The sequence below is a fragment of the Molothrus ater genome, chromosome 2, assembly GCF_012460135.2.
Source record: "Molothrus ater isolate BHLD 08-10-18 breed brown headed cowbird chromosome 2, BPBGC_Mater_1.1, whole genome shotgun sequence".
In the NCBI taxonomy this organism is placed as follows: Eukaryota; Metazoa; Chordata; class Aves; order Passeriformes; family Icteridae; genus Molothrus; species Molothrus ater.
The window spans coordinates 113618337-113906694 of record NC_050479.2 but is presented as its reverse complement, the minus strand read 5'-3'; the positions used below and the strand labels follow the sequence as shown (position 1 = coordinate 113906694).

Below are 288358 nucleotides of genomic sequence, written 5' to 3'. Positions count from 1 at the left end.
ACAAATAACACAGTTGGGACTACAGACAGTGTCCTGAGACTGCTCAGGCAAATCTGGGTGGTCTGGAGATAGACTGAAGACTTTCTGCATTATTTCAAATATGCAAGAAGGAGAATTCACTATCAGAAAGGCTCTGCTTCCATTTTTGCCCTTTGGAAAAGGTCATCAATCTCAGGATGGCCTAAAAGGCACTAAAATTCATCTATTGAGTAAAAATCCTCTTAAAATGCACCCTAACTCACATTTTCTCTAGTGTATGGAATAGGGAATAGCATAGACAAAGCATGGCTAACCTTTCCCACATTTGGGCAAAGTGAATTTTTACTCTCACTTTTAGTTTATCCACCTTCAACATCACAATGTGTGTAGAGATTATTCATTTACTTTTTAAAAATGCTTTGGGTTTCTAAAAATTTTAAACGTCTCCTTTATCCACTGTATTATACCACCACCATCCCCACCTTATTGGTTTTTCCCCAACTAAATTTCTGCATGTCCTCTAAGGAAGAGTGCTTATTTAAATTCCCAGGGAAAATCTGCAATCTTGTGCTCATGGATGTGTGGAAAGCATACATTTATCACAATCAAAGGAGAGAAGGGAGGAAGGGAGGATATTGTCACTTTATTTTTTCTTCACCATTAACCTCTTAAGTCTTTAGTAAATTGGCTGTCCTTTAATCATTTCCTTAACAACCCCTGATGAGCTACTAATTGTATGTGCACTTGATCACTTGCAAAATCCCCCTGTACTCTTTTTACCTTCCTTTTTCTCAGATTATAGCAGCAAGAATTTATCTGGAAATACTTCATTATTTCACTAGTTCTCATTAGGAGTCCAAAGGTCATATCCCTAGACCAATATGAAGTTGATTTTTCCATTTAGTCAAGGTAACTTCACTTAATCTAGCACATGAGCTCCCAAAGATGACATTTTGTTCCATTTCCTATTTATTCCTTTTGTTCCCCAGAAGTTTTTTTTTTCTTCTGAAAACAGAAATAAGATAATAGCTGGCAAAGATTCATGTTTTTTGTTCTTCTTCTTTGGATCTTCATATTCAAGTTATGAAAATTTTATTTTATATCTTTTTTTACTAAGAAAGAATAACACCTTATTACTTGTATCTGGTTTATCTGCCTATGGAGATGATGGTAGTTCCTCAAAGTTCATGTCAATAGAAACCACTGCTTAAAACAGCAGCTTTCTGCCTGCTCAGCTTTGTTCCAAAGGCTCCATTTTTTAAAAATGGCAATTTAATAATACCCAGAGAAAAATTTCTATCAATTTGCATGGCCAACTGTTACCTCCATATTTAATTGCTATCTAATATTTAATAAATTTCTGTTTTTCCCCTTTTACTTCCTCAGGACTACAGTGGAACAAATCCAGTTTATTCCCTCTTGGAGCATCTCCTGTACTGCATTTTCAGTGCTGTAGAAAACAATGCTTTTTTAGTATATTTTTTTAATCTTCTGCTTTGCTAATATATTATTTGACTTTTATCTACAATGAATTTATCCAGAGCTTTTTCAGTACAGAAATTTGTAGTGTGTGTAAAAAGAGGCCTGCCTGTGGTGCTGGTAGTTTGTGTTGTTCTATTTTCTAGATTCTCCTGAAAAAAACTACAAAAAAAAGCAAAAGGAAAACCATGCTGATTTAGTGAGAGACAGCCAGAAATAGTTTGATGTAAAAATTCTTTTGATCTGCATCAAAACCCTGTCTGGATGAAAATGATGTACTTTGTACACCACTGAAAGTATGTTCCTTAAAGGATGTATTATTGCCTGCTGTGCCCATCAAATTGAATTAACACTCAGTGATCTGGTGAAAAATGGAGCCTGGATCAATTGTTTTGGGGATGGCTGAAGGAAATGTGATGTGCATTCCACCCACTTCCCCAAAAATCAATGAGACGTAGCTGACTGTGCATTTGCATTGTCATCAAAGCAGCTCCAATTCAGATTTGTGTTTAGTGTGCACGGAGGAGTCAGCACCTAGAGGACAATAACAGCTATTTTTAGCCAAGATTAGCTGCTTCCATACCTGCTTCAGCCATGCAAACAGATCACCTGCTGCACAGTGTCCTCCCAAAAATAAATTGATAAATAATTTTTAAAGTTTTAGTAATTAGGAGTTTGTGTGAGTGATGTTCCATGAGTTTGGGCAGGAAGCTCATTCTCACCAGTACCATTTGTCATACCCCAAGCTCTAAAACAATCTTGAAACCTCTCAAGAAATGAGAAAGGGGGAAATGAAGCAGCAACACGAGACACAATTTGCAAAGAAATAGCAAATGCTTAAAAATTGCAAGTTAGATCTATCCATAACCTCAATGAAATTCTCTATGACAACATTGTTGAACATTTCAGCCTCAAATAATAAATAATTGTTTACAAAACCTATAGTAGAGGATATGTATTGTATTTAAATAACTGTATAGAGGCTTTGCCCCAGAGGTCCTGGTTGCCCTCGATGGGCTGCAGCTGCGATGTCCTTAATTGGGCTGCAGCTGTAACCGATGAAGATGACCAGGATAAAAGGGGGTGGGATAGCCAGTCAGGGAGAGCCTTGGAGGAGCCCTGACCAGAGAGAGAACAGCGTGCAGAAGAAGGAGTCCATGCTGTGAAGATCTGCAGCCATGAGAATACACCCAAGAGGTATGGACTTTGGAAATCTAATAATAACAATATGGGACTCTAGAAATAATAGAAGAACAACGAGTGGTGACCCCGACGTGATAGTTAACCGAGCATAAGACAGCCGAGAGCTGTGGTGGCCAAGAGCTGCGACGATATAAGACAGCCGAGAGCTGTGGCGGCCAAGAGCTGCGACGGAACAGCCAAGAGCTACGGTGGTTGCTAGCAGAAGATAAGACAGCCATGAGAATACACCAGAGAGGTATGGACTTTAGAAATCTAATAACAATATGGGACTCTAGAAATAATAGAAGAACAACGAGTGGTGACCCCGACGTGATAGTTAACCGAGCATAAGACAGCCGAGAGCTGTGGCGGCCAAGAGCTGCGACGATATAAGACAGCCGAGAGCTGTGGCGGCCAAGAGCTGCGACGGAACAGCCAAGAGCTACGGTGGTTGCTAGCAGAAGATAAGACAGCCGAGAGCTGTGGCGGCCAAGAGCTGCGACGGAACATAGCCTTTGGGTCAGGGAGCTGTGAAAGAGTATGGCCTTTGAGCAAGGAGCTATGTGGGTTATACATGGCCTGTGAGTCATGGGAGAATGTGGGTGTTGTGCATGACCTGTGAGTCATGAGAAAATGTATTGTATTTAAACATCTGTATAACTGTTAACTTAAGTAAAAACAAAGGGGGAAATATAGTAGAGGATATGTATTGTATTTAAATAACTGTATAGAGGCTTTGCCCCAGAGGTCCTGGTTGCCCTCGATGGGCTGCAGCTGCGATGTCCTTAATTGGGCTGCAGCTGTAACCGATGAAGATGACCAGGATAAAAGGGGGTGGGATAGCCAGTCAGGGAGAGCCTTGGAGGAGCCCTGACCAGAGAGAGAACAGCGTGCAGAAGAAGGAGTCCATGCTGTGAAGATCTGCAGCCATGAGAATACACCCAAGAGGTATGGACTTTGGAAATCTAATAATAACAATATGGGACTCTAGAAATAATAGAAGAACAACGAGTGGTGACCCCGACGTGATAGTTAACCGAGCATAAGACAGCCGAGAGCTGTGGCGGCCAAGAGCTGCGACGATATAAGACAGCCGAGAGCTGTGGCGGCCAAGAGCTGCGACGGAACAGCCAAGAGCTACGGTGGTTGCTAGCAGAAGATAAGACAGCCGAGAGCTGTGGCGGCCATGAGCTGCGATGGAACATAGCCTTTGGGTCAGGGAGCTGTGAAAGAGTATGGCCTTTGAGCAAGGAGCTATGTGGGTTATACATGGCCTGTGAGTCATGGGAGAATGTGGGTGTTGTGCATGACCTGTGAGTCATGAGAAAATGTATTGTATTTAAACATCTGTACAACTGTTAACTTAAGTAAAAACAAAGGGGGAAATATAGTAGAGGATATGTATTGTATTTAAATAACTGTATAGAGGCTTTGCCCCAGAGGTCCTGGTTGCCCTCGATGGGCTGCAGCTGCGATGTCCTTAATTGGGCTGCAGCTGTAACCGATGAAGATGACCAGGATAAAAGGGGGTGGGATAGCCAGTCAGGGAGAGCCTTGGAGGAGCCCTGACCAGAGAGAGAACAGCGTGCAGAAGAAGGAGTCCATGCTGTGAAGATCTGCAGCCATGAGAATACACCCAAGAGGTATGGACTTTGGAAATCTAATAATAACAATATGGGACTCTAGAAATAATAGAAGAACAACGAGTGGTGACCCCGACGTGATAGTTAACCGAGCATAAGACAGCCGAGAGCTGTGGCGGCCAAGAGCTGCGACGATATAAGACAGCCGAGAGCTGTGGCGGCCAAGAGCTGCGACGGAACAGCCAAGAGCTACGGTGGTTGCTAGCAGAAGATAAGACAGCCGAGAGCTGTGGCGGCCATGAGCTGCGATGGAACATAGCCTTTGGGTCAGGGAGCTGTGAAAGAGTATGGCCTTTGAGCAAGGAGCTATGTGGGTTATACATGGCCTGTGAGTCATGGGAGAATGTGGGTGTTGTGCATGACCTGTGAGTCATGAGAAAATGTATTGTATTTAAACATCTGTACAACTGTTAACTTAAGTAAAAACAAAGGGGGAAATATAGTAGAGGATATGTATTGTATTTGAATATCTGTATAGAGGCTTTGCCCCAGAGGTCCTGGTTGCCCTCGATGGGCTGCAGCTGCGATGTCCTTAATTGGGCTGCAGCTGTAACCGATGAAGATGACCAGGATAAAAGGGGGCGGGATAGCCAGTCAGGGAGAGCCTTGGAGGATCCCTGACCTGAGAGAGAACAGTGTGCAGAAGAAAGAGTCCATGCAGTGAAGATCTGCGGCTGTGAGAATACACCAGAGAGGTATGGACTTTAGAAATCTAATAACAATATGGGACTCTAGAGAAATAACAGAAGAACAACAAAAACCTGCTGAAAAAACTCCAAAACAAACCATCCCATCATCCTATGGATGAGAAATGCTTTCTTCAAAATCTCTGCATACACAAGATATTTGCCATAATTTAGAGAGACAGAAAAAAATTATTCCAGAAAAATGGATTCTTCTTAAATTAGGCTGGGGACTTCCTAATTTTTTAGTCTTCCTTTTAGCTACAGAAATGAATATTTTCTACCTGCGTTATCAAAGTTTTTCTTGTGCGCTCTTTCTTCAATTTTCTCAGCAAGGTCCTGTACAAAGACATCATTTTGATATAGAGTTGTACAATTAAATTTAAGGGCTAAGCATTCAGAAATTTTATACTATAGAAATAGTGTAAATATATAAGAATATAATATATAATAATATACAATATATAATGGCCTGGAGCAGACATGCCATACTTTTTAAAGATGAAGGAGTTACTGCAGATTGGTTTTGTAGGAGGAATAATCTCTTATTAGCCAATTAAACAAATGACTGATATTGAGTACACAAGGTACAAGCTCTCCTTTTTCACTGATGAGGGAAATACTTTATCACCCAATTGATTGTGACTGAATGGATGAGGTTGTGCATTGAGCAACTGCAAAAAGGAGGAAAGATGATTACACCACTTGAACCAGGCTCCATTTGCAAAAATCAATTCTACCATGAGGAAAAAAAACATTTGTTGCTTTTTATCCTGGTGAAGGATTGATACTTAATATTGCAGAAAGCACCCAGCCCCTGGCTGGCACTCAGAAAATATGTTACATTTGCTTCAGCTGTTGTGCCATTCCAATATTGCATGTAAACAGAAAGAAATTATGCACATTAATTTCTTAGAGGTGAGAAATTATAACACAGGGCGATGATTACTCTGCTAATGTGTATTTATTTATTAGACATGTCAGAACGTGCTTATAAGTGATATCATCAGGTAAAAATATTTTGTGTACCTCAAATCCAAGGCTGCTAAACCAGGCAGTGCATCTCCCTGTTTAAGCTGATTTTGGAGTCTACTATAAGAAAAATTTCCTCATTTATACAACCTGTGGACATGAATTGTGGCCTTGGTAAGATTTCAGTGATTTCTCTACTCTAGTGTTACACTCAGTATTAAGTATTTTATCCTGTAGTAAACGCAAGGTAACTTAAAAATATTTAAATTATAGTTAAGGGGTAGGGTGTTAAAATATACTTCCAGCATGATGATTGAAAAATCAGTTAATTAGGGGAGTCTGAACTCCTGTGCTTTAAAACCACTTGTTATTGACTAAAGTGTAATCAAATCAAAAATTTCAAGCCCCTCCATGCTATTAAGTGACCAAACACTGCAGAGAATGCAGGACCCCTCCCTGGGCATTTGCTCATTCAGCACTCGGGTAACCAGTGTAGGGGAACAGAATATAAATAAATAGAGGTAGTATGGAAAGTAATCTTACCCCCTAAAGAGTTGCAGCTGAGAATTATTAGAGATTGGGAACAGGCCTGATGTCAGCAGGCCACACCTGTAGCCAATAAGAAGAGTGTTATAAAAGAGTGGATTGGTAGGAACTGGAGCTAGTTGGTTACTGTGAGGACAAGGAAGAGTCAGTGCCTGGAGGAGCTGCCTGCAAGAAACATCAATGAGGTATGAAGCTCTAGCAACATGGAACCCTTGCAATTTAAAGATAATAGAACTCTTGCACTATACATGACAACAAACCAGAACAGTCGTCACACCTTTCCAGTCTCTTCAAAACAGGCAAACAAAACTCTCTCAGGCAGCAAACAGCACAGAGCAGTTCCCATTTCTGGCTGAACACTCAGCAGCATCTTCTTCACAGACACCTTGAAACAGAAGGGGAGTTTCTGGTGTGTGAAAAGGCAGGAGAGGAGGCAGACGCACCTTAGGGCTGGTTCACCTTTTTGCCTTCCAAATAGTTTTGATGCACCTCTAACCTCACCCCTGCATACAGCAGTGTGGATATCTCTGAACTCTCCTCCTCCAGATTTAACAGCCAGCCTGGGTTTTCCTTCCCTGCTTCCCAAAAATATAATCCATCCTGGTTTCCTAAGTACCAGCAGGAATAACTCTCTCTTCTTCCACCTCTGGAGCTTAGGAGAACAAATAAAAGAGAGAGAAAACCAAGTGGGAGGAAAAGAAAGGCCAAGAATACCTGAGGTGAGAAGATTTTTTTTTTATTTCTTGTAGGGAAAAACAGTGGTTTTCTACTGTGGGCAAGTTAAATGTATTTAATTGTGAAGCACTTTAATACTTATGTGTGTTTAGTGTATTTGAACTCAAAAGGGCTATTATGCTTGGCCATAATGTAAAAGTAAATTCTAACTTTTTTTAATCGAGTAAAACAGCTTGAGCTATTAATATTGGTCTTTGTGGACCCCAGCAGTGGTGTGGAAATCTCATTAGGAATGTATATGTCAGGTAGGACACTTAAAAACCTCATTATGGAGAAGAACCCAAGTACCAAAAGTGACATAAATTACTGGCCAACCTGAATATTGCAGAAGAGCAATCCTGCAGAGCTCTGTTATGTGGTTTGATTGGAAGGACAATTACTACCAGCTTTATCTTGATATAATGAAGATGAAATGTGCATTTAACTAGATTTGTGCTTAAACTGACTGACTAAAAAGAAAGTAAAGCAGAGAAAGGTAATAAGTCTCTTTAAATATTGAATAAATCTCTTAGGGCAATAAAATAGTTTTGTAGGACTTTTGTGTCCTTTAATGGTTTATCTGTTCATAGCTTCAGATTGACATGTGGTAGAAAATGACATGGATATGTCTATTTCAAATCTGATATTTAGCACTACTCAGCAATAGTTCCTTTCCTAATATAAAGTTAGCTATTAATTCTGTTCCATATTTTTGGTTGTCCAACACTTCCCTTGACTTTGGGAAGGAGAAGGTGGGCTCTGCCTGGTGAGCATGAGCCAATACCAGGTGAGAATCACAATGTCTTGTGCCTGTGCAGAGAGTTGGGCTGGCACCATCACACATCTTTAAGTGATTTCAAAGCCAAATGGGAAGAAATTAAATGTTGGTGTTGGAAGATGAACACTCATGATCTGCTGCTATAGTGGTGGAGCTTGGATGGTTTGGCAGGAGGAAAAATGAGGAATTCACAGGGGGTGTGAGTTCAACAAAACTGCTTTTGGTTGCTCTGTACCTTTCAGCTGTGTCCTTGCTCTGTCTCTCTCTTCACACCTTTCCCTAGTCCCAAGGAATCTTTGGAGTACAGAAGGATTGGCTCTTTGCCTTGATCTAAACAAAATTAAACAGGACTTCTTGCAGATGATCAGTTTTGGTTATTTTGATTTCTCTTTATTTAAAACACCCCCAGGAGTCTGATCATGTCGGAGGCTCATCAGAACACAGAGATTTATTTTGTCCACCATATCAAACTAGCCACAACATGATAAGGAAGAACCTACCCAGATTCATTTTTATGCCTAACAGAGGCATAAATAACCAGGAAGCATCCCTGCACCTTCAGCAGCTGAGCTGTTCTAAACTATCAATGGCATGCATTTATTTTCTTTGTTTTTAACTCAGTGACAGAAAATCTGTCCAAACAAGGCATAATAAGTATGTTTGGTGGGAGAGTTTGTGGGGTTTTTTTGAGCTTGTTTCTTTTAGAGTGAAGGTGCTGTTGGTTTTGTAGGGTATTTTTAGGAAAGAAAGCACAACCAACAGGAGATATAAGTAATGAAGGTACTGGGCTGAGTTTGTTATACCCATAAAGCATAAATTACTCTGGATTTTGCTTTAAATATTCATTGGGTTTGCTCATTCACTGCTGTCCATAAAAACCCATCACATTGTTTAGCACAATTAGGCCTGATTGTTTAAAGAGTCTGGACTGAAATAGCATTAATTAGCTATGTCATGCTATTATTCACTGTCCATAAACTTGCTCTTACCATTCAGATCATGCTTCGATTTACTGGCAGGGCAGAACCTGGAAAAACATAGCAGACAGTAGACTTTATAAAGCTGTTTTATTTTTTGCTGATTCAGTTTTCTGAGGCAGGACATATTGCAATATTAAGAAAAGATCTTTAAAATTGAGAGAGAGATGGAGATGGGAGTTTTATTTTTTTTTTAACATGTAGCTTCATAATCAGGAAGCCTTTCTATTTTTCCTTTTTTAGAAGTCCATATTAAAATTTCAAGCTTGACTTTCTGGGTGCACAGAGTTCGTCCTTGCCTTTTCCAAAGATCCCATAGCAGCAATTTATGGGCACAAGATTTACCCTCCTTCTCACAGATGTTTTACTTTGCCTTGCTTTTACATTCACTTTTCCTTTTTAGCCCTTAAAATGAGCACAAAATATCTTAAATACCCAAAGATTTTAGCAGTTCGTTTAAAGCAACACGAAGTCAAATACAGAGGAACAAGTGTGCCATGCTGTGATTCAAGTCACTTCAGAAAAACCAAAGCTGAACAAAAATGCAAACATTTATGTTTATTTGCGTGAACAAGTGCCTGTTTGTGAACAGTATGCTGGCGATTTTTAAAAATTTAAATAAGAGGTAATTTTCTAGTTGTAAACCCCAGGCATTATCAGATCCCTACCCTCATCTAATGGCAATATCTCTTTGTGCTTGGATGGAGCACCAGCTCGCTCCTTTGGTGTGAGCAATTACTGTCATAAGCCATAAATCTGCCTCAAGAAGTGACAGTTTAAGCTCAGGATTCTTAATGCTAGCTCTCTTAGAATAATGGTTGCTTAACATAACACTTGGAGCATTACCCATGTGGATCAAAAAGATGGTTTTGAGTGAAAAAAATTGTTCTGTCTTCCAGATGAGCCTTTGGCATTATGATGCATATAAACTGCATTTATTTCACTCAATACTGAAACTTCTACTGAGCTCATGTTAGGACTTCATTTAAAGACACCAAGAAGACAAGAAAGAAGGTATGTTTGTAGTTTAAGGCAGTCTTCTCCTATCTCAAAATGTTTTTAATATATAAAAAAGCCAGGCAAAAATGGAGAGGCATAATGGTAACCAGTAAATTGCTCCTTTAAGAAATGAGCCTTCTGCATTTGCTGGGAAAGCTTTCCTGTGTTGATACATTAATTTCTGCTGGATTTCTCTAGTATTTCAATGTAGGGGAAAAAATTCAGAGAAGCCCAGTTAAAAAGCAGGCATCACTGAGAAACTTCATCAGTCCTTATGTAGATGATACAACAAGGGCAGATGGAGTGTTTACTGCTCTGGTTTTTTGTCAGGACTCTGGGATATGCAGATTTATATATAACTGTCATTATTGAATCCTGTGGAACTTTCCAACTGACATAGTCCTCAAATTCTAGCCCCAGTTTGTTTTTTGACTTTCTGATAAGCCTGGCAACCTTCACTGTCCTTCCCTAATCACAAAGGAGAAATATTGGCCTCTTGAGCAGCTGATGGAATTAATGCCTGATGATTTCACGATTAATGTAATCTTTATGCAACAATTTCCACTGTTGTCCAATATCCACGATGAATCTCTTCACAGCAGCCATGAAATGTGTTAGAGAAATTGTAACTTAGTGGAGAACACGAGATACACATCTAATCAGAACTTTCTGAATGTAAATCATATTCATGCAAGGCAGGCAGATTTTATTGGTAGGAGAAGTCAATAACACTAACGAGGAGAAATTCATTCTGTCAAACTTGTAGTACTTTTAATGTGCCCAATTTTTGCTGGGTGCTCTTAGGCTGCCTTTTTAATTTAGATTTCCAGACACTTCTAAACCACATCCTGGATGCAAACCCTACCACAGCCATATGTAATTTTAAATCAGAAAAATCCCTCACAGCCATGAAGGGCTACAAGAAGATCTTTCTTTCATTTCCTTTCAATACTATTGACATCCAAGTAAGTCTCAGCAAATGTGGTATAGTCAATAATTCCCACTGGCATTACTGGTATGATTTAGAAGGGAGAGTGAGTCACCTACCCAACATAACAACTGTGTTAGGAAGGATGCTATTTGTCACACTGGGCTTTGCCTGCCTGCACAGCAGGAGATGGGAAGGCAGCTTGCCTGATTTGGGGATTTTTTTTTCCCTTCCTTTCTCTGATTTCTCTAAATCTAGTTCTACTGAAGGCAGTGGAAACACTCTACTCTTCACACAGTCTTCACCTTTCACAATTTTCTATTTTATTTCTGTATCCAAGACTTCTCTTCATTCAGGACTCTCAGAAAATATTGTAAAATCCCTAGAATTTGAACTCATTTTTAAAGGAAACCCTCCAGCATCTCAAAAGCCTTCAAAGCCTGTAATTAGTATCTGAATAACATGAAGCAGACATCTCAGAAGGAGATTTTTGAGAACCTGGATCGGGTCAAGGCTCAAATATTGTAAGCTTTTGTTAAGGCTGATAGGAAGAATGTGTTATTTTCTCCTCTCCACAGTTGTCTCTCCTGGTTTGGTGTGGATTAGTTTCTGCAGGCTGCCATATAAACCCACAGCTTCACCTCATTGGGAGTTATTTTTTTTTAATATCTCTAGGATATTAATTTTAAATTAGTATTCTGATCTCTGTGATCAAAGTATTTTCCCCTATTTGTGCTTTAATATTCCAAATCAACCACAATATCTTGCTTTGGTGAATTATCCTTTATCACCTTGATGCTGGAATATAGGATGGGGTGAGATAAACAATGGATGAGCTGCCACATTTCCACAGCTGAACGTCAGTAAGATGGAGGATTTCCTGCCTCAAGGTCTCAGCATTAGCTAAAAAAGAAATTTCCTTTAAAGTCACAGAGGAGTTAGAGCAGTATAAACAGTGAGGCTGCCAATTCATTGCTCTAGACTTCTGTCAGGAATCTGAGTGAGCTTGGTACTTGATTTTGACATGCATGTTTATTTTACACCACAAGGTTTGCTTTTTCCAATCATACTTCTCCTCAGGGTTTATTTAGTTTTGCCAATACTAACAAAACTATTTGTGTGGTACCTGCTGAAATATTATTGAAGACATCTAGCAAGTCATTCTACACCCTCTTCTTAACATATTTTTAACTCTACTGCATAAACAGTTAACTTATTCCTGAAGGAACTGCCTTCCAAATCCCAAGCCGCTTAAGCATTCTCTGATTATGTATTTGCTGGATGTCACTTGCTAAATTCTGTTTTCTCAACATTATTTGAGCAAAATGCTCTGGCTATCAGAACATAATAGAGGTGTTTTGTGTACTGCAGTCATCCTACACTTGTCTGGGCCTTTTATCCTTCTGGCACTGCTTTTCCTTGTCAAAATGTTGGTTGAAGGCAGTCATTTGCTAAACTTTTCATTTGGTAATTGCTTTTTTGGGGTGGGTGTTTGGGCTTATTGGTAATTGCCCACTAACTTTAAAACTGAAGACTCCTGAGATGGACAAGCAGGATGTTTTTTCTGTTGGATAAAGCAGAAATACCGGTTCAGTGCAGAGTGTCTCTGCATGCTCTTTCTGCTTTAGGGTACTCTAAACTTACCAGGTCTACAAATTAATCTCATTTTGAGCTTAATATTCTTAACGGTTTGTACTCCCTCTGCTTTCTTTTCTTATGGCTATCTTTGATCAGTGCTGAAAATTCCTGTAGACCCATGTGTGCTTCAGCATTTTTTCTGCCACAACTGTTATTATGCATTGTGTTTTCCAGGGACAGATTTCACATGGGATTGGTGAATCAATGTTTTCTGCCAAATTTCATGAGTGTTTGGCAAAGTGACAGTATTAATTGAAAAAACCTGCTGGTAGTTCAAGTCTGTTTATGTAAACAGGGGCACTTATTCTTTCCAGCCATGTATCCCAGTCATTTTATGGTGGGATTTTAGTTCCTGGCCACTTGAAAGCTCTCATTCTGAATGTCAGGTAAGTCTTTCTTCAGGAAGAATATTACTTCCATTCCAGGCGGAAACATTAATCTGAAAGAGGCCAGGAGAGGTTATCACCCTTCTCAAAAAGACTCCTTTTGATTTTTTTTTTATTTGGGAGGAATTTTGGAGAAAGGAGAATAGCTAAGTTTTCCCTTGAGGTGAAGTATTCCCAGGAAAATCAAATAAGTGAGGAGATAGATCATTTTTCATCACCAGTCTTATACAGGGATTCCTAAATTGTTGTATTTGCATTCCAGGATCATCTGCTTAGAGGAGAAGTACAGGCCTATAAAACATTTCAGGCTTAAGTGATTTATATGTATGATAGAAAACTGTGGATGAAGTTCACTTGAGTGAGTGAAAATGGAGCCTGTCTATAAGCTGATAAACAGACTTCTGCTGTAAAGCTGTGCTGGTTTTTTTTTTTTCCCTATTGGGTAAAATATTTAAATTCAGGTTTGAAAACATCAGAAGACCATTTATTGTGAGGAGGCCTGACCTTCACACAAGAATATTTAATTGAGAGCTTGTGTAAGGACTCTTGTATCTCCTTCTCATCTCTTTGCTGGGACACATGTGCAGCTCCAGTGGGGTTTTTCTGTCCTCTGCAGTTCTAGGAAGAAGGAATTACATGTGGGATGAGCCCAGAATATCCTTTTTTACCTGCTTTGGTTCTGATAACCTAGGGCCCTGATGCTTGGACTCTGCCCTCCAGCTGAGTTGACTTTCTTGCAGTGAGCTGCAGCATTAAAATCCAAGCCACCTGGTCAGAATATTTTAATATTTAGCACTGAAAAGCTATTTCTAGTTCAGGCCAGGCTTCTAATTTAAAGTAGCCCTGCTGGTTTTGATGAGACATGGCAAACACTGAAGTCCTGCATCAATCCAATCAGTCCAGATATCAGCAAGGAGGTTCCAGCCAGAACTCAGGATAATTATCTGTGTATTTATGTGGTGGTGGTTTGTTTTATTTCCTTTTCTCTTGCCAATACCTGAGCTCAATATCTTCAATTTTTCCATGTAAGGGCACCTTTGCTGCAGTCATGCTGCTGACTCTGGTGTAGACATAGCCTGGGTCTCATTTTACATAGAAAAATGCAAGTTTTCCTGGCATAAATAGGATAAAAACTAATGGCTGCATCCATTTTTCTTCATTATCTTCATCATTTTGATGCTGCTCTTAGGCAACATGTCAGCATTTAGTCATAAACATCTCTGTAAAAAATGTGTGCTGACAAACATCACATTATACTACAAGTACACATCACATTTCTGAGCAGGTTTTTTTTTTCCACAACTGCAGGATTTTTTCTATGGATGACATTATTTGCTGTTCTCTATTTTTACTTTTTTCTAGTTTTATTAATTGGCCCTTGCTTTAGAAGCAAGTCAATCTGCACAGATTTTTTTTTTTTTTGGGTATAAATAGTGGGGGTGGCTGGTAAAGAAAACTTGTGTTTGTGAACTCACGTGCTCAAAAAGAAACACAGAGCTGGTGTTATGCAAATTTTATTTGATGGAAATAAATGTGAATATAAGTTTTACTAAGAAAAAAGGAGGATCCCAAGGCTTGTCTTGTTTGTGTGAAATCCCTATTTGTGGAAAAATTTTCAAAATTTGATCCTTTTTAATTAAGCTGCAACTTGGCAATTGAAGGGGGAAAAGAATGGTTTGGACTAAATTGATTAAAAACACAGAAAGGGCTCTTATGGAATTTTTCCCTGAATTTAAACCTCTTGATGTATTTGAGTCAAGTCATTATGTGCCACATTCACAATTTATACCAGCTGACTTTAAGGGTACTTCATTAGTGCAATGCCAGTGAGAATTTTCCACTTAGAGAAAACCTAATGAATGCAGAAGTGTTGAAGATTGCAATGCAAGTTGTTTTCCATTACCCATCTGTATGGCAGATTACCTTTGTCAAGAGGGCAGTTTGCTTTATCTCTCTGAGTGACCACGTTCACACCTCCTTGGGGAGGGGACATTGCTGATAACACACTATTGAATGTCACTGCATGGCTGATAAGAACTATAACATCCCATTGTGAGATAATCCATCCAGAGGGAGGAGCCAAGCTTTGCTACCCAGATATAATCCAGAAGATTTTGAGACACTGGCACAGTTTTCTCCACGGGGTTCCCCAGAGAAACAGCAGCTGTCTTCTTCTTCCATGGGATCTTCAGAGGAAGAAACATCCTTCTCTACAGATCCCTCTCTCTCGCTCCAACAGAACACACCTGATACTTCAGGAGGACTGCAGCCACATTTCCAATTGGGCTGCTACCAACACCCCACAGGGTGTCAGGTTGGGTTCTGACTCTGTCAGTCTTGTTCTAGTGTACTGCATTGTTTATTTTAATTTTTGTTTTTTTTTTTTCTTTTCTCTTTTAAAAAACTTATTTTCTGCTCCCATATTTTTGCCTGAGAGCTCCTTAATTTAAAGTTTACAGCAATTCAGAGGGGTGGGGAGGGTTTGCATTCTCAGTTTCAGGGGAGGCTCCTGCCTTCCTTAGCAGACTCCTGTCTTTCCAAACCAAGACAAGAAGGTTTAACAACCTTTGAATCCCCATTAATCTAAAACATGAAGAATCAAAAATAGCATTGAAATTTTTCACTTATAATACAATTTATCATGTTAGTAAGCACACAAACTAGAATCATCTTTTTTATATCTTGGAAAGAGTTAATGAAGAAAATTTATATGTAATATATTTCCTGCAGTAAGTAACTATTACTTATTGTACACCTACTGGAATTGATCCTAAAAACAACAGCAAATTTATCTAAAATAAAAACTAGTTCTTCAATACTTCTGTCCTTCATATGAGTTTTGCATGAGCTTGAATAAAATTTTGGTTTATAGAGGCAGGGTGTCATTTTTATGCAATGCTTGTAGTAAGTTGTTCCTCTGTAAAATGTGAATGGATTCAGAGCTTTTGCCCTATTGCTGGCTCTAGTAATGAATTGTTTGTTAATGGGAGCAGTTGGAAGACTTCTCAAACTGAAATTCTTGCGCTGGAAATTTCTTTCTAACATTCCTAGATAAATGATCTGATTCTGGTCTCCTACTTTTTTATCCTTAAGTGACTCCAGTGCTCCCGCTTTGGTTTTTATGCCATCCAAAGTCATGACTTGGCTCAATGGGAAACCAAAGACCTAAAGTTTAAATAATTAGCACTAGTTGGGCACTCTTTGGGGATCTGTAATGTTTCAATATTTTTAATCTTTATATCCAATTAATTAAATTCCATTAGGAGCCACCATGACTGCAGGAGTTGTACTAATGCTGTTATGTTATGGGTCTGCATCCAGCTTTAAAGCCAAGTTTAAAATTAATTCCTGTCTGCAACTTTTTTAGCAGTCAGACTGCGTTAAGATGGTTGAATAAACCCACAAATGTCAGTAAGTAATGACAGCTTACCATAGTTTCTTAAAAAAATCCTAATGTTGCCAGTAAGGGAAGTCACATGCTGTGGACACAGAAATCATAGAAATTTGTGTACTCTTCTAAAAGCCTCTAAAGTTTCTGTGCAGCTCTCACACTACAGCTCCATGAATATGTAATGGAGTTTTTCATTAACATAAATCTTTATGTATTATGATGTCAAATGAGTGAAGGTTCCAGCACAAAAATTTTAAGCATTTTGGAAGGAGAGTGATTTAAAAAGAGTTGACAGAGATGGGAATCTCAGCCTCCAGTCTATGCCCCATTAATCTTAGGCAGTAAAATAATATAAATATAGTGACAGGGAGAGCCAAATTTGGATTTCAGTTCCATGAAGAAATATTGAGAATGCTTTCTGTTATAAGCTAGGCTAAAATGTAGAAATTTTTGAGTCTACTATGTTTGTAGAATATTGTATTGGTTTCCAATTTGTAGCATTATTGATTATATATATATATGCACACACTTCAAAAAACAAGTAGATTTTAGGGAGTGATTCAGCTGTCAAACCACACTGATCTGACATTTCTTTAGCAGCATTCAGGTGCTGCTCTGGAAGTGTGGAGCTCTGTTGAACACCTCGGGAGGATCTAAAACAGCATTAAATTCATATAATTAGGCAGCTGTGCACCATTGTGGTAATCCTATGCATAACATACTTATAATTTCTATTGCTTTCCATTTGTATCTCATGGAAAGAATAAATTTTCAAGTTGTAAAATTAATTCTATGAAGAACTTAATCAAGTAGAGCATTTAATTATTTAACTCAGTTGCTTTCACTTTGTTTGCTATATAAAATTTCTTAATTTTTAGTAGCTCTTTGTAAGTCTTAGATATTTCCAATGGCAGAAAGGATACCAAGTTAGGTGGTTTAAATTGCTAGGAATGTTAATACAAGGAGTAGGTCAAGAAATTAAATTCAGACACATTGAGAAAAACTCATGCTTCACTGTTTTCAAATATAATTTTTAATGCTGTAAAAATGATACTCTGCACTGAGCAGGTAAGACACACAGACATTTAGTTTCAAATAGGCAGGAAAATGAGGATGCTGGTGAAGAAAACTAGCACTGAAAATTAGTAAAAGTTATTAAAATGCCATAAGTGAAAAAGATCTAGCAGAGCTGTGGTCTTTAAAGAAGGAAGTGCAGTTAATCACAAGGAAACCCAAAGAAGAAGATAATCAGAACTGGTTCTCCCCTGCAAGGAAGAGAAATACTGACAGAAGGAGGTGTAACAGCATGGCCAAGTCAGCAGTTATCAGCTATGAATCAAGATATTTTCCTTAATATTTTGGGCAGTGGTTTCCCCAGTTTCCATAGTTAAAGCATTAAAACTAGAATGGAGTAAATGCAGAGCAGGGAGTTGTTTAGGTTTGTATAATTGCTGTATTTTCTCTTTGACATGGAGAACACATTGTGGTAATATTCTAGTTGAGCATTACTGACAGAAGCTGAGGCAGAAAAAGCCAATAAATTTAACATGCAAATGGAGGCTCTCCCGAGTCAGCCCAGTGTCCTGTTTGCCAGTGGAGGGGAAATACAGTATAGGAAACACAGGAAATCAATGCAACTGCAACACCTTAACCACTCTGAGATTCTAAAGGTCGGATCACTCTGGGTTTTCTGCCTTCACTTCTGCTACAGTCCTCCCTGATGGGGTTGTCTTAAAAAAGGAGAAAATTCCTTAAATTTATATTATTTTCATTTTGTAATGCTGCCACTTATGGCAACTCAATAAGTAACTTTTCTTCAGAAATAAGTGATGTGATTGTTATCTTGGAGAAATTTTAGTATGGGCAAGGGTATTTAGAAAGGAAGGTCACGCTGTTCTAGAAAAGAGAGCAGGAGAGATGTGATGTTAGCTTCCAGTTCACATATGAGACTGGTTCCATAATGGAAAATCACAGAAACTTTGGCTAGAAGGGACCTGTGGAGGTCCAACCATATGCTCAGTGCAGGGTTGTCACCAATGGGCAGATTAGCTCAGCTGTGGCTTTGTCTAGCTGAGCCTCAAAAACATCTGAGGTGGTTCCAACATCTTTCTGGACAGAAAAATGAAGAAAAAAGTTTGCCCATAAATCAAGCTGAAGCCAGGTTATGAGCTGCTCCTCATCAGCCATTTCTTTGTGCAGAGCTGAGAGAACATGGACAGTTAGAACTGATAATTTTTTAATTCTGTTTAATTTTCACAGGTATGCAGATCCATATTATGTTGCTGAAGAGCTGCATTATTTCAGCACAACCCCACCTCTTCACTTGGTGATTTATCCACAGCAGGAAAAGGCACTGTCAATAAACCACAGGTACAATTTGGATGAGTAGGGGAAATTTTGGTAGAGAGTAATCCTTTATGCACTAAACTGCTATTTTTCAGGAAGGATTATTTTCATACACATCTGCACAGAGTAGATGTCAATATATAGAAGAGAAATATGCCCATTTCCTTAACAAATGAGATTTTTTCTTGTACTTTTCATCTGGACAGCAGACCTGAAGGAGCTGAGTACAGCAGGGTATGTTCCATATTGCAGCGCTGCTGGATCACTTCCCTCTTTCTCAGTTATCTGGGTGGGTGAACACATGCTGAGAGTGCAGCACTAAGGTTTTAGTGATTGATGCTGCTGGGAAAAAGCAAAATGTGTCAGTTTTCTCCACACCTGGTGCAAAATAGATGCAGCATGAATGCCTCCACAGAAATTTCTTGAGGGCTTCAAAAATTGAAGTGTGATTGATAGAATAGGAGTGTGGAAGCTATAATGTTATAAAGCAGATATTTTCCAATGATATGATTGCTTTTCTCTCTTGACTTGCACAAGTCAAGCACTTGCACAAGCAAGCACCTGCGTATTTCTATTTGCTGTTTCTGAATGTTGTGGAGTTTTGTTGCAGAACAAGAGAGTTCATTTAAATGGTGGTTTATATTTCTAAATAGTTGACTGCAGGTTTAAAGAGCTACATGGATGCTGATTTCACTTCATTCCTGTGAGATGTGTGCAGTAAAAAGGTGAAGCAAAGTGTTTTCATGAGAGTAAAGCAGAGTTGTTGAATCAAATTGATAAAGCTGAAGTTTCCTGTTGTGTGAACTTTGCTTTACTTTTCTTAACTTGGAAAAACTCTTATACAGGTGTGGATTCTAATGTTCACTAGAACAGAAACCACCTAATTTCCATAGGATTAGGATGGTACACAGAGCAGAAGGAGACCAAATTATCACTAAAAAATTCAAATTCCTTACTTGGGGCTTCTGTGCCACCATGTCTTGCAAACACTACTAAGTGAGCCACAGTATTATTTAGTACCAGTCTTGCTAAAATCTGGATAAAATATTCACCATAAAGCTATTTTTAAGTTTTCTCATATTTCTAAGTTTGTCAATACTCTCAAGACAATTGTAAGAGGCCAGGAGAATTACTGAGTTATTGCTGCTATGAACAGTTACAAACCCCAAAATAAACAACAATTTTAAAAAACCCCTCCATATCCATGGAGGATTAAAAAATATTAATTCTCCTTCTTTTAGCATTTCTGTAATGTTTGGGAGTATCACAGGACACATAAAAATGAGGCTCTACCTTGTGGTAGTCAAGGCATCCGCATCCCAGAGATGGAAAAAGTAGAGAAGCTGCAATTTTGAATGATATTTTGGATTTTTTTATAGCAAACATTCAAGTCATAAGTGTATTTTGGAATTCCATTTTTAGTATTTCTGGATTTGCCTGTTTACAGTCCAAGTTATCCCTTGGTGCTTGCAAAAAGAAGGGAAATTATGTAAATGCGAGGGAATACTCACATCCCCAACTGCTTACTGACTGAAGAATTTTTTAAAAATGTACTTTATGCAGTTAAAGCTGGTGTCATTTTTACAGAATTGCTACTCTAGACCAGTTTGATAGTGGTAATCTATCACTGGAGTGATATTCCCAAGTTGCTTCATATTTGTCTTTGTTAATAGGATTTTCTAGAAGTGAATACTTCGAGCCCAGCCCTGTGTTTGCTTCAGGTTGGACTGAAAGTTTCACATGAAAGGAACTGGATCTTCTCATGCTTTTTTGGGAAAAAAGAATGCATGTTTTTGCTTCATCTGGTTGCACTTAAGTTCATTAGGCTGAAAATGAAATCTGTCAAAGAGAGTCATGTGTAGCTTTGTTTGTTTATTTGTCTTTCCCAAAAATGCCTGTAGCAGGAGTTTTAATTTATCTGCAACCCTCTCCAAACTGGGATTTCTCTACAAAAGTGTGCAGAAGTTGTGGTTTTTTCTTTCTTAGTTTTAGTTCTTCAGATTTTGCAGCGTTCTCTCTGTTTGAATAGCTGAATAGCAAAGCAGAAATTCAGCCCTTTATAGCATGTAATCAAGCTTTTTATATGCTGAGTATTTTTCATTAGTATAGGGGAAAAATTTTTGCTCCTGTTGAGTGGTGTTTTGACAGTAAATACAGTGAATACATTTCTTTCATTACTCCAGGTAGACTTTTGTGAAACCAACACTTCAGAGATTTGCCTTTCTTTGCAAAGGATATGGATGAAGTATAACAGAAAATTAGAGGTGGTCTCTGATGCAAGGGACGTAACAAAGATGACATTTTCACTGCACACCCTTGCAGAAGTCTGTGTGTGACAATTTCTGACAATCAGTGCAAATCAAGCACCGTGCACCACGCTGAGCCTGGAATCAGCATTCACCACACGACCCTACGGAGAGAAAGAGGTGCTTCTGCTGGGAATGGAAACTGATGTGGATGCAAACTCTGAAAAGTAGAAAAATAGATCCCCTGATGACAAAATCACACCTGGTGTTAAAGCCTAGGCTCTCATTAAGTAATGATTATTGCCTGCTGTGTATAAAAATAGCCAACACAAATAGCAGAGCTTAGCAGTGCTAATTTAATAGCTGGCTGTGCTTACGGGTGTTCAGTGGAGCAGAGAGAATAATCTGCTGAGAGTTGTATATTGAGTGATTTCAGTCCCTCTTTTCTGCTTCTGGAATAACCACAAACAGATCACAATTTCCTGGAGTTCATCTCTTCAAATATCTTTTATTAACAACTTTTGCCAGATACAATTGACTGGGTTGATTGATCATGAATATTCTCAATTCAAACTGCTGTGTGTGCTTGTGGTTAATCAGATAAGTCACATTTTATCATTTTTGTTGACTGGCTGGGTAAATACACGACAGCTTTCAGGGAGCTGAACCCAGCCATGTGTTAAAGGAAGCAAAGGTACAAAAAACCCACATACATCTGAAGTATATTTATCAAAACACATTTTCATTAGCTATATTCAAATTTGATAGAAAAGGGTCATAACAGTGTGCATTAACTAAGAGGAGAATGGGACCTGCAAATTTGCACTTCATGGAAAGTTACATTTTGCTCTTGTAGATGTGTATTCCAGTGGGTAATGTGTATGCTACATTTCCTCCACAATTTAAGGTGAAATAAAACTCATCCACTGCCTTTTCAATGTTGGAAGGAAATGTCATGTTGGAAAGGTATAGAAGACTTAAATACTGTATCTTTAAAATGTAAAATGGTAACCAGCTGATGCCACCAAAATATAGCACAGTTTGGGATTTTACTGATCACTCTAATGGCCTCATGTGATTTATGTATGGTCTGTATCACAGAGGAGGAAGAATTTTTAATATTTATTTTTCAGTGCTTGGGCCAATGGGGAAGCCTGGGAGGTGTTATCTTGTTGCAGATCCAATGTACCTCAATTATATTTAACTTGCGTATAATCACTGCTGAATTTTATCTCTTGTAGCTGCCAAAACTAAACTAAACTTCAAAACTCATCAGATTCTATAATTCTATAGGTTATCCTGGGGTCATGCATTCGTTTGTGGCTGCTGGAAGAAACCAAAGATGAAATAATAAGTGAAAATAATATTGGAACATAGCTGGTGTTGAATGTCTCATTTAGTGTTTTTCCAAATCCTTCTATACCTAGAAGTTGCTGGTGATTTTTCCTTACAAAAAAAACTAGGAGTCAAATTAGCAATAGCTTGGAAACAGTAAATGAAAAGGATTCTTGAAAAAAGAAACTATCAGAATTAAATACTAATTTATAAAACTGGAAATTCCCACTCTGAAATGAAGATAAACACCTTTTTCTGGGAGCAATTTTTTATTGCTAGCATTTACTTTTGCTTTTCTCCATTTGCTTTCCCTTCCTCCTTTTAAAGAGAAAACAAAAATAGATAAAATATTGCAAAAGAGCAGATGCATTTGCTGATTCAGTTTGCTGAGGAGGTAACTGTGAGCCCAGCAGGAAAGAACAAGCAGGAGGGGATTCTTCTGCTGGCTTAAAGTTCATCAGTCTTTCTCCCAAATCCATGAAACCACAGCTCTACACCTCTGATGTGAGGTGGCATAAGAAAGAGCACCATCAAATGAGTAATTGGGACAAAAATTGAATTTTTATACCCAGAGGTGCTAAGCATTTTCATCACTTAGTGATTCACTGACAAGTGTCTGCATTCCATGCTGCCTAATCCCAGGCTGCTTTTATTTGCATGTTTAAATTTGAACATAACATTTATTTGGCTGCAGAACTAAAAATTTACGCCAAAATAGATCTTCAGTTCCAATTATGGCAAGTGTCTTTAAAACACATCTAATCAGGGCCTTCATTGCTTGGAGATTTAGTACATCAGCTTTATCTTGTTTATTTAGGGAACTGATATGGTTTTCAAAATATGGATAACAAGGCATGGAACAGCTGACTTTGCTGTTACAGAAATGAAAGTCTTCATATTTTTTCTCTGTGTCAAAGGTACTGCCTGATGTAAATAATAATATTGAGTTAAATAACAATCAGAATTACTGTATGGTCTAAAATATAACCGGGGTGCAGGAAAGCCTCTGTCTCAGTGAGCTCAGTTATATTCATGCATCATCTTTTTTTTTTTTCAGATGTCCTCCAGTAGTTCCCAGCTGGGTCTCCTTCAGCCAAAGCTGCTGGGAACTTGGAGAGTGAACTGAAAAATGCTCTCTTCTCTGCTATCCACCTTAACTGGAAATGATTCAAACCTGTTTTATTCAGCACAACGTGCTCTCTCCTTCACCCGTAGGAGGAGCATGTTTTCTAAGGATGGGTGTTGGATGACATCCCTTATTTCCTGGCTTTGGAGAGACTTTTACTTTGTTCACATAGCTTTCCTTTAAAGCAGAAACACATCTAGGGCTATGTGGGTGCCTTTCTAAGTGACTTCTGCAGAGGCAAGTATTTGATACAACTGGTCCTGACTGGGTTTTTTCCCTTTGCTCTTCTTTCCTTCTCCTTTGTACGCTCTTAAAATGTCCTCTACTTCACAGGTACTAAATGACTTTACTCAGTTAAGTCTCAGCTTGTGTCTGTCTCAGCTTTGTTTTGTCTCTTTGGACTCACATTTACCTCTTCTGTGTTTATTAAAGACTAGAACAAACCTGCCTGATTTTCTGAACTGCACCTGTTGCCTTTATACAGATTTGACTTCTATCTTCAAATCTGTTGAAGCAGTGGATTTATCCAGCAGAATTTGTGTCCTATTCATGTACTCCTCCTTCAGGAAGATAGCATCAAGGTTAAAGAGACATCATTAAGACTTAATTACAAGTATCAGGAGGAAGACAGAGTGATCCTGCCTTGCACCTTCCAAGCCATAGGTAAGCTGTGGTATATGAAAAATATTGAAGCCAGAGATGACACACAGTTCACTGAGGAAGATTGAAACACTGTAGGGTGATGTAAACACAAATGACTGTTTTCTTGAGCCACAGGGGTGATTTATGACGTCTATGATTTCTAAATAAAGAAATGATAATATTTCATGGAAAGCTGTCTTCCCTCCTCTAATTGAGTGACAAATGGAACAAACCAGAGAGGTTCCCTGTCACCACAATTGTGGGCTGGCCTGAACTTTTGCTCTGTGGACATTTAAAAAAACTCCCAAACCCCTTCAATAATATCTTAGAGTGCTTTATGTTACACAGGTTATATCACTACTATTTAATTTTCCTGAGCTGAGAGCTCATTGGTGATGTTCTAAACCAGTGCTTCATTGTATTTTCTAATTATCTATAATGACAGCTATCTAGTTGCTGTTATTTGGCTAAAAATGAAATTCAGTATATGTTGGGGAATAATATTTAAACAGTAAGAAAAATTTTGGTTTTTTTAAGTTATAAAATTTTTAGATTGACTCAAGTGAATTAAGAAAAAAAAACATCCGAAAATAGAGCTTTGACTCATTTCACTTGATCTGAAATGATCGGTTCATCCTGCTAGGTAGACCTTTTATAATTTGACCTTGAGTGAAAGAGCCTTCATTCCTGGTAGAACCTAATTGTATGTGTGGTGTTCAAACCATAGTGTTGAAATTAAATTAGTACTGCACAGGAGGGGATCATACAAGTAAAAACACACTGTCTTAATGGGCTATAAACCTGAGTGAAGCACTGTTTTCAAACCAATGAAATAGCTATAAAGTCATCTTTGCTCTTTATGATTCAAATATACCCCTGAAAGTTATAATTTATACCTTAAATACATAAACCATAGAGAGTGAAAAAGTGCATGTTTCAGAAACATGACAATAAGCCCTCAGTTGAGTTTTTTACCAAATATTTATTGAATATTATTGAATAATATTATATGAAAATGATATTGAATAATATTATATGAAATGAAAAGTTTTCTATATGTTCTTTGAAGGGAAGTCAGGTTTCATTATATTAGGACGAGCCTTTGAGTTGTGCTTCTCTTTTTTAGGAGCACGTGTTTTAAATTAATGCAGTTTCCATCTCCCTGTTTTTGCAGCACGCTTCACTTTCACAGTGCACACAGAGATCTGATCTCGGCTTGTTTGCTCTGAAGATAATGTAAGTTTTGCCAGTGACTTTGACAAAGAAAAGCACTTTGCCCAGTAATTGCTTGTAATATGCAGATATAACTAGCTATAATAACATGTGCTGTATTTCAAAAATGGAAGGAACAAGAAATTTAAAGCCATAATACTGAAGAATTCTGGGGCTTCACTACACCCCCCTTTTATACCGGTGAGCTCTGGCAATGTACAGCACTCTTGAAATGGTGTAACTATGAATTTGGGTCATTTCAAGGTTGCTTTACTCAGTGTAAAGAATCTTTTGAATACCAGGGGAGTGGTCTTTGGGTATTGTCTTCAAACTCTCTTCTTCTGTAAAGAGCAATATTATATTGGAGACTGCTCCAGGAGAAGAAACACAGCACAGAAGTGCTTGTGGCAGTGAATCTGTTCTTGCATCAGGGTGGGATGGTCTGTGGTGGTGAGCAGTGAGCGCCATCACCAACCACATCCCCCTGTGGTTGAGCTGGGTATCATCCTGGACAGCGCTCGAAGTCAACTGCTCATAAACATGTTCATGAACCACTGGAAGGAGTCTGTAAACTGAAATTATTCTTTGCTAAACCCCATCAATGAGTATGAAAGCCTTCCCTAGTCTAGATTTGGGATTAAGAACCTAAACTGATATGCTCTTTGCTTTCTCCTTCCTCTGTTTTGGAAGTATTCTGCAGCAGGAGGTGATGAAACTTCATCACTGAAAGGTGCTGAAGCTTGTGGTGCTTCTGGAAACAAATTTATCTGTGTAGGGTGAAGGCAGCTTTCTAGAAATGCTGAAATTCAGCCATTTCTGCTATCCTGACTTCAAAGACATTTAGAAAGACACAAGAATTACACCTGCTGCTGCTCCTGGGATACACATTTAGTGGGAATTCACACCCCACACACCCATTTAAAGCCACATTTCTGAGTCTACTTGTCAAGTGTAAAAGTCTCAGCTTTTATTTAACTAAACTTCTGTCTTCAGATATAGACTTGTAAGCATAAAATCAAACTGAAGGGAAGAAAAACAAACTTCCTGTCTTGGCCTTTTGTGTAGTTTAGTGAAGGAGGGAATCTGCTCACCACTGAATAGTTTGGATGTCCTTTTTTACTTTAATCAGGGAAAATGCATTTGTTTTCTGGGAGTAAAAAAGCACACAAAGTAAATGAAAGCACTTATGGCATGACTTAAGGATATCCACATTCACTTATAGCCACTTTTTAAAATCAATAAAGCAAATCAGGATCCTCTTTTACTCTTGTAGTGTAATTTTGACGTTGCAAATGTATCTAGGAAAGAGCTTTCCTTATCAAAAAAGTCCTGATCCTGCAAATTCATGTGAATGAACAATCACCTGATCCTTGGGTTGTTTATGGCTGAGTAAACTGAGTAAAAATGGCTGGACCCACCTTAAAAAACTTTGGTTTTTAACTGTATACATTCCCATTCCTCTGGTTTTTATAGCTGAGGGGATTTGTAGAGAGATTTTGATGAAAACTGTAAAATATTTACTATTAACATACAGCATCTAACAGAAAAAATGCTACTGAAGTACAAATTGTACCAGTTCACACCTCTGGACTCTCATTTCTAATTTATTCCTTGTCAACAGAACAAAATGGATTTGGCATCTTTGTTTCATGTTCACACCTCTTAAACTGCTGCTGTGGCTCTTTCCAGCAGGCACTGGAGTTATGCTCCAGTGAAATTAAAGGAATTTCATTTGCTTCTATCTTTGGCACCTGAACAAGGGAGTTGATAAGAGAAAGTTTTTGCCCATGGTCTCCCAGCTCAGCATTGACACAAGATAATGTCTGTGAGGTGCAACTGTGAATCAGGAAATGATGGAATAGATTCTATTTGTCTGCATTAGAGAAAAAACAAACAATTTTTCAAAAATTTCATAAAATTACACAGGACCCACTGGACAAAAACTCAATTCAGTTTCTGTGTTGTTACTGTCAGTTTACAGTGGAATGACTGCTTTTTAGCAGTGACTAATAACTACACAAGACAAATTCAGCAAACATAATGATATTGGTTTTCTCTGTTATTTCTCTAAAAGCAAGGCCTATTTCTTTAACTTACAGATGCAAAAGCATCACTGTCAGTAACCAAATCATTTACATCAAAAGCCACATTTTGAAATGTCAGAAAAATCAAGCATTCTTTGTTTCAGACTGAAGGTTTCCTTAACTTTCACAGTGCTGTTAATTGTTGTTAACTCCAGTGGGATCTGAAGGTATATTTTTGCTGTTGGTTCCTGTTTCAGAGTGTTTGAAGTGATCTGTGATCAGTGTTCATGTTGAGAGGAAAGTTGGCTGGAAGTAAGGATGTGACTGAACTGCTGTATTTTCAGAAAAAGTTGGGTTTTTTCCATGGAAAATCCTGGAAGTATATAATATTTAATTACATGTAAGAAATATTTTCACTTGTTCATCAGATAAGGACTACTGTGGAACCATTTAGGGGCTTGAAAGTAATATTGGCAATTTATAAAAATATCTTTCAAGAAGCATTTGGCAAAACCCCAATCCTATTCCTTAAAAAACAAATGAGCTACAAATATTGGGTTTGATGCAAATTGACAAATCACTCCAGCAGATCTGAGCATGAATATTGGTGTGGACAAACAGCTTGGCTGGATAAAAATGAAAATGTGCATATTTTCAATTTATAATGAGATCTAGAGAATACAGATACCCTCCAGACTGAAGTGCACGGGATGAAATTTGAAACACATTTATGGAAAAATGCAAATATTTTGCGCATGAATTATAATGTGGCTGCAACCTCGTTGTTTATAGCTGAGAAGGAAGATACACGATATACCCAAAGTGAAAACACTTGTGAGTTAATGGCAAGTTTTTCTTCATTCTCATTCTGCAAAAATTTAACATAAATCCTGACAGTCCTTGAATTTCCAATCCATGCCCAGAGCCATTGCTCCAATTCAGGTTTCACTGATCTGTTGTGCCCTGACCAAGGGCTGTGCAAAAAATCCTTTCCAACAAAGGTTTCAATTGTATGGCTTCAGCCCAAGGGTAATAAATTGTAGCATCAAAATTGGTGATGATTTTAGGAGGATCAAATCAATTGTACTTGAATTTAAAGGTGGGATTGAAGTAGCAGAGAATTCAAGCCCTGTTATTTTACACAGTTAATTTTGAATTAGTTGAAACCTAAGGGTGGTAGCACTTTTTTAGAGACTCACAAATAGCAATGCACAAAGAGAGGTTTTCTCCTTTTTGTTCAAACAGTGATCTTGGCTAGAAATCTTAAAAAGAGCAGCTCTACACTTTTAACACTGTATTTTGATTTTTGTTTCGTTTTTGTTATGATCTGAGGGTAATCTGACATCTAGATTGGCTTCACACTTTTCTACGGGCAATGTGTGACAAGAGAGGAAACTGAGGAGATGGGAACATTATCTAAATAATATGAGGAAAAGCAGCAAGACATCCCAATACATTTGTCCACATCAGAGCAGTAGCAATTATAATTGGCACAATGTTAACTCAGTTTAAGAGTGTAACTCAGCACATACTTTGTCTCTTTTCTTGAAGAAACAGAAAATCCTCACCAGTATTAATTTAGTTATAGCACATTATCAACTTTTAGGCAGGGAAACATGTCCAGAACTTGGTGAGAGTCCTTAAAATGGAAATATTCATGACAGTTCCAATTCTTTTTTTATATAATCCTATTATGTGAAAGTGAGAGATTGCTGGAAACATTTTCCCTCAAAGAGGAAAAAATTGTAGTCACTTTCCCTTGCAGATGGGAGGTATCAGGGAAGTGGCTTTAACCATGGAAAGGGAATAGTTTTGCTGCAAGGAGTAATATAAATCAGATGCATCTTCAAAATTAATTCCACTAAATTTTTTTTTTTTTTTTGCCACTAGTTTCAGAATCTAGGGAAAATAACTCATAAATAAATGAAAATGTGGCTGCTTTCTACCTTAATGATATAGAATGGATTAATTTAATTTAATTAGATGAGTGTGCTGCTTAAGTGGAAAACATTTCCTTGGTGGAGTAAACACACAAGAAGGCTGAACTTCTGAAACTCTGTTAAAGTTAAGCTCCCTAGAATAAGTTTTCCTTTGATTCCTTTAGAAAGAAGAAAAAAACCACAAACAACAAAATATATTATTCATTATCAGAAATGAAGGGATGTTTCCTAATTGTATAGAGCTGTTTCCCTGTCACATCTTTTTGTTTTCAAGTTCAGATTGTATCCAGTTTTCGAATTGATTTTTCCCCCCATCATAGTCACATCAAGTGTTTACTGTCCTTCTTTCCAGTAAAAACATGCAAGATGGTGATGAGTATCAATATTTGCCAAGACTTCAAGTTTTTCAGACAGGAAAAAATTCTATCACAATGTCTATCGTGCCTAGACCATAAAATTATTAGCTTTTCATAAAAGCAGATGGGGAGAAATGTGAATTTACCAACAAAGACGTTGCTTTCAGTATGTGTGGAGCCTTCCTCTTTGCAAAACCTAATTATTTCTTATTTCTGAAGTTAAGGCATTATGCAGATGAAAAGTCCCAGTTTGGCTGTGTGTAATTGTGATTTAAAATTTCATGTTCTTTTAGTACTAATGAAAAACAAATGGCAAAAAAAGTTTTGTTCTCTCACACACAAACAAAAAGATTTTATCTCTGCAATAAGAATTAGGATGATTTTCATTCTCTTACCTACTTTACATGTTTGGTTTGTTTATGTAGCTGATTTTTGGCTGCTCAAAACAGCTCTAAAACAAACTTACTGTGTTCTGCCTTCCCTGTTAAATCTGGCACAGGAGATGGAATCAGTGCTGGGAAAGATTATTTCTTGCAGGAATAATGAAGCAATAGGAACATTGCTGCTCTTTTTTTTCTTCCCCTCTTAGAGTGGATTTGGTTATACCCAGTGGTTTGAAAAAAATCATACTCTGTAATGTCCCATGAGGAATTACATGCCTGTTCTTGGATTTATTTGTAAATTCAAGCTCATGTTCTTAAATTCAGTCTGTGGATAAGAAATCTCATCAAGGAGTAATTCCACTAAGGGCAGCAGGAACTGTCCACACCTGACTCACTGCAGGCAACAGGAGTTACAAAAGAGAAAAGACAGGCAGAGATTCAAACTTATAATTTAGGGGTATTGATGGTACTGTCTGCTCAGGAAGAAGTTTTGAAATCTTTCTCTGAGAATCATTTTAGGTGTAGTATTCCTTGATAAATTATTCCCTGTATTAGTCACAGTATCACTCTTCTTCCTGTGCCCATTATTTAACTGCTCTTTCCCCATTTTTTCCTTCTCTGGTTCTCTGAGCAAGTGTCTCTTGGACTTCACTGTTCCAGTAAGAGTTCCTTTATGTTAACAATAATTATATTGTTATACAAGTTCATTTTAAATCACACCTGCCAAATCCCTACCACCTGTGGCAGGGCTTACAGTTACCTGGATCTGCCTGAGGCTTTGCAGACCTTCTCCCAAGACCTTATTGTGTAATTAAAAGTTACTTTTAAATTGATTATCGCAGAATAGAAAGCATTGTCACTGTGGGAATGTGCAGCTCATCTGTTCTTCTGACCAAAGTGTCACATGGGCACAAATTGTAAATCTGAAATCAGTTATTGACCAGCTCTGGGTGACTTAAACTTGCTGCCCTGTGAACCCTTCACCAGAGTTGTTAGATCATCATTATTCTAAGCTATATGACTTGTGTGTGATAGGGTTTCTGTGGTATCAGAAATAGTAATTAAATAACATTGCGATAACCTTTGCAAATGGGCTCATTTGGATTCACGGAGCAAATAGCACCACTGCAGACAGTGTTTGCACCTCACATGGCTGGTGCTTTTCTGACTGAATCACACAGATTATCAAAATTCACTGTTTATCATATTTTCCTCAAGAATTCCAAGGGGTTTTTTTTGTATTTTTTCAGGTTTAAATTCTTGAAGTACATTTATATTTAAAAAAATTACTGAGAAAAAGTCTGGAAACTCATGTTTGTATTTCCAGATGTGAAAAACCCCAGAGAGAGGTGTAGCAAGCTTCCACTTTTATTTATAAATTTTGAAAATTAGCTAAGGAAAACGTAGAACTTTTGGAAGGTGTCAGTGTGGTTCATTGAGGAACAAACCTTGCAGTTTGAAACCTTGCAGACAAGAAATTTTGCAGATTGGCTTAAAAAAAAAAAGTGGAGTTGTCCCACATAAAAAGTGTTTGATTTCTCTCTCAGAACAAAGTGACATTTTGATCCTTCACAGTGCTCCTTGTTGGTATTATTTCGGTTAAGAACGTTTTAGGACAAGAAAGTTCCTTGGCTACTCTCTTCCTGCTCTGCATAGTGTGAAGAAGTCAGAGCTAATAACAAATGTGGTGGCTCTCTGGCAGACTCTAGGTGTAACATGTAAAATGTGGGACATAATTATCTATGGATCTCCTAAGCATATGTGCTAATTTCTCTCTTGGCAGCTGCTAATGTAATTTTGAGCCATGGTGGAAGGAGTATAATCACCTTGGGGTCAGGGAAAATGTGCATTTGAGTGACTAAACGCCCCGGTTGGATCAGGACTTTATTTGGCTGCCCTGTCTGATCTATCCCGAGGTGCATAAGGGCAGCCCAGGGTCATTGTCACTCAGGGCTCTTCAGTCCTGCTGGCAGGTGCTTGGCAAGGGACAAGGCACAAGCCTTGGGGGCATTTTGGTCTTTTGCCTTCTGGGGGCTTTTGGTGCTTATGCTTTTTGTCTGGCTTAATTTCCTTCCCGACCCATCCATTTTTAAAAAGTCCTTACAGTTCCCCATGATGGAACGTGACATTCTGTCGTGTTCCTGATGAGCAGGGACAAAACAAACTTCAGCTCCCTCAGGGACTCTTGGTGCATCTGAGATTTCGCCTCCTTGAAAAGGCTTAGGAGGATAAGCCATATGGATCTTCTTGTACACCTGCCTGTTGTGTCTCACAGACAATGTCTGTATCCCAGTATAAAATTGTGATAACTTGAGCTGCAACTGGTGGTAATTGCCTCACATGCACTAAAGACACTTGTGGGTCCAAGGCTTCTATTGCAACAGCGAGTCCTGACTTCACTGAACACAAAGTAACATATCCCTGGTTATCATTGCATCCAGACAGAAGATGCCCAACTTTATGGCCACATTTCAGAACATGAGAATTCTTTTTTTCCCATGGGAGAGATGTAGAGAAAAGAGGAGACCCCAAATCAATGCTGCCTTGGAACAGGTCTGGCACAGCACCCCATATTTAAGAGTGTGAATTAGCCTCCATCACCTGGCTGCTCACTGTCACATCCTTTAAGGCTGTGGCAGCCTCTGTAAAGCTTGGCAAGCAGCTTCTGCTTTTTCTGGAGCTTGGGAGAAACTGGGAGTCCTGATGGCTTTGTGCAGCTGGGCTTCCTGAGAAAATGTGGCATCTGTGCAGCTTTGTCACCTCACTGTGCTGGTTCTTTCTCTGTGTATGCACATTTTCACCCCACACCCTGCTAAGGAGGTGGGCATTGCAGTAACAGTGAATTGGGATGGCAAGCTCTGTCATTGCTTAAGACAGGCAACTCCTTCACCTAACAAAGATTTTTTATTGCAATTAGATGGGACAGGGAATTAAATGGCCAACCAGTTTGTCAGCAAGTCAGGATAAATATGACAACTCTGCCTGATTGCATGGAGGTTTGAACTGCTCAGAATTGCTGTTGTACTGAGAAGCAGATCAGAAGAATAAGTGCAATTGGGGGTTTGATACCTGCCTGTGCTGTCTGGGAGATGTCACAGCTGCAAAGAAGCACGGGAGGGACACTGCAGGAGCATGAAGGGGAGGCAGAAGAAGCAGAGGACCTGATAACTGGAAACTAAAGAGCCTGGCAACTGCAGATAAGCTGATGCTTATTACTTAATCTGTGAAGAAGTATCATGAGACAGGTAGTGGGACTGACATGGTACAGAATTTATTTAATGTGTCCTTTTTTGTTTTGCTTCTCATTCCTCTTTGGAGCTTAGGGTTGTGCTTTTCCTGTTGGTACAGGAATGCACTGATTTAAGTGCACTGGTCCTACAAAGCTTCCAGACTTTGCAGTTAGTGGGCTCTGTAAGATCTGCAAATCAAAGTGCAGGCACAAATGTTGGTTTTTTGGATGCTGAACCACTACTCGTGGTCCTTGTTGAACAGATCTCAAGGATGAAATTCCACTCGTTTCTGCAAACCTGACTTTTTTCAAGACAGCTGCAATGTGAGCTGAAATAGAAATATTTGTGCCATAGAGCTGGAATATAATGTTTAAGAAAAAAGTCTCTTACAAAGTCAGCTGCTCTTTAATACATATAGTGATAACAATAAAAAAGCTTGATGTAATTATACTTGATTTAGTTCAAAGCTTCTTTCTGTTGACAGAAACATGAAGGACTTGGTAGCTGTAAGAATGCAGAGGTTTAGAGGAGATTCAAAGACTGCAAAGGGGGAGAAATAAGTGAATAGAAAGGAGGACACATTACAGATTTTAACCACAGAAGACACACTGGAGTATTCAGCCCTAGGAAATTCAAAGAAGGGGGTATTTACTGAAAATTTAAGAACAATGTGGTTACACTGTAGTTTATATCTTGTGGCATTCAAGAAAAGTGGTTAGAAATTGTGTATTCTGTGCTTAATGAGGAAAAAAAGGTTTTCCTTTGTGCTTTGTAATGTTGAAAGCATTAGGATCCATAAACAACAGCATAGTTTAATCAAGTTTTACCATTAACTCTTAGAATTATTCCAGAAGTTCCCAGCATTCTGGCAAAGTTTCCCCTCTGTCATCTGCACCCAGAATCTTCAATTCTCATCTGATGCTCACAAGGAATCACCACATAGGTTGTAATTTCCCTGATCATAGTTTCTGCACAGTGAAACTGCGTTTTAGTAGGAACAAGTCTCAACTACAGCCTTTTGATACCATTATCCTTGCCCTAAAGTAGATCTGGGATGGTGTCTTTTAAATTCTTGTAATCTTGAAATCATCCCTGTTTCTGCCTTTTATGTTTTAATTGTAAAGCAAATTTGTGTTTCATATAGAAACACGAAACATTTTATTCCAGTACAGCTGATTCTCGAAATATCCACATCCTGAGGTTTGTAGTTCAGTTTAGTCATGCTTTCATTTGTTCAGTTTTCTTTATCATGTAGCATCTCTAGGGAGTACCTCTTCTGGAACCTTCTCAGGTCATTTGGAAACTTTATCTGCATCATCATCATCAAAACTACTGATGCTAAAGAAATGCCATTTCACCAGTGAAGTGCTGACAACTGCTCAAGATGTTGATGATAGTCTGCATTTTACTGATTTTTTTTTTTGAGGGAGAGAAATTTCCATTTATAAGTAAGGAATAAGAATGCTGAGGAGCTCACTGTCAGACTTTGACTTGCAGTATTTCCTGGAACACCACATTGTCAAGGTTTAAAAAAAGTCAGTTCTGAATTCTTTATCAAAGTTCTGACAGTCCATGTAAAATTCTTTGTATCTCTTTCTTGGCTGCCTGATTTGGTGTTTTACATTTACACATAAAACACATTTTTCTAGTCTTAAACTTTCCTAAAGAATTTGTCTACCAAAACAAACGCTGTGGGGGAAAAAAAATTGTGTATTTCCAGTAGAAAAGTTTTTTTTTTTCCCCTCAGTGTTTGCTCTATATTATCTCTGGTCTAGAGCAGGTGTTGTGAGAGAGTTTAATTCTTTGCTGAATGAGGATAGCAGTTATTATCTGCTCAACCATACCTTTAATTTTGCTGTGAACACTGTAGTTAAATGCTTCTTAAATGTTTTCATTCAGAGAGCAATTTAAATATTATTGTTAAAAATTACTGATTGCTTTATGTTCTAAAAAGCATTATTCTTCGTATTCCTTTTTTGAAACAGTGAATATGAGAAGATGATTTTGGACCTGACCAAGAACTTGTATTTTATACACAGGGTCAGAATAAGTTTGCTTTTGTGTTAATTCTGGGATAGTTTCTTGGCTGGAGAGATGAAAACAAATATGATATTAAGATATACGAACAAAGGTTTCTAAATCAGATTACTTTAGCATATGTGTTCTTTTAATATAAAATGAAAATATCTGAAAATGTCATTATCCAAAATACACAGAGAAAGTTTGGATGCCTTCATTGCATCAAGTCCTTATATCTATGTCAGTGCATCCAGGAACTCCTTTCTTCCCAAATAAGCTTTCAGGCATCAGAACAAAGCATCAAAAGCCCTTCCCTCTCATCTTTCTTCTTGCCCCCACTGTTTTTAATAATGTCTGTCTGACATGCCAACAATCAGGCACATGCTCTGCTGCTGCTGTCTCCTCTCAGCTGCCTGAGAGGGTTGAGGAGTGGAATTGCACATCAAGGATCTCTTTTGTTGGTGGAGCAACCAGGAGAGCGTTTCCAATTTGCAGTTTGGCACTGGCGCTTCAGAAGCACCACGGATGTTTGATACCCTCTTGGTTGCCTGCCACCAAACTTGGGGATCAATCACTGTGTTGTGACAGGATGCAGAAGGGAAAAAAAATCCCCAAAGCACACATGCACATAAAACAAACAAAAAAAAAAAAAAAAAAGAAAAGGGAAAATAAAAAGCCAGAGAAATCTGATTTTTGTTTTGAAAATAGTAGGACATCTTACAGATTGAGAATTTTATTGCAAAATGTGAAGGAGGAGGAAGTGTATCTGTGAGTGTGAACACACACGTCTGTGTTGCTCTTTCTTAGCAGCTCAAAGACAAAATATTTCATAATTTGATTCCACTGACAGTTTTTGAGTTAAACCAGGGATTGCACCAAGCCATTCTTAGGCAACCACTTCCAAATTAGTCCAGGACTTCTTGTGGCAGATCTGCATTCTTCTTAATCACTTGCAGTCACTGAGATTTTAATTTGTCTTTGTCTTCAGCCCTGCAAAGTTTGGGCCTGAAATTTTTTCTGCTTCAAGGATCAAAGAGTGTTTTCCCTGTGTGTGTCAGGCACACTTATGGAATGCTCTCGTATGTTTATTTAGCTCCATAATTATTCCATATTAACAAAAGCAGATTGTTTCAGGAATGTTTTTCAGAAGAGCCTGTTTGAAATCAGGTTTTGTTGGAATTATGGCACCTCCAATTCGGCAATTTTCCTTTTGAAATACATTGTAGGAATTCACTAGAAAATCTATAACAACCCCATTCAGGGATGAATGGCTTTTTCTGCTTCTTATCTTGTTAATCAATATTGTTAACTAGCTGTGATGGACATAATTAATGGAATGACCCTAGCCCCTCCTAATTAGAGATAATTGCCTTGTTCAGTCACATTCACTCTCCAAAATATAAGTGTGTGAGCATAAATGTCATAATTTATTTTAGATTCTGCCATGATCCTTATGTATTCTGTTTTCTTGTTAACAACTCATTTTAATTCTTGCTCACCCAACAAAGTTGAAAGCCATGAAAGGGCCCTCTTACCTCTCTGAGCTGGGTGGCCAAATAGCACATTATTATATTGCACACTTACAGTCAGGAGGGTAAAATGAGGAGGGAAAAACCAGAATTCCACTGCTTGACTCTGGCTTCCATCCATTGCCCAACAGCTTCTCAAAGATGAGAGATGTCTTAGCTTGAAGTTAAATGGTGCTTGCATCAGAAAAAACCCTGGATTTTGGTATGCATTTCATGTATCCTTTTATCAGCTTTATTATTTGTTATGCTTTTGCTGAGCTTCCTTGAAGAAGAACAAAAGGGTACACTTATTATGCAGCTATTTCATGAGAGCTATTTAAAATAACATTTGAGGAGGAAAAAACAAATCAAAATGAATAAAAGCCTGGCAAACACATGATGAAACAGAATGAATATCAGAGCTATTAAATTAATAAGCTTGCAAAGCATTATTTATGGTATCTCAATGGAAGTTTAGAAATTGATAGTGACTCCTCCAAATTAATTGAGTACCTTTGTTGTATTTCAGGAATACAGATTCAAACTCACCGTGCCCATCTTGTGGGGAAGATTGTTCCACCTGCCAAAAAACCTCAGGAGTTTAATCTGATTTTCATCTTCTCAAGGTAAACAGTGGTGGTGTTGACTCAGGATGGCATTCATTCAGCAAAGCTGTGCAGTCTCAGATTGTCTGCACAGTTGTCATTGCTGTCACAAGCTGCCCATTAAAAGAGAGTTTGAAGCAGCAGCCTGAAGCAGATTTGACCCCTCCATGGCCAAATCTGCACAACTGCAGATGCAGGATTTGCTTTTAAGGATTGACACGCTCAGGATGGGCTCAAAGCTCCTGCCAGAGGAGTTGCTCCTGTCAGGACCATCTCTTGTGCTTGAGGTTATGGGACATCCCTCAGCTGTGTCCCCAGAGCCCTGCAGAGAAGCACAGGATCAGGCACATCTGCACACCAGTTGGTAGGACTGGAGGGGCAGGGGATGGAATGAAGTACAGATTTTTTGGCTATTACCTTTGCTGTGTTGATGAATATTCACTGGTGCAAGTTGATTAATATTCACTGGTGTAAATCAGATGGAGGTAAAGGTGTTCACTTCTCCAAAAAAAGGGTGTCAACAAACCAGAGCTGCCTGCTCAGAGTTAGCTGGCTGCTTCCTGATGGCTTTGAATTCTTGTGCGTGGCTGAAATTCCAGTCCTTTTGGCCGTGGCTGGGAAAATCTCCCTGAGTGCCCATGTTTCACCATTAAAAGTATATCTGCTAATTCTTCCAAGATTAACTATTTCTGTACAACACTAGTTTTCTCCAGGTTTAATAAATTTGGTTATTTCTGTTATAGCTTCTCATGAAGAAAGGACAGCTGGAGAGACCCACTGGGAAGTGAACAAGGAAGATGGAAGAGCACTGACAGAAACAATCCCATCCTTGACATTGTTTCACTTTGCTATTCCATTTCTCTTCTCTCATTTTTGCTTTCCCTTTTCTCTGATCAAGTTTTTCCTGGAGTTTAATTTTTTTCAATGACAGCTCTTTTATTTTTCTTTTTCAGAACAATTCTCCCGTGTTGAAAAATTTGTCTAAGCAGTGTTTTCTAAGTCCCTAAGCTCAAATTTTACAGTAAAATAAAAATCCCATGTATAATGTGGTGAAGGTTTTAACTTTGTATTGTTTGGCTTATTATAAGAGTCATTCTCTTGTAGTGTTCAGCTTGCAACTGGTGTGATTTTGCAGAGAACCAGGTCCCCACAATGTGAGCTTTAAACAAGATATTGGATGAGAGCTTATGATTTCCAGAAAACATTCAGTGATATGTAAAAGAAGAACTAGATTGGATTGAATAATAGCAGAGGAACAAGCAGTTCTGTATTAAGTCTTTCTTGCAAATCTACTTCTGCGGGTAGATTTTAAATTCTGCCAATTACTGCAAATGTTGTTTGCCAGTACCAAGCACCAGTTCATGGTAAGCAGTAAAATTTTATCAAGCTGGTTTTTTTTCCCTCATTGTCCCACTTAGAATACTGATATCTTACCAAGAAAAAGTAACATTTCCAACCAGAATTTCAAAGTTGTTCTTCTTTGGCTGGCAGTCATCATCTGGCAGGTGTTTCACACCACACAGTGAGCAAGGCCATCCCCCCATGTCCTCCCTGCTCAACTGCAGAACCTTGTGGGACCCTGCTATAGATAAATACCAAAGCTTTGGGCCTCATTCCTTTCTTCTGAGGTATTATCAAAGCACTATTTTCCCTTTTCATATTGCCTATGTTGGCATTTTTGTTTCCATTGAAATGTTCCTACCTTGAGCTTCTGAGATGAGCAAGTGTTTCATCTGCTTAAGGTTGTTCTCAGTAAGGGTGAAAGACCCAGTAATTTTTTGGGCTGAAAGAGGCAGAGAAGGGATTTTTCCTGATCCACTTTCTATCTGTACATTAGGTTTTGCTTCTCTTGAATTCCTTGCATGTCTTATTTGTTCAATACCAAGGACTTTATGGCTCAGGACTGTATTCTCATAGAGCTTTAAAGGACATTTTTCTTGGCTGGTATTTCCAGACACTGTTATAATGCAAAAATAAAAAACCAAAAAGAAAAGGAAAAAAGGATAAGATTATATATGCTGTTTATATTCATGTTTGTACCTGTAGGTATGTGTTGATGGGGAGGTGTGGTGAAATGATAAAAATGTTATGAAAGACAGTTATTCCTTCCTGTGAAACCAGGAACTCGTAAAGGCACCAATTTAATTCTGAGAGTGAAGTGAAAAGGACCAGGACGATGCAAAGGTAGCACAAAAAAAGGAATTGAAAAATTATAACGGAAAAATCTATATTTCAAGCACTGGCAGGAATATATTTATGCATGGAGAGTATTCTGTGATTGATCTGCAATAAAACTGAGTGAGACACAGAAACAACACAGAGATGTTTGTGTCGCTCTGCAACCTCCACTGGAGATAAATATGAAATACACTCATATTTCTTGGGAGATCTATTTTAAGCCTTCCTCCTTCCAATGTGCTCTTAACTTCAGTAGTGGATTTGTAACAAATTCCTTGCTTCTGATGGAGTCATGTTCATTTTTTTGACCCATGAAATGGCTTGAGAGTTCTGTCCTCAATATTTAAATTGTTGCCTAAAACCAAAAAGCCTACAGTTCCTAAAATACACGATGAGAGACAAGAGTCCTGATTGCTCTCAGTCAAATCTCTATATCCCCTATTTTCTGTTACACAAAGAAAACCATCTGTCATGTTGTCATTAAACTTATTTTTCTATTAACCACAAAGTAGGAAAATGCCTGGTAAATTGAAGTTGCCTCAGTCTTTCACTGGGTTTATTATTTTTTTAAATAATTGGACTTGGTGATGTTAAAGGTACTTTCCAACCTTAATGGTTCTGTGAGTGCTGGAGGAGAGGGGTGGAGAGGACTTATATTTTCTCATAATTAATGTACTTTGATTTGAATGCACAAAGAATTGACTGGAAAGAAGTACTGGAAAATATATTAAGCAAAACCACAAGGTTTCTGAAATGCAGAAACCAACAGCCAGAACTACCATTGTGCCCCCTGAGTCTGAAACACCAAAGTCATAATCCTGGCATTGAATTTTACATCACCTACCTTGAATTTGACATCCTATGTTACTTTAGGGAATTCTTCAAATATTATATTTCTTGATACAGAGTTGAACTCTATATTATTTAGTTACAGTTATTCTGATTTGCTATCAAAAATATTTAAAAAATAATTTGAAGATCTTCTTTTGCTAAATTGGATTGTCTGTTCAGGCTAAGGTGGATAAGGTCCAGAAATGAGACACAGGTCAAAGAGAAATTTGCATCTCCTATTTTCAGGGCCTTACAGTATTCTTTAGTGGGAAGAAATTAGGATAATTTTCAGCACCTGGAATGGAGAGATTAAAAACCAGGAAAGAAATCTTTCCCTCCCATCTTTTGTGGCTATCTGATATATCCATAGTCAGTAATACCAGTATTTTCTTTTTTATTTCAGACCCTATAAAAAATTAATTTAAAAAACCAAAACATAAGTGGCCAGGGGAGTTCAAGTGAGACTTGATATTTACATTCAAGATTGAAAGTCCAAAATGAAGAGCTGTGTAAAGTAGTAAATTGTATCCATGATTCATTGCCCAAAATAACACCTTGCAAAGGAGATGATGTCTGAGATCCCTCAGAGATAAAAGGAAAATCTTCAGTGATATGATTGGCCTCTGCCTCTAGAAAACAGCATGATTTATAAAGTATGTCTTGCATTAAGGCAAGTGATGGAGAAATCAGGTGAAACAGTGGCGACGCTTTATGATAGAAATCTTATTTTCCGTCCTGACTTTTAAGATTAAGGCTCAAATTTTGTAACACTTGTGTCACAGCACCCCATAAAAACTTTCAGAGGAAACTGAGTATTTGGCAATGCAGAAGGCAAACTGAATTCCCTTCTGAAAATATGCAGAATTCACTGGGGTGTCTGCAGGCTGATAGACACAGTGAGGAGAGTCACCAGAATGAAGAATTAGTTAAAACCCTTACATTTATTGCATCATATTCTCTAAGATTCACGGATTTGTTCAGCATTTGGAGGGAAAAAAATCACAAATGAGATAATTCTCCTGTGATTATTGACAGAATAGGATGCTCAGCAGTAGGAAAACTAATCTGGAATTCAAGTCAGGGTAAGGGAAAGTCATTAGCTATGCTGTGTAAAGCAGACATATACAATCAATGTGTGAATGTCACGTTTGTCAGGCCAAAGTGATGGGAAAAGACTTCTACTAAAAGAGAGAAAATTGAACACATCTATAACAGTGCAGGATAGTTCATATCCTGTTGTAATTGCAGTGCACTTTGAGCAGAATGAAACAGCAAGTGGGGAAAAAAAAAAACCTCTCCTGAGCTTTACAGCAGCACAGGAACGTGTGACAAACGTAAGGGCTTGGAAGGTGATGTTGTGAAGAAACCTGAGGCCAGCCAAAGAAGATCAGGAAGATGGTGTGGGGGAAAAAAAGCAAAGAAAAAAAGCAAAAAACCAAAGCTGAATTGAGATTTAGGCAGCCAGGGAGAAAGTATCTGTAAAAGAACCCCAGATGGTGCCAGAAAGAACTGATGGTTCTGTTCCTTCTGTCTGTTAAAATGTATCAAGTGTGCAAGATCAAAGTGCACATGGTGATTTGATGGCAAACAGAGACATGTTAAAAAATGAAACTACTGTGGGAGTTGGGATATGCATTATTGATAGGTGTTTATTGGGTAAGATATTTAAATATTGCATATTCAGTATTGCTGCTCGGTCTGGTGGTGTGAGGTGACTGATGTGTCACCAAGGGCAATCCTTCATGGAGGAAAAAGCTGAAAAAACCCAAAACTGAAAATGGAAATAATATTACCTCACCACCAGGATAATATTACCAGGAATCCCAGATTTATTTTAGGCTGTGTCAGGTAAAAAGTCTGAAAACTTCTGAGGGTGCACAGAAGAAGTAAAATTTGAAGGTGTGAAATAGTTTTTGCTTGAATTCCTGAGGTATTCCAGGCGCTGCAGCCATTGTCAAAGATCCTATTATACAGTAATAATAATGATGCTAAACAAAAATTGTGAAATAAAACTCTGAAGTACCAGATCACTGCATATGAAGCAAGGGGAACAACAGGTACAGGCTATCCAGCTCTGTGTAGGACTTTGTGAGGGGACAGAGGTGGGGACAGTTTGCTCCAGTGCCACATTTCAGGCTGCTGTCCCCTCCATCTCTGGTGCTGCTGTGGGTTAATCTAAGTGCTAAAGGAGCTGAGAAGTGGTGCCAGAGAGAAGAGAATTCTGTATTCCTGCAGTTTGGGAAAACCTCTCCCTTCCATCTCACAGGGTACTCCAGAAACACAAGCAGCAGCAGCTTCTGTGTGTTAAAGGGATTGAAACAGTAAATTTTACAGCACAATTCATCAGTGGCATCAGTCAGATTTAAGAGAGAGAGAGAGAGCAGGTTTTAGCAAAGCTGCACAGATTGTTGTAGCTGAGGTCAACAACAAGCTCCTGGTGCTTTTAAAAATTGATTTTACTGAAATCTTACTCAATTTTCTTAGTAATAAAGGCCTCCAAGGATTTAAACCGCTGTAAGCAAGAGCAATGTTTGGCCCTGTTCTCTAAGTAGGTGTGGCTTAGCTCCATTACAGTTCCAACTCAAATAATAACATCCTTTAAAAATGGAGTGCCCTTCCTAACGTTTTAGTGAGCAATTTTTTGTTTTCTCTTGTAAAAGCTGGGAGGTCATAAGCTTAAACTCCTAAAGTCTCCAAGAAACCTATTTACCTCCTTTGCAAAAAGGCTAACATGAAATCAGACAACATATGTGGAAGGAATATAAATATATTTGCTTATCTAACAAACCCAGTGCAGATTGCTTAATAAAAAAAAAGAAAAAAAAAACCCCAAAAAAATAAAAACTTGGCAAAATCAGCATGGCTTGGTTATTTAATCCTAGACAAAACATTTGAGACTGTATAAAATAATAGAAAATGCTGTCTGTTATTCTAGAGCTCACAAGAATCTTTTGCTGCCTTCTTAAGGAAAATGAAAGGGCAGGTGGCATGTATAGGTCTGAAATTTATATAAAACTTAATTATTTAAAAGTAGGTGATAACTTAGATTTTAATTTAAAAAACCCTAAAAAACAGAAACAAAAATTTAAAAAACCCATCCAAACAAGCAAACAAACAAACAAACAACACTCCCAACCAACTCAACAATCAGGACCCATACTATAAAAGATCTGACACTTTTTTCTGCCTTCTCTGGGTCACAGAGGTCAGGCTTTTGCGCTTAACTGGAGATGTTTGCAAGGTTCTCCATCCTTAAGCAGGGGTGGAGGTTCTGTTCTCCTTCCACTTCCTGTGATTTATCTCAGGGTTCTTGCTTCTGTAAACGCTGCAGTTTTTGTTCTCTCCTGGGCAATGGTAATAATTTGCTCAGCTGCCATCTTAAAGCAAAGTATTATTTAAAACAAAGTCCCATTAAAGGGAGCACATCCATAAACCCAGCAGAGTACACTGGGTTTGCAAATCTTAGGTTTCAGCAAAACCTTCCCCTCCACACATCTGACATGTTCCTGAGTTTCTTTCACAGATCCACGGCAAGGCATCTCCTTTTTTTCATTTTATGTAAAGGTCTAATTTTATGTCACTTCTGATGAGTGTCCTCTTTTCTCAAGAAATGCACTTTGATTCTAGTGGGTTTTGGATTTTTAGTTTTGCATCTTGGCCTTGCCAGTAGTGTAAGTTCATTTTAGGAACTGAATGGGGACTATTTTCTGCTAATTGTCTCCAGCTTTTTCAATAATTTGGGGGCTTTTTTGGTTTTATTTTATTATGGTTCTTTTTTTCTATGCATTTTCTACAGCTGCCTTTTGAGCTAGAACCTTGCATTCATTTAAGAAAATCCTGCAACTCTTTGTAATAAATTTCGCCCACCATACTGTACAAATTATTTGTTACTTCTTTACTTTAATCCTGCTGCTACTTCTCAATTCCTAAGCTGATGCGTCCAAAGGAAATGATTGAGTACTCACTGGCTAATTTCTCTCATTAAAATCTCTAGAGAGATGACTCATTTCAATGCTGGTAAACCTTTTCCAGAAACTTTAGTTTGGTAACACAAATTACAGAGACTTTGCTCATTTCTGGAATAAAAAAAGTAACACACACATTCTTCCAGGCTTTGGTGACAGCTCAAAGAAATGAGAGAATTTCTTTAAGCAAATGTTAAAGCCAACATTTAAGTCATGAACTGTCTGTCTCATGAAAAATAACCCTGATGAATAAAGGGGTTTTAAAGATTGAAAATTTAGTTCAGATAAACCAAATCTGATATTGCAGTGGGAAAAGATTTTTTTCATGTTCAGGAGGACAAGAAATCTTTGTAATACATTCTACTGACATATACAGCACATCTCCAGCTCAGAATAAGAAATGTTTGCATTTCCAACCCTCTTTGGTGGGTTAGAAAGGTTAAGGAGCTCCATCCTTTACTGCAGAGCTGCAGTTGGCTGCAGGACTGGGGAGAAAAACCTAAAACAGTCATAAAATATCCCATTTAATGGATAAGGGCTGCTTGACCCAAGGTTGACAGAATGTCCTGCTATGGGTCAGTTGGGCTAGGAGAATACTAATGAGCCATAATTATTTATTGCATGTGTTGTCTAATAATTATAAAGAATAATATTTAGATAATGTTAGCTTAGCCTTCTGCAGAAACTGCAATTCTTCATTGCCCAAGTGGCTGAGGAGATGAATAAAAAAGCCACCTCGTGCTTTCTGGCAAAGTAATTAACTCATTACAATCAAGAAGAAAACACTGGAAGACTTGAGAGCTTCTCAGCACGCACAGGGTGTGCCGGGGTGATGGGTCAGGAGGATGGGGACGTTTCACAGAAGCTGAGCTCATCCAGCAGCACAGGTGTGACTGCTGAGAACATTTTCTGCACCCAGCTGGCTGCAGCTGGGGGGAAGGATGCTTTGGGGGGCTCTACTTTGGCTTTTCTGGTGTATTTTTGCTGTATTGTGGTTGGATGCTGAGAAATGTTGGTACAAGCTGGGCACATGAGGAACTTGTCTGTGGAGGAAGTTCTGAAGCACCTGTGTACTCTGAAAAGTTCTAAGCCTATATAGCTGATAGCTAATTCTTATATAGCAAACAGCTAATTATATAGCTATTACATAGCTAATAGCTAATTATAGCTAATTATTACATATGGTGCTCTCCTCAGTTCCCAAGCTCTCCCCAAAGTCCTGAAGGAAGCAGTTTTGAAACAAACAGGAACTTTCTGTCTCCATGCAGGCAGCAGAATTGCGAAGAAGTCTTTGGAACATGGTTGTCCCCTTTTGAAATCTGATTTTCCTCTTCGCTGGAAGCATTTAGTTGGGAATTAGTAACCATATGTACCACATGCAATCAAATACCCACCTTGCTATTATGAGCAATAATTATGAATGAAATATGTACATTATTAGTATGAAATGATTCCATGCTTTGATGCTGGATGTGAAGCTGAGGGTTCTAAGATAATTCCACTTTATGGTCTTTTCCCCATCTTATTCTATCCCCTGATGGGGATAGACCCTGGATATGGACAGAAGTCATGGTGCCAGTTCCATGGGATAGAAGAGGAGAAAACTTTGACTACCAGGGAGGAGGTGAGGTGATTTGAGAAAAAAATAGCAAATAATCAGAAAATACAGAAGTAGCTCAATCATTTGCAGAATCTCAGGTATTCTTTACTGAGGCAAAAAAAAAAAGTTCCCTGTGGAAATGAAACTGTTAAGGAGTTCTCACATGTTGTGAACACAGACTCTTCAGAGTGTTTGCATTCTGCTGTTTAAAATTGCAGTTGGCCATGAGTATTTCTCTCTGTCTTTTAGCTGGCAAAAATAGACGACCTATTTTGCTGTCAGTGTGCAAGCCTGGCTCTGCAAAGACAGGGGAATTCTTCCAATCCAGCTCAGCCAGATTACAGAATTTTGCCCATGTGCTCTCCAAGTGCATTCCCTAGATTGGATGTTGATCCCTGGTATTACAAGTACTGTCATATTTATTTTAAAATGTGTCTGCCTATTTTTTGTCCAACCCTGCCTTGCACTTTCTTCTGGAAAAAAAAAAAAAGTCAGTGAGTTGAAATACATGAGAATAAATAATTTCATTTCTTGGTTGGGTTTTTTTTTTCCTCACAAAAGAAATTTCTGAACATTCTTTGTGACCTGCAAGAAGAAAAACAAACGGATCAAACTTATCATTAGGCACCTTATTGGAGGTCTGCCAGTGTCTCCATAATACAGTCTGGTTTTACAGGATTCATGTATTTCTACTGTAAGTGCTCCATCCTAGAGCTAAAATTTGGCAAGCTCTTTCATGGTAGCAATACTCTCTCCTGCACATAAATGTTGCTTTTCTCTGAAAACTGGCAGTAACGCTGGTGAAGCTTTTCTTTTATGGCTTCTATAGATTTTTGTTTACAGATAGGTAAATTCAGTCTAAGTGCTTGGACTGTCACCTTTTTATTGCATGTTTAACAGATGATTCAGACTTTATGGGGAAAACTTGCAGCTCAAATGCATTTGCATTTTGCTTTTCTACCCTTTTCCATCTCCACACTTTTTTTCATTATGGGATTGGTGTGCAGTTGTTTCATAATTACAAATTTAGCTTTGTTGCTGCTCAAAGCTGAGTTTTTTATGCTGCCTAGTTAATCAATTTGTCTGGATTTTCACATAATTATTATGTAAGTATTGATTGGAAAGGGCTATAGCTTAGCTTTACATGACTTATTTAAAGTAACTTTTCACACTTCGTTATCATTTGTTTTTATTGCATCCTGCCTTTTACTCTTCCACATCCTGCATTTCCTCATCTGCTTGCATTTTCAGGGCGACACCGTGCATTAGGAGACCTTTGAGTTATGCTGTAAAACCTCTCCCAAAGAATATTTAAACCAAGGAAATCTACTTGGTGGCTCATGGGAGAGTTTTTCTTCCTTGGTCACCATCTCCAAGAGTGGCTCATTGTCAGATTTAGGATGAACTCAAGCATTGCTTCCATCAAGCAGCAATGCTTCCATCTATAATATTTTTTACATGAACACTAAATAGTTAATACTAAAACAGATGCATATATATAATATATATATATATATATATACATACATATTTACATATACATATATATGTATGTATATATACTGTTATTTGGAAGCCTAACTGATTACTGGAAAAAGCTGTCCCTGTTATGATTTAAGTGGAAAAGTTCTGTCACTGCAGGTCTGTGTGAAGGGAGGTGCATCCACATCACAAAAAAGAACCTGCATAAATAAGTCCCAGAAATTGAGGGGGAAATGTTCTCATGCCTCCCAACAATTCCATGGAGGCACAGGCGAGGCATCACTTGGGGACCATTGTTCTGCCTCCTCCCTGAATAAATGGGGGATTGTCCAGCCACCTTTCTTTGTGAGTAGTGAACCTGTCATTAATTCTTTTTGTTTGTTTTTAAGCAAAATACTTTAAATCTCTAAGATTAGAAGTTCCATGTCATTCAATTAATTAAACGATGCCACTCAAGAGCCATAAACATTAAAAAGCTTCTTGGAAGCAGGCTGTGGCCCAGTCCATTGGATAAATTGATTGATCACTTCTGTGGCTATTCCTAATAATCTGTAGCATTTTTTCATTAGGCAGAAAGTTGTTTTCCTATTTAGTATGCAAACGTGGGATCCGGAGCATTCTGCCCATGTGTTATGATTTCTTTTTTCCATTATACAATCACAGAATGTGTCACCTCCCTGTTTACAAAAGAAAAATGTAAGAGATAAAATTTGTGTTTAGTAAGGATTTTGATCTCCAATATATTAAAGAAATTAAAGCCCAGGCTTGGCAGAAAATCATAAATCATAGTTATGTGTTTCTCCAGAAGGATTTTATGGATGCTAGGGCAAAGATATTACCATGTGCACTCTGGTTATGTAGAAATGCCACTAGAGGCTATTTTCTTTCTTCAAAGGTGCCCTTTAAGCTCACAGAAAATTACTCTTAATAGAGTAAACATGCAATTTGCACAAAACTAACACAACGTGCGTCACAGAGAAAAAAGCCTAGTGAGAAATTTGTAATGAATTTAATCTTTCTTTCCTGCTGAGAATTTTCCCAGGTTTGTGGGGGTTTTTTAGTGAGGTTTTTTAAAAATGTATTTTGTTTCAAATTTTTCCAAGTATTTCTGCTATTCATTTTTTCACTTGGGTTTTCTTTCTGGAAAGTTTGATACTAAAATTTGTATTATATGGATTGTGTTGATAATTATACTTTTCTTCCTATATGTGATGAGTTCACTGATGCTGAGATATTTACAAATTTGGAAAGTGATTGCTATGAGTCAAAAATTCCCTTCTTTGGAAATATTTTTTTTCCACTAACTGAAAACAGAGGTTTATTGGGTTTTGGGTTGATTGCCATTTTTGTTTTTCCCCACTCCCCACCCCCCATATTTGTTCCTTCTTTACCCTTTTTCTTTCACCTTTTTCTCATACCTTAAAAAAAAAAAAGATCTGAAATCATGAAAGAAAGATGCAGCTTCAGAACTAGTAGTCCTGAGAACTTAGTACGGTTTTAAGGATGTATCTCTGTTGTATGATAGAACTCAATGAAAAAACGTTGTGTGTTATAAAAAAGCTGTTAATTTTCAGTGCTCATGTCCTCCCCTGTGCTCTCCTGAATCAGGAACCTGTCTGAGATGACTTCTCACAGCTTTGTCTCTGCTCTGCTTTGGTTTCCACACATATCCAACCCCTTCAGTGCAGCACAGAGTTAAACCAGATGCTTGGGGGGTGCCAATACTGTGCAGGAGAGACCTTGGCACAGGTCCTGGCTTGCAACCAGTCCAGCACCTCCTCTTCTGTGCAGGTAAGCTGCATCACTGCTGAAGCAAGCTGGTGATTCTGTGTTGTTTGATGAGCCTGGAGCTCAGGTGCTGCAGGCAGCAGTTCCCAGCTGTCCTGCTGGCACTGGTGACCCTGAGGACACCAGGACAATGAAGAAGGAGGCTGTTCAGATGTTTGCCACACTGGTTTGAGAAACACTGGGGATCCGTTTCTCTGCTATCGGAGGTTTTTGATGTTGATTCTCAGACGTAGTTCCACATCTGTTGCCAGAGGCTCCTCTCCTCCCATCCTGTTGCTTGCTGCGTGTGCACACAGCACATGCATTCTGAGCTAGTCTCTGGACTATGAGGATGCATAGCTTTGGTTTGGAGTGAAATATTTATTTGACCTCAGTATTATTTCCCATTTTCCACAGAACCATGCTGGGTGGCTCTGGAGACCTAAGACGAGTCACTTGGGAAGGAAGTTGTCCATATTCTGAAAAAACGATCTGCTGAAGGGGAAGCTTGGGAACGGCTGCTCTGCAGCGATTCCCCCTGAGAGCAGCAGAATAGCAGCTCTGTTTCTCTGCTCTGTGCTCTGACAGGTACTCTGGGGCCCCTGACGGGCTGCAAGGGCTGAAGGAAAGGTGCAAGTATGAAGAAAAACCACTCATTTCACACGGCAACTTCTAGAGTAGAGCTACACACTCCTACAGAAAGCAGCTCTCGGGTGGAGCCCCCTGCTCCAGTTTGCTTTAGGGATGGCAGAGCCAGCCTGCTCTTGGGGCCCGACTTGTGGCCCCTCGTGGCGCGGGCCGTCACCGCGGGCAGCCAAGGGACGAACGATGGAATTGGCGTTTGCTCTGCACGGCTGTAGCTGAAACTCCCGAGCTCTTACCGCTGCTTTGCCGCTGCATTCCTCCCGGGAGAGCCCGGTAACTGGACACGACCGGCTCGTAGCTGCCTGCAACACCCACCCGAGGCTCCCGAGTTACGTGACTCGTGCCACCCAGCCCTACTGCCGATCCCTGCTCCGTGTGACGGGGCACCTCCCGGGGCTGGGCCGGGCTCGGGGGCACCTCCCGGGCGTGAGGGCAGGCTCGGGGTTATCTCCCGGGACTTGTGGCGGACTCCGGGGCATCTCCGCGGGCTTCGGGCGGGCTCGGGGTTATCTCCCGGGGCTGGGGGCAGGCTCGGGGTTATCTCCCGGGGCTAGCGGGGCATCTCCTCTGGCTGTGGGCAGGCTCCGCCGTGGGCAGGCGGGGCGGGGCGCTGGGCGGGGCGCGGAGCGGGGCGGGGGCTGCGCGGCGGCGGCGGCGGCGGCGGCGGCGGGGCCGGGCGGGGGCGGCCCCTCCCGGGCGCAGCGCGGAGGCGGGCGCGGGGCATGGTCCCGGCGCCGGGGCCGGTGGCGGCGGCGCGGAGCGGGCGCGGAGCGGTGGCATGCGGCGCGGAGACATGCGGCTGTGCCTGCGCTCTGCCCCGCCGACATGGACCGCCGCCGCCGCCTGCCGCCACCGCCGCCGCCGCTGCTGCTGCTCCTCCCGCTGCTGCTGCTGCTGCTGCTCCGCGCCGCGCTCGGCGCTGCCGGCCGTCTGAGCGCCCGCCCCGGCAACGAAGGTGAGCCGCGCCACGGCCGGGTGACACGTTTATTCCTCGTTCTTTTTTTTCCGCTATTCCCCCATTTCTCTATTTATTTTTCCTCATTTTTTTAATTTTGGGTTTTTTTTGTTGTTTTTTCCCCCCCCCCCCCGGTTATTCCTCCCCCGCCCCGCTGTTCCCCGTTAAGGTGATCCCGCGCGGCAGCGGCTTCTCGCCGTGGGAGCGCGGTGCTCGCCCTGGCACAGTGCGGCCGTGCGGGGGATGGATGGATGCATGGATGCATGGATGCATGGATGCATGCGCGGGCAGCCGCCCTACGCTCCCCCGAGCGAAGTTGGCGAGGGCAGCGCAGCCTGTGCCACCCCGGCCCTCCGGCAGCGATAGGCAACCGGAGCCGCAGCCCCGGGCGAGGCGGTACCGGCGGGCGGGGAAGGGGCAGCGGCCCGGGACCCGCAGCCCCGGCAGGTGCCCGGGGCGAGCCGCCTCTGCCCCAGCCCCCGATCGCTCTCAGCCCGGTGATAACTCCGAGCCCTTTCTCGTCTGCAGCGGTGGTGGTTGCGCTAGTGGTCCTGCCTTTCAAAACTTTTAATTAATCCGCAAAAGAAGCTTGTTGCCCTGTAAAACCTCCTCCTGGTTCCCTCGCGGGTTTGTGTCAGATCGCGTTGTTTGTATCGAGTGTGTATCAACGCGTTAAAGTTGTGTTTGTGTGTGTATGTGACTGTTTGTAATTTCCCGGAAAAAAAAAAAGAGTGAGTGGTTTATTTTCTTTTGGTGTGTTAATTCCTAAGATGACATTTGCTGAAAACCCATGCTAGGTTCAGGGAAAAAAATAAATAGTGACAACCAGACACTGTGAAGCTGATTGAAATACTTGAAAAAAAGCCCCTAAAAGACTCCTGTCCTTTCCCTATTAAGGAAAAAAAAAAAAAAAGAAATGGAGCTTTTGCTTGCTTGCAGTGAAGGCACTTGGCATGACCAGGTTGTCCAGTGCAATTATCTTTTGGGGTAAAATCTAGAGGGCAAAGGTTGTGAAGAACTTTTAGTACCTAACAACCATGTAAAACTCACACCTGCTTGAGTTGGATGTTGTGTAGAGAAGCTCTGAAACCTGTCAGAGCAATTATTTATTTCTCCCTTACAAATAATGCTGATGTACTTACTGATATTCTGGGTGCTTATGCGATAAGGCAGTGAGATAACAACTTTCCATGATTTCTGGAAGGAAAAAGAAGTATAGTAAAAAATAACTAAGGAAAGATGCAAACTTCACAAGTCCTTGGTAATCTTTAATCAGTTGGTTTCATTGCTAAGAGATTATTACAGTACCATTATACAAGAGGAGCAGTATGTCATCTGTTTGTATGTTTTATGCAAATTTGTTTTGTATGCAGTGCTTTATAGATTTTTTAAATTTTTTTTAATGAGTGTGCTTTCAACAGTCATTTTTAAACCTCCCAGATAGAAGCTATTTTGTAAATATTGTCATCTCTTAAAAATCATTTTCAGGAATGAAAGCAAGAGTGTGGGTAGGGTTTACTGTTGTCTTATAACCATTCCTCTTAGGGAAGGGTTGTGGTTCTGTCAGTCAGTGGAGCAGCTCTGCCTCCATGGCAGTGGAGACACATTCTGCAAACTGAGAGTGACTATGCCAGAAAGATATTGGAGCGTTCCAGTTTGCAAAAAACCCCCACTTTTTGTGTCTTTGTTTCGAGCCACTGGCGCTGAGAATTGAGAGAAGAGGGAAAATATGGGTATCATACGGAATGCATGTTAAGTACACTTGTCCAAGTCAGCTTTCAGCAAATGCTGCCTCCCTTCTCTCTTCTCAGCTTCAAGAGCTCATACAAGATGAGCAATATTTGCAAAATTGGTAGTGAAAACAACAGTAAAAATGCAGTTACAGGACAGTAACCTGCTTTTGAGTGGCTTTTTTTTTTTTAAGCATGTGTTTTGCTATGCTTTTAAAAAACAGGAATATTGTCAGTTTTCTTTTAAAAAAGAGATCAACTTTTAAGGGCTTTTTAGTTTTTTTTTAAACCCCCATTTAGGAAAGCTCGGTAATACTTTTATTTATTTACATTATATGGATTGATCGTATGAGTTTAGAAATCTTAATTCTTATAATTTGCTGACCCACTAATCTGACGAACAAGTGTTAGCGTGCAGCTTTAAATCATGTCAGAAGATGATGTTTTTCTCTATTAAATAATCTTTTTCTAACCACTTCATTTACATTTCTGGTGTTGTTCTCATAAATTTCCTCCCAAAACTAGAGATAGATGTTTCTAAATTTCTCTGGAGTATTTAGAAAAGTTTCCTTTTTCCACCACTGAGAATAAAAAAAGATATATTTTGGACAGCATTTGTTAATGTAGGCACGTAGATAAAAATATCTACCTTTTTCCTTACATTTTATATTAAAGCTACTGTTGAAATTCTCCCCATAAATTGTTTTAACAGTGGATGGAACTAATTTTTTGGTGTGTTTGTGTAGCTTAGTCTAACTTCTAGGGGATGTAAATGTTGCAGTGGGCACGTAACAAGAGTGTGGGCAGAGAAATAGCTCCTGAATTTATTTGACTTGAAATAATATATTTTTTTTTAAATCCAACTTCACTTAACATTTGTAATTAATATTAAAACTGGTGACTGTTGGTGGTAATACTCCAGTGGCAGTGGATGGGATGAAGGGAGAAAAGGATGAAAGTGGGGCTGAAGACAAACTGCTGTCTTACTGCACTTTGTGGTGCTCAATGCTTTCCTTTTTTGTCTTTTTCTTGGAGAGCTTGAGATTTTCTTAATTTGCTTCATCCCAGATAAATTTTATTTAGGATTTTTTCTGGATAAAAAGTAAAACTTTCCCCTGAGTTTGCTTTCAAACTCTGCCATGCTCGTGAGAAATTTTCCCTACACAAGGAGGTTCTCTGAAGCTCAGATTTATCTGTGTTTGCTGGTAAAAGGTGTGTGCTCTTTTCTGTGGGGCAGGACAATGTCAGGAAGATTTAACATCCAACTTTTCCAGTTTAGAGTTTGCAGACTTAGCCCTGTAGGTGCACAGAAACCACAGGTTCTCCTGTTCCACTCTGCTGGGTATTCTCTGCTTGCTGAGGATTGCGTTTCTTTTTTCTTAGAAGGATGCAATTCTCTTTCTGAATAATTCCTGTGGTATCAAGAAATCGAGTGAGTCCTGTCGTTCTTTAATTTAATAATTTCTCCTCGGTCTCTTCTGTAACTATATTGCCTGCCTGAGGGTACCAGCCACCTTAATTTCACTGTTTTATAACCCACAACAGTTAACACTTGACCTAGGTCATTAACAGGATTATCAGCAAATTTGTTTAAGCTTTTACTGACAACCTGAATTGCTTCAATAATATTTTGACTGTGCAGACAGGAAACTTCTTGTAACCTCTCAATCTAGCATAAAATTAATTTCTTGTGAGCACAGCTACCAAAAGATCAATATGGGAAATCTGCTTACAGTACTTGGCTTCAAACAGTGCCTGTTTTGGGTTTACAGTAAGAAGGTTCCAATCAGCCTCTCTTTTCAGTCTGGATTTGAAGCTGCAGTTTCATCTTTTGAGCATTGATTGCCATCTCAGAACTTTGCAGAACCACACAATTAAATGCGCCATCTTTATCTGAGCTGGTCTCTGTTAACACTTAAAATTGCTAAAGACAATTTACTGTGCCTTTGTAGTAGTGACAGCTCTTGGTGTGGTTTTGAAAAATGTGCTGCTTGCACATGGAACAAAATCTTTGCCCAAGTCTTGCATGTGATTTTGGGAAAGGCTGACAATACTGGGCACTTTTCAATAGAATCAGAAGGGGGAAATGCTTTTTCTAAATCTTACTTTGCTCTATGTCATGTATCATTAGGTCAGGGTAAGTCTTCATTTCTTGTGGCACTATTCCTGCTGCTGCCCCTGGCTTGCAATTGACTGTTTATCTGCAGAAGAAGTTAAAAGCTGGTTTAGAAGTCTGAATGTGGTGCCTTTTAAAATTTAGTTTCAACAAGCTCAGAGTCATGGGGGGCTAGAGGACTGTTTTTCATACAGCTGTGTTGTATTCAAGGCTTCTGTGCTTAATCCTAAACTGTATCATTAGACAAGTAATAAACATGTTTTAAAATTCACACCATGGTGTGATGGTTTTAAAGCTAGGAGAAGTTGGGTAAATGCATAATTTTCTGGCAACATTTTTGATAGTAGACTGTAACATGTGGAATAACTAATTTTCTTAATTGTTTGTCACTGGGCTTTTTTCTTGACTTACTGCTGTTTCAGCATAGTGTATTAAAATGAAAAAAAATCTCTCTATTGGCTATAGCAAACTTAAAGCAGGTGTTTGAAACACAGAGATGTGCAAATTAGACACAGCAATTAATTCTTATTGCAGTTAATTTGGACATACTTGCTGCCCAGCAAAGCACTCAGGGCAGAGAAATGGGTCAGAACTCTTCTGTACCCTCAGCTTCAGCAAAAAGGCACCACCAGATGGGCAGGCATGAAACAGATAATAGGCACACCAAGTTTAACAGTTGTTTACACAAAAGCTTTGCAAATCAAGAGTGTGTTCTAACTGAACTTAAATTTTTCATTCCCAGCTGGGAGGATGTACAAATTAGTTTTAATTTTTATTTTAAATTATTCTCTGCTGGAGTTAGGTAAATTGCTATTAGTATACTTACTTTTTGATTCTGTTGGAGAACTTAGGAGTTTTCCTCCAGGAAAATGTCTATAATTGCTCTTGTTCTTGTAATCCCCACTTGATGAAAGTTTAGAAATACAGATGCAGGTGTTCATTTTCTCATTTTCAGAGCTCTGGATTTTATCACCAGTGAGGGTCACTACAGAGCTGTTACCAAATACCACGGTCCTGTTTGTGGAGTTTTATACAGAGCCTGAGTTAGTGCCATAAGATACCTGTAACTCGTGTAGCTTTGTAGCTGCTCTTTGATTTTTCTGGGAAAGAAAATAAAAATAAATAAGTAACTGCTGCAATAATCATGCCTTTACTTATGGTGAAGTTCAAAGCTCTGTTCAGTGGAGCTGGTATTGAAATCCAGAAGGCAATTTTGATACCCTAAGGTGCTAAACTGGATGTTTCCAGAGTTGTTAGATAAATCTCCAGAGGTGGGGCAGAGGGTTTTCCCTAACCCCCTGCCTTTCCAGCATCCAAAGAGTGCTTTTTCTGGAATGGAACATTTCCTTTCTTTGGCATTGTTAGATTTGTTGAAGCATTGCTGAAAATATATTTTCAGCGAGGAGGAAAAGACTTGTCATAAGAAATGATAGAGTGAAATAGAAGACTTTTTAGTTTACAAAAGCATCTGACTACTGTAAAATGATTGTTTTTCCTAAAAATTCACCACAGTGGGGTAGCTCTTATTTCTGTAAACACTTTAGAGCAGTAGCTTTTTTTAAAAAAAAACCCCATATTTAAACTTGTTCTAAACAAGAACTAAAACTTTTAAACAAAAAATAGGTTAATTCAGAAGATTAGATATGAGCTCCCAGGAGTTTAATTTTGGAAACAGAGTATGGTAGCAATTTGTGGGCTCAGGATTGTATCCCCAGCAGAAATCTTGTGTCTTTTAGTTTCTTAGGCGCTTGCTAAATCCAAGTGCAAGTTCTCATTTTGCAGCGTGAAACAGATGCAAGATTAAAATTCAGTCCCTTAAACTGAAAGTTCCTTTCAAATTTCTGCAGTGAATGAATGAAAGAAATAAAGATGTACAAATAAAGATAATCCTGCCTGAAAGAAACCTTGGGATGGTGACAGAAAAGTTCCAGTCTGCGAGAGTGAGGGGGAACCAGCACGTAAAGCCTTAAATTTGTAGAGATGTTATTAAATCAGACACATTGTAAGCAGAAACGTTTGTACCACTCTCCTTTTTCTTTTTTTTTTTTTTTGTTCATTTAACTACCGTGTCCTGCTGTTTCAGGCAAAATATGGAGGAAAATCCCATTAATCTACTGGAAAAGTATTGATGAAAGAAGAATAGCAGAGCAAACGAACAGTGGTTGAAACTTGCTAGCAATTAAGAGAACAATAGGTTGAATGTTAAGGTTCAGTCAGAGCAGTTTAGTGTAATATGGTGGGGGAATGGGGCTTTTTTTTTATTTCCAGCTGGTTTCTCATAATGTTTTTATATCTATATTTGGATAGAAAGATTTGCATGGCATTTTTTTTAAACAATAATTAAACCTGCTAAAGTATAGCTGTCTCACATAAGAGGACAGCAATTAAAATCTGAAACTTTTAAATTGGTGCCTAGGAATGGAGGGGTTTGTAGAAAATCTAGAGTGACAAGTTACTCTTTAAATAAATTACAATTAAATCACGAAAATATATTTTGGTCCATGATGGGCTTCCCCACAAACTTTGTGCAGTAACAAATAATAAGAAGTGACATGGGATTGCTTAATTTAGTTGCTGAGAAGTTAGAAGGCAGCTAGAGGGGGTTTTTTCTTGATTTTTTTTTTTTAAGAGTCAAGGCTTTTTGAGAGATCCATTTTAGGAGGGGAGAAATCGATTAAAGGAAGAGAAAAAGTAGGCAGAGATGAAGAAAATCAGATCTGAATATTAAAAAAAATCCAAACTTTCCCTCATTACTGACTAAGTTAGGGACCCAGAATTCAGCCCTGAAAGGGATCCAAAGAGTGAGCAAAGCACAAATTAAGAAATTCCTTGCCTCCCTGAAAGTCTGAGCTTTGTTTACATTAGTAAGCTTCGTGACTCTGATTTACCAGTGGTGAATTTCAACAGAGGCTGCAGTTAAGGAAGGGTAGAGGCATTTTCACCATTCTATTTAATCTTGCTCTGACAGTGCTTTCTTTAAAAAAGAAAAAAAAAAAAAAAAGAAAAGCAAGGCAAGTTATGTCTGCCCAGCCTTAATGTTCATGGAGAAAACTGACTTTTGAGGTGTTTAGGTTTTAGGTTCTGAGATGGTGAGGGCCTTACCCTAAAAAAACTTTTCTCCCATGATTTACCCCAGAGAACAAATGTCCTGGCAATGCCTGAGTGCTCAGCGTTCCTGGAGTACGTGGCTCCAGCTGTGGAGAATGTTCTGTGCTCACCCAAACTCTCCAAAGAAAATCCAGCTGTAGGGAAAACTCATCAGGTTCTTTATTCTCAGCTCACTTGCCCACCCTTCCTCTCATGCCTGTGCCATTTTTTCTGTCCCTTCCCTTCCAGAAATCAACATTCAGCCAGAAAGAGTAGAAGGCAAAGATCTTTTTTTGTTTGTTTTTCTGATTTTGAGGGCTATGTGCCCAGTCCTCTTTTTACTAGAGGGGGGGATGCTTTGACCCTGTAGATGCCCAGAAGAAAAGACAAAAGAGAAGAATGAAATGTTTAATGACATTGTTTTTCCTGAAAGATGGACTAGAGCTAGATATAGGGTGTTCAAGGAATTAAAACAGAAGTTTTCCATGCAAACCAAGGACAGAAACACTGGAGAAGTAGTGTGAGGAACATGCTTAGTTTATGGAATAAAATGGAAACTTGATCCCTTTGTGGTAAGGTGGTAGAAGCAGAAGAATAAGCAGAAGACAGGGGTCTGAAAGTGTCTTGTGGGTAGATGGGAATAGAGCAGTCATTTACCTTTGTTATAAATATTTGTGTTTCTCACATATGGAAATAGTGAAAAAAGATGTTAGTGGGGTTTTGGTTGCAAAGGCAGCAAATGAAGTCGGGGCAATTCCATTTTTCATACGGATAGCTCAGTACACATGTTCTGCATTAATTACCTCCATAAATTCTGTTAACCTGGCAAACAATGAAAATATCATGTTGGTGACATCACTGTATTGGAAAATAAAAATGGGTTCAGCATCTTGATTTTCTCAGCATGACATTTGAGGAGATTTCTTATGCTATTGGCATTTTAATCCTGCAATTTGCACTGTGGTGCTAAGTCATTTGCTCTGTGGGTTTATTTTATCTGTGGGGCAACCATCTAAGGGCCCAAGCATTCCATGCAAGCTGGGGATCTTTATTCATGGAGGTAGAGAATAAAAGCTTGACAAAGTTATCAGGGCACACTTGAGTATGTGGCTTTCCAAATGTAGTGCTTCAGGATTCTCAGAATTGTTTTACAATTCTTGACTTCTGTGCTTTAAACTTAGAAAAACAAAACTCAAACCGAGCCCAACCCAACTCTATTTATTTTTGTTTTTCTGTGCCCCATGCGAGGAGTTCCTTTAAAGCCAAATTTTTTTCTGAGTTGTGGCATGCTGCCAGTTGATTCACCAGAGGGATATCACAGCCTTTTTAACAAATGAATACCCATTTCCTGGACTTATGCTCTGGTCCCTGTCTCAAAAATTTCTGTCCTCCAAAGGAGTATTGATCACTTGCTGGGGATTTTGTTGATTTCTGGGCTTTGAATATGTTTGAACTGCAGTAAAATTTGTGGGAACCTTGGAACTTTTAGTTGGGGGTGTTGTGTGTGTCCAAGAGTCTTTTCTGTGACAGTTTCTGGTGTCTAGAATTCTAGAAACTGAGCGTGTCATAGTAGGTTTGGACTTCTCAGCTTACCTTAAGTGAACTTGGACACTGACTCAACATTTATTTTCCCCTTTAAGCTGCTAAAAGTCTTCCCAAGGGGGATCTTTGTCATGCTCCAAATCTACCAGACCTTCGGAGAGCTCAATTCTCTAAAACCAGTGAATACTGGAAATTACTTTTTGTTTCCAAGGGAATGTAGAAGTAAAAAGAGTTAGATGTGCAGTGTGGTTAAACCTTTCTGAGAAGTGCTTTAGGACTTACTGAAATGATTTGAGTAATGTTTGCTCTTGAGTTTTGGCTAGACATAACATGTGGTGCCATTTTATGTGCCTCAGGGTTTGGGCATCCAGTGGGACTGACAAATATGACACATCCTACAAGAGACCCACTTCTATTCTGGGCTGATAAAAGGCAGGGATTGGCAGGGTTTAGGTAACTCAATCTCATCCGTAGTTTCTGGATTTTTTTTTTTCCTCTGAGAGGAGGAAAATAACTTGGGTTTTAAAGGGAATTTAAACTCCCTTTCAACACAGTAGCCCCCATTTTGCATTTGCATATTTAACATGGTGCCTCAGTGGTATCAGATTTAATGCCAGAGTGGTGGAATGGAATGAGATCTGTAGGATTTGTATCTGAATGTCAGTTCAGCTAAACTCTAATACAGGTATTCTGAAGCTTTCTGCCTCTTGCTTTTTGTAGGAGGCACTGGAACAGGACCAATTGGAACTGTTTAAAAAAAAATGCAAAGAAGCCAAGGCGACAGTAATTTGGAACCCATTAGGTTAATCCATTTTTAATTTTTATATCCTTGTCTTAAAGAAAAGAACTGGCACATATCAACTTACAGGAAATAGCCTAATAAAACTGAAACCTTATTAGGCCCCTTTGATAAACAGTGCATTCCAGCCCACCACCAGTCATATGTTTTTGCATACTTGGAAATTGAGCTTTTTGCCACTTTAACAATATCAAGAGAATGCTCATGTTTCAAAGTAATAAAAAAGAAATAAAAACCTGTTTTGCCTGTGTTCATCACTGAGAATGGGTGGATTATTGTCCCTTTTCCACAGGCAGGCTCCATACTTAGCAAAATGAGGAAGACCACTGGAGAGCTTCCACTTAGCATGGAGTGCAGGTGATGTTTTTTATTTATAGGCATTCTTGCATTGCTGATTGCTGCCCTGCATTCCCTCCTTCATGGCAGCCTTTTGAGAGAAACCTGCAGTGAGGGGTTGCTGCTTTGGCTGCTTCTTCTTCTTTTTCAGCTGTAGGAAAAGCTGAGGTATCTAAATCTGGCCGCAGATGCTCTTGGGGAGTGTGTTTGATAAGAAAAGTAAAATCTGGAAGGAGGAAAATTAAATTCTTCCTATTCAAAAACTGCGGGAAGCTGCCATGAAATTAGAATTTGCCAAATCATCTGAATTGATGATGGAAGCTTTTATGTTCTGCAGAAGCAATAATCTCTAGGGTAATTTGACGTAATTTGCTAGTTTTTTGTTTTTTCATCTGATATTTGTGACAAAATCTCTTAATTTTGGAAAGTTTTTACTGAACACTTATGTGAAAATAATCGATGCTTGGTCTTTCCAGTATTTTCTGAATATTCCTGTGTTCAGTATTGCAGCAGCTGTTTTTTAATTCATTTTGGTTTTTGTTTACTTGTTCATCCCTTGCCCTCACCCTGGTGGAGTCCTTCAGTCAGCAGTTTGACCACAGATTGAACATGACAGTTGCCAAATTTGGAATGTTCTGCACAAAATCACATTTGTGTTGTGCAGTGTCACAGCTCAGGCAAGGAGGGTTGGAAGTGCAGACCCCACAGGGCTGTGCCTCTCTCAGGACTGCAGCCTGGCTTTGGGCTCAGCAGAAATCTCAGCTTTAGGAAAGAGTTTTTCAGTAAATGGGCCAAACTGTTGGCATGTGGGTTGGGAAAGGGCTACAGAGTTCTACGGGTGTTTTTATTTTATTTTCTTCTGAGCAGTGCTAACATCTTCACTAAAATATTTGAGGGGAAATGCAGGACCATAAAATCACAGGAGGCTTGACTTTTATTATTAAGCAAGCAGCAAATCAGGCTACTTAAAACCAGGCTTCACTGCTGGACACCCTTTTTTATTTGTTGTCCCTTCCCAAAGGTTTCTTGGTCTGCCTTAGCTGTTTTCATGGCAACATTGGCATGATAGCTGATCCTAGCTGGAAATTAAAATTGCATCAAGGTGCAACTTTGCCCTGAGTTCTGCCTGCCTGTCTATAAGTGTTGGTTCTAGCCCCAGAATAATCACACAAGTGATCTGCTGCCACTGCTTGGGCAATGGAGAGTTGTGAAGGCTCAGATCTATGTTCATAGATGGATGAAAATACAGGTGCAAGCCCCCTTTGCTGGGAAGGGTTCACCATTCCAAATATGTTCATCAGGCTTTGGGCTGACTCCATTCTGTCCCACCCCAAAACCAAGTTCTGGCTGACTTTCTGCCGCAGAGTATTTTCTTTGCTGCTTGGGATTATATGGCACATTTCAATTAGACAGTCACCATTTTTTGGTTTTGGTTTTGTTTTTGTTGTTGCATAGCAAATTTAATTTTTCCCATTTGTTGGCTTTTTTTTAATAACCAGCCAGGGTAAAAACTCAAAGTTTGTTGCCAGACAAGAGAAGACAACATAGTGGTGTGAGGTTTTCTTATGCATTTTTTTAATATTAATGGAAAATGTTAATTAGCTGAAGAAAAAGTATTTAAATATCTCTTGACATTGGCTATTGCTCTGTATTTTCTATGCAAAGAAGAAAATTTGGGAATGCTTTCCACTGGTGAAGTTTGTAGGTGGTTCTCTAAATATTGCAAGTTGCAGGATAGTGTCCCCTAGCAGGCTTTCCTCATTTCTTCAGCAGTGAGGGGAATTTCCGAGTGATTCTACCTGGCATGAGATTTGTTTGTTTATTTTTATTCTTGTGGGAGGTATTTATACTGTATTCATCTCATTGTGGCAGTTATTACCCCATGTGTTTCTGGAAATGCTGCAGCTTTCAGACTGTGTTCAGGAATCAGTTTAGTTTTAGGGTTCTTTTCTTTCCCTGACATCCCTCCTGATGAAACATGCTGTTAGTGAGCCCTGGACCATCACTCCCAAATCTGGAAGCAGTTTCTGGTAGCACGAGTGTCATATTCCACCCAAGCCTCCATTCATCTTCTGCTAATGCTGTGAGAGGGAGAGTGAGGGAGCTTTGTGTTTCACATCCACATCCCTACTCCAGTTCTGGAGAGAGGTTGGATTTACCCCCTGGAAATCCACATGGAGGGAGCTGATAATGCTTTCTCCTGTGGCTGTGCATGGGGACGACCAAGAGAATCAGGCAGCAAAGAGTCTCTAGAAAGAGAAAATATTCTTAAGTGGCATTTTAGGGGTGTGCTGTATTGGCAGAAATACTGCATTGTAGTGTGGAGAGCAGGACTGTTGTACAGGAGGACCAAATCACTGATTTTCAGAGTCAGAAGTCATGGCTGCTCGTCTTAATGCCAGTAAATTCTCCCTTAGAATTACCACTAGCTTTAAATCAAGGTAATTATATGATGGGAACCAATGCAGGATACCGAGCTAGTTAGACAGCACTTTATTTATTTACTTAAAGTTGCTTTATTGCTCCTCTGTGTCTCCTCAGCACAACCAGGAATCTTTTCCAAGGCATTCTGTTGGAAAGAATTGTCACTAGCAAAGAAACTGTTCAGCTTTCTTTTAAGAGTTACCCCTCTAACTGGCTGGTCAACTTCAGGGATTTTTGTAGGAACCAGTGGAGTGATGGTAACATAGTTTTGCAGGAGGAGTTGGTACAAGGAGAGCAAATGAGTTGTGTGAGAAACTCATAAACTTCTTTCATCTAGTAAATATATGGCTGTAGGCATTCGTAGGCTATTTAAGTATTGGCTTTCATTTAACTTTAATAGTATATGGGAAGACAAATGAGGATCACACTGAAAAATGCCTGCCGGTGAGAATCTAGCTGAGTACATCTTCATGAAACACTTCATTAATTGGTTCACAAAATGGACCTGACCAAGTGTTGTTTGTTGTTACACTAAAGGATCTATCAGGATTAAAAGTTGTGATGAGTTAATGTAGGAATCAAGTGATTGCGTGAAGTTTTCCATTTTTACTCTTTACCTAACCATCCAAATCCATGAAGAAAAATAAATCAGATAATGAATTTCTAATCCATTCTTTATGTATTTCTTATGTCTTAGTGTAGGGAAATGCTATTTTCTCCTCCAGTTTCCAGATTAATATATGGTGTTAGGACATACAATGACAAAATGAACCATTGCTTCTCCCAGTCATTTTTGTCTAGAGACCAGGATTGCATCTTCTGAGTTCTGCATTATTGTTTCCTCACTATCAAGGTGTACAACTCTCTGGAAGTCACGGGGAAAATGAGTGTCCTAGAAGCTTTTATCAGGAAGAAGAAGGTGGTTTTTTTAAGTTACTACTTGAAAGGAAATTTTTTGCATTTTAGATACTATTAAAGAACAGCGCAACACCCATCTGAACCAGAAGCTTCCTGTAGCCAGAGTGAAAACCTCCCTTGCAAGGACTTCTAAAATGTAGTGAAACAGGTTTGAGCATGGAAAAGTAGTGGTTCCAGTCTGAAGGAGGTGAGGAAAGTGGAATGAAGGAGAGAACTGAAAAATTATTCTTAACTTCATAGATTTGATCCTGATGATATCAGGTTGCCCCATGGCTGAGGTACCCACCTGTTGTGGGGGACACTGAACATTTAATTACCACCCATGTCCTGTAGTGATGCCTCTGAGGGCAAGCTGGACCTGCAGGCAGATCTAGAGAGGGGGAACTTTCACCAAGCTGTGGGTCCATTGCCTGGATGTGTTTTACAGATGAAACTGAGTTTGGACTGAGTTAATCAATTTCAGAGTGGCCGCAATCATGTTTTCAAGGACCTTGTCCTGAAAGAATAAATAATGTATCATTAATATAATAATATAATAATATATATTATTTATTATATATAAAATATATCACTAAAGTTTGCCCCTGGGTGATTTGCCTCAGCCACTTCTTGCCAAGGGGTTTTCCTCAGGAGTCACTCTTCCTTCAGCACCGTGCGGTGCAGATGCATGGCAAACAGATCTGTCTCATCCCAGGAGATCCAGAATCTGTGGGAATTTCTGCTAACAAAAAATGAGAAGTGCACTTTTCCTTTTGAATTTTTATTGCTGTTTCCTTTTCATGGATGCAAACCTTGCTGCAGAGTTGCCTGCCTAGGGCCCTGTGCACTCAATAAAGGACTGACTGATTTTTCTTTGTCTATGTGATTGAGGACTTGATTCAGAGCTAAGAAATATGTAGCACTGGATTATGTTCTTTCTGTAAGATTAGTAAAGATATTGTGTTTATTGATGTAGATAAAACAGTGCTATTGTTTTCTTTTAAAGGGGAGTATAACTGCAGGGGGAAACATTTTTCTCACATAGATGGCAGAGCAGCTCAGTCCTGGCAGTAGAGCAGTGCACATATATCCATACAAAGCACAAATATGTGTGCACAAAAATGTAGAAAATATGTTTATTTATGGTTCTTTATAGCACAGCCTTATTTTTAATACTATACACCTGCGTCTCCTTCTGCACATTCTAATTAACAGTAAAAATAACGCCTTCAGAGCTCTTTTTTTTTAAAGTGGTGTCCAAAATTAAACAGCAGTTAAAAGGAGAATGATGAAATAATACAAATAGCTTAACTCAGCTGATTCATAGACATTGTTCTTCATTTTTTGTTTGCTGTTCTTCTGTTTACTTGGAACACCTATGCTCAGGCCATCTGGTTCTGGCAGCAGTGACAACCCTTCAGGTTAACAAATAGAAGAAGAAGCTGCTACAGTGGCTACCTCTAATAAATCTGTCATTGTCAGGTGTTAAAAAGCCCTAGCATATGCTGAGAATTATTTCATTTCTCATTATCATTATTTCTGTACTGAAGGGGAAAAAAATATAAAGGGGGTGTTGGGGGTGGTGAACACACCCAACAAAAGTAAGCTCAGATTGCAGATAATAAATATTACAGTGTTGCTATGAAGTATTAATACTTCATTAGTTGATATTTATATACAGGCTATTTTCTTTTATACAGTATTTTGTATAAATTCACCTGTTCTGCTTACTGTTGATAAAGAATTGGTTACTTAGGGAAGTGTATGATCAAGCATCTAGAGGCTGTATGGCCAAGATGAGGAAAAAGAATTTACTTTTGTGCTTGAAGGAAACAAATAAATGCTAAAAAAAGAATATCCTTCAATTTTGATGTACGTATTTTTTTAAATACCTTTTGTGTTTAAAATAAGGTGTAAATCCACTGAGATTTGATTGACTGGAAAATTCCTGTGAAACTGTTTACAAATAAAATCTTCCTTTTCACACTGAAAATTATTGCATGACTCAAAAAAAAAAAAAACCCCAAAAAAACCAAACCAGCAAGATTAGCAATCAATTGATGGCCCTCTTTAAAAGCAGGTTTGTCTGAACTTGTAACATTGCAAATAATTACTCTTGTATCTAATGTGTTACACATGACATTTAGAAAACACTACTGCAAGACAATTTGAGAACAAATTAGATCAGAAGCAAGAAAGAACTGCAGGAAGGACTTTAATCAGCTTTCATTATTTATTACTATATTCTGAGAAGATTATAGATGCCAAATGGATGCCTTTAATCAAATAATGATTTAAATATTCAGATCTCACCATTTCAGTTAGATGCAGTGACCCACATTTCAAGAATCCAAGGGGAAAACGCTGTGGTTTGTGCAGCTGATAGAAGAGTTCTGTTCTCACCCCCTGCTGCAATTAATTTAGCCATGATCCCTTGTTTGTTTTTTGTCACTTTTCTGGTTTTCAGAAGTTGCCCTGTCTGCTGTTCATAGTGTTTTAAGCTGAAGGAGATGATCCTTTTCATTTGTCTGTCTTTTTTCTTCTGTACAGCTTCACTGCCTGGCCACCTGAACAAATCATCTGCTCACAGGGTCCTCAAATAAACACAGCTCTGGGTGTGGGTAACTGAGGTTAACTGGGCAGAGGCAAAGGAAACTCACTCCTCTTCCTTGTGTCTTCTTTTGTAGTTAATCTGCTGGATTCAAAAACAATTCAAGGGGAGCTGGGCTGGATCTCCTACCCGTCGCATGGGGTGAGTTCACTGGAGTGTGAAATGGGAAAGTGCTGCTGCAGACCAATGTGCCATTTAACCATTGTTTCCTCTTCAGAGGACACTGTGCAATAAGGCTGGGGCTTTGGAGATGCAGAAATAATCTGCTCTAAGCTTGCAAAATAAGGTTTACACAGGTGTGGGGCCTTCTATTTAGAACACCCATCCCACTGCAGGTAAACCCCAGGAAGGGCCCATTCCTTGGGGAGAAACATGAAAGCAAGAGGTGCACTGAACAACAGCAGCAAAAAGTTCTCATTAGGTACTGCTCCTTCTCTGTCATAAAGTGATTTCTAAAAGAGATCATGGCTCTGCTTCATGGCGTTACTTGCTAATTTGCTCAGATGGAAGTGGTGGGAGGTGAAAGCTGTGTGGACATAAGTGGCTGATGTAAGTACTTATTTGTAACTTTTGTGCCGAATTGTTGCTAAACTGTTCAAGTCATGAGTTAAAGTATTACTACAGAAATGTCTACATAATGTTCTGGAGGTCGTTGTTGGTTTGTTTACCTTGTATCTACATCTAATGAAACTAGGTATTCTTTTGGAAGATTTAGAAGTGCAGTCTTAAAGCACCTGCGCTTTCCAATTTGCTAACTCCGTCATTTCTACATAGTTTTTCCCAGCAAGACTCTTTAAAAAAAATTCTTGAATAACATCATATTGATGACTAAATGGTGCATATCTGTCTAGTGATGCTGATATGTGTTCACTCCCCACCTCCATGTCTCTGTGAAATGTGTGTTTGTGTGTAGGAACATCCCACCTCTCTCTTTCTGCATTACATCATGCAGATATGTAGGATGACTCTTGCATTCCTGCATTCTGCTTCCCCCAAACACAAAAAACCAGTAGCAGTTGAACCCCAATGTCCAGAACCCCCATACCCTTGCTCTCAGAGAAGGAAGCTGAGCCATCAAGTTTTTGCTGAAAGAAAGCACCTGTGAGGCTTTCTTTCGCTGTTCTTTGTTCTTTCTTTCTTTTCTTCTTCTTTTTTTAATTTTTTTTAGCTTTGGGCAAGCTGTTGATTGGCCTTTATCACTTTTACAGAATCAGTGTTAACAGTGCCTTTGCATCTCTACCTCATGGGATTCCTTTGCTAATGTTTAAGTTGTGCCTTCTTGATATTAGGCATTAAGCAGGTGTTTAGCAGTATTTAAGGATGAAGGTTTGGTTCATTTTTCGAGTTCTCTCCATGTCTCTGGATAAAATTGCTGCATTCTCATGGGAAAGAAGTGGGAAGAGGGTTCAGGTTTCCTCCTAGTGGCTTTTTCTGCTGACTTTTCCCAACAAGAAACATCTCTAAACAGGATGTCCAAGAGGGAACTCTCCAGCAATTTCTAGTTCATCAGTGTGGTTTTCTTTTTTTCACTTGCATTTTTTTTTGAAGCCTTTCTCTCCCAGCTCCCACTGCTCCTCTGCTTTGCTCTCCTGCTCTGCTCAGCTTCTTGCAGCTGTGCAGATCTGCTGCTCTGCTCCCTGCAGCTGTGTCTCTCCTGCCTTGGATGCCTGAAACAGTTGGTAGGGAATGATGCAGGGTATCATGGGGGCTATAAGGAAAACAGATGTGCTACATTCTCCCACCAAAAAGGGCCCCTGGATCTGTCAAGGTCAATTTTATTGGCTTTTGCAAGTTTTTGTCAGGTAAATCCAGCCCAAGTTGTTGTTTGTGTGTGTTTGTACATGCTGTTCCTATTTACTGCCATATCCTCGGATATGGGAGCCAAAGTAAATCATAGAATTTCACTGATGTTCTTGCAAGTTAATGAAATTCCTCGTTAAAAATCGCGTGGCAGTAAATTAATGTAGATCATATGCTGTGACTGTTTTTGGAAGAGAACAGAACCTCTAGACTGTAGTCTTCAAAATACCTTGAAATTTTAAGATTACATATTGAATTATAAATGCAAAGTGTAGAAATAACAATGTTTATCCTATCCCAATTGGCATTTTGCTGTGACATGGTGACAACTTGAGCATCGTGTGAGAGAGGCGCCTTCTTCTTACAGCCCCTTATTTATAGTCAATTAATTAAACCTGGTAAATATGGCTGTGTCTGTCTCTTGAGCTAAAATATGAACTTAAGCTTCAGTGGAAAAACATTATAATAAAGATGTCACATCATATTGAAAGATTGCTAATAGCAGAGCAGTGATTTAGAAGGTAAAGCTGATAGAGCTGCACTGGAGGCTGTGACTCACAAATGAGAATATTGGTGTCGTGCCAGTTCCTCTCAAGCGTGCAGCAGTGTTCACATAAATGTCAGGACACCAAAGCTGGTGACTTACAGAGTTTTTAAAAATAATTTAACTGAAGTGTTTAACAAACCTCTTACTAGGTTAATAATTTTATCCTGTTGATACATGATATTGATTGATTTCTGGCAAAATGACCCGAATTGATTGGTTCTTCTGTCTTTCTATAAGTTCTCTTGACTTAGGCATATGTAATAATAGCTTTCCAGAAATTCCTGAATATTCATGTTAAGGTTTGTAGCTCATTGGTATTCAGGGGTTCGTGTGTCCCACATGAACATGCTGTGGTGGCAGTGGTTTAGACTCTGGTGAGTAATATCACCCTGGAAGAATGTGATCTCTCCTTGAACCATCCCACACAGCCACAGCCTTGGCTCCAGGAACACTGATCTGGTCAAGCTCATTAAAACCCTGTCGGCGCAAAGCATTGGCCCCTCCAGATAGCAAGGCACAAGAATTAAAAAATATAATAGCAGGTTTTGCTGATGCTTGAGCATGATTGGCAGCAGCCACAAGGCCCCTGTCCTGTGCCACCATCCCCAGCACCTGCCCAGGCAACCTTTTTGTGATGCCAATCAGTCAAACCCTAGCTCTATTTCTATAGGTTTCATTAAAAGGGAAAGAAAGAAGAGCTACTTACTCTGTGCAGAGTATATTATTGATATGCTGATTAAGCATAATGCAAATGATCATTAACCGTAATTCACATAAATTACAGCAGCACAGATGTGGGGGTTGGGAGGATAAAGCAAGTCACTTTAATAATATACAATAGAAATGTGATGGATAATTCATACAGAACAAAAGGAGTACAGTCTAAACCCTGCTCTGCATATTCATGGGAGGAATTTTATTGGTTTCAGCATCATTTTTTAGGGAGAAAGATGTATCTGACTCCTGCTCCATAGTTTGTTTTTTTTCCTAAACTTCACCAAAAAAATAATTCATGACATAATCTCAATCCATTGTTCTGCAGTCATGCAGCTTGTGACTCAATCTTTACGTGTTTATTAGTCAAATTTATGGAGCCTGAAATTTTTTGGTCATGTTTTTTTCATGTAGTCAGAGAAAAGTAACAGCAAAATCACTCTTATCCTGTTTGGTTTGTAGCTAGAGAAAGGAATGCTGTGGCATTTTTTTACTGTCGTGTAAAAGATAATTGTTCAAAAAAGAAACAAAACCACGTCAGGAAAAACAAACCATAACAGAAACAACTCTAACAACAACAACAAAAATATCCAACTTCAATGAGTTCTGTACATGGCTAAAGTTAGTAAAATTCAGACAAAATTTAAAAGGTTGATTGGAAAAATAATGATTCTGTTTCTGATCTTGACAGCTTTCTAAATCGCTGAGTTTCTTCAGAAACATTAGATTTCTTTGAGAGCTGGCCATACTCGGTACCTTAAACTTTTGGGCACCTAGTGTGAAATTGAGTGTTGACAACTTAGCTTTTTTTTAGTGGTCACTCTTATGGTCATTTGAACAAATCAAGCTGATCATGTCAGTAATGGAAACTGGTTCATCAGTATTTGAGGAGAGAAGGGTAACATTCCCTGCTTCCCTAATAGCTGGTGTTGTGCCAGGCAGGCTAGAGCTTGCGTGACTGAGATTAATGAGAGTTTTTCCATCAACCAAAAATTGGGTTAGAATCAAAATAATCCAAGCAAAAGTGAGGAAAATGCCTCCTTTCTTATATTTCAAAAGCCTGAAAGTAGTTTGTCGCGTTAGGCTGCATTGCTGCCTACCCAGGCTGCTGGCAGCTTCCTTGGTTTCATTTGTTCTGATTTCAATAGTTGGCTAATGTGTAGCACTATAAAAACTTTTGGGTCTTTTCTTTTTGGGGGATATCATGGACAGAGTGACCGCAGAAGAGCCTGGCATATAAGCATTTGGATGTCCCTTGTGACTAGGAGAAGGTAGAGGAGAATTTGTGCAGGGTACATCCTGGCTCTGATGAAGGTGCTCTCAAATAAATGTCATTCAAGAATCAGTTTCTCAGCTCACTGTGACTGGAAAGTTTCTCTGTTAATACAGAAGACATTTTGAAGATTAATAAGTATTTCCACGAGGTTTGCTTTCCTGCAGCTTTGTGTCTTGCTGTTAATTGCATCCTGTTCTGTGGAAGGTTTGGGTTTGGTTTTTATTTTCAGTAGGTCCTTAATGCCAGTGGGTTTCCTTGTGCCTTTCCTTCAGCCTTCCCCTCAGTTGGGCACAAAAAACACGCAAAGTTTTTCTTCCTTGCACAAGTCTCCCATTTTGACACCACTGCAGAATCTCAGGGCAGCTGAGCTGCCAAAAAGCCTCAAAACTGGCCAACAAAAATGCAAAAGATTATCAAATGCCTCATTTTAGTTTTTTTTTGATGCTGATTGACATCTTAGCCTGTGTTCATTTTTTTGTCTGACACAAAACTTGACAACTTCTAAGCAGTACTGTATATAAAGTAGGCAGTGTTGCTGAAATCACTAAGTGGTTGTGAAAATTAGTTTCAAAGTGAACCCAGTGATATCAAACAATTGGTATGAGACAAAAGACCAAAACTTAAAGATATCTTTATAAAGATACCTTGTTTTAAAAATGAAAACTATCATGTTATGCTGTATACTTTCTTTTTCCTATCCATTAGCAGTGGAATTTCCTTAGTACTTCTTAAAACAATGCGTTCTGTGAAATCAAGATTTATCTGTTTTGCCTGAGCTCTGGTCTCCTTACAACCCCATACTGTTACCCTGCCTTCCACAATTTGTGTATCATGTCTGAAATGTGGGCAGACTGTTCTGACGGTTGCAAGTCAAATGAACCACTTGGGATTTTGGTTTTGTGATTCATAGACTTTGTTTCTTCTTACAGTGAGTGGCTGATTGGAAATTTTTTTTTGTTAATATGCTCATTTTTTTCACTTATTATATGCTTTTGGGATGCACTGAAAGTGTATTTGTTTCACTCGAGTCTCCTTTTTTCAAAATAGTGAAAACTTTAAAAAGTAAGAGCGTTCATAAAAGTTTTTTTTTACCCTCAGTTTTCTGTAAGCAAGTCTGTGCTGTTTCTCAGTTTTAGACTTCTTGTTTTCTTCCTGCTGGAATAAAACTCTCTGAATGCTCTGCTGTAAAAGGAACGATTTTTCTTTGGAGAGGAACAATTAAAAGTCTGCTTGATTTCTGAATTTTTAAAGTATCTTCATTCACACTCAGCCTTGAATCAGAAGGCAATTGTGGTTTCTTCAGTTTGTGGATGCTGCTTTAACAAAAAATCTGAATTAGTAAAAGGAAAATTGTTTGTATTATACTTTTTTCCCCTTTCTGCTAGATCTTTCTTGTAGCAACAAAAAGCTGTGAGATAGGCCAGATAGATATGTTAATTCTGTGAATATTGTTATATTCTTGACTGATTTTGAATAAATGTGAGTTTTGTTGATAGTTTCAGAGGCAGTGTGTAAATAGTCAATGACAGTGTATTTTAACTGGTTTTGACTTGTGTTCCTTCTGTGCACTATCTTCTGCTGCTTGCACTAAGCATGCATTTAAAAGGGAAGTTTAAATCAAAAAACTTAACTGGAGTTGACTAACGAAATAAGATAAATGCTTTGGGGGAAAGGAAAGAGATTAAACATATTACTTCAGAATTTTATGCATCCCTGGTCTTGTTAGGAATTGTTACCAGAGACAAATGCCTTCCTTTTTAAAATGTGGAGCACTGGATTATTCTTATTTTTTTTTTTTAATAATTGTAGTCTGCATTGCATTCATTTGAAAAGTTCAGTGTGATCATAACGGTGCTGTGTTTTGGTACGTTTTTAAAACAGCTTTTAAATTGATCTAAAGTAGAAACTGTGCTTGTTTCAGTGATTATTATTAAGGGAGGGAGGCTTTTCTTTTTTTCTACTTTTTTACTATGTTACTTCAAATTATAAGATTTCTGTTAAACAGTAGTTATAACAACAAGAAGAAAAAGTACAATAAGGACAACGTCCTTATAACATATTTTATAATGAAAAATATGGACACCATCCCCATATTTCATTAGCCTCATCAGTCTTTTTATTTACTGGTAATAAGGTTGTTGAAGGTTGGAGATCACTTTTCTGTGGTTTCAAACAAAAAAGAAAAAAAAGAAAGAGCAAGCTTTGTCTTTTGCTCCAAGAGTTTTATAAAGATCTTATTTAAAATTGGAAATGGAGATGCTCCAGCTTACAATTTTTCCTTTTAACTTTCAAAGTTTAGAAGAACATCATTCTCCTCATGGGCAGAATTTTATTTCTGTCAGCATAAGTCCAGGCCAGTTGTGAAAACTTCTCTCAAACGGTCTCGTCACCATGAGATATTTTTCATTTTGTGAAGAAACGCTTACTTCATAATTTTATTATTTTGTGCTGAATTTATTTGCATAAACCAGAAAAGAACAAAGTAAATACAGGAACTGTCATGAAATGCAATATTATTTATCACAGGGGCACAGTGTAGTCGGTTTTAAGACTGTTTTTATAACATCAAGTCCACAAGACAAGCAACTCCTGTCTCCAGTTAAAAATGCCCATAAATGTTTTCTCCTGATAGCTTTGCTGTGGTTGTATTTATGGTGTCAATACTTTGGCTAGGTAGTTTATTCTGCATTTTTTTTCTTTTCCCCCAAATATCTGTAAGCATTCAGTGTGAGATGACTGTAGTTCTAGAAGTGCTTTTAGAAGGTATAAAGTGCTTTAAAAAGTTATTGGGGAGTGGGCACGAAGGGCACTGATGGCTGCAGGGTGAAGGAGCGAGACTCGCAGGATGTTTCAAGGCAGGAGACACGCGTTGCTTGATTTCCCTCTTCCCCCTTTCTTTTTATAGTTATTTGTGAAAATAGCCTGAGGGTTTTGGTAATTAATTTCCTAATTTCTCCGTTTTGCCTTGCCCGGAGCGGCTCGCATGCCTGGCTGCGGGCGGGGCAGGAGGAGCGGGGGGCAGCGCTCCCCGGCCCCAAAAACATCGCCTACCCTTCCCCTCCCTGCTCCGGCCCCAAAAACATCGCCTGCCCTTCCCCTCCCTGCTCCGGACACCCTCAGCCCGGCCTGGGCCATCGCCAGCCCTGGGGACCTGGCGGCACACACAGGGACGGGCTGCGGCTCGGGCAGAGCAGTGTGCGGTGATGATGATGATGGAGGAGGAGTAGTGTGGTGGGAGCATGCACCGCCTCGCTGTTCCCTTCCCGCTGTACGAGGGTGACGGGCTTGGTGGGGAGCTGGGACAGTGTCCCCATAACGCTGTGCCCAGCGGGGATGTTGGTGTTGGTGTCCCGCACCAGCGAGGAGCGGCGGGGGCTCAGTCCGTACAGCACAGCCCGGCTCGCTCCGAGCGCAGCATCTCCGCGTCCCGTCCCCGCTGCTATCTCCCAAGCCCCCGTCCCGGTCCCCAAACCCCCATTCCGCCTCCCGTCCCCACTGCAGCTTTCCAGCCCCCATCCCGCCTTTCCAAGCCACCTTGCCGGCTTCCCAAGCCCTTCTCGGCTTCCCAAGCCCCATCCCGCTCCCCAAGCCCCCATCCCGCTTCCCATTCCCCATCCCGGCTTTCCAAGCTCCATCCTGTTCCCCAAGCCCTATCCCACCTCCCTGCCTCGCTGCAGCTCCCCAAGCCCCCATCCCGCCTCCCGTCCCCGCTCTGTGTCCGGCAGGTGGCGATGGTCCCTCGGCGGGCACCGGGGATGCCGTCCCGCACCTCCCGCCCGGACAGGCTCGCCAGGATTTAGGGAGCTGCTCTGTGTCCCTTGGTAAAGCATCCAGCGGCAGACCTCAGCCAGCAGCCGCTGTTTTGGTTCTCGGTGCTCTTGTTTTGGTGTTTGGAGCAGAAGGTGTTACGGTGGAACTCATGTTTTGTGCCGATATTCTGCTTTTAATCAGCGGTGAAGGCTGTGTGCTGCTGGGGGCTCTGTGCACCGGGTGGAGATACCATCTTACACATAATAAGGTGATGAAATCTCAGAGTTTCACTCCGTGACATCTGGCCATTTCATCTGTGGCTTGGTTTCTCCTGCCTAACTGCGATTACTCAAACTTTATTTCCAGCTGTTGGGTTTCCAGAGGCCCCAAAGGGCAGCTGAGACACACGGGGTGATTTGATTGCTGGTTGTTAGCACGAGGACGGGGGGATGAGAGCTGTGTTGCGATGTGGTTTGTGTGCTCTTGCGGTAGGCAAGGAGGGGCAGTCAACACCATCCTTCCTCAAGAGCCTGACAATTGATTTTAGTTGGACTCTGGGGGGGAAAAAAAAATTGAATTGCTCTGTGTTCGTGTTTTTAAACAAAATAAAAGCCTAACCCCAAAGTGAATCTCTTAAATCTAGAGGAAAGTTTCTGTTTGCAGTAGCTGAAACTTGGTTTCTACATTGGATGTCTAGGTTTATATGCTGCACTTTCTGAGTAGAAAGGTAGGAATTAGTATCCTGTATCAATTGTTTATCTTGGAATGTTAAAGGTAGATTTTGACCACTAATCCTTTAATTAGTGCCTGTTCAGACTTCACTGATATCAACAAAAGCATTAAAGTCAATTAAGTTGGTTTAAGTTAATTCACCCAAAAGTTATGACTGATGGGAGAGGGTGATAGTGTTGGTTATGAGTCAGGCTGCAGAATGGCATAAATCAGAATCTACTTTTCACTTGGAATCTCCATTAAAATGTTGTACTGAAATGTGTCTAATTTTCAGAGATGTAGATTACCAGAGACAAATTAAAATGTTGTTTAGGAGAGTTGCCAGGAGGCCACCCAGTCTCCTGCTCGGTGCAGGATAATTGCTAAGGTTCTATCAGGTCAGCAGCTCTGGTTTTGGACAGTGGAGTCTGAGGTTGGAGATATACCAGCCCCTCCAGGCAGCCTGTTTCAGTGCTTCTAGTGGGTGGAATTCTGCCAGATACCTAACCTGAATTTCTCAAGACACATTTTGTGGCTGTTTTCTCTTCTTACACCATCTGCTGTTACTAAGGAGAGTTTGTGTTAACTCCCTTTCAAGTTGCAGTCTGTAATGAGATCATTCCTTAGCTTTTTTTTTCTTTTACAAGACTGAACAATCCCTGTGTCTTTGCAATGTATTTGTCCTCCAACTTGGTATTGAACAATCCTATTAGGTGTGATGCCATACTCACTGCTATCCTGGCTTCCTTAATGGGGAGGTTAATGTGGAACACCTCTAGGAGGATGGTGGAAAGATATCCAAGAATGGGATGAAGTAAGGATGTAGGTGCTTTATCTGTGTAACTGATGAGTGTTTCAGTCTAGAAACACCTCACAGTAATGCTGCAGTTCAGTTTACATTCCTTTTACAACCCAGGGATTTAACAAGTATAAGCTAAATGGGTTCTGGAGGAATTTCTTGAAAAGAAAGATAACAGCATAGTGTGGCTTATTTCTTCACAGCTCCTAAAAATAAGAAGTCTGGCCTTAAACTAACTTGTGATCAAAAAGCTCTTATAGGAGAGCCATGGAGCAATAGGAGCCATGTTTGTCCAAAATCTGAATGTTTTCAAGACCTTTTCCAATCCTAATAGCTCTTTCCATGATAGCAGAAAATCCTAAGGTTGTATTTTCTGCTCAGAGAGGAGATTTTGACTGTTTAAGATTCAGTAACAGAAGTGCTTTTTTGGAAATTGAGTGTTTTGGGGGTTTGTTTGTTTGTTTAGGTTGGGTTTGTTTGTTTGGATTTTTGTTTGTGGGGGTTTTGTTTGTTTAAAAAACCTAAACTTTTTCTGTGGGTAAACAGGATACAAAAAAAAAAAGAGCTGAGGAAATAATGGCAGCTGAACTGAAGGTGAGAGCTTTGGGAATAGTGACATTAAACATTCAGCTCTGTATGGAGAGATGTCAGGTGTGAGGGTGAGAGAAGAATCCAAGAGTGGAGTGAGATCTCCAGAAAGCAACCTGGATTTAAATTGCTTATGGAGCTGTTTCTGCTGCCTTCCATCTGCAAGGCTTGGAGCTTCTTTCCCATGTGACAGTAGGGAATAAAGATGCCACAACAACCTTCATGTTCCAGAGAAAAGACAGGACACTGTGGCTTCTTTGAGAGGGACAGAGCTTGGGTTAACTCTGGATTTCCCTGAGACTCTGACTTCATGTTTCAGAGATGGATTCAGTGACATTTGTGTCTGTCACCTGTTCAAAACTCTCCCTTTGTGCATCTCTGTAAAAACTCGGAGTCCAAACAAACAGGATTCTCACTTCTCCACTTTTCACAAGAATTAAAATCCCAACCAGAGCTTCAGAAGTTAATTTTCTTCCTGCCTGTGCAGTTTGATACATCATGTTGAGTGCATTCCATCAGATTATGGGATGTGTAACCTGGCAAAGCAAACACTGCTACTGGAACTTGAGCGTTTATGTTCCCTGATATCCTTGTGTTACCTGTTTAACTTTCGCTAATATTTCTGTGACACTTTATTAATAAACATAATGTATCTGTGATGGTAATTTAATTTTACTTTGAAACCTGGTAATAAATGTTTGAACTGCAGAGCATTTCTGTAGAAGTGTTTTAGCCTGAAGAAATGTTTAGAGGAGAGGCTGAGCCGCACTTCTGCTGATGGCACCGTAATTCAGCGCTGTGTATTCAGAAGTAAATGGTTTTCAGATTAGAACATCCTCTTACAATGAAAACATCCAGAGGGTGAATGTTAATCAGATCTTGTAGAAAAATGCTGTGTGGATGAAGGACAGGCAGAGGTGGTGAGGTAATGCACAAAATAAATGTGCAGCCCAGGTGGAAACTTTCCCTTTACCATGGGGTTGATTTGCCAGAACCACAGCAGTCCTGAACTGTTACTCCTGTAGTCTGGAACTAACTGGAGTATCTAAAAATACTAAAGGCAGGTGTTGGTTTTAAATCACAGAGGGTGTGGTGGGATAGGCAGATCTGGGAACAACCCCCTTACTGAACATCAGCAGTGTCACATTTTTAATTTAAGTAGTGTTTCAAGAGAAAGTTGTGGATTGTCTGTCTTGTGCTGCAGCAAGCAGAGGGTGCATTGTGGGCTGCCCCACCGACTTCCTGAAGAGTTTGGGATTTTTGTAACAAACTACTGATAGAGAAAATGGAAGCAAAAGCTGAGAGAATGGAAAATATTTTGAAAATAGTAAATGTTGAATGTGAATGTTGGTGTTAAGATTTTTAGGAAAACTGACATATACTGCATGCTACATTTTGAAAATTCAGTTGTTGCATGTGACTGCACTATTGCAATGTCTTGATTTAGAAGGTGGAGGGCAGCATTAAACCCATAGACCTAATTTACTGGGGTAAACCACTATTAACAGAGACACAAAGTGGAAGGTCTGTAATCTGTGTTATATAGGCTGAAATGTGGTGACTTTGAAGACAGACCAAAGAAAATACAAAAAGTTTTACTTAACTCAGTCATGTTTTAATCTGAAGAATGGCAGGTTCCTATATAGAAGGTGAAAAAGAGGAATATAATCTGTAATTAAGTATATCATTTGCATTTAGTGTGTAATTGTTTGTATTGTGTCCTTTGAAAAATAAAGAGGATTCAACAGTGGAGCAAAGAAGTGTCTGAACTGAAGATTCATGGGTTTGTGTAATGCTGATGTACAAAAATTTTGCAGGATTCTATCTGCCACCCTATTTTATATTTAACATAAAATGTGCATGTAATTGCCTCTGAAATGTTTGGAAGTGAACTTTTTAAAACCATATGCCTTTTAACTGGTGCATGGTAGAGGTGTTTACAAACACTGGCCAAATGTGGTGTAGGTTTGTTTAGCCTGCTTCCCTAGTTGAGTTCAAGGCAGTACTGTGACCAAAAGTAAACAGATTTTGTCATGGCCTCTTGCAATGTGTTGTATTTAGGAATCAAGTTCATTTAGTGACTTTTGGCAGGGTTTTATTTCTCTTTGTCTATGCCTTGTTCATATTCAAACTGGAATTGTGCTGAATTTCCATTGTAGCTAAGAGTAAAATATGACTTTGTGTAGGTAATGCTCCTGCACTGAACATAACAAAGAGATGAGTTAATGTAAAGGTTTTGTGGTTTGAGTGTTTTCAAAATGTGAGTAATGTTTTGTAAATGCATGAACCAAAATGAATATAAATTACATTTTGGCATCACGTTCATTGCTAGACTTTGTGGAACAAAGTCATGGCTGGAAAGGACAGAGGTGGAGTGAGTGTCTGAAGAGGAATCATTGGTTCAATGTGACTGTAAATGCCTTTGTTGTGAAGAGAGAATAAATGCAGAATTGTAATAAGTAACCACTGATGGCTGGTGTGAGCAATGGATATGGTATTCTGGGCAACTGGAAAGGTTATGGAATGGCTAATGGCATTATTAAAATGATAATAAAGTAAGAATGCCAAAAGGTCAAAATAAATACTAGAGATATATTGTATTATCTGAGAGCATGGGAAAATAAAAAGAAGAAAAAGTGAAGAATCTTAGAAGTAACCCAGAATAATTTGATGAATGTGGAGTTTGCATATAACCAAAATTAGGTTAAAAACATTGTTTCAGTGTCCACAAATCTCTAGAAATGTGTATACAAAGAATAAGGCAAGAAAGATGGTATTGGGATAACTGACAAAGAATAGTTTAGAATTAGGTTTTTTGGTTCCACTTGACATTTTGTGCACTGAAATGAACAGGGATATAGGGGAAGACCAGAGATCACAATATAACAGATTTTAAAAAGGAGCAAAGGAAGGTGAAACTGAGGGAGAGACCAAGAGGAAATTCAGGAAGAAGGAGAAAAAAAGAAAAATGAAGGGTGCAATCTTTAAAATACATAATAATGTGTGAACAAGCTGCAAACTGAGAAAGAGACATGCATGGATTACAGGTTATTTTTTTCCTCTTTTTTATGAAACTAGGAAGAGAATCCATGTTTGCTTCCTGCTCTGGGGTCTGTAGGGAAGCATGGTCCTTTCTCTCCAGAGGGCTGTGTGTTCCTGAAGCAGTGACTCCTTCCATAGCAGCATTTCTCCTTTTTTTCTTTTCTTTTTTTCTTTTTAAGTCTTTTTTTCCACAATTCAGCAGATACCTTAGTGGGTAAAATAAATACAGAGTCCTGGTCAAAGATATTACAGTATAAAGCAAAATTCTAATAGTTCTTTGCTTACAATTTTAGGGACAGAGAATACAAGTTCTCTGTGGTCTTTTTTCTCTATGAATGCAAATATCTTTATAGCCATGCACACAAGACTCACTCTTCCCTGATAAAGAAGTTGAAAATCAAAAAACTCTAGAAATTTATATACATTTAATACTGTATGCAGTGCAGTGCATATTTCATAGCATATCTGTGAGTTGCATTAGGTCCTGACTGTTCAAGGTTTTTTATCAATCCTGCTGTCCAAATCTTGTCTTTTCTCTATGCAAAGAAGTTGATATTTTTTAGTGTTTGAATGATAATTTTAAAAGACTCATCCAAAATAAACTTATATTTATTAAACTAGAACTTCTGCTGCTGGTGAATCAGAGAAGCCAAATGCAATACATGTAAACACTTCAGAAGTGGATTTTTATTTTACTGGAAGTTAAAGAAATCCCAACCCCTCACAAATCAAAGAAGCTTTGCTATTCCCAAAGAAAGCAGCCAGTATTAAAAGAACTCAGTTTAATTCAAATGAAGGCTATAGACTGGATCATTGTATTGATATCAAGTTCCTTGTGATTGATGGTACAAGAGTGAATAAGAAATTAATTTGATAGACATTGATTTTGTACTGCAGTGTATTGACAACGTGCAATGTGATATCTGCTTTACAGAACTTGACGACTTTCTTATTGCTCCTAAAGGTTATTCTTTATTTCTCTACTTCCTACCTTTTTATTGCTATGAAGGAATCAACATTCCAACTTTCTGTTTTGAGCAACTCATTTGGTTTCACTGGCACGGGATGATTTGGTCTGGACCAACTTCCTGCTTTTGAGAAATTAAGTCTTCATTAAATATCTTGCTTTCATAGTTTTCATAATAAAACAAGATTTAATGGATGGCTACTTGTACAAAAGGTTTTACTGGGTATGCAGAGTTAAAGTCTAGGTGATAATTTCCTATACCTTCTACCATTTATTTTTTTCCTATGTCTTCTTGAAACTCTGTTGCCTTAATGCCGCAACTATGAATAGTTTCAAACAGTTTCTTCGAAAAGTCATCAAACTACATAAATGCTGCTTATTGCACAAACTTTGGAACTTAGAAAACATTTGGACATTTATACTGAGGGCGCTCTCAGTTTTTGATATTACCTCTGGCTTTTTGTGCTTGTAGGCATAGGAAATTTAGGAGGGTGTTGGACCTACAGTTGCAGAAGAGTTTTGTGTAAGATATGTCATTAGACCTCTCCAAAGGTCTGTCAAAAGAGTAACTTGCAACAAAAAATTCCACATTTTTAAGTTTTTGTAACAAATTTTGATCATTAGCATGCTTTGCATAAGAGTGTGCCATAGAATTTTCACAGAGTGGAATACTGGGACAGGTGGAAGCTGGGGACATGAAAAATAAGTTGCAATTTTCAAAAGGCACCATGCTACTTTAGCAGCTGGAAGTGTAGCTGGAATTGACCCAAACCGGAGTTTCAGTTTAACAAATACAATTGTTTGAGTTTGGTGGAATTATCTGAGGAAAGAGCTGGAAAAAGTAGCAAAAATTAAACATTTCAGTCAATGAGCTGGATCATTTCAGAAAGAACTGCATTTTAACATGGAGGATTACTGTGCTTTTTAAAATGTTATTATGTCACATCTCAACAAAACCTAATTTAACTTTCATTCTTACTTGTGGCATAGGATCTATAGGCCATCCACATGATGTGTTTATGGCTGATATATTTTTCAGCAGTAACAATGTCACATCACATTTTTGAGTTTAAGCATTTTAATTACACATATTTGACTTGAATTGCTTATGCACCTCCTTTAATGATCAAGTCAATGTATATCATAAATCAGAAGAAATCAGATAAAGAATCATCTTTGGTGTTGTGTCTTTCTTTTATGACTTAGAGTTTGAGACTAAAGTAATTTTATTCTGTTTTTAAATTTGCATGACCCAGATGTTACTTCTTTGTCAAGAACAAGCATAAGCCTCCCTAGAATATTTCTGTCAGAACAAAATAGTTACTGTTGTATTTCAATCATTTCTATAGCTGGTGAAGTTCATATCATTTGAAAAATTTATAGACAATATATTACAGGGGAGGACTGCAGCATGATAAGAGAGCACAGGATATTAAAAGAGATTATGCATCCCAAAAAAGGAGAGATTTACTGTACTCAGGAACTGCCGTGTGGATGGGGAAAAATGAGAATGGAAAATTAGCTGGCAGATAAAAAACCCCAAACAGTTGAAGGTCAAACACTGACAAATTTTGCATTTGAGTGGGGCTTTGTCTGCCCACTGTTCTCCTGGCCTTGTGTTTCCTGCACAGGATAAACTCCCCCAGACCCTCCTGGGCACTCTGGAGCTACCTTGGGCCGTGGTTCATGGAGGCAGCAGAGCCCTGCAGAATGGGAATGCAGTCCTAGAAAATCCTAGAGAATCTCAGTCTGCTGTGTTGCTGTGAAATAAAACAGCCGGGTGGGGTGAGGGGATAGTCTGCTTATTTGTTTCTTTTCACCCTGAATTATGTGTGTTTCGCTGTGTGTAATTGACACCACAGCTCACAGCATCTCTGAATTTGTTCCACTTTCTCATAAATACCTGATACTTCATTGTCCTGTGGGTTTAAGCTTCCTTCCAGTGAATAGGATTTTTTTTTCTAGATGCTGTTTTGCTCAAAGCAGATGTTTTATGACAAGTAATTTGAGGGTGTAACATGGAAGAGATGTGAAATAAAGCTGCTTGAGTGCAGCATTGTCTGGAAAAAAAAGTAGAGGCATGTGGAAGAAAAATAATGCAACAGCATCACTGTGATTATAGTTGGAAAAATGAGTGTGTTTATTTTGATGAAACTTACTGAGAGATATTTATTTAAGATGCCTGTGATATTATAGTGCAGTTTGTAGTATAATCCATTATATTAATTTGTTTTGTGGTTGGATGTCATTAGTTTCTAAGCGATATCTGGATGTTGTTTACCTATTCATTTTAGTTGTTGTGAAAACTGCTCATAACAAAGCTTTTGAGTTGTTCATAATAAAAATACTTCTTTGAGGAGCATTTACCTCACATAGAAGGGGCGTGTGATGGACAGAAAAGAGCTGAAAGATGAGTTTATGCCTTTTTCTCCTTGTGGAAAATAGAAGTTGAAGAGGTCACTTGAATTCCAGAACATAGTCCTCCATGGTAGAATTAATTCAGTCTTGGAGGACCTGGAGATATCTATTCTCAAATAACTATTCTACAAATTGCAAAGCATCTCCTTACTTCTTAGAACAAACCCAAGCAGATTGGTAAATAACAAACTTCAGTGGTAGGAGGTCCATGAGAGTGAACTAACAACAAGGAAGTTGGACACAGAATTAAGACATTGCTGTTATTTTTTTCTTCTCCTGTTTAGGAAACTTAGTAAACAGCAATTTAGGATGTGTTGGCTTCCTTTGTCTTCTGCCAGAAGTCTGGTGCTGGTGCAGAATTGTGTGTGTCAGCTTCAGAGCTGATCACACTGTGTGTAATTCATTAATATTTTAAGAACATCTGATTTTAATAGCAGAGCTATTTTGAGACTAATGTTTTAAGAAGCTATCCAGAAGACAGCTTGACTTCTTCTTTTCCTCTGTGTGTTTTCTTTTTAATAATATCTTACATTTTAACTTTACTTTTTTCTTTTTTTTTAATGTCTGTTCTGATATTTTTTATTGTCTTGCTTAAGAAAAGTCACAAAAGATCACATAGACATATCCTTAGCTCCAAAGGGCTGGTCTGGTTTCTTCATGTCTTCCACTGTTTGCTAAACAGTGGAGTATTTTTGTCCCTGAGAGGTCTGATGATTGGATGCCTGAATGGAGGAATTTATAGATGGTTTTTCATGATTTTTCATTGTAAATAATGTAATTGTAAATAAAAAAAATTATATTTTTTTATTAATAACTCTGGCTACTGTTACACATTTTGTGTTGTCTCAAAATGCAACATGTGCTGTGTTCCCAAACTGGAGAGTGCTTAGGAATTATCAGTGGTACATACACTTTTTTTTTTTATGAGATACATGTTTCTTCCATTGGAAATCTTAGGGTGGGTTTCCCTTTTTTTTCAGCTGTTTTTATTTTAAACCTGCAATATGAATAGTTAAAGCAGCACGAGAGCATGGGAGGTACATTAATTACAATGAATGGAACAAGGCTCTGGTTCTGCAAAAGCATCTACATTTTGGATCCCATTGGAACTAATGAGTTTCCTATCTGTAAAATTAAACAGACACTTCTGAATTTGGGAGAGCAAGTGTTTTATCAATTTCTTCTGGTTGTTAGAAAAGTCAGTGTTGTCAAAGTTCTCTTCTTGCCTTAAGAAGGAGTCAGAACTGTAATAGGGAAAGTTTTAGGGACTGAAAAAGCTTTAGTTTTGGAGCATCAGGATTTACTTTGAGGTTGAGGAATAGTGCTTTTCTAAGAACCTTCTCTAGTAGTCTCTTAAAGTGAGGTTGCTGACCTTGTCTCTACAGTTTTTCCTGTTAGCAAACTTGTTGTCAGGCTGTGAAATACAAAGGCATTGTTAAAAAAGAAGGAACCTTGTTGACATTTTATTGGGAGTTTTTAAAGCATCAGAAAACTTTTAATAGGTAGGTTAACTGTGGGCATTGTATTAGGAAAAAAAAAAGTAATCTTGAACTAATTTAAAGTCCACAATTAGTCGGGATCACAGGTGGCAAGAAGAAGTTTTAATGATAGCCTGGCCCAGGCCTTGAGGTAAATGATGCATAATTATTCATAACTGCTATTTTTGGCTTGCTTGCATTTGTCCTAGACCTCTGCCTGAGGAAACAATTTGAAATAATTAGTGTGCTAGTGCAGTGACAATGATGAATGAATCAAATGCATCTGGTGCCAAACACGGATCTTGATAAGAAGCAGATATTTGTTCTTGTTGGTTTTGGTTTTTTGTTTTTTTTTTAGACTGACATGTTCAACATAGAAAATTACCACTCACTGGGCCATGATCAAAGTGCAGGAGGAATTCCAGTACTGTGAACATGAAACAGGTCTGCACGCTGTGTGTGCAGCTATTCAGGGCTGGGAAAATGAAGGGGGTATTAAGGTGGAGCATTTTGAAAACTCAGGTCAGCAGAGCCAAAAGTTAATGTTAAACCAGCAAGATGCATTGCTTATCTCACACAGGTTGCAGGCACATTTGATGTCAATATTCAGCAGCGTAAATACAGCTGTGCATCATTATCAGAGCAAAGCTAAAGCAGAAACAGAAAGATTGGGTTCAGATTCCTGCATTGTAGCTCAGTTAATGCTTCTGAGGTCCTCAGAGGTGTTTTCTTTCTCTGGCTTTCATGCTCATTTCTATCTATGTAATTCACCATATATGGCTTTAGGTGCAGGTGAATGTGAGGCTTTTTGAAATTAGATGTATTTAATGAAGAGGGAAAAAGTTAATTTTAATTAATATTCCCTTCTCTTCTGGACTTCCACACATTTTTATCTTGTTGGACTAGTGAACAAATGTTTAGTAGTTTTGAATTTGTTCCTAATGAATTGATTAAAACAGGTTGCAAGGTAGTGCTCATGTCAGTGACTCCATACCTGAGCTGTGAGCAGCAGTTTCTCCATCCAGAGATTATTTGGCATCTACTTACAACCTTGAAATTACAACACTGTGAGTAAAGTTCTCTGCGACAAATATGGCTCTAGAGAAAGATTTTTCAGACTGAAATGCAAGGTATAAATTAAGGGGAGAGCTGACAGCCTGAGAGCTGATCTGTTTATTCACTTCTGTGTGTGCTTCAAGTAAAATTGTTACAATGAAGATTTGAATTTTTGAGGTTGTCAACTGCTGCTGCACGTGTTGTGTTTTAAAGGGGTTTCTTGGTGACAAGCATTTTATGCATTTGATTGGACCTTAAACTCTGTGCAAACTTCAATAGAATGCATATAATAAGTTTTCCACCTTCTAGCTGGTCTTTAACCTTCTGCTTCTACATGTAATTAATGTTTTTCTAGTGATTTTTCCAATGCCAATCCTAATATTTCACCAGAAACTTACACTTCTTTGGGCAGTGAACTGTTATGTTGAGGATGCCTTGGCAGAATATGGGTCTAGAGGAGTTTTTAGCCTATCCAAGCAAAATCTCTGTTCCTAAGAGAAGCTCTGCTGTGATAACAAGTTTGCATGATCGGATACTTTTCTTACAAACCTCTCTGAGAGATGTGTCCAAATCACCTAAAATCACTGAAGAGTTTTGTTTGTTCTTTCATCTCAGTGGTCTCTGTATTTGCTGCTTGGTATTGATGTGGGATGAGGCTGGGGAAAGAGAACATGGGGAATCACTCTGTGTTCAGAGCCTTTAGTCCAGAAACTTAAATAAAAGTAAATTCAAGTATTAAATGCTGCCTCACTGCCTATGCACCTTGTTCACTCAGACAAAATATTTACCTAGCAGGGGTTATTTTTATCTTAGATGCCAAAGATGGTAGAAGTAAAAGGTGAAATGAATGAAAGCCTGAGCAATTCAGAGTCTCTTGAATTGCTGCTCAGATCCTCTCTTGTTGTCTTCTTCATTCTGGATTCTGCCTTTTCCCATGACTGCTGAGCTCCTGCAGCTGACCCAGGTGTTCTCTCTGCAGAACAGCTGTCCTAAGAGAGAGCTAAGAGGATGCTGCATTCCACTCTACCAAATCAAGGGGACCCTTGACCTGTGGCCAGAATCTGGATTACAATGTTCAAACTCTCTTTCTCCACAAGTATCAGAATCCAGAGCAGATCTTGCCATTCATCAGGATTTCCCATTTTTCTAGAACTTGAGTGTCCTGTGGGAAAGAAGATGTTCAATCGCTGAATTAGGTGGTATCACCATGTCTGTGCACCCTGGAGCACAGGTGGATTTCCACACCTCAATGTAATGAAATGGGAAGCTTACTAGATTTAATTAGGAAAATAATTCAGTCTGGAAAGACTCTTCAGTGGTCCTAAAACTAACTAGATTTTAGGTGGTCATAGGAACAAGAGTAATTTATTCTTTACCTATAAAATTACTCTTCACAAATCACTTCAATATATCTAATGTGGGGTTTTTTTTGTGATATAAACTAATGAAGGTGAATGATGTCTTCTGAGGGAAAAAAGTGCTCTTATGCCAAGTAAGAAGAGGAAGAATGTTTGTTTGGGGGTTTTTGTATGTTCTTTGAACAGTATTTCATGTGAATTTTTCTTTGTGATGAGAAAATCTTTGTGGTAGATTTTCATGTAATTTGGAGTTATTGGTTTTGTTATTATTATTTTTTTGCAGTGTACTCCTTTCTCATAAAAAACAAACTGAAAATAATAATTTCTCTGAGGCAATAGGATTGAACAATGTACTGGTTTTTCCCAGATGGAAGCAGAATGTAATAACCTTTTTGAGGAAAACAACACGTTCTTTGAAGTGAATAAACTTATTTATTGTTAGTATCTGAATCTGTCACAGTCAGTCTATGGACTGAGCATGAGAATAGCTGCCTCAAAGGTTATTTTCTTCTGCATTCCAACATTTGCACAGTGTGGGATGTGTGAACAGGGTTAGGTAATAGATTTTTGTTTGGTTTGGCTTTTTTGTTTTCTGGGTTGGGTTTCTTTTTTGGTTTGGTTTTAGTTTTGTGTTTGTTTGTTTTGGTTTGGGTTTTTTTTTTTTTTTTTGTTTGTTTTGGGGGGGGCTTTTGGGCTGAGCTTTTTGGTGGTTTTTAATGTTTTTTGTTATATGACCTTAAACTGAAAAACCAGGTTGTTCATCATGTCTCCCTCCTGTTCAGTGCTGTGCCACGAGCTCCTTCTGTTGTTACCCATCTTCAGATATTTTGAGTTTCCTACTGGGCAAGAGGGGACACTGGCAGAGGTATTCAGGTGCTGTTGACACCCAGGGAAATAAAATGGAATTATTTAATCTAACTCAGTGCTGATCCTCAAGCCTGGACAACAAAAATCACTTTTGTGTCCTTCCTAAAGTTTCATTAACAGAGCAGAGTGCTACTTTGACACATTAATTGGTTGCCATGCTTTCTTTTTCTCCAAGTCAACCTTTCCTTTGGTCACTTGATTGAAATTACTGATAATTGCAGGGCTGTTAGGGGTCTGTTTGTGCAGAATGGACTTAAAGGGGCTTGCTGTCCAAGGGAGCAGGCAAATGGTTCCTATCACCTGGGAGCTGCTGAGTTGTGCTTGTCCTACACTCCTCCCCTTAAAAAAAAGGGCAACCAAGCAGAAAAAATGCAAAGACAAACCCAACAGAATACTACAAAAAGTTACTTTTAAGGAAACCAGTTCTTCCTCATTGGAAAATAAATGGGAGGGTGTGAGTGGGCTGACACAAAATTAGCATAGGGAATATTTCTTTGCCTATTTCCTGCATTATGTAACAGTTGTGTTCAGCAGTTACCAACTTTCAGGAAGATAAATGCATTTTAATTTTTTTTTTTTAATGACTCCTGCAGGAAAAGAGTAAGATTTTGGATTGTTTGAAACTTTCTGGTTAAGTGAAACAAAAAAATTGCACAGGGTAATTTAAACTGGTATAGCTTCCTGGATCTCAGGGGTTTTTGTATAGATGTTTAACATTGTGCCATATTTAGTATTTTACTTTTTGGGTGTAAGACAAAGAATCAAGTTAATTTTTTTCCTAACAGACTTCTTTGGTTTTTTGTTTCTTAGCCAATGAAAGCCAACAATGCTTTCCACTAAATGTTCTTATGACACTTTGTTTCAACTTTTCTTCACTACTTCAGTCAAAGGCTGGAATTTCTGTATAGTTTTGATTGCCCTTTTCTTAGCTCAGACCACTATTTTCAGAAAATAATGTCATTAAAAGATGACTCACTCCATTTGTGTGCTCAGACATTTGTATTCGAGTGTTACAGAAAAGTTCACTTGAATTTTCTGGTTTGTAGTTATTTTAAACCAGGACATTACAGATACTGTTTAGTCTGATGAAACATGAACTTTTGTTTTGAGAAATGTTCTATTCTTTCTGCTGTGATAATTCACTGTGGAGAGGCATGGGGCCCACTCTCTCAAATCTGTGCTATAAAATAGCATCTACCATTCAAACAAAACTTCTTATGGGCAGAGATGAGTCATTCTTACATGTTCCTATTATGCCTTTCACAATGGAATTGGTCCTTCTCAGTACTACGACTTTTCAAGTAATAAAAGTAGCAGCAAAAATACTTTCCTGAACTTGTCTGCTACAAAAAAAGTGCCATTACGTCACTTTCAGGAACATTAAACTTTTTTTTTTTCTTCAGATGACCTACTTTTTAGGGTAGCTATTTCTGAGATCTCTTCCTTTTTTCACAGCTAATCTGCCTTTATTGTGCAAATCTCAGTTTATTTGTAATTAAGTGCATCCTAAATAATTTTAATTCTATCTAAATTTTCAATTTTAAGTCAGTGCTGCATTTTGTGATCATAAACCAGAAACACTTGCATGGGTTTTAGGTTGTCTATGTGACATAGGTTTGCTTGATTCCCTCCTCAGATCACATGTGCTGTCACCCCAGAACTGCTGTTCATGCCTCAGCTTTTAGCTTTTACATTTTTCAGATTCTGTGCTGCTTTACTGTGTACTTTTGAGCTTCATATTAGGAGATGGTGAGTTCTCTTCACAGAGGAGGGAGACAAAACAATTCCTTCTCTAGCTGGGCACCAAGGACAAATGATCCAAATCTCAGCCCAAGAGCACAAACCCCGTGGGCTGAAGAGAGAAAACAAGCAGGGTGGGACTGCAGGGGCTAAAGTTGGAATGGGACAATGAACTGCAAGATGCAAATGGAGCAGAACTGATCAAAGTGAGAGACCCCGTGAGTGCTCGTGCGTTTTGGGACCATTTTGGTTCATCCTGGGTGTAGCCCTGGCTGGGATCTTGTGCTGCCCAAGGTGGATCCATTGAGGCCTTTTAATAAATCCCTACTTTAACTCTGTCTAACCTGTGTTCTAGGGCAACCTTCACAAGGCATCACTGTCATGATTGAATTAACATTATTTAAATTAGTGGCTGTGTGGTATAGCCTGGAAATAGTTGACAGAGGTCAACTATTGACTATTGACAGAGGTGGTGTTCCTGCTGTGGAGTGAGGATACCTTCCCTGCTGATGGAGAGACAGGGCCTTAGAGTACAGGCTCCAGGAACAGAAAATTCTCATTGGGTCTGAGGAATCACAGAAGGTGTCTGGGAAAGTGCTTTTATGTAGGGACAAAAGGTCTTGCACAGGTATTCAGGGCACATTCTGTTTTCTCATGCTTGGCTGGAATGGGAGTCCTCTCATCATCATTTAAAGAAGCAACTCTGTGACCTGTGTGCATGCACAGCTGCTGAGTTACTGATTTAACCTTAAATCACCTGCAGGGCTGGACTTTCACTGCTGTTTGTGCTGTGCTTGCTGTGCTTTGCTGCTGCTGAGATGGACAATTTCACCTGCATGGTCAAATGCTTTGTGCCACACTCAGGGGGCTCTCCTGAGAATCACTGTGAGGTGGCTGTGAATTATGCAGGAAAGCAGCAGTGCTGGATCCTTGCTGCAGTGTATTGAGTGATACCATCCTGGGAGGGTGTCCTGGTTTAGGGCACATTTGGGAGAAAACCTCTAAAGGGGTTCCTCTAGAACACAAATTCAAGTGGCCTCTCCACCAGCTGGTACAGGAAAATATTTCCTTGGAGAAAAGTGGAAAAAGCTGTTTAACAAGCAAAGCATTCACAAGCATAAAAAATGAATAATATTAAACAGGAAAATCTCTCGCTGTTCTGAAGGGATGGCAAACTCAGCAAGTCCCCTTTGTGAGCTGTAGTTTGGCTCAGTTTGTTATCAGTCCCTCTGGTGCTGGAAATGCCATGGCCTGCTGGGCCACAGGGGTGAGCTCCCGATGTTTTCTGGGTTTTCAGTCCAGAGCAGCTCTGATCAGTTCCAAGAAAAAGAAAAACCACAGTCCAGTGAACTTCTCTGCCTCAGCTATCTAAAACTAACTAAAAGCAAAGGAGAGCTCTGTCCTGCTGTCTGTCCATGCTGCAGACAACACAGGAATGGGGAGGAACGAGTGCATTTCTGAAAACATACTCCGCGCTTCTTCTCGTTACCTTCACTCTCAGAACCAATCTTAAAGGTGCAGAACTTATTTCTGGGCTAAACAGATGAATGGAGCTACAGTTCAGCATCATAAAGTCACCCCAGGACAGAGGGCAAACAGTCTAGAAAGCAATTATGTGTTTCTAGATGTCTCTTTACTCTGTTTGGGTCATGGCGGGCTGATGATGTGGCACAGGAGTCCAGTTTTGCCGAGGAAAGGTTCTGGGTACGTTGTTCCCCCCATGCTTCAGGACTTGGCACTTCCCTTGCTGAATGTCTTGCAGCTCCTCTGAGCCCATCTCTCCAGCCTGTCAAGGTCCCCCTGAGTAGCAGCACGACCCTCTGGCATTTTGTCCACTCTTCTCAGTTTTGTGTCACCAGCAAACTGCTGAGGGTGCTCCCAGCCCCATCACCCAGACCATTGATGAGGATGTTGAACAGGATTGGACTCTTGGGGTGCCTCCAGCCAGACTTTCTGATCACAGCCTCCTGAACTTGGCTATTCAGTTTCCTCCCTGTCTGCTCAACTGTGTTTTCTCAGATTCTCTGTCAGCTTGTTATAGGAGAAAGTGGTGAAACTGTGCTGATTCCTCCTGATGGTTTCCTTGTCCTTTGTATGCTTAGAAGTGATTCCCAGGATTGCATTTTCAATTATCTTCATAGGGATGTAGGCTGATTCCTTGGATTTTTCTACTCTCCATCCCTCTCTTCCTGTCCCAGCCTAGGAACTGGCATTAACACTTCATGATTGTTGATCATAGCAGCCACTTCTGTGTCTTTATTTAAGTCTGTTTGTTTGGTTGGTTTTTTTACCTGTGCTCTGTTTTTGGTGTGTTTTTGCTAGGTTGACATGCAGACAGATTTTTCCTCCTACCAGCTCGCAGAATGGGCACTTTAGGAGCAGGATAGAGCAGAATCAGCAGTTAAGCTGTGTAGGGCCATGACTTCCCTTACTGTGCAAGTTCAGTTTTCCATGTGGTGCTTAGAGGTCAGATGCACTTTTCTGTACTCTTCACAAGAAAAAGACACAGATGGAGAGAGCATTTTAGCCAGGTATTTTGTTGTGTTGTTTTACTTTGCCTTACCCAGACAGTGGTTATTTCTTAAGGGCAGTGAATTTTAATTTATACTTTAGAACATTGTATTAGACCATCTTGAGAAATACAAGCTCGTATCCAAAATGTCCCAGACAGAGCAATACAAACAATTTATCATTTTTTATAGAGGTCAAAAATGCTTTAATTAAAGACAGAAATTACAATACAAAATAAGTATATGTGATATATAGAGTATGGCCTTTATAATAAAAAGTTATGCCTTACTATTTTTAAAAAAAAAGAGTTCTTATATTTTTAACTTCTTGGGCTCTCTGCCCACATAAATTATGTTTAGCAGAAGTTCTATGTCTAAGCAATTTCTTCTAAAACTGTGGTATCAGTAAGCATATAAATAGTATTTTATTATTTTCTTTCCAAAATCTCTGTATATAGTGAATGAAATGTTAAATGCATTTAAATTATATTTAGGCATGTGAAAAATGATTTTTCAGCTTTTTCACTGACTTTTTGTACTCAATTTAAGTAAATAATAGTCTTACCAATAATGGCAACAAAATGATTTTTCTATTGGAAGTGTTCTTATTTATAGAGTGAAATAAGTGCAGTGTAATTACAGTAAACACAATTTCTCATTTAGTAGAAAATAATATTGCATCTAAAATTAGCAGATTGGAATATTCCAGAATGTTTAATGCATAAATTATAAAACTCCTAGGTATAAAGTGTGTGTTTAACATCACCTGCATAAAATACTCCTATGAGTTCAAAGGCATGTTGTGGGTTTATAGTTTGGTTTTTCTTTTTTTTTCCTCACAATTGAAATGGATGAACAAATTGCTGTTTTTGATATCCTTGGGGCACAAATTGCTGTTTTCGTGACAAAAATTTTAGTCTTTACACTTGAAATTTTGGTATATGGAATATGAGGCTTGGTGTTGTCAAAAATAATGTTTATTTGATGGTTTATTTGTTTGCCTGACTCCTTTGCTTTTGGATGCAGCACCACTGAGGTTCATCAGCAATAATTTCATTCAGTATCACTTGAAAAATAGAACTTCTCTTGTTATGGTTATCAGCTTCCTATGTTCTCCATCTCTTTTTCTGCTGCTCTAAGTGGCATGTTGGTTCAGTTCAAGCTGGAGTTCTCCTTTTCCAAAACATTCCCAGTTGGAATGTTGGCTCTGGGACATGTGAATATGAAACAACTCTGAAATGCACTTCTGGACTTCATTGCCTATCAGTAAATCTGTGTTCCTGCCTGTATTTCATGGATTATAAATCAGCAGTGATACTTGATTTTCCCCGTTTCCTGTGGCTTGAAGCACATTCCAAGTGTTTTCATGTCCTGGGTTTCTCACTAGGTCCCATCCATCTTCTAGGGGAGAATTCTGATGCCAGCAATGGAAGGGACTCCTGACAGCTCAGGTTCTTTGTGGGCTTTGATTTTTCACTCACACAGCATGTTCAGTGGGACCCTGGGAAGCAAGGGACTGAAGCTGAAGATCTGAAAGAGTGTTGCATACACGTGGTAGCTTGTCTAACCAAATATATTAAAATGTAATTTTTATCTCTGGTTTATGGGACTTCAAAGACTTAACTCACCCAGAAAGACTGTGATGGCCTTATCTCAGAGCCTTGAAATTGAGTCTTTATCAGAAACATAAATCATTTGACACAGTCCCTAACCTTGGGGCAGGAAAAGACCAGAGATAGGGGGAAGTTGGTTTGTCTGTCCTCCTTTGGGTTGTGATTCACCCATTCCTCTGGAGGTCATTGTCAGGACATGTGGAAGGCCACGTAGTTACTTCTGCAAGGCTACCTGGATGACAAATACAGGGGCTCATTGTATTCTGGTTCTGAGTAAACTTCCACCTCTGGAGCACAATCCAGCAAAATAAATAAAACACTGAAATCTTTGTCTAATTTTTTTTTTTCTCTCTGCAGTCCCAAATGCAGAGAACCGAGTCAAACACACATTTATTGATGCACATTCCCAGCTGACTTCCATTTATATTTAGTGTGTTTTGTGTTAAAAAATAACAAACCTCTCTCCTGTGCAGTTGTTTTCATTTTGAGCTTTTCACGTGCATGTAATCAGTGTCTTACTGAGAGCAGTGAAAACTTAACTTTATTTTCTAACAGCATGATCTAGAAGTGAGGCAATTTTGAGTGTTTGAATACCAAACTTGCAGTGCAGTACTATTGAGTGTGTTCATATCCAACATTTAGGACAAGAAATGAAGCTTGAGGAAATAAAAGTAATATATGGAACTATTTTTGGCATTACAGCTAATGAACACTCTCATCTTTAGGGTAATTCTCTGAACCATGTTTAATCTCTGCAGTAAGGTATTGATGCCACTGATAATTACTGTAGTGCATTTCTGGAAGCATTTTATACTCCACTGTACCATAGTAAGCTAGAAAATAAAATTTAAGCCTCATATTTACATGCAAGGCCTAATGGAAGAATTTGGTGAGTAGGATTATAGCTCAGGAGTTTCTGTTCCTGTTGATGTCTCTCAACCTCCCACAGAGCAAGTACACACACAAATATACCTATTTAATGAGATTTGACTTTGAGGTTCTTTGTGAGCCTTCTCTAAAATATGACAATACCTTTTAGCATTGGATGTGTCCTATTCCAAGAGACATTTGGCTCTTCCTTGGGCTTTCAATGACCTGCAACCAGATTTTTTTTTCAAGTGTTTGTTTGTGTATTTGTCACCTGTTTTATCATCTAATGAGCTTCTTTCTGTTTACCCAAGATTGGAATTGAACACACCTGAAATCTGTAAAAGTGTGATTAACTTTTGGGGTTTTTTTTATGGTTGGTTGACTTTGGGGTTTTTTGTTTTGTTTTGTTTCTACAGGTAAAACTACATATTTTTGTGGCATGCTTTTTTGTAGTTCTCAGTGTGGACAATTTATCAAGTAACAAACAAAAATTTTAGAAAACTATATATCTCCAATTTACTGCTACACTATAGAACTGTGAACATCAGCTAATGCCATTGCTCCTCAAGAATCTTTGGTTAAAATCCTGCTTGAGTTACTTCTGTTTATTTATCTCATATTAAATTAGGCATGAGTTCTTCTCTCATCCCTAGCCTGACACAGGAAAAGTAATTGTTTAATAATGTTTTAGAGCCTTGAGAAATCAAGAGTGTCTCAGCCAGAGGTTGAGAAGATATCTGGACTATCTCCAGAATTCCCAGTCTAATTACTTTCTTCTTGTTCAACTGAAACAAATTTATCTTTAGAAAATATGAAATGCCAATGAAATATGAGTTCCTGTATTAAACATATTTTTCAATTAGAATAACTGGAAATATGTGCACAGAACTAACTTTTCCTAATTGTATGGTGAGGAAATTAATTTCCATAGAGTTACAGTAAAAATATAATAATTACCATCTCTCTTTTGACTCAGCAGTTGACAAAAGAATAATTACCTTTTTGGAGGTATTTTTAACTTAGCCGTTTAAGCATAATGACTCTTGTCTGATTTTAGCATGTGTTTAATTTTCAAGACCCTATATGATAGCTAAATTTAAAAAGTAGTACGTGTGCTATTTTTATTTATTGCCTTTTTTGGCAGTACTTCCCAAGCAAGGGATTGGAGGAAACAATATGAATATTATGCTTCTCAGTTATATTCATAACTATTTTTGGCTTGCTGTCATTAAAAGGGAGGTGTGATGGCTGAGACAGGATTTCAGATGCTATTTTCTTTTAGGTGTGTTGCCTTCTACAAGAATAAAGAGGCAACTTCAGAAGGAAAAATGTATTTTATTGACAACTCAGAAGACTATCATAGTATAGTTTAAATGCCTCTACTGCAGAATGCAATTTTCAATGAAAGGATAAACTCATGAATGAAAAGGAAGCCTCCTCAAGTAGTTATTAAGAAATTATTCTAAAGATGGAAACATGGAGATATGTAAATGTATAATTGCCCAGCTGAAAAGATACAAATGGAGATAAGGAGAACAAACATATATAAAGTCTAAGGATAATATATCCTTTATAAATGATATAGAAAGAACATTGCCATTTGAACAAAGTTAAAACCAAAATAACCCAAATACCTTTAAATTATGGTAATTACTCTGAGCAGCCTTTTATGGGATTGATTGTGGGCTCCAGCTGTCATGGAAGTTGTTTGAGTTTTCAGATTAAATTGTTGCCTCACATGAAGCTATGAAGCATTAGCTATCTGTCACTCACCCAAATTAAAGGTTTCCATTTCTAGATTAGCTCCCCATCTGGGTTGTGCCTGGGAGTTGAAGATTTCTGTGGAATCAAGATCTTTGAAAGGGGCAGAGTCACAGTTCTTGCCTTTATGTGCAGGATTACATCCAGTGTTGAGATCTTAAAGCTTTTATTGTGTTGGAGGCCAGAGATCCTGGAACTTCTCCTCAGTTTTTCCATTGAGATGGCTGTGCAAAATCCCAGCTCCTTGGAATTGAAGATCCTCTGGAGCTGGAGGGAGACTGCTCCACTCAGCAGGAACCTTTGCAGTGTCACTTTGGGGTGACACCATGCTGGGGTGGCTTTGCCATCATCAAATCTGCTGCAAAGCTGGAAATAGGGACACAGACTTTACAGCATACGACTTTACATTTCCAATCTCAGCTGTGTTGTGCTCACCTCCTGCTCAGTAAGGGGTTAATCTGCTCCTGCAAGAGGGGTAAAATTGTCCTGCACAAAATTGGGAATAAGTCTCACCTCTGGACTGGCTGGTGTGGTGTGACTGTGTTCTGGATCCAACATTGCTGTTTCATGTCTTTCTACATTGCCAATTTATCTTTATTCATGGCCTGTGCAAGGCACTGGTTGAAGGACATGTTGCTCCAGGAGCAGCTGGAGTAAGGATGCCTGGTTTGCCTTTTTTTTTTTTTTCTGTTCAGTTTTGCACTTAGAAAACAAGCAAATACTGTTTGGATTAAAGGGGAAAAAAAAGTATGCTATGTAAAATTTGCTCAGAACTCTGTATCCCTCTTTGGTTTAATCATCTAAGAACAAATGAGATTTTCTGTTGGGAAGTAGTTTTATATGGATTTGTGTTCCTTGCCCTTGTGCAGTAGTACTGCCAATTATATTTATTAGCCCTAAATATTAAACAGCTGGAAGGATTCCATTGTATATAAATAAGACATTTGAGACCTGGAAGGTTGCCATTTCTAATATAGCCAGCTGGTGCTTTTTACAGTTACATTCAGCACAACACTACTGAATTTCACTTCTATTGAGTGTTGTGTTAATGACAATAGGAGAACATGGGGGGGTTTGGGATTTCTCTAGGAAATGGCATTGTGTAAAAATACATTGTTCTGAAAGACTGGCTAGCAGGGAAATGCTATATTATGCACCTGTTTTGTGCATTTTGATGTAAATATTTTTTTTGTTTATGTGTTTTGCTGGCAAATCCAAAACAAGAAACTGCAGGGGCTTTTCAAATGTGAATTTTTAAGTGTTCTTGTGCCACAGGTGTTTTTCACTTTCTCTGTTGTGGTGTTGTTTTCCCATTTAAGTAATGGTTTCATTTTTAAAAAAATCCTGCTTGCTGATGCTTTTGAAAGCATTTGCTTATTATTTGATTTTTATTTTTTTTTAATACAGGCATCATTGTTATGGTTCTAGAAATAGCTAAAATAGTAACAAAAAATATCTCCCCACTATTAATTTGTTCCTAATCTATTTGTTAGAAAACTGAGGCATAAATGTGGGTGAGGGATATATTCCTGTTTAGGTACCCAGCAAACAGTTTGGAGAAGTGGATTCTTCCCACTTTTTATTGACTGTGTCCTGATTATTTCTTTGTAATCATTGCCTGTGTGGGTGGCTACATCCAGTTTTTGGTGCTGAGTAGTGCTTTAGGTGAAGCAGAGGATGGTGATGGACAGCCTGATACTTTTTATTCGTGTTAGTATTGAAAATTTACAGGAGCTGATTGTTATGAGCTAAATGTCATAACTAACATTGTGTGAAATAATTCCTTGAAGACACTTTTTTTCTTCAGACTGCCACATCCACAAATGTGTGAGATCTATCTTGGATACATTTCCATCTCTGAAACAGCCACACTTAGAGGCTGAATCTTACCTAGTTTATTCAGTGCCGAGAAAGGTTCTTTTATAAAAAATTATTGTTCACTACAGATTTGAGCCATAGGGACTGTTGTTCTGAGAACTTCGCAGAAAATCTGCTTAACCTGTGAGAGAAATAAGATTAAAACCTCCTTCTCCAGGAGATATTTAGCTTAGGGAAAAAAATAATGAAGCTGTAAATGCTTTTCTTGTCCAAGCTCTGAAGGGGTGTTTGAATGCTGGATTCAGATGTCTGTTAAGAAGTCAGATGTTTTCCTCCTTGTGGTGACCTTTTTACCTCACTGTGATTAAGAGGCTTTTGCTCGCTGATGGGTGAGAATCAGCTGTCCTTACAAATTTGATGATGAAGTACTCTTCTATCTGCCAAGTAGAGATGGGGGAGAAAAGATGGTTTTCCTCATCTTTCTGCAATTTGGTTTGATTATTAGTTGAGTATTCCCATGATAAGGTATGCACTCTTGCTTTCTCAATATTGTTTATGTGTGCTTAGCTTATGTAAGACAGTTATTTATTATAATATTTATTTTATTTTATTTCACAATTCTTTAAAAGCTCAGAAGCATAACTGCATGGAACACAGATCTGACTGGTTTGGATAATTTGGGATAAATTTGGGGCTAGGTGTATGGTAAAATGCTAGACCTCAGTTTTTCTTGGGCAAGTTTAGTATCTGGATACTCTAAATGAGTTTCTCATGTCACCTGAGCACTCAACAGACAAGATATTAATATTTTGTCTTGGTTGTAATTCTGAAACTCTTTTGCTTAGCTATGAAGAAACCCAAGTTTTAGGTTGAAGCTATGAGTGTACCACAGTCTGTGTCTTATGAAGGTTTATGTGATGGAAATGATAATTTCACTGTGTGTATAACTTAATCAGAAAACTCTTGCAATGCAATTTATTCTTCCATTTACAGCTTAGAAAAAACTGAAAACCTCTGGCTAGAGCCAGTGGCCTGAGGTAATTTCATTGATTTTTGAATGTCAAATGCAGAAAAAATATTTCCACGGTACTTTTAAGGTTTCTTAAAATCCCAAATCAGATCATTCTCTGTCCTCTGAACTCAGTTGATTGGTATTTGTGGGCCTTGAATCAGCATCTTTGGTGATGTTATGAGGAAAGTTTCCATACTGATGAGCTGCCCTGGAATGCATTCTCCTATAATATGGTCATCACAGGGTTTTTGTTAATAGCAACCTTTCAGAGCTCTTCCATCCTGCTACTATTTTGTTAAGCTTTTAAACAGCATGTGGGGAGGTTCTTTTTTTATTTAGACTTGAACTATTCTAATGCTCATCTCAATTTGGAGTTTTATACTTTGTAGTTAAAGAGTTTTATAGCAACATGATGCTGACTGAAAAATGGGGGTTGTTTTGCAATCACACAGTTGCATATATGTTGTATTGTAAATCACAAAATATCCCTCTGTTTCTTATTGTAATTCAGATTTTTTTTTTAAATTATGATGAATAAAAAGACACAAAAAATGATGTCACAGGCAGGATGAAAGAATTGAGATCACTCATGTCCTAGATTCCTATATTGAGAGGGAGCTTTTCATTGAGGCTTCTCATGATATCCTAGAAACGTCCTACATTCACTTCTGTACATTTCCTTTTGTAAAGAAATTGCAAGAAATAAACTAAAGCCTTAAGTCCAGCACAGTGCCAGATCTTGGAAAAGAAAATCCTTTTTGGCCCAACTTTGTCACTCAGAGACATGAGTTAGACCCTCTCACTGGGGATCTGGAGGTTTTTCTCCACCACTGAAAGCAATCTCTTGTTTCCTGTCATTAACAATATCCAAAGAAGATTTTAAAAAGTGAAAAGCCAACAAAAAGAACATTTTCCAAAAGCCAGATTACATGCTGGGAAGGGAGTGGTGCTATGGCACTTCTGGAAATGCTTCAAAAGTATTGAAAGTGCCTGAAGGCATCAGGGAAATATGACATAAATACTGTGTAATAATATGAATTCAGAAACTGTGGCCTACTTCATTCTGTCATGGAGTCCCTGACACTTTTTTATAAACATCTTCCTATAAAATTTTGAATTTATCATTCCTATTGGGCTTGGAGGAGGATAGTCCTGTCATTTCATCATTCTAGAATTTAGGACTTGCCTATTAATTTCCTCTCTAACAATAGCCAAGACTGATAAATATCCATTTGTTTTGTACAGTATTGAAAGAAAGAAATTCCAGCTGGGACACCTCTGAAGTGTAATGCTCCATGGATCAGAGCTGCTTAAGATTTAGTTTTTATTTGTCACTTTAGTGTCATTTGGTTGATAATAAATTAGGCAAATGTCCCTAGATTGGGTTTGTTTTGTCCATGGTAGTAACAGGTGAGTGATCTCTCCCTCTCCTTATCCTGACCCACAGGTCTTTTGTTGGATTTTCTCTCCCCTGTTCATTTGTTTTATTATATTCCCTGCTTAATTTCATCCCTGGAATAAGAATTTCTCTCTATTTGTTTTTTTAAAATTTTTTTAAAAGAAGTTTTGTAACTATTATTACTTTGCAGAGCAAGTTGAACATGTGAATTGCAAGTACCAAAATAAAATTAAAACAAATATGAATACAGGTGTTTGAGAAACCTTACTTAGTAAAAAACCCTCAATGTTCTTGATTATCTGTTTACCATTAAGATCCCTTTAAATGGCAATACAGAGGTTTACTGGGAAGAGTTGCAATGTATGAGTAATGCAAATGTACTGCTTGTTTTTTACTTTGATCATGATAATTATTGAATTCCCAAATGTACTCAAATGTTGTACATGTTGGGATTTGAATGCTCTTCCTGTAGTTTTGGTGAGTTATTTAATCTTTTTCAAATGAAATAGGTACAAACTAAACAGTTTTATAACTGTTAAAGTATTTTAATCAAATTAGCACCGAGAGAGTGGCATTTCCCTTCAGTAATGCTGTAGTATTAAACGATAGATCTAAAATTTTGTTGTTTATGTAAGTAGACTAACACAAACTTCCAGGCAATTTGATCTTCATTGAAAATTACTGAAATTATAATTGCATTAAATTATTAATTGAAACTTCTGGATGAAGAACATAGTAGTGATACTGCCTTTGTTATGCAAGTCCTATATCTACATTCAAAAGTCTGTTGGATAAGAAGCTTCTGGCAAAAACATTTATCATGAGACTTGTTCAGAAAACTAACATCTTGCTATGGAGATGTTTTAAACTGTGCCAGTTCCTGGTTTTGGCTCTATCTCCCTCTGGACATTTAAAATAGAACTGATTGGAAATTATATGGAAATGATAACCACTGAATGACTTCTGAATCAGTGCAAGCTGCTTTAATATCTGTGAAATTTGGTTTCATTATCTAATCCTATCTAGTTTCATCCAGGTGTTGTTACTCAGTATTTATTTGTCCAGGTAAGTGCTGCAGATAAATCAGTGCATCCAGCTTCACTGGAGGCAATTATGGCTCTTTGAGGCAGGGTTGGATCGTTGGCTCAGGGCCTGTGCTTGTGCAAGGACATCTGTCAGAGGAGGGTCCTTCACTCGGTTTTGGGAAGCTGGCAGAGGCTGGGAGCCAGGGTCCAGCTGCCTCTTCTGCAGGCAGCAGCTCATCCATGTGTGGCTGGTGCCAAGCTCTCAAGTGGCCATAGGCTCCCGTGTGGTAATTTTGATTTAAAAAGTCCCTGCACTGCTGGCTCTTTTTGGAAGTAGATTCTGTTATGACATGCTGCAGCATATCAGTTGCTGTAGACACATCCAAGATTGTGTTTTAAACTCTGTTGAACTAGTCAGGAAGAGATAAAACTTGTGTATAGTCAGGTCTGTAAAGTGAATTGCAGTAAACTCTGTTTCAATTAAAGGAAAGAGTATTTACACTGCTTTTATCTGCTGGTTTAATGACATGGCTTAAAATCACATCTTCATTACTGTGTGGACAATTTCATTGTGCAGACCAGCTCTTAGTCAGATCAAAACTTCCTTAAATTAGTGGGTTGAGACTGAGAACTCTCAGATGCTACTCTGATATGTCCATGTTTCTTTTTCCTTTCTTTGTATATGTGTGTGATATACACGCATTGTAAACCCAAGAAACTGTAAGCACTTCTGCACCATGGTTTTTGTCTTTATAGTGGGAATAGTTCTTTCCTCTCCTACTGTCTGCACTACACTAAAGTCCCGTAACAAAAGGTGCTTATGTAAAACAAGTAATTATTAGACTGAGATCTTAAATAGAAAATTGATATGACTTGAGTTTTGAGGGAAGATGCTTTTCTGGTAGAAATTCTTCTTTGTCTCCCTTCCTCGGGAGTGGCAGTGACTTCTGACATTGATTCTCCAGTTTTTGTTGGGTTTTTTTTGTTGTTTTTCTTTTTTTTTTTTTTTTGTTTGTTTGTTTGGTTTTTTTTGGGTTTTTTTTTTTTTTGTTTTTGTTTTTTTTTTTTTTTTTTGGTTTTTTTTTTTTTTTTTTTTTTTGGTTTTTTTTTTTTTTTTTTTCCCTCCTGTGACTGGTAAATATTCCTCTTTGGTAACTGTGACTTTGGACACCAGGTAGGACTGGTTTGTGACTAATTCACAAGTAGGAAGCCCCTTCCTTCATGTTTTGGGTCAAGAGAGTTTGTCAGCTGAGGACTGCTGTAAAAACAAATCACGACCCTGTGTTCTTCCAAAATCATTCCAGTGTCACAGCCTATGTAGTCCACTGAAGAACCAACTAATAAAGATATGGTAAATTGGTTGTATGTCTTAGTCCAGCTCAACCCAGTTTCCAGAGTTATTGCTTGTCCAGAGTACATTTATCCCAAGGAAAATCAATTGTCATGCTTTGAATGAATATAAAAATGTAACAGTTTATTGTGACTGTATGAAATATCAGTTGGAGCCATTGGCTTTTGTTTAATCTTAGAAATAAAGCTGGTTCTAACAGTGCAGATGTGTGTTGTCTTTGAGGATCTCCTCCATTTGAGGTGAGTGTAGCTGTTGTAAAGGCATGGAATTGTGGGTGAAAGGACAGCACTGCTTATTGTTTAGGAAATCACAGGTTTTTAGTAATGCAAAACAGCTGTAGCATCTCTTTCATCCACCTTGAAGTAACTTGGTAAAAACTGACTTATTAATGGGGAATTCTGTGATCATTTAAGATGTTTTTAGTTTTTATTTAGAAAAAAGTAAGAGGAGGTTCAACCAGACCTTGTTGTTTACTTTATAGTGATGCCCAAGCAAAGTTCTTTTTTGCTTTTTCACAGCTTTCGGTCTAAATATTATTTTTGTTGGTATAATAATTAATCTAAAAACATTTTCTTTTCTTCTTTTTTTTATTTTGTTTATCCAGTGGGAAGAGATCAGCGGTGTTGACGAGCATTACACTCCGATCAGAACTTACCAAGTGTGCAATGTCATGGATCACAGCCAGAACAATTGGCTGCGGACGAACTGGATCCCGCGCAACTCGGCTCAGAAGATCTACGTGGAGCTCAAGTTCACCCTAAGGGACTGCAACAGCATCCCCCTGGTGCTGGGCACCTGCAAAGAGACCTTCAACCTCTACTACATGGAGTCTGACGACGACCACTCGGTCAAGTTCAAGGAGCACCAGTTTACAAAGATCGACACCATCGCGGCCGACGAGAGCTTCACCCAGATGGACCTCGGCGACCGAATCCTCAAGCTGAACACGGAGATCCGTGAGGTGGGGCCCATCAGCAGGAAAGGCTTCTACCTGGCTTTCCAGGATGTGGGCGCCTGCGTTGCCTTAGTGTCGGTGCGGGTCTACTTCAAGAAGTGCCCTTTCACCGTCAAGAACCTGGCCATGTTCCCAGACACGGTGCCCATGGACTCCCAGTCACTGGTGGAGGTGAGGGGCTCCTGTGTCAACCACTCCAAGGAGGAGGAACCCCCCAAGATGTACTGCAGCACGGAGGGAGAGTGGCTGGTGCCCATCGGGAAGTGCTTGTGCAACGCTGGCTATGAGGAGAGAGGCTTTGCCTGCCAAGGTAACCATGCCCTGCGTGCCCATAGCTCTGCTCTGAGCTGGGGCTCCCCCTGCTCCCTGTGTTGGGTTGTGCTCCTTTTTTCCAGGTTCTGGATCCCTGCAGAAATATCAATCAGTTAGGTGGGAAAATTGCCGTGCAATTGGGGTTTGGTCAAGCTGTGTTAATAACATAATTTGCTAGAAGTATTTAAGTCAACGGCTGATTTTTAGTAACACATTGTGCAGCCTCTCTTACCACTCTTGGACCTTCTTCCAGTTTACAGTGGTTTTCTTAAATGTTTGTATGAAAAAAGTGATTTTTTACAGTGTCTTCTTGTCTTCTATACTTTGTGTCTCGATATATGACTTTTGCCAATGAGCTGCGTTGATTAATTGGAGTTGGTTGGTAAAAACCATGTGGTATCGCTCCTGTAGCATAATTACTAAATGCAGATACATTTGGAGTACTAATAGTTAAAGTTTATTCATAAATACTCATGTATTTTAACTCAATTTTCTCCAAACTTTTGATTTCTGCAAACTGTGGTTATGTGAATGCTCCCAAGAACAAGAGTACACTGGGGATTTGGATTTTTTACAGAAATGCTCTTTCAAATCTTAGAGATATGCATGTTGGATTTACTAATTTTAGTATTAAACAAGATGATAGCAACTAACATTTTTATGCTTTTTATAAAATTATATTTTGAAGCTTTGTGCTGATTCAGTCTTTTCACAGCATGCCTTGAAGGGTACTGGCTGTGGCAAAGGATCTTCAGTTAAATACATAAGTAAAACTTAAATAGTAAAGTCTGGAAATCCCATGGTTGGAAGCAGAATAGCTGAGATGTTTACTGTGCGGTGTGTGTATGTGTAGAACAGAAATTTAAAGTATTCTGAACCTGGTTGAGACAGTGCCTACTCCTTTTTAATCTGCAATGCTTATGTCAAACAATATATTCTCAGTAACTGGGGAGTTACTGAGAACCCAACAAACCATAGCCATGACTTTTTCTCAGAAAATGACAGGTTGACATCTGGCGAAGGGGTAAGAATGTTCTTCCTTTGATTTTTCTTTTAAGTAGATTTTAAATAATCTTTTGCCCTTGATTAAATTGAGTAGCCAGGTCTGAGGATGCTTTTCGGGGTTAGATACTGTTATTTATAAAAAACAAAGTAAGCTCTTCTGTTAAGAGCTGAATTCAGGGGAGGATATTTTATTGTTCAGAAATGCTTTATCAAGGGCCTCCTACAGCTGCACTTAGAAATGCTAAAACATGAGTGAATCTTTTATCCTCTGTGTATAGTCTTTCTTGCTACAGAGCCTGTGTTCCTGTGAATGGTTGGAAGCTGTTGGTTTAGAGTTTCAGTCACACGTGAGCACAGAGAGACTACAACTGAGCAAAAATAAAGCTAAATAAATTAAACTAAACTTTTATTAAAAACAAGTTCTCAAATGCTTGGGGCAGGCAAGGCAGCTCCTACTGAGTTTTGCAGAGAAAATCAGACCATAGAATGAATATATTTTTCTGGTTTGTTTTTTTTTCTTCATCACTCACTGTTGATCAAGGGGGTTTTATATGAGGAAGCCATTAACAATAGCAACAGGTCCTTGTGGTTTATTCTGTTTTGACATAGACTGTTCTGCTAACCTTTATTGGAAGTCATATTGATCAAATCCTTTCAGTGTGCTGTGATTGAAGTGGCTCTTTAAAACCAGGAACTCAAAACCTCACATTTGTTGGCATCGGTGGCGCAGCAAGAGTTGGAAAACTCAGAAAACCAGTTCAGCTTTGACCTCAGAATCAAGGCTGCTCCTGCATCCTTCCTTTTCTTTTTCTTCTCTCCTTCTCTTGCTCCATCTTTTAGGGTATTTAAGGATTTTTGTGTTTGTTTTGGATTTTTTTTCGGTTTTTTTTGTCATTGAAAGGGCAGTAGAATCAGGATTGTGGCAATGTAACCCCAGAATGGTGTTACAAGCATGGACTGGAATGAAGACATAACTTAGGAAAAATAAGTTTTAGTTGAAATCTAAAGGAATAATTAGTAGTTGAGGTTATTGTCTTCCCAGTGGCTGAAAACATTTAAGACCTTCTCAAGCTCAAGATCTTAAGAAATTACTACTTGATCCTGTGTTCAGACTGTTTCTGATTTTGTTTGTTTCCATAATGCTGGTTTCATAAACAATGTCATTTTGCATTAACAGGAGATTATCACTGAGAACTAAAATGAAGGACCTTAATGGTGTAAGATGAGCCTATTTCAATTACATTCAGAACAGCTTTTCTTTGTACTTGAAAAATTAGGAACAGTCATGGCCTGCCAAATAACACAAATATCAACAATTTCCTTAACTGCTTTATTTTCTCTGCATAACCAGGAAAAGTCAACATAAACTCAGACCATTTTTTGTTATTGGTGCATGTTTTTATAACACATTTATGTGTAAGCTATGAAAAGCCAGCTCAGCTGATGGGTTCTTTCCTGGGTGGAGTATTGTTCTGCTCTGGATCCTGTTGACTGATTTTTTCCTGTACAGCAGCAACATCCCTACCTGTCAGTCAGCTAAAGAATTTCACTGTGACCATCCTTGTCCTCCTTATTGTGTGTTTGTGGAGCAAAGATTTCCCAAAAATGATACACTTGAGGTTAACAGCTTAAGATTTAATTCCTCCTCTAGCAAAGGCTTGTGCACCTGCTCGGTGTTTTGGAGGGATTAGAGTTTGTCTGAAGTAAAATAAGATGTGTTGGAGAGCAAGTTGGAAAAACCACACTTTCATATCCATTTTTCACCTTAATTAATACATATATTAGTTAATTAAAGTGGTATATAGGCTGTAGGCTGTTTGATATTACAGCTTTTTTAGCACCACAGTGATCCTGTCTATTTAATCTTATTTTAATATTTCATGGTTGAATGGGCCTTCTTCCTCACAACGTCTTTTATAAATTATATTTTCCTGTCACTTTGACCAAACTACATTTTCTGGCATCTTCTCTTTTAGAATTAGTGTGCTTTAATTAGGGGGAAAACCCCCCAACTAGCTGGAACTGAACACTGAGTTTAATGCTTTCTAATAATCTCCATCCTGATCCTCAGTCAACACGGACAAAATCATCTTTTCAATTTGTTCCACATCAAACAGGAAGAATAGATCATGTTAGATCTGTCTTAATATTCTTTCTCTGACAGTGACTAATGGAAACCTTCTAAGGAAACTAAGGGAAGGTATAAGAAACTAAATAAAAAGGGTGCTTTCCTGGGTGAAGCTTCTTCCAATCTACTGCTGACTTTTTAAGATTTAAGACAAATTTTGCAAGAAAGACTATGTACAATAAGAGTCAGTGACCAGTGTCTTGGTAATTTGTCTATATTTTGACTCATCTATATTTTTAATCCTTAATTTTTGTGGCAATGAATGCCATATCTTGCCTTGTGTGGAAACCATAACTTCTTGCTGTGTTTAACCCTTCTCTTTTAGAGTCACTGGGACAGGGTTTCCCATATCCCTGTATAGTGAAGAAATAACTGGTCCCTTTTCATCTTCCATATGAACAAATTTCAAGACCTCTTTCATGTCTGATGTCTCCAATACCTCTTGTCTGAGCTTTTCCCCTCTACTGGTGCCTTCTTTTTTAAAGGACAGACTGGATGCTCTGTACCTCATCCTTTTTGATTGCCACTGTACATATTCAAAGTAAACAATGTGGTTTTTATGAAAAAGGCAATGAATCTTGTGTGCACTACTTAAATTTCAAGTGCAAGAGGAGATTAGACAGTGACTTAGAGTTTGGAACAGCCCAGAGATTGAGTTAAAAAAGGAGCATTCACATCACCTGCCCAGTGAGGGATCTGTACATGGAAAAGCTTGATTCAGTTTTATTTTGAACACTATAGAAATAGGTCTCACTCTCTGAAGGTTGGTTAGTTGGCATATTGATACCAAAATAAATGGGAAAATGTAAGATAAATGGCAGAAAAACTATCTGTGGTTCTGTAATGATCTGGAACGCTCCTCAGGGAAATAATGGAAGCTTCATTTCAGGAGTTGTTTTTTTAAAAAATTGCAGGAACCAGATGATAAAGGAAGTCCTGCACTGGCAGGTTTGGACTACTAAATCTTTTCCATCCTGAATGTCTATTCTGTTGGTTTCATGCACTTCAGGAAGACCAGTTGGACATGAAAAATGTTATTTTTCATTACAGTATATTTAATTAGCAAGCCTGCAGTGGGCAGTTGTTTATCCATGTGGGACCATGAGTGAGCTTGAATGCTCTTTTGAAGGCTTCCAACAGGTGACCCTCTAGACAAAAACCAAATTTTCTGGCTCTGGTTATCAAATGAAAACTTTAAATTGGCGGACCTGAACAGAATGACCCAAAAAAGCACAGAATAACATTTTCTGCATGGTGTTGTTTCAAGGTATAATTCTAAATTTTAGTTGCTGAAATTGAGTAAATGTGAACTGTAAATTTCCTATGTAATGCTATATAATAAAGTTGTAAGTTTTAATCATGAGTGAGTGATACATTTTCTATAACAAAGCCAGAAGGAAAAAGAATGTAACCCAACAGTTCTCCCTTATGTGTTTAACTTTTAGCTATTAATCAGGTGGACTAAATGGGAAAAAAGCAAGTGAGGGGTAAAGGAGGGAAAGGATAATTCACTCACTGTGCCTGGCTATTGCAAAAATGACTTCAGAAAATTTCCCCTAACACTAAATTTTTCAGTGTTTCAAGTTGTGCAATGAGCATCTCCTAAATCATGTTTCTCTCTCTGAGTTTCTGGAGATTTGAAAGGAATGCCATCTGTGGCTGCTAAATCTGAACCATCACATCCATTGCTTAATTCTTTGAGTGGAATGACTGCTACACTTGAGGTAAAAATATGTAAAACATCATTAATACCGAGGAAGCAAAGCATTTCTCTAGACTTTTTTCCCTCTATGCTTTAAATAACCATTTTGTCTCTGCATAAGTAAATCTAATTTTTACTTTTCTAGATCAGTAAGAAAAAAATTATGACTTTGCATGTAATGAGAAAAAGATACTGTGAGGAACTACTCAATTTTGTGCAAGTGAAAACAGAAAGAAGGTACAAATGTTTTTTGCAACTGCAAAGTTTCCCTTGGATTAATTGAGTGGCTTGGATGTGTTACACTGCAAAAATGTGTGGCCTTAACTCTTAGACTCTGCACAGGAGTAATTATATTTAATAAAATACAGGCACTGATCATATGGAGATCATAGAATATAATAATGGAGCTATCAAAAAGCTTCCTTTTACATGAAATCTGAAAAAGCTGGGGATTCAAATTTTTTAAGCAGAGGTCTGAAGTGTGTTTTTATTCCTTTGGTTTGTATTGTTTTGATTTTAAAAAGCAGGAGAGATGCTTTTTAAAAGGACTTTTAGTCTTTCAAGCTGGTAAACTAAAATGACAGCAGCTATAAATTATGAATCACTTTATTTGTAAAATATTCATTGTTTTGATCCACTTTATATTCTGTAAGTACATAAACAGAGCACAACAGTGAAGGATTTACCTTCCAGCTTAGAATTTATTTAACTCTTAAAAAAGTTATGTCGAAGATGTCCAGATGATTTTTATGGGGCGAAGAATTACGTTGTATTCAATACTTGCTGAAGATCCCAGCCAACTTTTTATGTAATATTTTCTGACTGTTACAAATTTGGAAAATATTCTCCAATTTTTTCCTAGATATAAAAATGCAAGTTTTTAAGGCAAAATTTATTGGGCACAATGTTGTGTTTTTTTCACATATCCTGAAGAAAAAATATTTCTGAAATTATTGGAAAAGAGGGGTTTTTTGATACAATACTATGCACATTCTTTCATACATGTAAGAAAAGTGTTCTTTCAGCCCTTTTTAGTTTCTTGAAAGAGCCTTTACTAAATTTCTTGGAGATTGTGTTAGAAGTATTTAAAAACATGATTATAAACATTACTATAAAGTTTTTAACATTCAGTGATTAGGAGCTTGAAGTAACATTACTGTTGAGTGTTTGTAGAAAACTTAGCAATACATCTCTGCAAGTTGTTCAGTACTACAGTGTCAATATATGGCAGGACTAGATAATTTAAAATTGAATTTTTGTATTTGAAACCCAGTGGGAAATCGAAAGGTTCATTTAGAAATAATGGAAATACTTGCAAAAGTGCTAATGACTCACAAAATGCAACTTAATACAGTTGTATGTTTGTTTAACCCAGATATGTTTCCACTTTATAAGTGTTTGTTCTGCCACTTTGTGGGTGTGTTGGCATTTTTTTCCTTGTCTCCCTTACCTGCTTTCAATGACCACCCCACTCCAAACTCTGATAAGGAAACTCCTCAAACATCCACTGGAACCCAGGGGCTATCTCCAATTTAAGTTTTTGAAACATTTACTTGCTCTTATCCACACAGAAATACTTGCCTTAATTCTCTGGCGCTCACCTGTTCAAGAGCACTACCACTGAATTTATGGGCAGGATTTTGCTGCAGAAATCTCCTGGATGTCTGTCACTGAGAATCCGAAGGGATCTTGCTGGTATTTCCTTAACCTTTTCACTGGAATGGGTTCACTGGAATGGAGGTTTTCAAAAGATTAAAGACTAAATAATGAGTATCATCCTCAGCACGTTTTGCTCACCATGCCTTGGGTGATTTTTTAGTTTTGGAGTTGCATGAAGGTTGCATTGTCAGTGGGAATTCAGGGAACTTTTTCTATTGAAAACTTCTTCCACTGGTTTCCCTGCCACTGGCAGAGTTTATAGAACCATTTGACAATCCCTTATTAGTTCCAGAGTGGGACTTACAAAGACTAAGAGGTGTTTGCATTACCCCTGGCAGCTGGCACTAGGCTTTAAATAGAGAGCAATTGCAGCAAGAGCTGAGTTTTGATAACACTCAGCTCTGAAAACGCTCTCAGAGTAAGGACCATCTTGAAAGATGAGTACAAGATGAGGAGAATCTTCTCTGAGTCTGCTGTTCCTCAGTGTGAAGCTCAAGATGTTGTCAAAACACGCTGTTGGCAGACATCTAAATAACCAGCAATTGATAGCAGACTTTATTGAAACACTCAGACTGTGGGAGAAGTAGCAACATTTGCTGTTTCTTGGATGACAAACTCAATAACATTCAGTTCATTTGTAGTGTCTCATCCTCCTGGCATTTGAAATTCTGTTATTCTGTCTGAAATTCAGTGTTATTCTTTACGGCATGACAGGAAAATAATAACTTGGACTTCACACAGCTTGTTTAGGGAGAGAAAGTTCACTGCCTAGAATTTGTTTGTGGCTTCAGCTTTAAGTATCAGATACCCTGGCAATTAGTGTAGGTGTTGTTCTGAGGCAGGGATAGCCCTGAAAGATGACAAATCCTTCCCAGGTCAAGGAGGTGAACTATTCCACCGTCATGGCTCTGTGGGTTCAGTGCCTGTCTACTGTAAGGTTAAAATTTGATGTGATAATTTAGAACAGCTGCTCTTTGACAGGAAGATTCACTTTCAGCAAGGGAAGGAAAAGCCATATGGTAAAAGCTGATGCTGTGCCAGGCCTGAATAGCTGCAGAAGTGATACAGGACAGTTCTCTTCAACAATATGCTTGAAATAAGGCATTTTACTTGCCATTGGTGTTTCCAATCCATGTGCTTTTTTGAATTGTAACTTAACTTTTTAGACTTTTTAGAAGTACTTTTTTCTAGCTATTTTTATATAATACTTTTTATTAACAATGATGGTTAATTGACAGAAAAGGGTGAGGGGCTTAAAAAATACACTCTTTATTCATAGCCATATGCAGACCACTCTTTGTACTCTAAAACATATCAAGTGTTATAGAATGATCGCTTCAAAATTTTCAAGTAAATTACTATATGTTTTTAGAGGCTGTGTCTGACACTTGACTAGAGATGCTTTTAGCAGAGTAATTCACTTAAGTGACACTGCTTTTGTTCACATACTTAAATTTCAGTAAATTGAGCCTGTGAAATAGCCTGAAACTTCATGAAATTAGTAATTCCCCGTGCTCATCCTAAACAGTAGTGGTCAGTAGGAATAGGGTGGGCATCAGGAGTTCAAAATCTTATGGAGAATTCATCTGTCCTCCAATTTGGAGGAGGGGAATAATTTGTCTCAATGATTAGTTCTCTGTAAAAAAACCAAAACACCGACTCTTTTTGATGTGGCAGAGATGTTTAAGGTAAGGAGAATAAAAGAATAAATTACTTAGAGCGCCCAGCTCTTACCTTGAAAAAATGTCACTAAACACGTGACCAAAAATCTTCCACCAGCAGTGCAGTCCCATCTAGAAATAAAACTTCTTTTGGTGTGTCCCATTCCCCTGTCTTCCCCCATAATGAGGATGGGACAAAAACCTGTTGTTTAAAGAAGAAAAAAATTGTCTTTCCTTCTCCTAGAAAAAAAAAAAGAAAAGATAAAATCTCTGAGGTGATTCTAGTAAAGCAGTAAAATATGTTGAAATGGTCATCTGTTACCCAGCTGAGCTAAGAAAAGAGCTAAAGTGTGGCAAACATATTAAAGTCAAATATTAAACATGTTCTTTGATGTTGTGCTACCCTATACAGAGGTCACTTAGGCAGAATTTCACCTAACCTGACCAGCCCCTTTATCTCTGTAAGAGGTAATTCTGAGATTTAGGTATGCACATATAGAATTGTTTATTTATAAAAAATGTTTTCATTGTTTATAAATAAACAATTATATAAATAGAATTGTTATAAATAAACAATTCTTCTGTAGCAATTTTAATGCCACATTAATATTAGGATGGTGTAGAATCCAGTAAGTAAAAATTCCTCCTTTGTTTTCCTAATGAAGGGCATAATGTAGTCCTTATTACTATTGTAAAAGGAAATACAAGCAAGTTATTCAATAATATATAATTCAGATTTAACAGGAGCATCTACAGCTGCTGTAATGTGCCTCTTTAGATGCCAGAACAACTTGAACTCTCTGAAGGTCTTACAGGATTTTTTTTTCCTGATTTTGGTAATGTGATCCTAATACTGAGATGACAGCTCTGGGCAGTTTATTTTAAGAAGCTACTCTTCAAATCTGTTCTAGGAATTTTCAGGTTTTGCTCCCAAAAGGATAAAATGGAAAACTGAAACAGGGCTGAGGGATTGAGACTTGAAGTGGAGTCAAGGTGTATTAACCACGAGCATGAGATCACTGCTGCAGCTGCAAAAGTAGAGTTATCCTGGGCTGGAGGGAGGAGGAGGCTGGGTGGGAAGCAGGACATTTTAGCTGAAGTAGCTGGTTAGAAACCTCAGGTAACCACAGCTAAAGAACCTTTATCTTCATTAATCAATCAACCATTCCTTCAGCTGCTACTTTTATGCAGTGTACAATATCTCTGGCTTTTTTTATTTTGAGTATCCAGAGCCTTCACCTCAAGCTCATAGGAATATTTGTAAATGCAGAGGATGAAATCAGGAAAACATGAAATTTTTATGTGTGTATGGCATTTAACAAGCAATGGCATTCTTGTTTCTCACCCTGTGTGAGGGGATGAACTGGCAGTGAATTAGCAGTAAAAGGGGAATCAGCTTCTTTGTCTTTTCTCTGCCCACACCAACCACAGCAGATGGTGGAAGAAAGCTAAAAGCATTTTTATAAGAGGGTCAGCTTAAAAAAGAGAATGAGAGGAAAGAGACCAGAGAGAAAAAAAAATCACCATAATAAATAAAATATACTTATTTCACTGAAACCTAAATGCTGAAATTAGTATTCTCAAAAAAGTTACTAAGTAAGAGGCTCTCCTGAGAAAAGAAGGAATACTGATTTTAATTCAGACAGGAGTGAGTCAATGGTGTCTTTAAAGGAGGATTTAAATCTGTATGAAAGTTTAGTCTGTGCCCAGTTACTAAAGAGATTCATGTTTCTGGGGAGAAAATGTGGTGACTGCTTCAAGTCCATGTTTGGGTAGGTCTCTGTCACAGTCTCACATGGAATTGGTCTGCAAATAAGAATATTAAATTGTCATAATGATAGTGTTACATTGAGAGATTTAAAGCTGATGTGAGGTGTATTAAGCAGTGACACATCACCTGTGTTTCAGGGAACCCTGTCTAAATGAAGCTGAACTAGAAAGGTTTGCTGTTTTCTCAAGAGCCTTCCTCTCAGAGGAAGGCATGAATTGTCTCTATGAATTTTATCTGGCCAGCATTTTAATAATGTTTCCCTGATTTTTCTTTGTGTCACTGAATTTCCAAGGGCTCTGGGCATGTATCTAGCAGTTTCTCAGAAACTATGGAAATTACTTGGGGGGTGGACTGGAAGATCTCCAGAAGTTCCTTCCAACCCTGACAATTCTGTGATTCTGTGAACTTGAAAGCCAAATGACTGTGCCTTGTTCTGAACTCAGTGGACTGGGGGCTTTTTTTTTGAGCTTGAAAAGCCTTTGTCATTTATCACTGCTCTTCAGCATCACAGCTCTGGGCATGTATCTAGCAGTTTCTCAGAAACTATGGAAATTACTTGGGGGGTGGACTGGAAGATCTCCAGAAGTTCCTTCCAACCCTGACAATTCTGTGATTCTGTGAACTTGAAAGCCAAATGACTGTGCCTTGTTCTGAACTCAGTGGACTGGGGGCTTTTTTTTTGAGCTTGAAAAGCCTTTGTCATTTATCACTGCTCTTCAGCATCCTTAGTAGAGGGACATGAAATAAAGCACTTGTCAGTGATGTGACATAGAAACCATGGTCACATCCATGGCTTCCCTTTGTAGGGATGACTCAGAGGTGCTGTTTATCATCCTCATCCTTTGGGAACTGCTGCTTCATGCCATATTCATGGGCAAGCAGCTGCTGTGGCCAGGGAAGGAGCTGCGTGTGTGCAGCAGAGCTCTGAGTCCTCCTCTCCTGCTTTCTTTGGCCACTTCTAGAAGGTGAGAGGAGGTATCAGGTGATGGATCTCTCAGAGGCTTGGAGGAAGAGGGTAGCAGAGCTTTTTGGGCTGGGTAAAAGTTAATCCTTGTTTGCCCTCACACTGCAGCCATGGTCCTGATCCATTCTAATCCACAGCAAATCTGAAATGTGATGGCAATAACACAGCTCACAGGAGTTCTCACTCAATTGGATTTTGAATTTTGCCTCAGATCCACAGCTGCAGTGTGATAACAACCTAACCTTTTAATTTTTAATCTCTTCCCTGAACAAGTAGGCCCTGCTTCCCCCCAAAAGTTAAATACTAGTCTTTAATTGAAAAATACACAAAGCACTGCCAAATCCTGTGGTAAAAGCAGGTGTTCAGGCACAAGCCTGTTTAGTAAAGAGCTTATTTAAACATGGATTAGAGGCTTCTTTGGAATTGAATGCGTTGGTTTTTTTCTGTGCAATAATTACTTTCCAGAGTCTGTGTGTTTAAATGACTGCCTTAAAACCTAGCATGCCCTCTATCCCAAATTCTCTCATAATTAGGGATTATTTTGTAGCTTGTCAGTTACCCATCTGCTGGGAACCTTCCTTGTCTGACTTCCACAGATTGCATTCATTCAACCTACAGGTGTTTTCTTGGTTGTGTATGGTCTGGAGGAAAGAGGGCTCAGGGGAGACCTTTACTCTGCCTGAAGGGAGGCTTTGGCAAGGTGTGGCCTCTTCTCCAGGGAACTGCAGGACAAGAGGGAACAGCTCCAGGAAGGTTCAGGAAGAGTTTTCCCTGAAAGGGTGAGCAGGCATTGGACTGGACTGCCCAGGAAGGTGGTGGAATCCCCATCCCTGGCAGTGTTCCAGAAACTCCTGGACATTTCAGTGCCATGGTTTGGTTGGGCTGGATGGTGTTTGCTCAAAAGTTGGACTGGATGATGCTGGAGGTCTTCTCAAACCTTAGTGATTCCATGAAGCTGTGGTCCCCTGAGTTATTTTTCTTAGGCACATTGGATTCTATGTTGTTCCCCTGCCTCCTGCTTTCATCTTTTTGCTAGATTGGAGGTTTGAAGGGGGCAGGAAGGGGATTTTATCCTGGGTCAGTTTGGTCAAGTCTATCAGATTCCCAGCCCCCCTGCCCAAACACATCTGAACACAAGGTTATGCATTCATAACCTTGCTGTGGGATTCAACTGATTTTGTGGGATCATGTGGGAGACTCTGAAAAAAGTTTCTGGAAGTTAGGACTTAAGAAATTCTCTTGACATCTTAGAGGTGATGTGTTTTGATACAGTTAGGACTTTTGGTCTTTCCTTGCAGATTGTAAATCTGCTTTGGGGCATTTCACTTTGTTTTGTCGTGTTTGATGATGTGTTTGTTGACTTTCTATAGACTGTTTTCATTACTTGAAAATCTGTCTGTGTCCAAAGGTTGACTTAAAAACAACTGGAGGAATAAACAGTGTTATATATTCTCTCTGCAAACAATTTAGAAACACTTACTGGTTTTGGATAACAGTCACGTCCTGCAGTAATTTGAGAAGGCTTCTAGTTGAGGGAAAAAAGAAAATGTATCATTTTTCCTTCCATCAGTAATTGTGAAGATTTTTGGAGTGAGATGTACTTGACTGGAGACTCTTGGATATGAGCAGAATCATTCACACCAGGTTCCATTAGGAATCCCCTTTATGTCAAGTTGAACACATGAAGAGATGTGACAACTGAGATTTTGTGTAAAGATTGAACAAAAAAAAGATATTTATGAAGAGAACTGTTGGTAGATGCATTAAGCATTCCCATTGGAGAGTCATCAAAAGCATGCCTGCGAGGCTTTCACTGTGAGGCAGGGAAATGTTTCCTAACAAAAATAGGCTTGTTCATTCTGGGGGAAATGAAATGAAGAGAAATGAGTAAAAATGACCAGTGGCACTGGGGGTGCTTTTCCCTGAGGAGCAGGAGCACCTCATTGGAAGAGAAATGAGTAAAAATGACCAGTGGCTCTGGGAGTCCCTTTCCCTGAGGAGCAGGAGCAGGTTCCCTGCATCAGAACCCATCCATAGGCTCAGAGCATTCATCCCTCCCTTCATGGCTGTTAACATAACTTTCCACCTCACCATCTCACGCTGTGACGGACCCAAAGAGCTCTGCCCAGGCTGCTTTCCCTGCCTGTGTGCTGAGTTCCTGTTTTGCTAAGAGGCAGTGGGTAGTGGGGAGGGCAGCTCTCCCACCTCAGAGCTGGCAAGCCCTCGGGCTCAGGATTGATGCTCGTGGCTGGCTCGCAGTGGGAGCCACTGGAAGCAGTGACAGAGACTGATGATGGCACACCAGAGCTGCCAGCTGAAAATGGCAGGGGCCCCAATGAGCAGGAATGCTTTCCTCATCAGCAGAACTTGATTTTTGCCTCCTGTGAAGGTGGGACATTGGGGAATGGCTGCCTGGTGGAGGATGTATTTTCTTTTGTCTTTACATTTTAGATGTGAAACCTCTAACCACACGTCAGGGTTGCTGCTTGTGCTGTCACTGAAATCAGTTGTGAAGTTCCCACTGGTTTAATGGGAAGAAGTAAAGAATTTCAGACAATTAGCTCTTGGATGGATGAGAATGTGTGGCTTTTTGATAAAATGCTGTTCCTCTTAAATAACATATCTCTCTACCGTCAGGAATGCAGTGCAATACATTAGTGAATACCTTTTTGTATGTGAAATACCAAATCAAATACAAATCAGATCATGGAATTTGCAAAATTATGAATAAATCATTCAGTTAATTTACCTTAGTATTTTTTAACTTATTATTTACCTTTAACTTATTTCAGTTAATAACTGAAGATTTTTAGCTTTGTCAGTGAGTCAAAATCACTTCTTTGTATTGTGATTTAAAGTACAAGACAGCTGGTGTGCTAATAATATTAATCAAATGGGATTCTTTTAGATTCCAGCCTCTATAACTAACATCAACATGAACTTTGAAATATTTCAATGAAATATATACCATTTGTTTGCTATTAATTCTGGTGAATGTTGTACAATTAGAAAACAAAAGCATTTGCTGTGTGACTTTACTAATAGCTAGAGTCCAACTTTCAAAAGATCAATTAAATAAACAAATATGTAATTAAAGAGATTCTTTAACACATATTTAATCTAAAAATAGTATCTCCCAAAACAATAAAAAGGCAGCAGCTGAGCTTCACCAGCAAGTATTTGCAATAACTTTCTGTGTTCAAATGTAATTTTGTCCAGCTCAAATTTAGGTTAGACTGTAGAAAGCTATGTACACCCTGGTGTTTTTACAGCTCTCATTATTCAGGCTACAGCCCTGCCATTGGGAAATTTAATGCAATGTTTGTACATCAAGGCTTTATAAAAAAAATAAATACTTTTTTTTATCAGTTACAAAAAATATTAACCACTGGCCCACACATGTTTTGTTACAGAAGAATTATGATAACCTGAAGGCTTTGTTTTTATTGCTTTTGGGTTTGTATTTTACAGAGTCTTCGTGGTCCCAGTTTCGTTACAGCTAAATGCATGAAAAATGCTCCAATTAGCAATATATGGAAATGGTTTGCAAATGGTTTGCTCATTCCCTGTAATTTAGGAGTTTGCATAAATTACTGCATTCACAGGACTGCACTTCCAGCACGCCTGAGGGCTTTGGGTCTGGGCTTCTGGTTCAAATCAGTCTGTGCAATACCTTAAGAGAAAACCTGTCTTTTTCTGCCTTGTTTTTTGATCTTGAAGTATATTTTCTTTCTGTCATACCTATATCTCTGTACAGATATAGATATAGATATATATATATATATATATAGATATATATATATATATAGAGAGAGAGAGAGAGAGAAGAACTGGAGGTCTGTTCTCTTTGCATGCCTTGAGAGAGCAATTTGCAAAACACAGAACAGGGAGATTTATTTGAAAACATATGGAAACCATGGGGGTGAAGCCTGAAGAGATCACTTGGCCCAGCATGGGATGCTCCACCTCAACCTGAACAGAAGCTGCTGCATCAGCCTGGGTGACCCCACGCCGGGGCTGGCAGCCTGCAGGAGCTCAGCTTAGTGACCAGGGAAATCTGGCTCTCAGTCCACTGTCCATAAAGCCAAAACTTGCCAAAACATAGAAGAATTTTGCCTAATGCAAGTTATGTAATCAATAAACAATGAAACGAAGAACAATGAATAACAGTTACACATTTAATCTAAAAAAAATAGTGTTAAAGAAAAAAAAGGCATGTAAGTGAATTTAATTGAATTGATGAATTGATTTGTTGGTGTAAATAATAATTGATTTTAAATGTAGGAGGTCTGTTTTAAAACTCTGTTTTAAAGAACAAGCTACCAAGGCATGTGCAGTGAAGAGAAAGCTTGGTGCATAAATAAAGTATTAGAATTACGTAAAACCCCTAGAAGCTCTTGTGTCTGTAGCCAAAAAAAAATGTTTGTTTGCTGGGCTCAAACTGAACTGTGATTAGAATCCTTAAATTTTAGCTTTTCTTAGGCTGGTTTTCCATTAATAAAGCTCAAAATTAATTTATAGCTTAAAAGTAATTATTCAAATAATGCAGTAAATTATTATGATCTGAATGGGTGAGTTTTTAAAAATACTTTATAGTTTGTGTCATCTCAGCTTAGTTCATAAGTGTTATGTATTTTTTATGAGAGCTGAAATGTTCTCTTTTTAAGTGGTAGCTTCTTGCTCACTCTCTTTAATTCTGAATTATGAGTTGTTTTAATCAGATGCCAGTTCCTGGCAAATTTGTTGAGCTGAGGTGCTCAGTGTTGTCCTCTGCAGTTAAGTTTGTAGCTGTCTCCCTCCCTCTTTATTCTTTTTTAGTGTCCAGTGGTTGCACAGCTTTAGTGTCCAGTGGTTGCACAGCTCACCCGTACTCCTATTTTTTCTTCCCCCTTGATACAGTATTTTCTTATCACCTGGATTCAGCTGAGCTCAGGACCTGTCTGGGTATAGCTCATGCTCCTCACTCAGGACAATCACCACTTCTAGAATTTCTGATAAATACCCCTCAAGGGCTTTTCTGTGGGAAGGTGACTCTCTAAGAATAGTATTGATTATTACTTCCTGACCTTCTTCAACCTATTCCTGATTTAAGTGAGTTGAAAGGATCACTGTTACAGAATCAGCCAGTCTGCCGAGTTTCAGACCTGATAGGTGCAGACTAGAGAAGCCATTTCCTAGTTTTGGGAGCTCTTTTTTGATGTGCTGCCCTCCTGCCCTGTCTGAGCTGAGCTTGCCTTAGTCCCAGGCATGCCAGGGACAGGACTAGGGACAGTGGTGACAGCAGTGTGACCACAGGACAGGGCAGGCAGCACTAGCACTGCACAGGTGCTGCTAAAGCAGAGCCATCTGTGAGCTCAAAGGATTTGGGGTACTTGGCACAGTGCACCCCAAAAGGGTTAAAGAGGTTAAACTCCTGTAAGGGCTCAATTTATTTCTATGTCTTCTCTTTTGTTTCTCTATTTTGTAAAATTTGCCTGCCATATAAGGTCCACAGAATCTGGTCCATCTTTTTAGTGATGATGGACCAAGCCACAGCTTTGTGTTATGGAAATACTTTAGCTTTGTTAAATGAGAGATTTCCTGCTCCCCCTGCATCTCAGTGGAGAGTGTCTCATTCATATTTCATCGTGCTGATGATTGTGTTTGCAAAGAAGTCTCTTTGTTTAATGATCAATCAGGGAATTTAATTCATTAATCTGAAAGCACTCTGAAGCACAATAAAACATCATCTACATTTTACAAATAGAGTACTAAAATAGGAAACGGTGCAGTTGCTTGGTCACATAAATCTGTGAGCAGTAGAACTCAGATTTCTTGAGTCTCATCTCTCTGCTTGCTTCATGAACCGTGGCCACCTCATCACTGTTTGGGAATGATAAATGCCTCCCATTTATAGGCACATATGCATGTTCTGGTCATGCAGTAAACAAAGGGGCCTTTCAGTATTAATGAAAGTATTCACAAGAGGCCAAGCCTGTGGTCCTCGTGCAGACAAAACTCTTGTGGGCTTGTGTCAGAATTCTGCTTTGAGTGATTGCTAGACCAAGCTCATAATGTGTGTTTAAACCTTCTCAGGGGTGGAAAAGAGCTAGCATGAAACAAAGCAGAAGTGAGAGTTTGGTTTGGTTTTTTCTTTCAGAATGAAAAAGAATAAATGTAGCATCACTATGGATGAGATCATATGAGAAAACCCCTTGCAAGAGAAGTGAAGTGACTTTTGCTGTTCCTAAAATGGCTTTCCTTTAGGTCAATGAATAAGTTTTAACTTTCATAACTCATCTGCCCAGTGGCTTACAGAAGACACATTGCTTTTATTTGCTCAAATATTGATATTATAATATAATGGGTGCTATTTCTTATGATTATCCTTAACATAGAAGTTTAGTGAAGGCTCTCACATTCTGTGTTTCTGCAGACACATTCATTATGCTTTGGTTTTGAAATTTAAGTTCCAAATCAAATTTCTCAAAGATTTTTTCCAAAGTAAAATGAGCTATTCAAGAGGAAACAGAATAAATAAAATACATTTGAAAATAAAAAATTAGGTCATGTATCATAAAGTACTTTCAAACAGGATGTAGGGAAATTTTATTCCTTATCTCTAGATTTTGGGTTTAGTTTGATTTGTTGGTTGGTTGCTTGGGTTTTTTTTTGTAATTTAAACACACTCCAAAAAATTAGCATTTTTGAAATACCAGGTGGTAAGCTTCCAGTAATCTGATTTTTTAGGATGACATTTGTGGATATGTATGCCCCAGCATAGGTGTTTCATTGACTTTCTCAGTCACCCAAATATTTATGCACATGCATACATCCTGTCACTTCTGAGGAGGAATTTCAGTCTTGATGGACCCGTATTTTTAAACAAAAAATTATTTGGTGAAGGATTTTCCAATCAGGCTCTAATCTTGCATTTCTGAATAGCTTTGAATTCATTCTGGTTTTGGAAAAGAAATACCTGTCCTGTTTAAATGCTCCTACTGAAACCATCTCTGTCCAAAAAGGAATGGGAGCCAAATTCAACCAGGGATGACTTCCCTGTTCCTAAAGGTATCATAGTTTTAAATTGGCATCACTGGTCCCATTAGTAAAGGTGTCAATTTTTAAATTAACTACTAGTGCCAACAAAGTTTGAGGTAAGAGTTTTATCTCCTGGGAAAGTTCCCACCTTCCCATTTCTATTTCTGTTTCTATCCTAAGAGTACCAGGATTAAGGATGCACTCCTTCAACTTCCTACTAATGTAAATTATCCACAATATGTTAGGGTGTGAGATAATGGTTTTATCCTCACATTTTTAGAGGACATTTGTAGTTATTTCCTTACTTAAACTTGTTTAATTCTTGTCTAATTGCACTTTAAGCTGTAGTACTGGCAGCCTTGAGACACTGGGGATGCTGAAAATGCTGTCAAAGGTTATTAAATACAAAGGCACCTTCTCTGGCTCAGGAAGTCCCTTTACCACAAATACCTGGAGTGTAGGGAAATATTCTGAGGAAGCATCAAAACCCATTTGTCTTCTTACTGCACTCTTTTCAGGCAGAGGCAGTTACAAAAATAGTCTCAAGTAACAATAGAATCTCTGTGGATGTCTGCTCTTATTTTATGAAATACTTCTTGTAGTAGTTCTTATGCTTGTAAAGGTATTGGCTATGAAATATTATCCATAAAGAAGAAAAATAGATTGCTTCAAAGTGGCATTGAGAGTAAGCAGGTGTAAATGCAAAATGGGTGTTGAGTAGAGAAAGAAAAGTAGCACCAGAGGTGTCAAGTCCCAGTTTGTTTCTAAAATTAACTGGTATTTTATGTGTTCAGTGCCATGGTTCTTATGCTAGCCACTGGTGGTGCCCAATATATGAATATTCATAGGGTAATACTGAACCACCTCAGGTTTATAATGTGAGTTACTCTTCCATTTACACCAGTGGAGTCTAACCCAGGTATGAATTCATACTTCCAACATAATAAATCTGACCAAGGGTTCTCCTCCTATCCTCATCTTTTTTGATGAGAGAAGGTTGTGTATCTTGCATGAGCCTTGATTTTAGTGGAACTGAAACCTGCTCCTGCTGTATAAATGTGTGACTCTCATGCTAATCAAGCACCAGGAGGCAGGAAGGAGGATATCAAGTGAGTCTTTATCAAACCTGCCAATATCTCAGAGTGAGATTATTTGCTTTTCCCTGGAGCTATAGCAGAAAAATCTGAGGACAGTGAGAGAAAAATCTATGAGGAGCCTACATTTTCATAGATACAGATTGTAATATTGTACATTATTTTTCATTGTTTTATTGTGTAAAAATGAATTTTACTCCTTCATTTTTAAAGAAACAAAAAATCCCAAATGGTTAAATTAAATAAGAAATGGATTTTCCAGATGACTAAACCATTCAACTAGCTGGAATATCAGATCCAGACTTACAGAGCTCCGTACTGGTATAACAACTTTTTCTTTTTGTGCCCTTTCTGAAAGAGCATACTTAATCAAGGCACTATTTTCTAATAATTTCTGTGCAAAGTAATTTGCTTTGTTCTTGTCTCTCAAGTGACAGATTGCTGAAGTTGAACCTCTGCTCAGACACCTCTTCCACAGACAGTTTCATATTTCAGTGAACATTTCCCTGGCCTGGTTGACTTGATTTATAATAGCTGAGGTTAGTGGGAAATTAAAAATTAATTAATTTCAATGAATGTGTAATCAACCAGAGTGGCCTGAGCTGTGGAGGTGCTAATAGGTCTCTCCTGGGTGTCCCTCTCCAGCCAGCTGAGCCTTTAGGATTCGGAACATCCCAACATAGGCAGAGGGTCAGCGGTTTTGGGGCTGGGTCTCCTCCTGGTGAAGCAGGTTAAGGAAGGAAGTTTGACAGCTTTTTAAACACATCAGTGGGACAGGGACATCTCAGTGAGTTATTTGGGTTAATTTTTGGTACCTGATTTTGGTCTCTGGGATGCTGTGGAGTTCTCACTTATATCCCATGCATGCTACAACCTCTTTCATGGAAAAATAGTTTAAAGCAGCTCATTCAACAGTTCAAAGGACTCCTAAATGCTCAAGGATCTGAAATATTTGCAGAGGAATTTATCATAAATTTGAATCCATTATCTAAAAAAAATTAGAAGTCCCCTTCATATCAATGTTTATATGGTAGGGGGTTAATTTTCTATTAACTGCTCCTTTCAAAAGGGAACGTGGGAGAAATTAAACATCTTTTCTCTGTTTTTCCTGTGAAAGAAGAAGGAATTTATAGAAGAAATAACTTCAGTGCATTACTGTTGTGAGACTAATTTTAACCCTTTTTCAACCTTAATAATGCAATGACTCAGTGATTTTAGCAGCACAGAGTTCCAGAGTGTATTTGTGATCCAAATTGAAGTGGGAAGAGTAGCTCTCACTCAGAGTGATGCTGGGCTTTCATTATTGGAGCTGTGGCTGGTGGGAATCCAACCACAGCCCCACCTGATCAGCTTTGAAGGTCACTGAGCCTTTGAAGGCTCAGAACAAATGGATGCATTATTAAGTATCTCTCCTGTCCTCACACTACACTGCATTTGGTTATTTATTTAAGAATCTGGTCAGAGTGAGAAAAGCAGAGAAGTAGTCTCATGTAGCATCCCCTCAAAATTCTCTTTAGTTGCCAAAATATGATTTCTGTGTGCATGTGTGTGTGACTGCACATATGTAAATATTTATATGTATGCACTTATAAAATTTCTCTAAAACAGTTGAGGAATTTCATTTCTGTTGAAGGAAGGTAGGTTAGTTGGAGCAAAGCTGTGAACAAAGATATTTTACCTTTGCCAGAGCTGTTGCATAAAAACCATAAGTAGCATTTTTTAGAATATCAGTGTGACGTATTTTCTAGCATGTTGCACCCTAAACACTGATTCAGCTATAATAAAACATGGCAAATATAAATCTGTGCATTTGAAATTTTACTTGAACTAAATACTCAATATTTAAATTTCACAGAGTATCTTAGAAGTAGTCCAAGAGCTATAGTTGGAAAACAAAATGCATAAAATGTATAATATTTTTTTTTATTTTGGACCCTTATTTCCAAAGGTTGATGGCTGACACTTAGATTGTGACACCCTTTGATTTTTACTGGATGTTTGTCATATATTCCTGAAAACAGAAATGTATTATTTTTTAAATAAAATGTGCTAAGGAGTGAGAGGAATTTAAATAACCAGGATTTTTGCAATGATTTCTCTGTATATGGTCACTAGTGAAATATTCAGACCATATTAATTACAGTACTATGGTGATTAACTGCAGGGCAGGGACAATTTTATCTCTTATTCCATTTAAAGAATGCTCTGAACATAAAATGAGTATATTTAACCATAATGGTTTGGATAAACCTCTCAAATTCATCTCTTTTGAGGAAATGTGGGAGTCTTTAGTGTGTTTTTTCATCTCCAATGCTGTTCCCAGGTGTCATTCAGTTATTCCCAGCGATAATGAAAGATTTATGCATCGACAAGTGTGGAGGTGAAATTGTGGTTAAAGCAGTGCTGCAAGTGATACTCCTGATCCCAGCAGGAGCTGCTGCCATGCTTGCATTTTTTGGAAGGTTTTGCAAAGTTTCCCCTTGTGAATAACGATAAATTATTGCAGTGAGGCTTTTCTTGTGGAAGCTAATGTCACCTCTTCTGGCCTGGAGATTTCTGAGCTGCATAATAGAAGTTAATCCAGTACATTTTTTGCTCAGAGGATCTGAAAGGCTTTTTATTATATGGAAAAAAAGAGGATTTGCAGGCTTATGAAACAAGAACAATTACCATCAATTAATAGTTTGAGTGCTTCTTATTCCTTTCTCCCACAACTTTTTTAACAAAGAAAGGAATGAAAAAACCCTACCCAAACAAAGAAAGAGAGGCAAAAAAAACCCCAAAACTTTTCAGGAGTCAAAGTAAGCCTTAGTTGTGTGATTGTGCTGTAACAGCAGTTAATCTCTTGAGAGCTGTAACATGGATTGTATTCATCAAAAAGAGAATGTGTGTCAGAAATGACCCCGTGTATAATGGGCAGAGATCAGGTCCTGGTTTCATGGTGTATTAAAAACTAAAGACCCACAGTTTCAGGTCCCACATATAAAGAAAAGAGGGGAGATTACTGAGTCAAGCAGGGATGTTATAAATAAGCACTTGCCTTGATTAGCCCAGCACAGGCTGCACTTCTAAATATTTGGGGCTTCAAAAGCCTTTGCTGGGAGATTCTTTGAAGAAAAAAACCCCAAAATACAAAATTCAACTCAGAAAAGTTTGGTGTACCTTTGTAGGGAATGAAGATATAGTGGTAGCTGTAAGAAATAGTTGAATTTCAGGTGTTTTTTTCAGTAGCACTTAAAAAGCAATCATCCTATACTTATCTTAGTTGTTTCCAAGGCAGGACTTTCCTCAGAGTGTCTGCACGCAGTGCATGTATCATTGGTTTTAACAGGTGGGAAAATTGAATTTATGATAATCTGAACTGCATGGGGACTTTTCATCCACAGATTACATTGACCAAAACAAACAAAAACAACCCCAAAAACAAACAACCAAAAAAACCCAACCAAACAAAAAACCCAAACCAAAACAAAAAACGCTAACAAATGAAGGAAATTTGTTGAATGTATGCAAGGGTGGTTAAGATGCAATCAGGATATCTCTGAGGTATCAAAGTAGTTTGTAAATATGATTGTAAATAAGATTTTTATTTTTTCTTAACCTGTCACTGGCCTGTATACAAAACTATACACACAGCACTTTTTCTGCTTAGAAATATGACCAAGAGATAGGTCAGTCAATATTTGTTCTTTTGTCAGTCTTTTTGGGGAAATTTTGAGTCCAACCCTAATTTACTGTTGGCTGTTTCTCCTTTGGAGGTGTGAAGGGCCCAGTAGAGGACACAGTTTGTAAAAAGCAGACAAGTTAACAAATGGAGGTGCTTCTTTTGGGGATTATCCTAAGAGGAATGTTGAGGAGAGGCCTTTTCCCAACATTATAGCAGCTGGTCCCTGAACCTACAGTCAACCACCCTACTGTTGCCTTCCCCCTGTTGTATAATGATTTGTTTTACACTAATTTTATCTCATGAGGATTAAGTTCATAGATGTAAGAAATTGAGCAGAGAATGAAAGATGCCTTCTCCAGAGCATTCTGGTTACTTGTGGAGTCCCTCAGGGTGCTGGACCATGAGGAGCTTCCCCAGGTCATCTTCATTTCCTCAGAAGATGAAACTGCAGAATGAATGGAAGGTGAAATGGGAGAGAGGATGAGGTGGGTACTAAACCTTTAAACTCTTTCATTTCCTTCACTTCACCTATTTGCTTTCCTGCTGCCTGAGAGTTAGGTTTACTGGTGTGGAGGCAAAGGCTGTCAGAGGAAATTGTGGGAGAGAGACAAGGAGTGGAATGATAACTGTGGGTTCCCTGTTAACTGCAGTCATTAACAGCTCAAGGTCAGCCCTAATGAATGTTTCCCCAAGGCTGGAATGAAAATTGCCCAAACCACTAAAAAGCAGGCCCTGGGCACACGTGGTTGGACATGGAAGAATGAGTTGAAGGAAGTTTGGGTCTTCTGGGGTCACCAGGCAATGCCTTCACTGAGCATGGCCTGCTGAAATCACAGGGCACAGGTAGGGGGTTGCTGATTTGTTTCATTTTGCAGTTGTTCTATTGCACCTTTGAGAGGAAAAGTTGCCTCTTTCAAGAAAGCTGGGGGTACGTTTGGCAGACAGAAATATACTGTGGCTTTTGTATTCCTGATGTATGGGGTGGGGGGAGACTGTATGTGGAGCAGCAACACAAACATGAGAAAACTTGGGTGCTTTTTTGTGATCTGGAGTGTAAATAGCAAGTGCAGAAAAGAAGGAGGTGAAGTATGATAATTACTGACCTTGTAATTTGTCAAACTCCCCCATCCATAACATTTTTGCACTGCTTTACTGCCTTGTGGAGATTATATTTTGTTCGGATACTGAGATCTTCCTGCTCAACCTTTAAAGTCCTTCAAGAGTAGTTGACCTTTGAAAATATATTTTAAACAAAATGCCAGATAAGAGTTTTGTTAAGTGAAACTCTTGCCTAGATCCTTTTCCTCAGATATTATTCATTGGTTATACATGGTTTATTCTCTCTTGCTACTACAACACAGCCTGGTTTTTTGGGAGAAACTGAGGAGAAGAGGGGAAAAAATACAATCCAGACCCCAAGACTGCTCTTTTTCTGTGGTAACTAAATTGCAAATGGAACTGAATGAAACATGTAGAAGAAAATTAGTAGAAATCAAACTGGATCAGTGGGAAAAAGTAACCTTATCCTCAGAATGCCAAATTCTAACTTAGAGAAAATGTTTCAAGGCCTCCAGAAGTAATTTAAGGAGCTGGTGAGCAGCATTACTGTTTGCTTTGTAAATGAACTCAGTTGGCTGTTTGCTGGTGTGGGAGCTGGAGCTCTGGATAGGCAGTGTGCTGTGCATTGATTGAAAACATGTCATTAATTATCTGTGCTGATTTCATACTGTGGATCAATCAGAAGGGAAGAAATACATTTCCTACAGAATTGGAGGAAACAATCACAAACTGGACAAATGGGGAAGGAAGGAGGGAGGGGAAGCAAAGGCCTGCATGACCTAGGTCTTTTCCATCTCCAGCTTCTATGAATTAGGAAATAAGCTTACTGGGGCCTTGGGATATTAAAAAAAGAAAAGGAGGAGTCAGCAAATCCTTCATGAGCAACCACACTGCAATTCCCAATGGAAATCATGGAGGAGGAATGATAGGGGAGGAAATAAATGTCAGGAGCTTCTGGGCCAAGGCCTTGGTGTGCCAGTCACAGGGACGGGATCAACAGGGCACTTTCAAAGGTTTCTGTGACAAATAATGGGAAAATACACAGCACTTGTGATGTGGTGCCACAGCCTGAAGATCTGCTTTGGGACTGATGTCTGTGTCCAGCAAGAACATCCCGGTCTGTTTGGCTCTGCCTGTTTTTATGGGCTCTGGTTCATCTTTAGGCAGCTTTGGTGAAACTTCCCTTGCTGTTACCTGGTGCTTTATAGGAGGCTTTTTTTAGTACCTGTTTTATTTTCTTAAATCTGACCTGTGACGTGGGCTCTGTAGCCATTTCTGAGCAGGGAATGCTCTAAAACAGAGGAAAGCAAAGCAGGCACCACACTGTGCTGGGGTGTCTGTTGTTCTTTCTGTCCCTTTTGCCTCAACCTTGGCTCCCTTTGGTCTCCCTCCCTTTTCTGGGACACAGAGCCATTCCTAAGCCTTTTTCTATTCCTCTGGGGGCCTCCTGGCTGCAGGGAGAAGGAGACATTCTGCCCATCTAGAGGCAGCCTCCAGGTAACCTGTTGGACTGTGGCGCCTATGGATAAGGAAGGAGGGACTCAAATGCAAAACCCAGGGGTTTTCTGGCTGCCAGCTGGTTTCTTTTTACAGATAAACCTTATTGCCCAAAGCCTCATCAGTCAGGAATGTGAAAAATCAAAGTGTTCAGGTTTCACTGCTTGTACACATCGATTCTATACCTCCTCTTAGTCTTCAGTGGTTTGCAGGAGCGTTGGTGTGAATGCAGGGCATAATTCTGGTATGAAGTCATTGATTACAACAGTTTCAAGATATTTTATAAGGCTGATCCAAATCCTTGAATAAAACCAGAAATGAGGTTGGAGAAAATCTCTGATGGCTTGAGAGTTATGTGGTTTGCATTTTGACAGAAGAATTTCATCCCACCTTGTTTCTCACAGCTACTCAGGGCTGAATCCACACCCTCCAAATATCAGCTTGTCTTTGTTAAAATAGGTGAGGAATGTTCTTCAAACAGATTTATTTACTTTACTCTGCAAAGAATTTTTTAAAGAACCATTCTCAGTATTTTATTTTGGTTGTATGCATCTGTAGAGACTGTTTAGACATTTTACTGGTTTCCTACATGGAATGAAGCTATGAAGTCCATTCAAAAGCAGACTAGCATGCTTATGGCACTAAGTATTTTCACTTTTAATTCCCTTATAGTCATTCTAATAATTAAAAACAAAAGGAAGGAAATCCATAGCAAAAATTTCTAATGACAAACTTAGAAGTGTCTAAGGTACAGATGAAGCAAGACCTATTTGTTTTGTCTTTCTCAGTGTTTATTGCTCCTACTTCCAGTGAGTTCCTGTGTAATTCATACACCTGAGGCTGGGATGGGGCAGCTTTAAGGCAGGAAGTTGTCTTCCTGCCTTTCTCTGCCTCTAGAGCTTGGCAAAAATGCCAACATTTCTGCCAGCAGAATCACTGGAAGGCAAACACTTGAATCCCTTCCACTGCTGGTATTAACTAGGCTGAGTCAGAAAAAGCCCTGCCAAGCCCTGCTCTCTTTCACTCCCAGAATGGCACAGAATTACCCATTTTTATCTTGTGCTGAAATGCTAATGGCCAAGCTGCTGTTGTTTCAGAAGAAAAGTGCTTTATTGTCAAGGGCTTGAGCAGCTCTACCAAATCCCCTTCCCATATTCTACAGATGGTTTTGGTGACTTTTTTTTTGGCCCTGAGTATTCCATCCCCACAAAGGAGCTAATGTTCCCCATTGTGGTAAGAGCACTGCAGTTGCAATTTAGTTTCTGGTTGTGATGCCCAAAAACACGATGGGCTCACATAGGGGTAGAAAGAGGAAGGAGCTCTATTAGGCCTTAGTGAGGATGCTGTGCCTTGCATCATAACTTCTGCTGGTCCCTTTTGCAGCTATTTTCTCCCTGGTTCATAGAATGTCTGTCTGCTGCTCCTTTTCCCTTTCTTTTTCCTGTACAAATATTTAGGTTTTAAGCATATCTATAAGATAATAATGACTGAGATAACAGAGGAAAGCTGTGTAATGTTCCTGGGCCTTGAATTGCAAGAGAGGAAACCTATTTTTAATATTTTTGCAGGTGACCCCTTTAACTTTACAAGTGAACCTTCCCCTGGAAGAAGACATACTTTGTTAAAATGATGTTTTTCAAAAGGATCCACAAAGCTCATGAAAAGGCTTTGGCTGTGGCTATCTGTGGGTAGTAACTTACTGATATTGTCTTTGTTCACACAGCCACATTTTCTATTCTTAAAAACACTGTAATCTGTCTTGGGGGGGGGGGGTGGTGTGTGAGGGGAGGAGAAGTGTGGAATAAATAATCAGGTTCCTTCTTTGGGAAATGATGTTCTAAAGGAAAATTTGTGCAGTCATTGATACTGAACAATGAAAGCTTTGGCTCTGTCCAAGGTTTTCAGGAAAAGGTTTTTTTTGGTGAGAAGGAAAAAAAAACAACCATAAACAAATGTTTAGCATAAACAAATTAACTGCATTTTCTTTGCTGGTTTTCTCCACAGTTTTCCTAGAGCAATCCTTGATATTACTAAGTGAAATGGGAATATGAAAATTGTGGAATATGACAATTCTTCTAGATAGCTTTAGTCTTTGCACAGTGATGCTTGCATGTAACTTCAGAATCTGCTGCTTGAAGTCCCAACAGGGCTTCCCAAGGGCTAATAGGATACTTTCACTATTGCAAATGGGATATAGTCTTACATGTAGTCACATGGAAATTCCCTTGAGAACCACTGGACATGGGAAGAAATGTCTCTTTTTCTTTCTTTTCACCCCCCTCTCTTTGTTCTGGGTATTGTTCATAATGAGTTCTAGATTACCTTTTTATTGAAGGGATTTGAGAAGCACAGCAAGACTACAAACTCTGCTTTGTGCCTAATTTAGGGAGGATTAAATGTAGCACTGGAAATTTGTTCTTGTGCATCTCTTGCAGCACTGAGCCGTGCTCAGGAGGCTGCCATTGGCTCATGGGCTCTGTCATTGTTTTGAGCAAAATCAGTTTGAACCCTCTGAAAAAGAGTTCTCTGTAGCTCTCACACGTTTTCTCCACTCGCACTGCAGTGTGCTTTTGAACTGCTGAGCAGCACTCTCAGCTGGCTGCCATAAATTTCTTTCCTAATCCAGCCTCACTCCTGCAAATTCAAAGTCGAGATCTGGCCACTTGTTCGAGCTACAAGTGAGGAACAATGGGGTTTTGTGATGGAAATGCTGACCCCAGCTGACCCACAGCCATGAACATCCTGTGCTGCTGGAAGGGCTCTTGGACAAGGCTCAGCTGTGCCACGTGCCACCCACCCCTCCTGCATTATTGATCAATTATTGATCATCCTACCTGCCCCAAGCTGGTGCTTACAGGGAGGGCAAAAGGGGAATGAATGGAAGAGTTGGGTTTTTTTAATGGTTGCCTGCCAGTGCTGTTGTATGTCTTTCATACCGTGTGATTAAAGCCTGAATAGCAGCACATGGAAAGGTAACTTGTGCTCCTCTATTTTTGACACAGTAGTTTCACATGTAAATTAAAAAAAAAAAAAAAAAAAAAAGCAAGAGCTGAAAGCAGCAGTGAAGGGTAGACACCCAGCTGAACTGCTTGGATGTTGTTTTAAAAAAGCCTTATTTTAGAAGTTTGATTAAGTAAGAGTGAATTTTCCTGAGCTTTGTGTGTTTGGTGGGAAGATTTATGAGAATGAGCTAAATGGTGCTCTCAGGAAGCCAAAGTTCCCACAGAATTCAGGAAATCATGTATTTTTTTTCTGCAACACTAAAAAGAGCATTCTGCATTAAAAGGCATATCTGTAAGTCACTGATGCTCTGAGGGAGTGCAGCTGTGGTACTAATCCAGACCACGGTAATTTTACTCCCTGCTAGATAAATAAAATAACCAAAGATGGATTTACATATATCTGGCAAATACTTTGCAATAATTTTATTTCTTTTAAACTGAAGAGTCAATCAAGATTAATTTTAATCTCTAATCTTTAAATGCTCCCCCTGTTGCTTCCCCACATATTGTTTCCCAAATAAGTGTTACAGTTCACATCCACTATGAATATTTCAAAAGCCTTTTTGTTTTTCTCTGTTGTCATCTGACAGGTCTTTGTTTCTTTCTTTTTTTTTTTTTTTTAGTCTGTAGTAAAGTATTTAGTCTGAAATTTATTTCTTTCCTCAAGCAATTACAGCTGAGTTTTTACTGGGTGCACTTGTGATGTTGCTGCAGTTAATGGCCACGCTCTGTCCCTGACATTTAACAAAGTGCAAGCACTTAAGTGAAATGGAAACTCTGATTTAAGATACGTTATTTCAAGCTTGTTTTCATAGTTACTGTTTAATTTGCAAAATGTGAGCATAGATTGCTACAGGGATCCCAGGAGATCATGTTTTGGTTAAAGCTGTAATAGCAGCTTTTTTTCCATAATGTGCTTTCTCTGCTTATATTTAGCGTGCATTGCATTGAAGGATTAAAGTTGCAGCTTTTAAGGCAGTAACATTTTTTAACTGATTGTCCTATGAACTGACCTTTCTTCTTTTGGAATTTTATAGGCTGGAATTTGTTGTACAGCAGGATATCAGCAGGCTTGGCAGCTGAGGGTCATCCCTTCCTGGGAAAAGCAGCCCCTTGTATTAAAGGGAAGGTCCCACTGTGAATTTTCTAGCTGAGGTATTTTTGTCATTGAATGGGAGGCTAAAAATTGAAATAATCTTTTAAGAAAGTGGATAGAAAATCAGGGGTTAGTTCAGGAACCACAAACCTGGACTGTGGTTTTATTCCAGCTATGAAAGTAATGCTTGTACACAAAAAACCCCCAAACTTTTCAAAGTTTCAGGCTGCTTATTTTTGAGCAAACAAGCAAAACTTAATTAATTTAGAAAGACACAGAAATTAACATCTTTAAAATATGCAGACTCATCATTCGTAGACGAGTATCCTTTGCTTCAGCAGGAAGGACAGGAGGAGCTGTTTAAAGTGGCATTGAACTCACATCAGAGGAACAAAGCACTTGTCTGGGGGTTTGTATTTTCCTTAGCAGTGAGGTAATGATTAGATGACGAAATAAGAATATGAGCCAACAATTTCTCAAAGCAAGTATTTGCATTAATGTGCCTGTCAGGGTTCCAAGACTGTGGTTACATCTCAGAAAGTGATAATATTGCTGGCAAATAGTTGCATTTAAAATGATCACCTTCTCCTGACTCTTTTTTAATTATGGAAGCATTTCCACATACCTTGTAGCTTTTCACACTGAGCTTTTTACTGTTTTGCAGTAAGGAGCTGTCAGCTTTTTTACAATTTCTTATCACTTCATGTTTCAAATATGGATCTTTATTTCTCCAGATTCTAAGGAGCTAAGACCAAAAGGGGCTTCATTTTTAATTTTATTCCTTGAACAGCAACAGTTCAGTCCTGCTTTCCTTTTTCTTCCAACTGTGTAAGACCAGAAATTAAATACCTGTTTAGTTCATCTACATTTAATACTAATTTGCAATAACAACATGATAAAAGACAGAAGTTTTTAAGCAGCAGGGGGTTTAGAATTGTCTTGATCCCATCTGAATAAACCCTAAATTAGTGGGATTAACACAATTGGATCTGTGTTTTACCTGGTAAAGACCCTCCAGGGGATAAAAATGGCAGAGAGGAGGGAAAAAGGCATTCATCTAGAATAGCACTTAAATATATGCCTTGCCCCTTAGGATATAGGTACGTGCTTAAATTAAAGTATATTTTAAACACACGTCCTGAATCAGAGCTGTAGAGAGCAAGAGCTCCTGGAGTACATAAATAAAGGTTGAAAAACAAGGAGACAATGAAGTCAGGCAAGAAAGAGAGGAGAATTTAGAATTTTTTAGAACTATGAATAGCATCTGTTATAGAAAAAACAACCAGTCACCCCAGTTCATATTTGCAGAGCTTTGATCTCATTTCAGGGCATGACACTTCTGTCTGTCCTTTTCTAATGGGGAAGAAAGTGACTTGTCAGTGAAAAATGGTTTGGCATTGAAGAGAAGGTCACAAACCTGAACTTTTGGTAAATCTAAACACAAATTGGAGAAAGAAATTCACAGCATCATTATTTTTTTTGATAGCTAAATACAATTGATATTCAAATGTTGATATTCTGAAAGTTTCAGCTCAGTTCACAAAGTTTTTAATCTTTATGTGAAGTGTAGCACCACTTTTCTAGGTATCTGTTTATGCTTCACTGTACAAACAACAACAAAAATATTCACAAAGGGTATTTTTGTTTTTAGACGCTTCATGCTGGGTTTGTCATTTTTATAGTGTGTCTTTGTAACAGCACCCTTTAATTCCTCTGAAACCTTTTAAACTGGACTATGTCAGCTTTGCTGCTGAATTAAGATCACCCTGAAAACAGATTTGTGGTAACTTTTCTTGGCCACCTTTCCCTTTTTCAAGGTGTGTTTCTAATCCCAAGCACACTGGAGCATGATTCAAGACCTATTGCCTGATTTTATTCCAGTGCTCTGCTGGTTCCCCAGCAGTATCCAGGCATGCCATATCTCTGGAATAAAGGCAGCCGTGAGCATGTGGTGGGCTCTGTAGGTGGTTTCAGGTTGAAGAAGCTGCCTTCTTTCAGGTGGGAAGTCAGCCTGTCAGGCTGAGTTGTGGGAACATGATTAGTGTACCAAGTTCATTAAATGAAAACTTTGGCAGCTCTGTGTTCCCATTGCTCCCTGTTTGTTCCAATGAAACAATCCAGTTTTTCATTCACTGAGTGGATTACCATGTGTAGGCCCAGCAGGAGGACATTCCAGATTCCCCATTGATTTCCTCTGCCAGAAAGATTTTTTGTGATTCTGGTTGGTGTCATGTATAGAATCTGTATTATCTGTTGTCTTTTGCCATGGTGGATATGAGCAAACTTGTGTTTGGATAAAATGTGGAATAACAGCATGTAATGACACGGATATCTCATGTAATGGCATGAATATCTCAACCAAACTATTACAGCTGCCCTTAAAATATTCTGCTCAGTACATTTAAACATGGTATATTTGTAACCCAAAAGGTTAAATTCCATCAAGTAATCTTTTAACACAGAATATGGTTAAGATTTGATAAAGGGAATGCCCTAACTCCAGATGTTGCTGTCATTTGCTATTTTGAACAGCTAAGGAGCTTCCCAGGTGACAATTTCGCTTTCTGTCTGCCAGGAGCCGAAACGTGGTACCAGTTCACTTTATCATTGCTATTTTCTGCCCTCATTCATAAACAAATCTTTCTTTCCTCAGTGATTGCAGTCACTTAGGGATAGAAAGGGCTGCAGGATCTGGCATCAGCCTTTGTGATGCAGAGAACATGATCTGAGAGGTCATTTCTCCCACAAGTGCTGTCTTGTGTAGTTTTCAGATTACCTTTTTTTTTTTTTTTTTTAATAAACAGTTTTATTAAAACTAAAGCCAAACTAACTGAAACTATTTATGCAGGCTTTCAAGGGCACTTTGAAGATGTTTATCTGGCATCAATATTCATTAGGAGTGAGTTGCCTTCAGTCCATTTTGTGCCTCTTAAAAGTCAAAGACTAAAAGGTTTTTGACGAGGGGCAAGATGCTTTCTGTTGTTATTTATTTATATGTTTGTAACTGGGAAGAGTGACCTTCTTCCTAATGAAATGTATCCTTTTCTGTTAAGATAAAAGTGGCCATTTCTGACTAAAAAGCAAACTGTTATCAGTCAGGTATAGATTCTTCCCCAAGCAGTGAGCAATATCCTTAAAAGGTTGTGCAGACCTGTCTGCTACAACAGCCTCACTCTGCTTGTCTTTCAGGGGCAAGATGAAAAGGTCAATGAGGTACAATTGCTGTACTATAATATTTACAGATAAATTACCAGATATGCCTAATTTAGAAAAGAAACGTTGTGAGCTTTGCATCATTAATTCATTTTATACTCTCCTTTTAAGCAGATCTCCGTAGATGATTGGTAGGGGGCTTAGAGATTAGTTTAATAAATGCCTAGGCTAAATGGAGCTGAAAATTCAGAGGAATGGCTCAATTTGCTCAGTGTTCAGTGAAATAAGCTGATGTGTCAGCCAGTTGTACACATAGGATTTTTGCTAATTGATCACAAGTCACATCCCACCGTTTCTTAAATGAGGGCATTCATCTTCAGGAGTGTCCTGCAGAAGTGCAGAGTTTTATGTGCAAAAAGAACCTCCTGTACAGCACACCTGAGGGGTGTATTTTGCCTTTTAGGTGCTACTGGCTGTTCTCATTCATTTTTAGCTTGAGCTACAGTTAGAACCTTTTAAAACCAGATAAGAGTACTGAGTACAACTAAGAGAAATCTAAAAGATCCCCGTGATCTGTAAATGCATGAAGTGGCATTAAATGCATCAATGAATACCATTACTTATGCTATTTATTATTCAGTCTATGAAAATGCTTTTGGAATTCTTTCAGTACAGCATTATATTTCACAAAAAATGTGTCTAGAAAGTTGAGACCTGAGTTGAGGAGTGAGTGTTGCATTAGACAGCAGGCCTGCATCCTCACAACAGCAGTGCAGGGAGAGCTGCTCAGATTTAATTCCAGATCAATAAGAAGGCTGCCAGGGTCTGGTGAAGCAGACCAGGGACACATTGTCATCTTGTCTCTGCTGCCTGTTGTACAGCTCACACAAATCAAAGCACTTCAGCAGAGACAAGCGATGTTTCTGTGCCCATCGATCTCGGCTCAGGGAGCTGTCCTGGGGGCACTGATGTTTTCCAGAGTGTCAGGTGTCTTTGATTTGGTTTCAGATGGATTCTGAGTCCCATCAGAGCAGCTGTTAGGAATGGTTGGAGTTCACTTCCCTACTTTGCAGGAGAGAAAGTGGCAGAAAGCTCACAGTGTGTTTTTGATCCTTTTGGTCAACAGTCTGAAAGAGGAACCAAGTAAAATTATGTGGGAATTATTGGAAACTAGACATATATTTGCAGTGTTGGTAAACCTGACCCATTGGTTCTTCTTCATGCCATGGGCATCCAGCCGGACCAAATTTTAGAGTTTAAAGCAGCACATGCAAGTTGAGGACAAAAATTAAAGGTGGGAAACAGTGAAGCTGTGTTAGTTTGGAAAAAGCATCACACTCTGCTTTTTTAGCACAGGTTTTCTGACTTAGCATGATCTTCCACACCACTTAAAAGACTCTTTCAGATCTTAAATAAGTGAGTACACGTCCTCCAGAACTTCTCCCAGAAGGAGGATGAACTACATGAGGTCAGCCTCCAGGGATAAGCTGTTGCAGGAATTTAGGCATAACTTTTTTTTTTCCCCCAACTATGAAATAGCAAACCTAACCAAACATCACTTCAGATGATTTTGCTGTCAATAAAAATTGAATTAAAGCAGCTTGAGTAAAGTGGAGGCTAAACAAAAAACTGAATCAAAAACTTATTGGAACAGTTAGCTGTTCTCAGCACTCAAAAGCAGTTGATTTTTATTGGGATTCAGATTTTAGTGTTGGAAATCTTCAGCACACAATAAAGGCAGCTAGGCCTTCACCTTGAGTTTCGTCTGTGAGTTTCTAACTCACAGAATAAAAGAAGTCTATAATTGAATATTTACCTGCTGTCTTAATATTTTTTATGTTTGAATTACTACCTGCTATGTTGATGTTCAGTTTCTGGTGTTTTCACTAAGAAAAGTATTAAGTGTTGTAATGTGCTGGGTAAGGGAAAAGGGGAAAAATATTATGAACCTATTGAGATCCAGGTGGGACTGTGATATTCACATGCTATGCATTTTATATCATTATAAACCCCAGGAAGGAGAGAGAGAGAAGGGTGTAACACTGGTAATATTTTATAAGCTGCTTTGCATTCATTTTGCACTGTTTCCAATAGCTACGTGTCAAAGAGCACAAGAAATCCAGCTGAGGCCCCAGGAGCACGAGGCAGGAATCCTGCAGCATAGAGTTTGGGAACTGATCTCTAGGAAACTGATATTCATATGCTGTGCAAGTTTTACAATAGCTGGAACAGAGGGTTTGATTGACACTGTTTCTTCTTCACTCCTTATCATTGGAATTGCATGTAGGAACTGTTGGATTTTGAAGTGTGTGAGGACATCTGTCATGGTAAATTTATTTTTGAACAAAGCTTCTGTGCCAAAACTGTACAAAAATCTGTCAAAGTATACTTCTTATAAGTTATGTGGTCTCTACCATTAATAATGACTATTTTGACGGGCAAATGTTGCCTTCAGGACCTAGACACCAATGCTGTCATTGTTTTTTGGTGTTGGGTTTTTGTTTTTTTTTTTTTTTTTTGTTTGGTTTGGTTTTTGTTATTTGTTTATTTGTTTGTTTGGGACTTTTTTTGTACTGCCTTCCAAGGTTACAATTCCAGCCAGAATGAAGAGCCATTCTTTTTTTGATTTACTCATTTACTGATTTTCTGCGAGCACTTAAATTCTTCTGGAGTCTGGCATTAAATATTCCTTGGGTATTTCCTATTTGCAGCCAGCTGATTTTTGTGAGCTATTCAAACATCTGAAGCTAAGCCGCTGGCAGTGGTTAGTGCAGCCAGCTTAGAGTGCCTCCAGAAACCCAGTTTTAGCTCTACCATGTAGAAGTGCTAAAAAGGAGGAGGTGGTGAAAAGAGAAGTTGCAGCTGGCAAGTGGAAATGGAGACTTCTTGGATCCTTTGCTCCATCCTTGACTGAATGCATAACCTTAACAGCATTTTTCATCCATGAGGTATCTCAGCTACCACAGATACACAACAAAGCAATGCCCTCTTGCACAAATGTCCCTGAAAGAGTGACAGAAAATGCAAAGTGGCTTTGTTGCAGGTTTTAAAGCCTCCTCCCAGCCCCAGAGTTGTCAGCACCCAAGCAGCCTTGCTGCTGCCTTGGTGAGCAGATTGTCTTGGATGCTGTAGTGATTATCAAGGGCTTGCTTCTCTCAACTCACAAGGAACAAAAAATATCACTTCTCCACTGATGGTATGTAATGACACCTCTAGAAATTCTATTCAGCCCTCCATGTACATTTATTTCCCTTCAGATGTCTGTGGAGGCAGTGGAATTATTGTTTTTTCACATGTTGAAGATGAAAATGCCTCTGTTGACACAGATTTGAGAGGGACAGGTGGTTGGCATTTACAGCACGTCCTGCATGGCACAAACCCAGAGTGCTTCAGAGGGAGCAGTGGGGGTTCCATGGGGCTGGAGATGCCCAGGGCTGCTGCTGGAGGTGTTCAAACCTTCTCTCCTGGGTGTTCCACAGTCCCAAGGGTCTGAACATCACTTTCTTGCAGGTATTCATAACCACGTGTCACAGATGCTGAAAATGTGATATTTAGGCAGTGAAATACACTGTTTAATCTTTCTTAAATAAAGAGAAAAGCATGAAAAATTTCTTTAAAGTTTGGGTGACACTGGAACAGGTTTCCCAGAGAGGCTGTGTATCCCTCACTTAGGATATTCCAGAACCTTCTGGATGGAATCCTGTGCCCTGTGCTCTGGCATAGCCCTACCTGAGCAGGAAGGCTGGACCCCATGACCCACTGTGCTCCCCTCCAACCTGACCCACTCTGAGGTTAATTTAGTAATAAATGGAGCTCCTAAAATTATTACACTTCTTAAAAAAAAATTAACAGAAAATATCTACTCCAATATTATACATGAAATCCAGTACTCCTATAAGTTATTTATTTTAAGCTCTTTCCAAATTTATTTCTTAGTTATGCAATAAGATGCATTAGGATTTCAATATCCTAATAAAATTTTCACTTATGTCTTGTGAAGAACAAATTAGACTGACAAGTAATTGACACTTCATTTTAAAATTAGAAGCTTACAAAGCCTCATTTGAGGACAGTTTCCAATTTTGAATCCAATATACCATTTTGAGAGAGATGTTTCTAGATGGAGTGTCAGTCTGACTTTGAGGTTTTTTGCCTCTTATAAAGAGCAGGGTTGCATTGGCTTGTGTTGTCTTGCATCAGAGTTGTTCTGCCTTAGAGGAAGTTTGATGACTGTGAAAATTCAGGAGAAAGAGAGAGAGAGGGAACAGAATTGTTCCTTTTTATGGGTGGCTTGTAACTTGGTGTGCCAACTTTAGTATTACTTTTGTATTCTATTTTCCAGATTACCAATAAAAGGGAAGTCTCTTGTTCCTAAATCTCTAATTAGGCTTGATTTTACAAATTCTGTTTTTTAGGTAAAAGCTGTGAAATGACTCACAAGGACATGAGAAGAATTGTTATGGTCATGAGATAATCCACAGTCTGCAGAAATCCTCAGGAATTTCTGATTACCCAGTGTATCTCCTTTATAGATATTCCTTCCACTACCTTATCCAGTGATGTTCAGCAGGCTGTGATGGTTCAAAATTGAAAAATTAATTGACATAAATGCTATTAAAATGGTTTTTAAAGTTACAACTGTATTTTTAAACAGGAACATCTTAAACTAGTTGGGAAATTTTGAACTCTAGTTCTTGGGAAACTTTCCTGTTATCAATGAGTCATAACACTGATAAAATACTGCAAAAAAATGAAGAATGGTGTTTATTTTTCTGACCAAGTCCTGGGTTTAGTTTTGTAATGGCTAAACCACTGCAATTGCAAATAACTTGAGTTGAACAATAATAATTTTTAATTGTATGGAAAGCCTCAGTATAGTTTATTTTCAACATACATCCCAGAGTCTTCTCAATTTATTTCCCAGGTTATCCTGCAGGAGAGCAAAAGAGAAAGTTTTTTGCTGTTGTCTAATTGTAAACTTCTCAGTGGATTTTTTGATATGTGGGTAAGTTTTTTACCATCTCCCGAGGCATTTTTATGATCAATTTAAATATTTGGTTCTGGCATCCTGCTTGATGAACATCCTTTGTAATTTAATATGGTTGAGATGAGTATCTTCTACTCATCAAAGAGTAAAATCTTTTGTGTTTTGTTTCTCTGAAGTGGGGAGTGTAAGATTCTAATGTGAAATGTGCCATAAGTGATGTTTTGGGGGAAAAATTTTTATTTTTATTATGAGTGTCTATGTTATCTGTTTAGTAATGACTTTATGGTCTTTTTCTTTTTTTCCTTTTATTTTATTCTTCCTTTAAAAGGTGAGGAGTAGTAGTCTCATGCATAAATCTTTTGTGTGGTTGAGTTTCTGGCTCCCTGGGATCCTGTGGAGAGCTAAATCCCTCTGGCTCTTTCCCAGTCCCCTGACTGTGGTACCAAGCTCGTATATGGCTGGATAGCAGTGACTTGGACATTAATAGTGGTGTGACTGGATGCCGTTTCTTGTGATCTGTACTGATGAGTTGCTTCTTTTCTCTATTCCTAGTTTTGTTTTTTTTTTATTTTTTTAGTGTGGGAGCATATTCTTAGCACAAGTAATTTGTATGAAATGCAAATGTGCCAGTTGTCCTGGCACTGGTTACCTTACATAACTCCACCAAATGGCCATGATTCAAGAAAAAGCTCTGTTTGTGCAGGTGCTAAGTGCATTTTTCAGAAGCCAAAATGTGAAAGTGTTTGTTGTACTGTCAAGAAATCATTCTTTTCACTCGCTACTGAGATGAATTATAGATCTCCAAACTATGCTTGTGCTATTTGTGATGCACCATCTGCATTCTTCACAGCAACTTTGGCATGACCCTGCTACTGGTTAATAGAGGTTAAAAGGCTCTACCTGTGGTAGCTGGGCTTCAAACAGGGATGAATTTTGGTTTTCTGTGTGCCTTACAAGATGTCAGGATCTTGAATTGACAGCTTCCATGCTTTGGCTCTGACAGGAGCAGGGTTTTTTTTTCCTCTAGACCTGATAATTATAAATAGAAGATGTCAGATTACAGGTGAAAAAATGACCCCATGGATGAAATAATTTGGTGAGGACCTAGTTTTAACAGGATGGTACTTGTGTGGAGCATGGTTTAGGGCTTGCTGGGGATGGTGTGCTGGACAGATCCAGCTGGAACCATGCAGAGTTCATGCTCTGTGACACCAGGAGAGCACATCGTGGTCAAACCTTGAGCAGAAGTCAGAATGGGGCATGCCAGGGTCCTTCCCTTCACTCCCTGAGCTAAAAAACAGCAGAGAATCTCTGGGCTTCAAGGGGCAAACCCCCAAGTGTTGATGTGGTTTTGTAGATCCCCATCCTTAGGAAGGAGACAATACTCAAGAGCTGGCCAAAGATCCCAGACTTTCTTTGTGTAATTTACAGTGATCAAACAGCTTTCTAAGCCACTCCTAACCATAAATATGATGATAACCACTGCAGCATGCCCATGTGCTTGCATGAATGCCAAAAGTCTTAACAAAACCAGTATTTAGCAGCAAAGTGTGGGACATTATTTCAGACTTGTGACACTGGAGCTTTGTTCCAGTCTTTGCCACTGCAACTGCACCAAGTGCAAGGTTTTGTTTGTCTCCCAGTTCCTTGCAGAATAAATATTGCTGGTGCAAGCATTCAAGAATATAATCCTGAAAAAAATGGTGCTTGTCATACAAAGATCACTGTGTTTGCCCGCTCTGTCCATTGCATTTCATATTTTCTCTACAGCTTTTGAAGGTGGCCCATGGAAAGGGCTGTAAATGCCAATAGGGCACAGCACCACACTGCCTCGTTGCTGTCACAGAAGGCATTTTATCAGTTAAATACTGAATATACCCAGAATTGTGTTTGGCACCCATTTAGGCAGAGGTTTAGAATGAAAAGCATGTTATTAATGAGATGCCTCTCACTCCATGACTGCCTATGAAAAACATGTTGGTCATTAATGGAGGAAAAATGCTATTTTTTTATAAATCTGACAGAGTTAGGATGATGTTTTGGGATTAGGGTATGTACATGCCAGTGTGTGTGTGCATGGTATAATTTTAAGACCTGTGGCAGTGCAGTGGTAATAGAGGCCTAAGGGGACAAAAGAAAAACAAAAAAGAAACTTTTTGGATGGCCTTTGTTTTTTTTTAAATATATATTTTGTCATTCCTTTCAGCATTAAAGCCTTTTTTCTTTTCCCTCAGTGTCAGAGGCTGAAACCTCACTCCACTCTTTGATTTATTGGCTTGGCAGCCTTGCTGCTGTCACAGGTACAGGAGTAGCAGTGCAGGGCATTTTATCTCCTCACTGGACTACCTCAATATGGAATGGATGTCTCCAGGTTTTCAGTTTGGTATGATTCCCTCAGAGTGGTCTAACTGGGTGAAAACTCTTGTTTTAATAGCTGAGAATTACTTGGAAACATTGATGTGTTTTCCATGAGGTTGTCACCATGTACCTTTTCCCGGGAAGATGATTTTTATGAAGAAAATGTATTTCCAAAAAGCAGCATGCCATGCAATAGGTGATTTTTTAAAGCAATGTTTCTGCAGCTGAGTTGTTCTGGTTTTTCTGTGGATGCTCAGAACACTCCACAACCACACACAGGAGTGAGTGGTGTCACACCCCAAGAAAAAACCTGTGAATATTTCTTGACTCAGAAATGATAGTGTGATGTTCCAGAAGCCTTTGAATGTGTGTTTTACGTGGCCTTGCTCCAGCTGACCCTTCAGAGAGCCACGGGGTCTTTCTGCTGTAAATACTTAGTGGAAAATTAAGACCTCATCTTAAACGTCAGAAAACTTGTCATTATGTCAGATGTAAAATATGTGGTGTCAAGAGGTCTGCAGGAGTTTCTACCATTGGCTATGAACTGGGGAAAAGCTTTTAACCTCCTCTTTTATTTTAAACCATTTACAAAAATATAGTGACAGCTCACAGCTGTCATCTTAAGAAGGTCCTTAGAAAGAATTTTAAGGGTTTTGATCAGTTCTTTTTATAAAGACATGAAAAAATAAAAAGTTGTGCCTGTGCTGAACTGTGAGTCTTGTTGAGTTTGCTGGAAAAGGTTTGTATTTTAATACAGAAAAGCTCTGCCTTATTCCCAGGCAAAGCTGAATTCAGGAGTTGAATGAACTGGTCCTGTCATTTTTGCAAGTTATTTCTTGGGGGAATGGGTGGTAGGTTTTTGGGTTTTTTTTTGTACTTGAGTATAATTTACAACAGTTTATCCATAATTTTTTAAAAATACATATCAGCGTATTTTTGGAATATGTGTATTGAGTGGGTTTCCATAGAATTATTCTTATAAAAGGATAAATTACTTCTCTCAAAGTTCAACTTCTGGCCACATGAAGTTTATCATGCTTTTGGTGCAGGGAGCAAACCAACCCCTTAGGTGCTGTGTTGTGAGGAGATATCTTTAGGAGTTTATCTCTAATGTTCAACTGTTGGTACTTGTCACTTCTGGGAGCTCTAATCCTCACTTTTCCCCAAGGAGAGAGCATTTGCAACCATCCCAGTTCCACAACAAACTGTTTCCTTCAGCATCCCTCAGGCCCTTGAGGAATGCCTGGCTTGGAGAAAAATCATGATTTTCTAAACCCACAGAGCTCATTATGCAGAACATTTATGGTGCATATTCAGAGATGGTAATAAAGGCACTTTTAGCCCTGAACAAAAGCCCAAGCCTGGAGGAAAGGGGAGGAAACAATAGAATTTTTCACAGAATATTTGAATAATGAGATCAGTACAAGATTGCACGTTGAAGACACCTTTTAGGCAATTTAGGTACTTAGGCTGAAGAGCTATTATTAAACCACTGAGGACCTAGAAGTGCAATGTTGCATGAGATGATCTGCAAGGATCATTTCCTGCACTTCATAACTCTGTCACCCACTGGCAGCAAAGAGAAAGGAACTTTCTTGTGTATGGCTCAAAGTTTTGGGCTGATTTATGTGACGTGGGTGCCCAGCTGGCATGATAGATGAAAAGGTCTCTTCTCCTGATGAACTTCTTGTTGTTTCACAAGGGCTTTGATGTATTTTGAGCAGGTTTACAATCTGCCCTGTCACAGTTTCAGTGCCCAGTCAGTGGAGACGAATTGGTGATGGTTGGCAGTGAAATCTTAAAAAATGTGCTGACATCCCAGCTGAACCACAGACATATGATTTGATTGATTTTGTTTTGGGTGGGGTTGTTTTTGTTTTTGGGGGTTTTTGTTGGGTTTTCTTTTTGTTCCTTGGTGGATGTAAAGAGTTGCTGTCCCTTGAGGTCCCTCTGCTCCGTTATTCTCAGGAGATGGGGGTTTTTAATTGATGTATGCAGAAATAAATCAGAATCTCTTTTTCACTCAGCACTAATGCTTCTGTTACAAAGTTCGCTGGTTTTCTCTTGCTGGGCAGTTCTTTTGGTGTGGTGTGATCTCAGATGCTGGAATATGCAGTCAGCACTTTCTCATTTGTCTCTCTCTGGTGTTAATTACAAAGCCTTTGCAGCCTGCACCATTGCTTCTTTTCAACTGTGTTTAGTCAGGCTTATTTCTGAAACTAAATAAAGGAGAAGGAACTGAAGAATTAATACTGGCACCTGCCAGTGCTTGAGTTAATGAGCTATATGAAGGAAAGCCTTGAGAAATTTTCCTTTTTTTTTTTTCCTGTTTTAATTACTCTGGTTGTCCTATAGCAGCAGTCAGCACTCCAAGTAGTGTTAATTTCTTTGCCACAAGAAATCCCATAAAAAGAGCTACTTCCCTGTGTAGTTTTAACCCTTATATTTATCATAACCTCTGATGCAAAGAAGAAGAAAACCTAAGCATATGTGCTTTTTGGAAATGCAGGGTTTCACCATGAGATGTTCCTCCAATGCATGCTGAGCATGTAGGCACCAACTCACCTTCACTTTTAAACTAAATTTTGCAATTCAAAAAGGTTTTTTTTGGTTTTGGTAATTTTTTAAATGGATATATGACTTATATTTGAGATATAAGAGTGGTTAAATGACACACAGCAAGTTGAGCTGCATTCCTGTCTTGCTGGTCACTCACACTGAATTTTTGTGCAGGCTGGACAGTAATAGGCAGCAACTCAATTACTGCTGCATGCAAGTGAGTGTCTCCCTTCAAAACATCTCTTGCCTGGTACATGTAAGCAGCTTTTTGAAAGCCAGAGGCCAGTACTGTGCCTGTGAAGCCTTTGATCTTAGATTAAAATAATGCTCAGCGTGGGAGGGTGGAACTCAGAATGGTGGTCAAAGTTTGGGAAAGGTGACACTGGAAAAAAGAAATATCAAAAGAGTATTTCGGCCAGATACTCATCAAATAGGGGCTTCATCAACCCAAAAGCCATAAAGAGAGTGAAAAAACAGTCACAGGAGATGCTACTTAGGAGAAAAAACACTAATTATTGGAAGGTATCAGTATATCAGAGTGCCAAAATGGCTGTTTATCTGAATTGCCAGCAGGTCCCTGCTAACGCTTCATAAATGTAAAAAACCTCCCTTCCCATTGTGGAATATTTGCCCAATATTCCCTTTATAGAGGCACAAAATACAACTTCCAGACTCCCTGTTTCTAAAGGTTTCATCTAACTATGGTGTGAGTACAATAAAATTTTCCTTTTCCCATGCCTAAAAAGTAAAACACCTCAAATTTTTGGAACATTTTTTAGTATCACAAAAAACCCACACTGAATAATTTCATAGGAAAAAGGGTTTTTAACACTTTATATTTAAAATGGGAATTGCATCTTCTGCTTTCTAATAATTGGTTTTTATTTAATCACTGAAGATTGCCTTCTCTCCTTGGGGAATAGTTGAGGTTTTATCTTTTTTACTTTGCTCTGACACTGTTTCTTCTCCTGTTTATAAGAATTAGACACAACGTTCTTATACATTATTGGTTTAAAAGCAAATCTAATTTAGTAGTGTCATCATAGCAGCCTCTTTCTAAAGTAGAGTTGCTATGTAATAAGTAATTACTGCATCAAAAAGGATATTCATTTTCTCTGTCTTTGCTGAGAGTGGCTAATTAAAAGGAAGGTATTTAACTGGTAAAGATTGGATTGTCTGTGATATAGCTCTAAATAAAGGGTTTGGGGTTGCCTGTGCTGCTACCTTGACAGCTTTCTTTAAGATAACCAAACACATACAAAATAAATGATCAGAGGAAGGGAGAGAATTTCTCCTAACTGCTCACAGCCAGATAAAATACTTCTGCTGTAATTCACTGACTCTTTCACAGCATTTACTTATTTTGTTCTTGTTACTTTTTTTTTTTGCTTGTTTTCCTCTCATTTAATATTGGTAGTTAAGACTGAAGCATCTCGCTGTCCTCTCTGAAAATAAGAATAGTGAATTGTAGATAAAGCATTGGTCAATCTGAAATCCACCTTTAAAATATTTCTCTCTTTTTTTCTACACATTAATTTTATTTTTTTACAAGGATCTAAAGTATCTTATTTATGACAATGTTAGGATTAAAGGACATAATTAAAGGACATTAACTGTCAGTGGAGTTGCATCACTGGGGCAAAAGGAGGGCCCCTTATCTCTGTGTGGATGCATGAATAGCACCAGTTCAGCATCTGCCACGTCTATTTAAAATAATAATGAATTTAGTCCTTAGGAAAGCAGAAGATTAACAACAACAACAGCAGCTCTTGCCAGGATTAGAGTAGGGAAGTGCTGCAGCAGCATTTCTCAGCCACTCTGCCAAGACACTTGAGTTTTAGCTGGTGAGAACAAAGCTGTTTGAGCCATTTAAATCCCAGTTTGCCAGAGGAGCCTCCCAGGTCCCAGAACACATGCGCTCAAGATGTGGGTCCTCACCATGGCTCACTGCTTGCTGCTCACACCCATGGCTGACAGGCAGCAAAGCCTTTGTGCTTCTTTGTTTGTAATAAATTCACGTCGTGGCGAGGGTTGAAAGTGAGATTCAGAGATATTAAAGGCTTAAAAAGAGCTTCTGGAGTAATTTTGCACTTCAGTTTGTGTTATTGCATGACAGTGCTGCTGGTTTGCCACAGTGGTTCTTTGTCACAGGCAACCCTGAGTCCTCTGCTTGAAATGATCTCAGAATCTCCTTTGCCAAATCATTACACTATTTGTTTTTAGTAGTTTCCTTTTCATCTTTTAAGATGTTAGCTTTAATTTCTTGACTACAGGCATTTTTCTCTTGCACTTGCCTCACTTTTTTTATGAACACTTCTTAGGGTCTTACAAATAATGCTGAATTTCAGCAGTGTTTTTCCTCTGGGTAGCTGTTGAGACCACTTTTAAAAAATTGAGACTTTCTACACAGGTACAGCATTTTGTGGCATTTTCTGGAGGCTGTTCTGGACAGAGTTGGTGGCATTTTTAATATAAACACTGTGCACATGCACTTCACCATCAGGTAGGTGGACCAAATTCTCCCACTGGATGAAAGATTGGACATTTCTAACAACAATTTCTGTGATTTCCTAAAGACTTATTAACCATATACATATCTATATATATATAGATATGTATATTTGTGTGTATATATATGGAGAAATGTATAAAAACCAATTAATAAACCAATTAATAAAACTAATCTTCAACTGAAACATTTCAAAACCAGAAATGTCACCATCTTCTCCCTATGTCAATGGTATTTTTTTTAAGTTTGGAATGTAAGGTGTTCTGGTCGTAGCTTCACTATTTCTGTTTCATGAATCAATTTATAATTTTGTTATAACTGATCATCTTTATCTCTCTTGTCCCTCTCTTTTTTAAATTATTTTTTTAAAATTTTCTCATCCATTACAAATCCCAAAGTTCAACAGCAAAATACACCAAAGAATGCTGTTAGTGTCTTTCTTCTGTGCTGGGTCTTAATCTTGGAGGCAGAAAATTAGTGGTAAAGATAATGAAAGGATTTCATTGCTTCTTTAGCTTAATTAAACAGCAGATAGCTAAAGGAAGTCCACAGACTAATGCTGGAAAAGATTGTGTTAACTTTCTCATTGTTTTAAGATTATAAAACAGTAAATAATGGAATATGTGTGTTTTTCTCCCAAATAAACTCCCACAAATAATAAGAATTAATGCATTAATTTATTAGTTTTTATAAATTTTAATTATACAATTTTATACATTTAAATTATACTTTTTTAATTAGTGCATTAATTTATTATTTTTATATATTTCTTCATATATATACACACATATATATACATACACATATATATACATACATACATATATATATATATATATATCTATATACACCATATATAAATATGGTTAATAAGTCTTTAGGAAATTACAGAAATTTGTTTTGGAAATATAATTGCACAGGTAAAAGGAAAAGAAGAGCATAATGAGAACACAAATGTGATTTTTTTGGTGTGGTTTATTCTGCTAAGGTGCCCAGCTAGGAGAGACCAAATATGGGAAAACTGTCATGGGAGAAGAGCACTCAATGCTCAGCTAAGAAAGCAAAGTGAAAAGGTAGAGAACTCCTGGGACTTTTGTGGAAAGACAATGAGAATGGAAAAATGGGACAAGATGGGACTCAACAATGCTGTCCTAAAATTTAGAAGCTAAGTAATCAAAGTACTTCTGTAGGGTTTGTATGGTTTTGGCCTCTCTCCAGGGTGTATTGGGATTTTCCCCCAGAAATGTTAGAAATGCCAGAATCAGTCATTTTGCAATACAGATTTTTATCTGTGTTTATCAGGAAATCCTGTTGGCTCGTGTCAGCTTTTCTCTTAGCTCTGCTGCTATCCCAGTCAGTGAGAACAGCTTTATTAGATAATTGCAAACACATATGGGGACATTATTCTGATTTAAGAAACTCTTGCTTGGATTCAGTGCTTATATTCTTGTTCAGCACATCAGAAAGCTGTCTAGCTTCAGATGAGGTTGTTGTTTGATATTGATTTATTTAAGTTTCTGCTAGTCTTGTATAGATCCTGGCTTGATTTCAGGCTAATTTGGTTTTAACTGAAATTGATGAAGCAGCTATTTAATATAAGCTGATAGAAATGACTGCTAAGCTAGAGATGTGCAAGCCTCCAAAAAACAAACAAAGAAGAACCTCAAAAAGTTTCTTCTTATGTGTGCATTTGAAGTAATCTTTTGAGTTGCTGCAAAGGGGGGGGAGGTGATTTTTTCTTATTGCCAACTATAAAAATACAGAGCTCCAGGTTAAATTGTGAAGGTATAGCTAAGAAAAATATCGGTGCACAGAGATTTTTTTGCTGAAAGATAAAAATAGACCTTGCCTAGTTATGTTGGTGTAGTTCTGTGAAATGGACTCCTACAGATGGAGGATCCTGCCAGGGGTAGGATGGGGACAAGTGGTTTTGTAGTCCTGTGTTCTCTTTCTGACAGTGAAGAATCCCAGGTGCTTGTTGTCTGTGGTCTGCTTTTCTATTTGTGACTATTTAATAATTCAAAATATTTTTAATGGGTTTTAAAGGCCCATCCAAGAAGCTCCTGGCCCTTGAGGTGGCCCTTAAGGAAGGACCTTACTGCAGAGCTACTGGAGTGGGCAGTGGGGGATCTGGAGGGGACTCCCACTCTCTCCCCAGAGGCAAGATCAACTTTAACTACTTTTCTCATGCTGCCTGGTTATTTTTTTCTCATTTATAATTTGATCATGCTCTCTTTCACCCCTGCAAACAACCCTTTAAATGTTCCAGAGTAGATTTTATTTCCCCCACTTATTCTTTAATATTTTCTGTTCTCTTTACCCCTGAACTGAGTTACTGCTTCAGTAGCTGAGGATCTCTTGGAGTCAGATTTGAATCCTGTTTTCCATATGTGGGCAAGAAAAATGGCCTGTGCAGCAACTTTTTAGTAACTTTTTCCATTATTCTGTATACTAATTTTACCAGTCTCAAATATATAATTAGATAGATAAAGTCTACAGATAAAGCCAAGCCCCTACTAATCTCTTTTCACCACTCAAAATTCCTGCAGTCAAAAGCAGGCTAAGTAGAAGCAAATGTAATTCCAATTTATTTTAATGGGAATTCAGGATTTTCAGATTGTGGCTGATTAGAACTGCTCCTGATACCAATTTGTTGTAAATTATTCTTGTTTTGCATAACCCCCAAACATATTAATTTGCTACTTAAAACTGCTGCTGCCTGCTGCTGACAATTAGATAACCAGGCTGTCAGTCCAAGTTTTTCCCCACTGAACTTGGCAGGGTTTAAGTGGCCCTTTTCTGCCTCACCTCTGGGAGTCCATCCCCAAAGAGCCAAGATTAAATTTAGCAAAAATGAGGACTGAATAATCACATGGATTCTGAACTGCTCATCCAGGCCAACTCTGCTCCTGTCTGAGTTGGAACTGTTTCAGGAGCACTTACGAAACTGAGTTATTTTAGTAGGCTGGAATGTTTGGCTGTGAAAATAACATAGTCATTTTTTCCTCTATATTGGGAGGGACATCACTTAGGTATTGCATACAGCTTCTACTTTTTATTTGGACTGTGGCATCTTAGTGCAAATGAATGTTGAGGTAGTAGACTTATTTGAAAAGAAAATAAATTAGATGACAAAATGCAAATTAAAAAATTTTAGACTCTCCTCCTATTGTTGTTTCATGATTGTTTTCTACTCTTTCCTTTATATCCTTAAATATTTCCTTCCCTCTGTTGATCGCCCTGTAGTTAATTCAATTTGGTATTTGTTTACAGGCTTAATTTTCAAATTATTTGGTTGTACAAAACTTTTCTGGGGCAGAAATTACCTAATCAAAAGTAGCCCTTGGAAGGGCCATGAGTTTCTGTTTTATACCTTTTTTCAGAGAAATTTCCCTGTAAAAACACCTGAAGAAGTCAAAGGGTAGAAAAAAAAATGGAGAAGGAACTCCACTGTATCCTTTCCCACATGTTTCAGATGCAAGGGGAAAATGGGTTGGGTTTATTTGGTGATTGCTGCCATTACAGCTTCCTTAAAATGGTTGATTATTAGCTATACACAAGGAATCTACCATGGATAAGCATTCCTAATTTCTGAGAGATTTTTTCCTTTCTCTGCTGCTTTGGAGGTTTTGTGATATAGATGCAGAAGCTTGGGATCATTGCCTAAACCTTGTGAGGTGATCCCTTTGTAAACCAGGAGTTTTAGAAGAAAGGAGGTTTTTTAAATTGAAAGAAGTTTGGGTTTTTTTAATAGAACACTGTCCTTTATTACTGGATGAGCTCTAACTCCTCTTCTGATTTTGTTGTACCACAGATGTAAATGATGCAGAAATTACTGTGATAAGAATGAGGTAAAAAATATCCATATTTTACTGGAGGCTTTGGAGAGTGCATGGAGCAGGGGGCAGGAAGAGATTTTCAGTGTTATATGCCAATCTAGGATTTTATAATGTGATATAAAAACCTGATATTTTCAAGAGGGTTGAAGGAAATGCTGACAGAAGTTTCAGTTCTTTAAGAAGTCATGTCTGTAAAACCAACTTTCTTTTCAGAGCTGGCAATACTGCAGGTCTACAAAGACTGACAGGTATAAATCATCCTAAAAGCCACAAGTCTGGAATTTCTGCTCTGGGCTGCCAAGCAGCTTAATGTGGAAGGTGAATTTATATAATTATTGTGCCTCCTGCAGATTCAGACATTCAGAGTGAGAGAATTGGAGGGTGCAGAGGAAGCGCTCCATGTGTCCCTCTGTACCTCTGGGAATTACTCTTTCTTCATGCCTGTAATCATCTACTGAGTTTAGAATTTACTGTACCTGTCAGATGTTGTTCATCAGTAACTGAATATTTGAGGATTCTTGCCTCAGGTATGGGATATTGAGACAGAGCTGGAATAGTGGTGAGTGATGAGCCATCCATAATTTTTTACTCTTATTTAAATAATTAATGTTTATTAACTGCACTGTTATTTCTAAAATATTCCAATGTCAGTGTGATACGAGAACAAATATTTGGAAATTAGATAAACTTCATGTTAGTGAAATGCCATAAAGTCAAAAGAGATTTGGAGAACAAAACATTTCAGTTCATGTCAGGGATTGACTGAAACAATAAAATTCTGTTATTTTCATATTAAGTTCTTTCAATCTCCCTGAAAATCTTCCTTCTTTCTCCTCTGTACTGCAAGATGCTAAATTTACACTAAAACTAGAGTTTTGAACAACTGCTGAACTTCTCATTTTGTCTTAGTAAAATACTCTTGGAACTAGAGAAAGGCCAAATTGTTTGTTTGAAAGGCCAATTGTTTGATAACACAATTGTTTTGTGTTATCAAAATGTAGTAGGGGAAATGATCTATAAAATGTTCACTGTGTGAAGACTTCACTGGATTTTTGGATGTGGCTTATGTTACATGCAAAGAGTTCTGATGGAAGGTTTACAAGTTATATATAGTATGGGAAGAAATATTACTTATTGTCATTAAAAATTGCCCAACAGATAGAGCATGAGGAGGGTGCCACCAAGCAAGCACGGCAGAAATATTTCCCACTTGCAGGGTAACAGGGAGGAATAATCTGATTCAAGCCAAATTTACAAGCATTGCCTCACTCTTTTCTAAACTGGGGCTGTTGGCAGCTGTTAAATCAATTGTGAGCATTACAGCTCTTAAGTTACATTATTCATCAAGAATAACAAGCTTGCTTGCTGCTTGCCTCTTCCAAATAAATGCTTGCTGCGCACACTTTTAACCCAGTCTTCACTGCAGCCAAGAGAAGAAGTGGAAAAAGAGCAAAATGTTCTTTAAAAGCAAATCCTAAAGCAGGAGGAAAGTTTTCATTGTTAGGGAACAGTTAGAAAGTGCAAATAATTGTCCCATTCACAGCTGGGCCTGAACACAGCAGCTCAGAATTCCTGTCCCAAGGGGCACAGAGCAGCAGAGAAAATGGTGATGGTGCTGGAGGAAGCTCCCTGGCCCTTGCACTCTGGCCATGCCTTGCCCAGACAGGGGTATTCAGGATTTTTTTAGCACTGCTGAGGGAGGGCCACTGCACAGATTATAATTAATAATTAATTTATAATTATAAATTAATTTATAAGGGGGGAGCAAGACAAAGGGAAGGGCTGCGTGTGCCATGTCCTTGGCACCAGGTGGAGATGTGAAGTGCTGGGTCTGCAGGGCCAGGTTTGTAACTGTGGGAAGCTGTCACAGCCTCACTTTGTGGTGTCAGGGCAGCAGAACACAGCACTGATGGCATTTGTGTTAGTGGGAGATCATTTCAGATTGCTTGGGCTATAATAGGACATTTTGCTAATGCATTTTGACAGCACCTTCAAAATACAGTTATATTCGCCTATCATAATCACTTGTTGTATATTTCTAATCTGACACACAGGACAGGCAGCAAGGAGAGGAGGAAGGAAAAAAAAAAGTAGAAATGCTTTAGTGACTTACATGGACATTATTACTACTACACTTTAACTGGATTCCTGTCTGAAGCACAGAGCCTTTTATAGAAGAAGAACTTTCCATGGGATGCTCACAGCTGACACACACCCTTATTCTGTGGGTTTGGTAGGGAAATGAGGGCTCATGAGCTGCTGAACCATGGCTTTGCAGAAAAACACAGTTTAAGGAACTTCTTCTAGGTTTATCTTCTAGTCCAGGGTTATCTTCTAGTCCAAGGTTATCCCAAGCTGAATCCTTGCCTGCCTGTGGTACTCATTTTGTCCCAGCACAAGGCTGGGAGCTCCAGTTGTGACTGGAAAGCTTATGTGGGATCTTACCAGTCTGCAAAGCTTTTGTGTCAGGTGTAGAGATTCACCCATCAGCCCTGGGCTCTCAGAAATGCACCTGGTTAGTAGTGAATGTGAGATGTGTAGCTGCTTAGTCAAGGACAAACCTTTTTTCTGTTCTGCTCTCTGTATTGGCTTTTAAAATGTAGTATTTAGTGAAAAAAAGGTCTCAATGACGTGTATGCTGGAAACCAGTTGTCCCAGTCAAAGTTACATCAGTAAGTAGGTAATTATTTCTGTTGTAACTTTATTTTTCAAGAACAGATTTTCTTGACTTGATTGCTTAAAATTGTTTGAGTTTATGTGCTGTTTTGTACCATTTGTACCAGTTTAATGTGTACAGAATTCTTTTTTCTGGATTCTTTCTTGTTCTTGAAGCTCAGCCTACAAAAAAGAAAACTTTTTTGTTGTCTTGAGATTTGTTCAGAAAAAATAAAATAGAAATTTTGGACACAGACCTGTGATCAGAGCTTTGCTAAGCAAAGTAACCAGATGGAATTTGACTTCCCCATTACCTCTTAGTAAACTCCAAAGAATTCTAATGGGAGTAGTTGAGAATATTCCTAGTAGGGAAAAAAACCCACCCTATCCTGCATCAGTTGATCCTGATAGATACAAAATGTCAAATCTCATGGTGGATTCCCTAGATGCTTCCATCTTTTGAGGGTTTTGGTTTTGAGGTCCTTTCAGCCTCCTTGGTTTCTGCTTTTGACTGTTAAGGTAAGAAGTGGGAAAAAAAATTAATATAAAACCAATGTTGTAGTTAAATCCATGGTGTTAGCAATATTGTTCCTTCTCTCAGAGAATGGCATGGTGTCTATATAGTAAAACCGTTCTTATAAAACAATGCAGAGTCATGAAAGGCATTGTAATTCTGTTTTGTGATTCTTTTCCCCATAAAGTCCAGTGGAATTGCAAACTGTTAATTGAACATGTGGCATTGGATATCAGCACACATTACTAGTTGTTAGAAAAAGTACTGAGCAGAACAATGCAAACTTAGTTTCCTGTTCCTTCTGATGAATTTCCTGCATTGAGAAGTGGATGCTGTTGGAGAATATTGAGTTCTTGTTTCTGTTGCTGGTTGTAAGGAAGGATTTCATTCTGTAGCAAATACCCTGTAAAATGCAATACATCAGATTCTTTGTTTTCTAAACAGCTGAGATTCTGCCCCCCTTGGATTCACACAGGTAGCAGGCAAGTGAATAAAAGTGCTGAACTGTGGGATTTAAAAAAAAATTACATTTAATTGGATTTTTGTTCAGCAGATAATTGCTTACCCTGCAAATCCAGACTTTTTTAACACATGCAGACAAAATGCATGTTAGGTAATTAAGAAATTTCTTTTTAAAAGGAAAAATACCAGGGAAGAAGAGGCAAAAGCTAAGGCACACGATGCAGAAATGCACTTGAGTGTTCAGATAGTTTTGCAAAAGCCTTTCTTTTCAGCTGTGAGAAGATTGTCAGCTCACAGATGTCCCCAGGGGCTGGAACTGTTTAATTTTCAGGCTTTCTGCCGGAAGGATGAAAATACAGTAGATGAAAAAGAAACACAAAGAGAGGAGGATGTTCTGACAATGATGAAGCTGTAATGTTTTGGGTCTTCTGTTTAAAGCTTTTTCTTTAGAAACCTCTCTGCACATGACAATATCTATTTTTATGTTTAATGGCTTTAGATAAAATCATCCTCCTTTTGCCAGATTCTGACAGCACAGAGATATTTGAAGGCTGGTGCTCATGGCTTAAGTCTACATTAGCAAGGAGTGTGGCCAAATAGGAGCATTCAGCAATTGGAATTAAGGATTCTGTGCCCATAGCATGACAATTTTTAAGCATTTAATTTTCACTTCAGAAAATCTCTATCAGGTCCTACAGGCTTCCTGTAGCAGGGAGAACCTCTTCCAGTATACCTGGAATATATGTAATTGTGTGGTCTGGGCACACTTTATGTTGTGAATCATAATACAAGAGGGGGAGAAATGGGATTTTGCTTTAAAAGTGTGGCTAAAATATAGATGCAGCCATTAAGTGGCATTAACAGCATCACTAGCAAAGCAATGGCTGTTTTCTGTACATTGCTACAAATTACAGCTATTTTTGATACCCTAAATTATATCCCAGATTTAATGACAGTGGCTTAAACCTTAGGGATTTTTTCCTACAGCTATAAGTGCCTGCCATTGCAGCAGCATTTCTCTTCTTAAGAGCTTCCCTTTCCCAAAACCAGCTCTCAGTGAATTCAAGAAGTAATAAGTCAGTGGTTGGCAGTGAAAGTAGCTCTGAGTAAGGCACAGACACAATTTCAGCTTCAATTTTAGCTTTTCAGCTCATGTTCATGTGAGTGCTTAAAAATGTGAATTTTGGTTTTGGTTTGGGTTTTTTTTGGTTGGTTGGTTGTGTTTTAGAAGGGAGGACAGTAAAGTATCTCCAGTGTTTGCTTCCTAAACTTTATGTGCCTCTGGCCATGTCTTGCCTCCAGTGGCTGAATTCAAAAGTGTGGTGAAATTGGGAAAAAAGAACTAACTTTGAGGTATGAGAATTTGTGGGAAATGAATGTACAGACATTCTAGTCACTGGCCATTAACTGAGCCATTCTATTTTTATTTTATCAGCATCTAGTATATTAGTGTTGTGAAATTGTCATGTTTAAGCCCAGCTGACAACTAAGCCACTCACTCCCTCTCCCCTCATGGGATGTGGGAGGGAATCAAAGGAGTAAAGTGAGGAAACTTGTGAGTTGAGAGGACAGTTTAATAGGGAAAACAAATGCTACATACAAGGAAATCAAAACAAGGAATTGATTCCCCACTCTCCATCAGCAGGCAGGTGTTCAGCCATCCCCAGGAAAGGTGGGATGGAACATCCCTTTGGCCAAACTGGGTCAGCTGTCCCAGATGTGTCCCCTCCCAAATCCCTGTGCACCCCCAGCCCACTCAGAAAAGACCTTGACACTGTGTGAGTGCTGCTCAGCAGTAAAAAATAAAAACTTGCTTGAACTATCAACAGTGTTTTCAGTACAAATGCAGAACACAGCCTCATAGCAGCTACTATGAAAAAAAATTACTCCTACCCCAGCCAAAAGCAGCATTAGGAATAGATTGTCTTTTTTATGTCAGTGGGCTGCTTATGACAGGTAACGAATTAACAGCTCAAGAAACCCAAGTCCTCTCTTTTTTACCAACAAAATAAGTTCGGCAAGGGTGTGAAGAACACAAGCTTCCCCCACACTGCTCGAGCAATGTGCCTCAACCCTGACCTGAGAGCAAATCTCTGAGGGAAAAGGCGTTTGTTAAATTTCTTTTCCAATTAATTTGACAGCTCTGCTGAGACTCCTAACAAAAGTACTAATTCATGCAAATTGCAGTAGTGGACCTGTGCCATCAGGGAGCTGGGCTGAGTTCTCTGAAACATCACACAGGCCACCAGGCAGCATTTTGATGAGAAGGTGACACTGGGTTTGGAGCCTATTCTGCATTAATTTTCTCCCAGGGACAGCAAAAGATTCCTGAATGTGCTAACAGAGGTGGGAAATTGCAAAAGAATATTCAGCCTCAGTAAATGCATCATTGTCTTCCCTCCATCCCTGAGAGAAAATTTATACCTTTTATATGTCTGAATTACTGTCTTGATCTGGGATCTGTGCATTGACTGGGAGAGATGTTCCATGGATTGCTCAAAATAAAAAACAAAACCCAAAACAAAGCAAAGGCCCAAATGTGTTTGAGAGCAAGATATAATCTGTGGTCCAATATATAAATCAATTGGTTTCATCAGACATGTCATGGGAAAAATAAGAACATTTTCCACTGTATAAATGACAGTGTAGAAACAGATGGGTATGATCAAGGGATCAGAAGATATTCCTGTAAAAGCTGATGGAAAAGTTTGTTCATCACAGAGAAGATAAGCTCATGATAGATCTTTGTAAGATGAGGAATGTCTTTGAGAGGACACATCAAGAGCAGCTGGTCTTCCTGTCATGTAATAAAAACCAAGGGGACATTGATTTGGTGAAAAAAGTAACAAATTTGAAGGTAAATTGAAGGAAAGATGAATTTTTGTACTTCACATCAACTACCTAAACTGGAAGAGAATGCATTGTGACCAATAATTTGCAAAAAAACCCCAAATACTGGATAGTCTACATGAAGGGTAGTACAATGATGCTTAACATAACTATCTTTGTTAAAAAATAAATTAACACATATCTCTAACCCTATATTTCCAGGTTTCTGGAATAGTACTTGAGTTGTAGGTGGGAGGGTGAAATAATTTATATGACAGTTTATAAACATGGGTTTATTAAATTCCTGTTTAAGGAATACCTGTTTAAGTGATACCTGTTTAAAAGGTTTAAATACCTGTTTAAGTGATCCACTAAGATTTCTTTCCCCCAAAACTGACTGCAGACAAGCCACAATGCCTGACACATTTTGAGACCAGGTGCTTGCTTGCCCACAAGTGAGAACCTCTTTGCTGTAAAGAGGTTTTAGGTCTGTTTTAGGTCTGCAATCTTTGACATTGCACTGTAAACAAAGCTGCTGGCAGCAATCCTGGCTGAAATGCACTGCACAAAAAGAGACACAAAAGCCCTGCAAGGCACAATGTGCAGCTATTACAGACTTTGGGTTTTTTGTGGTTGAAAGGTGCAGTGTTGTTCCCTCAGGACAGCGCTATCTCTTATGTACATATAATTAATATGTCTGCCAGTAATAGTTATTAAACAAAGGAACAGGAATTGTTTCTGCTCAATGGCTTGACCTGGGAGTAAAGCCAATTTAAGAAGCATCTGATTAAAATATGTTAAGGTCACAGATCACTATAAAATATGAAGCAGGGAGGAAAAAGGCAGAAATTTACTCATGAGGAAGATTAAATGCTACTGATTTTTTTTTTTTTTGTGCTAGCAGCAGCTTTCAGGTGTAAAAAATGAAAAGTGCTAATTCTGAGGAGTGTTTTCCTAGAGACATTTCAGTGTCACATTGCACTGAATACTTGCTCCATGCATATCTCATGGATGATGCAAGAATACAAATACTAAGATCATTTGTGAATTTTAATTTCTTCAACAGACAGAATGGAATCCTACAGGCAAGGAGAGAAAGTCAATATCCTTACCTCTTTCTGGGGATATTTTTACAGTAGTGGTAATGGGGTCCAATCACAAGAAGAGATTTTATCCCTCATGAGAGCCTTTCTCAATCTTATTTTTCTCTTCCCTCAAGTGCCAGCAGAATAGCCCATCACAGAGAAAGCCTGTTCTGCATGTATAGCAATAGCCCTTAGTTTGAGAGCTGCTTACTTAAGTGGTGTCTCTTTATTCAGGTCTGATGACAAAAAGTGTGCATGAAGTTCAGTGGAAATATGAATCAAAAATACAGTCTAATTTTTAGAAGTCTTTTTGGGCTGAGTTGGTGTTCAAGAAGTTACAGAGAGGCTCAGAAGAGATAGAGGATGCTACAGACATAAGAATGCTATAGAATTTATGGCTTTTCAAATAGTGATAAACAACCAGAGCTGCTGAAGGTGGTTTCATTGCTCTGAGGGGTTTTGAAGGAAATCTACTTTATAAAATTTGCTGGTGAATGGAGTGCCATTGTGGAAACAAAAGGGAAAAGCTGTTTAACACTTTCAAAAGGAACTGTAGAACAGTTCAAAGAGTTAAGGCTGTGTGTGGGCATTGGGATGAGACAGTAGCATTTTAAGGAAAGACAGTAGCATTTAACCCAGTGCCATGGTCTCATTGACATGGTGATGGGAAGTGATAAATTGGACTTGATGCTCTCAGAGGTCTTTTCCAACCTAATTGATTCTGTGATTCCCTTCCCAACACACCTGCCCAGCCAAAGGTCATCCTGTGATGACCAGGTCCAGCTTCAGGAATTTGTACCTGTTAAAACACAAGCAAATCTATGTCCCTGCAGGGACTGGAGGATTTTCTCAAAATCCTGGAAGTGAAAAATGGGTTCTGATATGAGAAATAAAATACTGATTAGTTCAATTAACTCACCTGCTGCTGCTCAGGTGACAGTGGGAATAGTTTGCAAAGCCCCTCTAAGAGTGGCCACTTCCATGGGGAATGCTTCCCTGTCCTGGCACGGGAGGTTTGTCCTGAGTTGCTCTCATTTGTCTCGTTAGTGCACACTCTGAGGATGTGTTATCTGTGAGCTGCACAGGTTTGTAGTTGAATTCCCTTCTTGGTAAATGCTGTGCCTTAAAGCCTCAGTGACATTTCACCCCTGGGCTGTTTTAATGAGGAGCAGAGGAACAAAGAGAGGAAAGGTTCAATGGGTGGGTGCTGGTCAGCCATGCCATGGATGTGTAATCCACTTCCAGCCCGTTGTGGTGCTCCAGCCCTGCCTAAAAAGCACAAAAAGCAGATCTCCTGCAGGGCTGGGCAGTGCCAGGCAGTTTCTAAATGAAGTTTCCCTGACCTTGTGCAGGAGATGGGCCCTGTCAAGCCTGGAGTGCTGGGGCTGGGATATCCCCAGTGCAGGCTCCACTTGTTCCTTGGTGTTTACAGCTGGGAATTGCTGAGATTGCTCTGTGTGCAGGGGGCTGCAGGACCTGAATGCTAAAATGCTCCTATTTGCTAACAGATTTATGTTTTAATTTAAAATTAATTCCAGTTTAAATTAATAATTTAACCCTTAATTAGGAGCATGTTTTCATCCCAAGCAGATTAGTCGGGCTGAGGCAAAATTCACTTTGCTGTAGAAAAGACAACCACATTCCTTTAATCAGTAGCTACCAGAGATTGTTGCATGCATTTGTTTTCCTCTCAGTGAATTAACTTTCCCTGCTCTCTGTTTCTGAGACAGACTCATCAGTTAGAGCTCAAGGAAGTTCATTTTCACACAGTAGCAAGGACAACCAGAGTCCTGAAATTCTGACTTAACAGATGACTCAATAAAGTCATCCTGGCACCACACCCAAACAAAAAAGACTGAAATCAGAATAAATGCAGTTTTAGAATGCTGCAGTTGGGAGTTATCACAGGAGTCACCAGAGCCAACAGGCTTGAGGAGATCTTCCTAAAAAAGCAAAACAGCCAGCCTTGCTGTTCTGTTTATATCACATATGTAGAAGCTCACAAAGTTTCCTTGACTCTTAGTGTGCTAACAGTTTTTTTCTTCCTGGCCCATTGCATCTACTTTCTCCTGCATTGTTCCCCATTGTCAGGAAAAGAAAAAATTCTTAGTTTTTGCAAAAAATTGTTGAGTAAAAGCAACTGCTGTTCACAGCTGGTTTCTATGCTAAAATTAGAGATTCTGTGAAGAATTCCTATGCTAATTCCTATGATTTTGTTCAACCTAATTGAAACCAAAGCCATGATAGTTGCCTCAAAAAGCCAAAGCTTCTTTTATCAGTACATGTAATCCAATTTGTCTGACAGAGAAATTAATGCCTTTTGAAGGAACTTTATTTTTTCTCTCATATATCAAAATTTAAAAAAAGTGATTAGGAAAGGAATAATTATAGTAAGTACATTGACAATATTTTTCATTGGCACCTCCAGTTCTGAGCTTCAGTTTCAAGTGTAAATGCTTTTTTTTTTCTCCTTTGGGCTGCAGTTGTGAGTAATCTGAAATTGGTCTGATAGACAAAGACAGAAAGTGCAAGACAGCCTGGGGGGAAGACATGAGATTGGGATGCCCTTGCTAGGGCACATTGGGACAGCAGGAATCTGACTGGCTCACCCCCCCACTGACCATCACCACCTTTTCTTAAATGAGATCCATGAGTTTTCACCTGAGGGAAGAAAGAGACATTGATTAATGGAGCAGTTTCTCTTCTTCACCCCTCTAAATCTGTCTACTTCTAACACAAGCTTGTTTACTGATGTTAAATTCATTGCTTTTATTAAAATATTGGTGGTAAGGTCTTTCTTTTTTGTCATTGCATTAAACTAGCATATGTATTTATTATAAATTTCTACTGTATAGAATCATAAATACATCATTGTCTTGTAAATATAAAAGTGTCCCTTCAAGCTGGTTAAGCAAAACCATTGGAGTTTAGTATCTGGTAGCAAGTTTCCATGAGAAGTTTTGGTGGAAGTTATCTGTATTAATGAGGGAGCTGAAGTGTGATATTTATTCCTTATTGTGTTCGCTTAGTTATTACTGCTGGTAAGAAGGGGATTGGCCTCTTTTCTGCCTGGCTTGCTGTCTCAGGGCTGGGAACAGAAGCAGTAAAGTCACTGGAGGTTCCTCTGTCAGCCAGAGGGGCTTGCTCCAGGTGCCTCATGGGGCAGCACATGGTAGGGAATGGCATTTGAGTCGTGAAAGGCTGCAAAAATAACAGCTACACAAAAAAAAAAAAAGCAAACAAATCCAGTTGTTTCCTGCTGCATTTCCTCCTAGTGAAGGGGTGTAAGAAGGACTTAGGTTTCCTTTATTTCCTCCAATTAAATGAGAATCCCCAAACCACCTGGCAGCCTTTGAGGAGAAGTGCAAGCTGGATGGGCTGTGCCAGGTCGGGCAGGTCCGTGCTGCTCACACAAGGTCACTTTTAGCAGTTCTGCTATTCTTTAGCAATTTTTACAATTCTGCTGTAACAGATTGTCTGCTGGGGCCGTGACTCAGAGGCTCAGACTCTGGGATGTTTCCTCAGGGCTTGCAGGAGAGAACTTGGAGCAGGAGCTGTCTTTGGCAGCTGCTTTGCTGCAGCCTGGAAGTTGGAGGGAGCAGCTGCAGCCAAGCACTTCCATTTGCCAAGGTTGGGAAGAGCTGGAGGGTGGCTGAGATTGGCAGTTCCCTGTGAAACCCTTCGTGCTCCTCCTGCTGTCCCTTGTTGGAGGAGGCTGTCTCTTTTTGAGATGTTTCAGAGAAGAGCAGGGTAGTTGTTCTCTCACCATTGACCAGAGCATTTCACTCAGGTGTTCAGCATCAGGAGCTAACCAACAAATCTGCCTTGCCCAGGTCTTTATTTAGGTTTTGGTGATAGAAAATAACCTCCCTCCTCTATCACTTTGAAAGCTGCTGGGATATCTGTTCAGAGCTTTTTCCCTCCTCAGGCTGCCTTCTGCTAACCCAAAAAAAATCTTTCTTATACAGGTCATGCAAGTTCCTGATAGTGTCAGAAACAGCTCATTGACATGATCATTCAAAAATGGAAAAGATCTTTCTCTGTTCAGGTTATTTTCTTGGTTTTGGCTTGCTTGTTCCTGACCTGATGAACTGAAGAGACGTAGTTTACAATCAGAGTGCCCTTATAAGAAAATGTTAGCAGCAGAGAGAGGATAAAGTTAGTTTCTTATGCAGGGTAGGGCCAAAGTTTTGGTATATTAAGCAGAAGAGAAGGAAAAGGAGTGAAGTTCTCAAAATGAAGCATAGAAAATGTTTCTTCTTAGTGGTTGAATACACAGTTTTGTTTTCCAGGGAAAATTAAATGCAAATCCAAGCTGATGCATGAACTCCATTCTACCAAGACGTTTTATTTCTGTCAGCTCTGATTATGAGAAAAATCTGTAATTTTAGACCGTAAATGTCTGCAAACTGTGATCCACATATGGGTAGGTTCCAGGGCAGTAGTCACATGTTAGAATCAAGATGCCCATGGAATTTAAAACTCTGTCCCTGTTACTTTGCAGCCTGTCGAGCTGGGTTCTACAAAGCCTCTGCTGGCAATGTGAAGTGTGCCAAATGCCCCCCTCACAGCTCCACCTACGAAGATGCATCTCTGAACTGCAGGTGTGAAAAGAATTACTTTCGCTCTGAGAAAGACCCTCCATCCATGGCTTGCACCAGTGAGTAGCTCATTCTGCTCGGGGCTGTCATTCTCGCTGCTCCATCTGTCCCTCCACAACAGCTCACCTGCTTGCTTCCTCTCATGTCCCACTGCAGTCAGCCATCCACTCCCTCTCGTGTCTTCTTGAGTGTTGGACAGGCTGCTGGAAATTGGTGGGCTGGGTTTGTGTCTTTTCTTATTTCATTTTCTCCTTCTTGTACCCTGTCAGACTTGAGAAAGAGAAGTAGGATTTTTTTATTGCTACCAGTACTCAGCCCTCAATTCTGAACTGCACCCTGAGGGAAGTCTCTATTTATAAGAAAACATGGTTCTTGTTAGCCTAGGTCTGTAATCTAGTGAAATATTGCAGGAGTCTCCACAGGAAATAACCAGAAGAGTTTGGTTATTAATTTTTTTTTTTACTTTTATATTTCTGTGCCCTCGTTACTCCCATTTTGGAGCACCCTTAGGGAGAAAATCTCACTCCCTGCTTTCCCTTTCCCAGGACCACCCTCTGCCCCGAGAAACGTCATCTCTAACATCAACGAGACCTCCGTCATCCTGGACTGGAGCTGGCCCCTGGACACGGGGGGCAGGAAGGACGTCACCTTCAACATTGTCTGCAAGAAGTGCTCGGGGGGCGGCCGGCTGTGCGAGCCCTGCAGCGACAACGTGCGCTTCCTGCCGCGCCAGAGCGGCCTCACCAACACCACCGTCACCGTGGTGGACCTGCTGGCACACACCAACTACACCTTCGAGATCGACGCGCTCAACGGCGTCTCCGACCTGAGCACTCTCTCCAGGCAGTTTGCTGCTGTCAGCATCACCACCAACCAGGCTGGTGAGTCTCCCTCTGCTTGTCTTTCCTTTGAAGCTGCTGGGGTTTGTGCACCTATTGTGTTTGTGGCATTCCCAGCTGAAGGAAGGAGTGATGAATCTGACTCCATGTGGTATTTTCAGGGTCCCCTGTCATGGGGAGGAAAGATGAATCTGGCTCCATGTTCTTAGAAGGCTTATATTATACTATACCATATTACACTATAGTATAGTATACTATACTATATTATATTATATTATGCTATACTAAAACTACACTAAAGAATAGAGAAAGGATACTTACAGGAGGCTTAACAAAATACTCATGAAACACTCATGACTCCTTCCAGAGTCCTGACACAGCTGGACAGTGATTGGTCATTAAGTGAAAACAATTCACATGAAATCAGTCAAACAACCACCTGTTGGATAAACCATCTCCAAACCACTTTCCAAAGTAGCAAAACACAAGAGGCGCAAATGAGATATATTGTTTTCCTTTTTCTCTGAGGCTTCTCAGCTTCCCAGGAGAAGAAATCCTGGTGAAGGGATTTTTCCAAAAAATGACAGTGATAACTCCATGTTCTCAGAGGGCTAATTTATTATTTATGATACTATATTATGTTAAAGAGTACTAAATTAAACTATACTAAAAAATACAGAAAGGATGCTTAGAGAATGCTAAAAAGATAATAATGCAAACTCGTGACTCTTTCCAGAGTCCTGACACAGCTTGGCACTGATTGGCCAAAGAGTGAAAAGAACTCACACAGAATCCAATGGAGCAATCACCTGTGGGTAAACAATCTCCAAACACATTCCAAAGGAGCAAAACACAGGAGAAGCAAATGAGATAAGAATTGTTTTCCTTTTTCTCTGAGGCTTCTCAGCTTCCCAGGGGAAATATCCTGGGTGAAGGGATTTTTCAGAGAATGTGAATGCCACATGCACCTTTGTTTCCTCTCCCTGATTTACAGGATTTGCTCTGTGCCAGGGTGACTAATTGTCTTGGATATTCCTGTAAAAGTAAAAGTAGAAACAAACCCAGCGTGTGTTTCTGTCAAAGAACCTGGCAGCATGACTGTTATGATTAACTCCCAGTTCCCAGTTAATAGTCTCTAATAGCAGGCTCACATGATTCCTTAGCCAGATTGTGTTTTATTAATAAAACCAGATTTTAATAAAACACTCATTTCAATAATCTCCAACGTAAATTACTGTAGTAATCTTAGTTATTAATTTTGATTAAATAGAAGTGAAAAAAGGCTTTGATGTTAGATGCATAAAAAGCTAACATTAAATTAGAGAGGTTGAAAACACAGCTTTTTTTTATTTTTTCTTTACTCCTTTACAAGTTGTCTCACCAACTCTGAATTATTGCCAACATGATGGGGGTGTGGAGCTGAATACCGAATTAGATCGTGGTGTCACAGTTGATGGGGTACAAAAGGGCTGCTCTCCTTCTGTGGAGACTTATTAAAGCCTTTGAGGCCCTGCATGAGCGCGGCAGTGTGCCGTGGCTGTTGGATCAGAGCCTTTGTCATCACTGCTCTGTTCTGCCATTTGCTTCTGATTTGACATGGCTCCATTTATCTGAAAGTTGTGAAGAATCTAGACTCTTCCCTGGCATTTGGTTGGGTGTGAAATTTTTAGGAGCAATGTGTGCCAGTGAAGAGAGAGACTAGATGCTGTAATTCCTGTGCTTGTGCTCCATGCAGCTTCCATCAGGAGGCTTTGTACAGAAAACATGCATGTGTTCAGTAAGCTTCCTCCCACGCCCTCCCATCCCACACCATGTCCCCAAAATACTTCCAGTTCTGTCTTCCTGAAACCACAGACAAGTTCACATTGTTCTGAGTAGGCATCCTCCTGGTAGGCTGGGTTATTGCAATGTTTTTCACTGCAGAGGGTGTATGTTTTCTCCTTAAATCACAGATCAGCTGTAGTGGGAGGCATAAAAATGTGAGAACAGGCTATTTCCTGACCCTAGTCACTACATTTCCCAGTGCTTTGGGGGGCTGTCTGACTGTGCAGTAGGCAGACAGAGGTGAATCCACCCAATTCAGCCCTGGAACCTGCATTTTATGTCCATTCAATTTGTTCCTGTTATAGTTCATTATTTTGGATTTTCAGATCAGTGACTTGGAGTGTCCTTGTTGAGTTGCCCTCTTTTCTCCTGTTTCTCTGATCAAAGGTGTTGCCTTTCAGCCTGTTCATCTGCACAGGAGCTAGAAATCACCTGAGGACAGTCCACAAAAAAATAAACAGTCCAGGATCAGGGAAGTTCTTTCTCTGCAGAGGCCTCTTGCTTTGCAGCGTGCTTCCCTAGGGCCCAGAGCTGCCGCCTTTGTACTGCATGGTGGATTTTGATTTTGGTGTGGAACACACAGTACCTGGGATGTGGCAAAGTCAAAAACATTTCTGGCAGTAGCAGCTCTGTTCATTGTAACCCACAGGCTGCTTAAGCAGTTAATTTTCTGCTTTTTTGCATGGCCCATTTTTTCTTTATGTATATTTAGCTAATGTGGGTTAGTACAGGCTTAATTGTGCTATCTCTTGATCATGCCAATTGGTTTACTGTATTAGACTTCCCTTAGAAACTCTGCAAGTTGTTAAAATTAGACCTTAAGTATGTATATAAGCAGTCTCTTAAAGTATAATTACAAAAACATAATTGCATTCCCTCATTGGTCAGATCACAAAAGGGATATATCAGAAGCACATTTTTAGATCTGTAAGGTCTAGAATGCTGTCCCAAGAGAGCTTTTCTACAGCTTTATCCTTAATTCCTACATACCATATCCAAATGGGTCTGGGTTGCTGTGAGGGGTAACAAATCCAGGTTAGACCAGAGGGGCCATGATGCAGAGCAAGCAGAAGGAACAAAATGAAAACCCTGTAGAGGGTAGATGGGAACAAGAGGGTCAACTCTATGACCCTCTTTCTGCAACAGCATTTTCCTGGCAGCTGCTCCACATCAATCTGAATATTCTGTCTCAAAACACCAACTTTGCATGTGCATCTTCCTGAACTCTTACCCCTTCCATTATTTAGTGATGGTCATGCTTCCAGCAAAATTATTATTAACATCAAATTTTTTGTGAAAATAGCTAAATTTTCTGTATTTTCCTAATCTACTCATGCCGATCCCCAAATATTTTCCTTTTTTTCCCCCTAATATCTCAGTTCGTTATTTCGCTGATGATAAAATAGATTGCTTTCTTTTGATCACCAAAAGCACACTGTAAGAGCTTTAAATGGAGCTTAGTTCTTAAGGACTTCAGGCCTTTTAACCCAAGGTCTCAACAGTGCAGCTGCAAAGGTTGGTAGCAACTAAATTCAGCTACAATAAGGCAATGTCAGCACTAAACCAATTCCAAAGAGTTTTGTGCTGTCACATCTCCTGGCATCAGCAGAGGAAGAAATGGGATGTGTTGTAACAAGAGACTTCTTCAAATTCTGTCCTCAGCTCACCACAGCTCTTCCACACAATTCAGGCAGGATGCAGATAGGTGCCAAAAGTGAATAAATTGGGGAATAAAGAGAAATCCCTGCAGAGGAAACATAGAAGGCTTTTTGTGGGCTAAATTTCGGCTAGAAATGTCAGTTTTTTTCCTAATTGTAGAAAGTGATTATGCTTCTCAATTGAAAGACTAAAAGTGCCTAACCCTGAGGTTTGGCCTCTCCACAGATCAGTTGTGCACCTGCAAATTTTGATTCCTTTCTCTGTCAGAGACTTTTCCTAGAGGAAGTTTAGAGAGCAAACACCCCTGCATCCAAACTGAGGCATCCTATGCAAAGCTACATTATAAATAATAACAAAACCCCAGATCTACTTTATATCACCTCAAGCTTCCCTTGACAAGCAGTAGTTTGATTATCTAGAGTCTCTTATCTTTTATATTTCTAAAAGCCAGGAGGCAGAGCAAGCCATGTAACTTATTTAATCATCTTGCCTAATCATTGAACCCAGGCATGAAAAGCCATAGGAAATCAGTTTGTTTAAGGAGAAGGTAACCAGTAAGGCACTACAAATTTTTACAAGAGGCCAGAATGAAAATTGTTTTAAAATTAACCATTTGAAGAAAAGTAAGGTAGAGATAGAGAAATTAGTATCATTAGGAGTGTTGGAGGGTTTGCACTATCTTGATCTTCCTGTGCCATTTAAAATTCCAAGCCATGTATTAATTTCAGCTTGGAGGGATAAACATTTACAATGGAGAAAGAACCAGTCAATTTTTCAGTCCTGTTTTAAGTAGAGACTTCTGTGGCTCCTTGGAAGGCTTGTTAAAACCTCCTCAGAACCAGAATTTTATTTGCCTGAAATCTCTGGCTTCAAGGGAATAAGTTCAGCCCCAAGCTTTGTTTCAGTGTATGTATTTGATTATTTGCAGGTACTTTGATGCTATTTATGTGCTCAGCCTGCACTGTACTGTCTTCAGCAGCTCACAAATGATGTGTGATGCTCCCTGTTTAAATAAAATCCATATTTAGAGAGGGTTGTGTGCACTTTACAACCTATATCCCAAGGCAAGTCCCTTAAGTAGATCTGTCCTCTAAGAGAGACAATTTGAGTGAGGCACAGATGTTTGGGGGATGATATATTTCTTTCTTTCCCTATGGCCCTTATAAAAAGGACAAGAAGATAGACTTATTAAAAGTGAGCTAATGACATGATGTAGGGAGTCTCTGGTTCACTGACTGTTATTACAGCTGTGCCCCATTACGTTCTGAATACCTAGGACATGCTTGTTTTCCTGAATGACATTTATCTTTTGAGTTTCAAACATTCCTGGCATAAATAAAGATTTTACGCTCTTCAAATGTGTTTTACAGTTCAGCCCAGAGGCTATTCGAGGATCATTTTAACTCAATAAAACTCCTTTAGGGATATAAAAGGGAAGTGTTTTTAACAATGTCACTCCATGCATAGCCTGTTATTAGCTGGAGATGTTCTGCCTGCAAAGTCTTTGATCCCTTTTCCCCCTGAACGTCAAGGAAGCTCTGCCAAGGCTTCAAAGTCTGTGACACACACTGGGCTCTTCAGTCCTCATGTGAACGCTCCTGACCTGACAGAAAGTTCACAGGTGAAGTTTGTGGCTCAGAGATTTTCCAGAGACTTTCCTTTTTCAGAGCTTTTAGTTGGTTTTTCCACAGATCGCAGTGAGATTTTATTCAGCAGTCACTGGATAATGGTTTTCTTTGCTTGCTTCTGTTAGTCTTCCTTATTTAATATCTTCGTTTGATACAAGAGTAAAAATGAAGGAATGCAGGTAAGAAGGATGCTTAGTCCTCTGTTAAATAATAAACCTTAGACTTGTGTCTCTCTCTGTTATCTGTGCTGGCATTCTCAGTAATCACTGAGGGAAATTGTGTTCCTCTTCATTGTAAACACAGCTATCAATTTGCTTTCTGAAGCAATTCCCTCTAGGCAATTTGCAAACTGGGGAGAGATGGGAAAAATTGTTCTTTTAGGTTTGGGGACTGTTCCTGCAATGGGAATTATGAACGTAATGCGTATCAACTTCTACAGCAAAAAGAGTCTTTTTTTAGCATTCCTTTTAGTAAACTATATCTCTGTGTATATTAAATAAATGTTTTAAAGGAAACAAAAATATTAAATCATCTCCAAATCCAAAAGCATGTGAAAGTTGTCTAGCACCTTTCAAGTCTTTTCTGTTTGAGGTTCTTTTTTCCTGATGAACCTCCACAGAAGCAGCTGCTCCAAATGACAGGGCAAGAAGTTTGAGAAATCTTTTCTTGTTCTGAGTAGGTGGAATATACTTACTGACAGACCAGTTCAGGAGCTCTTGGTGATTACATAAAAGGAGAGAAAGTATTTTGTATCATAAATGTACTTATTTGAGGGCAATTGTCTTCTCCAGTTTTGGATAATGGCTTTTTCAGAGATCATTCTTAAGTATATTCTTACATTGTGCATGGGGTTTCTCTGGTTGAGGAAATAATCAAATGATCACAGAAAGGGAAAGCCTGCTCAGCACCTGAATGTTGATGTTGCGAGCATGGTGAATAAATTCTTCTTTCTGAACACTTCACTCCCGGAAATGTGAGGCTCTAAAATCCTCCAAGGTAATGTAACAAAAGGGTAGGGAAGGCAAAGAAAAACTGTTTATTTAAACTGATAGGGTCTTAACACATTCAGTGAAAAATATGAACTATTGCAAAACTCCCACCATCACCACCTTAACAGAGAGCAGAAAGAATAACATTTGTGTTGTGAGTACCTTTGGGATGGATCCTTATGAAAGCATATCCAGCATTTGTCTCCTCTCTGAAATAACAGCTGGGAATGCCACAGCACCATATTTCCAGTTTCTGAAGTGAGTGCCTTGTGCAGCCTGATCCTCCCCAAATGGACATGGCATTTCTATGACTTATTATACATGTGTTTAACACATGAGCAAATCAAACCTTTTGTTTGCTCTGGGGAAGGCATTTGCTATCTCTTTTAATAAAAAGAGGGAGAAGCACGAACACGATTGCCCTACGCTTAATGACGTTTTCTTTTAATTTAGAATTTATTTGTAAAAGTGAGAAATGATCTCTGATAATCACTTGTCCAGTGACAGCTGCTGCCCAGAAGGTTGCCTTTCTGTGCACTTGAGAGGAAAATCAAGCAGCTGCCTTTTGGTGTAATTCCTGCTGAAGCTGCTTGTTTCCCCCTTTCCAGTTCCCTGCAGTCTTTCTTCCTCAGCACCTGTGAAATGCCTGCAGCCACTCTGGAGTCTGTAACCGCAGGCTGGAGCCTTTCACAGATGCATTTGGGCACTTCTGCCATAATGCAGGCACTCATCCATCAGAACAGCCATGAACAAACCACTTTTTAATTTCTTTCTGTTTCTGGAAGAAATGTGCCCAGCTTTGTTTCATCCAATGGCAGCCTGCTTGAGTTTGCCTTTGAAGTTTTGTCCTGTTTCTTTCATTCCACGTTTTGACCTGTGTAAATGTGGTCTTGATAGTCCTTCTCCCAGAAACTGTGAGCCTTTTCACCCCCTTCCTTATGATGGAACCCTGCCAGGATCCAGTCTGGGGCTGGTGTGAGGGGCTTTTTGCTGATGTGGGATGAGTGGAAGGAATGTCACCTTCAGGCTGATGGTCATCTAGTGATGTTACAGAATCAGGTGACATTTTACAGCCCAGGTCTTAAAAACAGATGGAGCCTGCTCCAGCTCAAGGAAAAGGTGCAGGAGGAAAAACAAAGGCACTGTGCTGGTTTAACTACATGTCCTGGAGATTAAAGGGCAAAGGGCTGTGCCTGCACGTGCCTTGAAGTGGTAGGGAGTTGTATCTGGAGGAGCAGAGTGGAGGGTTTAGCAGGTTTCCAAAGAGTTGTTAAAGTGGGACTGTTTCCTCCTCCTCCTCCTCCTCCTGCCTCCTGGGAGACACCTGGGGACCTTCTTGGAATGTGCCCCTGGGATGGGGCTTGCTTGCTTCAGCACAATCCTGTAGCAGTGCTTAACAGAGAAAGTGAATAGGAGCGCAGCCAGAGGAGGTTGAAAACAGGACAGGTCCTGCTTTCTGTGAGCAGGCTTCTCTCATAAACCCCTTCTACACTAATCCACAGAATAGATGCTGGAGGTGTTAAAGATTCCAAGTAAAAGCACAGCTGTTCACAGACTTCATGTTAGTGTGACCATGTCGTGGAAGTGTGACATCATTACATGGATTTGTGAGTCAGTGTTTGTGACTCTTACAAATTGCATAGTGGAATTGAAGGATAAACCTAGAGATAAAATGTTGGTTCTCAAAAAACCCAGATGCTGGGTGGTTTTGCATTAGTCCTAATCCAAATGTGTGTGTGGAGCATTATGAACAGTGCCAGAGCCAGCACCATGGTGAGTTCTCTCCTGTCCTGACTGTGGATGTGGCTCCAGTGTCCCAGAGAAACTCTCTTCAAGTGAGAGATCAGTTTGTTCATTCAAACACTGATATTTCTACTTTAAATTGCATGATAGTTTTGTGGTTTGGATGCTGGTCCTCTAAGACTGGCAGACTTAGGTTGGAGTCCCAGTGGATCCTACTTTGGATCAGAGAATGCAGATTTAATTTTCAGGTTATGATCTTTATTTACTGCTCTTGTTCCACATTGCCTCCTGGGGGTATTATAGACATTAAAGAAAATTTATAGGTTATATCAGATTACAGTATTATGATTAGATAATAAAAGCATCAATTTTCTAAAGAAAGAAAAAGGAACAAGCCTTCCCTTTTTTCAGCAGGGCAGAGGTTGAAAATTGAGTGGAACAGTCAATTCTGCTTGGTCACCGTCTTTCCAGCATAGTTTGGAATATCCTAGGCAAAGCATATTTTACTCTTGTTTGCAAGCAAAAGCTGGAAGTGAGCTGTGAGTCATTTTAGAATGAAATCCTTTCCTAAAATTTAATTTGTGACCTAGAAACCTAAGCCAGAAACAATAGGACTCTAAATGTTTCAGCAGTTGTACACATGTGCCTTCGCAGAGTTAATACTGAGTTCTCCCTGTCACAGGACAGGGAATTTTCTTTCAGTGCATTTATACATCTGTAAGCCAGTCACATATGAAAACAATAACCAAGGAATAAGGAAAAAGTCAATAAGGAAATTTATATATAGCTGCTATTAAACTGGAGGAAAACAAATCATCTGTTGGGGTCAGTTTCAGTGGGAAATCAATTTGAGCAGAGTTTTATTGTCGTCTCTGCAGATCCTTCATGTTATTTGCTTGCACCTTTAATAGTCATGACTGAGGAGGTTTTTACACTTGAGCCTGAGCTCCCTGAATCATTGTGTTTGTTACCTTTTCAACATCCACATTCCCAGTTGTCACAAATGCTACCTAACAACAGCGAGCGCTCAAAGTACATTTCCCCTCTTAGCTCCAGGGAGTTTTCAAGGTTCCTGTTAAGTGCTCAAAGCAGTTAGGCTGCAGTGCCAGACAAATTCGAACCATGTGAAGTGTAAAAATGCCTCTCTGTGCATTGCATGGGACTGCTGAGACTAAAACTCTTCATATATGTCCACACAAGCCTAAAGTTAGTCATAAAAATCCAGTTCATATTCAAGTGAAGAAGTTGAGTGCTAATACATTAATCAAAATATCAATAAAAATGTAAATACCTAGCAGCATACAAGACATGGGATTAATTAAAAAATCACTGAAACATCTTCTTAGTCTAAAAAAGTACTCTCCTTAAGTTTTACCTTTTGGTGCAAGTTTTCTAAATGGTCAACTAATTTAACCTTTGCATTCTTGTTGATACTATCATATAGTTTTTAAAATTTCAATTGATCCAAAAAAGCTTGAAAATGTCTCATTGTTTGCTAACCCAGTTGTTTTGTCAGTGAGAGCTGCAGATTTAAGATAGAAATTTAATTTTTAATTTTCAGTTTAAGATAGAAAAATAATGGAAATTTGATGATAAATGGCCATTCTAAATACCATGTATTTCTCTTCCTTTTTTGTATTCCTGATTTTGAATTCCATCTTGTCCTATTGTGGTTATTTAATTCTTTTAGGAAACTCTTGATTCTCTCTCCCTCATATGGAAGACTAAAGTCTAAGCATTGTTGCACATGGTGATGCCTTCACTGTTTATTGGTTTATAATGTTAACTGCCTTTACTTTGATTTTTCTCTTTGCTGCATTTTCAGACACTTCCAATTGAATAGTGAAATACAGTAACTGAGCTCTGATGTTACAAAATAGAAATTAAGGCTGACTTCTGTTTAGACAGTATTTAGAACAGAGCTTATTAAGTTTTACATTGTATTCTGGGCATGTATACAAAAAGAAATTAATTAATTAAATGGTCCAAATGTCAGGTTATTTCTCCAAATTATAGCCCAGCCCTGGTTTGGGGCCATATTCCGTTTACCTTAACTCTTACTGTATCTTAAATTCATTGATTGTAGGAGATTTAAGCATAAACTTAGAAGTTATCTGAACAAGGTATTTTCTTTAATTGGGTTCAAGCCTTCTAGCACTTTTCAAACTCACCCATCTAACAGGTATAGCAAAAAAAAGAAACAAACCCAAAAGAATGCACTAAAATTTAAAACTGTGACAGTCCAGCTTGTCATTGACCAGCAAAGAAAGGTTTTGGGCTGGGAATTTTTTCCATTTTGTCTCACCTTGGTGTGGGATTAAAGGTGGCTGAAACATGATGTTCCCTTGATTATTTATCTCCCCACCATGAGCCCATGCAGTGGGATTCTGGTTCTTCCAGACACTCTGGATGTCTCATTTCTGAGCAGCTTTGGGAACCCTGGGGATTAGGGAAGGTATATGAATGTTTTATAATGTTATTGATAACTGCAGACCAGATGTTTTCTAATAAACTGCTGTGAGATAAGTTACTGGTAGCATCTGCAGAGATGTGTGCAAATGAGCTCAAAATAATTAATACTGTGTTAGGAGAAAGCTTGTTTTTAAAAGTTTGTCTGTGTTGGAGCATGCAAGATTGTTTCAGCTTGCCCTGAGAATCTTTTAGAGCAAAATTACCATAATTTATTAGGGGAAAAGCCATTTCTGTTAATCATATATTAATTATTCATAAAATCAGTATTAATTTTACCTTAATGGGAAGTGTTACCAGCTGGGTACTGGGCTTGATAATCTATTCATGTACCAAAAAAAAAAAGAAAGAAGAAAAAAAGAGGGATAAATAGCTTGACTTAAAAAGAAGACATAAAAATGACTTAGGAGAGCATAAAAGCAGCAAGTATGGATATATGAGTTCCCATGGAGCTGGCTACAGCAGGGAAGTTCAGCCTGCTAAGCACTTTGTGTTTTGGCTCTGACACTGGTTTGTGGCATTCAAGTGGAATTGCTGAAGGATGTTTGTTTCACACAAATCCTGTGTGCTTCTCCCAAATTGATTTTAGGAATTTAAATTCAGGATAAATTCTTCCTGCTGGAAGAAAAGAAAAAAAAAAATTGCCATTTTTAAAATTTTGTGAACCATGTGAAATGTGAAAATGCTGTTCAGAGGATGTGTTCAGCCTGGAATGAACATGAAAAAGTGGATCCTCCACTCCGTTAAAGGAGGATTTCAATACTTAGATTATGACTCAGGACTAGAAAGTATATTTTGCTGGAAGTTCAGCAAAATCAAAAGCAGAATGAATTTTCAGAAATTCATTTTAATTAAAATCTTTCTTTTTCTTTCATTTTCTTCTCTTTTTAATTTTTTTTTCTCCTGACTACTAAAAGTTCTTTTGCAAAAAATGAAAACCCAATTAGAAAGGGCATTGGCTGAAGCAGGCAAATTGTAATGCCTGTAAAGTGCAGCTAGTTTTATATGAACAATAAAAGCTTCAGAGGATTCAGCTGATACTAAATTGTTGAGATCAGCTCTAGAGCCTTTTTATTAGGACAGCAAATGTTGAACTTATAAACAGATTTTATTTACATGTTAAGATAAAAGGCTGTTTATTAGAAAAAAATTTTTTTTGAAATGACAGTTACAACCTCCAGTGTGTGATCTGTAAAATACAATCTGATGAATTTTAGCCAAAGCCATGGAAGAGAAGCATTTGGAATGGGAAGTCAACCCAAAAGAAACAAAACAAAATAATTTTTAAAAATTGAACGGCTTTCAGTGAGTCGAGGAAACCCAGACCGGGTCTTGGAACAACTTATGGATCTGGGTGGTCTAAAATTGAACCAATGTTCAAGAATCTTAAGTAATTATTATTTTTTTATGTGTGTGTTTAACATTGATACTATTTCCACGTTGTGGGTGGTGTGTGAACCTATGGTATGCATTCAGTTGTCATGCCTAACCCTGATCAATGCACATAAAAAAATTATGCTATTTTGCAGTTTAGATTTTCCTTTTTTTTTTCATTTTCAAAGAAATGTGGTGAAAAGTGAAGTGTGTATGGGAGCAATTTTCATCTGGAGAACTTACCAAATAATGATGCCAAAGAGGCTGAATTGTGCTGATGGTTATTCCCAGCCATGAGTACCAGGAGCTCCTTGTACTTTAATGCATCCCAGCACCCTTTTAGACTTTCTTATCAAAATGTTAGGAAAGTCTAAAGTCAGAGTTCTGCAGAGTCTGGTAATGATAATACCTCAGCATTATAACAAACAGGTACTGCTGCTATATTGCTCCATATTTCCCACTGAATATATTTCATTGCTAACACTGTAGTAGCAGATCAAAACCATCTGCTGCCTTGCCACCAGTCCTCCTCCAGTGGAGGAGAAAATCTCAGCTTGTTTTCCATGAGGCCAGGGTGCTCCAAGGCAGGAGTACCACGGCTGCAATCCAGCTGCTGCTGTCGGTGCAGAGTGGATGGAAACCTCACTCTTTGCCAAGAGCTGGAACAGAGATAAACTCAGTTTGCTTCTCTCCCTCCCCTCTCCCCCTGCCCCCTCTGCAGCTCCATCCCCCATCACAGTCATAAGGAAGGACAGGACGTCCAGGAACAGCGTGTCCCTCTCCTGGCAGGAGCCTGAGCATCCCAACGGGATCATCTTGGACTACGAGGTCAAATACTACGAAAAGGTGGGAAGGTCAAAGGGGAGGGGTTTGCTCAGCAGTGCTGGGATGAAATCATTGCATCTTGCCTGTGTTAAGGGTTCAGAAACACTCAGGTTTGTACTCAACCTGCCTCAACAGCGCTGGGTGTTGGAACTGCTCAGTTTTTGGTGAAGAGAACATCAGGAAATACAAAGTGAAATCATTGTGTTATCTACCAAGTTCACAGAATTCACAGAATGACTAGGTTAAAAGAGACCTTCAAGATCTCTTGATCCTTGACTCTTGATCTCTTCAAGACCATCAAGTCCAACCCAGCCCCAACACCTCAACTAAACCCTGGCACCCAGTGCCACATCCAGGCTTTGTTAAACACACCCAGGGATGGTGACTCCACCACCTCCCCAGGGAGGCCATTCCAGAACTTTATCACTCTTTCTGTGAAAAACCTTTTCCTGATATCCAGCCTGTACTTCCCTTGGTGCAGCTTGAGGCTGTGTGCTCTGGTTGTGTCAGTGCTGCTGGAGAAAGAGCCCAGCCCCACCTGAGCACAGGCGCCTTTCAGGAGCTGTGTAGAGTGATGAGGGCACCCCTGAGTCTCCTTTTCTCCAGGTTGAACACCCCCAGCTCCCTCAGTTGTTCCTCATAGGGAATCCCCAAGCACATCAAACAAACACAAAGTAATGCAGTCAATATGTAATTCCTTTATTTTCTTATTTTCTCAACTAAAATTTTCTGATTATGCTGTTCTATCATGCTGTCAGTGTCCATCCATTTACCGACATGCTGGTGGCACTTCCCTGTAGCATGAGCATCTTTTACATCAAAATTATTTGGAAAATGTTGGCTGGCCTACTGGGATGGTTTGCACTATGAAAGTTGTTTTTATGAATAACTGAATTATTCATAAATTGCAAGCAAATGACTACAAATGAAAGAAAATCTACCTTCTCCTTTTTATTGAAATTTTCTTTTAGTTACAACTATTTATTTAGACATCCTATAGAGATCTTTATTTACAAAAAAAGTCTTTGTAATAGAATGTTTTTAGGAGGTCTTACTGGTAGAATTGAAAAGACCATAAATTGCCATAGAGATTGAGGAGTGTGGTCTTAGCCATTTTTTGATAGATCTATTGATAGCTCTATTTGATGTATTGCTCCTGGAATTAACAAACTTTGAAAAAAATGCCAGAATTCTGGTTTAATTGAGCATTTGCTCACAGTCTTCATATCTAATAATCAGGCTTGTATTTCATACATACCAGTGAAGATGTAGTGATAATATCCTCTAAGAAATGCTGTTAAAAATACTCCATGAGTATTCAGTTAATCTTTAGAAACTTTTTCTTTCATGAAGCTTTGGAGTGGGACAATGTGGTGTTGGTAGCTCATGCTGCCAACATGAAGAAAGATGGATCAGAAGGCTGGATGATGAAAAAAATTTTCCCAAATTTATGTAGTCTGATTTTGGGAAGAATTTTTTTGCTGAGCTCTTGAACCTCAAAGACCTTGGTAAAAAATCTAAACATATCATGTGCTGGTGATAATGGGGGAAAAAGAAATCATCCAAAACATTTCGACTCAGTCTCACTTAATGGAGCAGCATCTGTGGACTTCCACATTGTTGTTTTTTTTTTTTTTTAATTTCAATTGGGACAGGATCCATTTCAGTCATCCCCAGGAAAGCAGGGCTCCATCACAAGTAACAGGGACTTGGAAGATGAATGCCAACACTCTAAATATCCCCTCTTTCTTCTTCTATCCCAGCCTTACAAGCTGAGCAGGGTGCCCCATGGAATGGGATATCCGTGTGCTCAGCTGGGATCAGCTGTCCTGGCTCTGTCACCTCCCAAATCCTTGTTCACCCCCAGCTTCCTCTTAGGAAAGGTGTAAGAGGCCTTGACACTGCAACCTCTGCTCAGCAACAGCAAAAATATCTCTGTATTATCAAACCTGTCTGTTTTCAGTGCAATTCCCAAAGCTACAGCTGGATATTGTGAAGAAAATTAATTCCACCCCAGCCAAAAACAGCACAGGTGATCTCTTGGGTTTTACTTGCCCCAAAGGGAGAGATTTTTTCCCCCACTGTGCACATTCAGTTAATTTTAATTAAATCAGCAATAAATTTTATTTGTGTTGGTTTGGGATGTTTTGATTATCTTTCTGCACCAAAATTGGGGTTTTCTGTTCAAGAAAATTGCCATGCAGTGCTGTTTTATGCACAGACAGAGCACACAGCTCCTATTCCCACCGGGTGTATCCACTCTCAGGGAGCACTTGGTTGTCAGAAGACAGCTTTATAAGACAACCCTCCAGTCTTAGGGGGCTGATCTTGCACATGTGTTTCTCCCCTTTGAAGTCTGTGATCAAGAGTTCATATGCACCAGACAGTTTTCTTAAACCAGGGAGCCAAGTGCTTGACAATGGGAGCCAGACCATTTAGAGCAAAAGGCTTTTAAAAAGCCAACCTTTCTGGCACCAGCGTTTTTAATGCATGTTCTGCAGGCCCCTTGGGGAGTCAGAAGCCTATTCCTCAGGGTTTATGAGGGGAAAAAAAATTAAAAAGCAAATCTCTTGTCAGAAGACTTGAATCTATGTATTTTTAAGCTTTACAAATAGGTTCAAAACTAATTCTCTGATAAACTTACCTGGGGCCAGAGTAGCTTGTGCAGAATTGTAACTTTTCATTCCTCCACCAAACACCTTTGAAAGATGCTGCTTTTCAGTCTGGGATTCCTGAGCTTGTTACCTTCCCTCCTCTTTTAAAAGGAGAGGTTTCTTTTCAAACTGGTCCGGTCCATTTGATTTTCTGCTTCACAAATCTTCTTGGTTGTGCCCATCAGAAAATCCACTGCTGTTAAGTGAAAATAAACCCTTTAGAATTACCAAATCTGGGTATTTCTCCTGACAAGTCATACCTGATTGCTGGTAGACAGTTTATGTTCAGCCATCCTTTTTCATCCTGCTTGTTTTCACTTGATATGTCTTTTGTCATCTCTTAGAAATTAAAAAACAGAGCATTAATAGAGCAATGCAGGTCAGCCCAATTCTGTCATACATCTTGTTCGTGGCATTATTTTGCTAAGCTGGTCTTAAGGTATTTAGGATATTACCAGATATTTGGAATAAAAAATACAATGTCATGTATATAAATTATAATATCTTGTAGTTTTTATCATGGATTATTGTCATAAAATATGTGAAATATATTCAGTTTCTCAAGGGCAGTTAATTGACCTGCTCATTTGGGGTTTTTTCACCAGTTATTGGCTTTTTGTAGCTGAAAGAGCAGAGTTTTATATGTGTCTAAAGAAATTAGTAGCTACAGCTTTAGGAAGCTATTTCAACTGTTTGGAATTAATCAGAATGGCCTGGGTTGGAAAGGAACTTTATAAGATCATCCATGACTCTCTGCTATAGGCAGGGATAATTTCCACTATCCAGGTTGTCCAAAGCCCCATCCAACCAGGCTTTGAGCACTTCATAGCATGATGAACTGAGTGGCAGTTTTTCAGAACCAGTATTTGGAATAGAATTGTATTTTTCAAAAAAAAAATACAATTTAGAGCTTTATTATGAAGCCCCAGTCAATATTTATTCAAAACATTTAAAAGACACAAAATCTTCTTTCAGAGGGAGACCATATGGAATTTTTAGGCACTTATTTTATGGTAAGGCATAACATTTTATGTTAAGTTAATAGTACTAAATGACACCTCAGTTTAGTTCATCCATATAATGCTGTGCTGAATTTTAAGTGTCTCATCCATCAAAGTGCATAAATAACAAAGCCATGTTTTTCCTTTGCACAAGCCTTATTCTTGCCTCCTCCTTGTCCTTATTGACATAATCATGTTCTCTTGAAAGAGTATCTTGTCATGTGAAGGTACAGAAGAAAGCCATCTCTTAAACACCACTCATAAACTATTAATTGTTGCAACTAAAGATGTGGCTTACAATTAAATCACGTACTCTATTAAGATGGAGTCTTCTGCAAACAATGAATGAAATTCAGCTGCAGGCTCAGGTTGCTAAAATAGATTTGCTTTTGCCATCATAGGAATTGTGTGATCAGTGGTTACAGCCAGCACAGAACTCTGCACTTTGAGGCTGAAAACTGCATTATATTCAAATGCACTTTGTTGCTTTTGAACTCTAATTATTCTGGCTTTAAGTGCAGGTAGACCATGAATACACCACAAGTCTTGTAGGAAATGTCATATCCATGCAGAGCTCACTTCTGCCAATAAGGAAATCTTTATCAGGAGTGCGGCCTCCTCCTAGAAATGTGTACTCAGGTTTTGGCCTCTCAAGTGCACATGAAGCTGATGGAAAAATATTTTCCTTCTATAATATAAGCACTTTCTGTGCTTATCTGGAAAAGGGCAAACCATTCACCCTTCCTGGTATCAATTTAAAATGTCTCCAAAATATGATTTTTGTAAAACAAAGTGTAAAATTATGAAATGTCATTTGCAAATGAGATCCTAACAGCAGTAGGATTTGCTTCCCAGCAAAGGTTGTGTCTGATAAACTATGCAGAAATATTCAGGAAGAAATTGCTTTGTGCATCCAAGTTCAAATTTATCCTCAGAGTGTTTGGTTGAAGTTCTGCTTGGCAGGGACTGACTCTCCTTTTTGTGTATTCCTTCTGCTTATGGCAGCCCTAGTCCTGTATCTCTGAAGTTTTGCTTTATCCCCAGGAAAGATAAACTTGGGCTTTTATGTGGTGTTGCACTGATTTGATTACTACTAACATAAAAAATGACTTACAAAATATGTGTGTAAAAAGCTTCCCATAAACTGAGATACCATGACATCCTCCATACCATTGTTTTAAAGGTTTATTTTCCAAGTTCCAATGTGGATTATTAACAGACAGGGCCATGACTGTGTTTTCCCTTGCACGTATGTATCTGCACCAGAAGGAAATGTTTGCATTTCATAAAAGCAGCCTGAAGCAAGATCAAAATGGATGTCCAGTCATAGCATACACAAAAGATGTTGTGTTTTTAAGACAAGATTATTACGTCTTTGAAATTAAAATAGTTGCCAACATCCAACTGAATGATGAGATAAGGAAAGCCTGCAAATTATAATACTAGGCCTTTGTTAGTTCAAAAATAAATAATTTTACACAAGTCTGTTAGCACTTTACAGTGTCTTCCTGTAAATTTGCTCCTCTGAATTTAGAACAGAGAACTTTTTAAAGAAGTATTGGGAAACTCTGAGGAGGTCCAATGCTGATTTCCTTTTTATTTTTACTGTGCAGAGAACATGGGCCATGGTCAACATTTTTATAGTCATTTTTTGAAGACTGGGTCCAGCTCACCCTATCTGAGGTTTAGATTCTGGATGGTAACTTTTAGGCACTTAGCTGCTTTTTCTGTTTTCTTAATTTTTTTTTTCTTTTTTCCTTTCATTGTGATTTCTCATGGGCATAATGTTGAATACTACATGGAGATCCTGGCAATTTTCCTAAACATGGTGTAAATGTTTCTGTTTCTGTATATCAAAGTACTGCCAAGAACAGGGCACTTAGGCTTCTTTAGCACCAAAGTGAGCAGTTTCTGATGTTCACCTACTAACCTAGAATATCCTGACTCTATTCCTGCAGACAGCAGAGCAAACACACTAAAACAACTCCAGTCACTTGAACTTTACACCTGGAGGTGAAATGGCAATGAGTGTGTTGGGTGTTTTCCAGCCCCTGAGCTCGTGCATTGGCACTGCAGAGCTGTCAGAGTGAAAATGTCAGCCCCTAAGCAGCTAATGCAATGCCATGAGACATGATGAGGATTGGGTGAGATGCTCTGCATCCGACATGGCCTGCGCTGGGCTGCCGCTTTCAGCCCGGCAGGATTCAATGGCCGCAGTGTTCTGCACGGGGCTCAAAGCAAAAGGACATCACACGAAATCCCCACCACCTCCAGAATAAAAAAAAAGTTCATGCTGGGGAACCTAAACAATTGAGATTCTCACAGTTTCCCACATGTGTGGCTGCTGGCCAAGAGGTTTTTTTTTTTTTCCTGAGATTGTTCCAGCTGCCATATTTAGGAAGCCAAAAATGCTCTTTTGGTACAAGATGGCTTTAGTAAAATAAGCAGTACCTCAGGCCCCATATGCATGCTTAGATGTTAAGATTATGTGCTTACAGTGGGACAGAGACATACTTTTATCAGGATTAGCTTTTTACACAGTGTGAAGTGTATCCAAACTTACCAAATTACAAACCAGTCCTTGTCTTATTTTATATAAAAACGTTATGTCAGACATAGGTGACTCTTAAGCAGAGAGGGATTTTGAACATAGTCCAGGACTGAGTTCAGTGTGGTTTTGTCACAATGAGGATGGACACAACTATCTCATAGTTTTTATAGCATAATAGAAAACCAGCTAAATCTGCCTTTTTTCTGAGCTGAGGAACCTGAGTGGGGTTTCCCTTCTGACTGTTATAGAGGTAACCACTGTCTTGTAAAATGTGAGGCAGTAAAAACTGCATCCTGCAACAGCTCTGCAGGGCCCTAAAATGTCTAAGTTGGCCTGTTACAACTTCCAGTTCAGTGCAGTAGGCAAATCTGATTTATGTTTTTTAAAATAATCTTTTAATAATTTTCTTGTTGTATTACAGACCACGGACAAAATGATGCAAAACCATTTAATAAAATGTCATAAACTCAGCATGTCTAATATTTAATTTACAGCACAATACCATAGCAAATCTGATGATTTAAGGTATCTTGTTAAAAGATGATTGAAAACGAATGTTTGCACAAGTATTTGTTAGGCTATAAATATTCAAAAATACACCAATGTCTCCAGGACGGTTGCAGTAATTTAGAACCAACTAGCTCTTTATTTTTTTGGGGTGTGGTTTTAATCTGATAATGTCTTTTTTTCAAAAGCAGGAACAAGAGACAAGCTATACAATTCTGAGAGCCAGGGGCACCAATGTGACCATCAGTGGCCTCAAGCCTGACACCACCTATGTCTTCCAAATCCGAGCCAGGACTGCAGCTGGATATGGCACCAGCAGCCGCAAGTTTGAGTTTGAGACCAGCCCAGACTGTATGTATCTGTTCAAAAGGTTTTTGCTGACATCCTGCCCAGTTCCTGACTGATCTCAATGGCTGCTTTCACTCTTCCTCTAGCTGAGGAAATGTGTCTCATAACTATTTATGATGTGTCTTTCTTGGTAGCACTGCTGGATAGCTTGATGTTTTATCATTAAACTTGAAACAGGCTGTAAAGAAAGTTCTATCCCAGAACTATCACAGGTGGTGTTTACTTCCATTCCCTGCCCTACTTCTACCTCAAGCCAGAAGTGATGCCTTGCTAGACTGTGGCTCTTGCTGAGGGAGGAAGTGTGATAGAAAAACAAAGAGTAGTGTCAAGCCAAATCTTTCACCCTGATTCTATGTATATTTGTGATATATTATGTATTTCATCCCCACTTCTTCCTTCTCCACCCCAGCTCTTATTCTGAAAGGCAAACAAGCTTCATGTTTAAAAACCTTTAGTTACAAATTGCTGTTATGTTGACTTGCAGCTTTGGTATTCAAGTTGAAACTAGAACTCAAGTTAGGACAATTACAGCAAGGAGGAAACAATCTGTTGCACAGATTAAAAAAACCTAACAGATTAGAGGTTAATGTGTTTTCTCTGCAAAGTAATGTTACCAAAAGAAGAGGAAATTGAAAAAGTAGAAATGTGTAAGGAGACTGGGGTGCACATCTCAAAAAGAGATGCACAAATTACACAGATGACCAACAAATGGCATGAGTTTGTTGCTGTGTTACCCAGTTATCCTAAATCGGTGCAGCTGTGGGTAACAGGCACAGATGGGGATGGGGTGACCCTAAACAGAGGCTCTCTAACCAGTGTGGGCCAGGAATGGTAGCTGGACACTGGTCCTCACAGCAAAGGTCTCAAGCTATCCTGTCATTTTGTAAGAGTTCATTTTGTAAAGTTCCATGCTCAGGGACCACAGGGAGATACCCAAAATAAGGCAGAAAATAGCCCTTATTTTCCCTGTAGACATCTGTGCCTGTGTGCCCTGGCTTTCCACAACCTTCATGTGGATGTTGTCAGGCTTAACTGGGAAACTTAGCTCCTGAAAGCACTTTCCATCATACAGAAGGGGAAGTGAAGGTGATTGTGGGATTTCTTGCCAAGGAAATGTTCCTTACTGAGCATGACATAAAGTATATATGGCATACATGACATGTATGTTTGTTTTTATGTATATGTTTTTATATTAGCATCATTTTGCCAGTAGTTGCTACAATTAGCAAAAGTAAAAAATTGAGAGTAGCAGAAACAGCTTTGGTAAATTGGCAAAGATGGTTGCAGTCTTAAGTTTTCTTCCCTTGTATTTATTTGTTTGATGAAAAATTATGCCCTTATGAATTAAATATCTGCCAGGAGACCAAATGCTATATAATGATGCCTGTCCCCTATGTGCATGTAAATTCTGATGTCACCAATGAGATGTGAGTGTGTATGTGAGGTTATTACCATGTTTTTGTGTTGCCTTTGCAGCCTTCTCCATCTCCAGTGAGAACAGCCAGGTGGTGCTGATTGCCATTTCAGCAGCAGTGGCCATCATCCTCCTCACAGTGGTGGTGTATGTCTTGATTGGGAGGTGAGTCTGGGGTCTGATTTGCACATTTTCTCCTGTTGCCCCATCCCAGGGGGCCCTGGTGACAGTGGCACGTGGGGTGTCATGGTGTGGTTGTTTTTTAATCCTTTGTCTGCTGCCCAGGAGTTCCAAGCACTGCTCACAGTCAGTAATGAGCCTGCTCACGTTAGCAGCCCAAATCATGCAGCAGTTGTTAAAAAATGCTATAAACACATTCTCAGGCAATTGTAAAATTAAACTGTAGGGGTCAAAAATCAACAAATCCTCTCATTAGCCAATTTCCTCAAATTCCCTGAGAACATCACATGCCTCTATAGGGCACAGAGAATGTAAATATCATTAAACTTTCAAACAGGCTTTTAATTGTGCAGGGAAAACATTCTATTCTGTTTCCACCTGCAGTTAACACATAAAATTCTCTGTATTAATTTTTTTTTCTCTTTGCTTGTAGATTCTGTGGATACAAAAAGTCTAAACATGGCACTGATGAGAAAAGGCTGCATTTTGGGAATGGCCATTGTAAGTTACTGAAGCCTTTTAATGCTTCCAGATCTGTTGAATTCCTCCCCTAGGTAACTGATATTTTTCAATTAAAAAAAAAAAAAGAGCCATACCTCACTTAAACCAAGGTGAAATTAGGAAGAGAATTATCCCTTCTCTTGTGGGTAAGGGGATTTTCCCCAAACAATTATTCTTTGTTTCAGCTTCTTTCATCTGTGTTCAGGTTAGTAATGAGCAAAACATCTCTGTCTGTATTCAAACAATGCATGTGGTTGGAATTGTGATATTGATCCTGCTGAGCAGGACTGAAATCCAGAATACAACTGCAGCTTCCTCATCATATAAAGTATAAAAAATATATTTTCCTTCTTTACAGCAAAATATAAATAAACTAAACCCACTTTGATGAACACTAAAGCTGCTGTGAAAATTGCTTGCTTGAAAAAGTTCACCTACAATTAAATGTAATAATCTGATTCTGGATCCCCTTTGCAATGTGCATAATTTTGTTACACTTTTCCATAGCAGAGCTGTGGATCCTGAAGGTTGGTTCACAGGCAAAACTCCATCCATAAACCCTTTAAAACAGGAAAAAAAAAAAGTTTTGGAGCAGGAGAGGCTGAGGGGAAAAGAAGGCGATAGCCTAATTCCTGATCAGGGATGGGAGGATTACTTGGTTGGTTTTTCATTTAATCACTGTACTTTGGATTTTTAAATCCTTACAGGAAAAGATAAGGCCCCTAATAGACACCAAGACAAGAAAATCTTTTTTTTTCACCCACATAATTCTTGATGTCTAATGAGTTTTTGTTTAATAAGAAGCAGTAGTTCATCTTTGTTTCAGCTCCAGATGAGTGTCCTGCTACACCCTGTAAACCATGGTTGAACCACGTATTTCTGTTGTTTAGCATGTTGTACCATTAATATCTGTGGGGGTTTTTGCACACAACGTTGGCACTACGGTTTGCAAGAAAAGAGCTGCTGGTACCATAATCAGGTGGCCCCTCCCCAAATATAAGTGAATTAACATTTTAATGAGGGATTTACCTGCAGTAGCTGGAAATTAGAGCTGCTTCCCAATCCTCGTGACAATGGAATAACTGTTCTCTGACTGTTCAAATTATTATTCTTTAAAGTTTCCTTATCTCCAGAGAACCAAGAGCAGGAATATCCACCATTTCTGTCTCCTTCCCCAGCACTGTCAGGGAATACACAAGCTGCAGCCCAACAACTGCTAACCAACTATTCTCAAAAAAATCTCTAAGGTTACATGTGGCCCATAGAATTAATGCTTCATCATCCAAATTTAATGAGGTTATAAAATAAAAGCAGCCAGTAAAATAAGTGTCACAGACAAATAACAGGTCAGAATTTGCTCTCCTTACTCCCACACAATGGAAAGTTGCAATCACTATTCTTAAACATGGCAGTGCTGTTAAATTCCTGTGGATTAAATTGCTTTTAATTTGGCTTTAGATATTTATGTACTGTTTTCTGAGTAGTGCCATGCTGATTCAGTATGCAGTAAGACCAGAGCCAATCAAGGGCCTGGTATGTCTGTTAGAAATTCTTGAAAATTATTTATTATGGATTTTGCAGATATTTATCTGTTAGAATTTGTAAGTATGTACGTGTGTGGCTGTTGAAATTTTTAATCTACCCAATTACAGTCATTCCCAAAGAGTAAGAAAATTGCTCCCATGAATTGAAAAAGGACAAAGTAACTTCCATGGCTGTCGTAAACTTTCAGCATCCTATACACAGCAGCTGGTTTATTTCAGTCAGTTTACTCTGAATTACTTTTAAAAAGGCTCCAGCCATGAGCTATTCCCTGCAGCCTTATTACAAATCCTATAATATTACTTCAAAGGAATAAAAATGTTTCACCTCCTCAGATCCTCTCCCTTTGCCTCCTCTGGCTGGGCCTTTTTATTTTTTTGCTACCTTTAGGGCAATTTGTGCCGTTAAAATGAAAATGTAAATTATTATGTTTGCACAGAATGAGCTGTAAAGTAGTGCAGCTTAACACATGTGCACGTGTTTATTATCTGTATTTCAAGACAGAATCCAGTTACTGCACAGGCTGCCCTTAATTATTGGTGTGAAGGGATTATTCTCCTTGCAGCCACCATCACCTGATCTTGGGAACCTCTGGGGTCAGCATTAAAAATCCCAAGCCAAAAACCCCATAGTGCAAAAGCTTTTAATTGTTATTTTTATTGGGGATGTGAGGGGGCCTGTAATGCACATTCAGCATGGACGGGAAGGAGCATTTACAAGACTTTTAACCAACAGCAATATACAGCCAATTACTTTTGTTTTACTTGCAGGTAATTCTGTAATCATCAGGCTCTTGAAGGAAACACAGTTGACTTTTAAGGCTGTGCACACCCAGCCCTTGTGTTGGGAGCTTGGCTCTTACTTTGCTTTGTTTTCAAGGCAATTAGCTTGGGAACTCAGTTTTATCATTTTTTGTTTGTTGCTGTGTTACCCAGTTATCATAACTGGTATGATTATATTCTGAGGCCAATAAATCCTCATAAAATTGAGGGTTTTTTCCTTTTTATACATACACTTTGCATTGTTTGATAAAACAATTTTGTGTTCTCAAGGTCCAAAGCTTTTTTTTTCCCTATCTTTGCAACCCCAACAAAAAAAGGTTTAACTTTTTAGCAGTGAAAAAAATGCTGCACTATAATAATGCTAAGCTGGAAAGGATATTACTGAGTGGTTCAGAGCAGTGTTTGTTGAAGGAGTTAATATCTTTTACAAGACCTACTGGTACAGTTAGGGAAAGCTGGAATACATGTCTGGGAATGTAGGGTTTGTGTCAGAAGCAGAAAACTTCAAGCTGAGTATTTCACTTTTTGTTAATAAAACATATTCCTGTTGTAAAAAGAGTACAACAGAGGCAGGCACAGAAAGGACTGGGTGCAAACACAAGCAAGGCTTTGAGTTGGGCAGGGGGAATGAGGCTGTGCTTTGCTTTCAGCATTTTTGTTGGAGGCAAAGATTGGCAATGATCTCTTCCAGCAATCCCTAGCCAAGAAACTCTAGAGGTGCCCAAAATAATAACATGGATCTATGGGGAGCAAAGCTTTAGAACCAGCCTTTATTCAGAACAATTATCTGCCATCCTTGGATGTTCTGGCAGAGAGATTGAGGCAGGGGTGCATTTCTTTTAATGTATAAGTTTCTTATTATGCATCTTGTTGATGGACTTTGGGAAAAAAAAAGCTGGAGTTAATCTGATTTCTTAATATATTCCTAAGAACTTGTCAGTTTGACTGTAGCAACACATTTTTTTTCTTGCCCCTTTTTTGTTCCTATGGAAGGGGTCAATTTAAGGCAGCATCTAAATGTTGCCTTAAATGTCAGATGTTTGAAATGGGTTGTCACTGCTTCTCTGCACTACATTAGTGTCTGGTTTCATGCTGTACAAAGATTCTGAGGACCCACAAAAACCAGTTTGGTTTGAAGAATATCCTTCTTCAAAGGAAATTCTTTCCTTCCTCTTCCTTCTATTGATTTGGTTTCTGTTGTCTCATGAGCTTTATTTCAAGTCTAAGTAACATTCTCTCTCTGAATTTGTTTTTACACAGTAAAGCTCCCAGGTCTGAGAACTTATGTAGATCCACACACATATGAGGATCCCAACCAAGCTGTGCATGAATTTGCTAAGGAACTGGATGCTTCCAATATATCCATTGATAAAGTAGTTGGAGCAGGTAATGATCACCAGATATACTGAACTAAAGATAGATTTTTGCTGTGTATATACTGTTTTATGTCTTTAAGTTCATAGTTGTGACTGGAAAGAAAATGTTCTAGAAAGTCTTCAAATTAGTAGGTCACATTTGCAGCTGATTTCAGTGCAAAGTCAAAGGCACACAATTTTCTATTTCTTTTTTTTTCTCAAAGAAAGGAGACAGCAAGACAGCTTTTCTAAGGACACCAAGCCCATACTTGAGTGCACCACTGTTGGAAGGGAAAAGCTCATTCTGCCTCACTTCTATGTTTCTCTTTAAAATCTGTCAGCACAGAAAATGTTATCAACTGTGAAGATGTTTTCTTTTTTTATTCTCTTTCCCCATAAAAGGACTCTTGACTATTATGACTTGAGTGAAACCACAAACTCATTTCATAGCAGTCACCATGCATCCATCAGGCTGCAGTGACCTTTGGCCATTGGATTGATTTTGGTCACTGCTTTGGATTTGAATTATTGATTTAGGAGGAAAGGGTTGTCTGTCCAATAACTGGTTGTCTGAGCCATAAAGATGCCACAGGTTGTTGGATTTACAGGAAACAAGGCTGGTGAAATGATCAGATTTTGTATCAGAGAAGCCAGATTACAGAAATTCTCATTACACTGAGTGTTGCAATGGAGCATGTAGCTCCTGATGGAATGTGTGCTTGCTCCTTGAAGTGAAGTGGCAGATTGTCTCATTGAGCCAGAAGATCATGGAGTGTTGCCTTCCTCCTATATTAAAGCATTTATGAGGAGTACTATTGATTTTTAATCCGTTGAAAAATACTTGTTCCTTTATTATTGATTTTTTTGGCTTCTCTCTAAGTATATGGCTTGAATTAAAACCATGAGACGTGAGAGACAGACTCTGAGTGCACAGCAAAAGATTTTCAGCTGGAAAAAGTGCAGAACCCAAGGTACTGTACTCAGTGCATCTCCTGAATCACCCAGCAAACAAAGGAACAGTTTTCATCCTCTCCTACTGAGAAGCTACTCAACTCTTGTTAGGTTGAATTTATTTTGTGGAAAGGTGGAATCCATGTTCCTTGCTGGTTTTAATTTTGCCCCACAAGAGTGCACTGTTCTCCATCATCTTCAGTTAAGGCAGCAAAGCTGCCTTACTGCACAAAGCAGGGAATTTGTGTGGAGGCGGAGAAGGAGGAACACTCTAAATTTAAGTCCAGGAGCAGTGTGTTTCCTTGTAGGACTTTCAGGAGCCCCACAAATGCAAACTTTCTAAATTTGGGCTGTGTGCAATTTATGAATCTAGAAAAGGAGTTCCTAGGATCATGTAATGTTTTACAGCTTGCTGGTTCTGACCTGTTTTTAGTTAAGATGCATAGCAGAATGCTAAGTAAACCAAATTTTGTCCAATATGGCCTCTGGAAACAGAGACAAAAATTTTGAGAGTCAGGTGTTTTAAAAGCCTCTCTGCTCCACTGCAGTGAGAATCACAGTTTATTCTGGGTTGGAAGGGACCCCCAAGGATTGTGGAGCCCAACTTTCAAATGAATGGCCCCCACAGGGATTGAACCTGCACCTTGGCATTACCAGCACCCTGCTCAAACCAACTGAGCCAAGTGGCAGAGGGCTCCTGCAAGCTTTTTACATTAAAACTTGCATTCAAGCTGTAATAACACCTTTTTTTGGGCACCATAAATCAGTTCATGTAGTCTGGAGCACATGAGGCATTATAGTTAACATTTCCTCTTAGCAGTTGCTTGAGATGCCATCAGGAAGAGCCAGGAAGGGAAGAACAGATGAAAATCAGGCCACAGAGGGCTGGGAGCTCCCAAAATGAGTTTGTGGCATCACTTTACCCTGCTATTACCCCCAGCACGGGGTAGCTTTCACATTCAGAGTGCTCTGAGGCAACTTCTGCAGGAACACTTCTCCCCAAAACCAGAAAGGCATTTCCTGCCTCTTACTGAGTCAATGACTTGTTTGAGTGAATGACTTGGTCTCTTCCTGCCCTTGTCCTTTGCAAGGCAAGTGTGGATGAAATTATAAAAAAAAAAAGACAGGGATTTGAGAAGAAGGGATTCATTTAACTGCCCTGGAGTGTGACGTAAGTAATGAGACCTTCAAGTCAGGCAAGCAGTCTCGACATTCTGAAGTGCTCCAAGCAGTTTTTCACAGCTTTAGCCAGAAGTCTCTGAAAAGAGAGGGCTTTCAGAGCTTACATAGCTTTGAAAACATACACAAATGAAATAAGGAAATATTCTTATCCAAAAGAACCTCAAGAAAAACACAAGGGATTTTAGTGGGAGGCTAAGCATAAGAAAATTGAGGTCAGAAGCCACTTTTTCAGACTTTTCTTTACAGTAATTTTTTCTTTTAAAATAACTCACTTATTTTTATGGATTCAGTTCAACAAACCACTTCAGGAGTTTAAATCCAACCGGGCAGTAGGAGAATACTGAAGAAAGTACTTTATTGATTTGGGGTGGATTTAACGATGTGCTTTGCTAAACAATAAAGCAAGCATTTGCTTTTCTTCCAAAGAAGAAATATGTTTGTAGCACAACATCTTGTTAATCAAATTGCTCACAAAATTCAGGGGCTATCTGTCTCTGAACTTACTGTGAAGGTTTGCAGTGTCCCAGTGAACGTGGCTAATGTTCCCAAGGTTTATGAAATGTTGAACTTTGATGCATCTCCAAATCTGAGGGAGTTCTTTGCACAGATTTAAAATGCAGCAAAGTGAAGGGAATAGCTGATTTCACAGAATCTTCATTTACTGTTCCCCTGAGTCCAAATGCACAGCAAACACCATCCCCTGATGTAGTAAATAACCTCTTTTAAAAGAAATTAAGATATCCTGAAGAGAGATCTTTGTGCCATGAACAGCCCTCCTAAATAATCCCTATCAGCTTCCCACATGTAAATAGACATACCAGTCAGCAGGGCAGGTTATTCAATCTTTATGTGTGGGGTGTAATTAAAAATAAACACCTCAGGAAGGCTTTGTATGAAAAGCCATCATTCTCATATCTTACAGTCAGTGCCAGGTTTTCCACTCAAGCACAAGCCCTTGTTCCTCCTAAGCAGTGTCTGGTGAGACCCAGTCCATTTCTTACTGGGATCATATAATAATAATTTGCAGAAAAAATTGTGGTGTGACTGCAGGGGTCTCTATGGGTGTTGACCAGATAAATGTATTTAGCATCCATGCTGCCCTGGAGATTAAAAATCATAGGTTAATGTAGTTGGGCTGCCTGGGGAGCTCTTTCCAATGAAATGATTTTCCAAGAAAGTGAACCTGCTTTATATCCATAGACAACAGCAAACTTCATTGCTAGAAAGAGCCCATCTTTTATTCTCTTGAAGCATCTGCTGGCCTTGAGGTACTTTTGGAATCTGATTAATCACTCAAGCTCTGGGTTGTTCAGCCATGGCTGAATGGGACTGTGTTGATGGATATTACCCATAACCTTTTCCTTCCCAGAAGTTAAACAAATATCAGAGACATGATTCCAGCTTTAAAATGAAGGATTGATTTCTGGGCTGCTGGCTGAAATCATAGCTAAAGTCTCCATTGACAGTAACTGTAAAATAGTTCTAAGAGCTTAGCTTGTTATAGCTTTTGTGACCATTAAAACATCAAGAAAATGGATTTGGAAGCAGGGTGCTACAAGATTTATTTCAAGCATTTTTTCCGCCTTCCCTCTGTTTTCAAGATGTGCTTTGGTCTTCCTATTTTGTGGTGCTCTGAAAGTATTGAGCTGGGATGGGTGTTTGAACTTCTGGTAAAGTATAATGGTCATTTGGGCTTGCAGAAGTTGAATGCTTTTAATTAGGTCTGAAAAGAACTCAACTCCCTTTAGTTACTAGTAACAGCTTTTAAAATTTGTTTTCTGAGCTGCTGCCACTCTTGGCAGCCTGAAATACAAACAGCGTTAGAATCAAAGGATGTAATGTCAGTGCTTTTTTACAATATGTATGTACATAAAAGTATATCTTCCTTTGAGTGGTTATTACCTTGATAGTACAGTTCTATGCCTAGAGGATGAAGCAGCTGGTGGTAAGATATGGTAACATTAATTTCTATGTTGTTGACTCAAATCTAGCCTGGGTTAGCAACAGAGAAAGGTCATTGCCATATCACACATTTATTCAGGCCTTTTTTGATTAACTTGGCTGTCTAAAAAATAAAAATATTCAGAAAAGAAAAGCTGAAAAGGGGCATTGAAATCAGTTGCTGCTCAAATAATAATATATTGAAACTTCCTTATGTGATCTGTGTAAAAATTATTCAACAGAAAAAAACATTCAAGTGAGGTGTCTTGTTCCAACAGTTTTCTGTATATTTAATACTTCCTCTTTTGAATGCTAAGATGATTTTCCTTGTGCTTTGCTCTTGCATATTGCAAAAGGATAAACCAGTGTACACCACATTCGAGGGGCTTTTTTGAGTGCTGATTCTTCTTCCTTGAATCCCTACAGAAAAACCACATTTCAGCTTTCATCACTTTTCCATTCTCTTTTTTTAGGAGAATTTGGAGAAGTGTGCAGTGGACGCCTGAAGCTGCCTTCTAAAAAGGAAATTTCAGTGGCCATCAAAACCCTGAAAGTTGGCTACACAGAGAAGCAGAGGAGGGACTTCCTGGGAGAAGCCAGCATCATGGGCCAGTTTGACCACCCCAACATCATCCGGCTGGAGGGAGTCGTCACTAAAAGTAAGGAATTCCAGCTAAATAATTATCTGATTTGCTGATCAGTCAAAGGAGACAAAAAGTGAATTATGAATGAAGTCATCCAGGTTTATGCTCTGCAAAAAGCTCAATAATAAATTGGCAGGTTTAATAAACTCCAGAGTTAGGAATTGCTCCAAAATTGCTCCAAAAGGGCCAGGAGACACTGGGTGATGATCTGGTAAGGAGTCGTGGAGACTGATGAGGCTTCTAATTGCACTGACCTTCACTGTGTTCTGCTTTCAGCTAAGTCATTAGATTTGTCATTAGCACTAATTAATGAACAGCCTAGCTGGTACAACAACTGGTTCTAGTGAATCATTAAATAAAGCCAAACTTTTCCCTAGATGGTTTTCATGCAGGGGAAGTACTGCATGGGATATTCAATATGTACAAGCACAACGCATGTTAAAGCTCCAGAATTCCAGAATTCAAACATCTCAGTAAAAATCTCAAAGAAGAAGTCTTGAGGATTTAATCTATCAGTAGTAAAATTAATTTTATCTCTGTCCTTATATATATATATATTTACTTAAATGCCTTTTCTAAATCTGCTTTTTGGTGTTTTGGTGCTTAAGTTATGTTTTTGCTTGGGTGTTTTTGTTTTTGTTAAAGCATATTCTTCATCCTTGTTTATGATAACAAATCACCTTCTCTTTTTGAGATCAAAAAAATTTCACTGAAACCTCCATGTACATGTGGTACCCTCTTGGAAAAGTAATATATTTCAATAACCCTCTTCAGCCACATTTTCTATATATCCACTGCAGAGTGAAGAGATACATTTAGCAATCAAATTTATCTACCTATATTAGTTATTAAGTGGGAGATCAATAATATTTTATATGAGGCAATCTTAAAAAAAAAAAAAGGAGTGCTCCAAGATTTTTTATGGGAGCAAAAAACATTGGTGGGATATTTTCTTCTTCGTCCCAGAGGACCCTCCTGGCAAAGCAGGTCTTTGCTATTTCAGTGATCAGCTTGGAATTGCTGAGGATGTTTCTAGTTTAAGTGGATAGAAACATACCACACACTTTGGGTTTAAGTAGATGGTTTTATTAGTTTGAAGAAAATTTTGGTTTTTAATTGTGTGATTCAAAGTTTAACAAGGATAGGCTTGAAAAAATTTCATAGCATACTGCTGAAAAGTATAAGAAATGAAAACCCCACCAGAATATGTCTAAAAGTCACTAGTGAAAGGTATGTAAAACACTACATGTTGTGAAGAGTCACAATTATAATAATAATAATGCCTTCTCTATATGTGATTCATGAAATTCTATTTTGCTGATTTCAATAACAAAGAAATTATTGTTTATCTTAGGTCTCACAGTCCTATTAGGAAAGGTCTGCCTGCATAAATTGAGGTTTATCTCCTGCTTTGTAGTGACACACATTTTGTACAGTCAGAATAAGATTTGCAGTCACAAAATCACTTGAAACACCAACATCAGCCTGCACACAGCTGAGCTAAAATCTCTTTTGTTACATTTTGTATTCCTGGAGCACTTGAGACAATAATTTAATTGCTGTACAGGCAGGAATTTGTGCCTTGCTCTTAAATGTGCATTACTAATTCTCTCTGTACTCTGTGTGAGTGACTTTTAGTGAGTTTGCCACTCAGGTGCATTCACAGCACTGTTGTCTGCTTTGGGGGGCTGGGGGAGGAGGTCAGGAGTGCCAGCTGCCCATCACGTCAATGTGTGAGAGAGCAAACTGAATATTCCCAGCTGAAGCCAATAAAACCTCAGGGGTACAACACCCTCTGCAGATAGCTCCAGAATGGGAGCTGAGAAATCTGCCCTGGAGCTGCTTTTTACTGGGCCAAAGTATATGGCACAAACTAAATATAATAATAAATATAATTATTTGTTTTAATGGACATTCTGCAGGGTGATAGAAGGACAAGAAGCTTGGGAGTTTCGGGGGGTTTTTTGTTTGGTCTTTTTTTTTAACAAATCAACCACCACATCAGGCTTCCAGCCTTGCCTCCAGTGCAGAATTGTTCCTCTGCTCCTCGTGGATTTCTGCATTTCCCAGCTGCATTTCCCAGTGTGCCCTGCACTCCTGGGCACACTGTAGGCAGCAGTCTTAACAACCAGCACGCATGTTCTGCTTAGTTTACTAATAATTTACAGCAATTTGCAGCCTGCTATTCTAGTAAACCTGGGCAATGCTGTTGACACAACTTGTTATCATTTATAAACGGCTGAGCTTTGATAAATGGATGCAGAAGGTTCTTTTAAAACTTCAGAGCATGTGATTCTTATTATGGGCACATTTCCAACTGAATGAGGGTGAAACCCTGCACTTAGACTTTTGGAGTGTGGGTGAGCAAGGCAGGAAGATGCTCCTGTAATAATTTGGAAGATATATTTCTTACTCTAATTTAGTTCTTCTGATAAAGTCTCATAAAATTGCCTGAGTTTGTACAGAAACCAGGCACTTGTCTCCTGGCTTCAAAGTGCAGGGCAAAGTAAATCAATTTATCATAGAAAGTTTTGGATAGCCCTGTACTTGAAAGGTCCAGCAGCATATTCTGGGTGTTACCAGAAATCCCTTTGCATTCATGTTACACACAGAGTGCAAGTGCTTTTTCTTTAACTAAGTATTTCTGGCTAGCAAGACTAAATATAAATAGATTTATTTTGTTTGAGCTTTTACATTGTTAGATCTCTTATCTGTATCATCTCTTATATCATTCAAGACTAATATTCTGCATACGCTATTTCCTACTGGTGAATGGATGACAGTCAATCAGTTAGTCATTAGTGTGACTCCCACAGTATAACACATCATTTGTACCACAGAAAGAAGATATTTGAGCCCATTAATTCATAATGTTCTTCTCTGTATTAAACTCATTCTTTGAAATTACTATTTTTCTTCTAAGATTTCTATTTGGTAGAAGCTGTATTTTTTGCAAAGCAAACAGAAAAAGTTGTTCCCATTGACAGCTTTTTTGATGGCTTTCTTCTTCTTAATTAAGCTGGGTACCTTTTTCAAGCCTCATGCTGTTCAGTTTTAAAAGCTAAAATTTCACTATGCCCATTTACAATATGCAGGCCTTTTGTCCTACTTTTATGGTCAGATGCCTTCCTGTATTTTATGTGCAATAATAATTCATCTCCTTAAATAACTTCATGGTCTTACCCAGCTTTCTCTCTACCACAAAGAGAAAATAAGCAAAGCATTAGTAAATATTATGAAATAATAAAATCCATATGATGGTAAAATTAGCAGGGCAATGACCTTGGTCTGAAAACTTCCCTGTCATCACATGGTTTTTTGCATTACTTTCTCTCCAGCTTGTCAGAGCTGCATAGAAAATCTTGGTTGTGTCACAAAATGCCCTAGGGTGGAGGGAATGGTTTCAAAAACTGGTCAAAATATATCTGGATGAGTTTTGGGGAAAAAAAAAAAAAGGCTTTTCAAGGGCTGTTTCCTTAGAGTTTGCCAGTGCCCTGTGGGTGCAGCATGTTCAGGTCTCAGCTCTGTCCAAATTTGCACTGTCAAGGATCCCAGCACAGAGAAAAGGAGTGCCTGGAAGGAGGGAATGCCCATCTTACAGCTCTGATTCTCTTTCCTGTGCCCTGTGTTTTATTGTGCACTTTCCTTTCCATCTGTATCTGCACCCAGCCTCAATTTGCCCACACATCTTTTCTTTCCTTTCTAAATGTAAAGGAATAATGTAAAAATTATCCTTGGAGTTAGGAAGATTTGGACACAATCCTAAAATGTTTGGGTTTGCTGATGTGTTTCTTTGAAAAGCCTGACCCCTGTGCTCTATTTCCAGGTAAACCAGTTATGATTGTTACTGAATATATGGAAAATGGTTCCTTGGACAGCTTCCTACGAGTAAGTGCAACAGAAAACTAAATGGGGCAGAAGTGGCTCTTGTTCTGGACTTGTTAGGGGTCTACTGCCACTCTGCACTGATTCATCATCAGCTCTTGTTGCTTGATATTTTTTTTATTTTCATTTGGGTTTCTGAGTATCATGATGTGCTCAGAAAGCCACTTTCCCAGCAAATGGGATCTGCTGGTCCATTTGCAGTAAGCATTATTCCAAAATTAAGGCAATTTTGGTTGCATTAGTGTGTCATATCTATTAAAAATGAACAAAACAAAGCAACATTCTGGCACACAAAAAATGAGAACTGTTTTTCTGGAGGCTGAATTATGACTGTAATGCAGTTATGCTTATTGGTTGGCAGTCTCTATGTCTAAGCAAGAGATTTTCAAAATGACTAGATTTGCGGAAATTTTATCAGTAATGAAAAGTTGAGAGAATAGCCCCATACCTGAGGATGTTAGAAATGTTTAGCTAACAACATTTACTGGCCTGTTTTCTTTTTCCAACCTTAGACACACTAATGCTGTGGCTGATTTATCTTTGTTTTCTGTCAAAGTTGGTAGTGAGCCTAAAAAAATTCAAACGCTCCCTGCGTCACCAAGATTTACTTATGGCAAAACAAGGAGTGTAGGAGAAGTGAAATCCCATCTGAGGGGAAACACTGGTTTAGTTTTAATTTGTTAAGGCAAACTCAGCGTTGGCTGGGAGACTGCTTTGGTTCTGCCACGGTTGAATGACATTATCCCCCAAATTCATAACATTGAACTAGACATTTAACCCCAAAAGGGGATAGATTGTCAACCTTAGTTTCTCTATGTACTATATATGTTATGGTGTCCACTGGAGCATGTAAAATACATATAAATAATGTGTCAATATAGCTGAATGAAATATCTCTGTACTGAACTATATATATTTTGTTTAGACTTGAAATCCTTGAAGAGAGCCCTGAGGAAGGGAGAATAATTTCTGACTGCACAGAACAGTTGTTCAGCTTGTTCTTTCATTTTACTGTGATTTTTTCTTTTTGGTTTTTTTTACTACTGTTATGTGGAAACATAGATAAGAACCTTGTGACTCATTAATATCACAGGCAACTCAGGCCCTATAACCTTTTTATATATGCCTTTTGGAACTACTTAGTTTGCTTTCCTCATTGCCATTGAGAGGCTCTCTGAGCATCTGATTCTGTTCATGGCTAGAAACCTTCTGGTTTTTAGCGAAATCTTTTCCAGAGTCTATATAAAATTCTCTTGTGCTGGCTCTGATGAAAAAGGGACAGACAACTGCTAAGAATCTTTTAAAATATTAATTTCTTCATGAAGGAGAATTCTAAGAGACTCTTTAGGGATCCACGGTGTCATATATTTGTCTAATGTTTCCTGTGCTAATATTACCCCCAAGTACACTAACCAAAAATGAAAAATGGATGAAATCAGTCTGGCAGACTGATTCATGTCAGATCACCTCATGTGACAGAGCCTAGCTCCCTTGTATTTAATAAAATTCCAGAAGCAGCAGCACGAGGAGCTGGAGAGCTGCCCATGAGGTTACATTTACAGCACTGGGGAATTCATCTGAGAGCTGCACTACAGCAAATGCTGTCCTATTGTCTATACATCCATATATCAATATCAAAAGTAGATGTTAGCAAACAGGATTAGTAATAGTTGGGAGATTTGAATTATGCCCAGAAGTAGATGATTGGAAATATATCCATCTAATGCTGTCTAGGCTAAGTCATAATGTGTTTCAGTAATTTTTGAATTTTTGAAATGAGTTTAAAGCTAACAGAATTTGAGCACCACTGATTCAGATCAGCATTTTCTTTTGTTAAATGAATTTCTTGTGTAATAGAAAACTTTCATTAGGCCATTGGGGAAGGCTTAGATTTTCACTAGAAAATCCTGTGGCCTTGCAGGGAAGTTGGACATCTGTTTCTGTAATGTTCTGACACTCCAGTCTCAGGAGCACACACGACTTAGATTTATGTGCTGCTTTCACACGTCCCCCATCTAGGAAATTAAAACTCTGATGACAGCAAGAAGGGGAAAAATGAATTTTTATCTGAATTGCAAATCTGTCCCCTTCCCTCAGCTGATTGGGAGACCAACATGTGGCATTTAAATCATAACGCCTGACTCACGAGCTCTTCATCTGAGGATTTTCCAGGCTATTTCTGAAAAAAATCTGTGCAGGAAGGAACATGAGCAATCCCTGAGATGACATTTCCAATGTTTTCCAGAAGCATGATGCCCAGTTCACGGTCATCCAGCTGGTGGGCATGCTTCGAGGGATCGCATCTGGCATGAAGTACCTGTCGGATATGGGTTATGTCCATCGGGATTTAGCTGCTCGTAACATCCTCATCAACAGCAACCTGGTCTGCAAAGTCTCAGATTTTGGTCTCTCTCGTGTACTGGAGGATGACCCAGAAGCTGCTTACACCACAAGGGTGAGTTCCTGTGTTCCTTTACCTTTTTAAAATTCTTGTTGGTTGTGGCAAAGACTCAAATCTGATGGAAATCTGAAATCTGAGGGTGTGAGAGGGCAGTCAGTCCTGTCTGCCCAGAGGTGTTCAATAAACCAGGGGCTCATCACAGTTATTTTTAAATTCATGTCCTGGAGAAAATAGAAAATGGCCATACAAAAAGTATGGCTTGTGTTAATAGATTACTTTCCTTAGACTATGCAAAATTCTTGGCTCCGTTTCTTTCTCCTGGATGTGTAAGGGAGTGAATATTACAATTAAAGTCTGAGTTCTTTTGGCACACAGTAATTTAAGCCTTCATGTGTGCTTTGAGAAGTTTTAGTTACACTGCTGATTTAGCTCCCACACAGTAAAAAAAAAATCCTACCCATTGAATTTTTGTGTGTTTTCTAGCATGATAGGACATATGTCTGACTGGGGCATACTGCAATCACTGTTCTTTCAAGGGTGTGTCATTATACCTGCTCTTGTACCCCTAACTGAGTAAAACAAAAAAATGCATATCTGAATATCACCCTGAATTACACTTCCATTTTTTTGTGGAAGCCTTCAGCATTATGTATTTATGTGTATTGCACTATCTGGTTGTTCATTTTAATGCTATTTATAGTGGATTTTGTTAGTTTTACAAAAAGTGACGGTAACATCCAGTATCTTAGTCAAGTGTAATTTGCATTGCTCACAGTAATCACCTCATCTTCACTGTACAAACCAGATTAAAATGTATCAGCATAACCTTAATGTGGGTTTTCTAAGGTTTGTTTCATTCCTGAACACTGACAGGAGCAATCAATAATTTTAATAGTTTGCATGCTGCCTTCTTCACGATTGAAATAAAATAACATGTGAGAAATGAGTGAAGAAATGACAGATTTCTTACACATTATATACTCATACATTAATAGATATATTTATCATACCTTCATAACATAGCAGGCATAAAGACTCTATTCTTTTCTTGACCTTTCAGTGTTTTCTTTGCCCTCTGATAAACTTTGCCATGGAGTTAGAAATATGCAGTATATAGCACTTTAGAAAACTGTCTGCAGAGATCTGCAATGGTTAATATGAGGAGATATTACTAGGAGAAATCAGTGTTCATTCTCAGTAGTGTTACAGCACTAATTAATAAATATTATAAAGATATTATTAATTATTAATTAATTGGTAATAAAAATAAAAATAGGTGTATTGCTGTGTCAGATACTTGTTTGCTCTCTTAAAATCAAGCTGAAAATGAAGCATTGGATGAAGCTGTCACATCAGTGACATGTCTGTGGGTAGCTTGGACAAATCAGGGTGCACAGAGTGTCAGTGTTTTCCTCCAGTGTTCTGTGTGAATTTCCTCTTGTTCTATCCCTGCCACCTATTTTCTGAGTCTACCTGCTTATTTGCAATTAGATAGTGAAATCAGATGGAAAGAAACTATTTTGTGAAGTGTAATCATCTGTGTTCAGTAAACTCCATCTGGCATTTATGGTGTGTGTGCAAACTGCTGCAGGAAGATGCTCAGATAATTAAAACCTTCAAATACAACTTAGGACAAATCGAATTTCTCTTTCAAGAGTTGTTGCTGTGAATATACCTGTGCCACATGTTGGCTCTGAGAGAAGAACAAGGCTACTTGATATTCATCTTTTTTGTTCACATTTCGCTTTGAAGTGAGTCTTATGTAGATGTCAGGGGAGTGTTTCCAGGTGGGATGTTTGATCCCCAGCTGAAAAAAATGGGGATCACAGATGTGAAACAGAGCTTCACTCCACTGGCAGAGAGATGAACAGTTTGTGTTCTTGCTGCTTGGATATTTCACAATACACAGGACCATTTTCTAGGCTTAGCACATTTTGCAGCCACTAATTATAGGACCAAAATATTGCCACTTTTTAAAAATAATGGCATCATCTCAAACTATTTCATACCTAATAATGGAATTGTCCCAAACTATTTAATGTCTTTAAAACTAAAGGATGACAACAAGATATTTAAAAAAGCAACAAAAAAATCTAAATTTTAACTCAAATTTCAAGCATTACAGAGTGTGTATTATATTGATGTCCTCCTGTCCTCCAGCTCTTTTTACTCACAGTTGTCCATTTAGTATCAGTGGTGCAAGGAAATTTATAGAGTTAGCTGCAAAGATGGATGCTTTATCCATTTAGGCTCCTTATCTACCCCTATTTTCCACCTGTAAATGTCAAAGCCTGAGAATGATTTCACTGCTTTAATTCATAATTGCAAGTCAGGATTGTTCTACCCCCAAGAAGCCCAGCCAGGCTTTCAATACTCAGCACTGCCTGGGTGAAATTTTATGTTGTGCTGTTCTCAGAAGCTATGTCTGAAGCTTTGCATTAAGGCTATGAACATGTATCCTTTTATACATCAATAATTTATGTATTCCTTTATATATCAATGCACAATCTGTGATATTCGTGCTATTGTACCAGAAGCCTGAAGGACAATGCAAAGATCACAAGTGCACATGTGAATTACAGGGCATCAGGAGTTGTAAGGAACTTTCCTACCTGAGAGGGTCATTTTTTACCTCCTGAATTATTGTCACTGCCTTGATATCACAAAAGCCTTTGGCTGCCTGGGGTCTGCCTGCTTACAGAAGCAGAAGCCAGCATGTGAACCAGGCTGACTGTTTGGATTTTTTAATTTTTTCACAGAGTCTTTGTGCCTGAGGGGATGTGCTGTAATTATCCACATTCTCCGTATCTATTCACTTTTAATTGAAACACTGAGATTGTATTAAAATTGTCATTTTCGAATGGATCTGGTTTATCCTTATTATTTTTCAGATGTCTGTATGACAAGTGGATGGACTAATGACACACTATGAAGTGGAAGGGAATTTAAGCAATCAGTTGCAGAGGGACTGTAATTATGTCTCTCAAAGACAATATTTGGGTGTTCTGTAGATGAACTTTGACTATTTAGGCACACAGATACATCACCAGTATTCATGGCATTTTAATGTAAATGCAGCCCGTGCTGGACAGAAATCAGTTGTGTTTTGCCTATATATGCAAAATCACAGTGATGCAATCTGAATGTATTGAAGGGTGTGGTAAAAAAGGAACAAAAACCCCATAAATTCTCTTGCTCCAAAGCACAGAGGAGAGGAGCAGTGCTCTGTCATCACTGACTACTCAAGGAGGAGATGATCTCAATATAAAACACGCATTAGTAAGGGACTGACAAGCAGCATCAGATAATGTCAGGTGTGTGAAAAGGGAAAACTGGCTCATCTCACTCACATGAATCTCTCTTGTTCTGTGCCATTAAGATATCTCCTGGCCTCTCCTAAGTCCTGGTATAATGAATGAATGTCAGGCTTTTACTTTCAGCTCTTTCTGCAAACTCCTTCTAGTAATTCAGTTAGAATCCATTTTTCTTGATTCACTCCTCCCCAGGCCTGTGGCTTAGGTGCCTGTGGCTGTCACCCTGTAGCAGATTATAAATCAGAATATTGGAATGGGTTCTGAAGCCCTGGAAACAGCTGCCTTGTGCTGGAGTGCCAGACGTGCTCGAAATAAATTGAGGACTTCATTGACTTTAGATGAATTATGTTGGAGAGACAGATATTGCAGGAATAGCAGCTCCATCTACAGAAGATAAAACTTTTGGTTACTCCTGGCTCACTGATTTCCAACCCTGAGAGAGGTTCTCTGACCCAGAGTGCCTGGGATTTTGAGCTGAAGTAACAAACTCCTACAATATCTAACACCAAACCTGTCTTTCTACTCAAATCTGGGGAGCTGGGCTTTATGATGAGCATGTCCTTAAAGGCAGACCATGACAAAAATATATAAAAACTGTACTTATCTTCAGAAAATAATCAGTAAATATATTGCTGTTCTTAAACTATTCCAAAAAAACACTCAGCAAAATCTCTTTTTAAAAATAATTATGACATTTTTATGGCAAATTGGGGAGCAGAAGAGCAAAATTACACTTTTAGACTCTGTTCACTGGCAGTTGATTTCTTTTTTTAACTACATTTTAATTAATATTTTTGAGTTATTTATGGTAATGCTATGTGGATCTACAGGTTTGTATAGGATTACAGCTGAGAGTTAGCAAAGAGAATTTGAAAGCCACTGATTGCAAATTGCAATAAGGATCTGGGGTAGATGCACCTTCTTTTTTCAGTAAAGGAAAGCCAGAAATTGTTTCATTGAGTTTCTGATTTTTCTGCAATAAAGCAGTCCCAAATTGTGAGGACACTAATTAATGTCCTTTTTTTCTTTTTTTGTAAAAGTGTTTCTCCAGTTGCATAAATGACTTTTTACATAAGATTATAAAGACCTTCTATCCAATATGAAAATCCTGCCCTTGTCTAGTGAGACATGTCTGACTCTCTTTGTCATGGTGGGGTCTTTGTTGATGTAAATTTCGGATGTGGCTTTCCCCCAGGATTCATGTTCTTTATTGAAAACCAGGGCTCACTTCTAGCATAGAAAACAGAGAGATTGATTTCTTTATCAGCCTCGCATCTAAAACTGTAAGTGGATTTCTTGTGAAAATACGAGGCTACAGGAGAGCTTTCCTTGTTTCTTGGCTGGGCCTTGGACTCGCTGAGGGCCCCTGGACACTTGTAAAGGGAGCTTATTAATTGAGTATGAGAAAAACAAAGTCATTTTTATGTTCTTGGTACTGTTCTGGAGCAGCACTGGGGATTGTGAATAAAGTTATAAAGAATGGAAAATACAGTGTACTTTTTGTGACTAAAGACCATCATCCAATAGATTAAATTTCCAAGAGAGAGAGAGAGAGATCAGGCTCTTCATCTGGCTTCAGTGATAAAACAGTGGTTTCAAACACTCCAGTTTATCTTCTGTGTCCTCTTTGCTGGTCTGCAAGTGATGTGGAAATTTGGTGTTCACCTGATTTTTAGGGTTGTGTGTGAAATGAAGGATTGTCTTTTGATAGGGAGCTCTGCTAAACAAAATGGGATCCATGAAAACCATATGCCAAGCAAATCCCCTCCCTGACCTTTGCCAAGCCTCTAAGGCCTATCCAGTGACATTTTGGAGGCCTAAACCGTAGTCTGAGTCGGGACTGCCTGTGTTGTTTATACTTAATTTAATTTATGCAATATTAGCCATGAAAATGAAGATGCTTCGGTGTAGTTAGACTGTATTTAGGTTTCTAATTAACACTAATGCCTGCATTTCTCTTGTTAATCAAGCTAGTGAGTCTAAAGCTGGTGATTGTACAGCTACCCTCAGTGCAGGTACAGTTTATGGGAGTGTAGGCAAAGCAGTAAAATATTTAAATCTTTTTTTTTCTTGCTGGCTAATCAGTGGAAGTCAGAGCCCTCCCTCCCCACAGAGGTGGTTGTGAGGAGAGGTGTGTGACTGGAATATAATGGAGGTGTCAGAAGCACTGCAAAGAGCTGGTTTGGTGTGAAATCTTCAGAATATATTCTGTACACATTATGCATAACTGGAAATAACTTTAAACTCTCACAGTTTTCTGTACTAAAACACATTCACTCCAGAATTGCCTTCAGGAACAAGTTCTGCACTGCTATCGTTTAGAACTTCATTTTCTCATGTGTAACTCTCAAAAAACTCTGTCAAAGTTGGCATCACCAGGAAATGTCTCTTTCCTCTAATTCTCACATTTTAGAAACTCAGCCTGAGGTTCCTTATGTGCATTTTGTTAACTTGACCTGCAGCACCAAGTGGTGGCCATGACCAGAGAGAGAAGTTTCCCCTACCTACCATGTTAATTGTACTGGTAGCTTCAATTCTCTTCAAGTTTGGCATTTAATGGTGGCTTGCTTCTCTTATGATTGTAAAAAATGTCCAGAGGCACTCTCCCAGCTGACATTTTTTCACTCTTCCCTCTGCACAAGTGACTCCATCTGAATCTGACTATCCTTGTCATGTCAGCTGGAGGCTTAGCTTTAGTGAAGTGAAGCAACATCATGGCCCCTTATTTTCCTTGAATGTCCCAGAAAACCTGGTGAAGCCATGCAGGGAATTCACTTCAACGCCTTAAAATTAGCCAAATTCAGCTCTCCTGTGCTGTGCAAAAGGACCTGGGTTATAAGCAAAGACCTTGGAGTGGTTTTTTCACCTTTCATGATGTATGACTGTCGTGGCAGTTTTAAAACATTTCATAACTGAAAATCAACCAGACTTGATTTATCATTTACTTTTATCTGTGTGAATTATGCTACACACTCACATACACATATATATATAGAAAAAAATATATATGTGTGTCTATAAAGTATGTATGCTGTAATATAATAAATCTATATTGTAGATAGATAAATCTATGGTAAATCTACTAGATATCAGTAGATTTTGCACTGAAATGTATTTTTACTCTTTTACTCTTTACTTTTTTACTCTTTTACTCTTTTACTATTTTACTCTTTTACTTTTGCTCTTATGACAAACAGCAGCAACGTTTTCCAGCTTACGCTGTTTTTCTTACACCAATATCGTAATAACTGAGACTCTCAGAGATGAAATAATCAACCACACAAAATCATACTTGTTGCAGGACAGTCAAATGGACTCTCTGGTTTTGTTTTGCTCCCAGGGGGGCAAGATTCCCATCCGATGGACGTCTCCAGAAGCTATTGCCTATCGGAAGTTCACGTCAGCCAGCGATGCCTGGAGCTACGGGATTGTCCTCTGGGAGGTGATGTCTTATGGGGAGAGACCCTACTGGGAGATGTCCAACCAGGATGTGAGTAAATTCTTGGCTGAGTTGTGCTCTCAGATAAGGGATCAAGCTGTGAAAGGAGGCCAAGAGCAGGTGGCTCTGAGTTTTTGATGGTGACATTGGTGATGGTGTGGAGATGAAAACTGCCAGATCTCCCGGTCAAGTAAAAGTTCATTAGAACTTTAAAAACCCACCATCTTTATAGCAGAGTGTTTTGGACCTCTGAAGGAGCAGAGTAGAGTATTTTATCCCATTGGTGGTTTTCTGTAAGATGATGCAAATAATTCCACTGCAATGAGGTCATTGCCTTTTACATTCCTTAGCTCGTTGTTAGAAAACCCTCCTAAATTTCTGTTGATCCCCTTTTGGTTCCACTTGTATAATATCCTATAGAAGTTTTCTGTAAATGTCAAATGCACAGAATAAATTGCTTTTGGCACTTGTGAAAAAGAGAAGCAAAGCATTTCTGTTAAGAGTTTAATGAAACCAAAATGCTTCTGGAAGTAATCAATGGATAAAATAGAGAAGGAGGGTGATCTGATTAGACTTCCAATACAGGTTTCTTTGTAACATTAGTAAACTGTCCAAGCCTGCAATCCAAATGATTAATGGAGCTCTCCCAGTATTTTTTAAAGAAGTATAACATTTCCCCAAATAAGATTTTTTATTATGTCTATTTTGAGTTCTTTTTCTGTTGTTTTATTAATTTTAGATTTATTCCATGGGAGTTTCTTATGGACCAAATTTTATGGAGTGCAGTCACTCACACAAACAGATTTTCCAAGGAGATGATATATATTGTTACTAGTTTTAAGTTAAAATAAATAAGTCAATTACATAGTTGTAGTCAAACATTTTTCTGTACTACTTTATGTTAAACAAAGAAAAAGAGAAGAAATCTTCCTTTTAAATGGGTACCTCTGCAACCCAAGTCTCTGCAGAAAATGATGCATTTCTTTTAATTGGTAATGAATATTTTTGTGGAAATTAATGTATCTTGTTGTGCAGACTGATCTATTAGTGGAATGTCTTTAATAATATCCCATTAAAATCTAAAATGGAAGGATTAGCCTATTTATGTACCTCTCCTTCATGGCTGCTTAAAGCATTAACTGCTCTCTTGTCCTTGTTCTGATTTAGAATAGTTTCTTCTGCTTTGCAATTAATTGATCCAGATGAAAAGGAAAGATTAACAGAATATGGCTTTATCATTTTCTACATTGAATTTTCTACATTGTTGTTTTTTATTTATGGGGCAATAGATACTGTAGGCCTGATCAAGAGGTGTTGGATTCTAGTGAAAAGGCTGGATTAAAAATCTTCTGGACAACATAAATTCTAAAGTAATCTTGGTTTTGCGGGTGTCCATCCAGAAAAATTACAGAAAATCTAGACAAATTGTATCAGCCTAGGCAAATTATAAGGAATTGGGCTTGCACTGCCTAGCAGAAAATGTATAGTCATCCTTGAGGTAAGTTTTAAAAATATTTTGTTGCCCTGTGACATCATCCACAAGACCTTTTGTCTGTTGGTTCAGGATGGCCCATGAGAGGGCAGGTTGACTTTTCAGCAGGGTAGACTGTTTTTCCTGTTGGTGTTTTGAGTTTTGCATCCACTGGAGGATGTGAAAGGGTTGTTTTTTCTGCTGTTATTTTTGAGTTCAGTGTCCACTGGAGGATTTGGAAAGATTGTGTTTCTAAGGGTAATCAGAGGAGAGATATCCAAGACCTTTTGAAGTTTGGTATACTCAAGCAAGCTCGTCCTAACTGTGGCTTTTGTTTATGGATTTATTTCAAGTGAGTGTGAGTTTTTGAGATCCTTTCCACACACTCACCTTCTTCAAAGTCACACTGTATCTTAACTCCCCTTTCTGCATGCCTAATCGACTGCCTGGTTTACTTTGCAGATAAAGGAGAGACAATTAGTGAATAAACACGTTTGTTTAAACACACAATGTCCACGTTAACGTTCTCACAGCTGATAAAAACTCAAGTTGCTGTGAAGTGCCTTTAAGTTTGCACAAACTTTTCTCCTTGTGCAGGTGATTAAGGCTGTGGATGAAGGGTACCGCTTGCCACCTCCCATGGACTGCCCAGCTGCCTTGTATCAGCTGATGCTGGACTGCTGGCAGAAGGACAGAAACAACAGACCCAAGTTTGAGCAGATTGTCAGCATCCTGGATAAGCTGATCCGTAATCCCAGCAGTCTGAAAATAATCACCAACGCGGCGGCAAGGTGACATAGTAGATCTTGCATTGCTCATGAACCTCTTTGATTCCTTCATCTCCTGTAATTAGAATTTGTTTGCACTCTTTACCACCTTCTCTCTTGAGAGAAGGATTTAATATTTTTATTTTTATCATTGCTGGGGTTATTTTATTATTTATCTGCTATTATTTATCCAATTTGTGAAAGATTTTTATGCTAGGGATATGAAACCTGCTGTAAGACTGAGCAGTTTTTTTGAGAAAAACACAGCTGGCAGATTTGGCCATCGAGGGATTTTCCTTTTCCTTCTGCCCTTTGGTGGTGTTGTAAGTGCTTAGTGTTTCACAGGTTACAGCCAGCCATGTTCCTAAGTATCTTTCTGAATTGGGTCCAAGTACACTTAGGCTCTTCTCTGACAAGTCATGTTAACTTTAATCATCTGAGTAATCTCTTTTTTTTTTCTTTCAGTAGTGCTCACAGACCTAAAAATGCACTTACACTCCCTCTTAGATCAATGTATGAACTAGGAATTAATTTTCAACCTGTGCAATGTTCCTAATTGCATTTAAAACATTCATTTTTAATCCTGGGTTTTCAACACACTCTGGAACATCATCACTATGATGAGATAAGAATTATCTCATTGAGAGAGAGCAGCTGAAGTGTGTGTTGACACCTAAGGGCATAATGAAGACGTGGTGAAAGAAGAGCTTTAGTTAAGTAGTGTTAAAGAGACTCGGTTTGTACAATGCACTAAAATGTCATATTCTTACTGAAGGAGTGTAAAAGTATTTTTAGCATGAATGGTAGTGCCAAATCCTCTGTCAGCAAAGCAGGCAGAGTCAGAGAGAAAAGCACCCTGCTCCTCTGCTGCTTCAGAGCCAGGGCCCTGGAGAGTGCTGTGTGTGTCACTGGGCAAGAGAGCAGAGCCTGACACGAGGCAGGTTTCAAAAGGGAGCACAGAAAACCTTGCTGTCAGACCTCTCCTTGTGAGGCAGCACACTTCCGGAACTCCATGGCAATTGGATGGGAAGGCTGAGGGAAATGGAGCAAAGGCAGTGGGAAGAGCTGCATTGATCCTGCAGCCTGCTGTGCGACTGCCATGGACCTTGCCTCCTCCTTCCTGGCCCTGGCTTTGTGCTGCATCCTCAGCCAGACACTGGCCACTCTAATTACCTCCTGCTGCCATGCCAGAGGGCAGAAAAAAAAAGAAAAAATGGGAGGGGAAAGGCAGTGATACTAATGGGCTCTGCTTTTAAATTTATATGTTGAGAGAAGATGGCTCGCACAAAATTATGTTTGAATAATTTTGCTTGGTGAGTGTTTAACATGTAGGAAACCAACATGCTTACAGAAGCAATTATTTCTAGGAGATGACAGGAAAAAACCCAACAAACAAAAAAACCCCCACAGCACATTTTTGGAGAAAACACCAAACTGTTTAACACCATTTTCTCAGTCAAGTACATTTCTTCCAAAGGCCTTGCACCACTATGTGGCAAACTGTTGGTGCAAAGAATGATTTTATAGGGATGTGCTGCAGCAATCTGATGACTAGGGGAGCTGGAAATCATAACTATCCTGTTTGGGTTTAGAGACCTGATTGCAGAAACCAGGGCTGCATGTTTTTCATTCCAAACAGAAGTAAAATATTTGTGGTCTTGTTTGTGGTCCATCCAGTTGCAGATTTGAACTGCAACAGAGATAAAAACAGTGTGGAACCATAATTTCCAGTTACCTGTTCATAGCCAGTAGAAGCTGATATCCTCTAGTGGTGACCAAATTCAGTCTGAGCACTGTTTCCACCTGCTGGGTCCTATGCAGAGGGTCCACAGGGGGATATTTACTGTTCCCTTTTGTCTCTCCTGTTCCATTCTGTGCTTTGTGGCACAGAGGGTGGCAGAGGCTGCACATCCCTAGCACAGTGCCATGCTCTCAGCTCATAGGGAGGCAAGGAGGGAAGGAGGGAGGCTGCCTGCATGGTAGGGAACCTCTCACAGCTGCTTTAGGTGAGCTTTCAGTGAAATGCTCCTCCTGCTGCTGCCTGGCTTTGATACCGAGTGCATTTCTGAGGAGAGCAGCATCAAAGGTGATTTTATTCCTTCTTTTCCTCCCAGTTACCCCTCCAGTGCCACATCCCTGCACATTCCTAGGCAGTGTAGTCTATCTCCCTCACTGCCTGGTGACACACAGGGCACTGGGGGGTCCCACCATGGGAGTTCCCTCTATGGAGGAACTTCTTGCAGCTCAGGGAATCTGTGATCTGTGATCTCTCCGTCTCCTCTGTCAGTGTCTGCACCAGCCCAGCCTGTCCTTAAACACAGCCACAAATAAACACCAGTGAGGGTGCTGGGCAGCCCTGTGCCAAGAAATCATTGTCAAAGCAGACTAATCTCAACCTTTGGACTAATTTCAAACCTTAGATATGGCTGGAAATCTGCAGCCAGCTCCACAGCCCCATGGTGGCACTGGTGGCAGGTGACAGCCTCTGGTGCTGGTGGCCAGGGACGGAGCCTGGAGGTTCAGCAGTGCTTTTTGACAGGCTGACAGAGAAAAATGAGACAGAAAAATGAGAAGTGAGGCTTAAAATGGGCTGAGGCCTTGCCATAGCCTTGTGTGCAGGAATGTGTAAGTGATACTGAAGGGCTGTGGGTCAGGGCAGCTCCTGGAGAAGGGGACACAGTGGGATCCCAGAGAGGGACAAACATCAGAACAGGGGGAAGCACTCAGGGACTCAGCCCTGAGGGCTCTGGGGATTCCATTGGCTCGAGTGGCTGCTCTCAGTTGTTATTTGAAGCTGCAGCACTCCCACACTGCCTCTCCTCCTACCCATAATAAGCAATTAATCTAAGTTATAGAGGTCCCAGCTCTCTTCTAGCTGTGTCTGTGGTGCTACTGGAGGAATGCTAAAGCTTCATGTCCACCATATGCTGGTAGGTGTTCAGAATATACTTGGTCAGGGGAAAAAATGTTTAACCCGATGACGTCTGGTGCAGATGCAAAACCTGTCTCTTCTTACAGATTTTGGGGCTGATGTTTGTTTAAAACAGTCACAGCACCATTGTATCCCATTTAAAAAACATATTTCTGGAGGTGCATGGATTATCCCTGTCCTCTGGGTGCTGGTTGCTGTTAACTGACCTCCACTGGAGGATGTGCTTGGCTGAACATCTGATTCCAGGCCACAGCCCAGGCACGTTCTGCACTAATACCTCACAGAAGAGGAGTCAAAGCCTTCAATTCCCCCTCTCCTTTAAAGTTTTCTATCCCTTCAGGCCACTCCATGGTATCTAATAATTTCTTGATACCCAAGAGGACATTTTTATCCTTATTGATCATGGTTTTGCAGACCGTTCTACATGCCTTTGAACCTCACACTGACAAAAGGTTTTTGTAGCCTCAGCACAGCAAACGTTTCACAATACCTTTCCTGGTGTTGTGTTTCATCTCAGATTCATGTACAAATTCCATTTCTATTCCTTGTAAAGTACAGAATATGGCTGATTTCTTTCTTACCTGTCTAAATTCACTTTTTAATCAGGTGGCCACCCTGAGCCCTTGCTAATAAGACCTGCACTGGTTCTGGACACATGAGGTTTTTGTGTCCCTTAGGCTGCCTGGAGTTAACCAGCTCTGTAAGGGGCTGTAGGAACAGAACTCAGTGCAAGCCATGTGGTTTTCTAAAGCACAATCTCATGATATTTTTATTTGATTTATGTCTTGCTGTTCTTTCCTGTTTTCTGAACATGATGTTCATTTTTCTAACAGAGTTCTTTGGTTGTTTGGATATCTTTAGGGTGGGAGTGAGTTCATCGTTCTTCCAGTTTTGATCAATTTCATTATTTTTCCTCCTGAGCTTATTGTTTTTTCAGCCCACTGTGTATTACTTCACATTTGTGAGCATTTCATACAGATACAAAGCAGATGGAAACTTTTCTCAGCCTGGGCTGGGGAGTCAGAATCACTTCACCCACCTGCAAGCAAGTTGGTGAGGCTGAAATGGCTCTTTAGCTGTTGTTTCATTTCAAAATTGTAACTTGAGTCATGCAACTGGAAGTACTTTGTGTACATTACACAATCTGAAATGGACTCTTGAATTTTTTTTTGATCCATTTAACTTTTTTCACTGATTTATATTTGTCTATTTTTTAAATTTATGGGTTTTTTTATTCTCACTTAAATTTATGATTCTGCATTTATATATATACATACATACGTGTATATATATATTTACAATGTATATTACCATTTTATGCATATGAATCTTACTCTTACATGGCCATTTGAAAAAAATATATTTAAAACATAGTGTGTAATTTAATATATTTAAAGCCTTTATGTGCCCCAAAGCTGTCATAGTACAGTGTGATCTTGAGGTATAATGTTTATGACACAGGATTCAGGGAGCTCAAACATTGTGGCAGCTTTCCCATATCTGCTGAGTGTGTTCACATCTGTGATGTAGGGGGGACTGAAATCATTTAGTCTTCATGAACCTATGGAACAGAGTTAATGCACAGCCCTCATTTAAAAGAAAATTGAAATTTTATTTTAATTCCTTTAGAAATTCTGAATTTCTGCCAGGCCTCTGATTGATTGCAAAACTGACATGGAATCTGCACCAAAAAAATCCCAACCTGCTTCTGTGTTTGCTTTTGGTAGTGTGAAAGTCAGTGTCAGGTATTGCTGTTGTTGTTTTTCTTTGCTGCAAGCACATATTTAGGAGAAGAGGAAATAATTGTATTGCAAGGAAGGGGAGAAAAACACCTGAAAATTCAGGATATTTCAGAAAAATCATAACTGAAATTCTTTTCTTATAGCCCAGAAAATTTAGGGGGTCAGAGTCAGTTGTTCTTTGTGATGAAAAAACATGTATGAATAATTAATTCCTCATACATTCCTTTTCATGGTAGCAAGTTGTTAGCAACCCTGCCCTGATTTGCTGAAATTTGATGTGCAGTTTGAAACACTGGCTGGGTAATTTCCTTGAGCAATCTTTGGAAGGGCTGTTATTTGTGAGTGATTGTTTGCAAGGGTTCACTGCTAAACACCTTCAGCTTTGCTGTCTCTCATTGTGCTGCTCTCACTTCTGTCATTCTGAGACATCCAGGGGCAGTACTTACAATTTAAAATTTGCATTTTAAACTTTGCTCCTCACAAAGTTTATTTCCATTTAAAATCTGGTAATTTGGTGGAAACACTCTACATTCTAGCTTGGTAGGATTTTTATGAAAATCAAACTCAAAAAGAGCAGTGAATAGGGCAAATAAAAAATTCAGACTTGCTCCTTTTTGCAGGATAATTCAAGCCCTGTTTTTACAAAAATATTTGCAATGAAATTACTGTTTAGATTGGCTGAACACTTTGTTGAGAAGTCTCTTTTTTTGCCATTCTGGTCAGAAGGCTTCAGATGCTTGACATATAGTGCTGACCTGCTGTAATATTGTTTGTTTGCTTCCTGTGTTAGGAACAGGATGGAAGAGAGGAGGAGATTTCAGTTTTCCTTGGATGCTGTCAGGGTCTTAACAACAGGGTTTGAGTTTGGCCAAATGCTCTGTAGGGCAAGATTCTGTGTGGACTTTAAGCTTCATTTAAAATCCAGCAAAAACCTAATCTGTGTCCTAAACCCAGACTGTTCGCTCTAAAAGAATTCAAGCAATGTAAACTTAAAACTCCAGTTCTCTCTCCAAAGCCTGCTAAATATAAAATTGTGAATTTATGGAAGGAGGGGGAAAAAGGAAACTGAACTACAAATCACAAAATGGAATGCAGTAAGTCCTACTCCTCGGTGTCTAAGCACAGTTTGGATTGAGGGGTTAGACTGAGGAGGTTTTTAGGGACTTCATTCAGCTTTTCAGACAGAAAAGCCCTGTTTCCACCTGATTTTCCTAGTGGTCATTATTACTCACTCAGCCACTGTCCCTTCAAAGTGAGGGGATGGAAGTGAGCAGGGCTGGCTGTTAACAGGGACAGTAAAACATCTATTTGCACTTTCACACCTCTAATTCGGTGAAACTCGGGCAGGAATTTACTGCGGGTTGGGGTTGGGTGCTCCGTAATTTAAATAGGAATGCAGCTGGACCAGCAGGTGGCCTGAGGAGGAGGAGAGGTTTTGCTGTTTATTGAGGTTTCCAAGGAGTTTTTGGAGCCCTCGTTAGTGATGGTGGCAATTCCACACTGGGAATGCTGGTAGAGGTGACAGAAGCAGAAATTCACAGTGGTGCCTAAGCTTTTTATATAATTCTCATATATTTGTAGCTTGGTGGATTGCTAATGCATGGCTGTAGTACTTTTCCTGCCCTTTCCCCCTAGATTTTGGAACACATCCCTAAAATATTGTTTAGATTAATAAATAATCTTTATTCCAAGTAGGGGACTTAAAATAAGAAGTGGAGCAACTCCAAGGGGCTGACCCAGGGGTGGGTTACTGGGGCAGCTGAATCTCCTATTGGATGTAGCTGTTAAATATTTAACCTTAAATTAATTAACCTTATTAAATCACAGAAATTTGATTCTGGGTGAGCCCATCACCACTGGGACACCTGGAAGCTTCCAGATGAAGATCTGCTTTTTATGTTACTATTCTAACACTGATGCAAGGGGTTTTTCTCTTTTGATTATAGGCAACAGCAGTGCAGCCAAAAGTGAGATATAAAGGGAAGCTCTCCCCAGCAAATGGTAGATTTTAAGCATTTTGAGAGCTTTATAAAGCTATTTTCTCTGCCTCTTCTGAGGAGCTTATAGACTGTCCTAACAATAATGAGTGGTTGGCATTGAGGGTCTGTCAGCCAGCTACACATCCCAGGAAATGGCCATGTGCCTGTATTTCCTTAAAAGCACAGTTTAGGCTGGCTTATGAGGGGAAAAAAAACCCTAAAATTCAGCAACATGCTGGGTTTTTTTTTTTTTTTGGTTTTTTTTTTTTTGCCTTTAGTGGTTTGGTGCTGGGAAAAAGTAAATGAAGGAGCATTGATAGATACATCCAGGCATGTGATTTGTTATTCCACCAAGATGCTGAAAAATAAGAGCATATTGAAAATCATGTTCTGAGGGGCAGCTAAAGGAGCAGGGAAGACTGAAGGATTGACCTTTGGGGCAGTTGAAATTTTATTTGCTTATTATCCTAGTGGAAGCCCTGGTAAGTTAGGTTGTTTTTTGGGGTGTTTTTTTTTTTTTGTGTTTGGGTTGTTTTTTTCACCAACAATGGAGCTAGAAAACAAAAAATATTGACATTTAGAGAGGTGTACCATTTTTGCAACCTTAACTGCATTGTTTTTCCCTTTGGTTATTTGTGTTGCCCCTCTTGATTTCTCCAGCTCTCCTTTCACTCCAAGGAGCATCTCACAACATGATTATTTGTATGAGAGTATGAAAGCAACGCAGGAAGGCCCTTGGGAAAAGCACATGTGCCCCCTTTAAGAGGTGAATTGTAATTTAGGGACTAAATTACCAATTCTGCTCAGAGCGTGTTAAAAATGGGCATGAAGAGATGGAACTCCAAAGATTTTTATCTTTAAGGTCCAGGGATAATCAAGTAAACAGAATAACTCTACTTCTCTTTGGCACGGCATTTATTTACTAGTTTCCTGTTGATACACATGTATGCATATGACTCTGATTGCTACAGAAGATAAAACTGAAATTTGCTTTCTGTGCCACCTGTTGGTTTTGGGCTTATTTTTCTCTTGAAATAAAATTCTTGTTAGACCCCAACTCTGTGCTTCAGCTCACCATAATCATAAAGCCCATAGGATCTGAGTTCCAACCAGGCTCATTGGGAGCAATTTCACTCTACTAAATCAGCTTTTAATTACCTAAAATTTGCCACAGGAAATTACTTTATGTTTTTGGGGATTTTTTTTAATGCTTTCCTCTTTAAAAGAAATTGACTGTGTAAAGGAAAGTCCAGATTTAAAAAACTGAAGGTTGGTTGTGCTGTTTGGAGGAAAGGATGGAAAGAGAGAGGCTCCTACAGTACAAAGTCTGGCATTGTGTGTGCACAGCTCTGTGTATATGCAGAAGAAGTGGCAGGACATTTTCATTTCCTTTGTCTCAGTTCCTGGATTTTACAAGTCAGTTTGTCTCTTTTTCTCCCCAGACAGCACCCAGCCAGAGGTGAGATTTTCATGCTGTATTGGGAAGGGTTCTAATGATGTTTTCTGTGTTTTTTCATGCTAGTGCAGCAAAATTTTCCCTGTGTTGTGAAAAAAGCTGTGCTAATGACAATACACCATAGTGAAGATGGCTCAAAGGTTAATTCCAACTGTTAAAGTAATGGACACATCCAGAGAAAGCTTCCAGCCACAGGATGTTTTGTAACTGGCATCTCACTGTTCAGTTTGTCTCTCCAAACTGAGTCTTGCTGTTTGTTGGGTTTTTTTTAGGGCACCACATATCAGTAAATACAACTTTGTAGGTGTGGTAGATACAACAACAGTCAGGGTGAACGGGACAGGAAATCTTGCCATGACTGTCAAAAGATGATGTGAGAGGGTGTATCATAGTTAGTCAGAGCAACAAGGTAAAAAGAGTTAAAGAAAGGAAAAAGAAAATAGAAAAGGAGGGGAGAGAAGAAAAGATGGAGAGAAATGTTCTATTTCACTTCCCCTGAGCAAACATGTAATTTCCATGATTCCTTTTTAATGACCCTCTCCTGAAGCTGGTAGGTACTGATTTATGAAAAGCTGTAAAGGATCAGGTGGAGCCCTGCAGGACGTCGTTTACAGCTGCACGGACTGCAGCCCGTCTAATTTGTCTGCTAAAGTGTGAGCTCATGGCACACATCACCCAGACCATAAATTCCCTGGTCAGCCCTTCTGTCTAGGGGCTGGGGCAGGGGGAAAAAACCTGCCAGGGTGTGCAGATGCTCTGCAAGCCCAGCTTTCCCCTGGTGCACACGAGGAGACAGTGCAGAGGCGAATTCCTGCTCGTTGATAAACAGTCCAGATGTCCTCTCTGAGGAGGAAAGTAACTAATTTTTGTTTGGAATCCTGCAAGAAGAAAAATGATACTTTACAGTGCTGGTTACTCTGAGGTCACTCGCATTAAAATTAGGTCATATTTTTTGTCATGATGATACTTTGATCCAAGTAATAAACATAAAGGCTCTTTTGGGCCACTCTAATTCCTAATCCTAGAGACCTGTTCTATTTCAACTTGTTTATACTTTTTTTTTTCATTAGTGATTCTTGAGTCAGACCTTGTTTTATTAGACTTAAGTTAAAAAGGTGTACTAGGCTGGGGAAAAAAAAAATCTGTGCTTTATCACTAAGAACACTTCATAAATACTCTTAATTAATATCTTGGGATTCCAGCCACTGTACCCAGAAAACCATAAATAAAAAACCATTGGCTCTTCACAGGACAAACAGTAGTCAGAAAAATTCAGGCCTTACAGCTACTGATTAAAACTACCTTGGGCCTGATTATCAAACTGAGCCTCTAAAGCTGGGTGTCATGTAGGTGTCTAAGATTTGGTTTGACCATGGCACCAGCACATGAAGTGAGCTGCTGTTTTGGGCACAGAGCAGGTTTCTGTGTCTTCTGTTGCTTTTCTTTCCATGGGTGGCTGTTCCCAGCATGTGAAGTCCAGAGTTGGTGTCAGTGGTCACAGTCCTGGCTGGGCTCTGGAGGGAAGGTAGCCAGGCAAAAGCTGTCCCCATCAGGGACATCTCAGCTCCTCTGGAACCTGGTGAAAACCGATTGTGTGTGTTTGGAGTCAAGATTTTCAAGCATCCAAGTAGCTCTTTAATTATGCCCTGCATTCCTAGAAGGAAGAAAAAATAATACTGTATTAACTTTCTGAGCCTGAGAGAAATGAGCTGATTGATAACAATCAGGAAAACATCAGAGTAAAAGGAGCTGCTGTTTAAGATGTGGCCAACACTAAAAATCATTGTTCACTTCTTCAAAAGTGAAAGGTAAAAGTCTTGATTTAACTACTGTTACTTATGTAACTGAGGTGGTATCCCCTGATTCCAGGGCAAGTCAGGTGTACTGCAAGGATGTGATGTAGTGCTGCTGATTTTGGTGAAATTTAAGACATACTGGAATTGAGAAGGACTTGGAATTTCTAGGCTTCTTATGAGGTTCAAATCACAATGTTTAAATATGTGGTTCTCTTGGTGCCTTTAAAATCTCCTCCTATTTATGTTCATTCCATTGATGAACAGAGATGACTTGGGTTTGGAGTGAAGAGAGTGTTTTACAGCCCAGATCAGTTCTCCAGTTCCAGCAGCTGTCACCTACCTGTTACACTGTGTAATCACTGCCTTTAAATTATGCTGTCAGTCCAGCCACCTCTCATTTTCACTGCTTTCAGTGACAAAAGTCACTTCAAATGGGTTCAGTAGCAGTAGTCAGACTCCTGTGCAGGTTGCTAGAGAGAAAAAGAATTCTGGGGCAGAAAATAGACTGTGAAGTTGCAGAGATAACTGCTTTGAACATTCTCTAGTTCAGTCTCAGGCACAGCACAGCCAAGCATGTGCTTGGCTTTAAGCCTGAAATAAAACACTAAAAATAAGGTACTTTGCTTATTTTTGAAGCTTCTAACTTAGTAGCAACATTTAGGATTTGTCAGTGGGCCCCACTATTCTGAACATTTGATATGACCAAATTCTACCAACACACTCAGCTTGGAGCCTGGAATGTGCATTGTCTGTGTGATATTTAGGACTAGGTGAATCACATAAATATAACCTAATTTAGTCTTTGTTAACACTAAATTGAGAGGTCCCCATGCACTTTGTGAATGCTGCAGTGATTTAAACACAGGCACGGGAAGCTGGTACTGTTCAGCAGGATGATTACACAGCATTTGTCAGCACCAGTCCCATGGTGGCCTCAGCAGCTGAGAACTCCCACAGACAAACAGCAAAGCCACATCCAGCCTGGATGCTCCTGCCACTGCTGAGTTTAGACACAAAATAAAGCTGTGTTTCTCCCTGTTCCCTAAATTCCATTGCATTATTCTTTCATTTCAGGCCATCAAATCTCCTCCTGGACCAAAGCAACGTTGACATTTCAGCCTTCCGCACCGCGGGTGATTGGCTCAACGGATTCCGGACAGGGCAGTGCAAGGACATCTTCACAGGGGTGGAGTACAGCTCCTGTGACACCATAGCCAAGATTTCCACAGAGTAAGTTGCAGCCTTCTGTGGGTTTTCATCACAGCTACAAGTTCAAACATAAGCACAGAGGTAGCACTTTTATATCGCGTTCCCAATTCTTAGCTGAAATTTTCTTACATTTAAAGAGACAAATGGGAATTATTTGTTGTAGTTGAAATAGCCATGAAGGAAATCTGTGTCTGGTGACTGTGTGAAGGCCATGGTCCCACAGCTTTTTGTCACTAAAGGAGATTCCCAATTTCTTCCAATACAGTAGCACCATGTGTGATCTGGTGATGACACTAGCATCAACTACTTTCACTGAAGCTTCTCTGTTGATTCTTTAAATTCTGTATTTTACATGGAAGTTTCTCTACAGCTGGCACATTGCCAATCATTCCCTTTATTGCCCATCCTATATTCCACCAAACCAGGTGAAGGGGCAAATTCTTTGTAGCTGTTTTCCTCCTCCATGCTAATAATTACTCAGGAGCTGAACTCCCTCCTGCTATGCTTGGAAGTGAGCAAATGGCAAGTTTACTACATTCTAAATGCAATCCATCTTTGTTCTAGTGACAAGTAAGAGTAGGGTAATGTTCTTTCTGCACCCGAAAAGGCATCAAGTACAGTTAAAACTTTAATGCCAAAGGAAATCTTAATTCCCAGTTTGGCTGGCTGGATGCACAACAAGTTATGGAGAGGTATGCAGCAGCTGTGCTATCGACAATTAAACACATCAATGCCATTAATTAGTGTATTACTGCATCTATTAAAAGGGTGCTAATTGCTTTTTGTAACAATTACCCTTTGGGGACAGTGTAGAAATCCTCTAGGAATGCCCAATTTCCTGTGAACCCCCAGTTAATTAGCCCTTCACAGGTGTTAAAGCACCTCTGTGTTCACAAGGAACAATGAGGCTGGAGACCCTGGACAAACAGGAGGGGAGAACCAGGGGAGGCACTGGAAGCTTGGCCATGGACTCCTTCACCTCAGTGCTGATAGCAGAGCTCAGAGGACCATTCATAGGCCAGTGATGTGTCAGCACTGCCCAGGGAAAGACATCAGATTGGCTGGGGGATGAGGTGTTAGAGAGGCTCAGCTGATCCAGTTGTGACCCCCTTGCTCCAAAACCCCAGTGCCTGCATCACTGGAGAATGATTTAATTGCCTTTTCTTCCATGTTTTCTTCCACAACAAAGCTAAATGAGCTTTCACTCTATTTTTTTTTCAGCCCAGGGAGTTGCTGTCAGTGGTTTTTTGCAGTAGGGCTTGTGTTTCAGCAATATCCCTGTACCTGGAGGTTCCTGCAGTGCAGCAGTGTGAGATGGGCAGGTTCATTGCTGTTTGCTGGGATCAGTGCTGTGAAATTCAGTATCCTCACTCACACACCTCCTCTTTTTTCCAGTGACATGAAGAAAGTTGGTGTTACAGTGGTGGGCCCTCAAAAGAAGATTGTCAGCAGTATCAAAGCCCTAGAAACTCATACAAAGAACAGCCCTGTTCCTGTGTAAGGTACCAAAATGATGTTGCTCAGGAGAGGAAAACAAAAAAAAGGAGCAAAGTTGCATCGCAGGTGAAAAGTGATGGCTGACAAACGGCAGAATTTAAAGGAGATCTTGGCAACAGCTTGGGAAACGCAATGGTTGAGATTTCAAACCCACAAGACACTCAAATACTGAGTATAAATGCCTTAAAAACAGGAGCAAACTTGTTTTCTATCTGTTAATCCTAAAGGGTGGGTGCTCTTGACTGACTGTTAATGCAGATAGTAAATATCAAAAGAAAAAAGAAAACATGTGAAAAATCCTTCCAAGTAAAAACCAGTGTTACTAAAACCTAGAGCCATTTGAATATTAAGTGACTGAATAACAGAAAAAAAACCATGGACATAAAAGCTGTGTATTTGATCTATACAGCAAACAAGAAGAAAGAAAGACTTGCAGTATTTTTATACAGAAGAGATCTGTAACAGGTATTTTATTTCTTTAAAAGCAAGGAAAATAGAGGACTATACCTCACAACCTGTCTGGCCATATTTACTATAATGTCATTGTAACATGCTATTTCAGCTTCAGGAAGGAACACAGAAATAAAGTTTGTAGTGACTTTGAGTTAGTTGACAAAAGATTTTCACCATTATGTTAGCTTCCCTAACTGTGTTCATTTAAATAGAAACAAGTCTTAATTTTTAAAAGGCTTATTTATTTTCTTGGTTTGTTTTTTTTTCCATTATTGTTTATATTTATGCTTAAATACCTTAACCTGGCTGTATTATTGCCAAGTGCCAAATGTTATCCAAACTTCATTGGTTCAACCTGAGAAATTGTCTGAGGGTTAGTTGCTAGATAATTTTATACTCATAGCATCATGCATGAAATACAGAAGGAAAGAAAGGTGGTCTTTTTCCCAGTACTGACACTATGAAAAGCATCTGGACTTTTTTTGGCAATGAGATTTCTTCCATTTGCTGTGAGTGGTATTTTCAACCAGGCTGGGGTTTTGGCAGTGGTGTGTGCATTGATCTTTAGATCAGGATTTGCCCCAAACAGCACATCCCATTTCTTACCCCAGGGCTGCTTTTCTGTCACAATAATTTCCTGTTCCTGGGTGGTGTTCAGGGGAGAGATCTGCCAAGAAAATAGAAAAGAGGGCCAGGGTTTGTTGCATCCTGCTTTAACTGATGATGCTTTTTGAGTTCCCTGAGAAGTGACCCTTGTTTAAAGGGATAACTTGAGCTGTGAGGGGAGGCTTTGGAGTAGAAGTTTACACATGCCTGAGCTAGAAACCCCCCTGTGGAGGCACTGCTATCCTGTAGGGGACCTGAATTTTAGGCACAGCTTCAGTGGGTACCTGTTCCTTGAAAGAAAGCAGAAGGGAGCCCAAGTCTAGGAGACCATTCACATCTCCCACTGGAAAAAGGAGACTGGAAAGTGGATTTTGGGGGCCCTCCACCATTTTTAGCATCTTCCAAAGAGCTTCCTGACTCCTAAGTTTTTGTTCTGGAGCACATCAGTCCCAGTTCTGAGCAGACACCACTCTTTGCTCTGAAAATGAGTGGTTTAAAACACTGGGTGACCCATTTCTTGTGCTTCTTAATGCTCTAGATGTGATGTCAGGCACACAGAGAGCAGGCCTTGATCATCAGGGGAAACCATTCTGCTTCCCAACTTGACATTCTAGAATGTAGACCTGATTCTGATAATGAAAGCCTAAAAGTCCAAGACTCTGTGAGAGGCAGATGAAAAAATGGCACATTGTGTTTTCTCTGTGCATGCAAAAACAGGTGACCACTTGTGCTTCCTTCTGCTGGCTTGGGTTTTGAAGCTCCTTGGTATATAAATGAGGAAAGAATCAGTTTCTAGGGTTTGTGGGGCTGAAATTCTTCTGCGTGAATCCAGGACTTAAAGAATGTCCAGGCACAACATTTATCACACATTGCTATATAGAAGAAGTGTTAGAGGCTTTTTCATGAGTGCTGGTAGTGAGCATGCTGTAAAGGACTGGGTTTGAAACACACTCACAGCATTATAATTAGTAATCCTCTCTAAAAGAGAAGTGAATGGGTTTTAAAATTGAACATTAAAAATAAAAATGGAAGAAAGGTAAAATAAAGCACTTAAGCAGTAAAGAACACTTCCCCTTATCTGCTCCAATCTATCATGAAATGCAGCAAGCTGGACAGAAAAGCTGTTTTGTGTTGCTTAGTTCGTTCAGAATCAATCTTTTCTTTGGGTTCAGATTGCTCTAAATCAGACACTGTTAGTGAATTTAAGCCACCGAACCTAGTGGCAAACACTGTCTGTCTGGGGACAGCTTTTTGTGACATTTCTCCTCAGCTTCACTCTGCTGCTGGAGTGTGGGGACAAGGGACTGGGGTGGGGGGCTGACCTCTGGGAGATGCTTCTGGAGACACAGACTCAGTTCTTGGAGTTTTAGACACTTGAAAACTTTGCACCAACCTCCCTCAATTTCCTCCTGTCGTGTTCTTGCCCACAGTTCAGGCATGCTCAGCATAAAAGATCCAATCTCACTGAGGGGAAACGAAAATGAAGCAGCTGGGTTTTGCTTTTCTTTGCTGTTAGGAGTTGAGAGCTTTTAAAACCCGTTTGGTTTTCTCTCCCTGTCAGAAGTTGATTTGTACTGTAAGTGGCCTCTGTTGCAAGCATCCTGTACTCCCTGTCCCCCTGTACATATGTAAACATAGCAGTGTACAATTCTTCAGTGTGGAGTAGAGAAATAGAGGTCGTGTGGCCATCTGCCTGTACAGGTTATGGACATCAAGCAAAATGCAAACTGCTCATAAAACGACACGCCATATTATTGGGTTTGTACCTTTCAATATAGTTTCCATTTTATTTATTTCTGTTAACATAATCTAGTTTTTGTGCTGTAACTTAGCATCCAATAAGCAATGTATAGATGTGATTTGATTGGCAATATGTATTTACTTTAACTTGTATTTCAAAAGCATTACTTACTCATTTAGATTATATATTGTGCAATTGTAGATGGCCTCTTACTAATGTAAAATGATTTGTAGTGGAAACATTTATATTTTTATAATAAACATAATGAAAGTATTTTTTACATACTGAAATACTGAGGTGATTGCTTGGAGGACAAAGTAAATTTATTTGATTAGTGTGATAAAATTGTAATTAAATATGGATAAATTCTGAGTGTTAAAGCATGGGTCTGGAGTGAAAGCTAGATATTACCTATATTATCTATTGAAAGAAACAAGCAGTGCAGGTTTTAACTAAACAGACCAGCATTTGTGCAAAACTGACTTACATCAGTCAAAGACTTTACTTTCTCCATGGATACTGGAAAACATCATCTTCTACAGCCTGCCTATGGGATGTTGAAAAAAAACTGTCATTTATTTTAGTTGTGTCAAGTATTTCCAAACTTTTGCTTTCTTTCCTCCCTCACCAGTGGACCTATTTTCATCTTATTAATATGTTGAATCCAGTCAAAGATGTACTTTTCAACAAAATAAAATAGCCCACCACATACTGTAACTTCACCCCATGATCATTTCTTGCCTCTGAGTATCTGTATTAGATAATATTTTGCCCCTGTTTTGTTATGTCCCTGCCATGTTGTTTCTGTGTGCTTCACCCAAGTACAGGGTCTTTGAAAATGCCAACATACACAACTCAGGAATCCTCTTCCTAGGAAAATAGGAATGGTTTTGATGCTTGCCAGTTTCTTGAATTTTGCAGGTTCTTTCTGTACCATAACTGATTTTGCATGCTTTTGTATACTACTCTGCTTACTGGTGCAAAACAATGAATGATATACCTGTCCTGGAGTCTGTAAGTTGATAAAATTTATGAATGTGGATGTAGCATACTTCTTTTTTGGAGTGGGGGTGGCATTCTGTCTTGGTGTGTTCAGCAGAAAGGGGAATTACAGAAAAAGTCACCCAGAGCTGGACTTGTCCTTAAATGAGCACAGCTGGACTGGAAGCCCCTTGTCCTTCCTGCCTCCAGAATGCTTCATGCTGTGGTGGATAAATGGTGTCATTTTACCTTCCAAACAGGGGGTTTGATGCTATGCTTGAGCACCAGGGCTCTGATGGGATCTAATCCATGCAGATAATGGTGCAAACCATTTTCTCTGTGAATAGGTTTCACCTTAGCAGTTGTGTTGCCCCAGCTTGTGTCTATCCCTGTGGTATTGCTGGTACTCTATATTTGCTCTAGATCCTAGAGGGCACGGTGGCTATTGGTGTTTTTATTGCTTTTCCTGTAAAATGGCATTCATTTGATTAATTAATGTAGCCAGCTCTGGAAGGGCACTCACAGGATGCACTCACTTAACAACAGCAGGACAAGGAACTGCCTGGCAGCCCCCACCACCACAGAATCCCAGAATGCGCTGATTTGGAAGGGCCCCATCAGGGTCATTGAGTCTGGAGAGGTAAATTGCTGATAATCACTTCCATGAACTCAATATGCCTGCCAGGGTTTTTTAGTGCTGCCCAAGTGGTGTTTTTCCACTCTGCATTTCTTCCCAAGATGATGCCCATCATCAGATATTGCACCATTAAAAGCCCAAGCAGTGCCAAATGAAATCAGAGCATTTTTTCTGCTGTCTCACACGTGCCACCCCTGCTAATTCATATGACTTATTCATATGAAACAGTTGACATATTCAATATTGGCTTCCTTTCATTTTCTGAGCTGCTCTAATGCCTCAGTTCCTTTCCAAACCACCACTGCCTCGTCAGTAATTCCCTGTTTAATGCGTGTGCACTCAGTTCCTTTTTCAGTCCTTGGTCCAATCCTTTGGGATTCCTTAATGAATTTTACTTTCCCAAATTTAAAAAAAAATATTTATTTTAGAGATATTTCCCTCAGCTTTGTTTTATTCCCATATACTAACAGGCAGATGGTGTTCATGAAGGTTACTCATGCAAAGGTACAAACAGCACAAAACACAAAGAGCAGCTTTCCCTTGGCTTCCTCATGATCCTTTTTAGATCAGAGAACCTCTGGTAAAGGAAGAGTACTCAGTACATGGGATTTTTCAGCTCACTCTGCTTTCACATTAAAATGATTTCATAATAGCCCATATTTCCCCAGTTAGCTCATGAGAATGTCAAGGGGGACAGCACCAGAAGTCTTAGTAAAGACAAGATAAATCACATCCACTACTTTTTAGATTGCCCTGCCACAGAAATAAATTAGATGAGTTTGACAGGATTTGCTTATTCTTGACAAATCTGAGTTGGTTTCTTAAGACCTTGAATCCTCCAGCTGCTATATATATATATATATATCTATATATATATCTACACACACATATATATGTAAAATCTTTCTGAGTATTTGAGCATACTTGCTCAAATAGCATACTTGCTCTGGAATTGCCTGGCTCTGCTTTTCTCCTCTCTTTAAAATTCCTCTCCAGTTGCCTGGGCTCCAGGATTTCTCCAAGAGAATAGCCAGTACTTGGACCAGTCCCTTGTTGCTATAATCTATGCTATAAATAAATAATAAATATAAAATTATAAAATATAAATATATAATAAATGCTACAAATCCCACAGACTCTGAAATCCGGAGTGCATCAATCACTTTTGACTGTTAAGATTCCTAATTATGAAACAGAAATAAAATGCACCCAGACAAATATTTTAGTGCATGACCAGGTTCTGCTTTGAGTTTTTGCCATCAAGCAATGACTAATGGACTTAGAGTCATCATTAAGGGAAGATTTGGTTAGAAAATTTCATTATTTATTTTTAATTAGATTCAGCAACTAAGGTTCATCACTGATATATCACTTTGAGGGTAGTTGAGGTTTATTAGAAATCTTTCAATTCACTCAATTGCTCTCCATGTAAGGGGAGAAATATCCTTTATCTCCACTCCTCTTTTATCCAGTAGTCTTAGAAAGCTCAGTTTTTAAGTTTCTTAAGTAAAGTGAGTGTCTACTCACCACGGGTTTGTAATTAATAGTGAGTTTAGCTTTCAGCCCTTTAAAGAAGTGTATGTTTGCAAGAGAGTGTGAAATAACCAGAGCTTTTTATTCTTAGTTTTTGGGGATTTAGGAAAGTAGGCTTTTGGCTTCTTCTCCTGCCTCAGGGCCTGTAAGGACAACAAAAATGAGTGTTTAGTCTCAATGTGTTCATGGGAGCGTAGAGTAAAACATTTTATTTTAAGGCACTGAGATGAAATGAAGCCAGTAAAAAACATAGAAATGCTAAACCCTATTTCTTTAAATGAAATAAAAAAATGATGTAAAAAAAATGAGGTCTGGTAGTTTTGCACCATAGTCTGGCCAAGGATTCAAATAAACATCTCTGATGTCAATTTTCTGTCCTTCCCCCTCCCCACCCAGCAGGAAATTGTCCTTAGGTATAGTTTACATTTTATTTGAAATTTATTTTCATTTTATTTGAAGGATTTTATTTTCACGGGGTAGTTGGCTCTTTTCACTTTCATTACTTCCAGAGCTCATGCAGGCTAAAATTGGGCTCAAACCACAGAAGTTTTGTGTGGCAGAGCCCCCTCCTCCTGCAGGCTTTCCCTGGTACCTGCTGTCCCCTGCTGTCCCCACCAAGCATCGTCCTGAGCCCTCCTCCCTCTGCTGCCAACTCCCCATCTGCTGTGTCTTACAGCCCAACCTCCCAGAAATCCCAAAAACAAGGATGGGAGATGACTTGAGGAGATGTTTTAGAGTCAAAGCAGTGTTTCAGCCGTTGCGCTATTAATTGCTTGCCTTGCTGCACTTTCCCGTTCTGTGCCACCCAAATTTAACTCTGTGAATCCCATTTTGATTTGCCTGGGATTCTTTCCCTCATAAATCACCTCCAGTGTACACATTTTGTCCCCATCTTTTCTGCATTATCTGGGTGGCTTTTTGCAGGTCCAAGCTGGATATTTGCTACCAGGTTTTTGACCTGCAGCTTCTCCTCAGGCTGGTTGTCAGCTCATTACCAATAATTATTCCTATTTTCAGTGTGCCCCTTTAAAGTTGCAACACCTTTTATTATTTAGCTATTTTTAATCTCTTTCTTTCACTCTCATAAAGCTTTTTGGGGGGCTTTAGTTGAGGACTAAGTCACAATTCCCACTTGGATATACTTTATAAAAAATTGTGCCTCATTTAACTGAGTTAATAGTTGCCTAATTGTAATAGCAAAGCAATAAAATCCAATCCCTACAACAATGTGATGCCGTAACTTCCTTTCCTCTCACTGATGGAGGACTGGGCTACCTGCCAAGGAAGTCAAATGAAAATAGGAAGCAATATGAACAAATAAAATCTATTTCTGAGATTTGGATATAGATATTTTCTAGAGTTTTTTGCTTGGTTTGATTTTGGGGTTTTTTTTTTTTACTATTCACTTATTACTTGGTTCCATTTTTTACTTTCTATTCCCAACTTCTCTCATTGTGCACATGGGTTTTTGGAGACAGAGGTGTTGGCCCAAAGAGAAATTTATTTTCTGCCTCTTACCTCTTCCTCATATATAAGCTGTCCTCCTCATATAAGCTTCTAGAGGGTTTCTGTGAATAAAACAAGTGTATCAGATACCACCAAAAATCTGTAAGGGAACACCTCCCCAGCATGGACTATATAAATAACTGTAATTAAGCCATTCTATTCCTTCAAACAAATATAAAATAAAGATTAAATTGAAGTAAACCTCTGTCCCTGGCACCAGCCAGCCTTCAGAGCTGTAACACAGCTTTATCAATTTCCTGCTGCAAGGTAAGAGATCCCATCAGAAGGAGGACAGAAGGCAGACACTGAAGCATAGGGCTGAAGAAATCAGAAACCTTTGCTACTCTTAACACCCAAAACTAAATGCATTCTTTCTCCCTTCTGTTGTAATTTCTATTCAATATATCCTCTGCTGAACAAGTACCATAAAGCAGCTTATGCATTTAGACTGTAAAAAAAGATATTTAATAGCACCCACACACTAAGCAGCTCCTCCATAATTAAGATAATGTTGGGTGATTGTGATCCAGCCCTCTACAGTGTGTAGACCAGGCTCCATCATCTCAACATGTGTTTTGAGGCATAATTTATAGAAATTTATATTATTATAAACATCATGAACACAAGCAGCTCTTTGGCCTGTTCTCTCTGGCTGCCACAACACCTGCTACTGGTTTGGATTTCAAACACTGTCTGAGCTGTATTTTTGTGTATCTAGTCTATTTTTAACCATGACAGGCACAGCACCAAAAAACCCCTTTCCCCTTACTCTGCCTGGTTCAATGTTTTCCCTGGGATGTGTTGGGTACCTTTTCAGAGGAACCCCTTTCACAGGATTTCTTCCCAAACCCAAGTCTTTACCTTTAGTACAGGTGATCACTGGCTGTTCAGTGGCCTCCCAGTGAGTCCTTGCAATGATTTTGGCTATGGCCTTTTGTTGCTAAGTGCATGCTAGAAGGGTGCCAAAATTGCAGATTAATTAATTTGCTGCTCTCAACAGGAAGATCCTGTGGATCACAGTAGATAGGGCTCCTTGAGAAGAGAGAACAAAAGCTGTCCATCTTGTGGGAAACCAGTGGAACAACCAGCCTGGATATTTTTCTCCTAATCCTTTGGAATTTACAATCTGAAATTTAGATCACGCCCTTTTTTCATCCATGTCCTCAGTGTCTGCAGTACCTGACTGAAAATGCACAGAGGCAAGTGAACCAATGGTCAAAAATGTCTCAGTGGATTCCCAAAAGGGGAAACTTATCAAACTTATCTGCTGCTATTCTATCATTTTATCAACAGGTCTTCTTTCTCCAAGTAACTATTCTTGTCATGCTGTAAAACATTGAGTTTGCTATGACAGGTCTGGCTGTGTGTAGTTACTGTGATACTGAAGCTATAAAACTTTTGAAATATTCTTGAAATATTTTAAAATATTTAACAATTAAACGTTTTATGGGCTTGGATCACCAGGTATACGAAATCTGCTTGATGTTTTAGGCTAAATGTTAGTCCTGTATCTTGAGGGAGTGGTTGCCATTACTATGCAGACAAAAACTATATCTTCCAGTACAAAGGAATCTGAAAAAGCTCAGAAGGCTTGTCAGAAATTTCACCTACAGTTTGTGAAAAGCTGATTAATTTTCCAGTGGGAGAGTGAGAGGAGGAAAAAAAAAAAAAAAGATCTGGTTTAGTCCCTGAAATACCAAGCTCAGTAATATCAGAGGCAGGAGCAGAGGACTCAGGGGAAGCATTCCTGTTTCCTTCATTTAGCCTTAGCAGGGTTTGGACACAGGGCTAAAGTTACCCCTCTCTCCAGAGATGCTGTGCAGGGGCTTGGATGTGGAATGGGAGCAGTGCATTATAAATCTCTTTGCAGAACATGAGAGTGTAAGGTTCTTGGAAGAAAAATATCTCAGCTCTTGTGTCATTTGAGGGTTGTGGCACTTCCAACCCCTCAGTAATTGCCTAGCTCTTTGCATTTGTGAGAAAGCAGAATGAGATGCCTTAAAAGGGGGTTCTGCATATTGTAAAAGTCCAACTGCAACTTGGAGAAGCACCCCTGAGACTTATTGCTACCATTAGAAGCTTAGAGTAATGTGCACATATTTTTCTTTTTAGGCCATGCACACTTTATCTAACTCTCTGAGGTAAAAGAAAAGAAAATAAAAGGAAAAAAAAAGAAAGAAAAATGAAAAATGTTCTGCTAAGTATGGGGTGGTTTTTTTCCTTTGCTTTGCTTTTGCCACCACATCCCTGGCATCACACCCCATGGCGCCACAGTCCCTGGGGATCTCCTGAAGGCCACAATTTCTCTGTGGTTCTGTGATTTCCAGCACTGCTTCTCAGCTGCAGAGTGGGGTGAAGCAGCAGCTATGGGTGAGGCAGGAAGGGAGGGGATTTCATTCAGGCTGGAGACCCCAAAACTCAGCTCCAGGCTTCCCTGTGGATATCAGCACCTGGCACAGCCACTGCCCAGCCCTTGCTGGGGCACTGCCAGATTTGTTAAGCCTAAATAGTGGTGGAATTAAGGAAAATGCTCATCATTGGAAACTCATTGTATTTCATTCTCTGTGTGTATCTGTTGTGCCTCAGCAACAGGGGACATTCAAGGTAGAAGCCTGACGTTGTTTAGTGCCTCATTGGCTTTGGTTCTTGTTGGGTTTGTCATTACATTTTAAAAAATATCAGGTCTACTTTGTAACATTAAAACTGGAAATTTCTCCTTTCTGCTGAAACTTCTTAAGTGCCTTATACAAAACAGTGGGAATTTTATTAAATTACAGCAAAGAGGAAAACAAATACAATGAGCGGTGTAGCTGTGAAATAATTCAGAAGTTTTCACTTGGACACTACCTATGCCCCAAAATCAGCAGCAAAATCAGGTTTGAAACCTTTGTCAGCAAAGGCTTTCAAGAAAATAATCTGGTCTGGTGTCTCACAGAAATCATTTGGAATGGCCTGACGCAGAGAAACCTCTCAGTCTTCTCAGCTTCAGAGTTCATGATTCACAGACTGTGGACTCACACAGCTCTTCCCATCCTTATGATTCCTCAGGTTTTGGCTGTTCTATTTTTCAGACTCTGTCCTGCTTTAGTGTGTGGGTCTGAGCTTCATATTAGGGGATGGTGAGCTCTCTTCACAGAGTAGGGAGACAAAACAATTCCTGCTCTAGCTGGGGACCAAGGACAAATGATCCAAATCTCAGGCCCAAGAGCATAAACAATGTGGGCTGAAGAGAGAAGATTAAGAAGGATGGGACTGCCTGGGCTAAGGCTGGAACTGGACAATGAACTCCAATATGCAAATGGAGCAGGACTGATCAAAGTGTGAGACTCTGTGAGTGGTTGTGCATTTTGTGACCATTTTGGTTCATCCTGGGTGCAGCCCTGGATGGGCTCCTGTGATGCCCAACGTGGATCCATTGAGGCCTTTTAATAAAACCCTACTTTATTCTTTAGCCCTGTCCAGCCTCTGTTCTAGGTCAGCCTTCACAAGGCATCACCCACACCTGAAAAATCTTTGTCCTAAAAGACAAATTGCATTTCCCCCTCTCCCTGGTGTGCTGGGCACAGAGAGATGACAACACTGTCAATATTGCTGCTGCCTGCATCAGGGCTGGTCCCCACCCAGAGTGGTCCCTCTGCCCTGCCTGTTCATTGTCACAAAACCCTGGTACACTGTGAGAGCCACAAAATGGGGGAAAAACCCCAAACTGCCACAGCTCCCCTGCTGCTCATCCCCCTCTGGCTTTTCCCTAACTCTGTACCACTCCTGCTCCTCAGCACTTGAGGAAGAAGGGAATAACCTGTGCAATCTGCTCCGTGGGATGGGAAAACAGCTCACACAAGGACAATTTCCTCCCCTCTGCTGTTGGATATGACCTCCCCTGGGTAGGTGGGGATTTTGGCAGCCTGCACAAAGGCTAACAGAGCCTGCAGCAGGAGCTGCAATAGAGCTGTTATGGCTTGACAGCCCTGTTTTGTAATGCACCGGGGGCCTTTGTTACAAGTCAATTGGAGCTTCAAGAAATTTAAGAGTATGGCATCAGCTTGTACAGTTTTGTTTTTTTTTTTTAATGTTTAATACATGAAATTGCAGTAGATTTTAACGTGGAGACTATGGCTGTAGGAAGCCTGGACTTAATAAAAACTAAATTCAATCAAACAACTTGATTTTGTTGGCGAGATTTTGCTCTGTAAGTGGAAATAAATGTTTTTGCAACCCTGATAATTTCACTCTCATTTTTTCAGGCAATGCCAAAACACTGGGTTTATATTGTTTCCTGAGTGGATCTTTTTTTTTTTCTGATTTTGTGTTTAAAGAGCGCTCTGTTAAAGACCATTTAATGTAACCTTTGTCACTACAATGTCTATCAATGATGACCAAAAGCATGAAGGAGTCCTGTGGCTTGAGAAAAGACTTTTCACCTCCCCACTCTCTGTAACCTTTATTTTTCTTGAATTAACTAACTAAGGGACATGATGAAGGCAATTAAAACTTCAGATCACTGACTCCATGTGGTCACAGTAGAGCTTATTTTTATTGTAAGATAATGATTCACAGAGAGGGAAGGAAAAGGGATAAGATTTTGAACAAAAAGATGCAAGGAAGGGATTTTAATTTGATTTTAGTGGGAGCATGGTGAATAAAATTACAGAAATTATATAAAGCTACATGGTGTTTACTCCTTTGACCAATGGGAGGTAACCAATGACCTATAATTGGAAGAATATTCAGTTTGCATCTACTCTCAGCCCTTCCCTGGGCTGAAAGACCCCATCCTTCAAAACCAGGTAGTTACAACACCCATTATAATCTCATCTTAGTGCTGCATGTTGAGCTCTGTACCTTACTGTGCTCCCACAGAATTTAGCTTAGTCCCCAAGCCTGGCTTAGTACCTCTGTCCTCACAGAACTTCTGACATTTGCATTCAAAAAGATCTCACTTAAAAAAAAAAAAAAAAGAAAAAAGAAAGAAAGAAACAAAGAAACTGTTTCATTTTAATTATTCTGTTCTGAAAAAAAATGTCTGCGTGTGCATTTGGGCACTCAGAGTAGATTTTAATATCATTCAGAGATCAAAACAGTGACACAAAAGTTAAAAGTAAATCCTGTGGGGTGTTTTCTGGTGTTTTGGGGTTTTTTTTGGCCACGGTTAGAAACAAGACCTCTTTAGTAGATACAATCTTATAAAATATTTTATACTCTTGCTGGCAGTAGTCATATTCCTCTTCTTAGGATATGATTCTAAAGCACCATTTTAGAGAACCTGGTGAAGCAGCTGTCCAAAGCATGTGAAAATCAGAGGGGCTGGTTTCTCCAAAACCTGAAAGTTGCCATGCAGATAAAATAAACTGGAAGAAGGCCACGTGTCCTGTTGCTGGGGGTGGAAAAAAGATGCCAAGGAGGAGCCTTGCACAGCTGGAAGTCACAACCACCCCACAAAGGGTGCTGCAGAGGCCAAAGGGAGGTGAATCCCAGCCTCTTGTCTTTTTTCCATTCTTCAGTGAATGGTTACATCTAGATGTGGATTCCACAGCAGGATTTTTTTGGGCAATCCTGATTCTCAAGGCTTTGGGGGTTTTCTGGTCCATGGAGCATAAAATCCTGAGGGGGCCAGAAAAAAACAGGATTTACAATCCTGCTGAAGATTTGGAAAGACCTTCTGGGATGGCTGCCCCTACACACAACTCCCAGAAGCCCAAAAGGGGAGAGTCTGGATATCCATGCCCACCTGCCAAGAAATGGGAAATTTCTAGGCTCAAGCCAGATGTGTAGCTGGAGCTTATATGACTTCCTGTGCTCTCTCAAATCCGTGGCTTTCTGCTCTGAGACAGTCCTCACAGCAGAAAAACTGAGCTCAGCACATCTGTAGACTTATTAGCTGCTTATCGGGTTGCTTTGGGGTTAAATACTTTTAGATTTTTCATAGAATAGCTGGAATTTCCACAAATGAGCATTTTTCTACCTAGAAAGTGTTCTCTCAATGCCAGCAGGCCTGAGCAGCGCAGCCAGTGGAGAACTGATATTTTTAATGGATAAGGTAACAAACCCAACAAAACCAATCCATTTTCCTAGGTGGGCATCTTAAGGAGGATTTTGTTCTCTCCTGGGTGCAGTGTGCAGAAAAAGATTGGTCTTGTTAAAGCCTCTTAATGGACAGAAGGGCATGAAGGTTTTTATGTCACCTGTGCAAGCTTTGATGTTGTGCCCTGACCCTTTTCTTTTTGTCCAAACAAGGAATTTCACAAGCTACAAAAATTATAAAACCTATCCCGAGGCAGAACATTTCTCATGTAGCCTTGAACTCCTTTTCTCCTCATTAGTTTTCTGACAAAGAAGCCATGAAACCTTTACAGCACAGTAGCCCTTGGGTGTAGGGTGGCCTCAGAGGTTGAACCAGAAACCCCATCAGTGGTGTGCTCACACTGCAGGTGTTTCTCTGAAGGTTTTGTGAAATCCCAATTTTGCATCTCTGTGGTCTGGATTGCACCCCAGTTCTACCTCAGCTGCAGTTTCTGGGGGAGAATCGGCATCCTGTTTGTTACCTGTGAGGGGCTGATGCACTGCACAGCCACAGGGATGCTGAGAGCATGAGCTCCTATTTATTGACTGAGCGATACCACATGTGGAGTCACTGGATGTTTACAGAACTGCCTGGGTGGGTTGATCAAAAATGCAGGGCTTTTCTTTTGGTTTAATTCCTGTTAACTGATGAGAGTGAAAAAAACTGCCAACAAATCAGATCAAAACTAACTGGGCTGCATCCAAACAAAAACCGAAAAACAACAACAAAAAAACAAACAAAAAAAAACCCAAACAAAAACCACACACACACAAAAAAAAAGAAATATGATCAAATTGTATTGTGCTTTTATCTTGTTTATTTGAGGCTTGAAGGAGAGATGCTTGTCCTCTTTCTTGCTATTCCAAGCCTGGAAGGAGCAGTGCCTTGCAGCCTGGCAGAGCTGGAGCCCTGTGTTGTCCCCTGGAGACACCAAATGACTTGGGGATTTATTCCAAGGCAGTTAAGGGATTTACCTCCTTCCAGAAACTGCTGAGGAAATGACCATCTGATACAGAAGAAGTGGTTTAATGTAATGACATGCAAGAGAGAAATATGTCATAGCCTCAGGGGCCCAAAATGCATCTCCCAGCCATGCAGATGGATATTCCCTGGTGTGGGATGTGCTCTTGTCCTGGACTCTGTGGTCATCAGGGAGAAACACTGGAGACCCAGAAACATGTCCTACTGTCACAGGAACCTCTCTTTTTGTTGTAGGAGCTTAACATTTGGCCTGTGCAGCTTCAGCTTTTTTCCTTTTAGCATGCACAGATCTTTAGGGGAAACTGTGTGCCTGAGTTTCTAAATGGGATCAGTAGCAACTACCTGCACCTGCATCCATCTGCAGTGAGTTAATAAAGACAGCTTGCATTTAGATATAAAAGTGTGTATTTTCCCATGCTGTAACTTGATTGTCTTCCACAGAGTTACACAAGGGACAGATTTGGATAAAAGTAAATCCAGTCCAACCTTTTACTCAGGGCAAAACTTATATTGGGATTAATAGGCTATTCTGGTGTTCTGTCCTGCAGAATCAATTAAAAATATTTATAAAGGAAGAAACAGACCACCCCTGGGGTTAGTGCACCTATTTTTTTATGGCCTTTTATCATGTATAGTCCTCAGCACCTGTGTAAAATGCTGTGTAATCTGAAGAGAGCTTCATTGCTGGGGTGTAAATGGAGGTTCCCCTGTCACAGCTGTGCATACTTAAAGCAGTGCTTAAAGCAACTCAGGGCAAGTGGGTCTGGCTCTTGCTGATGACCAAGCACGCCAGGACTTCCTGAGGGCTGCAGTCTGCTGGCTGGCAAAAGGTAAAATAAACCTTGATATTGTCGGTTTTTGTGCTCTCAAATTTGACGTAAACCTAGAGCTGTCTTGGGTTGGTTTGTAAATTAGTACAGGTCAAAAAGTCAAAATCTGGCTTGGAAGAGTTTTCTGTGGCAGATGAAAGGTGGTTCCCGGTGTGACTGCTCTGCTACAGGTGACCTGCAAGGCCCTGAGAGGGGGAAAGAATATCTTTCCATGGAGTGCCCCTTGGTGTGGGTGCCTTGTGACCTTGGATGCTGCAACCTGGGAGCTCTGCTGTGCCTTGGCCTTGCCTTGGGATGATGCAAAGATTTTGATTTTTTTTTTTGTGGCTTGAGAAGGGAAAGTTGGTGGACTGAAACCAGGAATGGTGGTAGCCTTGGTGTGTGTCCTGCCCACCTGGGCAGACATCCCTAAGATAGATGCTTGGCTCTTCTCTAGTGTTAGCTAGACCCAAGGGCTCATCTTTTTATGAAATGCATTATAAACTGTAAGGTTTTCAGATGTGATGTGTGATGATGTCATGAGTGCCTTTAAAAAAGTGATAAAACTCCCTGTAACATTTAGTATCTGCCTGGTGGAAATAGAGCTGCCTTCTTTCCTTCAATTCCAGGCTTCCTCTTACCACCCTTTCCTGGGCAGATGGATACTGGGCTAATTTACCATCAAGATGCTTCCTAAATGAAAGATTTATGTGATGGGGGGAGGGAAATAATTTTATGCTTAGGGACAGGTTAAGTTTAGAGGCATCTAAGAGACTAAACTGAGCTTGGAGAGTGACACTCAGCTTATTTTGTACCCTTTGAGCTGCAAATCTTCTGCTGAATTACAAGTTTTTCCTCTAGATAGATTTACTTTTATTTTATTTTGGTTTTTTACTTGGGTGTGGGTAAAGGAGTTGATTGAGGTAGAAAAGAAGTGATGCCCATTGCTCTGCTGAAGCAGCACTTTAGCCAAACCACTGCTGCGAGCGGGGAGCATAATCTGCTTTATGCTGCACTCCCTGTGTGTGCCAGAGCTGTGGCTGCCAGACACAGGGATCAGTGAGGAGCTCACCCAGTGAATGGTGCTGGCAGACAGAAGGAGCAGCTCTGTGGTGCTCAGCCACAGGAGGCATTCCCTGGGGATGTTGTTTGGGATAACCGCGCCAAGGATCGCATTCCCCATGTGCCCAGGGCACTGGCGCTGCCTCTTGGCAGGACACTGAAATGAGAATTCCATTCCAGGCCTGAAATTCAACCTCCCACCTTGACAAATTGGCTGTGAGCTGAGCATGATGTGAGGCACTCCAGTGCAGCTTGGCTGAGTGTCACCCCTTGGTGCCCTGTCAATGGGACTTGTGAGCATCAGGCAGCTCAGCTAAAGGGTAAATGCTGCAGAGCTCATGGCCACGTTGTCTCCTTGGTGGTAAATAGATGGTGAATAATTGAATAATGCAGTAATAGGGGAGGAAGATCTGCCTAACATAAGGTACACATTATGCTTCTCTCTCTCTGCCCCAGCTCAAATGTTTCAGAATCCTTTTCTTTGCCATAATTGGACATAATCAGTAACACAGTCAGTGACTAAAGGCTGTCTGGTATCAATTCCCGTATCCAGCAACCACAACAACTAGATTTTGAGAGAGTTAATGTTCTCTATTAGTTGATTAGTTCAGTTAATTTGTTGTGTCCCATGGTGATTGTAAAGTAAATGCAAAAGGGAACTCTGTTTTAAATGTCTTCCTGCAGCTCTGTGTGTGTTATGTATGTGTGATATATGCAATTGTGTTTATTTGCAAGTTATATGTGCTTGAAGGTGCGGAGAAACTGCAGCTTTCCCTGGCTTCAGAGGAAGCTTCTGGTTCAGCATCTCCTAAAGAAAAGTTGTCCAAGAATATTTCTTCTGGTCCGAAGGGCAAGACTTGTTCCATGGAGAAACTCAGAAAGAGAAACTTGTGTGTGACTTAGAGGAATTTATCTCAATTTCACTTCTAGATATAGCCTGTGCATCTTGCCTCGTTTTCTAATGGAAATTCTTTGGGCAGGACTCTTCTTCTTCAGGAATGTGACCTTGTGATTAATTAATAAGCTTAATACAAATCATTCTTCCCAGAAAAAGCTCATTTCTGCTACTGCAAATGCAAATGTGACTTCTTTACAGTATAAACCATGGGTAGACAATTGTATATTTTCCTGTGATCCAGCAGATTAGTTATAGTTTTCTGAAGTAGTTCTTTATGTCCATCCATGGAAGACACTGCATCTCACTGCACAAATGCTTCTGTTACCTTGACAAACTGGTGATACTGGAAAAAAAAGCAGAGAGTTTTTGCAGTGGCAAACTCAATGGATGTGGCTGGTAGGAAGGCATCCTGTTGGCAAACAGGTTTCTAGGGTAACATTTTATCTTTCTGAGGATTCAGAGTGAACTAGAGGCAGAACTGTGTACCACTTTGACTTTGTACCATGGAGATCCCTATGCCAGCAGTTCTGCATCTTCAGAGCAAGATGAAACCCTCATGTTGAGAGGGGTTGCTTGGATCCCTGTGCTCCAGGACCATTTACGTTCTCCTCTGTCCTGCTAGGCACCAGCAACTTCCCTTGGCTTCTATATTAATCTTTATTCCTGAAAACAGGCAGAGATGGCATTTACACTCTGTGACAGCAGTGATGAGGCTCATGACAATGGGCCCAAGTGCAGAGAAGTTTTCAGCTTGGTGGGGAACAGCAGCTTGTAACAGTGCCACGATTAAAGTGTCAGGTTACTGCTCTTTAGTATATTAGATGCAGACTGCAAAAGATTAATGCAGGGTGATTTATCTTCTGTTGGATTTGCTTGACAGTGAATGAGACTGTAACCAATTTGCCTGGAGCAGGGGAGCTCAGAGTAAACCCTGAAGGTTTAGCGGGGTAGACTGGACAGCCCTCTGTGCCCTTCCTTGTCTTGGGGAAGTCACCTATGGAAACCTGCACCATTATGTGGTCACTTGAACTCCTGAACCTGAGTGTTTTGAAGCTTCAGATCACCTTTTCCACAAAGCAGAATCCCCCCCTAAACCAGCAGGTTCCAGACCAGACTTCAGTTTGCCCACACTCCTGCAACTCCCCTGTTGCCTGCATTTATTTATCACTGAAAGATTTCTGAATGAAAAAAAAAATTTTTTGTGGCTTTTTTTTTTTTTGGTGTTTTGTGTGGTGTGTTGTGGAGGGGTTTTGGGGTTTTTGTTGTTGTTTTTGTTAGTTTTGTTTTCTGTTTGTGGGTTTTTTGGTCCTTGGTCTAAAATTTGCTGTTAATCCTATGAGGTGTGGAGTGTTATGGGAATTTTGTTCCTTCTGGACACTTGCAGTCTCTAGCACTGCTGGGGGAAGCATCCTAACCCTGGCTGGTGAGCAGGCTGTGAGCACTGCTGCTTGCCTGCTGTGCATATTTTGTACTCCTGGTTGTTAAATTGGGATGTATAAATGCAGCTGCTGAGCGGGGAAGCACTGCTGATTGGCAACCAGCATTAGCCCAAAGGTCAGTGCTAATTACTCTGCCTGGTTTGCATGAGGAGCTTTGAAAGGTGGAGAAGAAAGTGTCTATGGTATTTTCTGCCAAGGAATTACAAGGCTGACAGGAGGATGTCAGTGCTCATCAGTGCTGATAGACTAAGAGGGGGTACTTGTGCAATTAAGCAGGGTAGAAATATTGCCTCAGAGAGTTAACTTTCTGTAGTAATTACTGTAGGTGTCAACACATGCCTGTGAAAAGGAAGAGGCTGTATTTACTAAATACACGAATCCAGATTATGAGTGATCAGTCAGTTGTTTGAGATGATCACCTCTGTCTCCAGCCTGTCCTTTCTTCCTCTTGTTTCTGCATGTTTTTACTGATGATTACACCAGGGAAGGATAGAGGGCCACATCTACACTGATTAGGCTCTGCTGATCAGAGTTTTGACTGTTTCTCATCTAATTGAACTTTGTGAGCTTTAGTGTGAAAGATTAAGGTGTTTTTTAAGCTTTGCTGTACAGACATAGCCTGCAGTTCTGGTAAGGAACTGAGCAGAGCTGAGGTTGAAGCCACTGAAACAGTAACACAAGGGAGGTCTGGAGGAGCCAAAGGAAAATCTGACTTTTGGAAGAAATCTGAAGGCAGGAGGCCCTTAATTAACAAGATCAGTGGCTTTGAATGACTTGGGTTCTGCATGTCAAATTTCCATTACCAGAATTTCAGTGGGGGCAAGGAAAATGGGCCGTGGAAACAAAATCCCTTAGGGGTGTCTGTTGATTACCTGAAGGTGAAGTCGATCAGGACCAATTTTAGGATGTAAAAACATTACTTCAAATGAAAGCTTTTATTCAACAGCATTGGTAGCATGATGGGGCTTGGCTCCAGCAATTAAAATATTGCCAGAGATACGTCCTAGAACATGCCAGGTCTGGTCTATGTCTGTGTCACCTCTGTGTATCTGTGACTCTGGGAAACACTGCTGAGCCTTTGCTGTTGAAGAGCCAGCATTTCCTTTGGTGTGAATTGGGCAAATTCAGTTATTTAAATCTAAATGCTCTTTTTATTTTCCCTAAATAAATCAAAGTGGAAAATAGCAGTAGCTCCTTGAATTTGTCAGTTGAGCTGACATATTTTTTCCAACTCTGTCCCTTGCTTTTCTCTGTTATTGTTACACATTTAAACTGGCTTCAAACAGCCTGCCTACCTAGCTATTAAGTTAGAGACTTCAAGTTCTGCAGAAGCCAAGTGCCCAAGCTCTGCTGTCACTGAGTGACAGACAAATGTGAGTCCTTTGTGCTTCTTTGAACTTCACCACCTTTGTGCTCGTGCACAGAACACCAACACCAAGTCTGAACACAGAACAAAACCCCTCTCACAGAGGGGAGAAGTGGCTGTAGCCTCACATAAATCAGGGCTTTGACTTTGCATAACAGAAAAATACCCAGAGACAAAGGGCTGCGTGTCGTCCTGGGAAACAGAGCAATTTGTCACGCCTGAGGATCCTGTGTGTGGCCAAAGGCAAAGCTCAGCTGAGCAGGGTGATAAAAACCCCTCCTGGGGCACCTCTGTGCCCATGGATTGGGATTGCTCTGTGGGTTTTTACCTTCTCCTTCTGGGTGTGATGGGGCAGGTGTGGTGTGGAAACCCAGGGCACCACAGGGAATATTTCTGTCTTCTCTGGGGTGCCCTGACTCCCAGGGGAGCCCTGGCTTTGACCCTCATTCATGGAGAAAGTTTCCAAGACTTCAAGAGAGACTGGAATCCACAAAAGTGTGAAATAGATTATAGAGAGTAGTGTAGGTGTGTCACTTGGTGAGAAATGGAGGGTTTGGGATTTTTAGTGTGTTGTAGATGGAAGCAAGATGGAGGGCACAGGGTGTCATCCTGGGTTTCTTCTCATGCTGCTTCTCCATGGGTTTGGGTGGCATTTTGTAATTGGGCAGAAAATCCCCATTGCAGGCTCTGTGGGATCAGTTATTGGGTTAAAAGGGAAAATAATCCAGGTGTCAGTTCTTCATTGGATAGTTTAGTCTTAAAAGATCTTGGAACAAGAGATTGTGGCCATTTTGTGACTTCTAATGAAAAGCTGCTGAACTCACAGTAGTGAGACTGTTTTACTGATAAGAAATAATAAACACCTGAGTCTGAACATGAAACACCATCTCAAGTGACTTCAATCCAGACCCAGAGAAATCCACAACAGTGTGGCATCTCCTCTAGAGATGTTTTGGGGGCATCACATGAGAAGGGTTTGCTGCACCTCAGACCCTGCACCTTTTTTCTGGCACAGCAGCAGCACTGTCCCATGTCACCAAACCAAGCAGAAGGCAAGGTACACCACTGGCTTCCTTGCAGGAAGTTTCACAGCTGATTTAAATCCAATTTCAAAGCTGCCTTCTGAGAGGAGCAAGGCAAAAGTTGCTGTCCCCTGCAAACCATCCTTTACTTGATTGCATAAACCTTGTTGAATATTTTGTTTCATAGTTGTGGTTGTCAGACACTGCTTGTGTTTAGAAATTGAATTCATACAAGGTTTGAATTGTAGGGCAATGGGGTGGTCTGAAAGGTTAATTCAAAGTAAAAAAATCCTCAGATGGTTGGGGGTACATAATGGGAGACTTGAGATGAAAGCTTGGAGCTGGGTCAGAAGTAGGAGGGCACAGTTATTGTCCCCAGACTGAGATGATAAACTGTGAGTAAATAAAATGCCAGAAAGAGGAGGCTAAGGACAAATTTTGAAATAAGCACTAGAGATAGAGAGGGATGCCTTGATAGAAGGTTTTACACCCATAGTTTACACAGCATTTTTGACTTTAACTATGCTAAGGCTTGCTAAAGATTTCCAAAAATCCCCTGTTTAGGCTTTTATGTTTGGTTTTCTGATAAACATAAAGGTGAAAGAGAGAAGTTTACAGCAAGAGATAATTTCCAGATGGAAAACCTTCCTAGCTCAACCACCCGAGAGGTCTGTGAGGTTTTAGTTCAAGTCCCTTGATAAACTAAAAGGTGCTGCTTACAGTATGCTTATTTTCATATTTGATTAGTAAGCACACTAAAAATGTAGTAAGGAGCAGGACTCTGCAGGGAGGCCATTTCTCCCCACTCCATGCTATCATTTGTCACTCAGTGCTGTTAAATTAAAAGCAGTGTGGCTGCAGCTCAGCTATTACCTACAGCCACTTAAAGACCAGCAGTTTCAATTTTAAAATGTTTTACATTTCTGTGAGTCTCAGTAACACATCTTCATCCATGACTGCTCAGCTTTTTATTGACTCTGAATGAAAGAGAAATGTGAAACCATTTTTGCTGTGTGCCTTGAAGTGCTCCCAGGAAAAGGGAACAGCCAGTGTGTCAGGTTTAGGTCTGGTTTTTTGGGGTTTGGGGGATTTATGGTTTTTCTTTATTTTTCTTTGGAGTAGAAGTGGGAATGTAGTAGTGCCTTGAGTACACAGGAAATTGTTCCCTGGTGGAAATGTGGTGCTGAAGGTGCCTGAAGTGTCTGCTACAGCTGCTTGTGTTATCATGAAACCACTTTGATTCCTTTGCCTCTAAATGAAGTGATACCTTTGATTACCTGAACTAATAAAATTAGTGTGCTGGTAGGGACATAAAAAGCTTCATTAAAGTGAGATCTATAGAAGGTTAATATCACTCCTTAATCTTACCTTTTCTATTTTTCAGGTTATGTAATAATTCTTAATTCTAAACAGTAACAGCTGATGGAGTCTGTGGGGAGGTTGTCTGCCCAAGACCTTGGTTACCTGTATTCAATGAGGGCTAGAGAGGGGAAAAAAGATGAAAATCCTGCTGGGCTTACCCTTCACCATTCTTCCATATCTCTTTGGTCTCTCATGGCTCCCACTGAACAACCACAAACCAACAGAATAATTCTTTATTGAGCAGAAACAATTGCATTTGAAATGTCTCATGGCATGGCCTATTTTAATGTGCCACAATGAAACTTTTGAAGAGCCCATTACACTGGCAGCTGAGAGGACACAATAAGGAAATATTTGATATTTATATATTGGAGGACAGAAAGCAGTTTGCAGACACATGACTTAAAAGAGCTAATACTCCTGGACAAGGAGAACTCCCTCAGTTTCACACTTCCAGTGACTGGGAGACCTCACAATGTAAACAATTTTCATAAATTATCAAGCCTCATTGTATTGTAATACTGACAGACATAAAGCTCAGCTGAGGGAAGAATAATGCATCTGGCATTCAGATGATTGTGCAGTGATGCATAACTTTTCTATTAAGAGCAAATAAGCCTTTAAAGTAGGGGTACTGGCAACACTTGTTGGCAGAATTGGGGAAAGTAGAAAGATACAGTTGATAGAAACAGTTGTGCAGCCCAATGTCCTGATATAAGGCTTTAGTTTTTTTTCCTGAAGTGTGTTCTATGAGAACATGAAAGATGATCTAAAAAAACCTTCCAAAACTCATATTAAAGTAATCATCTGGGGATGGATATGAATTACTTTGTTTATCTAACCAGTAAAGGAGTGCCTGAGAGCTGCTACTACGTTCAACTTCAAGACTTTGCAGGTCTGCTCTGTAAAGAAAAATTCTTTGCTGTTTCTTGTGTGCTTTGCTCAGTTTGAAAGATGATCCAACTGTTCTTTAAATCTGACCATTGGCTGGTTGCAATGAGAACTGATCCTGGGGCAGGAGAAATACCTGAGGACACTCAAAGTCTTTAGGAATTTAGACAGAAGTCTCAACATGAATGTTTAGATCTCCCCCTGCCAGGAAGATGTCTCTGAAGGAGGCTGTTGCCATCCTGGAACCACTGATTTTATCCTTGCTAAAATATTAGGACAACAGCATTCATCCTGACAGGGAGAGGGGAGCTTGAAGGTAACTTCATAACTCAGTAAATACCATCAGAGACAAAAATTAATGTTGTGTATTAAATTATTAATTAACCATGCATTGGAGAAAAGGCCTATCTAGATGCTGGAGCTGTGGTCACTAACAGCAGACACCTGGCAGCTGAACTGCTGGAAGACACATTTCCAAACTCCTTTGATTCATTTGTACTGTGCTGGTATCCAGAGCTCCCAGCCTGCTGAGAGGTTTCTGCAGGGTTCTGACATCTTCTGGAGTTAATATTGCCTTTCTGGTGCTGGTGCCTGCCCAGCCTGGAGCCACTCCTTCAGACAGAGAGCGAGAAATAGGAATTGTACAAGTGCCAATTTGTATTTGATTGTGGAAGAAAGGTTAATATAATTGTGATGCTGGTTCAGTACAACCTTAGACATTTCATAGCGTCACTGCTCTCAGTTAAGAAGAGCTTCTGCACTGTAAAATAGTAAAAATGAAAATCAGTCAAAGGCTACTTTGATTTTTATTTGGTTTTGATTTTACTTTTTATTTGATTGGTTATTTTTGTTGATTTTTTTTTTTAATTTGTGGTCAGTTTTTTGGTTTGTTGGTTTTGGATTTTTTTTTTTTAGCTGAAATCACAGTGATGTGGAAACAAATTAAGAAAACTAAAAGGGTGTCTTGGCCCTCCTTGCCCTGAAAGGGATCGTCCCAGGAGTCCTAACCTGAGAGCAGAGTCTCTCAAAGGTGACACAAGGCACTGAATTTCCTTTAAAATAGGCATTTCATGGTCCAAAGTATGTGTTTGTTTGAGGGAGGGGGAGCCGTGAGGACCCCTGCTTTGAGAGAGAATTAATTTTGTTTTCATAAACCACTGGGCTGACAAATCTGAAATGGTTGCAGAGATTCCTAAATTGCCTTTAAATTGTAATTTAATGTCACTATGTTCAAAGCAAACAGCTTCCCTTTTTTTTTTCCTTTTGTTTTCTCCAACCTCAGAGTTTGAGTTCCTGAATTTTTTCTGTATCAGTTTGAGCTGTTGTGCTTTTGGCTTCACTGCCTGAGGCTGCAGAAATCTCTCTCACTGTGGGGAACACAAAACCCTGAGTACTGTGGTGGGTTAGAGCTGCTTCTGCTGCCTCAGACTTTGTGATAAAACAGGAAAAGCCATTAAAAACAACCCTAAACCCCCTCAAAAAATCCTAATGCAGAGCTCTCTTCTTTTGTGAGTAGTGGTAATCATCAGATTTGTTTAAATCAATATATAAGGTAGTGCAGAAGCCAAAATTAGTTGAGGTTTGATGATGATTGTGGAAGGAGCCTCTGTAAGCCACATTCTGCTTTCTCATGTCACCTTCCCCCAAGGAAACCACCTGAAAAATCTTTCTCAGTGCTTCTTCCTTCTGTGAGATTTATTTTTGCTGACTTTGGTTCTACTGGATCATTCAGGATAAAGCTCCACCACTCACTAATGTTTCAAAGAATATTCAAACCTCTAATTAGCTGGGGGGGGGAAAAAAAAAGATATTTAGCTCATTATTCTGTTTCAAAATTCTAATGGAATGGCATTGCTACTACTGTGATACATTCCATATTCAGAGAAAAAGTGAATTTCTGAGACATGAGAAATATAGCATCCTGGCACCCTTTGCAGGGCAAGAATCTGATGTTAACACATCCTTGATGAGAAACCAAAGGGGGGAAAAAATTCTTTTGGCTGCTCTGCAGTGATGCAAGTACTTTTACTTCTTTCAGCCTGATAGTGTTAAAACCCTACAATATTCAGGAAAAAAAAAAAACCAAGCCCCAAAGCCCAATAAAACTTCCCAAAAAGACCTAGAAAACCCTGCCCTAAACATAATCAGTAAAAATAATTATTAGTGAACTTCCATATAAATATATATATATACACACACACTCTGAGAATGTGGGCAGGGGACCTTAATTTAATTTCCTGCTAAAAGCTTGTGTCCTTGTAATTACTTCAAAGACCTGTATTCCATTTTTAAAAACTTCTTGCAAGGACTGTGAAGGCAATGCCTTTAAAACAGGCACACTGCAACTTAAAACTGCCTTTTTTATATACTGGGGAGTGGCAAAAGAGAGAGAGTGATAATCCTGCTGTTACAAAAGAAGGGCTTTAGTGCATGTTTAATCTTAGAGGAGTGCAAGTCTTTTGTGGTGCTTTGCATTTTGGGAAAGCTGAGCTAGAATCCAAATAGCAATATTTTGAGTTATGTGATGAAAAACACAAAGCAGTGATTAAGAATAGTGGATATATTTACAACACTGATGCCTTCAGTATAGCTCCAGGCAGTTATTAAATAGCAGATCTTTCTCAAAGTAAAAAAAAAAAAAATACTGTTTTCATCTGTGTGATAATACTGTAAGCAATTGTTTTTAGCCTACAGGACTTCAGTGTTTAATGCAACATTTTCACTGAGTTTAATAAAATGTGTTTGTGTCCTGTGACTGACAGCATTTAGTGAGATAAACAAAGAAATCTCACATTGTCACATCCTCACATCACATTCAGGTAGGGATGCTGGAGGAGCCGGGATAATTAAATCCAACATCCAGAGGCCCCAGTGCACCTTGAAAGGATATTGGAACAAGCTATGGATTTTGTGTCCTGCAATCACACTTTGGTTCTTTGGGAACAGAGTGGGAAGTGTTTTAATTCTCTGCAAAGCCAAAACCAACAGAAAAGATCATGCAATCCTATGATCCATCTACAGTGACTTCCTCCAGACATCATTTTGGTGCCACTCACGTGGAAAAGGTTATGCCAGCATTCAGTCTTTCCCAAGGACAAGGTCTGATCCAAATGCTGCAAATCAAGGGTTGCATTGATTGAAGCAGGAGTCTGTGACCAAATCAGTCAGCTATCAGCAATCTCTTCCTGATGAGTTCACAACCACCTTAATTGTGCATTTTTAGACACATGTGGTTGATAAATATAGAACTTTATAAAATAAATGAGCTTTTTGATCAGGTTACACATCAGCATAATGCAAATACAAGCCCTGAAAGAGCAGCATTTAAGCATTTCAGTTTTGAAGGATGAGAGTATGTAAGTACCCTCCCTGAAGATTTTTTTCCTTTTTTTTTGCCCCATGATTAATTCTCTTTCATTTTCTTTAATCTGTTGCCATGTGCAGCAAAAAGACAAATTGTGTTTACATTACCTTGGTCCTTCCCTTCATTTCCAAAACAACTGCTTTTATGCACTTCATGCAGCTCAAATCAGGCCTAATTACCAAGCCCTACATCTGCTTTCAATCTGTGGGCTAGCACACAAAGTTGCTCTTGTTTTGAGGCTTGCACGGTGGTTCCACTTGTTTATGTTTTGCTTTAGAAATGTATATCTCTAAACATCCACAAGGACAGCAACATCCTAATATTTGACATCCATCATGCAACAGCAAGGGAGGATTTCTACTTGGGTGCTCTACTGGCTCCTCAGGACAGGCACAATGATCTAGGCCAGCCAAGCTCTCTGAGTCCATATTGGGGATCATTATTATCCTTCTTTTGTTCCTTTTCCATCAGCTGCCTTTGGTTAACAAGCTTCTTAAAGAATTATAAAAATTTCCATCTCCACCATTTGGGTTGCTTCCCTTCATGATGGAGAAAGTTTTGCTGAAATTCAAGATATCTTCTAAAGGCCACAGGGAGGAAAGAGATCCATTCTGCTTTGTGTTGCATTCATCTTAATTTTCCTTGGAATGGTTGTGCGTGAAACAGTAGAAAGCTGGTTCTGAGAATTTCTATATTAAACTTTGGAGTAGGGGAATGGCAGAATAAGCTTGAAAAGGAAACAGTTCCTTAGAAGGTTATTCTTGCTGCAAGCAACAGCTTGTGAATCCATGATAAGATTTCTCTGAGTGTGAGAGCAAATGCAAAATTTATTTAATAGAAAGCCAGGATTATGTGATATACATTGTATAGCAGGTGGTGGTGGGAAAGCCCAGGAAAATACCAAAAACAAGAAGTAACAAAATATCAAATTTCACATATGATCCAGACCATGATATGGAACTACTGTTGATTTTTTTTTATCAACTATTTTCTTTGCAGGGGGCACCAGAAATGATGTGGGATGAATCTGGGTTGAAATACTTTATCTCTTACACATAGAGGAGAAAGGAGCAAGCAGGAAGACCAAGGTGAGACTTCTGTCATAAAATGCTGTCAGGATTTGTGTTTTATCCTGCCGATATCCAAAGCAGTTGTATGCCTGATGAAATATATATACATTACATGCAGGTGCCCTCTCAAACTCTAAATGAGCCACCACTTCTGTGTTGAATGTTCTAATATTTTTTTTCTCTTTACCCCTGAAGGTGTAAAGCCTTTTAGAGCATTTGACTGTTTGGTTTGACCTCATTTGATTCTTTGATGTATTTGTGAGCAGCAGTGCCAGTATTCCTTCACCTTAGTGAGCCATTTGTGTTTGTTTAGTTTTTTAATTGCATATAATTATTGATGATATTATTACAGACTGCATCTGCTATAGAATAGTTCCCCTATATCTGTTTTATCTTGTGTAGTATCTTTTACTATGTAATAAGACTGAATAAAATTGAGAAGGCTCCTTTGCCCCATTCAAATTGCTCTCGGTCTTGACATCACATTCTTCATTTCTTTCATTTCCTCAATGACTTAATAAGTACTTAAATTAAACAAGAGAGGTGTTCTAACACAGAGGTGAGGAAATCCAGAGTTAAAGCTGCTACTCTGCTCTTAATTCACCCAGTGGTGCAGAGGCACTCTATTAAGAAAGCCACAGAACAGCGGGTGAGCTTTTATCTCCTGTTTCTGCGATGTATATTCCATATGTGCTGCACAGGTCACTGCTGATGCTGTGTATGGTCACCCACTGCTCTGGACCCCTGCTGCACCAGCCTACAGCCAGGTGATGTAAGAGGATGAGGAATGACTGCCTGATTAATATATCCCTGTTTTGCTTGATGATCTCTCTGCTCACAGCACATTCTTTTAGTGGAATGGGACCCAAAACCATCTTTCCCCTTCCCCCTCTGTAGCCTCCTGTTCTTTCTTTCACTGCTTAACTTGTGTAATGTGTGGAGCCTCTTGTTGTGGTCTTCAGCTTATTAGAAACAGAGGCCCTTTCCTCAAGTGATAAAAGCTCAGGAGCCTTTTTTGGTTTCCCAGATTACTTTATGAGTCAGGAGTGGGTCCTGGTGTGTGCCAGCTTTCATATTGCAGAATGTTCCTGCAATGGCATGGACAGGGAATGCCCAGAGCTGCCTCACTTCTCCTCTTACCAAGTGCATTTTACACTCTGGGTGAAGCTGATGCTTTCCATGCAATACCTTCTGCAAGTTATTGCACACCTAATGTCAGTTGTTGGTTAATGTAATTCTTTCTGAGGGAGCTTGACAGGATGGAGGGCCTTAATCTTCAGTAATGCCCTCTTAACACTCTTATTTAGACCACAATTATTCTGTGGGAGGCTGTTTTAGTCTGATTCTCCAGCCTTGGCTCCCCATGAGCCTGGACCAGTCAGGAGCAGCTGAGCCAAGCGTGTCTCTCTCCTGCTGCTCCATCCCCAGGCTGTAAAATGCCACGAGGCACAGAGGGAAGGCTTGCTCCCTGCTGCATTCAGGGCACCAGCAAAGCTGTTAAGCATCTGTGGTGCTCCACATTGCTCATTCCCAAGTCCATGACTGTCTTCTGAGGCAGCAAAAGCCAAGGGGGAGAGGAGGGCGAAGTCAGAGAAATTCCTGTGCCTGCACACTTTGGGAGCTGGCTGTGAAATCCGTGTAGACACCCTGCAAGCTGCAGCTCCCCTCGTTGTGGAAATGCACTGATCAAAGGCACTCTGTCAGTATCTGATTAAGAGCCATGTAAGAGTGCTGAAGACATTTCCTTCTGGCTAACAGCTCTGATTACAGGGGGCTCCTGGAGTGAATTTCCCTGCTAGCAGACAGCCTTGTCTCCAGGCTCCACCTGACGCTCTAGGGTTTCTCAATGCCGTGGCTTCCTGTTGTTGAAGGCTACTATTCATTCACAGCTTGTAAATCAGTGGCTTGTAAATCAATGGATGAAAAAAACTACTGTTAGAGAAATGTTCCTCAGCAAATTCCTCTCCCTCCCCCAGATATTTGTTTTCCCAGGGTGTACAGCCCATGATCATGGAAAAATATTTTAAAATTCAACATCTGTAACTAATGATAGAGGTGGAAATGAAGGACCATACCTTCTTCATTACCTAGGAAATTTGCTGTAACTACTTTAATGTGATTTTTATTTTTTTTTTTATTTAGGATTAGGTTTATTTTATAGCAGAGCCAAATTAACTTTTTTATTGCTAACAAGCAATAGACTCTCATCTTAACAGTAACCCTCAGAATGGCTGAAAGCTTAATGTAAGCAAGAAGCAGAGGAGAGATTTGGGGTTGCTTAGCACTCATTTTCCTGCAAAAATGATTGAAATAGTGTTAAGGAGCTCTACCCTGATGAATGCATCCAGGTGAACACCAGCAGCTGCTACTACTGCAAAGAGCACAATACATCCAGTGAGGATCTCTCTCAGGGGCTGGAGAACTCCAGGAAGCAATGATAATTAGAGGATAACATTTGGTAGCCAAACCTCAAGAAGCACACACCCTTGGAAACAGAAGAGGCTCAAACTGAATTACTGCCAGACATGCTGCTTATCTGGTGTAACACTGAGAAATGTGCTGTGCATGTCATTTTTTAGTGTTAGCTCCTTTCTGTATCAGCAGGCAGGGTTGCCTGTGTGGCTGGGGGTGCGCCTGCAGAAATTTTACTGGGGCAGATCTGGGGAGATCTCAGTATTTAATCCCAGCTACAAAGCTGTCCCTGCCCCTCAGCTCCATGTGCTCCTATCCTTACCACAACCAAAGTCGGGGTGCTTCTCTCTTTTCAGGAGGACAACCTGGACCTCTGTGCTGTGCTCACCTCAGGCATGGTGCAGATGGCATCCTCTGCAGGTTTTGAATAAAGTCCGCAGCTGGTGTTCCCAGCTTCCCTTTTCTTTTTAGCCAGAGTGGCCCATCCCAGCCACAGAAAAGAAGAGTAATTTTCAATCTAAGCTCGTGTAACATGTAACAGATGGGGTTTTTTTGGTACTGAGCCCTAGAACAAGGCAATGACTGGAGGAGGGCCATGAGAGAGAGATAAAGAGAGATCTGCTGCAGCCACAGCTCTGAAAGAATCCATGGGATTTTGTATGGTATAAAAATGGCACAGAGATCTAGTGAAGGAGCTGAGGCAAGATTTGAGGGAACATATGAAAAGTAGTAAGAACTGATGTAAGAAAAGAGAAAAGTTTGAAAGGAAATATAATTTCTCATTCACTGAAAAGTTAAAATAGGTGACTTGCCTTCCTAAAGGGCGGAGGAGCAAACTCCTTTTTCTATCAAGCTAGATGATAACACCAGCCAAGGAAACATCTGAAAATGTGTAGGGCAGGAGTAAAAAGTTATGGTCAAGAGATATTTTTTTTTCTTTCTTTCTTTCCTTTTTTTTTTTTTTTTTGTAATTCTGCTTTTATTTTGACTCTAATCATCACACCATCAATTCTGCATTTAGAAAATACTTGCTGTGTTATTACTCTTAGCTGGTTATGCACGTTATGTTGCCATGAGAAAAATCTGGGAGTGTGCTTTGAAGTAAGAGCTGAGATGTAAGAAAATGTGTTTCCTAAAATGTACTGACAGCTTGCAGAAGAGACTGGGCTAGCAAGAAAACCTCAGCTTTGGAAAAATAATGTGCTTAATTTCACAGTTCCTGGAAGTGCTGTCTCTGAAAGAACTTTGTCTGTGCACAAGGATAGCCTATATGGGGAGTGTGCAAATCTTTTTGGATTCATGCTCCTAATAAAAATGGCTCAAAATTATTTTCTTAAGTGAAATCAGAATTGAACTTGATGTATAAAATAGTTGCATGAGGTTTTGCTGTTCTCTGTACCTCCTAATTTTTATGCTCATTTCCATTTCTTGGTTTTAATGGAGAATAATATGAAAAAGCTGAAAAGCCTTAAATTAAGGGTTGCATTTGCAGTATTTCCATTAGAAAATCTAGAAATTTGTTGGCCTATCCAGCTCTATGTAACCAAGAGGGTACCTCAGCTTCTGGGTCTCTACACATACAAAAATCCCAGACTCTGAAGTTTTCCAACCACTACAAATTGATGGAGATTATTTGTTTTCTAGTTTTCTCCCCTAAGCTTCTCAGAACTTCTGTAAACAATTCATTTCATTGCTTTCACATTTAGGAGTAAAATTTCCTTAAGTTAGGTATTTTAAAATGAAGTTGTAGAAGAGTTAACCATAAATTCTGTGCAGTACTGCTCAGATGAGCTCAGACTGGACTCCTGACCCTTCAAAGTTTGCTGATTCACCTGAAAATGCTGACTTGGACCCAAGCCCTTTTTTCTGCATTTTGCTATCCCAGTGAAATGCTTTGCCCTTCTCAGGAATGCTGCAACTTCTACCTGAAGCTTCTGTTACTTTTCAAAATTGAACCTCTAGACATAAATTCACGTAGAAGTAATTTATTTTGAAGCCATTTTAATAGGCTTAGGTACTAATTAGTTTCGATTTCTTGATTACGGTCTTTAATCATTTTGTGGCTGGTCACTTGACCCTAATGACTCAATCTTTCTAATTTGATTAGGAAACTATGGGCACTGCTAGGATGAGTTATCTGGATATAAACTGTTTCTGGAAGAACCTTTAGCAGAAATGTCAAAAGAATAGCTGCTCAGATCCATCATTTCCCTCTTATTCGTGCTTGCCTCTTTCCTAATTTTGTAACCAAGGGCTTGTAGGAGATCTGATGGATGCTCCTTCCTTTTTGATGTTGTCTGGGCATGGCTGGAACTTCATCACTGAGAAGGAGACCTGCCTGTAATTACTGGGCCTGTCCTTGTGATGAAATTTGTCCCTAGAAAGGGACCTTAAAACAAAGAAGACAAACTTAATATCAGTGAGCAACTCTGCTATGTCCATTCTATTCTGAGAGTCATGATGCAAAATTCATTCTGCTCTGTGTGACTGGGGAAGAATTCAGCATTTAATTTTACCCTAGTTCCTGCTGCATCTCTTATTTGTGTAAATAGAAGACACAAAAAGGCCCAGTAAGATATTTTTGGATCAAGTGATACAAAAAAAAAATGATTTTTCATTTGTGTGTGTGTTTCCTTCAATTTTTTTCGGTTTCCTCTTGTATGTGTGTCTTTTGCTTTTTCATGCCTCTGCTTTTTCCTTTTGTCAAACACCAGATTTTTGATTTGTGTCACATTTCCTTCTCCCTCCTTTACTGCCCTCTGAAGTCTTTGCTGCTTTTAACCAGCGTCTTGTTTTATTCATTGCATTAGTCTCTGCTAAAACTTGCATCAGCAGAGATCATCTGTAGCATTAATGGCAAACAAATCCTGTGATGTATCTCACTTTCCTTTTCTTTTCCTGTTGGAGCTTGGATGTGCATGGGTTAGAAGGTATTTACCCCAGAACATCTTTTGCTGACCTTGCAGAAGTTTGATGAACTTAAATGTATTAGGAAGTGTTTAAATCCAGGCAAGGCTGTGGAATTTAAGCACTTATTAGAGACAAAGAGTGCTAAAGCCTTAAAGCCTTTAAGTAATTGCTGCTTTTTAAAAATATCTCGGATTGTGATTGATTAGAGTCTCAATCATTTAATAAGTAATTTCTAAGCCTTAAGTGGCTGAAGATTTTCTTCAGGGGTACCAATTGCCTTGATTTTTGTCCAAATCTTTATTTAAAATGTTAGTGAAGAACCTGAAAGCTGCAGATGAAGACATTTGATTTCTTTCCTCCTAGCTGGTGTGGAGGCAGTAATCTCTGAAAGCAGGGCTGAGGAATTATTCCACACTATAGCTAAGCTTAACTTCTCCCCAGTTGTATAAGGAGAGAAAGAGATACAACCATTAATTGGCTAGTGGTCTCTGTGGTGAGATAGCCAAGATGAAAAACTGATTATAACTGCAAATTGGTGTTGGGAGCCACTGGGAGGTATAAAACACATCATATGTTTTCCAAGGTGCACAAGCATGTTTGGGCAAGGTGTGTGTGTGTGTATATCTATTTAACCATAGATTTTCCTCTCTTTTTTTTTTTCCTGTCTGAAGCTGAATCAGAAATGGTGATGAGAATGTGAAGAAGAAAATTTATCAGTGTTTATAGAAAGAATTCAGACCATTGGGACTCTGGGCACTGGGTTTTAGTTTTGGTTAAATGCAGCACCAGTTGGAACAGACTTGTGGGTCCTGTAGGAAGCTTTAGGAAAAGCTTTTATAGGGAAATAGTTGCTAAGTAATTGGTCTATGATAATGGATGTCTCCAAAAATCTGTGCTGTGCACTAGAGAGAAAATCTCTGAGGGGAGGAGGGGCACTTTCAGTCACCTTGGATGTGTGAAATATTAATGCCTGATATATTAAAGACACCATAAATGTTGATAAGAATTCATGAAGGAAATAAGTTTTCCTTTTCTATCATATTCTATCTAGAGAAAGAAAAAATATTGTCACACTGACAACAGTGTTTCCTCTATAGGTTCCTCCTGCTTTTTTCAGTGCACAATGCTTATTTATCTCTGTAGTTGCTTGAGCAACAATCTCTTGGCTGCATCAGGAAGGGTTCTCCCCTCTCTGGAGCCTGCAGGTGCCTGCACAGCAATATTTGTTCTTCAGGTGCATTCCTTTCACACCACTTCTTCCTGTCCCCAAAGGCTTCTTGGCCTTTTTCTTCCTCACCTGCTCCCCTGTATCCCCTCATGAGCTGTGTATACCTTCCAATAGTTGATTGATTTTTTTTTTAAGTGGGAACAAAACTCTTATTCAACATATTTCTAAATTGAGGGAGGAGGAGCAGGAATTTCCAGCTACTTATTCCAAACTGAAGTTCCTTTTTATTTGGTGTATGTGTGTAAATTTAAATGTCATTTATCTATAGGGAATTACAAGAAATTTCTTATGAGATGGCAGCTCCACCTCTAGGGATTAAAACAAAGATTTAAAGCATTTTTTCTAGGCTTTTTTGCATAACTTATATTTGTTCTGCATTTTATTAATAATTTGACGATCTTAGAATAAGACAATGAAGAAATCAGTAGAGTTAGGTCTTGAGTATGTGAAGTTTCCTGGCTTGGCTATAACCTGTTGTGTGACTTCTCGCAATTTGTTTTTCTTCCTTGTGCATGTTAGAATTATCATTTCACAGTCTTTTAAGGTTTCTCTCTGAAAGTAGTATAGAACACCTGCATGTTGTCATAAGAGAAAGAGAGGGAGTGACAAAGCTGAAAAAGTCCTTTGATGTTGGGAGCAATGTGGGTCAGCATCCTCTTTTCACAGAAGGATGGGGCAGCTATTTGTACAATTTTTTTTTTGTTAGATTTTTTTTTTCCTGTGTATGCATGTTGTCCATTCTATTTTGCCAAATTTAAAATTTACCCTCAGCCTTGTTTCTGAAGGCACTGATAGCTGTGCTTTCAGTTGTGGTTTGTTTGTTTGACTTGTGGGTGAAACAACAGGGAGCCCACAGATGGCATCTAATATTTAGGCAGGAAGAAGTCAGCACCAATGTCACAGAGAAAAGTGTTATAAATAGAAAATGTGTCTGCAGAAGAGCTAATTAATTTACAGTGAAGACACTAAGCAAGATAACTGGTGCCAAATTCACGCAGGAATATTTTAAACTGACATTTTTCTCAGCCTTCAGAATAACTTCCATGCTGCTCCAGCATGAGGGGGTGTAAGGAAGCTGTGGGAAGTCTGGTGGTGCGTTTCCAGCTTTTCTGAGCGCAGGTCCTGCCAAGTGGAGCTCTGCCTCAGTGGTACAGCCTGTGCTGGCAGGGGACAGAAGATGTTCAGCTATCTCACAGCTTTTGGTGGCAGAAAGCATCCCCCTCACCCTTGGGGAAGTGCAGGGATGCAGTCCTGGTGAGAAGTGCAGCACACTGTAATTCCTTCAGTGCTGAGGTGGGGCTGCAGTCAAGTTAAGCAGCAACAACAGATGGGTTTGTTCACTTCTTGGTTGGCTTTTTGTGGGTCTTTTTTTTCCCCTGGCACGCTTTAAGACCTGGATTTAACATCTCTGGTTAAATGATACTTCACCTTCTCTCCCACATCTGGCCCTTCCCTTTTGTGCCCTGGGTGCAGATGAATACCTTGTCTGTTCCCTGTGCCTCGCCTTGAGCCTCAGATCTGTGGCACAATTTGGCTCCAGTTTGATAAGATGCAGACATGAATTCAATCTGCTGTAACTAAACCTCACCATTTATAAATCTCTTGGTGATACTGAGGCTTTAAGCAATTTTTCCTCTCTCTCTGATAGATGGGGCAGAGGCAGATCTGGTGTGAATGCCAGCCAAACTGTGAGAATGCAGCACAATACTTGGGTCAGTTATTTTTTTTATATTTAAGTTAAATCAACACAAATTTCTTTCACTTTGCCAGTGTTCTTCATTTTTATGCAGTTAAATATTTCTTTTTCGTGTTGAATTCAAGTATCCAGCTTTAACATCTAGAATTTTTTAATTCCCTATTTGGTAGTGGGAGGCTCTCAACACTTATTCAAGGTATGGGTTACATTATTTTGGAATATCTAGGGAAACTTTCCAGAGCAATAAATCTCTTTCTGCTTGGAATAAATTCACTTATGGTGTATTGTCCTGGGTCTTGCAACAACACAATCTGGTAGCTCTTGAAAAATAGCTGTGTGAAATATGCAAATAGACTAAAACACCTTGAAATACAATCTTCCCAATTTGGCCTTTAAGCATTTTTTTATTATTTAATTTGCTTGGTCACCTGGCTTCTCCAGCCACTCTTGAGAGCACAGTAAATGCAGTACCAGTCCTACTCTCTGTCTCTTTTTTAGCCCTTGACAAAGTTGCTGTCTGTTGGACTTATCTCTAGAAATATCATTCAGGCCTCCTTATGCAATTGTCTTGTTCAAATATACATTTTCTCTCATAGTTTTTGGCCTCACTGAAATTTTCCCCCTTCCTCCCCCTCCTTTGCCTGTTCCCCACCTCTAGCTCCAGTCTAAAGCCATATGGACTCCTTCACTCTGAACACTAACCTTTGATGAATATGCCCTTTATTGCTGTTCACTCCCAGAGTCTGCAAGGAGCAAGACTGATTTTTTGCAACTGGTTTATTTCATATCCTAAAATCATCCTGGGTAAGGAAGGATCACAGAAGTTCTGCATCTGAAAGTTGTTTTTCACCCCATGAACAAGTTCAGCAGAGTTAATCTCTTCATAAAGCCCAAACCATTCCTTACTAATGAGAACCACGTGCACATCAAATAGCACAGGTCCTGGAGAAAAATACTTTGATGCTCCAAATACAGAACATCTTCAGGTTAAATGTTCCAGGAGACCCAGGGTGGTGGGAGAAAGTGGAGGTGCAGAATGGAAATGGGGTTTTGGGGATCAGCACCAAAGTTTTGTGCAGGGAGACAGGAGCAGGTGACAGCTCAGGTCATTGTGCTGGGGCTTTGTGCTGAATACAGCCCCAAGCTATTTCCAGAACTCATGTGAAGTGTATCCTCTCCTGCAATTAGAGGCCAGGAAAAATACCAGGGGTTTGGGGAATTGTTGTGGAAATGTTTCATACATAATCTGAGTTTTGAGGCGCTATTAAAGCTGATGTCATCACTTGTGGTGTCACTCAGCTCTATTTTCCATTCAGAGTGTAAACCAGAAAAAAAAACTTGCCTTCAAACTGGAATTGACTGGAAATTCCTTCTGTTTGGAAGAGTTCAACCACCTATCTGTGTTTGAGGGATGGAGGAAGGATGGAACAAAATCCATTGTGACCTGGAGCATGGGAGGGAAAGCCATCACTGCAAGCAGACCACAGGCTTTGACTGGGGGTGAATGTGCAGGATTTTTGTGCATTTCCAACCAAGATTTATTACATCTGCTCTACTACTCTCTGTGGCATTGCAATGAGCACACAGCTTCACAAGTTCACCATTTGTGCATCTGTGTGTTTACATGAAATGTTTCAGCTTTATTTCCTGCAATAATTATTCTTTCACTTCTAAGGACAGCTCAGACACTTATGACTGTGTAAAAGGATGCACTCCCATTTTCTTTCACTTCTACTAGTTAGACCAGGAGCTAATCTCTGTCAAATAGTTCCCTGCAAATGGATCATTTTTCTGCTTATGTCCTCAGTTTTGTATGAGGTGACTTCTGAAGTTCTTGTCCTCACATATCAAAGACAAAAATAACTCTGTGGGTAGAAATGGAGTATTAGGGCTGAATCCTCAGGTATATTAGAATAGAAGATGCACAAAGGATTTTAAAGGTGCCTTTCCACTCTTGCAGGTATTGAGAAGCCATTAGACCCCTGCATAAATGTTGCTGGTAGTTTTGTTTCTGAAAGGCTCTGTCCAGCAGAGCAGGGTTACCAGCACAACCTGTCTGGCTCAGCTGTGCCTCGTTCTGCAGAGCAGGATGAGGGTGTGGATGTAGGGAACATGTGCAGTGCTGGGTTTTTTGCACTATATTCACCTTGGAGTTGCTTTTTTTTTTTGCTGCAAGGTTGCAATGTGTAGTTAGCCCAGGGCACGACTGATGCTGTTCCTGTGAGTCCCTTCCACCTTCCTCTGCCTCCTGCCAATATCAATCCACCCAAGGGAAAGAATTCTGTTAGCTGCAGGATCCTAATCAGAACCTGCCCTTCTGATTGTCATAGCTCTTATTTGTAATTGTGCTGCATGCATTGCCAGCTTTTTTTTTGTTTTGTTGTTTTAATGAATAATCAGGGGGTGTTGTCCCCTCCTGATCCCTTGCTGTGCCCCCTCCTGGGCTGGAGACAGTTCAGGCACCAGAAGCTCCACCTGGAAGCCATCCTGATGCTGCTCCCCCTGCCTGCCCCGCAGGGAGTGATAGCCTAATGGTTTACACGTGTATTTCAATTATCTCTTCCCTGCTTTCCAGCTCTGGTACCTGCCCTGCATCCATCACTGTGCAGAAGCAGCTTTGGGTGTAGCACCCGGGCTGCATTAAAGCCCTGCTTGATGGATTCCTTATAAAGATTAAGGCTGCTGACATTTTTGTGCCCCAGCTCAGACAGAGCATGCTGGCTTTGATTATTCTCTGTTCCACCCCAATATAAATCTGAGTCAGTGGAGTTATGCAGATGCAAGGGGAAAATCAGATGTGCTGCCCAGGCCTTTTGATGTCACCAGCTGCCTGCTCTGATTTGCATCCATTGCTGCAGAAGGAAAACAGGAGCTCACCTTGTAAGCAATCACCCCAAATTCAATAATTAATCTAAGAGTGCACAGTCTATGTCATAGCTGGAATTATTGTGCCAGGTTTCATCACTCTGCCTTCCTTTGTATCTCCCTGGTAACTGGCTGTGACAGGGGAAACAATCCATTGGTTGCCTCAACCAAAATGTTCAGATGGGAAACACATTAGGCTTTAGGTGCTAAAAGGGTTTCTGGGGTGAGATAGGGAGGAGGAAGGGTTCAGAAGCCTTGAACCAGTGATGCTCACTTTGACAACATTGTTTTTATGCAAGCAAAGCCCTCCCAAACTCCTTTAATATTTTTGTCTTCCTGCCACTACAAATAATCAATTTCTCCTCCTGTCACTGCCCTGTGCTATATAGAAGGGCTTGTTCTCCAGCCCTTTCTTTTCTCTTTGCAAGGAAGCAAAGCATGTTTGATTGAGCACCTCAGTTCAAACTTCTGCAGTGTGGGCCCAAATGCCACTCTGGCTGTGGATCCCAGGCAGAATACTTCTACTGGTGTTTTTCCCTCAAAAGATAAAGGCTGCCACCTTGCTTTCCTTTTGTGGCCCAAGGGAGATCTTAAGGAGCCAAAGAAGCTGAGGGTTTGAGCCACAGGAAAGCTTGGGCACTGAGAGTCCTGGTTGGAGCTCTGGGGTGGCTGTGATGTCTCCTGGGGTTTGCAGAGAGGTCTAAAATGACCCTATAGTCTAAAGAGGAGCAATACTGTTGAAATTTGGAGAAAACAGGTGAAGATCTGGCCTAGGACACAGTGGTTTTGGTCCATGATGATTATTCAAATGTTTCACTTTTAAATGAGAAAAGAAAATCCAACATGTATGTCCCGTTTTTTTGTTTGGTAGTTTTTGCTGGGCTTTTTGATCATTTTTGTTTTGGTTTGGTTTTCTTCAATAAAGAAGTAGCAAGGAACCAACTTCTGTAAAGACTGGGAGATCTCTGTATGTGTCTCAAGGTATAAACATGAGCCTTTAAAGGATTTTTCACTCTAAAGATAAAACCAGAAAAGGCTGGGGAACTGAAATTCTGTTGCTTGAGCCGCAGATAAATATGACATTTTAGGCCCCCAAGTTAAATTTGTGGGCATTTAGAAAATTACTTATTTTGAAACCTGGCTCCTGAGGGTTGCAGGAGCTGGTGATATTGGTAAGTGAGCAAAATCTGCCTGTTTTTTGGCAGTCTTTGGACACAAACTCTCCCTCATCATTTACCTTTCTCCTCTGTCTTTTCTGATTCATGTTTCAAAACACAAATCATACAGAAAGATGCCCTCTGTAGGTCACTTTATAGAGCAGTGATTTACTTGCAGATGCTGCCCCAGGTACTTTTCTGTCAGTGTGTCTTAAATCTCATGCTCATGTAGGAGCTGCAGGCTTGCAGCTCACCAGTTCCTGCCATGGGCACATTTGTGGCTTCTGATTATAAACCTGCATTACCATATTCTGTGTAATAGTTGTTTTTCATTACCTTTTTGCAATTTTCCAGCCCTCTACCCACCAAGAAAAAAAAGAAAAAAAAATCAGGTCTTCATAAATTGTGAATAAGCTCCTGTCACTTGTGATCCATTGGTTTGTAGAAAACCATTAATTGTGATTCCTCCTCATTAATTCTGGCTATGAAGATCATGCAGAGCCCAGTGTTGCATTAAGCTTTTTATTGTTGAGAGACAGCAGTAAGCCATGACCTTATAAAGCCTAGCAGGCAGTATTTTTATTAGTATATAAGATATGATGCATTATACCTGCCATTTCTGTGATTTTCATGGATGGTTCATAGCTCGTAGGAACTCGGTACTTAACATTTAAGATGGATACAGCACCAATTAATTTAAAAACACAAACTTCCTGGCTATTCTCCTTATTGAATTAGCACAGTATTGTGAACCACTTGCCTCCTCTGTGTGAGGAGCAATTCATGAGCAGGACATCAATGTTAATGCTGTTTTAACCTTTGCTTGTCTGTTTATGGATGGAACACTTGATGAGATGTTTACATCTTCTTGAAAAAGAGAAACGTTCTTTTCAGCCAGCTAAACTGGCCTGCTTATTGGTAAAGTGATGGGGAAAATGTGCTTTGGGTACAGGTTATAACCTGGACATTTTGGGATTCAGACTTGCTTGGACAAATCAGGAACCTGGTAGCAGGAAGGCGGACAAGGTAAAATTGACTCCTAGCCCCAGCAGCTGGAGGTTAGTGTCAACCAAAAGAATTATCCTGTTGCTTAGAGAGCATACTTGGAAATATAATTAAAATTCTCAGCTGAGCTGGCATAGCCCAGCCATTTTTTTAAAAATCACTTCCAGTTTTTCCTGAAACTCTGCAGGAATCTGTTATTGTTCCCACTCATGTCTGGATATGAAAAGTTCTCAGTACTGAATTATGTCCCCTCAGAGAGGACAAGCAGCTGCATGAGATACCAAACAGCCAAGAAGTTTTACCTCTGTGTACTGTGCAAGAGAGAAAACAGCTTTGACACACAATAGATAAGAGAGAGATTGGTTATTTTAGTGCCTGTGTTTATCTTTGAACCTGTATCAGCAGCCCAAGAAAAGCTGACTCTTCTCTCAGAGTGAGCCCTGCAGCTGCAGGCTTCATCCTTGGAAATCATTATGGGCTTTACCTTCTCTGTAGCTGCTTGAACTTCCTAGAAATGTTTGAAGGTATTGGAGGGGGGATCTGGTGCAGAATTTCACAAACTGACCTCAGAAATCTGTCTGGAACTGGAGGAGGAGCAGCAGTAAAGTTTTCAGACCTATATTTAATTGTTTGCTTTGTGGCATCTTTTTCAAGAATGAGACCCATTTTAAAGACTGAAGCTCCCTTATCAATCATTTGCATGAAGTTTTCAGGGTCAGTAAAGTAGTTCAGATTTGGATAATAGCGCAAAATGCTGTGGAAATTGTCAGGGTTAAACTGATCAGGATTCAAACACTGCTAGTTTGAAAACGAAATAAAGGTTAAAGTGCATGCTAAGCCACCAAGCAGGAATAACAATCATAAAGTGGCATTCAAATAGCTCTGCTGGGGGAAGCTGCTAATTGTTCCTCTTGGGTAAATAGGTAAAGGAAGACAGTAGCCTCAGGCTAAAAAGTTACAGCCTTAAGCCAGACAGAGAGAGACCTTCTGGGTGTCTCAGCAGCTGCTGGAGGTTTGGGTCCAGCAGTGCCAAAAGGACAGGGGAGTGAAGGGAGGTGCCTTGAGGAGAAGCGCTCTGGGCAAGAGACAATCCTGATGTCCTCAAATTACAAATAGCTTGAGAGATCCTGGTCCGTGACAGCAGGCTGCTCCTTAAAATGGGCAAATAGATTGAGTTAACTTTATCAGGAGAAAATGTAAGCTTTCTGCCATCTTTTGCTTTTATTTTAAAAGGAAGATGTGGGGAGAAATAACTTCCAAGAGAGTTAGCACTGTCTGTGCTGAGCAATGTAAAAGTTCAAGATCTATTATATCAACACTATAAGTTTGGCCTGTTATGTCTCTGCCTTAAAATTCAGTCTAATCTGGTGTGATGTATTCCCTAGATGCCATATGAAAAATGAAGAATTTGCCTTTTTAGAAACTACTTCAGTCCTAAGCCAAAATATCCATAAAGCAGCAGCTACTGTTTATCCACTTGCACAGAAACCTCCACTATGTTTTACACTTTTTGGATCCAGTTACAACAAATGTCACAAGCTGAATAACAAACCTAATTCCCAGAGCTCTGCCTTCATTATTGATGGTACCTTTAACAAACAGGAAAACAAGAGAAGAGGGTGGGAGTCTGACTACACTTTGATCTCAATGTGCAGTGAGAAAAAGCATCAGCCAAGCAGAGGGATGGATGGAGGAGGACATTGGCAAGGCAGCTTCTGACCTTGTGTCCAAAGACTGCCAAAACTCCACAGGTTTTTTGTTGTTGATAAATGAAATCGCTTTTAAATACACTGCTATTGCCATTTACTCCCCTTGCTGTTGCCTCACACCAGAATTGTGGCAGCTTCCAGGTGATTTCTCTCAAACACTGGAGGGAACTCTCTGCTGACAGGAAAATCTCCTCACTGATTCATTCCCTGTAATATTCATACCCTTCTGATCCTCAGAACTTAAATGAACCTTTGCTGGCTCTTCAGCCACAGTATATTGTGTTAATCTATCAATCTAATTAGTACTTTATGTGGAGATTCTCTTTGGGAATGAGGAATGGAGATGGGAGATGAAGTGGGAGTTTGGACACAGAGCTTGTTCAGACAGCAGAAACTAAACTTTGTCTGTTCAGGGAATGTCCTAAAACACCCCTGGATGTCTGTGTGGGACTTGGTTCATGTCAAACAACCAAACTGTTCTAACTTGGAGAGCAGCAGGTGCAGGAATTGCTATTCCTGAAAAGCTTGATGAAAATGTAAGTTATTCTGATTTCATCTGAGGAGCTGATGCCTGACCCTGTGAAGGTGGGTCTGCAGATCCATTTCTTTCCTCTGCTAGGAGGAAAGAAAATTTTCTTTTCTACTGTAAAGGTGTGGTGTTGGCTTAGCACTATGTGCTCCTACCCTTCTGGGCCATCTCTATGTAGTACTTGAACCTTTTGGGTTTGGGAAACGTTGCAAAAGCCACACAGCTATTTATGGCCTACAGTGAGCTGCTGATTTGTCTCTTCGGTCTCAGCTAGAGCTGTCTCCATGGTGCTTACCCTGAATACTGGAACATAAAAGAGATGCTTCTTCTATTTGCTGCAGCAACAGGCAATTGAAAGACTAAAATAAATGTAATATTCTCAAAATAAATCCAGGGAAAACCAACAGCCTATCTTCAGCATTCTGGCAGCCAGAGTTGTATTTGTTTTTCTTTGCTCTGAGTCAAACTGTGACTTCTTTCAGCAGAAGGAAGCCAAAAGCATATATTGGGGTGGTTCTGTGAATAGCTGAAGCATTGATGGCATTCAAATAAATGTGTATTGCCCAGCTGTTTAGGAGAATATGCTGCATAATTGGTGTACCATAAACAAAGTGATTATTGGTGAGCACAGCTGTCATTTCTATAGTCAGACTTGATGGAGAATCTGGGAGTCACATGTTATGAAAATCTGGTGGGTCTGTTTTGTCATTCTTAATTTGTAGGCTTCCCGAAGAATCTAGAAGACTTCTCAAGCAAACATAATGTGCTTGTCTTTTGTGCAGGAAAAGCTGTCATCACTTTCCTCATTGAGATACAGCACTGTTTCTTTGTGGGTGCAAGGGAAGTGATCAAAGCAAAGTTAATCAGGGCTTTTGAATGTGGGCTGGGGATTTTTTTGGGGTTTTTTGTTTGTTTGTTTTGTTGGTTTATTTGTTTTAAATGATGATAGTAATTTTTAAAACAAGCAAGTAGCTTTTTTAAAAATCATATTAAGTAATCACATTTTGAAAACTTAAAGTGCTGAAAGGACTCGAAATAACTTCTTGGTCAGAAATAACTTCACTGCTAGATATGAGCTACTTTGCTGAGGCTGTGAAATAATAAGAAACTGGCTCAGGGTAGGAATCTTTCCAGTTGCAGGAGCTCCCTAAACAGATAGGCTGTAGAAATGATAATGCACTGCTTATGCTGGTGTTGTGATCTTCCAGCCAGAGAAAAAGGGAGAGAATTCTTGACAGATAAACGTTTCATCAAGGAATGGGTGGAGGAGAACTGATTTTTAATGGTATGAGCAGTCTTCTGTCTTCAATAAAGTATGTACCACTAACACATATGGCCTCTTCAAGAGTCTCCCAATTAGACAGGTTTAATTTTGGGTTATTGTGGTGGGGCTTGAGCTCTGTTAGCTGGATGTGCTCAGGTGCTCTCCTGTTCTGAACTCCCCAGGGGAAATTAAAGGCTTCCAAAAGTGAGGAGGAAAAGATAAGGCTTAATACTTTGTAATTCCTTACCATGGTCCCTTTGTGTCCAGCTGAGACCTCTGCTGGCCCCAAAACTACAAATAAGTGACCAGGGGAAGGGGGAAAGACTCTTCTCCCCAGGTTTCTGTCTAGGGTGGGAATGTCTCTCTATTATAAGCACCATGTAACAGAAATAGGAGCAGAACAACACCAGACACTGTCCAGCACAGTAAGAAATCCTGAATGAGGATTGTCTTCAGCTTGGGGGCTTTTTGGTTTTTGTTTGGTTTGGTTTGTTGTTTTTTTTTTTTTTTTAATCAAAGAGTACAAGAACTTGTAACATGAAGCTAAGCTATGACTTTTTGTTAAAAAAAGAAAAAGAAAAAACCACACACCCCCACCAAGCCCCCTGAAAATTTGGAATGGGACTGTGAAGAATTTTAATGTATTAGACTTCCCCTGAAAGCCCACAGGCAGCATCCCAGGTAGCTGTGGAGGAGACCTGATGAGAAACACGTGAGGTGAAGCTCTTTGAATAATGATGCCATCTGCAGGAGTTTCCCAGCCATCAGCCCTTGTCCCAGAAGACCATTTGTACTTCACAGCATTAATATTCATTAGGTGTAACACCATATGTTGCACAGCAGGATGCATTGCCAGCAGACTGTTTGTCATAAAGCCAGATTTAATAAAGCATTGTAAAACAAACATTATGATGATAAATACAAAATGACAGGCTAATTAAGAGAATCTTAATTGCCATTTTTCCGTAATAACATTTGTTTAGTGTGTATCTGTCTTGTGCTGGTACCTTCCTTGTTCAGCTTTTCACTTTGTATTAGTTCCGTAAGGGAATCTGTGCCCTGGATGTTTTAAGGCACTTTAATATTCTGTTGCAAGAAATAAATTCAAGATTAATGAATTGTTGCTAGACTATAGATGTGCATAACCATGGACCTCCAATCTTGAAGAGAGCAAAGAAATCCAGCCCTGAAATGTAGATTTCAGAGGGGTGTGAGCTTGCTGGGGACAACTTAATGCCCCCTCTTGAGGGAATATTTTGGCAATGCAGCAGTTGCATTTCTCTAGACAGGCACTATGCAATCCTTGTACAGGAGTGCTTTTCAGGGAACAGCTTAGGTGTCCATGGCAATTTTCACATTTCATTGTGCAGACAGAAAGGCCTCTTTTTCGCCTCCTTCACTAGAGTAGAATTTCATTATTGCTCCAGTGCCCTACACTGGTGACTTCATGGGAGAGGAAGGGATTTAAAGGATGTGAAATGATATTGTGAATTAATGCAGGGAAGTGACACCTATTTTTCTTCTTGCTATTACCTTTTTATCATAGCAGTTGCTGCCAGAGTGTCAGGAAATTAATAGATCCATCTTCAAATGTGTCAAGGTGGTGAGTTAGAAAACTTTCAGAAACTCTTGGAAAAGGAAGATGGAGAAATAAAATCCTGTACCATACAATGTGTATACTCAGACAGGTGCCTGATTCTGTTATATGATAAGGAAGATAAAAAATCATGACTTGAGAAGGCCACAGCAAAACTCATGTGGGAGGTTTGCCCATCATAGCTGGGCTTATAATTGGATTTTAGTGTTCATCTTAGTGAGGTCTTCTCTTCCAGGGGTGTAATTTTAACTGTAATATAGATTTGGGGTTTTGCCTCTGTGTACTATTTTGTTGTTACCATAACCAAAACCAGGTACAAAACTGAAAGCCAAGGGAAGGAAAACCCCAACTCTTTGATTATAGTGACATACTTTGAATTTTACCACCACGTCTTTCTGTGTGGATACCTTAAACGTGTCACTCATTTCACAAAACAAACTATCCTTGGGGAAAAAAACAGTGAAAAGTGTCCAAAAGATTATAATTTATTAATTAGAAATATTTATCTTGCTATTGTACCTTGGATGGAATTTTTAATGTACCTTGACTTGTAGATTTTGAAAGAGTAGTGTTTCAGAAGCTGGATGGCATTTGCTTTTTTGTTCGAGGTTTGGTTTGGAGTGGTTTTGCCTGTGCTGTTAGCCCTTTTTTTTATTATTATTATTATATAATTTGTGTTGAAATTGCAACTGCAGCACAGAATAAGTGTGACATGTCTTGAGCAATAAAAGCGATTTTTTTTTTGGTGGGTTTTTGTGACGTTGTTTTGTTGGTTGGTTGGTTTGGAGGTTTTCTTCAATAAGAATAGGTGAAAAGGGTTTTATTCCTTCTGTGAACACTTCCTGGATGGTAATTTACAGTCCTCTCCAGTCTCCCACCTGGATCATCTCCCAGCAGTACCTTATATAGTGCTTGACTCTTGGTTTTCTCATTGAATGCTGCTTCTTTCTGTACCCTTGGGTTTTGACTACACTGCTCGGGTTTCAATGTTCTCTCCTTAACACACATAAATTATCAGTGAAGGATTTTCTAGCTTTATTCTGTTGTTTGGGGGGTTTTTAAACTACTTTCACTCTAGGTTTTAACCTTATTACAACTATTACTCCTTCTCTTTGCTTGCTGTACTATCCTCAGGTGGTTCTTGGGTGTTTGACATTGCCTGTGATGACAAATTCACTTTACATTTTCCAGAGTATGAGGTGAGCAAAGTGTCCACCTCCACCTTGTGTAGCTCAATAGATCTCATCACAAAGGAAGAAAAAGACTCAAAATATTATTTAAAGAAAAAAATAATCCCAAGGGATGTTGGATTTTTACTACTAGGAAAAAAAAAAATGTACATAGGCTTTACTTGAAACTCTTCTGCGAGAGGCACTGAATAGGAAAGAGCAGATAATGGTATTTAAATCATCCTGGGGTTGGGGAGAGAAGTGGGATGGCCAGGACAAAGTAATAAGTAATTATTGCTTTCCCTTCCTCCAAAGGATGGCCAGGACAGTCATATTCTGGGGCAGGGAAGATGAGGTAAATGCAGTGAGGTACTGAAGCAGAGGGATTTTTAGGAATCTGGTGATGGAATCTCAAGGCACATAATGAGCCACCTGATCCTGCTCAGAAATGGTGAATGCTGTGTTTAAAATCTGCATCTTCACCTGACAGCTGTAAAGCTTTTAAAATATTTGTGTTGCAATGCTTTTACAAACATATTTTATCCTTTATGACATGGAAATTTTCATGGCCAAGGGGCAAAAATGATCAATTCACAGACTGTGGTTTAGGAAAGTGGTTCAGAACCTTGGGAGTAGAGTGGTGAATAAATACACTGAGTTCCTCATGTGTTTTGTGCAGTTCTGCTACTCTAATTTATTCCAAGTAGCAACCATACGTTTTTCTGTCCTCACACTTTCCTCTAGTGATGTGATCAAAAATTGAGAGGCAGATGTTGGATTTAAGGTACTATTCTGGCCCTTCTGACATCAGTGGGAGTTTTTATTCAGAGGAGGGAGAGTGCACTCATATATTGTGGGCTGGAAACTTGTTTGTGGTTGTGGCTCATTTGTGTTTTGTTTGTGTTTTTAGTAGTTTCACGTTGAGAAATCCCAGTGTGAGTTTCCTCTATACAAAAGATTATCTGTCTGTGAGTGGTGAGTAACCAAAATCTTCTCAGTTCTGACCCTGTTCAGTAGTACCACATTAAGAAGAGACATGTGGTATATGCCAAGAATGGATTCCTAAGAGCTTTTAGACAAAATATTTTCAGTAGATCAGCATTTCTTGTTTGTTTTGAGACTTTTGTCATCTTAATCTCGTGAATAAGTAACAGCGAACACAGCTGATTATTTCATACTTTAACCCACCAGTGATGACAAAAGAAAATAAAAAGTTGTTTGCCTTTCCATAATAGGCAAGTAAAGTTGTGCTCCATCACTGAATCTGTCTTTGGCAAAAAGATTTTTGACAGAGTAACTGAGAGTAATTTAAAAATTAACAACTGGGTACATGTAAGCATATAGGGCCTGGGCAATAAATAGCAGTAAAGAAATGAGGGAGGTCCACAGCAGCGCTGATCCTGTTCTTTGATTTGTGGCCTCAAAGTTCAGTAATATGTTTTAAAAAACCAAAAAAACCCAGACAAATAAAAGCCTAGATAAAGATCAGAGCTGAATATTATTGAAGGACTGTGCATGTCTTTCAAAAGGCGTTAACCCTATTTCCCTTATAATGCTGATGTGTGTTGTCATCTGGGCAGCTCTGAAGATCACAGAAATGTCACCTCTCTCCCCCTTTGCCTCTGCAATGTCTGTGACATCCAGGCTTCACACCAGCACAGGCCTCACTTACAGAGGATGTGGAAGTGTTCATTTGTTAAAAGGCATCCAGGAAAATTGATATAAAATGCAATTTATTAAGTCAGGCTCAGAAAGTCCGAGTTGCAAAGAGGTGGAAGCTACAGGAATTATTGGGGAGACAGGAATGGTGCTGGACTCTTATTTTCACTTGGTGCTGCTGCTCTGACACAGATTAATGGTATTGGAGAGCTGTTGGATGGCCATGGCTGGCTGAGCTGGTGGTTCCAAAGCTCATTTTCCTCTTAACTGGACTTGTGGAATGGAGGAAGAGTGAGTGGTCCTTGCTGAGCAGGCCCTCAGGGAGTGGTGCCCTGACCTCTGGACAGGCCTTGTTGGCTAGAGGGAAGTCCCTTCCACCTTTCACTGCCAGCTTTTGGCTCAGCACAGCTACTCAAACACCTGGCAGCACAAGCAGGCAGTGAACAGTGCTCCAGCTTGTTCTTTCCAAGGGCTCAAAATATAAACCACCTTTGCCAAATGAGATCAAAGTGAAACATGATGAAATGCAGCAGGTATCTGAAAAGGTTTTATAAAGATCTTTGGGTTATTTATTTTCAGGCCAGCTGAGGAGGCTGAGAATAAAGCATCCAGCTGGGAAGGCTAAGAGAAGAAAGCATCCACAAGTCAGATTTAGGGCTCATAAACATGAGGGCTCATAAACATTCTTCTGTGATGAATTTAATCCTAAAAAAATTATCTTCAACATTAGCAAGGGATTTGCACCCAGATAAGAGAAACAGTGCTGTAAGAAAGCTTTTCTGAGTTTCACTAAACACTTCTTACCATCAGGAAGAAATGCCATCAGTTAGTGACTAGTTTTCTAAATCATTCAGGAACAGCCATGGGGATTTGGATTCAGTTTTATACACAATGACATTCTGTGCTCAGCTTCAGTCTTGGAGGGACTGATGTTAAAATCAAGCACTGTGTCATGTGATTACAGGACATGAAGATGTGTGCTAAAAAAGGAATGAGAGGCAGAAAGGTAAAAATCATTAATAACTCTAGGAAATAACTGTAAGCTTCAGTGTCTACCTGCAAGAAATGAGGTTAGGAAGGAACTAAGAGGAGAGGCATAAAATGGTTAGATGCAATTATAAATTAAGGTTAAATTAAAATATTTAGGACCTCAAATGATACCAGTGAGATCAAGAATATCCTGTTTCCTCACTCTAAAATTATTTATATTTTATAAACACAGCAGGCACTTGCTTCAATTTGGATTTCATCTGATCTGGTAACATTCTGCAGCAAGAAAACAGCAAGTCTGTGTTCTAAGCAGATCAGTAAACAATAAATTCATTACAAACAAAAAATTCACCTTAGAATAAAATAGCCTAAGTCCTTATTGGACATTATTCTTAAATTTGTCTGTGATTACTTATGCTCTCAGGATCCTCTTGTGCATCTGTTGGAGAATGTCTGGCTAGGTGTTTTCACATCTGTCAGCAGAGCCAGCCCCTAAATGTAGAGTGCAGCCCTTGGGAACACTTTGCAATGATCCCCAGAGGACCTCTGGCCTGCAAAAAGCAAAGAAAGGATTAGATGGACCCACAAATGCATTACTTTATTTTCATCTGCAAGAGGAACAGTGTTGCTCCAGCTTGGTCCCATGTGTTCCATCACTCTGGACAATGATCTTGCCAGACTGTAACTACTGCTGTGTTTGAGAGGTAGAAGTGTTATATTTAGAAATCCTCAAGGCAAAGTCAGAACTTGAAGGATATATTGTGAATTACTTTAGTAAATATTTTTCTTCTGTTGTAATAAATGAAAAAAAAAAAAAAAACAAACCACCAAACAACAACAAAGATCCTTTAATAACTTGGTTGGAAGAAAAATTTTAAAATGCACTGCAGAAAAGAGAGGAACATTAGCATGGTTGGTGCTGCAAGGGATAGAGGGAGATTTAGCAAAATGGGATGGGCAAGGAGACCTCTGGAAACAAACACCCCAAAATAATCATTGCATGCCATTATATGTGGGAACTTTTAGGAGTTGTTTCTAATAATTTTGCCAATACCTATATCTGGTGTGGTGCTGCATGAGAGAAGAATTCCTTTCAGTGTAACATTTTTAGTTTTCACTGTTAAAAATATCAAGTGGCTTAGATCAGAGTCGGATCCTCAGTAGGTAATTAAGTCTTTCAGAATTTAAATATGGTAATGAAAATGAAGAAGTCTCCAAACTGCACTTTGAGTTGGAGATTGGTTCCCCCTTTTTTTTTTTCCCTCTCTGGATGTCTTCAGAGACTTGCAGATAAAAGTTCAGTGTCCTGCCTAGACAATTGTTTCTTAAACAAGTTATTGATGATGCTTTGTTTTGAAAACTGCTGGAACTGTGATGCACATGTGTGATTTTAAACAGAAAAGTTAGCAAATATGAGCTTAGTGTGATGGCAGTAACTGGGGGAAGCTTTTGACTTGCTGAGATACAATACTTGTTCTTTATTTATTCATTCATATAAATATTTTGCTTAGTGTCTACTTTGAAAACACTGAATTAGTCTGAAATGAAGTTTAAATATTTTTAAGTCCTGTGTAGTTCTCCATAGTCAAAAGAGAAAAGTTTTGGGGTTGATTTTTAATGGGAGGAAGGGGAATCTTCAGAAACTCCCCCACATTTACATGCTGAGTTCATGGTGGAGAACTGAGGTTTAAGGGCACTTGGAATAGGGGGAGAGCTTGGCTGGCCGATTGCTTTTCTGTAAACTCTGGCCTAATTGCTCTCATTTGCTATTTAGTTGTGAATTCTTCATCTATTCATTGCCACTAAAGCCAGTTTTGTCATTTTATGGAGGCATGAGAGCACCTTTTTAACTAAAAAGAGAAAATTCTGGACTTGCTTACTTTTTGGTGGTTTTTTTCTGGTTTTGGTTTGTTTGGTTTTTGTTTGGGGTTTTTGTTTGTTTTTTCTTTAATTGGGTGTTTTGTGTGTGTGTGTGTAATATTTGTTTAGTTGTTGGGGATTTTTTTCCCCTTCTTTTTTGTGTATTACTGAAAAATTGCACCACTTAAAAGCACCCCTGGTAATTATAAATTTCAGCCTTTTCCTTCCTGTGGTAGACAAGAATGAAATACAAGTCCACAGGTAACAAAACATGCCAGTAACTTGTCGGTGCACCACACTTAAAGAGCTTTCATTGGATATCCATCTTCAAAGTGCCTTGTAAACAGTGACAGGCAGAGTGGTTGAATGATTTCATCACTGCTGAGAAGCATTGGCTTGATTAGATAATCACCTAGTTTCTTTTATGCTACAGGGCAATTCACCTTTAGTCTTCAGCTGTTGGCTTCTGGAGAGAAATATAAATTACTGGACTGTGATTTTTTTTCCCACATATATTCATTGTGGTCCCTGATAAATTTTCTGAACCTCCTTTATTCCCTATCTGGTCTCAGGTATGCTTCTTTTCCATGAAAATTTTCAAAGATATCTTTTTTTTTTTTTTTTTTTCTTTGTGGAAAGGAGAGGGAGAAGCAGAATCAGAATGAGCAGCAGTGCTGCAGCACCACCTTCCCTGCCAGGTGTGTCCTGCAGGTCCCAGCTGGCAGAGGCACCAATGCAGCCTGGGCACAGCATTTGTCCCTTGTTCTCAAGGTGCCTCTGCACCACCTGAAGCTGAGATTTATTGCTGAAAGGGTGGACTCTGGTCCAGGGGCTCAGCTTGGAGAGTTACTTAGCCAGGAAGAAGTATCTTATCCCAGTGCCTGGGGGATAGTGGAGGGAGCTGGGTTGTTTTCCCAAGCTTGCCCCTTTTGACCACAAAGCCAGGTCCAAGGGGGATTTGTTGCTCTCATATCTTGTGCTAAGACTCTGGAAAGTTTGCCAGAAAAAAAGAGGTAATTTTTTTTTTCTGTGAGAGCTGCCTGGAGACATTGCTCTTTATTTCTGCTCTGCACCCCTCTGAGCAAAGCAAATCAGTGTAGTATCATGGGAGGAAGAGACTTCTGCTGTTCAAAGCCTTCCTATCCCTGGCCTTATCCCTTGGCTGATTTTGCCAGGAAAAGAGCCAGGGAGTGCAATCCCACATCTGCAATGGGGACAGTGACTTGGAACCCCTTTACAAGAGATGCTGCTGCCACAGAGGGTAGAGCCCTAGGGAAAATATTGGTTTTGCTGCTCTGTCCCTGGCTTCCTGGAGGCTCCCACATCACCTCTTGCCATCCATGTGGGCTCTACTGGTTTCCAGCTGTAGCAATTACAATTCCTCTAAGTTTGCTCTTTGGGATTACTTTGCCATCAAAAGATTTCCTCTAAAATTCTCCCAGTTGTAGACTGAGACTTGTCTATCTCTCCTTCTGTCTGCAGTGAGTTTGGCAAATGAAGTCCGTGCCTCCAGTTTCCAGTAAAACCTGATGTGGCAATAAATAACGATCCGCCCCTGAAGCCAGTTAAAATAAATACTTCTTAAAATGTCTAATTAAAAATCAATCCTGCAGCTCATACCTGCATTTATTTCCTTCCAATACATCCAGATTTAATCTCTAGAGCATAAATAATCTTTCCTCTGATGATATTTAGGGTAGGCCACTATGCATCTTTTCTATGAACTATGTTCCAAATATCAATGCCCACCCCCCATATCGAATATTGCGTGGTTGTATCATCAGCAAAGGTAGCAGCTAGTAAAATTTATATATTTAGGAAAGTAATTTTAGGGTTTTTTTCCCTCTAAATGTAATTCACATTGTCCAATATTACTAAAACAAATGGGCTATAGCTCCTCACAGAGGGGCATGTTTTTAGCATTTGGCTTTCGGGGAGGTTCCCAAGCGCTTTCACACGAAGTCAGCATCTCACCCTCAGCTTTTACAGATGGAAAAGCTCGGATCCAGGATGGGGAAGTGCCTGGCCAAAGGTTTCTCCAAAACCCTTGGACAGCCCCTCAGCTCCCCCCCAGCCCATTAATTTCAGGCAGCTGCCAAGCACCAGATCCTTATTTGTGTTGCAGCAGCACTTAGCAACCTGGGCTGGGGTCAGGGCCGTGGTGCTGCCCCAGCCAGCAGTGACCATCCCTATTTGTGAGCCTTGAACCCAAACAGCTGCAGCCAGGAGCCAAGAGAGGATGGAAAAGTGTTGAAGTGACATGTCTAAAACCAGACCTCAGGGAAGCAAGCAACTTCAGCAGGAAGTTCTTGAATTTCAGCCACTGGACGATGATTTCTGCTTTGGTGTTAGGAAAATATCCCTCAGCTCCCGTGGGGTGAGGCTGCAGCTCTCAGGGGGCTGGGGGAGGCAGAACAAATTCAGAGTGTGCTGCTGGCAAGAGGCTGTATGTTTTGGTCATGAATTGCCTCAGGAATTGGGTGTCATGTTCCAGTTTATCACTGAATATTGGGGTATTTTGCTTTCTTTCAATGGTCCACGTGTATTCTATGTGCTAAGCTGAAATTTTTTCCTTGGAAGAAATGCAGCGATGGTTCAGCAACACAACAGGCACCAAATGTTGTCTGTAAAAGAGAAATTCCCTGATTTTTTTCCATCTCACCATTTCTAGAAGCTGTTTTGTTTTCTTTGTACTGTCACAAGACAGTAACTTATTTACCCTGGAAATTTGTCAGCTTGGTGGTTACAATCCTTTCCTTGTAATTTTTGAACAGTAACTGATCCAGTTTGATAAAGATTCTCCATGTTCTAATCAGTCAAAAATAGTCCTCTCATCAGACATGTATTTTTGGATAGCTCTAATCATGACTGACTTGATCAGATGCCTAACTGCTAATTTAAATAGAACCATGTCCTTTCAACATCCAAAGTGCAGTAAGTCACTAAAAGGAAAAAAAAGAATTTGTCTAGAGTGCTTTGCAGTAAAAATAAAAAATTGAAAAATTTAAGAGCCTTCCATTCCCTCATAGAGTCAGACAGCAAAATCCTCAAAATATCCCAACATTTGATAAGTTTTTTTCCCTTATTGGTATACATTTTCTTAAAATCAGCTATAGTTGTGTTCTCCCCTGGACTGATGACCATCACTTGAAGTTAGCAAGAAAACAGAGGTATTGGACAGTTTTTATGTGACTCTGATGTGGATTTGAAGTGGAAATGGAATAATGAAAACTCTGCTCAGGCATGATTCCACCATTTGATGAGAATCCTTGCTTTACTGCTTTGTCAGGTTGCTTTAAGACAGCAAGGAGACTTGGCCAGGAGCAGGATGGTGTTTGCCAGGGGAGATTCAAGCTGGACATTCCCCATTCTGGCAAGGTGCAATCACCACACTGGTGCCTATTTGTACCAACAAGAAGTGCAGGTGAGGCAATAGGAGCTGTCAGAAGGAAAGAAAAGGTTCTTTTGCAGCTCTGTGACTGAGGACAGCCTGTCCTTTACAGATCTCCCTCTCCCCACCTGCATTCCCCCACAGCACTCAATTACCCATTAAGGTTTTTAAGAGAAACAGAATGGCAATTAAGCTCAGTATAGCAGTGAGAAAGCAGTGGAAGCTGTGGGCTTGCTGAGAAATCTATCCATAAATGAGTTAACTGCACAAATAATTCCAGCTAATTAGAGGTGTGCATTCCCCAAATAACTTGATTCTCTCATTTACTTAATTGAGTTGATGGTTGCTCTGGGATGGAACAGCAAACTGTGCAGTGGCTTATGCAATAAGCATCACTTTGACTAAATCTGTTCAAACAGTCCAGACTTTTTCTGTTAACTTGGAATTTGCAGCAGAATCAAGAAAACTGTTGCTTTGGATTCATTTTTTGTTTTTTGGGTTTTTTTAATTACATTATTGTGTTTAATATTTTAAAAGATGAAGATGAGGAAAATTCCATTTACAATTCCCAAGTTTAGCTGAAAAGTGGGGGCTATAAATAAGGATTGTTGATTAGAGAAGTGGGGTCTTTCTTTCACACTTCAGAGAAATGCTGACAGGACTGACAGCTTTCCAAATGATGACACAGATGAAACTGCCATGCTTGGATAACAAATCCAGATATTGCCTAGGGTCTAAGCAACTTCTTTGGGATTTACATAATTTAGGATCTTTCCCTAGATAGAAAAACGGAAGAGGACCAGCAAGCTTTATTGGTGAGATGATTTTTCCCTAAATGATGAGTGTGAGGCTTCAAACAGCCTCAGATTTTTCAGCTTGTTTTACCTTGTCCCTCCTCTTTTTAAAATGACCACTCAGCCTCAGCATCTAAGTTTTTGTTCCATGTTCTAACAACCTGAAAAGGGCCACAACAACCACTGGGCATCAGTAAAACATCTTTCTTTTCTGTTTATTTGCCTTGCTTTCTTAATTACATAAAAGAATAGGCATAAAAATACTGTGGGAACTGAAAGCATCCCTTTTCAAGAATAAATTTCAATTCCTGTTTTGTGTTAGGACCAAGGGAGAGGAGACTTGACCAAGATTTTTGTTCTCTAGTGTAATGCTTGCTGATCAAACATTTCCATTTTGGCACTCAAGGATTTGGGATGTTAATGAACACTTTAAAAAATGAACACTTAAATAAAAGAGGAGACATATTAAAATATGCGTAGCAAACCTGAAAGAAGCAGTCAGTAGACACCTTTTCTTTAGGAGAAGTAAAGTTGGAAACATGGTCCTGTTCTCTATTTTCTTGGAATCATTAAGTGTACTGGTCTTTTGCTAAGGAAATAATTTAAGCACAAGGTAATAGCCACAGTGCTGTTTGTCATTAGCTTGTACCTGCTAATAAACAGGGAAATTCATCTGTTATGGAGTCAGCTTCCTAATGGATCTTCAAAGATCCCATGTCAGTATTCACAGGGAAAATAAGGAGATTGCCAGGCCACCCAAGCCCTTTGCAAACAGAAAATTTGTTCAAGGAAACCTCAAAAAGGTCCAACACAATTTCTCTCTATTGTGTTATTACTGCACCAGCAAAACCTTTCCTCTCTTATTTTGATTCTCACCCTCTCCCAGCCTTACATCCTCATGGAAATTCTATTTTTGCTCAGTCCTGCACTTATTTTTCTTCCCCTTTTTGTTCTTCAGCTGTTTATTTTTCTTTTCACTGTTGTATTTCCTACTGGCACTGGTGATGTAAATCAGTGGGTGGATTTGAGGCAGGGCCATTTTGTCTTCTCATGGACATGGGAACATTTCTCTTCAAGCAGAAGAGCAGTGTCACTAATTTGGCACATTGCTGAGACTTTAGTTAGTTTTTAGATGTATTTTTTTAATTGGATTTGAGATTCAGCAGATGTTGGAAAGCAAATAAACCATATGCAGTGGTTGTTAGACATTACTCATGGTGTAATCCCTTTATCCAAATACAAAAGTTAAACATGTGAAACCATATCCTTAGATAACTGCAGAAGTTCAGCTCATACTCAGCCACCACCACGTCATTCCCTTCATTATTTGGTGCAGCACATCCTCTCTGAAGGAAGGTGGGCAGACAGGGGGAAGATGGATTCATGACTGTGCTTTAAAATAAATGTCAGCTAACCACAAAGGGTCAAATTCATTGCTGATGTAACACTGCTGACTTCAGTAGATTTACACTGGGGATTAATGTAGTCCTTTCTCTAATATACATGTTCAGGGGGGAAGAAGATGGTTTTTATATAGATTCAGCACAAGATCTGCTGGCATAAAAACAACCCAAACAGAATCGTTCCCTTCTCAAACATCTGTTAGCATGAACGTCCAAATCCTGTGTATCTGCCACAGGTTGTTATAATCGAGCTGCATTACATTAACAAAAATACAATAACCATTTGGTCTCTACTTTAAACAAGAGCTTATGAAAATGGCTTTCAGGTGGAGGGAGTGGTGATTTGGCAGCCTTCTCTTGGCAGGGCTGTGGATTGCACATGAGGGAAAGTTGTTTGGTGGTAGAGCAGACAAATTGCTTAACAATTAATAAAAATAATGCCTTGTGTTTCCGCACGACAAGGTGCTGTGTAGGAATTCTCCTCTCCCCAGCTGCTCTCCACTAATAAAACATAGTCAGCTCTGTAGGTTTTTTAATCACACACAATGAAGTGGAACAGTGCTTTAAAATGGGGTAACACTGGATATTTGCACAAGCAAAACTGGATTTGTAACGTGGGTTACAAATCTAATATTTCTAGACTGCCCTGCTTTTAAAAGTCTTTGCAGCCCCACATCAGTCAGCATGGTTGCTTTTGGGTTTTTTCTGTTTTATTTAAGTTTCTAAGAGTTTTCTCCCAAGTAATTAACCAATATAATAGAGTGTGTAAAAAATTATTACAGAAATCAGCTGCATCCTTTTAGGAATTGTATGAGTATGTTTTCATCTGAATCAGAACAGATTTAATATCTTAAATCTTATTTTACAAGGCAACTGAGACCCCACAAACTAAAGTGTGATGCAAAGTGATAAAAGGCTCAAGAATATCTTCTTAAAATCAGAGGTGTGTTTGAAAATGTTCCTTTTGTTTTCAGCATATGATGGGATCGTAATTCTGAGGCTTCTTATGGAAGAGACAAACTTTGTCAGCCAGGCTGCAAATCGGATGGGGAAATTTTTGACTTGTTTTCTGTAAAGCAGGGTTTGGGTTTATTCTGCTGAAAGTTTCACAACCAAATCTCCTTCTGGGAGAATGTCACATCACCTGCTCTGGGGTTGTTTGCTCTTCATGCTCTTGGCTCCACTGGGCCTCTACAATGTCCTCTCTGAAGTATAACAACCCAGTTTTATTCTCTTGCTGAGAACACTTCCTATGTTTTACTATGTTCTGGAAGTTTTCCTTCTTGAATCTTTTTTTGCACCCCATTTTGAAAGTAGAGATTGTTTTCCTTGGGAGAAAACAGAAATTTCTTGGAATTAGTCTACTGTTGGCAGATGTCAACATTTTAGAAAAGAAATCCAAGTTCCTGGATGTAATTTTCCTCCTTAGTGTAGAGTGTGTTTCTCATAGCACTGGTGATGTTTTATCAGTGGTAATTAGAAGCAAGATACGGTGTGAGGATTTTCTCTTTTTGGGAAGGTATAATTGAGTATTTGTAAAACACACTCAGCATTTTCCTGGAATTAATCTCAGTGTTTCACATTTGAGATTTTCTTCTTCAAACAGCTACTTTTAGCTTTAAACACCTAGGTTTGGGGCAATACCTGTTACTTTGCTCAGAGTGCAAAACCAGTTCAGACTAAAGCTCTAAATATGTGCTGGAAATCTGAGATTAGATTCAGCTTAGAACAGAATATGATAAGACTTTTGGTTTGGGCAAGGATTTTGTCTTTTGTACCACTTTTGAAATCAATAGGACTTAGATAAATTCTCCTATAGCTGCATAAACATAAAATAATTACTTCTGGTTCTACCTTTTTCATATACTCATTGGTTGTCTTGATTAAAATTATTGCCTTGAGTTTGGTAAATTAAATAATTTTAATCATTACTTTAAAAGATGCCTTATCTGTACCTATATCAGCAAAGACTGAATACTTCAATTTGGAGTTCACAGAATCTACTAATTCCTGTGGAATTTTTTCTGGTTGTAGAGAAAACATGGTCAGGTACATCTTGGATGATGATCTAGTAAAGGTCACATAAATTATTTCTGGAAAACTTTGAAAGAAAATAAACAATAAAAATAACTTTCAGGATGTGGATTAATGTAGGAATTAATATGTCTCCAATTAGTTAACAGATTTGTATCCTGAAAGGATGAATTACATCTTGTTAAAGTGATTTTTTAAAAATATTTATATGTATATATGTTGATTTTGGAGAGGTTTTTGTGTTTTAATGCAATACTAATAAACACAAGTTTGCTGGTAAGGATTTAGACAGTCAGAAGTTGTCAATGTGGTCTTGATTTCCTACTGCTGGGTTCAACATGGTGTGCTCAGGTGATGTGTTAAAGAAATCTGTGTGGTTTGATTTGTTTTCAAAATTAAATTAAAGTTTTATTCTACTTAAATGCTTCCTTATTAAGATTCTTGTAAATGAAAACATTTAGGTATCTACTAATCACCAATGGCTGCCAATATATTTCTCAATTAATCAAGTAAAGCCTGTTAAATGCAGTTTAAGGACCATTTTATGGGGATTCTCAGTGACACCTCTGCAAATGTACTTGAGTAAACTTTGAGACCTTACCAGGGCTCTTGGGCAAACAAAGCTTTACTCCTCCAATGAGTAACTGCCTGCACTGAGGGCTGCATTCAGGAGCAGTGGACCTGTAAACCTATTAAATTTACTGTGTTTGCAGCATAGAATACCCCTGCTTTCAGTGGTTTCCTAACTGGTCATAGGGAAATGGAAGAGGTCAAGTGGAAGGACACTACTACCAATCCCCATTCCTAAATATCTGTGGAGATACTCAGATCAAAAGGGGGATACAATTTATTTTAGCTAATTCTTCTTTAATGCAGTCCTTAACCCAAAATACTTATGTTGCTGAGGATAGCAGAAACTTAAATAAAATCCATCTTTCACAAGGATGAAATTTCCCAGTTCTGTGGCCCAGAGGTATTCACATGAGATGCTCTCTGTGCAGTCAGTGTGTATTCTTTTTTGGGGGCTATAAATCCTCAGAAGTATTTTTAATGGTGTATTAGCTCTGACTTATGGAAGAGACCTGGGTTTCATTTGCCTAGAAGCTTTCATTACAGGTGCCTTTGGAAGGTTGATGGCTGGAGATAGAATCAAAAATAGAGGTGAAAAGGAGTTATTACTTGTCAGAGACCCTTATTTTCCCTGCTACTCTGCAGGGCTCTGTGAAATGGCCCAGATTACAGATCGATAATGGAGTGCTTGCACTCAGCTAAAACCAAACCCCCATAAACTTTAAAACACAGAATCAGCGTTGGGCTGGGAGCTTGCTGAGAGCTGAGCTTTACTGCTTGGCCCATCCAGCCGAGATCTGGGGAATATTTATCTTCTCAGTGGTGTCAGTAGAGGCTGAGCTGGCTGCTCTGGTAGTCCTGCCATTCTCCTGCAGTGACATCAGTTAAAATGCTCCAAAAGACTCTGCAAATTCACTGCCTTCCTACCAACTGCTGGAGCTGCTGAAGGATTGAGCAGTGTCTTCCAAGGGAATAATAGTACCTCATAAAATGCGCTTCTCTATAATGCCTGCATTACATTTTTGAACCTTAACTTTGCAGAGGACACATTTTCTTGTTGGTGATATTGGCACCATGTCTGGTTAACAGTGCACATCTATTCTTTTAAAAATCTGCTTTTACTCGAGCGGCCCTAAGTGTGGCAGATGTTTCAGGTTCTGATACACAGCTCTAGGGGTGGGTTCTGAGGAGTGCATGAGTGGTTGTTCTTCTAGAAATGCTGTGTTATTCTCCTTATGGCTCTCCACAGGAGAATGGTTTGCCATAGGAGGTTTCTCCATAGCTGTTTAGGAAATCTGCGTCCGTGAGGCAGCACAAGCCAGAAACTGGAGTGCCCCAGCATAGTCTGGGTCCTCCCCAGCCTGGATGAATGCTGGGTGGACAGAGTGTGATGAAGGGGATGGGGTCCACCAACAGCTCCTGGTGCAGTAAATTAAGACTTGCAGGTATCCCAGAGGCCTAAAATGCTGCATCACAGAAAACTTGTTTTCTTCACCCTTTTCTGCAATATTTGTTCTTTTTTATCATAGTTTTATATGCTGCTGTGGCTGCTTCTATGTATTTATTAGGCTCGACTGAATATTATTATTATATAAATAATACCTTTTCTTAGCCCTTTTTAAGTGCTCCCTTTTTCCTGTCTTTGATTGTCCCTGCAGGTGTATTAACACAGAATTTGTACCTTGATACTTTCTCACTGCAAGATGTGTGTGAAAATCTCACAAGATAGCTGATGATCTCTTTTGCATTGCTAAGTGGTGACAGCAGGACTGCAGGATCATAGGGGAACAGGCAAGAGTCCACTGGAATATTTATAATAATCTCTTAAAAGCTCTGTGGAGCTTGAAAAAGACATGAGAGAAACACCTGTGGGGCAAACATGAATTTTCATGGGATCAGAGGGCACTTGGGTTTGCAAGGGACCTTGAGAAGCCTCTAATCCAAATTCCTGCTCAGAGCAGGGTGAGCCACAGGTTCAGCCCAGGTTGCTCAGGGCTTGACCCAGGCAGGATGTGAAATACATGGAGGCTGGAGGCTGCACTGGGCAGGAACTGCTCCACTGCCTCACTGATCTTATGGGGGAAAAGATTTGCTGTCTTTCCAGTATGAATTGCTGGTTTCAACTTCTGCCATCATCCTGCTGTGCACCCCTGGGAAGGGCCTGCCTCTGACCTCCCCCTGGGCAGTGGGGGCGGCTGCTGGGTCACCTCAAAGCCACCCATTGTCCAGCCTGAAGGAGCCCCAGCCCCTCAGCCTTTCCTCCTAGACCTTGTCCTTCAGCCCCCTGCTCGTCCTGGCTCCTGCAGTATAGCCTTTATCAAACTCTGGTTTTGTCTTGGGGCTCAGGAGGAGGGGATGGGATGCAGTGCTCCAGATTTAACCTCACAAGAGTTGAGTGTGAGGGATTCCTTCACCACGTTTCTCCACTTTGTTCCTTCTGCTCTTGGCCCTTTGCTGCTTCATACCTTTCCTTTTGAATTTCAATGTACCTAGACTAGAAGAGAGTGCCTTGTCTTCATTCTTTGATAGTTTTTCACCTCTTCTAAGGTTCATTTTCACTCACAACAGGTTAAAAACTGTCTGGGAGTTGTTGTTCACTTTCACCAGATACTCCCAAAATCCTAGAGTATCTGGAGCATCACAGAACATTTGTGGTACATCTCCAGATAGGAGGTGGATAAAGCTGAAGGAAGAAGGAAAAAAAAAAAGACTGAAAAATCAAAGCTCAATAAAATTCTGGACATAAGATTCAGGAAAATTCTTTACTGGTAAAAAGAATTTACTCTGTCAAAATAAGCAGAATTTTTAGATAGAACCCTATTTTACTCTTAAAAATATCTGTATTTGTTCTGCTCTGAAAAAAATTTCTAGAGAGAATTACTATCAGAGAGTAACTGCTTCCAGTTGCTTTGATGTTTCTAAAAGTTGAAAGTTTGTTTTTGGGAAGAGGAACAGGCCACAAACATCATACCCACCGTTAGACTAAAAATCAGCTGTGAACCCATAAAAATAGATGGGTCTTTATCAGTCATCTGAGCTATTTTGATTCATTTTGCTGTGGATTCAAGTTTTAAGGGGATCTTTGCAGTTTGAACACAAAGTGGGTGAGGTTTGTTTATGAAGGGATGAGGTGCTAATCCTTCCAAACTGATAACAGCCATGTATTTAGGGCCATGTAATACCTTGGCATTACTTTTTTATGTACAGAGGATTTCTGCAAATGGAAGCAACTGGAAATAGTTATCATATTTCAGGTCTCCCAAGCGAGAGTTAAAGCTGCAGGTGATGTTTCAATAGCTCTGAATTAGAGAGCTCCATTTAATTCATTTCAGGTCGTGATGAACTCGCAGACTTTGGTAAGAAGACTTGAGCCAGCCAGAAAAAGATTGAATTACTTGTCCCATGGGAGGCTTTTCTCGGTTGCTGGAGAATTCAGGCACTTGGGGGTCAATGTGGAACAGCTTGGACAATGTCCACTTGGCTGAGCCCCAAACCATCAAACCCTTCTCACTGGTTTTCTTTGCCAGCACTTGCTTCATCTTCACCAGTCCCAAGATATGCAAAGCCAAATTAAAAAAAAAAAAAAAAAGAAAAAAGAAAAAAAGAGTCCAGATGGGAAAAGATGACCAGATGTTTTGGTGAGGTTGGGATGATCCATTACAAAAGAATTCTGTTTTGTTGCCACAAACATAAAGACTGTTCTTGTGCATTGAAATACAGAGCTTTCATTATCCCAGGCCTTTGTTCTTCACTTTCAGATAGATATTTCTACGTCTGCACTCTACTTGCCTCTGCATCATGGGTATAATGGCAAAGAAATGGCTTTTTCACCTGCCTGTAGCAATCATTTCTAGAAAATACTTTCCTAAGGAGCAGCAAGCCTTGCTGCAGTGTTCCTCTGAAAGGGTTCAGCCACTGTAGGGCTGCTCCCAGGTGATCTGAACTGCAATTCTTACAGAACTCCTGACCTCAACATGCATGTTCACACTTTCTCAGCAAATGTTTGTGCAAACTATGGTTTCTTTCTAATCAAATAAAACCTGTAAATAAGCTGGGGAATCCATAACCCTTGGACATTAGTGGTTTTAACTCAGATCATAAGAGGTATGGCTGTGGTGTTTAGTGAGAATGGGAGTTGCAGACTATGAAAATATGTAGACATAAAGAAGCACCTGTAAAAAAAAAGTTGCTTTAGGAGTCCTAACTTCAATATCACTGTTGTTAATAAATGATAATTCAGCCTGACATAAAAAGAAAGGTTTATAATTTGTAAAGTCTTTTCTTCTGAACTGTCAGACCCCCAAAATACAAAGTTAAGAATGTACCAAATAATTCAAGAACAATGGGCAGGCTATGTTTGCATCTAGGGTACCCAAATGTGCTTGAAAAGCAAACTTGACACAAACAAGGCTTCAGTTAATTCATAAGTAATGAATAAATAATTAAAGGTGAAGAGACTAATTTGTAAAATATAATAAATTGGCTTCCCTGGGACTACTTTCTGATTCCACTGATCTGTTGAGTAACCTTTCCTGAATTGTAGTGGCTGTACACATTTAAAAGCTATGTGTGGAAAAAACAGGTTCTTGTAATAGATGATTGACTGAAATTGTGGCTTGACACTCTCAGCTCCGCTGTGTTCTTCCACACAGGTTAAAGAACCCATGTGTGATTTGTGTACTTTTGTTTTTCTGAATG

The 288358-nt window shown here is 39.5% G+C and overlaps 1 protein-coding gene across 2 annotated transcripts; it reads left to right on the top strand.

Annotated features, from left to right (window-relative positions):
- Positions 1 to 50428: 50428 nt before the first annotated feature.
- EPHA3 (EPH receptor A3) lies at positions 50429 to 227476 on the top strand. Of its 2 annotated transcripts, none has more exons than XM_036389286.2 (17): positions 50429 to 50690; positions 66309 to 66373; positions 103307 to 103967; positions 164749 to 164904; positions 165391 to 165726; positions 178092 to 178216; positions 185100 to 185259; positions 186733 to 186835; positions 187284 to 187351; positions 190936 to 191061; positions 195578 to 195763; positions 199575 to 199636; positions 201879 to 202088; positions 208689 to 208838; positions 210856 to 211049; positions 222005 to 222160; positions 223535 to 227476. In XM_036389286.2, exons 1-17 carry the CDS (start codon positions 50561 to 50563, stop codon positions 223638 to 223640), a joined length of 2994 nt encoding a protein of 997 aa, XP_036245179.1. In that variant the 5' UTR covers positions 50429 to 50560; the 3' UTR covers positions 223641 to 227476. The 2 variants fall into 2 exon arrangements, with proteins under 2 accessions (XP_036245179.1, XP_036245178.1); XM_036389285.2 differs by having other exon boundaries at positions 50488 to 50690; positions 185097 to 185259.
- The last annotated feature ends 60882 nt before the right edge of the window (positions 227477 to 288358 follow it).

Bases quoted from the DNA above. Each gene is read 5' to 3' on its own strand.
- EPHA3 (XM_036389285.2), top strand. From the start codon at position 50,561: ATGGACCGCCGCCGCCGCCTGCCGCCACCGCCGCCGCCGCTGCTGCTG. The intron at 66,374-103,306 runs GTGAGTTCACTG...TTGTTTATCCAG, and splicing joins TCTCCTACCCGTCGCATGGG to TGGGAAGAGATCAGCGGTGT. The intron at 222,161-223,534 runs GTAAGTTGCAGC...TCTTTTTTCCAG, and splicing joins ATAGCCAAGATTTCCACAGA to TGACATGAAGAAAGTTGGTG.